Source organism: Oenanthe melanoleuca, chromosome 2 (assembly GCF_029582105.1).
Source record: "Oenanthe melanoleuca isolate GR-GAL-2019-014 chromosome 2, OMel1.0, whole genome shotgun sequence".
Lineage (NCBI taxonomy): Eukaryota > Metazoa > Chordata > Aves > Passeriformes > Muscicapidae > Oenanthe > Oenanthe melanoleuca.
The window spans coordinates 28,418,047-28,669,189 of NC_079335.1; the positions used below are offsets into that span (position 1 = coordinate 28,418,047).

A 251,143-nucleotide genomic window follows, 5' to 3' on the forward strand; every position below is an offset into this window, starting at 1 on the left:
TTTCAAAGTTGTACAGCTTTCAGCATTTTTAAAGCTGCAATTACCAGCCTTACGGACCATCCTCTGAAATTGCCGTGGCATTTGATTCCTTTTCCTTTGTTATAGATGCTCTCTAGGTAATGTTCCCCATCCATTTGCTGCACTGCTCTGTCAGTAGCAAGACTCATTTGTGTAGAAATACTTTTAAGAGCATCCTGAAGCATTTCAAAGGCAGGTGACTTAGGACCACTGCTGAATATCTAACACAGAACATGGAAGTCTAACACAAAGAAATGTCATCTTTTAAGCATGTCACTGGAACAGGGCTCCTTTGTACACCAGAGCATGAGGCTAAAATAATACCTAACCTTTTGGGGCTTGCACTTTCCATGACTTGCACATCCCTTCTCATTATCTTTAATGACAGATAGGAAAAGAGCAGCTTTGCCCACTTAATACTAAGTAGTTACTGATGAACAGCTTCCTGGAAAATTCACAGTGCAGACAGGGATTAGTTACACCAAGCTGGGAGGCTGAAGAAATTAGATAGACAAGTAGTATCTGTTCACTGTCAAACTGATGGCTTTTTATTGTTTAATCTGGATAAGTATATTTTAATACTCAAAAGATACAGGGTTATAGGTCAAACAGAATTTGTTAAAATAAGGAGTGTTTCATATGCAAAATCCTTCATGATCTGATAAGTGTAAGAGAAGATTGCTTTTTACTGAACAATTGTTCATGGGCCAAGAAGCTGCAAAATATGCAATTTGATATAAATTTTTATTAAGCAACTGCTGAATATTATCCAATACAGGCTATTATTCTGAAAAAAAAAAAAAAAGCATGCAGCATTATCAAGAGAACTATTTCACAGATTTTTTTTTATTCTTCATTCTGAACAGTTGCTATCAGCCATAAAATAGCTCTACTAAAATGGTTAGCTTCAGGTTTGAGGCCAACCACACAGAACTATAAATGTGGCTGGCTGAAATATTGAACAATTTGCCCATATTCTGGCTAATCATGTAGCTGCATGCACACACTTGGGAACAGAAACTTCAAGCATCTTTGTTCTCCATGAGCTCTGACATCACTTAAAAGTAAAGCTTTAACCTAATGAGAGCTCGGTGTGGAATCAGGAGTATACTGCAGTGACACCTGGTGTTTAAAATAGAATTAGTCCCTGTGAAGTGTGGCTGACAATTTACTTTTAATCGGGTATGTATTCACTCAAAGACTCATAGTTCATCCTGTGCTCATGGAGCATAGCATTATGTTGAACTAGAAAGCATTGGAACTAAAGAGTGGCTTGACATTGCTTCGTAGAAAATGTGTCTGACAGATTTGTTTCAAAAGCCCAAAACTGCAGTGACATGATCTTCCTAGCACTGTAGCTGGCAAGATACTGCAGCACTACTTTTTCTCAGTTGGCTATTACATAAATGAGATTGACCTTTCGTGTAACACACGACTGGAATTTCTGCGCAGCCTTTGTGGAAGGGCTGATAGGCAAGAATAGAGAACTGTCAGTTCAGGCAGAAAACAGGGATCCTGTGTGTGTTGTGGAGCTAGAAAGCATATTAGAGCTACAATCAATTCTTCTGAAACAGCTCCTGCTAAAGAGCTTATTGACCAAAGTAGTCAAGATCTGCATATTTACAGATGTGACTGAAAGGGCATGTAAATCCCATTATCAGTTAATGTAATTGAGGATTATTAGGGTAATGTAAGATAATAATGAGGATCATTATTATTTAGGATTTCAGTTTGCCACAAGATTAAATAAAAACAAGATCTGGTAGCAATCTCTAATTTGGACTGATGAACTATTTCTATTATGCAAAAGCTTTGTGTCACCTATTTTGAAAACCACATACATGCTCTACATTTATGTAGTTAATCCTTAAAATCTGGCAAGGGCAAAAAGGCTAGCATTCTGGTTTTCCTGTAGCCACAAAATTCTGTTAAGGGGTTGGCTGAACTACAAAAGTCAGATTATCCTAAAAGTCACTGTTTTTTTCTTCCCTTAATTTTTCTGGAAAATTATGGGAACCTGTAAAAACAAACAAATAAAACATGAACTTGAACTTTAGGCTGCATGTCGACCAGCAGAGAGCCAAGTCTCGTCCAGCAGATACTTGAAGGATGGCACTCAAGCTAGCGTTCAGAGGTCTTCCTAATTTCTCTGCAGCTTATTTTCAGCAGCAAAGTACAAAGGAAAAAAAGGATCTGGGCTAAATGAAGTGTGGATGGGTTCTGAAGGAAGCAAACAGCTGCTGCTCCAAGTAATATGAGTCTTCCAGCAGCAGAACCAGCACTGTGCTGTTTCTAGGTTAGAGGGCTGAGGCTGTCACAGTCTGGAGAAGAGAGGTATCAGTAGCTTGCCTTTAAAACATGTAATTCCTTGAGTACTCCTTCAGGCTATTTTGGAAGACAGGAGTGACATTTGCTTTCCCCCAGTTTTCATACACCTCTCCAAGTCATCAAGATCATCCAAAGATAATCAAAATGCAATTACATGAGCCAGCTCCCTCAGCATTTTTGGGTGCATCTCACTGGGGTCCATGTCCAGTTTGTTTAAGTATTCTGTAACCTGATCCTCTTCCACCTCACATATGTGTTCCATGCATTTTCTATGTCCTGTGTCACCAGGGCCCCTGCCACCTTTTGCAGCAGCAGGCTCACATTTTCCCTAGTCCTCCTTTTGTGACTGATACAATTAAAGAAAGCCTTCTTGTTGCCTTTGACACCCTTCACCAGTTTTAATTCTTGTTGATTTTTGGCTTTCTTGTGTCTTGTCTGTTTGGACTGCATCTCTATATCCTTCATATCTCTCATGTCCCTGCTTTCACCTTCTATATACTTAATTTTTATGTTTTAATTTTGCCAGAAGCTCTTTGTTCATCCATGCAGCTCTCCTGGCATTTTTGCCTGACTTCCTGCTCCTTAAGATGGACTCCTGTTGACCTTAGAAGAGGTGAAGCTTGAATATCAATCAGCTTTCTTGGATCCCTGCAAAGCCTTATCCCTTTGGACTTTTTCAAGCAGATCCCATCCAGTCACTTCATGCACCAAACAGAGGATTTTTGTGGAAAAGTAGTATTGTGGCCTTATTTGTAATGATTTTAATTGCTCCATCAGGTGTGGGGTTTTTTTGCCCACAGAAACTGTCTCAGAACTGTCTCTTAGCTGTAAGCATAAAAAATGGCACAAACCTCTATGAAGTATGTGAAGATAAATCTGAGGCTTCTTTCCCTCCAGATTTTGCAGCTTAGGTAACACTTGAAGGTTTGGTACGTGATTGAAAGATGTTGACTGCCACTTGTCTGTGACATGTCTGCAATTGACACTATGTAAAGACTGAGAAGTGGAAAGATAAGATGACAAGGATCCTATCCTTTATAATTTTCAGCTAGAATACTCATTGGGCAGATGAGTGCAAAGAAATGAGTGGGAGTAAAGACCATTCTCTATTGTTCATTATATAAGGTTTTTTAAGATACTCTAAACAGTGAGATTACTTTTTTCCATGGCTCCCAAATTCCCAGTAGGTCCTGCTGGGTCCCTCTACCATGTTCTCCAATACACTTGGTGTCTGGCAAGCCTCTAGCCCTGGCACAGCTTGCTTCTGCAGCCCCTGTTATCAGAATATACAGTCAGTTCTGGCATATGGGGTAACATCCCCCAAGCAGCCTCAGCACAGCTCCAGCCTTGGTCCTGGCAGGCCAGCTCCAAGCCTCAGCTAAGGAGCCTGCACAGAACCAAGCAAGCCTGTGCAGACACAGCTCCTATGTCTCTGCACCAGCACTGCAGTTTGGCCAAAACCTAGGTAATTACCCCACGTAAGGGAGATAAATAGGTGGGTGTATATCTTTAACTATGTGTTCTTTAACTATGCATGGGTGTCAAGGGGAGAGGAGAAGACATTGAATCACAGGTTTGAGATCACATAAATTCCCTTGTCAAAGCTTTTCTTGTGCACCTTTCCTCTTGGAATTGTCTGAGCAATGGCCTATAATGAAAATTGACCAGAAACTCAAGACAAAAAGATTTCATGTTATTTGTGGTCAGTTGTGTGGTTCACAGAACAAGGGAGTTTGGAAGAGAGAACTCTCCCACTGGAAATGTGTGAGCTGGATGCATCACCACTGTGAAGTGCTACCGCAAGAGGAATCGCTTCACAAAGAGAATATGGCCTAGGGATTATCCTGTGCCTTTCAGCCACATATATGACAAAATTAAAACCAAAATTAATATCTTGGTGCCTGGGGTGGCTGTACAGGCTCATTCTTAAAGTTATTTTAGTTTAATCTAAAAAGATCCCTTCAAAATACAAATTATTCCTTTTTGGACCCAAGCTTAGCAACTTTCTGTTTGCTTTCAAGAAAAACTCCAAAACACTTTAACATGTATGTTGTGAGGCTATGATAGCCTTAGATGGTTACCACAAAAGAGCTGAGTGTTTAGGTTCCCTGCACCACTAACAGTTAGGTGACTTCAAAGGAGTCTCCAACAGGCAAGGTTCTAAGAACAAAGTGCTTGAAGCAGACACTGAAGAACACAGAGGATGATAATAAGGGTTTGCTCACCCAATGTAGGATAGGCAGGTACTTCCTAGCAGTCATCTTTCACAGACACAAACCATTCCAGTATGCTCTGACAGCTTGTGCCTTGAAACCTGTGTTGGGTGACATGATGACAACTACTATTTGTAGCATGAAAAAATTAGCCTGAAGAAATACTTAGCACATGTTCTCTTCTGGAGAAGCGTAATATGAACTCATTCAGAGACTAAGCAACCATGACCACATCCGTATGGGGAGCACATGTCCTTTCAGTTAAACACATCTCTATTTGTGCTCCACTGCCCTCTTGGCAAATCTGCATAAATCCAATGCTTTAAAGCTTGTGGCATCTCCACTATAGTATGGTGGGAAATGTAAAGTGCTGGGTACACTTCAGGCTGCATTCAGAACTGATTTAGAGGAGTGCTTGAACTCAATTGAGATTAATATCTAATCAGGCCAGGACATCTCTCATGGAAAACACTGAAGTCCAGATTTTCTACTGGTATTTCAGAAATAACAACAGAAACTGAATCTTGAGAGATTTGTCTCCAGTGATGCACGTGCAATTTTCATACTGCAGGAAGAAGAAAGTTGCAGCACTGACAGCCACACAGTGCCATTTGAAGTGTAGTTAATTCATGATTAAGCGAATTCATTTGTTCATAAAGTACATTTGCAACAAAGGAAAAGAATGATAATGCTATCACATCACAAGGGGTTCTTGCTACTTATTCTTCACAGACACAGAGATAGTTTAAGGTAGGTGGAAAAAGTACAAGAATTTTCATCAGATTTTGCCAACATCTGCCATGTTACTACACTCAGCCTGTGGATTTGACACCAAAAGCCTATCAAGTAAGTGCTGTTGCATGTTTGCCTTTCCTCACCATACAGAAAAAATGTTCTCTTTTTCCTAGAAAGCTGCAAGCCCTTGGTATGACTGGCTCTGAATCCATCAGTGGTCTTCACAGGGTCCAGAACTTCAAATGTTCTTCTTCCTTATAATGTAGGTTTTGGGGCCCCCTCATAGCTTTTCTCAGGGCTGTTTAATTTACAAATTGTACTCCCTGTTGGGGCAGAAATAAAGAACTTGCCATTAAGTTGCCTAATTCCCAAACTCATTTCTGTCTCTGATGAACAGATTCATACTTTCTGTTTATACAACATGCATCCACTTGCAGGAACAGCCACTAGTGAACAACTTCTGTTCTTGTTCATTTTACTGAGGTCATATTTGTTCTGCAAAGGATGTACCCCTCACTCCAGTGACCACAAAAGAAGGCATGTGTCCCAGAGACAATTTTGGACTAGCATAGGCATCCAGGAAGATTGCAAAGTGTTCTGCTCCTAACGGGAAGAAGGTGGGTACTGCAGGGTACAAGGAAACTCTATTGTTTGTGCCTGATGGGGTGGAAGAGGAACAATGGGAGACAGAATGCAGTTGGGATTATTTTCATTTCTAAGATTGCAAAGCAGAATTTCAGTCTTGGGTTCTGGCAGATATGCAGGGCAGCAAGCACCCTCCATACAGATGTCTGAGAGTTCCAGGAGGTTTTAAGTTCAAAACAGTGACTTCAGCATTCAATAGCCCTGGCAAGCCTTGAGAGGAATATTTTGGCATGTGTTAAGGACCTCAAAGAGAGGGGGAGGGAGACTGCTGCCAAAAGCTCTCCATTTTGAACTTAGTTTTTTCTCAGAAACTCAGTTTCTATCGTTGTTCATTAAAGCTGCAATTTCTATACCTGAGGGAAAAAAAGAGGCAAAGGATAGGGAGAGGAAGAGGCTTTTAATTTTGAACAACTGTTCACTTCTTGCATTCCCACCCTTAGGTTTTTGACAGTACATTCTTAATTGAAATAATTATTGACTATGCTTCTCAACTTGAGTTTGGTTTAGGCAGTAACAAAGGCATTTTTGGCAATTAGGCTTAATCTAGAAACTGAAAACAAAGCTCAGTGTTTCTTAAAAACAAACAATGTTTTTACTGTTTGTTAAGGGAGGTTGGTTTTTTTCCCTCTGGTGCTATTTTGAGTTCTAGCATGTCTATTGTACACAGGCTGGAGTGTTCACTCTGGTTGTTTACAACAATTTCCCTTGTGTTGCCAGGCTTTTCTTCTATGAAGCATAAATTTGTAGGCAATGTACAAAACAAGCTGCAGTGTAAATAAATTGAATATGTGTGAAAAGTGTTGGCTCAACATCCCTCAAATTTGTCTCTAGCCCTAAAACTGTCATGAGAGCATTAAACACTCATGACAAGTCAAAAGCACAGTAGGTACCTCCTAGGATTAAATTTTAAAGGATTGCTTCATTTGTGCAAATTTGGAACTTAAAATATTTCTCTAATTTCTGTGTCTGTAGGATAGGCTTTGGTGGCTGCCCAGATTTCATTTTGGGTCTGCTGAGCTCACTTGCAATCACAGCTGTTGTTGCTACCAACATGCCTGAGACCACTGATTCTAGCACTGGAAGGAGACTTTTATGGTGCAGTAGCTGGAAACTGTTTTTCTGGCTAAACCACATGTTGCCACATCTGGGAGCCAACGGAGGGAGGAGCACTTTGTACCATTACATTTTCATGTTCTCCACAAAAGGTCTGTCTCCTGTACTTGATGTACACCTGGGAGAGCCACATGGTCATCGGACAAAACCAATAGTTTTTTTTACTCTTATTAAAGTTTTGTGGGACTGAGTTAAGCAATACACAGCAATACTTACTGTGATGCTGCTACTGTGGAGAAAGAAGCAAAAACTGAAGCAATGGGGAGTCCTCTTATTGTCAGTACCCTCACCCTCAAAGATGGCTTGGTACGTGGCTACAGCACAGCGTCCCCCTAGCCATGTAATCCATCACACACCCATCAGATAATCTGGTATGTTCATGCAAGTTTATATGCATAACACAAGGGAGACTCAAGAGAAAAACTTTGCACAAAATTATATTGAAAAAAAAATACTTAAAGCACTGAATCATGCAGTTATATTGCAAATTCTCCCTGCTAGCTCCATGATCAAAATCAGAGGCCAATAGACAGGAGCTTGTGTCACCCTGTGCTGTGCCCCTTTTCGCAGCTGTCACATGCTCATTCCTGCAAGCCTGGGGACAGCCACTGAATCCTCTCGGATAGCTATTGCACAGATGCATTTTCATTTCTTGTCATAACCAGACTGGTGTAAAAGTTAGCCAAGAAACACAGCTCCTGTGAATGGGTGTCTCATCTCCTCCACGTGCTAAAAAACACCTTCCCAGAATCAGTGAAAAATCAAATGCGCCACCACAAGTGGACAAAAACTCCGTCACATATTTAAGATCTAGGAAATTGATTACAAATAATTATTAGAACAGAAAGAAAAAAAAGAAGGCATTAACATGGCTTATAAATTTCTTACAAGTATAGATGCCACTGGTAAGGATTGCCCCAACCTGAACAGAGACTCAGACTTCTCCGTGGGCAGTTTCTGAATGCCCAAAAGTAGTCATTGCTGGAATTACCTTCCTCTGGATCTGAAACAATAAGGCTGGCCCCCAATAGGGTATAGTAACCAGAAATGGTGTTTTGTTAGACTGTATCTAGCCATCACAGAATGTAAGATCCCTTTCTATTTATCAGTTGCTTAAGAGATGGTTAATAAAACTATCCAGTTTTCTGATCAGCTGCTGAAAAACTGTGTTCAGGACCTCTGAGAAGTAGCAGTTGTAGAGCATCTTAGAGTGCCCTAAAAAAGAGGTCAGATGCACTGTGACACCCAACATGAGAAAGATCAGGGCTGCTGCCTGTGGGATTTTGGAAACAGAACATGTACATATGCTATGTGGAACACAAGCAAGATACACCCAAAACTTTATGGCTAACTCAGATTTTCTGAAAGGCTGCAACAGATCCCATGGTTCCTAGAGGTGCCAGAGGTATTGTGTATGCTGCATGGCTGATCTGCCCACATGCTGGATATATATGAGTTTGACCAAAGAAGAGTTGTTTTGTTTAGCTCAAATTGACACTGTCTTTTTGGTGCATGTTTTCTCATGTTAGTCCAGTTTCCTAACCAGAATTCTACTCATCTCCCCAAATGAACGCTGTAATTTACTTTCCATACACATTTTTTCTCGTCTATGGAAAGCTAAGAGAGGTGCTTTGCTTCTGGAGAGGAGGAAGCTTTCCAGGAAGGAACTGCAGTGAATTGCTTGAGGAAGCCAGTCACCTGCCAAACTGGAGATTTCAAAAGTGAAAGAGAAATGGATTCCTGCTCCTTCTCCTCCTCCTTTTCCTTACTACTAAGTCTAAAAAAGAAAGTTCAAACCACAGCGAGACATATTTTAAGTCTATCACTGAATCATTCTATTCTTTTTCTATTATTATTTTTTTGTAAGAGCTGTTCAATTAGCAGTGACCTGGTAGAACAACTTTATTTCTCTAGGTTCCACTTGGTGTGGTTAAGGAATACAGTAAAACTGAGACTAATTTGCTGTGAATGCTAGTGCACTAGACCATGAGGCTCTGTGTCAGTAGAAAGCAGCATGTGACATGCAGATTACAGGCTATTTTTTATTGTCAAATTCAATCCTTCATTCAAACAAATACATTGTCAGAACCCTAATTATTTCTGTTAGAAGCACTGCAGCTTATTATAAAGGGGCATAAAGTCTTTCTCTGCAAATTCTTGATCATCACATTACAATTCTAAATCATTTGTGAAATACACCATTTAATTTACAGCCTGTTTCTCTCTATGTGGGCTCTGATTACAGAATCATCAATCATTATAGAATATTAGCCCTATGATGAGCCATGCACTGGTTGTTTTTTTTTTTTCCACTCTGGTCTGAAATTAATGCCATTAGTTTTTTCCTCATTATCTCCTGTTCCTCATAATTGCTAACAGGCAAACTGGAAAATCTTGCCTTTCATTCAATCATCTTGCTCTTTTCAGCAGTGGAGATTTTGGGCAGATACAGAAACTATCCTTCTAGCTTCATCTAGTACTACAAAGTTTCATGGACAGGTTTTAAAATTCTTCATTATCAAGCAAATGTTCTGTGCATGCAAGCTGATTCCCTGACTGTGAATGGAATTCAAGTTTGATCAATTGAAAAATTTCTACAGGCCTAGTACCTGTTGGTACATGTCTATGTGCAATACTTGTGCCTTATAATTATGCTTTGAGGGAAGAAACACAGCAAAACAGTAATATCTCTTGCCATTGCTGGCATCTTCAGGCCAGGTCAGAATACTGGAATCAAGGTGGCAGGAACATGATTAGAACTCAAAGATTAGAGATCTGTGGTTCTTTACCCAGAATGGAAATGCTGACATCTGGAAAATACTTCAACTAAATCTGCAAAGGGAATGGGATCCCTGTAGAGCACAGCTGAAAGCATCTATGTGGAAACCTGGATCTGGTAAGAAGAGCTGGAGGTGGCTACCTGAGAAGAAAAGACCTGGGTCACACTGCAGCAAAATGTCTATTTGAGTACAAAAACAGGAGCCGGTTTCTTAACACTTTACAATGATACAAATCCCATCAAGGATGATCTACTACATCTCTGGGCAAGTGATGCAGGGTGACCTCACATTGCTGGGTGGCAGACACCACCTTTAGTGAAACATTGCCCTGGATTTAATAGCCCAAGGCCAGGTATCTTTCCTGACCAACATCATGAACAGCAGGTGGAAATGATCCATGGCTCACAGCTCAGGCTGATCTGGCACCTGGAGCAAGAGAAATAACAGCAATTCTTTCAGGCAGGCTGCTCCCCCTAAACAGAGTCTTTGTGGCTTATTGCTGTGAGTGTAACACAGCACTGACACAGCTTTCTTGAAAGGTTTTTATGCCACCCACTTTGGTTTTGTGTTGCTGATGTCAGAGTGTGTTATGTACAGAAGCAAAGGCCCTGGCTGATCCACTGGAGTCATCAGTGTGAATTTTTACTTCAGAAGACAGTACAGGCCTTTGGAATGCAGGAAAGTATGAGTAGGACAAATCTTCAAAGATTCACATAGAAAAAGTTTCTGAAATACTATGAATAAATTATATCCTCTGGTGTGCATAGATTGGGAGTATAACAGCCAAATCCTGAACTAGGAGCAACTTCATTATAGAGAAACTACCACCAAGATCTATTTGGGTTTTTTTCAGCCTTTCTTAATACTTCTCTTACCTATTTTATGTCTGTGTTGGTTGATCTGAATTTTTTTCTGTAAACTGAGCTCTGAACACTTTTGCTTTTACTCTTTTAAGGAAGTCAGCTTAGTAAATTTCTTTAGTTTAATAAGGAATTCACCGTGCTCATCCATTTTCTGAAACCAAACCCAGCTTTGGAGATTAATTGCTGTTTTCTTGGAACAACTAGAAGAGAAGTCTACTGCTTGATCTGGCAGCAACACAAGGCTTTTGGAATCTGTCCACTTCTGGAAAATTTAGCCCAATGTTTTTTAAAGGTCTATCACTTTCTGTCTTGTATATCAAGCTAAAGTAATACTTCTTGTCCTAAAAAATTTTCAAGAAAGAGAAAAATGCTCAAAGAGAAAAATGTCTTTGAGAAAACTTTTAATTTGTCATTTCAGGATCCTGCTTTATTATATAAGGTTTTGTCCAATGCATTGACAAAAGCAGTATCATAAACATCAATATAAGACATTGTTTAACCACAAAGTATTTCTTAGTAACGTGATTGCCAATAAACCCCAAACTGCAAATAAAAGCAAAGAGGTGAAGGAGACTTGTATTCAAGGATTAAAACCACAAACAATTCTGTTTATGTATCTCAAAGCAACAACATATGAGTAAAAAGAAGTTTTCAATTTAAACCCTTTTGAATGAAATGGAGAATCTAATAGCAACGGGAAGCAGAACTACTAAGGTATTATCCATTCAAAGGCAAGAACATGCATGAAAATGACTACTAAAGCCATTGTCACAAATGTCTTTGAGATCAGTGAAGCGGAGATATTTAGTGACTTGGCATTGCTCAAAACCCACTAATCTCCATGAGCAGACTGAGATTCAAAGCAGACCAGAGAGCAACCCTTTGTTCATCATAATAAAGAATTTGCTGTATTCAAATGAAGTCACAGCACAGTGGATGCGTGCCAGTGCAGCACCAGTGTTCCAAGAGAAAGGCAAGCTAGGAAATTATAGACCCTTCATCTCAATGTCTGCAATTTGCAAAATAAAGGATACAACTGAGGAGAACATTTGCAAAAAGCATGTGCAAAGGAGTATCATTGTCTGTAATCTACTTGTAGGTAACCAGTAAAGTTAGGTGATGTCAGTTAACTAACCTTTTTGAAAGAACTATGCTACACTTTAGTTATTAAAATTAAAACACTCAAAATAATAATTCATGTAGCAGGCTCACCTAATGCACTGTGGCAAAAGGGTTAATTCTCCTCTAAAATCAGTGTCGTTATTCTATAAGATCTTGAGCAAGTGGTAATCAAGGTCCCAAGTCTCCTAAATTTGGGATTTGCAGACAGCTGAACCAAGCAGCACAAAGAGCAATGTGACCACAAAAGAGAGACACAAACGATCCAAACTTCTAACAACTGTATCAGGTATCCTCAGTACACTTACCTGTGTCATGTGTAATTATCCCAAGCCTCTTTTACAAGGGTCTCTGTCCCAGTAAGCTTCCATGAAGAAGAGCTGTGTTCAAGGAGAAATTGTGATGAAATAAGTATTAGAAACAAAATTTTTGGCTTCATACACATCTCTGCTATTATTCATTGTCTTGGGGCTAGCCTCCCATTCCTACTACTTCATCTGCCTGTCCTTCCACTCTTCTTCTGCTGTCCTTCCTCTGTGACTAGAACCATCCTCTGCCATTGCTGTTCCTTTTTTTCTTTGTTGCGTTTCCATGAGCTGTTTCACTTTGCCTTAATTTTCCACTTTTGTGTTTATCCAAATAACATGTTCCAAACTACTAATTCAGACAAGGCAGTAGATGCTTCATTAGCTCTAGCTCTAGCTCTAGCTCATTATCTTGCCAGCTACACCAAACTTGAGTATTGTGTTAGCACCTTTTGGCCAAATATCTTCAATACCAAGAGGACAAAAAGCCTCCAGGAGGACTTGTGCTGGCTTCTCCCTCTGCTCTGCTCCTTCCTGCTGCTCCATTCCTCCCACAGTAAAGCCTGACTTGTTCATTCAAATTAAAAAAAAAAAATTATACACAAAGAAGTTTGTTCTATAAACACCTGAACCCTTTGTATTTAGTAACATGTTACTACCCGCAAGGTATTCTTTTTGCTTACATAAATCATAGATTAAAATACAACACACTTCTACCAAAGGAAGCCATCAGAATAGATGAGCTGAAGTGCTTCTAAACAAAGCCAAACTATTTACAGACCAAAAAAAAAAAAATTTAAAAGACTTAGAAATTCAAACGAAAACATTACAGTTGGAAACATAATCACAAAAAAAATTCTTTGAACACCATCACTTTAAAACTCAGTTTTTGTTTTACAACATCTTCCCTCTGAACACAAAACTAAAGCCCCAATCTCCTGAGTGAGATGTAGTACATGGAATTTAAGACCTTTTCCTGATTCCCAGGGGGGTTGCTGCAGTTGAATTGAACTTGCCACAGCCATCAGCTGCGACCTTGGCTGCAATTCACATTATGTGTACTGTAAATCCCACTTTACACTTGTATTGTGCCTTGTATTGTATAAACCAGGGGATTGCCCGAGTACAAGTTGTCCCAAAGGCTTTCACGTCGGAGGGTCCCTGGTCATCAATTTGAGCTCAACAATCATGAGGTGTGACAGACCCAAGTTTGGGTCACTTAACACATTTGCCGATTTCTGAGCTCTTGTAGGGAAGTTTCTAAACTTTTTTTTTCCTCCCTCACAGAGGAAGATCACAATGGCTTTATTTGGGTGTTTTTTTTCAGGAAGCCGAAAGTCTTACACAACCTTCCAACGCGTAATCAGCGGGGGCTTTACGGTGTTTATTTATAACCCGCTGTGGCACCGATCACCGCAGAGCCCGAACCGCACGGGGCCACGGAGAGGGGCAGCGCGGAGGCGGCTGCAGGCGGGGCTGCTCGGGGCCGGGAGCACCGCGTAGGAAACACGCAGCGCCCACCCGGCCGGGACACGGCCCCCTTCGCTCGGGGCCCGGACACGGCCCCCTTCCCTCGGGGCCCGGCCCTCGGGCCGCCCCTTCCGCGGGCCAGGCCGGGCCGGGGCTGTGGCCGCGCTGCCCGCGCCCCTCCCGCGCAGCGCCGGCGGCCCCGCGGCCCCGCCGCGCGTGTTTACGCCGCGCTCCGCCGGCAGCGGCGGCGGGAGTCCGAGGCAAAAGCCGAACAGGATCGCGGGCGGGAGCACGGAGCGGGGCGCGCCGCGGCTCGGCCGGCCCTCAGCGCCCGGGGGCGGCGCCGTGACGGCGAGGGGCGCGGAGATGGCGGGGACGGCCCGCTTCCGTGCCGCCCCGCCTCGCTGGTGCCTGCGCGGCTCCGAGCCTGGGCGGCGTGTTTGTTTACTCGGGATTTGAGGAGAGCGGGGTGGGAGAGGGCAGGAAGAGGCAGCCGGGTTTGTGCATGGGCAACGGGACAGCTTGATCCCGAAGGAGGGCGGACGAGTAAAGCGGAACAAACAGCCTGGTGTGGTCTCGTTCAGCCTTTTAGGGATAAAAGGGCCATCCAAACTGTCCATTTTTCTCCACACTCCCAAGGAGTTGACTGGAAAGAGAACCTTCAGACTAACTTCCATTTTTTTCAGGGAGCTTCCCTGAAAAAACACCAAAAAAACCAAACTCAACCAAATAAAAAGCTTCACCAGCACAAAAAAAAAAAAAAAAAAAAGGCTTTTATGAAGCACTGCACTCACTAGGAAACAAATATGTATAACACAGAAAATGTCTCCTACCTCTACAGCTAATGAACTGGTTTGCAGCTGATTGATGAAAGAATCTTTGAGGTGCAGGTGATCCTCAAATTATCTGACTGTCTGATATTTCCCTTAAATTTTGGTGAGTGGTGTTTACTTATCAGTGTGGTATGCAAGCAAAAAAAAAAAAAAAAAAAAAAAAAAAAAAAAAAAGTGTAGTGCCTTTTTTCAAAGGAAAGCATTCATCTCCAAGATAAAGAATGCGAATAAAACTATACGATAAGTAGCAAGATAATCAAAATAAAATGGTACCCACTGCTTAATTTATTGGTGTAAATATTTTTATTGCTGGTGTTGACTGGCAGCTATGTAGGTTTTTTTCTTGCTTCCACAAGATTTACAAAGGAGTTTCCATGTAAAAAGTGAGTCTGAAAGAAGTTTTATGGGTCCTGTAATATTTGTTTTTCTGAGTGCCTGATCTGATTTGTTCATTTTGAAAGGAAAAGCTAGTTGTTTTCTTTGTAACTGCTACCTCTGCAACTTCAGCTTTGACTTTCAGAATCAATCTGAGTTCTTTGACCCTTCACTGAGAAAGAAGAAGTTGTCATGCCAATCTTGCAGTTTTCTTAGTATATATTTAATCTAATTTGCAGGGGAAGTTGCACCTGAATTAAGACAATTAATGAATACACTTGCTTAAAATAGCATTTCAATTATCATCTTTCATTTCCTATATCCTTCCTTTAATTCTGGTGTCATTTCAGGGATTGTTACACACATTGGTGTCATCCCACATGAATGAACACAAACAACATAGAAACTCCTTCAAATAGCTGTGTGTGTGTGTGTAAGAAAACCCCAACCATGTATATATGGTTATTTCTTTTCTGTGCTTGAACATTTGCATTTCAGAGGCCTATGTGTCCTGTGTAACTGCCCTCAGTGTAAACTCTGGGGTTTTTTGTCATGTACTGCTTTTGTTCAGAAAAAAATGTTTTCTTTCTCCGGTTTCTTTTTTTTTTTTTCATGTTCAGTCAGCTAATTAAGTAGGAAAATGTTAGTCTTACTTTTTTCAAGTTCATCCCTTTGTTTTTCTCAATCTAGTTAATTTGCAAAAAGGGGAACTATAGTCATTGTATTAGCACTACCATGAAACTCCAATGAGCTGACCTCTTTTTTCAGGGAGGAAACAAAACCTTTTAAGAGACATAAACATGTAAATCGTGTTTAAGCACTAATGACAACAGGAAGACCTCTAGGGAGGGGTTTTTAAAAAGCCTTGCAGGTCTGGTTGGTGCTCGTCCTCTCACAGTCCAAGGATGGACTGTCTGGAATTCTTTTCGTTTCTCTACTGTAAAGTTATTCAGACCTAGTCAGTATTTCAGAGTGGCAACTGAAAAGTAATGTGTAATGTCTGGTGAATTTTTCCACTTCATTCCAACGCACGGCTGGCAGTAGGACCTCTTTCACGCAGAAGGCAGAGCCTTGTCTGCAGGGTGGCATTTTACTGCACAACAGCAAGACGCAGGAGTGACCCTGTGCTCCCCTCTCAGCTGACAAGCGGGGCAGAGGCGTGTCACGGAAGCGATGATTTCGCGTACTGAGATGGGGGTCGGAAGGTTGCCACCTCTCCTTTTGAGCAGCATCTGGTAGACAATTTTCTGCCTAATATTGTCAATCATTCCCTTGTTCTTGAAGGTGCCTGGCTGTCCTCCCAGCTGGAGTGAGAACTTCAATGATCACTAGAAAGCAAAACAAATGCAAAGTTTACAAAGGGAGTGTGGAGAAGGCAGGTCCCCGAATAAAGAAGTTGGCAGGGGCTCAAATGCCTGGGATTATGAGGAAAGTGGAACACACACACAGTTAATGCACACGCTGGTTTGAATACCAAAGCTCCAACAAATACATTTGTTGCACACTAAAATGTGAAAAGTGAATGACTAGTTGATTTAGATTATATTAGAAAAAAAATGTGATTAAATGTGCATTAAAATGAAGGTTTATTTGTTTTGTATTGCTGCTTGATATTTTAAAGACAAGAATGGAAGCATAGCATCAGTCTGGGAGGAGGCAGATTTTGCCTCAAGTGATAAAAAGCTGGTATTCCTGGACAAGGGGGAAAAATATTCTTTCCTTGGAGACATATTAAAAAGAAAGAAAAAAGAAAAAAAAAAAAGGAAAAAGAAAAAAAATAAAAAGCTATCTGAGGCAGGATTTGGGGTGGTCCAATAACATGCCTCCTGTTGATGTAGCCACCATCTCCTATGAGGCAAACTAAAGCATATCCAGTACCTAGTGCTAGTAAGCTGTGGCTAGTGCTCATCCCTGCTGGGAGCTGCATTGCTGAGTGATGGTCCCTGGTGGAAGCAGTTCTGGGATCAGCGATCATGGAGGTTACAGAGTAGCATCTCCTTCAGCACTTTGGAAAAATCTCTGCTTTTTGAAGTAAAAGGAACTTTTTCCCTTGATGTGATGTCAGGCAAGCTTTGCCTGCAATCTTGATTACAGCTGCTGAATAGAACAGAATGTCAAACAGATCAGCAAATAATTATATTAAAAATTTGAGGAAGACTTAATGATTAAATGTTTGGGAAAAATATGTATCATAAGACAACACCTGATGTTAATTAGCACAGAGTAGTTAAGGCAGTGCTAAGGAAAGCCAGATTTTTTTTCTGTGGCTACTGCACAGGGCTACCCAGAAGTTAGACAATAATTATTCAAGATAAACTGAAAAGCTGTCAGTATAATTCACCTCCACAGATTGCTCTAGAAGACCTTCTAGAGGGAGATATATATGTTTTTATGTAATTATTATTTGAATTGTCTCATATGTCTTTAGAGAGAGAGAAATTTCGTTTTTGAAAGTATGAACTGATTGTTAAGGTTAGAGGCAAGGAAGCATCTGAAACATTTCTGCTGTGTTGGAGAGCTGTGTACATAAAGGGAGTGTGGATGTGCACATTAACTTTTAATAGGCTTGGAAATCATTGACATGTAAACAGCTCCTATTCCAGCCAGAGCCTGTACTTATGTTAGAGGCATTTTATGCTGTGGTACAATCATGAGATATCTCTGTTGAGCTAAGTGATACCATATTACCCCATATATCACAAGAATTTACTTGATGTCAGGCCATGGCTATGGGCCAGAATTGTTCAGCAGATCACTCTAAGAGTGCTAAGACTGAGTCTCAGGCAAAAAACGTTGATGTGTGATAGTGGGTTATGACCTGTGTTTGACTTTTAACTGTTTGTGAATGTAAAGATACAGAAGAAAACTGTATCTAGGACTCCCTGACTTCCTCCACAATGTAGCTCCCCTGGGAAGCACTGGAAGGACAGCAGGGGTTCAGCTTCAGCTCCATTCATACTGTAAGTCAGACAGTCTGGATGAAATGGAGCAAACAGTCATTTCTATCTTTTGTTTGTATCAAATATTGTGAGAGAAGTTATTCCTACCACAGCTCCAATCTGGCTCGCCTGAGAAGTGCTAGAAATCTTTAACCAATCTGTTGTAGAGTTGTCAACACTGGCTTCTCATTGCATTTGATAACCCAACAGGAGTAAAAAACATTAGCAGCTCAGATTACTAATGGAAAGTCAGTCTTTTCTAAACCCCTTCCTGGGACTGCCCTGGCCATCAGCCTAGTGACCTCTGGATTGTCATTCCCTCTGGACCCCAAAACTATTTTGGCACCTTTCCCTTCACCAGAATTTGGTTACGCTTTACCTCTGTCATCCTGACCAGTTCTTGTAGGGCTCACATGCTGTCCTGCTCTGCTTTGAGATCTGATGGGCCATGATCTGGTGGAGTCCTGTGGAGAAGAGGCATCATTTTTGGGGGATGGAGCATCCTCCTGCAGGCAGGCAGGCAGGCAGGCCTGAGATGTTTTGTGTGTTCCTGAGAACATGCCTGAGCCTCTCTGCCACCATGCTCCCAAACCAAAGAACCCAGCTAAGGAATTCTTGAAACAATTATTGAACTGACAACTAAAAGCCTGATAATTGGTTAACAATCTCTGCTTTTACGTTCACCCACCAAACCTCGAGGCAAGAGGTGTCAAGTTAGCTGTACCTTACAGCAGGTCCCAGAACAAACCTGGCAAAAATGAATAGGGAGTTCAAAGAGAGGCCGAAGTGTGAGCTGTCATGGGAGTGAACAGATGTGCCTGTACAAGCCCAGCTATCCTTTATCACCACTGTTTTCTGCAAGAGATCTTTTGGTTTCCATTCTGTTATTTGTGGTGTTCATTGCTCATAAAATCTAATTCAGCAATAACACACTTGCTGTATGTAGTTTCTAAATTTCTTTCTTGTTTGCTGCAATTAAAACATACAGGACTTTGAAAAAGTTAAGGAAGTCTCTCAGTATATATATCCCAGTATGTGGCAGATAGGAATGGGACCCTTAGTAACACAATTATAATTCAGATAACTGTGAACACAGGCCACTAGAGAAGATCACAATAAGATTCAGGTAGTATTCAAACATTTCAAATAATTGGAATGACTCTATTTACATGCCTTTAAGGTATAAGGAACTATGACTATCATTGAAATTCATGCTGAAATTAATGTTTTAGGTAAAAACCTAGGCATAACTTAATTATGTCAAATATAAACTCTAAATCTGAACATTCAGCATAAGAATAAAACAAAGAAAGCATTTATCTTCTTTTCTTTTTCTCTTCCACAGATCTTTCCTTTATGCAACATCAGCTTCAAAAAGCTATGACTGAGGCACTCAGCCAGGTGTCAAGAAGCTAAGTACACATGTAGTGGCAGGAAAAAAGACAGAGCATCTAGTGGCAGCATGTACCAGGAGTTTTGGCTGCTGTTCTGCTGAGATGGGCTGAGCTGACATTGCTGTGCAGCTGGTCAAAGCACAGGGAAAAACATCTGGAAATGACACTTTTGGAGGGCTGAGGAAATTCTGCTGGAAGCCCTGATATGCCAGAATTTGCCAGCAATTTTGTTGCAGAGCTTGACCCAGATCTCTGGAAACTTGAAATAATGAATGCAAACAACTGGTTTGTGGGTTGGGTTGAGAGAATTCAAACAACTTACATAGTTTGAAATGAAAAGCAACTTCAGTATTTCTTTAAGAAAGGGTACAGTATTATGTATAATTTCTTGCCTAAAAGTTGCTGTATGCTGTATTCCAGAATAAAAAATAGCATTACTTTTGGAAAGGGATGAATTAACCCAGGGTGATGCTTGGCCCCATGCTGACAATATGTGTACATTTGGCCTGTTGGCAGGTCTCTAGAACAGAATGTGCAGGGAGAAAAGTACTGAGCACTGAGAAGAGAATGACTGTAATTCACTTGTAGATGGAAAAAAAAATATACATATGGCTCGAATATAACATGTAAATGCAGACTTAAGACTTACAGAGGAAGAGTTTAGGAAAAGCATGTGACAACTTTAAGTATAATTCAATCTCAGGAGGCACTAATGAATGGCATAGAAGCCTGTAGCAAATTTAAGTGCCGGCCACAGTAACTTCAAACTTTTTGGAAACTATTTTAATTAAAAAAAAAAAAAAAGCTTTACAGAAAGGCATTTTAAAGCTTAAAGTATAGAATTTAAACCAGAAATTATTTTCCTAACTGTTTCAGATAGTTTTCTTCTCAACAGGGTATACATACCACTGCTTCAATTACTGATCTTGAAAAAAACCAAAATCATTTCTTCATTTCGGTTCTCCCTCCCCCTTAAAAGTTCAATTTTTTCCCCATTTATCTTTTTTTAGGGGGGAGAAGTGAAATAATTCTATTTTACTGAGGCCCAAGAAATCTGGCAGCCTGTCCTGCAGGTGGAGGTTGTCACAGGAACCCAATTTCCAATTAGGTTGGAAAAGACCTCTGAGATCATCGAATCCAACGTGTTACTGAACACCACCGTGTCAACTAAGTTACAGTACCAAGTGTCATCTCCAGTCCTTCCTTAAGCACCTCCAGGGACCACAACTGCTTCCACCACCTCTCTTGGGCAACTCAGTCCCATGTCCAAACACCCTTTCTGTGAAGAAATTCCTCCTGATCTCCAACCCAAACCTCCCCTGGCGTAGCTTAAGACTTTATCCTCTCGTCCTGTCGCCGCTTATGTGAGAGAAAAAGCCGCCCTCTGCCTGGCTCCAAGCTCCTTTCAGGGACTTGTAGAGAACACCAAGGTCCCCCCGAGCCTCCTTTTCTCCAGGCTAAACAACTCCAGCTCCCTCAGCCACTCCTCACGGGACCTGTGCTCCAGACCCTTCCCCAGCTCCGCTGCCCTTCTCGGGACACGCTGCACACCGCAATGTCCCGTCGGGCATCCCGGCCCTGCCTCCGTGCGAGCACGGCCAGGCGGGCAGGCCCGGCCCGGCGCGCCGCTCGCCGGCAGGGCGCTCTCGGGCCGAGGCGGTGGGCGGTGGGCGGCGGGGCCGCCAGCGAGAGCCGCCCGCGCCTCCGGGCCAAGGCAGCGCGGCCCCGGCGGCCCGCGCCTGGCGGAGCCGCGGCCGGCGGGAATCCAGTCCGGGTTTTGGCGCCGGGGACCGGCGGCGGCGAGGAAGGGCGAGCGGGAGGGGAGCGCGCGCTGCGCCCGACAGCCGGGCCGGGCCGGGCCGGGCGGGCAGCCGGCGGGGTAGGAGGGCGCCGGGAGCAGGTGGGCGAGCGGCGGGGCGGTCGCGCCGGCTCCGGGCCCGCCTGGCCGCGGTCGCGGGCCCCCATGGCCGCGGCGCGCCCGCCGCACACACCCACCGTCGCCCCCCGGTGAGCGCCGCCGCCGCCGCCGCCCCTTGGGCACCTCGGCGGGGCCGCTGCCCGCGGCCGGGGCTGAGCGCGGCGGGAGGCGGCCGGGCCGGGCCGGCCGGGCGGAGGCACCATGCAGGCGCGGCGCTTGGCCAAGCGCTCCAGCATGGGCAGCCGGCGGCTGAGCGCGGCGCCGCCGCAGGTGGACGCGGTCCGGCCCCCCAAGCCCGAGAGCGCCTGGAGGCCGCCCCGGCGGGAGGGCTCCGCTGCGGCGCTGGAGGAAGAGGACGAAGACGAGGACGTGGTGGTTGAGGTGGAGGAGGAAGAGGAGGAGGAGGAGGGCGGCCTGGGGAGCGCCCCCCCGGCGCTGGCCGGCCACGGCAAGGGCCCCCTCCGGGGGAGCCTTAAGGTGCGTGCCGGGAGGGCGCGGCTGCGGGGCCCGGGCGGGGAGCGGGCCGGTGAGGCGGGCCGGGCCGGCCGGTGTCCCGGGCCGCGCCGGCGAGCGCCGGGGGCGGCCTGGGCTGGGAGCGGGGCTGGGAGCGGGTTGGCGCCGGCAGGCTGCGGCGAGCTTCGACGGCTGGCGGGCCGGCCGGCCCTCAGCGAGTCTCCGGCGAAGCGGGCGGCGGGGGCGACTGACTGAAAGCGGACGGGGGGCGTGGGGAGCTGCCGGGGTCTGGAGGAGTTTGAGCACTGGCAGTGGAGACTTGGCCGGGTGAAGCTCGCGGCTGGCGGGCTCGCAAGGATGTTCAGCCCGGCCGTGTGCGCCGAGGTGTTCGGAGAGCTGAGCCTGCGGGGCGGGCGGGCTGGCGGGGCCGGCAGCGCTCCTGCCAGCGCGGGTGGCCGTGGCCAGGAGGCCTGGGTGGGCGACCTGTGCAAAGTTTAGCAGTGCAGCTCTCCTGTGCAGAGGCCCAATTCAAATCCCATCCAAGCGTGCGCCGTCGTGCGCTGAAATCGGTGCGGTTTGGAACAACCTGATGAACACACCCACTGGCTGAGAGCCCGCAGATTTAGACTTAATGATTTTATTATGAAGCGTTTTCTGTAATTATTTTTCTCTTGGGATAACCAGGGTAGTAGGATTTAGTCTATGTGTAGTACTATAGTGGATTCGTGTGATGTATGTCCACTGGTTATGGAAAATAACTGTGTTTGAAAATTTAAAGGCACCCATTCTAATTTATTTTTTTTCCACTCTAGGTAATAATTCTTACTTAATAAGAGTTCAGGGTTGGATAATTATTCTGTATTACCATTATTATAATTATTCTGTATTACCATAATTGTTCTGTATTACCATTGAGGTCTTTCCTGTATCCACAGATGGGGGGAAAAAGAAGGAAACAAATCCAAAACAAACAGCACACAAAAAAAAATAGCAGCAGAAATGCAAGTTATCCCCATATTACTTCAGAGCAGTTTTGTTACGGCACTGAGGGAATCAGTCTGACACAGACTGTAGCTCTTCACGGAGTTTGTCAAATGCCATGAGTTGTGGTTATAGTGTCTGGGTCAGACCATCCATGGTACTGAGGCCTGACAGGCTGGAACAACTTTGTTGCTGCTGAGCCAAGGCTTGACACTTGAGTGCCTTAGGATGAAGAGCATAATGGTCCCATCATTCTCTCCTTAGTAATGAAAGTCTTAAGTGGTAGAGGAGGCTTAGAGGGAGTTCCTGTGGGTACCTAATAGGAAAAAAGAGTGAAATTCTCAAGCAGAGCACAATAAACTGAAATATAGCTGGATTACATAGGTATAATCTGCATATAATGTGGGAGTATACTGTCCTCTTTGTCAACTCTCTTTCAACATGCTTTCAAGTAGAAATATTGTGCTTGCATGTATTTACTTCCTTGAATAGTAAACCTGCCTAATAGGTGAGATGAGTGTAATAATGCCTATTAATCTACTTTTAGTGTATGTAATAAACTGTCAAGTCACCGTTGATAACCAGGTGCACATATTTACCCTCTTTGGAGGAATGTTTCTAACTGTCAATACCTGCTCAGTTTCTTCTTTCTCTGTTTATACTTTTGAGTATTATAAACTATGAGAGTTTAGAATTTAACTTTGGAAATAAATTGTCTTTGATTTCTCTGTATTTATTTAGAGATTGTTAGTGTGGGAGTTCTCAAAGTTTAATGGGAGGGTTCTTCCAAGTAATTTTAAACCAACAGATAAAACTTCTCTGCCTTTGGCATTGTGTTTCTGAGTGATTTTGAGCCTGAAGCAACTGAACTGCAAAAGTGCTTCCCAAAAGTGGCTCTTGGCTATGTGGCCCTGAGTGTGTTGGAAGGTGGGTTTTCCAAGTGCGCTGTGTTTCTATTAATGAAGGAAGCTCCATGAAATGAGTACTGAGGTCCAACTGCAAGAGCAAAAAGCACTGGGAAGGTAATAAGACTGGTAAGCTCTGGTTATGGTTTGTCAGCTGGAATTTCTTCCAAATGGAGAAGTGACATGGAGTCAGCAGCATTTGACTCCCAGACATGGGCTTCTGAATTGGGTACTGGGATCAAAGTATTTTGAAGGGATGTCCCCTCCTGAGAGATGGCATAAATTGTTGCATTGACCAATATTCTTCATAATAAGAGAAATAATAAAGAGCTTCAAAATTTATTTGGACACGAAAGCAAAGTGGTCTGGGTTTTTGCAGTGTATGCTATCTGGATAATGCAATTAAGAAGCATCACACAGTGTTCTGGTGTGTATTCACATGCACACTTGATGTCCTTGAGTGGAATGGTATTTTAAAGCTAGAGGTTTCAGGGGCTTGTGACAGTCACTTATATGGACTGCCTATAAGTGACACTGTCACTTACATGGACTGTGATAAGTGGAAAAAGGCATCCTAGGGTCAGCAATGGAATTAATATTGTTAAAAGATGCCTGAGAATTTGGTCCACTAGAAAAAAATCAGCAAGGTACTTCACTATTAGGTCTTACAGCCATATTCTGTGTGGCTGTGCCTTTGACCCTCACTTTTAAGCATGGGGATAGAAAGGAAGAAGCACTTTATAAAGATTAGTATTTCTTCAGTTTCTGAAGTTGTGGAAAGAGAGAACATATATGGAAAAAAAGAAAGACTGGTGGTCATGGAGAAGATACAAAAATTGTGTCTTTATGTTGCTGTAGCTGTCTAGCTGTCCAGGAGGAGAACACAGGAGAACATTTTTGTGGCTCTTTATTCCCTGCTATGCTACCATGCTAGAAGAGGCATGAGTGTGCTGTGTGTGGCTGGTGGGTAAGGGCAGAATAGCCAGAGTATCAGAGAGCCTGTGAAGCCTTGATGAGAAGTGCTGTGTTTTTTTTACTTTGTCAGAGCTAGTTCATTAATCTCTATGTGGAAATTAATTACACCAAGGTGCTGATTATGCAGACTCATTTTGCATGTGAAACTCTTTTTGTGCAGCCTGTATTTGCTTTGGCTGCATTAGGATTTTCAGCCATTTGAAATGAGATGAAAAAGTATAAATAGTGCAATTGCTAGTACTTTGTCTTGAACCGTGGGTTTATTTGCAGTCCTGTTAATTCCTCTTTCGTACACAGCCTAGTTCAGATATCACAGTCACATTAGTGCCATGCTGTGGTTAATGCAGTCTGAGTTTAATGATAGGGAAAGGAGTTTTGAAGTAGGGTCCAGCAGCAGTCTCCAGTGCTGACTTTATCAGATACTTAGAAGAAAACCCTACTGCAAGTAGCAGAGTTGTGCTAATTTTTCTGTGAACCATGTTCAGAGTGCTGTAATTGAGAATGTGGGCTAGTGGTGAACATGGGCTTGTGATAACATGCCAGCATGTTGCAATGCTTTCTCTACTGTTATGAATAGTAAAAGGGTTAGTGCTTTCCTCTCTTCAGCCCAGTTGAGTTTCCAGATTATCTCCAGCCCAATTTCTGTCCCCAGGCTAAGAGTATGAACACAGGACATTCCTAATCCAGCTGACTATGGGTGCTGCACCTGTTCCTCAGCCGTGGAGCTTGCTGCCTTGTTTGTGAGCATCTCTTTATAGTTCAAAAGGATGAATTTCCCACAAGTGGAGTTGATCCTGCAAATACATAGCTCCCAAAATGATGGAAAATTATCAGATGAAGAGGCTGAAAACTAAAGGCCCAGAGAGCTGTGCGGTGATGGTAGAGGAATACAAAAGCCCAAGCAGCGTAAGCAGGACTTTAACTTCATGCTTACACTTTAACATTGGGCTCAGTTTTACCCACCTTGTAAAGTGAAATTTATGACAGGTGCAAAGTAAGGAGCATGTACAAGTCTGTTCCAGAGTTTCAGAGTGGAGATGACAGACATTGTTAGGAATTAATGAAAAATTGTGCTTTTAGACATTTTTTGTGGCTTGTTATGTTTTGGGTTGATTTTTTTCACTTTTTTTTTTTTTTTTTTTTTTTTTTAAGATAAAGACATCTGTGTGATATATGGGATGCAGAAGAATCTTTAGAGTTTGTGTGGAAGAAATCAGTTCCCTTGTAGTTAGGTGTAGTTCAGCTGCGTTGAATTCACTCTCTTCTTTTTTGCTCCTTCTTTCTAAAGCCAAGTGTGAATTCATTGCTGTCAATTAAATCAGATTTTCGGCTTTGCTGTCTGAACGGACTGTAAACTCATTGTGGACAAAAAAGTGTGTTTTCCTGCTTGATTAGCAAAGTGTTATTTAATTTAGCTTTCGTGTGTGTGTGCAAATGTATTTTCAGAGGCAATTTGCAAAATACAAGCTTCAAATACCAGATTTGCTTAGTAGAGGAGAGACCTTGCAAGACACATTAGGAACTTAGGAGGAAAATTAAATGTTCTGTAGACTAATAATGATAATGTTATTTTTATAAATACTGCTAGTTGTTAGAACACCGGAACTCATGTCCTGAACTTGGAGCCTGTTAGGCTAGGCTTTGTACAAACTCAGAGCAAGCAGGATCCTGGTCTGCCCACTTCTGCAAAAAGTAACACGAGCTATGAAAGGACACTGATGAACTGTTAGGAACAACTAAAGGGTGAGATGAGAGAGGCGGATAAACACCAGCAGCTTAGCCATATTTTTGTAAGTAGATAAAGTTAATTAATTTTTAAATTTCAAACTTCATTCAGTTTCTTGTTCTTGAGTGAAAACCTGTCTAGTGAAGTTGGTGTGAAAAATTCATGGGTAGATATGGGATTTTCTTCTTTTCTTCCTTTAGAAAAAAAATTATAAATTTATACATAATACAGATTACTAGAGGCAGAGCTGGAGGTGGTGAAAAAGTAAGATAGTGTTTTTTTTTCTCCACTCTCCCCTAATAGAGAATAAATGCAACTAATTTGCTGATGATTTTTTCTTATAATTTTGTTGTTGTTGTCGTTGTTTGGACACAGACCAAATGAAACCACTTTGCCTCTAAAAGGAATTGTATTAGAAAATTGTAACTATGTAAAAGTAAAGCCACTAACAGTTCTGATCTTTATTTGCTATATTCTTTTTGGTCAAGAATGAGATCAGTTAAGAGTGATCAGTTGACAGCCTCCAGATATTCAGTACATACCAGTGGATAGAGATGTGCTGCTCAATCTGTCACAGAATGTTTGAGTTGGGAAAAGACCCTGGGAGATCTCCTGGCCCAACCCCCCTGGCTCCAGTAGGGTCATGTAGAGCTGATTGCCCTGATTGTCCAAGTGGGTTTTGAATATCTTCAAGGAGGGAGACTCTACAGCCTTTTGGGCAACCTGTGCCAGTGCTGGGTCACCCTCACAATGAAGAAGTGTTTCCTGGTGTTCAGAGGTAACCTGCTGTATTTCAATGTGTGACCATCACCTCTGGTCCTGGCACTGGGCACCACTGAGAAGAGCCTGGCTCTGTGTTCCCTCCATTCAGGTGTTTTTAGATGTTTTTAAGATTCCCCTAAACACTCTCTTCTGACGACTGAACAGTCCCAGCTCTCCTCATAGGAGATATAATCCAGTCTCTTAATCACAGAATCATTGAACAGTTTGAAATGGAAAGCACATTAAACATCATTTAGTTCCAAGCCTATTGCCATGGGCAGGGATATCACTTGCTGATCAGACCAGGTTGCTCAGAGCTCCATCTGACCTGGCCTTGAGGGCTTTAGGGCTGGGGCATCCACCACTTCCCTGGGCACCTGTTCCAGTGCTTCACCACCCTCTGAGTAAATGATTTCTTCCTAATAGCTACTCTTGACATGCCCTCTTTTCATTTTAAAACTGTCACTCTGTCCTGTCACTATCTGCCCATATAAAAAGTCCCTCTCCCTCCTTTGTACCTTTGAGGTACTGGAGGGCTGTAAATGAGGTCTCTCCAAAGCCTTCTCCATGTCAAAATCATTCCTGGTGACCTTTTGCTGCACTTTCTCTGGTGTATCCGTGTCTTTCCTGTATTTGGGATCGCAGAACTGAACCTTTCATTCCAGGTGTGGCCTCTCCTGCCTTAGTAGAGGAGGCAGGATCACCTTCATTCATCTCCTCTCAATACTTTGTCTAATGCAGCCCAGAACATGGTTCAGCTTTGTGCCACAAGGGCTCACTGCTGGCTCATGTTCAACTTGGTGTCCACTGGGAACCCAGAGCTTTTTCACAAAGCTGTTTTCCAGTTGGATGGCCTCCAGCAAAAACTAGTGCCTGGGATTGTCCCTCCCCAGGTCCAGGACTACACATTTCCCCTGCTTGGGTTTCTTGAGGTTCCTGTAGGCCCATTTCTCTAACCTGTAAAGGTTTCTCTGGGTGGCAGCATGACTTGGGTGCATCACCCATTCCTCTCTGTCTTGTGATCCCTTCCCAAGGATCAAGGTGAGGCTGACTAGCCAACCTGTAGTTCCCTGGGTTTTTCTTTGGAGATAGAAATGGCTTTTTTTTTTTTTTTCATCTGAAAACTGAGTATTGAGAAAGTGCTTTTCATGGCCTGGTAATTAACATTTGTAATGTGTCCTGTGACAAGTGCAGATGCACAGACCATCTGTGCCTTTTTGATCCTGTAGTCTTCCAAGCTTTCTTCAGACCCAAGGTTACTGAGAAGTCTAAGAAGCCTGTAAATCAGCTTTGAACCCTCAAGTCCTACTCTGTTTTTCCAGCTGCTAGATTAGAAATTCCAGTGTTACAAGAGCACCAGAGAGCTCTTACTAGACTGTGGGATAGATTGGTACCTCAAAGATGGGAGCTAGGCTGCTTGGCCAGCCAGGAGCATGCTGGTCCTTTGTTGGTGTCTGCTCTGTAAATACTGCTGTGGATTGAGCAATGATGCTTTTCTTTTTTTTTTATTCCCTCAAAATGAGTCCCCATTGGCTTTATAATACTTTCAAGTCATTTATTGAATTGCTTATTTCTAAAAATAGTGAGCAGCTTGACTAATACTGCAGCTTACAGCCAGCCTAAAGACTACAGAAGAGCAATAGGTTAAAAGAGAAACTCTTAAGTGTTTTTTTTATTTACAAGAATTGAACAGGAAATATAAGGTGAATGAAAAGAACGTTCATTATCTGCTCCGGGAATCAGCTTTAATTTCACGAGCTTGTGTTCATGTTTTTCACTGTAGCATGTTGCTGAGCAGAGCACATAGGAATTTAATGTTACCACTGCTGCTGCCAAACAATCTGTGACGGGATCACTTTCACTACTCTGGCACCTTGCCAAACTTTCCAATCTCAAATTATTATTGCAGTGACATTTGTCTTATTGTATTAAAAAGTAAATGCGTGGGTGGTATTTGTTGTTTGACAACAAAACTAATGAAGACAGGAAATTGAACAACTTCTGTTGCTTGAACTTTGAATAAAAATACAGATCTTTTTATTTGTGTTTTTGCAAAACATACAGATTCTAATTTCCATAAAATCCTGACCCAGAGGAAGCTGATGGAAAAATCCTACTAGTTTAAGCAGATTTAGGATTTCAGCCCAATTAATTGAACAGAAGTATGAATCTACTAGTAGCCTAAAACCTTTTCATAGTAGTCCTAATAATTGTAAAAGACTGTTATGATCACTAAACACAGAGTCAGAGGGAAGGTAAAATGCCTCAATGATCAGATACCAATGTGTGAAATTACGCAGCTCAGTGTTTTACCATCTTTAATGTATTTTTTTATGTGGTGGATAAAAGATTATTTGAACTTTAGATGGGCAGTGCTGTTCAAACAAGCAGTCAAGATTGGATGGTTACTTAAATTTCATTTTCTGCTTCAGCAGATAAGGTGGCTGATACTGGCATCATACTGACAGAGAAAGCAAATGGTACAATCACCTTCTATAAACCAGACTTTGTAAAGCTGGCAAGATAAACATTTGAGCCAGCCTGATCTTTTATGTATGTGTGCACATCCCTTTTAAATTGTGTAAAAAAACAGTCACTGCATCCAAAATCCTTTTTACATCACATTTCTCAACAGTTTTCTTTCTGTAACAAGTGATGAGAAATGTGAGTACTTCCAGAGGAAAAATGTATTTTTTTCTACTTTGAAATACTTTAAAGAGAACACTGTGATGCAGTCCTTGCTGCCTTTAGGTCTAGGTCAGTGGTGATCCATAAGGCCATGGAAAGCCATTCACATCTGGTTTACAGAGCTATAGCAGTGAAATGAATAAGGGTGAATTGGTGGTTGCTAAGGATTTACAGTGATATTTTGCTTCAACGTGTGTGACCAACACTATTTCAGACAATTGTCCCTGCTTTCTCAGAGAAGGAGAGAGGTGGCTGGTCTTGCAGATGTTTCTTTTTCCATGCTGGTAGGTCCATCTGCTGGAGCATCAGCGTGGTTAGCATAGAGTGCTTTGTGCCTGGGCACTGGATGAAACAGAGTTTGTGGAGTTTCATCAGTTCCACATCAGTTCATCAGTTCATCCTTTAGGAGACAGAAGCCATGTGGACTGTGCTTAACTTTGGGCCTGGTGGTCCTTCAGGTTCTTTGTGAAGGCTTTTGTCCCTTGAGGTATTGTTGCATCCTTGTAGTGGTTTGATAGAGGGCTGTTTCCTGGAGCAGCTGGAGAAGGTCGTGTTTTGCCTCTGCATGTTTTTACTGACGTTATTCTGTTGCTTCCAGGGGTAATGAGTTGTAACTCTGTGTTACTGTTTATTGTATAGTCAGACACAAAAATAAACCGTTTTTTTGGCAGCTCTCCTAAACTGAACAGAAAAACTGCTACTTGTTTCTGTCTCGAGCTGAACCCTGACTTGGGAGAATCTTCTACTGGAGGCCGTGCTTCTTGCTTGTGCCACACCACTGAGGGATCATGCTTTCTCTTGCAGTCTCAAGATCTGTTAGAGGAGATAAGGACTTCTGCTTAATTTTTGTCCTGTAATATCTTCTCCAGACTTTCAGCATCAGGGATTAGCATTGGCCCTTTCATTTACAGCACCTATTTCATTCAGAAATTCAGAAGTTGAAACAGTTGCATACATCTGTGAACTACCTTGGTTTAATTTTACTGAAATGCCATAATTTAAACAAATAAATAGAAAAGAGCAAAGTCCCATGATGTAAAGGCAAATGGATTGCATTTCAGTACCCTTTTAAGTGATCTAAGATCTGCAGTGTCTCGTCTCAGCTGGCTGCTTTCAAAGTCAGACAATAAATTTTAACCTCAGAAATCTCACACCTCTGTATCTTAATTGCTAGAGATCTTGAAAATAAGGCAAATGTGGTTTTATTTTCACTAAAAATATCCTGCTATATATCTATCCAGTCAAGAGGAGAACGGCTTTCAAATGCAGATGAGCCAATCAAGGTTTTTTTACTGAGGAGCAGTGAGGCAGCATTTCCAAAACCTTTTGCTGAGTGTGAGGAGTTCCCCACTGTCTCTGTAGTCTGATTTTTGTGAGCTCTTGCTTGATCCTGAATGAGATGGTAGAAGTGGTAGTACTTTGAGCTGCTGCCATCCTTACTGATCCCAGGCCACCAGCCGATGAAGAGAGAAACAAGTGGAGTGTCTTGTACATCTTCAGCAATGGACTTGAAATAGGTAAAAAATATTTTATTTGCACATGAAATTCAGCTAGTAAAGGCCATATTGATACATCAGTAAGACATTCCATACACAAGGCTGTATTAAGCTACATAAGCTGTTGTGTACAACTTTTTAATCTAGACAGAATCAAAACAAGAAGCAGCAAAGACAGTAGGTACTTTACCACTGGGTTCTGGGACCCTTTTTGCATGTCTTAAAAGTAAAATCACCATTTCATAGAAAACAGATGTTCATAGGCATACCATTAAAAGACCCTGATGTGAGATTTCAGAACTTCAGTCAGTGCAGTGGGAACACCTGGTTTGATGTTGCTCACTACTTGCAGCTTGTAAGTGCATCTAGTAGTACAACAGAAATAAGAACAGAAAGGGTTTATTTAAACTTCCCTGCTACCCCACATTAGATTGCTTGGTTTTGTCTCCAATTCCAGGGCTTTTTAGGCTTCCCTAGAGGTGACCAGCAAGACCCAAGTGTATCCTCCTCTTTTGTCCTTCTGTTCTCCATGGCCAGCCCAGGGCACACATTTCCAGGCCCTCGTGTTCTCTGTGTGTCCACAGGTTGCTGTGGTGGCACTGGGCATTGCTTACACTGCTTTCACTGCAGGAGAGGTGAGTGGAACCTGCTGCCTGGCAGAAACCCTTCCTTCCCACTTGCAGGGCCAGGCACGTAGGTCCATGTGAGAAAAAAATGTGTGATAATTGGTTTAGTTAATTTTAAATTCACTTTTTGTGCAACCAGTAATTGGGAAGGCAGTTATGACTGCCCATTCCTGGCCTGCTAAAAGCGTGGTGAAGTACTAAGCACTCAGTGGTGAGCATGCCTGGCAAAGATTGAAGCAAAAGAATTCCTAAATAAAAAATGAACCTGTTTTTTGCAACTATGATCCTCCACTTTCCTCCTGTTTAAGGCTTTCCAAGGTAGTGTCTATATTTTTAGATGTTTAGAGGCAGTGTGTATCTCAGACACTTGTTTTATTTAAGAAAAGGAAAAGAGGGCTGGAATATTTCTGCTGAGATCCTGCCAGCAATGCCAAGCCTAGGGGCCAATGTCCAGTTGGAAACCAACTAGCCAGTCAGGTTTGCAGGGTGGTGACTGCAGGTCACACCCCTATGTGCACAGCATGGCCAGGACACAGGACACAGTTATTTCTTTGAGACTTAAACATTGTAAGCAAATTTTGAAGACGCACACTTTCAGAAATTAGTATTAAAATTTAGTAACTTTTACTGTATTGGTGTCTGATAATGTTAGAAGTTATGCCATGTTCTTTTCTGTGAGGAACTTACTATGTATGCCTGCATATGGGATGGGAAAGAAAGCTACCATATTTCCACGTCTTCATTCATTTGTTGATGTGGTGGAGAGACAAAGGCACAAATATCTCTGAATAATTTTTATTCTGACCTGAAAATGGTGGATGGGAAGGACCATGAATTCCCAGTGTGGGAAGGACCATGAATTCCTAGTGTTCCTTGCTGTCTCCCCTTGTAATCTTAGTAAGACCTTTCTGTCCAGTTTTAATAACATTTATGCTTCCTGTGCTAGTTAGTGCAGTATTTCAGATGTCAGAAGTTGTTGGTGGTTTTATTTGGGGTACAACGGGTACCTGGTTGGGTACTGATTTCAAATGTGGCAGTGAATGTTTTTGTCATTCATCTGAGTAGATTCTCTATAACTCAGAAACACCTTAAACTAATGCTGGGATACATGGGTTTTGTAGGTGAGTTAGGTTTTGCCAGGTAAGTGATAACATACACGTGAGGGTAGCAGCTTCTTGCTGACTCCAGTTCTTGCTGCATAACACAGTATTGTGAATCTAGGCAACTTAAAATGCTTAGAATTGTGTTTTAATACGTAGAAAATACATTCTATGGATGATTTTCTGTATTCAGTTAAATGAAGATAGGGACTTTGTACTAGCCTGGTTGAAGATGAATAGTACATTGCTGTACAATAATGTGTACTATATATTGTAAAGAACACTTAGAGTGATCTTAAAATGCATTATTTTCCATATTGTTAGAGACCAAAAATTTATAAATGCTTGGAGTGATTAGATTTATGTGACTTATGTGTAATGAACAAGTGCTGGTGAAGCGAGTAATTAAATGCAAAGTATACTTGAAAATGTAATAATACATTGAAATTCAGGGCAGATTATTTCCAAGCATCATTACGAGAATCTGTCTTATCTCTTTGTGTTCCAGTATGAATAGAGATTTCTGGCAAAATGGAAATGTGATGCATTCTTTCCTTCCAGTGAGAACACTCTTTTAGAATGTGAAAAATTATAGTCTTTTTACGTAAAAAAACCCTTCTGTTACAGGAACCTGAACTGGAAATATTGTATGAAGCAATACGGGTGAATCAAAATCTTTGTCATTCCAGGGATTTAATTTAAATATTTTTTAATTGCATTTAATTTTGGTAGCAGATTTGTTGTTGCTCATTTTTTCTTGTGTTTTGTTGTGAACTTTATTCCTGATTTCTTTCTTGTTGAGAAAAGTGGCTTATCCCTGTCCCTAGAGCATTGTCTGGCTGTTCAGGCTGGCCTGAAAAGGGCCTTGCAGTTATTGAGCTCTTGTTTTGGCTGAACATTTTAAATGTATGTTGTGTTACATATACACATTTCATTCTTGTTTCCCATTAACGTGCTAGGCTGAAATATATTGATTCCTTCTTTCACTTCCCCATTAGAGCTGCCTATTTGTTCTATAATGGATCAAAGATGTTGTTAAAGCCTTGTTTAATTAAAAAAAAATAAATCCTGGGACTTTTGTTTTCGTACCAATTGGGAGTTTCATTGGCAGTCCCAAACATTTAGGATTATTATATCTATTTCAGAAAATGGAAAGAAGTGGTCACAAAGCCAGAATCAAAAAACTGTTTAGGAAAAGCAGCAGAGTTATACAGCAGGCTGGCTGGTGCTAAACCATCTCGTAGCTAATCTGTCTAATCTGGTGGTTTTTTAATTGGTGTTTAATCTAAAGAGTTTTTTGATGGAATTTTAAATCAACTGATTACATAGTAAATCCGATGGAAATCAAAAATCCACATCCAAAACTGTGTCTTCTTTATCAGCTGTGTAATGTTAATATTGTGCCTAGGCCTAGGACTCACTGTTAATTAAAAATATTTATCTATTGACAATGCAAATATCCAGAATTGGAGCAGTGAGTTGAGTTTTTTGATACGTGTTTTTTAATTAGCGTGTTCCACCCCCACACACATACCACCACCCCCCAACCCTGCCTCCCCCACTCTGGAAAACAGCCTAGTGTGGCTTGTGAGGGATCTTGTTGTTTTTGGAATGAAGTGACACTGGAGTTGAGTCCAGTTATAGTGGTCTGCAAGTGAAGTAAAGGAAATACAGCTTTATGGGTTGAGAGAGAAAAAGAAGTTTGTACAAAAATGGAAATAGGACATGGATTCAGGATTATTAAAATGAAGTGGGATTACTCTAAGATAGTTTCCCAAAATGTATTTCCACATTTATTTATTGTGTGTGTTTATTGGGAGCTTTGGATGCAGTCAGCTTTTCTACCGATACTTTCCTCAATCTTGTAAAATTGTTTTATTGGTTTTTAGAGGTACTTCATTGCTTCTATTGTAAAATTAGCTTTGTTATCTGTATGAACAAAACATAATGGCACAAAATAGGCCACAGTTGGAAGATTATTTACTTTACACAGTCCTCTAAGATTCAAAGTGTGCATGGAAGGGACACACTTAACATTCTCATGTGTCTTCCTCCTCCCAGATCCCAGCAGACATTTTGAGGAGAAACAGAAGTTAGCCAGTGTCTCCCCAGAAGGTTAAGGGGCCTGCTGGGCTCTCACTGCTGTGCTGCCTGACAGTGAGCTGCAATCCTCTCTCTGCTGAGATTGTGATTGCAGGCCAGTTTCTTGGCATGCAGATGCAGTCCCACTTGTGGTAAGATCTTCTTCATCTGGTGTAAATCAGCGTAGCTTCATGGAAGGTGCTGCATCGAGGCACAGGGGGTGGGAGGCAGTGCTCTGTTGTGCTGGGCACCTGCCATATGGAAATCAGCCCTTGAGCTGTTTATAAAACTGTCAGCAAAGTAGGCATGGTATGTGATGTGGCGATTCTTTCAGTAGTTTGTTGTATTTTCATCTATCTGTGTAGTCTGTTACAAAGCCTGGTAAAAATTACATTTCTATTCCTGCTGTGCCCACCTGAATCCACAGCTTCTGCACCAAAAAAAATAGGAAATTTGAAAGAACCTGGGTTGGAGTAGGTTTTCACATTTGAAGATATATTTCCATACAGTTGGGTCACATAGAGGCAGATAAGGCCTTTTAAGTGCTAGTGAGCTATTTGAAAATAAATAACTCCAGTTTTTAAGCAGCAGTGTACCATAAGCAAGGGAAGATGATAAAGTCCAGTCAGGTGGTACTCAAGGGGTGTCAAATCTGAGTCTCTGTGTTTCCATATAAATGTGATAGGTCTACTTATTCTAGTGTTCACTGATCCTTTGAATAGGCAATTCAGTGCCTGAGTTGTCTTTTTGATCAATAATTTTTTTGCTGTTCAGGGTAAAATGCAAGATGAAATTTAACTGAAATTGGAGAAGACTGAGGTTTGACTGCAATGTCAGCGTCTTATCAGGATGTTCTCTTGAGTAGGGCAAAAACTGACTGCACATAAGTTAAGGCCTAAACTACTGGAAAATTGCAACCTGCACACCATTTGTAAGGAACAGCAAATAACTTCTTTAAATTCCTCAGTTTGTGTCAGTGTCAAGCAGGCTCATTTTGGACAGCACTTACATTGCAACACGTGGTCTTGATGTGGAGTTCAGGACCAGCAATTTGGTTATGACAAAATACCACCACATAAAAGTTTCTGTAGCTAGGTTAAGATAGGTTTTGCAGTGAAAAGTTATTAATATACTGCTGAAAATAGTAACTGTGCTAATCATTTAGCTGTCACATGGATTATTAAACTTTGTCGTTTAATAATAATGAATCAAGTTTTAAAGTAAAACCCTTAACTTAAAAGTAAAACCCACAATCTAAATATATACTGTTATCTTGACAACTTCGAAATAGAAATTGAAAGGCTTTATTAATAAAGTTTTTTGCTTAGAAACCAAAGCAAGAAATGATTTTCAGTTTTGCAGGATGATTAGTGAAGGAGTAATGCCATGACAGACCTCATGCCAGATCAGACCTGCCCCATGCTTGAGCTCCAGTAGGAAGGCTTGGGTAATATGATTGTTTCCAAGGAGCAGAGTATCAAGAGTTTCCCTTGCCCAATAGAGATGGCGAGAGACAAGGCAGATGGAGGTAACTGCAGAGAGAAGCAAAGCTCGTTTTTTTAATTTACAGGTGGTTTATAGCTCCTGTTTCTGTGACTGAGCTTCCAAGTGATGTTAGTTGCCTGAGGCTAGGTTGTAAAGGACTCTGAAAGTAAGCTGAAGGTTGCTAATGGCTTAAGGGTGAAAATACACAGTGAATTACATAGAAAAACAGCCTATTATCAAATGGCTTGTATGCGTGATAATTCATCAAGTGCTTGAAGAACACAGAAGTTTTACCAGCAGTTGATACTGGAGGCAATAAGATGGCAGATTTGGAGGTATGATGACAAGACAAACTGAACATCAGGGAATAATGTAAGCATGGAATTTGAGAACAGCAAAGGATGGAGAAATATGAAGTATTAGAAGTAAACTGAAGTAAAATGGTGTTGAAGTCTTACCTTCTGTCTGTCTGTGGGACAGGCCTAGACAGGTGGGACTAAATCTTCCACAGAATTTTTGCTGAAACATTCTGGACTTGAAGGACTACCACAAGACTCAAGTGGACAAAATAATATGAAGGATGTATGAAAAAAAAGTTACTGAAAAAATGTGACAAAACAATTAACTGTCTGGAAAGGCATATTGGAAATTGTCTGTGTTGTCTCTGAACTATGAGTGCTGGTGAAGCAGAGCTTGAAATTAAAGGCATTCTGGTCATTAATGTGTTTGCCAGGAAGTGAGGAACCTGATTATTCAGATGATTGTGGCCCTCAGCACTCCTCACATCAATGGCTGCTTGTGTAGGTGGTTGGATTTCCAGCAAAAGACACTGTACACTTCCAGACAGGTCAGGTGTCTCAGGTGGAAATGGCTTCCATAGATATGGATGAATTAAAATAGAAAATCTGCATGTGGAGTAGGAGAAAGCCCACCGAGGAAAACTCTTGGCTTTTTCTCATGATCACCTGCTTCTAAAGCAGAAAAGATACTTTATATGCAGTCACTCTCAAAGGAAAGTTTAGAAAGAATTTAGTATTTCCAAGCGTCTGTTGAGAACGAAAGGAGAGAAAGAGAATTAGTCTAAGCATTGGATTTGGTCTTCTGCTTTTCCTGGCCATTGGCTGAAGAACCTGAGCATTTGCTCTGTGATTTTTGTCTTTCCTCATTTCCATGAGCGTGCATGGGGCTATTAATTGTGGCATCTTAACATATGAAATGTGTTTGACCTGGATGTGGATAAATTTGATTTATAAGAACAGACTATCTGGTATCACAGCACAAATATTCTGCTATTTGTGTTTTTGGCTTTATTTTACAGCTGTAGTCTGAACCTGCAACCTTCTATTGTCACTGCTTAGGTCTGTAAAGAAAACTCAGCAATGTATGGCACAATATATTTGCTGAAACTGAGTAAAATCCTGCAATTTTGTAAACAAGACAAAAATACCTTTTTTTCTTTGGTACAGTCATGCACTAATTAAAACTATCCTGAGAAAACTGAGTTCAGTCTGGCAATAGAGAGTGGGAAATGAGGGAGGCTGTCCCTCTCCCGTGCTCTCCTTGCTTTCTACACAAAGGGTTGTAGAAGGTAAGGAGGCAACTGCTGGTGCTGGCTGGTACTTGTGCACATCAGCACCCCTGCCATGCAGTGGGTGCAGCTGCTCCTGGCCCGCACAGAACCCTCCTCCGCACCGGATGAGGTGGAAATCCTGGGCAGGGAGGAATGGAGGTGTGGTCAGGCAAGGGAGGACCATGCAGCAGTGGAGGGGATGGAATTCAAGTCTTAAATGAACCCTTGTTTGGCATTACATGATTTCTAGGGGCTGGATATTGGAACTTCGGTATTTTCAGGGTTTTTGTTACTTCAATGCATTACTTCTAAGTCAGTTTTAATGAAAATTGAAGGCCACTCAGCATTTCAGTTTCCCAGAGATTCTCAGACACTAAAAAAAAAGGCTTATTGTAAATCTAAGCAGTTTTTTGAAAAAAATCATTAAATCAGAATTCAATTTGTGTTGTTTATATGTCTTCTCCTAATTCTGTGTGATCACATGCTGACTGTTTTGTCTTCCAGGCAGATTTTCTTGGTAATGTGTCATCTGTTTGTGCGTGAAGAAGTGTAAAGTGTCTAATTCTTTCTACTGTTTACGTTCATAGAGTAATAATTCTTGTTTTGTTCTTGAAGCAACTGTTATAAGCTCCTCAGTGGAAGCACTAGAAACAATTAAATCATCAGTCCAAAATAGTTCTGCATTAGTGATGTGATACACTTTTCAGAATACAGCAAAATTACTTCGGCAAGTATGTCTTTCCTGTGAGCTTAAAATTGCTTGTACTATTTTTATAACTGGCAAGATTTGAAATCTACAGAGATCTGTGGAGAGAGGAATGTATTTTAATGCATAAATATATACACAAATACATTGATGATTTTTTTTTGGACGATGAAAAGGAGGAATAAGTTGGAAGAATTGACATAGGAATTTCAGTTACTATCTGAGGACAATACAGCTTGGATATCTCCATTGTAAAGATCAGCAATAATTTACAAATATTTTAAAATCCCGTTTGCCAGCTCTAGAAGGCACTTGGATTTCTCCAAGCAAGTGCATGTGGTGTGGAAATACCTCTGCTGAAGGCAGGAGAAGCTCCCACTTTGTTGGACCATATTTTGCTTGGCTGTTTGGGTTGATTGGAGGGATCTCCTCACAGATAGGTCTGCCCTTGTGAAGCTGGGGAAGCACAGCTGGCCAGGGAATGGATTTCACAGGAAAGTCTAGGTCCTGTGCTTTGTTTTGCTTACTGGGAAGATGGATGAAAACTCTGATGAGTTTCATCATCTTGCCTGCAGTAGTTTGCTTTCTAAACACCAGCACATTGTATTCCAGAGTGGTAGTGTATTTGTTAAGACACCTGTTTGCTTGGGAAGGCTTTGCTTATGAGAAGCAGCAAACCTGAAGATCTGGGAAGTGCTGGCAGGCAAAGAGAAAACCTGGCATTACCCCTGGGTGTGTGTCCCTGCTCATTATTGCTGGATGGGCTCCTCATGGAGATCCTGCTGCAATCACTTGCTCCCCTTTGCTTTTTGGCAGATGAGTTGGATTGTAGCAAATTATATTCTGCTCCTGGAAAAACCCTCATTTACAGATAGAGCTTTAAAAGATTTCAGTGTGTGTCTGTAGGAAGTGGTTTAATTTTTTGGTTATGTTTGATCTGGAAAAATTCTGACTTTTTTTCTGGAATTTTAGGAGGAAGGCAGGTAGAATTTCTTTTGCATAGCTGTGCAGCACAGATGTGTGTGCATTAAAAAGATGTTGTTTATAATCTGGTTTCTGACATTCTAACTCAAATACCTCTTTGATTTAACATAATAAGAAGGTTGGTAGCTTTATCAAATGGACAAAAATTGCTTATTTTCCTAGATAGTCTTCAATATTTTTGTGAAATTATTGGCAGTTCAGAATTTATGAAGGACTAAGAAATGGTATTCACTAATTCAAATAATTAATTAGAAGTAAATGCCTGTGGATAGTATGTTGTTTCCCATTTTAGGAGAAAGAGGAAAATTTAATAATTGCTTTCAATTTTTCAGGCAGCCAACATCAAGCGTGAAATGAACTTCCAAGCATTTCAACAGGAGGATATAAAAAGTGACATCAGTCGAAAACTGCCAGACCAACAGTTTCTCCTGTTCACCACAAAGGAGGAAGATTTTAAAACAGCAGAGACCAAAAAACTAAACAGAGCTCATGAGTATGAAAAGGAAAACACTCGTTCTGTTTGTCTTCTGGAACAGAAGCGCAAGGTTGTTTCTTCAAATATTGATGTGCCTCCAGCAAGGTAAGGAGGGCTGGATTTTTTTTCTTTCTGTTTTAAGCTTTATTCTTTTTTCTTCCCTGCCATTTTTTTAATGGGATATTAGATACAAGTTTGGTAAACAGCACTATGAACTGCTAAGACTGGTGTTTATGCCCAGGCAGTGCAAAGTCAGTCACATCCTTCCTCTTTGAGAGATCGGCTGGGAAATTAAAAACGCCAGTAGCAGAAAATGAGAGCATCTGCAGAGTAGGACTTTGTATTGCTTTTGCATTGTTTGTGCTTTTAGAAGGTGCTGCAGCTGAGGTACTTGGAGAAGAGAATGTCTTAAGAGGAAGAGGCTGTTGACTCAGCTTCACCCTGAGAAGTATTCTTCTAAATTAGACACGTAATCATCTTACCTTCTAGCAATTTATTTTTCAAATTTGTTTACTGTCATTTTACTTGCAGACACTTTTTACTCCTTGGGTATTCTGTGTTGCAAGATGACAAATGCTTTTTCTTGTTCATGTTAGTATCAGTCTGTCTGTAAAGATTTCTGCTTAATCTGCCTGATAAATTTACTTGCACATAATTTAGTAAAAGGCCTTTCAAATTTATGATGCCACTTAAAAAGTTTGTAGTCAAAACAGATGTTTAGTTTTCAGTTTGTTGGCTTTCTAAAAACCAACATAACCAGCAGGTTCTACCACATCATCCAGAACAGGATGACTTGATTTTTTCTCTGGCTGTGGTAGATGTCACTTGCGCTGAGTCCATGAGCATTTTTACAGGATTTCCCCCTCATATATATGTAGTAAAAAGCTATATATTCAAACCTTGAAAATGTTTGGATACTTATTTTGAGATTCTCAATAGTAATCAACCTTGTAATGTCTGAGTGCCCTTCTCATCATCCTGTGTGTCTCAAAGCAAATGGGATCACAAGAAAATGTAGGTCAGGAGGGACCTCAGGAAGTCACCTAGGCTAACCTTCTGCTCAAACCATATGTTAGCTTTTCCATTTAACAGCTCAGGCTGCTAAGGTAGAGGGTTTAAGTGCATTTTTTTCTGACTTCATGCAGATAATCCACTAGAAGTAGTAGTCGAGTTCCCATTTTCTATAGCTACGAGATCACCCTTCCTTGGAGGAATGGATATTTTTTCCCTAATGAACTGGAAAAGAGGATGAATAAACATCTTTAATGCCTTCTTAAGGCTAATTGTGACACCAGTTGTGAGCACAGAATAGTTAAGATGATAGGAAATAAATTCACTTACAAAGGTCTCTTCTAAAGTTGTACTTTCCATCTGCATGTATTTTGTTGGTAGCATTAAAATTACTGTTATGTTGTTGTGTGTTTTCAGACATGCAGGTTGAGCTCCTGCATTAGCAGAATTAATGAAGTAGGAAAGAAACCTGGAATTTATGTTCAATGACATAATAAATGTTTTGGTCATTCTTGCTACATATTTTCAGTCAAGCTCAAGTTTTGCTTTGAAGCTGAGGTGAATTATTGAGTCATTTGTCCACAGCTGACGGGACGAACACTTAAACCTTTCCTTGGAGATCTTCCTAAATATTTGCTGTTGTAATGGAGAGGAGCACCCAGTCTCTCTTCTTGGCAGCGCAGTTTGATCTCTAAGTCATGTTCTCCTTGGAGACTCCATGCATTTAAACTTTCTTGCCTCTTTCTAGGCCCCTTCCAGTTTTTTCTCTAGGACTGTGCTGAGGAGTTGCATGTTCCTCAGAGATGAATTCTTCGTTCCTTTTTCTCCTGGCAGGACTCTGGGTCAACTGTCCTGTCCTGCCTTCACAGATTTGTTATACCCAGTTGTGGAAGGTTATCTTGAATTAATCAGATAATGTTTACAATTATGTGGGACAAATAAGGGGTTTCATATGGTCTTAATTTCTTATTGCTACATGCACCCTCTTTACAAAAGAAAATTAAATTTTTTTATTTTGTAAAGAGGTTGTATGTAATAATAAGTGAAAGTGAAGCTTGCTGTATGTTTTGTTTTAAAATCTTAGTGGAACTGAGTGGAACCTGTTTCACCTCAGATGATGAAGTGAAAGATAACATTAAATTTTGCAGTATCCAGCTAAACCCATGATAATATTTAAGTGATTTTGAGGCAGAAGTTTATCATAGCTTCACATTCATTATTAGCAGGGGCATATGTACAAAAGAGCTCTGAAAAACTGTTTGCAGAAGAGCTTTTTAGAGGTGGATAAATATACTTCACTTTGACCACAAAATGAAACAATGGCCATCCCTTCTTAGCTGTTTTTAAGGATTTTAGTGAATAAGAATGGAAATCTTTGTGAGGCACTGTATCTAAAATAACAGTTCAGCAAAACACCAGCATAATGTTTCTTGGAGGCATTCAGCTTCAGGACTTTCATTATTTCTTATAGATTCTGAAATTTTAGAAATGCTAAAGTATGTTAACTCCTAGTCCTAGTGAGTCCTAGTGTTCTGTGTGATTGGTAGTCAGGTGCATGGAAATCGTAGTAAAATAAATATTTTATTTGATGCAGATTTTTTAAGTTCATTGTTTACATTTTTATTTCATCTTTTGAAAATACTACAGATGTTTCTATGTTATGTCCTGTACTGGAAGTGTCTTTTGGATTAAAATAGGAGGAGATCTTGACTTTTTCATAATGATTTTTATTTTTGGAGTGCAAGAAATGAAATTACAGTTAGCAGCATTAATTCTTTCCCTTTTCAGGTTTCTTCATTTGGTCATTTTGAACAAAATTTATCTGAGCTAAATCATGTTCCTTCTTCTGAAATACAGATAAGCGTAAATGAAACTGTTCAGCTTGAGAAATGAATTATTTAATATAATGAGGAAACTTGAATTCTTTTTTTTTCCTTTAAGTATTGAATTTATTGTCAGTTTTGATGCATAAAGGACTGCAGTCTTGGAAAAACGGGTCTGGCTTTGAAAGGCAGTTACCTCTGAGAATTGAGATGTTATCTGTAGAAGAGAGAAAAATACACTTTCGGTTGATCTCCAGTTCAAACAGCAATCAAACACAGCCAGATCCATGGATCTGAGTAGTGAGAGGCCGTTTTGTAAAAAGAGAGTGGTATCACTGTGGGAGTAATCACCTTGTCTGGTGGGCAGAAGCAAGCCCACCAGCCAGGTGTGCCAGTGTTTCAGAGAGCTACATCTGTAGAGGTCAAATGTAATCAGAGATGATGTCCCCAGTAGGCAGAGCTGTGGAAGTTAACAGGACCTTACTGCTCATTTGTATTTTCTTCAGTTACTTACCCTCATGGACACACAGGTCCAAAGCATGTCAGTAAGAAAGACATGAAAGAGCCTGGACTGCTGAACTGCTGATACAATGGGTGTGAGGATGTGAGGAGGGACCCAGTGCAGGCCAGGTACACAGGGAATGGCTTCTACCTCTTGGAAGAATGAGGATAGAAGGGTGGTTGGTGGAGAGTAGGGGATGAAGTTTCCTTTTTTTGAGTAAAATGTGAGAATAAACGTCTGAAAAGGATAGTGGTGTTAAAGGCCTTTTAAGTCTGAAGTGTTTTGACTAATGGTAGCTGGAAATCCTTCAGAACTTAAATGCATTAGTGTCAGAGGAGGTCCTTTCAGAAGGCCCTAGGCAGGCATCACTTTTTACCCCACTGATGGGTGATGGTGTGGTTTGAAATAAACAGATTTTCTTTTGTTAGTGTTCTGCTAGGTGACCTCAAAATATCATGACATTTGTATTATCCTCTTGAAACATCATCCTTCTTTCACCCAGCCCTCCTGTACTCTGTTGTCTCTGAAGAAAAGAACAGAAGATAAATTTTCTAATTGCCTAACTTTTTCTACATAGTTTATGTGCTGAAGGACAAGCCACAGCTAAACGTCAGCGGCTTAAATATTTCCTTACAGTGTTAAAATAGTTATTGTGCAATAAACCCTAGCTGCTGTGTTCTTCTGTTTCACTGCTGTTGAGCAGTTACATTTGCCATGACAATAATATATTGGATTTTGCTATCTTTTGATGCTTTTATATTAAAAAAGCTGCTCTATTACTGTGAAATTAATTTTTATTCCTGTACCTATATTTTATCTACTAATTAGTTTATAATTTAATGGAAAAATATATGAAATAATTGACATAAAGTAAATGAAATGTCTCTAGGAATTTTCTCTGACATTGTCTCTTTCAGTCTTTGTAGAATAACTACAGAAGGCTGGGGCAAAATGAATTTCAGCCATGTTTCCTGACCATCATTATAAAGAAATAGTACAGATGGTGATGTATTTTCATACCTAAATTATTTTCTTGCCTGGTCTCTCCAGGAACACAGCTCTGGGCAGCCTTCTGATTAGAGTGTGTTGTTGATCTGTAAGGCCTGCTGGGCATGATTGATTATGCACCATGCATTCCAATGGAAACATTTGCATATTTTCATAGCCAAAACTCTCCAGGAGCCTGACTCCAAGATCAAAAGCAGTATCTGCTTAACTATGATAACCTCACTGGAAGGACTTCTCAATCTGCTTGTAAAGGGAAGAACATGACAATCAAGTTGTGCTTTTCTGTTTATCCAGAGGTGGTGTTTATTCAGAGACTGTCTTCTATTAATTTTCTCCATCTGTTTTAGACTTGTCCTCAGTTTTCTTGGGGGAGCTTCTTTCCTGTATCTCTCACAATTTTCACTGAGGGGATTGATGGGGCAACTTCAGAGGGCATCAACTATTCATTGGCTGCTGAGGATTTTCAGCCTAATTGGATGCAAACAAAGGGCCGAGAAACCAGACTGTTACTGACTGTGGGCTTCTGAGCCCTCTAAGTTTCTGCTAGCCCCATAGCTTTTCATGGAAGTTTGATATGTTCTCCCATTTTTTCATAATCCTGTGGGATGGTTAAGCTTGCTATAGATAAGTTTGTATTTCCTACCTGGTGGTATGGACTCCTGCATTACTGTTCTGAGGTCCCCACTGCCAGAGAGCCCCAGCAATATGCTGACTAGGAGCGTTTATTGAAAGAGGTATAGCATTCCCAGCTGTAGAAAAATTTGCTCTTAAATACATAATGTATCTTTATTTTTCAGTGGACCTTTGTCAGTTCCCCCATTTCTCTCCTTTATGCTGTGCTGTGTACAGTTTTGACACTTGCAAGATATTTCATGCTTGACTGTGTTATTGACATGCCCAGGACCATCATGTTCAATCAGTTGCAGCTTCTGGAGGAATCAATTATCTGACCAATACAACTTATTTTCATCACTTGTCTTGGATATGCTGGATGGCCTATCCAGCAGGATTTTGCCAATGGAATCTTCTTGTTAAAGCACAAATTTTGGATTAGTTAACATTTCTCTTGAGGTATTTTTTTCCCAGTAATGTTTAAAGCAGAAAGAATATTAATCTCCTGAATAAAGAAACATGCTGTTCTTTAGTTGTAGTGTTTCATGTTTGATAGTGATTCTCACACAGTGGGACATAGTGGCAACTATGTGTGATTGTGGGCTTTGAGCCTGATTTACCATAATTGATTCTGTGAGAACAGGATGTGATCTAACAGTGATAGACCTAACAAGGATACAGTTGAAGTTTACTTCTCTTGAAAAAATGACTCTCCTTGGTGGGTCTTTTTGTAGCACTGGTCAACACTTCTTAGTTCATTGTTCCCAGGTTTCCATAGTATCCATGTTAGAAGAGGGAACTTTAACACCAGCTGGTGACTTTGGCCATCTGGATTTTTCGTCAGTGTTAGTTTCCATTTTTTTAACTTTGGACTTGCTACCCAGTGAAAAATAAAATGTATGAAAATTTGATGGTGCAGTTAAGTGTGGTAAAGCTAAGTTGTTCTTCTGCCTGTGCCTGACATCGGAGTTTATATTATTTTAGCAATTACTGTTTTCAGATGGAGGCTTTGCTTGTGCATTTGTATATACATATGTATAAATAAGTTTCTCAATTCTCTCGGAAATCCTGTATTCAAAGCACTGCTTTGAAGATCTGTTTTCATCTGTCAAAGTATACCTACTTCTCTTAAAAACTGTTAGCCAGTACAAAAGACTTGCATCGTTTTGTCTGTGTGATGGAAGTTGCAGACAGTGATCTCATTAAGAAGCAAATATCAATGAATTCCTCAAAAGTGGAATGGAGGAAAAATGTGTCCCTAATCTGCAGCGACCATGAGGCACTGGTTCGTGAAGAGCTGCATTCAGTCAGCACTGCTGCTCTCTGGGTTAGCCATTGATGTGAATGCACGGCTTGTTCTCAGCTCTTCAGTTCCCTTAAAAAATGGAGTGTAATTTCAAAACACTCTTCAACAGCAGGCAATATTCAATAAGAGTAATTTCTTTGTGATTTGTGTTAGCTGTGGCACAAAAAAATTCCACTTGAAATGCCATCTGTGCTGAGAAAAAGAAAAAAGTCAATGGGTACATGGTTTGTAACTTGTGTATCTGAAAAATGTGCAAGAATGGGCTACTGTATATATGGTTACACAGATTAAGCACATCATAGCTATATTCATAGCTATAATTTTATTTAAATGCTGTAAAATTAAATATTCTAGTTTCTTCAGTGATATTTGATGTTATGTCACTGAGGTCATCAAAGACATAAAGCCTCCCTTTCTGAGAGAAGTTGTATCACTGACAGTTATTTGCAAAATATTTTTAGAGATTTTTTGTCTTAACTCATTCTGCATCATATGCATGAAAATGTTCATTTTACATATTTTGAAAAGAAGAGATAGAAAGTGTTGCTTTTCTCAATTTATATTCAAGATATGCATTCTCCATTGTAATGCAAGGTAGTATGCGTGCATTGTGTGTATGGGGAGTTATAAATATTTTGTTTGTATCCCTAAGACAACTACACTACAGTGGAACTCCTATGATTCTTATTTGTGTGGTATGTAAGCTGTATGAGTAGTTTGTATAAAAGAAAAGCTATTTTAAGATGTCTTTTATTAATGACTATAAGAAATATTTACATGATTATATGCATCGGATCCTTGTTTTGCCTATTACTGCTTCAGGTTTTTTGACAATAAGAGTGTTGTCAAAGAAGGGAGCATTTAATCACTTTAAAATATCAGCATCTAGATTAGGAGATGTTTGTAAATTAGGGTTTTCTAAAGGGCTGCTTTTATTTGAAGCAGAACCCGATCTTCTTGTGGTTTTACTAATCTGGATATAGTCTATAACTCTTTCCTCTCAAATCCCTGATCATTTTGAGAACATGGTGGAACAGAAGTGATGCTACATACACAAGGTCTGCGTGAAGCCTCTGCAAGTTTTCATCAGCTGTTAGTCTTTCCAAAAGATTCCATCTGATGTTGTTACTGAAGCAGGACTTGGTAACATGGTATTGCACCACACCTGTACTACATGTGAAAAGCCTAGCCCCTTACCTGGATAACCAGCTGCTCTTTGGAAGCTTGCAAAAGTTTAACCTGATCACAGTTTTCTCAAGCCTACAATAAAAATTAATTTTTATTCTTCAAGTATGATAGTCAAGCTTTGCAAATTTGCATGGGTCTCTATTTTAAATTCTGCCAGAAGGATTCCTGCAGGTGGTCTGATACTGTGACCTCGATCCACCTGTGCTTGGTACCCAGTGACCAGAACAGAGGTAGTAGCATCTTCAGAGGACTGGAGGAAACAAACTGTGCATTGTTGTTGCTAGTTGTTGGGACAGAGAAGGTTCATCCCAAAGTATTTTGCTACTTTGCTCTTCCATCAGAAGAGTAAAATGAAACTAGGTGAGGAATTCTGCTAAAAATATTTAACATTCCGAAGCAAATGTATATTTACACTCCGCATAACAGCAATGTTTAGAAATATTTGTTTGTTCTCGTTTTGGGATAAAACATTCTCTCTTAGTGGCTTTGTATGTGATAGCCTCCTTGGGGAACTGAGGGAAAAGTAGAGAATAAAATTGCCAAAGTACAGTAGCATAGTGTTTCCTTAATTATACATTACACTAAATTCTAGGTATCTGAGTATTGTCCTTCTTTCTCTCCAGGGGCCTAACAGAATCCCAACAAATGGCTCGACAGCTGAGCTGTGTTACCCTATGGTAATAGTTGTCCTCTGCAGCATCAACACCAGCATGCTGCACTGAGGCTGCTGCTGTTGACACATGTATTTTTTGTTAGTAATGGCAGTATTCCAGATGGTAAATGGAGTCAACAGCCAATTGATGCTTTTAGTAAATTATTCTTATATTGTAAGTTGTTGTAGTTGTTGCTCCTAATTTGATTTGGTTTGTTCCCCAAAACTTAATGTCATGGCTGTTTGTTTGAGGAAGAGCAGAGTGTGATATTTCCACAAGTAGCAGATGTACTGTCATTATCATCAGCTATACAGTGCAGTGTAGAGCATGTATTTAGGTAATGCTTTCCCCAAGAAAACCTCTGTTAAATACTTTGTAGTCTTAATTTTGCATGTGAAGGACATTCTTCATCTCATTCTGTGTTCCTAAGCTTATGCTCCCTGCTGTGTATGTTAATTTGGATCATGTCTTTTGTTTTCATGGTGTATATCCAATTGCTTCCTCCCTTGAAGGCAGGCAGTGACATAAGGTGTTAAAAAAGGTACTTAGCACTTTCCTGTACACACACAGTGCCACATACTGCACTGTCACCTGATGGCTTGGTGTGAGGAGATTCCTCACTTGGCTGGGTGAGGAGGAAGAGAATGATGAAGAGAGTGTGCTGAGCCTATTTTGATATTTCTTTCTAATGAGAAGTATGTGAAAAAAAGGTTTGATGTCACCCCCTTATAAGCCTGTGCTGGTGCTTTAGAAAGAATATTTTGGTTGCTCTTTCCTAGCTTAACTCCTCACAACTGCATGCTGAAGTAATGGACTGTTATCAGTGCCCTCTTGGACTAAATTATTTGTTCTTTTCTCTCTAATAGAATGGCTGTTAGTATGGGGAATGTTTATGTTATCTCTCACTTCTCAGTGTTGCTTAATTTATTTTAGATAATGGTGGTTGCTTTTGTGGGGTTCAGCGGCCCCTTAGCTCCAAGATTACAGATGAGTAGTTCTCACAGTAAATGCAGAGTAGCTATTAAATAATATGTTTATGGATGTGTATACACACACAGACACATATACATATATACATATATTTAAAATTGGGGGTAAGCATTTGTTTGGTGACATACTTGTGTGCTCATCTCTAGTATCTAGAGAAATGTCTTCTTGATATTTAATCTTTAGATCACAGGAATAATAACAGCAGTAGTAAAGATCTAATCAATGTTGAAAGCCCTTTAAAATATGTCACATAAAAAGGCTTGTGGTTGTACTTATTCTATTCTGTGATATATATTTTATGGTGATGTTGACAGAAATGCAGGGTATTACAAAGGAAGATACATTACTCTCTTGCTAATCTCTGAAGATATTATTTGCAGAGGAATGCACAGTTTTGTCATTTTATTATGTTGTGATCTCATAAGAAGCTGGAAGAGGAAATCTGCGTTGAATGTATAATATGGGTCTTACCAAGCTAGATATGTATTGCATGTATAATAAACCGTTAACGTTAAAGCAGTTCAAAACCAAGCTTTCACATCTTGATTTAAGACATAATAAACATATATTGGTCTTATAGATAGAAGTGTTGAATTACATTATACAACAAATGTTCTTAGTTATCTTTGGCGTTTTTTTTTTTTGGCAACCTGTTGCGCAGACATCCAAACTGCTCACAGGGTTAATTGAGTTTGCCTGTCATTGTTCTGGCAGAGGAATATGAGAGACAGCATTTCTGCAGTTAGGAGTTGAATTTGAGAGCAAAGGAAAAATACAGTTGCTGTGAAAGAAAACATGAGGGCTCAGTAGATGTCCCACCTACCAGTGCTACCCGTCTGTTTGTGGCTTCCTTCTATGGGACAAGCATTGAGGTCTCAGCAGCTGCTGCCTCTCAGTCATGGTTGCAGCTAAGCCTCCAGAGCAGCTGGAGATGTTGGCTTCATTTTACCAGTGAAAACTTCACTCCAGGATGGAGGGGCTGCCTGGGTACAGCTGAGGAGACTCTGGCTCCTGGGTGGTTTTTAGTGTATATGCCTGGTAAAATACAACCCTTATAACAAGGCTGAAATTCATCACAGTGCTTCAGTGTCATTAGTACCTTTTGAAGTACTCTTGGCTGTTTTTACTTGCCTCTTAGTGGTCTTAGAAGGATGGCTTGCTTACTTGATACATGTCTATCAGGAAATATGGAAGATAAATTCTTCAGTTAGACTTCAAAACTGAAAACAAGCTGTCCTTGTGTTCATTGCTGTATTGGGGGCCCCCATTGCTGTATTGGAGGCATGTTCATGTTCATTCCTATGAACATACTGGTGGTAAATACACGCCTTTCTTACCTACTTTTTAAAACTAAAGCTTGTCTGAACTAAATGTATTGATATCATGGGAATTTAGAAAGCATCTGGCCTAGAGTGCCCTCCTGCTTTGTAAGACCTGGCTCACTGTGCACTGCAGCCTGTCAGCTTTCGCTGTGTAGTCTCCTCCTCCACCTTGTTCTGCCCAGGTTACTTCTGGGGGTATGGCTCTTCTCTAGCAAACCCATAAGACCACCAGTGAGTCCAAACCTCACCTTCTTTGAAATATTTGACATTTTTCACAGTCACTCTTCTAAAGCATTCCCTTTAGTTCGTGAGGAAAAAATTTTTCTTCCACTGCAAAAGATATACCTCAAATCATGTTATGCTTCTGTAGTGTGTTCTGTAAACCATGTATGGAATACGTTGTATTATGCTTAATTAAGAAATTACATAGTTGCCATATTATGCACTAAGTGCATTTGTGTGCCTGGAAAATATCCAAGCAACCTTTCCCTGCTCCATTGCATTGTGAAGGAAGGCTTCTGAGAGCTGTGCAAACTCATGGAGAGAAGGAATTAGCTGGGAAAAAGTAAATCTGGTTAACTACATATATGAACCCAGTCTTACTTTTTTTGCTATTATTTTCATGAAATTATCAACATTTGGCATATGATTATACTAATTATTTATTTGGAAGATTGCAGTGAACAACAGACAAAAGTTCAAAATCTGCTTTGGTTGGTGGAAAGTATCATCATGTGTGTAGCAAGCCAAAACTAACAGATTTTAATAAGCAAGGGCAGATGTGTATACATGCTAGGATATGTTTTTACACAACATTAAATCACCAACAGGATAATTAAAATTGCTGAGTAATGCCTGTGGTGAGGCCACAAACAACACGCACATTATTTTCATTATGTAAGCAGTGAGGGACAAATTGTTTCCCATTTCTGTAAACAGTACAACCTAAAGAAAGCACTAGGCTTTGAAGAAGCTTATCTTTCTAACTACAAACAAACAGAACAAATGAAAAAAAAAACAAACTAAAAAATGCCAAACACAAAATCCCAAACCGAGCCCCACAAGCCAAGTGAAGAACAGACAGCCAAAAGCCTGGAGAACAACCATTATGAACACATGGCTAATTTCCTCTGTTCCTGAACCAGTTTTGTCAGTGTATGTTGCTAAGTCTAATGAGTTGGGTTTGTTCACGCTATACTTGAGACAAAACATACACAGTTATCTCTGGACAATGACAGGAGCCTGCCAGTCTGCCAGTTCTGCACAAATGTGTGTGGTTATCTGTTATGGAAATTACGTTTTATGGGCTTGAGGGTACCTTGCTTCCTCCCAGCACACAAAACTAAGCCTGTTTTAGACTGTTGGGAAGTGCTGTTCCTTGTAACTCAGTAGGGCAGCTACCTGTGGAAGACAGGGACTGGAGATGGGAGTGAGCAGTGCCATGGTGTACATGCAGTGGGCTGTTCTTGGTTTGCTGAAGCAAAGGGACTCTGCTGCTGTGCAGCCTCTCTAGTTGATTTCAGTGAAAGCAAGGTGTGACCATCATCTGCAGTACCCAACTTGAAGAGAAAGGTTATGGAATTAATAAAAGACTTTACAGAAATTTAGGAGGTAATTGATAGATTTTCCTTGGAACGTATCTGTGTATATGTACATAAAGTAAACTCTTTATGTTAGAGTTTATATTGATGACAAAATGCATATGCTGTCATTACTGCATAGCCTTGCCTTGTTGATAGAGAGAATTGATGTTGTTTTAATGGAAAATATTTGAACTTATTTTACAACCTTAAACTCATACCATGTTCTGTTTAAAAAATATGCCCAAACTCTTATCACTTAGGATATGCATGACTGCATATTTTATTTCTGGTGTATTGCCATATTTCCTGTATCATCATCTATGCCAAATAATTGCTCATTACTACACTGGTAGCTTAATACTGTTGCCTCAAAGATGTGCTTAGAAGATATGATAGATACTGGCATAATACGATTTATAGCATTGGAATAGAATAACTATAGGTTAAAAATCCTCCATGGGGCATGTAGATAGGCAGGATAAGTAGTATTTACCCCTTTTGGTAACTGTTTGTCTAGTCTGTTCTTCAAAGTCTCTTCCTGGTGGCAGGTCATCATTTAGAAGGGCAGTCAGTTCCAGGATTTAAAATTTTTTCTGCTATAGTTTTTTACCAATTACAGCTAAAACCTTCATTGTTTTTGCATGCCTTGCCTCTTCCCCATACCCCAGTGAGCATGGACAACAATATAACCCCTTCTTTATATTTATTTACTTATTTTCTCTGCCATTGTTTTGCATAGTGGAAGGAACACCTTATATCCAATTGCTATTTAATATAGGTTGCAGGAATAAAATTGAAAATGAACATCTCATGGGCAATCATCCCATTACATTGTGTCATAGATGTTCAGACCATGGCCTTCTGCCAAGGGCAAGGGATTGAAGCATCCTCTGGAAAGCTGGGGTTCAGGTTTGGGATCGGTTGGGATGGGGATTGGACTGACACCAGTCAGCAGGAACACACAGCAGCAGAAATCCTTGAGCACATCACAAGCAGGAACCAAAGATGCCTGTGGTTTCTGTGTTGCTCATGAAGAATTCTCTTGGTCATGCCTTTTAAGCATGTGGTTTTATTATTATTTCTTCCCCTCTGCCTTATTTCTACGATTTTAACACAGAAGGTAAAATAATGGTGGAGAGGATTAGAGGAGCTCCACAGCTGGTTCAGTACCTGTATGAGGTTAGTGAGTAGAATAACCAGGTGAGATTGATGGCATTTTAGTTTATTGATTGAAGTAACCTGTTCTGAAAACTGAATCCAGCACTTGTTTTTCCACATTGATGCATTGTATGGGCAGAGCTTGGACCTGACCCAGTCTGCAGTAGTTCATGTATGGTTGGAAGCCAAGAAAAGCACTTTTATCCACCAAAGAATGGCACAAAAGCTAGTTCAGAGAACCTATATTTGTCGTTCGCTTGCAAAGCAGTAGTCACCCCTGCTAGCTCTACAACTTAAACTGAGCAGTCTTTTTTTTATAATGCTGAATATGCTTCAGCTGCACTTCCTGCCCCCACCTCCTTGCTTCTGTGTTCCCCAAAATGTATGTAGGACCCCAACAGCAGAGTGCTGCTGGAGTGAGGGAGGTTTGCTTTGAGGAGTCAATGCTTTTTAAACATCTTGTTTACAGCAGGTATAAAGTAGAAGCTTTGTTTTACACTTTGCAGGAACAGGGAAGTTGGCAACCATCCATCTGTGCAGCTTTGAAACTTGATTACTATTTGTTTGAATAGTGATGCAGTAGATAGGTTTTGACAAACTCCAGATTGCAAAACAGTGTTGATGAAGGATATGTTTATGTAAGCATGTATATGTGTGTATAGTATAGCTAACTATATATGCATATCTGTAAAGCCTTGTGAACATGAATTCTAAAAGTCTCTGGTTTAGATGAGTCTCAAGGGTCACTTCTATTTTCCCTTCCTCCCATCCAAAAATACTTTAACTATCTTCTGTGGAAATTGGGTTGAAGTTAGACCTGGGAATGGTTGAAGAGATGACCCATTGTTAAAAGCAAAGGACCATTACCCAGGTATTTTCAAGCGCATCATGCAGTTGAAACTCAAGTCCTCCAGAAATTAATCACTCTGAAAATGGCTGCTTTATTTACTAGGTTGGCTGCAAATTGTTTCCCATTTATTTTCACTTGTCAGTGTCTGCACACAGTTCTGTACTGCAGCACAGCTAATTATGTGCTGTGTAATTTAGGAGAGATAATTTTTTGCTTTTTAACTGAACTTCAGACATGCACAGAGAGATGACTTTTAGGGAAAAAGATCTCCTTCAATGTGTATAGGATAGCAACTGTACTAACAGTAAAAATAACAGCTCTTTGTACAGCATTTTTATGATTCAGTGCTGTACAGACACTAACATGCTCTAAACTGTGAATACTAAGCAAAACCACTTTAAAGATGTTCAAGAAGCAATACAGCAGGAGGAGGTGGCTGCCCAGTAAGGCAGGGGCTGTACTAGGATTAGAAGTGGAGACTTCCTGACGGCCAGCCCTGCTTTCCTCCTTCTTTTAATTCCCAATAGGCAGCTTCTCTTTCTGTCTTTTATGCTCCATTTACATTTCCATCTAAAGTCCGTTGTTCAAAATTCTACCTCAAAGTTGACTCAAAAAATAGGGAAAGACCTCACATCCAAACACAAAGCAAAATACCTTCTACTCTATATGAGGTCTTACAGTCTTATTTAAAAAATCTGTATCATTCCTGTCTGCATGCCAAATGACATTGGAAAAGTCCTTGGTTTCTCTTAGATGTTAAATTACTTTTTATTTTCTCATATTTGAATTTAAATGATGGTCCAAAGCATGATTTCTGTAAATGTAATTTATTTATTTAAGACGTTTTATTTTTGGGTGTTTAACAGAAATTATGTAAAGTGTGGTTTTAAAGCAGCTGAGCATCCAGACCAGCAGTTGTCCCAGATATTTTGTGGTGAGACTTGTATATGAGTTTATCAAACTGAATCATCCTCTTTCTGAAAATGATGGGCTAAGTGGATTGTCTGGGTTGACACAAGGGAATTGCTAGCCTTGGCAGTACATTCTGACTCTCTGTCCTGCTGCACCATAGCAATTTTAGGTCATTGCCAGTCTCTCAGATTAGTTTAAAGAAGGTGTTAAATAGCAAATTTTAACAGTGGTCTGGCAGTGAAGAACTGAGATTTTTATGTTTTTATCCAGTTTAAAGCCAATTTTGCAGTCATATTCGTCTTCAAACAGAAGAGTGTGATTCATAGCAGTTGAGATTTAGAAGAAGAATAAAAGCATCTTTCATTGCAGCTTACTTTGTGAAGAGCTTAGCATCTGTGATACCAACCAATGCACCTCACCCAAATGTAAAAGTAAATAGCAGAGTATACATTATTGGGGAAGAAGAGACATGCTCATGCATTTGATATTCTCCACAGCTCAAGCCACAGGAATGAGCTGGATGATTCCTCTGCCACGATGAGATGGAGGGGTTCAAAGCATATGTACTGTTCTCAGCAGTTACACACTTATCAACCTAAGCTACATGAAGAATTACTAGAAGTGGGGAAGTTAAAATGGGGTGTGCATATTTTATAAGTATATATAAGTATGTACTTTCTGTATAAATAAACTGTAGTACAGATGAATACATGTCAGTCATAGTCACAGTGGTTGAAGTGGCTCTGTTACAGCATCAGTGCTTCCTACACCATAGGTTGCTGGTCTCTTACAGTGCTTTGCTTTTGGCCAGCAAGACTCTCCAAGCTAAGCATCCCATTATAAGGATTGACTAGCATGAAAATGCTTAAAAGACTAAACTCTTTAGATAAACTCATCACTTTTAGTCCACATAATGGAAGCTTCTGAGCCAAAAAAAACAAAATTGTGTTTGAAATATGACTGTCTGCTGTTAGACAAAAGAAGCAGGGATAAATCAGCTGAGGAAAACGTTATGGTAAATGTCTGATGTGGTGGTCTGAAGTAGTGTATTAGTGTCCTGCAGTTGTTTATCTAGCAGCAGATATTATATTAAGTTTGGAGTAATGGTGATCCCCCAAACAGAGTACTGCCTTATCTTATTGAAACTGGAAAAGCCGCATTTAACCAATATGAACCTTCTATTACAGCAGATGTTTGGGACATGCAGAGCTTAGAAGAGCAGAGAAAGCTTTCTCCTGATTATGCTGGTACTATTTAACTGGAGAATAAGCATATTTAGAACCAACAGTAACTTGTGTTTTGCACTGAGTAGAGCTGTGCTTTGGTGAACTGGTGGTTTTCACTGTTTAACCAGGCCAGCACAAGAACTGAGCTGATTTTCTCTTTGCTCTTTTATTAGTAATATTTCATAGTGCCTCACTAGCTCATCAAAGAGAAACTGTAAAGGCAGAAAAATGAAATGTCTGGTGAGAAGGTGCAATTTTATCTTTTCTGATGGTTTCTGAAATCCTGCACTTGCCAGGGAGCCCTTCTGCTCTGCCCATTGGCATTTCAGCATCTCTGCTGGAGCCTCCATGTCTCTTACAGCTTTGTCCTACAGATTGTATATTTTGTTTCCTGAGGATCTGTTCCCTCCCATTTTCACATCTGGATGCATTTCCTAGTCCACTGGGACCTGCATTGGGGTGAAAATTCTGTTCTCAGACATGATTTTACTTCCACCTGGCATGCAACTCTTGAAGTTTTTCTGGTTATTTCATCCAAAAGTCCTTTTCTTGCATATTCTGTATATATTTCCCTTGTACCCAGCTGTGTGTTTTCCATGGCTTTCACAACCAGATCTTTCCAGAGATCTTTAGATATTCCTTAAAGTGCCACTTCTGCCTGATGTTACACCACGGTTTTCCCTCTTCTGGTTTTGGGCATGCCTCTTTCTGCAGCTGGTGTTGGTGCACCTGCCCATCTTGCATCTTATGGATTAGATCCCTGCCTGCGAGAAACTGGCAGCAGTCCTTGGTTCTGAGCTTGTGTTATGCAGATCAAAGAAATGTAAATTAACACATCCCAATATTAAAAAAGCCACATAAGCAAGTTTTCCATGCAATTATGGTGCTTCTGGAAGGTTTTTTAAAACCATCCTTTAAATTGTTCTAAGTTGCATTTGCCTGTACACAGTCCCCAGAAAAGATGTTTTATATTCCATAAATTTTCAGAATAACGTTTACAGAATTAGATTATTTTAGAAATATAAATAACAAGTAATGAAAGCGCACCTATCACTTTGACTGTCCAAGTGGGTGTCATTCTGTACATCCTTTGAAAGCCACAGAAATAAAGTCTCCTATACCAATAGAATTTTTTCCATATTGTAACTCCTCATGTATGTATTTTCTGCTTGAAGAGGTGTATCAAGCACTAAGGGATAAAACTTTTTGCCATTGGTCACTAAATTGCATTAAATATTTGTTTTGTGCAGATGGAGCTTGGTTTTTTTCTGAATTACAAACCTAAAATTTCTTTTTTTAAGCAGAGGACTTAATGGCACGTTTTGTTACCATGTTCTGGGGCAAAGTAATAGCATAGAGAGATCAAACAATCTGTTGTTTAATTTAAACTTTCTAAAGTTTCTAGTTAGACTTTGTCCAGGTTAACTCCAAGCATCCACTTGGGGGCTGGGGACAGGGGAGGAGCATGGAGAAGGGAGAGGTACAAGCTGTTTGGCATTACGAGTGAATATTGAAGGATAAGTATGTTTCCTCAAACTGAGGTAGAATGAAGCTGCAGGATTTGAATTTGGGGGCTGATTGCCAAAGACTTCGATGCTAACATGGGAGATTTCCAGTTCTTCATAATACAGTCTATTTACAAGATTCAAAATCTGCATTTGGATCAGAAGGGATGTTTTGGCTTTTTTTCCTCTGCTGAAATCTTATTTTCTGAAGTCTTGAGTGTATCAGTGTGCAGCTGTTTACATGGGAAGGCTCAGCAGGATTCCTTGGAATAAGAGATTGAGGGAAGAGCCTAAGCATTTGTACAGACTGTTTTGTGGCATCCTGTGTTTGTACATGTCCCAAAGTCTGTAGCTAAAGTATGAGTTCGTTAATGCATTTATTATTTTCAGGGCGTATGTATTTTAGGCTTCTTAATCTCATGTCTGAAAATGTAATTGAAACTTGTATTAGTATGGAATAACAAGATGTCCTCTTCAGTTTTGTTTTTCTGTTGGTTTCTGAAAAAGGTCCTTCTCCAGAATGACACCACTGTATTTGACACTAAAAATGCTATGTAAAGTTCTAGTATTAGAGTTCTCTAAGCTAAAGAGGTCCTTAAAGTTGGACCTTTTCCCTCTGCTTTCACTCCAAGCAGGTTGTGTCAGGCTGTATTCGCCCTTTGTCCCTCTGCAGCTCCTCTCCGTGTGACCTCTAACCAATTCCTTCTGGTTTTTTCAAGTGCTTCTTAAGCATTTCTATCCCTTTGAAAATACCCCCGTTGTGTTCCCCAGGGAGCAGCTGTGATTCCTGCATGGCTGGAGACCACCCTTCTATCTTGGTTTAGGCCATATGGTGATGACTTCTGGGTACATCCTGCTGCCCTGCATCCTTCAGCACTGTCAAGTGTGCTGCTTCTGCAGCTTGTCTGTGTTTGATTTCTTCTCATTTTCTATTTTTCCTGTGCATCTGAGAAGCTATACTCTTTTCCTTCAGAGACCTGTTTCAATTCTCCTTGCTGTCTGCAAAGCTCTTCAGACTTCACTGAGAATCACTGTGTGCCTAGTTTGTTTCTCCAAACTACGAATATTAGAGAGCATAGTTCAACAGGCAGCATGAAGCACAGAAAATCCAGGAGTTTGGAAATAAAACTAGCAAACCTGTAAACCTCCTGCAGCCACATTTTGTCATTCTCACAGGAAGCAGAAACTTGGTTTTGATCTGGACTAAAAGATGATACTGTGTGTTGAAACTATGTTAGATAGCTTTGGATATGTTTATCTCAGTTGGTTGTCATAAAGACTTTTATAAAGGGGAAAAAAGTAAGATTTCAAAATTACAGAACGTATACTTTTTATGTGTTTTCTGAGGAATACATGATTATGGGGTTTAAACATTTCCCTAGATTATATTTCTTCCTCATTATATTCTTATATGGTAGTTTATATAGTATGTCCTTACTCAGTGAGAGGAAAGAAACCTGATCTTTGTGTGGGCTGTTTACCAGACCAGTGGATGCTATGAGACTGAGAGGTGTTTCCAGTTTAGTTTCATTGAGTGGTATGCTGGCTGCACTAGACAGCTGAGCTGGGTTTTCTACTGCAATCTGTAATTTTATAAACTTCTCCAGTAAATAATAACTTTAATTATTGAAGAGTATGAAATAGACCTAAATGAGCTTGTTAATATTAATGCTTACTGTACTTTCTGAAGTTACTATGTTATGGACCTTGGCTAACATATTCATAAAAGTAAACAAATGCAGCTGTCCGTTCTGTTCATAGACAAATAGGAAAACACCGTGGATTTCTGCAGGTTTGTATCACAATTGTTCCTGAAGCATTTCTTTCCCATGCATTATTTATTAACTGTTTAGTTTATCTGTTGTCTGTTGTTAATAGGTTCTGATTATTCATTTTGCATCCATGCCTTAAGTGTCTGATGACCAGCTGAAACAGGGTTAGAGAAATGAGAGATTCCAATAGCATGGCTGTATGAGCATTCTCCTTGAGACCTGGTTTTGAGAGGGTTTTTGTGATCCAAAGGTCATCTAATTGTATGGTCTATGAAAGAGCAAGTAGAAGTGATACTTTGTGAGGTACTTGCAGATCTTATTCAAAGACTTGTCTCTAATGTTTTTGAAGTGTTTTTTCAGCTGGACTGATAAATACACAGTTTCATTCTGAATAGAAAGATGTATCTTTCTTTTCTGTGCTGATCCTGTGACACATATAAGAGGACAAACCCCATGATTTGAATGCAGGTCCTCCAGCTTCTGTTCCTTCTATCTACATGGTATCACTATAATGATGTTTTGGGGGGAAAAAAGCTGCGTGAAAAAGTAGGAGAAATCCTGTGTGGGGAAGAGGAGACAGGGAGCACTGTGAGTGCACCCGCGGTTTGCAAGCATGATGTCATTCTAATTTGCACTGCTAGGGGATGAGCTCATCGGGGAGGGGCCTTGCAGATTTACAGCTGTGCCAATTCATCTCTGCTTTGATTAACATTCTCCAGGCTCCCTCCTCGAACTGAACAACAGGCACTGCGTTATGAATTATTTAAAGACCTATGAGAGCTTCTACTAAATAAAAACAACCATCAGTGCAAAACAAAAGAGTGAACTCTCTATTTTGCATCCACAATGTTGTTAGAAAATGGCATGTCTGCCATTCCCAAAAGGGTAAGCAGGTATTTTCTTTCTCCCCCCATTCCTGCTCCTTAACATTTTTGTACTCCTAGTTTTCAGCAGCAATCTGAGTTGCCTTTTTATGGAAGGTGGATATGTAGACCTAATGAGTGTGTGTATATGTATGTTTCTTGTTTCCATACAATGTAGCTTTGGCAAAGCTGTATTATTCCCCTCAATAACTGGGTTTTAATTTCTAATAGGAGTTTAAGTCTAAAACTTGTTAGAAAAAAAACAAGCATGTTCTATTTCTAGAGTCCATGTTGAGACTAATTATTTATTTAGCTTTTTTTTTTAAATAACCCACAAGAAAGTACCTGAGAACTAATTAGATTTGCCTTTCACTATTTTAAGGAATTTGGTGTTTAATATAAGATAGAGCAAGCTTTTCTGTAGACAAATTTAAAAAAAAAAATTAAAAATTCTCCTTCCACTGTGAAGAAAGTTGGCTTCCTAAAATACCTCGTGATCCATTCTGGGTGCTCATCAGAAACCATGTCATTTTGCAGATGGGTCAGAGCAGCATTTTGAAAATCAGTAAAAGTACCTGGGAACTGCATCAGCTGCACTCTTGTCTCCTGCCTGGCTGCAGGCTAAAGGTGTTATTGCATCTGTCTACTTAGAGTCAGTGAAATTCTCCTCAGAAAGTGTTTTAACAGGTATTTCTAAAGATTAAGATGCTAGGTTTAGATGACATGTTCAAAGAGTGAATTGTGCTTAGCATCTGGAAATACTTCAGGACCCCTCCAAGAGGCAAGATAAATCTTCAGCATTCCTTTGGTTTCTTCTAGGTACCTTTTCTAAAAATTTTCTAAAAGTTTTCTAAAAATTACTGCAGCCTGTTAGAGCATGGCAATTCTGCACTAGCTATCCTCTTCTCTGAAGGGAAAAAAATATTTTTGTATACAGTACTACAGGTAGGTTTTAAAAAAACTTCTGCTGCTGAAGTTGTGGAAGGACTTGGTGTAATTCTTGTAGATTCTATAACTTGGACAGATGAAGATGCAGGATATATTTCAACTTCTTGAAAATATTCTAGAAGCACTGACAGCAGGTAACATCTCTTCAGCACCTATAAAATGTTTCAACTGGGAGCTTCCTGTCCTTCTCCCACTCCAGGAGCATTAGGAAAGTCTGGAGAAAAGCAAATAGACTTGCAGTTTAAGTGCAGGCTTCCTTATAGTCAGCTTTATCTGCCATGGACAAATTGTATACTATGGCAGCTTGTATATTTTCAAAATAGTAGTCTTTTAATTTCACACCATATATGGGAGCAGTGCCAAAATACACTTATTTAGAGGTGAACTCAAAATGACTTTAGCTTTAACAGCCCAACATGTTCCTCTTTAAAAAACCATAATCTTCAATAAACACTTTTTAGTTTCCAGTATTTTACAGCATGTTTTGTAAGCTGTGCTCAAGCATGAACTTAATCTTTGCATTCAAAGACAAAAGCAAGAACAAGCCTGTTCCCCAGATTTAGAAGTTTTGAGAGAAGCCCATTATTTGGTTTTGTGGAAGTTGAATTAACTGTTTTGTAAATTTTTTGCTATGAAATGCTCTTGGGGGTGCTGTTGGTTCCATGAGTAACGAAGGAGGGGGATTTGCTCTGGATGTCACTACTAAATTGGTAGCACCAACTGATTGTGATGCTGTACAAACTCCTTTGCTCTTTTGCCTTTCCATAAGTAAAGTTGGGACTACTTTGCTACATTAAAAAAACCAATTAGGAATGGAGTCTTCCTTTCAGAGAATTGAATATAAGTCTTGTGTAGGCTGTGGTGGTCAGGATTTCAATACAGAGACCAGTTGACTTTGAGTTCCATTCATCTTACCCTGAAGGCAACAAGAAGTAGTTGGCCAGATGCAAACATCCAGTGCCATGTTAGGTGCCATCAGGTATTTGAGATGCCTGTGTGGAGCTCTGGATGTGACTCACACAGCAGCTGATGACTGTGGGGGACAGGGGAGAATATGCTAGAGCATCTCAAAGATGCTGGATACCTAAATTTAGGCAAGCCCAAGCTTTACCCTGCTGGTAGCATCTAGTCCTGTGTTTTGGTAATTATTATGACCAGCTGTCTTGACAGTAATGGGATTGCAGACAAACAGCACCTGAATCCACCCTGTGTCAGAAGCTTTGCATGCAATTCTAACCCATCCTTTTAATTGAAGCTCAGTGTCATGTATCCCATGTATTTTGGTTTTTAAATTCCTCAAAAGAAGTATTTAAAAACACACTTACTGCCCATGGCAGTAGATTCTAAAACATACTGATGCATTAAAGACATTTTGTTTCCAAATGTGAAAAGGTTTCTGGGAGAGAAGAATTTCTTGAGAGAAACCAAGACTTCAAGTACAGATCCTATAGTTGGAGCAGCCTTGGGTGCTGCACCAACAAGCGCACAGTTCTAAGCACTGAGAATAAAATGTGGAGCTTTCAGCAGTGGGGTACAGAGGGAGAGGTAGTGCTGCTTTCCTGCTAGCCTTGATGAAAGATACAAATTGGTGTCAGAACTGTGACTAAAAAGCATCCTTCAATTATAGTAGTTAAGCATATGGAAACTACAAATCAAGTGTGATTGCATGTGGCTTGCAGGAGAGTGAGAATAATCAGTGCTCTCAACTATACTCTTTCTGTAGCCAGGAAGCAAAATAATCGAGCTGGAGGCAATATTTTACTACATTTAAAAGCTTAAACACAGGCATGGATGTCCTAGATTTATTGCCAAAGCCATCTGAATATTTTTTCTGGGTTTTGCTGTATTTTTTAAGATACTGCTGCCTGTAGGTGTAATGGGAGAAGGAGGGAAACTACCACTTGGTTTCATCTATTAACAAACTCAGCAGGGTGCAGTTTGTAAATTTGAGGCTGTGTTTGATTTCCTGAGATGCATCTGAGATTTCCAGATTCCTGCAGTTCCAAGAGCTTTGTCTGGAAGATGAGGGGTGCAAGTTTGAACTTTATCTGCTGGCATCATGCCCAGTGATCCCTTGCCTGGGCCTAATTCTGAGCTGTCATGTTAATGGAAAGCAGTGGTATTGTTGTGCTGCCTTCTCCCCAGCACCAAACATCTTACTTGAGGGGACCTCAGCTTGCTAACTTGCAGCTGACTTCTGTGTCTGTGTGTGTATAAATAAATAAATGTTGTTGTACATATGTATTTTAATTTATGCTCCTGTTAAGTTATTCTTTAAGGAGCTCACATATTGAAAACGACTGTTTCAGAGTGACCTGATGTGCACATTTGCATATGGCCATTTCTAGTACTCAGTTTGCAGAATGGTGTTTTAAATTAATGGGAGCATTTTCTCCTGGTTTAGAAATGCATGGCAATTTATCCATTCTGCTGTTGCTTAATTCTGCATTTAATTTACCTAAATAAATAAATAAATAAATATATTTGAAGTAATTCATCAAACTCCCTTTTTTAGAGCTTAAGTCATAATACCAATACATTTTAATCCTAAAATAAATGCCAAACAGACATTTTCTTTGCTGATGGAGGTTCTGTTTTAGAGGGGAAAAAAGAAGATTAATTTTGGTAAAATTCCTCGTGTAAACTAAATTTTACAGGATTAGATCCTTGATAGTTATGACAACTTGAAGAAAATACATAGTTTTCATTAGCGGACCATTTGATTTTTGTAATTCGGGAACTTCTTGAAGCATTTCATGCAGTGTGCTGCTGGTACTCCGTGTTTTGGTTGTTCCTATGAGGCTTGGAATAGCCAGTCATGTGCAGAAACACTGATTTTAGCACATTTAGCTTAAAAACAGCACAGGAAGAAGAATTGTTTGGGTAAAGAAGCCAAACATTTGGAGAAACTTGTTGTTGAATCTTTTGTGTTCCCTGCTGTGAGTTTCTCCAGTGGAAAATTAATGGAAATTAAATCAAGTAGCAGGGCACCAGGGCTGTCAGTTGATTTCTGAGTGGAGCAGGTATTTATTTGCACTTTCCACCAATAAGTATATTTATGTTTCTCCTATAAATGAGTTCTAAAAAGCATTGTGCAATCAATTACCATTCCATATTAGCAAGCTGATGTTCAGCTTGTTCAACTTCTCCTGTCAAATTATATCCTAACTAAGAGAAGAAAAAAGAAACATACAACTTAATGAAATATTTCTTGAGTGCAAGTATGGGGCCCAAAGAGTACCCCTTTTATCATGTCTGTTTTTTCTTTCACATGGAGGATTGTGGGCTACTAAAACAAAATTTCAGCTACTGATTTCTCCCAGCAGTCTAATGTGAAGAATGCAATCAGTAAATGGGCTGAAATCCTCTGGACTGCACATGTGGCTATGTGGTGTCATCTTCTAACATGCATGATTTTCGTCTGACAAAAACTTCCATGGGGGAAAAAAAAAAAGTTGGGGAAATGGATACTCCAGAGTTGGATTTAAAAGTACAGTTAAAATTTTGGCTGCAAAAAAGCTTCTCAAAATGTTTGTTTTTTACAGATTTCTATTCATACAAGTTGAAGCTGAAGTGAGGCTCTAGTTAACAAAAATAAATACTGACCCCACAGATTTTGTCTCTGTGATTTAGCTTTGGGAACAGACGTTATGCAGATCTTTGCCAGAAATCATTAGATAAAGTCTCTTTCTTTAATAGCAGTTTCTCTTCCACCAGTTTTTGATGCAAATGCTTTTTCTTGACTGATATTTTAATAACCCCCAACCCACTCATAACAACTCAGAAACACTGAATCTTACTTTTGCAAACATTTTGCAGTGTTAGAGAACGTATTGCACAGATTAAAGAAGTATGGTTTAGTGAGAACACAGCCTATACTTGCTGTATTTTACTCTAAACTTAAGTTACTTCTGAAAGTTTATGTGAAGGCAACTTCTGAAGTTCATATTCTCTGATTCTAGTGAATCTTCTTTGATTCTTTCAATAATGGTATTTTGTTAAAAAATCAACTGAGCAAGAAATTGCTTATTCTTGAGGAATAAAAAATTAGGAGATTAGTCAAAAAAATGAAGGCTGTGATTGCTTTTTTGATTACTGCATTCAATTGATCTGAAATCTTGGCTGTTCATCATGACAATAATGGCACAGCAGAATTGTGCAAGACATTTGGGCTTCCCTGAATAACTCAGATTCAGCCCTCTAGGCTGAAATGTGAAGCCAGCTTTACTTGTACCTTCTGTGATTTAAGAGTGATGGATGAAGCTGTATTGATCCCGTTGTCCGATTGCAACAACTGATTGCAATGACATTTTGGTTTTGGTTTTTTTTTAACGTTTTTTTGGAAAAGTTTTCACCTTAAGACTTTTCTGAGAAACTGGTCTTTATGAAGTTTTGCTGGGTTGTGTTTCCCAAACTGCTGGTTAATCTAGAAAAAGCATGAGTGTGGACACACATGCAACAATACATTCTATTTTGCTTTAGATGTTCATTAAGTATTTTGAAAAGATAATATTTTTGATAGAACATCCACCATCAAGTGATTAAGGTGGTTCAGACATGGTCCTTTTGAATCTGGATACCAAAATAACATCTGTCTGCTGAAGTTGACAGGACATTAATATGTTTAAACAGCCCAACACATGTTTGTGGTACAGTTGTCTCTTCTCAAATAGGTAGGTACTTAAATTTGTCTCAGGTATGTTGTTTGGGAATGAGGTCTGCTGAAGGAAGATGTGAATTATGGAAGTTGGCCAAAGCTTTTTTTTTTTTTGGCTGTGTGTTTGCACCCAGCACTATCCAGTTGAAAATCTTTGATTTTAATTATTTACCTTTGGCTAAAGTGTAGGTGTTACTTAGGAGTGTGTTTATCTAAACACCACTAAATAAATAGAGAAACCAGAACAGTTCAAACCAGTGGGAGTCTTACACATTCCCATGCTGGCATGCTTAGGGCACTGGCAGACCAGTGGGAGCAGGAGGGAGCAGCTTTCTCTTTCTCCTCCTGGGCTGGGTCTGTGCTCAGCAAGAAACACGTTTGATCATCAGATGTCCGCCTGGATGAAGAGTCAGGTAAAATAAAATGCTCGGGAATGAAGCAGTTGCATTTTCACCTCCTGTTCTGTTGAGTGTTGGGGATATTTTGCTGGGTTTCTGCTTTGGAAAGGATTTTCCCAGTTCCCAGTACTGCAGTCCCAGAGGCAGTGCAATTGGTGTTGTACTGCCAGGACTCCATGCGCTGCTCTTCATGAGCCAGGTATGGCAGCGAGGAGTCACACAAACGTCATCCCTGGAGTTATTTAAAGAATAAGGAGAGTCTTTACAAAGCAAGGCTGACACTCTTGGCTTTCCTGAGGCGAGCAGTCAATGCCAGCAGAGGAACCACAGATGGACACGTTGCATAACAGCCTTGCTGGTCGGCTGGTTGATGTATCCCTTGTGACAGAGCATCCCTTCAGCGCAGCAGTGAGCGGGGAGGGCAGGCAGGAGAGCAGGCATACAGAAACCGTCACAAGCTGGATCTGCCCTTGAGTTTATCTTCACATCTTCAAAACAAGTCCCTGGTTGCGAACTGAGACCAAGAGAAATCAGCTGAAAGCATGTGTTATTGTTTTAATAATACTTTTGCTTGTGAAATGTTCTTTGGAGGCTGTGTTATTACAGATGCTTGCTTCAAAGTGATTTATCATGCTTTGCATATTGCTGTTTATAGCTGAATATCTTTTGTTAGGAAATCCATTTCTGGATCATGTACAGACACAAACACGTGACTGTTTTTTTTCGGGCTTTATAAGTTAGTTCTTATCTTTGTAAGATTTTCCTTTAAAGTGAAGGGCAAATATACATCAAGTGTATGATTCTTTCTCTTATTTTATATGTAATCAGTGAATAAAAAAATTCAAATATAAGGTCCTACACAGGAAGATGGAATATGAAATGTAGAACAACAACAACAAAAAAATTTGGGTCATAACATTGTACTTTTTTTAGTTTTTGTGCTCTTGTGCTCATGTGCTCTTTTTTTGGTTCCCATTTTGCTCCGCTTTGATCATGTACATTATCATAACATGAGTAAAAATGTCCAGCCATTGTAGTCAATGGCTCTGCTGTATATTTCTTCATGGTTAGCAGTCATCCCTGAAGCACAGAAATGCCAATTTTTTTTTATTTTTTTTTTATTTTTTTTTGCCAAACTGTCACAAATATGGTTTTAATCTGTTTTAGTTGGCTGGGTTGTGAGACCCGTGGTTCTCAAAGTTCCAAGTCAAGCAATTTTAATTGTTTTGTCTCTATGGAGTAGTGCCTGAAGCATACAGATATTTTAGGAAATGATCTATGTGTGCTGTCTGAGATCAATATCTTTGTGACAGTGTAGTGACAATGCAGACCAAGGGGTGAGTTGAACCTACTACTGAAGCTGCAGCCACAAGTATCATCATCTGTATATGAAAAAAGGAAACATCCTACTAAGATACACTTGGTATCGCTTGGGCTTCCTTATTCCCAGCATGCTCTAAAGAAAGATGCTGGCCTAAATTTCCTCATCTGCTTAGATCTGCAGTGCAAACAGCAAAATCCTGTCACATAAAGGATAGAAAGCAATTCCCATTCCCCAGGGGAGGAGCTCTTTGCTGGGCAAGTTGTCAGTCATTTCTCCATAGTGACTTCAGTTGGATAGATCATACTGGGCATCCAGCAGTACTTTGCTACCTACATCTTTTCCTTAATGGCAAGTGAAGACTTTGTGCTAGAGATGAAATAAGGCAAAAATTACCTTAAGCTAGCCAGGGGAATTAGTGACCTGCTGAGTTATGCTTGGTAGGGGAACAGTCAAGGTTGTGTGTGTGTAAGAAAAGATGGTTTAAGGGAAGTAAGAGAGAAATAATATGATTTATCTATTTTTAAAAGCCAAAGGGTGATAGAGATGGGACTGCTATCAGCTGTACTGGAGAGTTGCAGCTGCATTGCAGTTTTTACATCTGTATTGAGATATGCAATGAAGGTAGCATAAATTCATTTCTCTGGGGAAAAACAATCAGAAGTGATGGATGTTCTCAAGATAGCTTATTCTTTAAGTAAAACTGGTAAGTTTTCAAAATGCGGTAGTGTTCTGCAAAGTGTATAGCTGCAGTGCTCCAGCTTGCACAAAATACAATGTATCTACAGGATAGTAATGTTATCCCCCTGTAGAAGTGCTCATGTTTGTATTGTATTAAAACCTGCTGTCAGGTGAATGCTGCTTTCAGTGACTCATGAAAAAGTAACTCATTCTCCATGAAGGTCGTGTCTCTTGTCCAAAGTAGATAACACACTAACTGGGGGCTCCCCAGAGAGAGCAAGGAGGAGGCTGTGGTTTTCCAGGACTGCAGAGAGAACTTGATGAAAGCAGATGTTAAGCAGGCACCAAAACCTGACTGCCAGCTACTCACAGGCTAAACTTCTCATTTTCATCTGTTTTATGAAAAGATTTATTTATTTGTTAATGTCTTTATTTGCCTTAACCATAGAATTTTCATTAAATCATGAGGTTTTTTTCCTCCCTGAAATTCTTTGATGGTTGTTGGAAAAGACAGGCAGGGGAAATCTGGTGTCAGGAAGAAAATGGAGTGTAGAAAGACTGGAGCAAAGCATCACAGAGGGACTAATATGAAGGGTGAGGATGTTTGAATTTGTGGTAACTGTGGACAGTCTGCCTGACAGTGTGCAGAGTAGGATGTGGCTGCATTTGCTGTTCTCCCAGCTTTCCAAGCATGTGTTTCTAGTGGGTATAATTTTAAGAGTAAACTAATACCAGGCTCCTCTGAGACTCTATTCTGAAGAAAGAGGTGCTGTTGTTGTGTACAGAGAGAATTCCTTAAATAATTTTAGCTAAAAGTTTAAATGTCAATGCCTCTCTGACTATAAATACTCCAATTCATTGGTGTGGAACATTCCACATGCTTAGCCACTTCTATATTTGTGATCTGAAGACAAAGAAACTAGACCATTAGGCCATTGCAAATTGTATAAAAATAGGGCAAATGGAAAATATTGTACTTTGTTGGCTAATAGTGAAAAGTATCTACTTCTTTTTCTGAGAGAAGAGAATTGAATTCTGTAATGGAAAAACTATGGCTTCTTGTCAATAAAGTCTGTGTTGTATTTGATAGATGGAAACAGAAATAAGGTTTGTAGCATCAGCTGTAACAAGGACATTTCCGTAAGACTTTGGTAGATTTTTACAACATGCATCTGTAGTTTAATAGGGAATACTGCTTGCATACAGTATGGAAAGTGGCAAAGATGTTAATGAAGGTAATTTTTTGTGTGATTTTTTTGGTGACTGTTGTTGTACTTCTCTCAGCAGCCAGAGTAACTTTATGGAAGTCTGAGAATGGATGACATGAACATAATACCAGACCCACAATAAGTAACTGGCTGTTTTGTGTCATGGTAATTATTGCTTGTAATATTTGTGAGAGCAGTGTTTTCCTAGACAAAAATAATACTGAAAAAAAGCAGTGGTGAGCAGGTTTTGCTACCTGATTTGAAAACTACAAGAACATATTCAGCAACTGAGTCTGTACAGCGTTGTTGTATTGTGGTTTTATAAACAGCTTCTAACACAAATACATATGTTACCAAGGAAGTGTTTCTCTCTAGCAGAACAAACTGGGGAACAAGCTGAACCTAGTACAAACCAGAGGCTGGGTGGTATATTCTCAATTTCCCTTTGATATCTTCAGGCCACAGTTTTGGTAGTTTCTTGTAATGAAAAAAAGGTTGAATTCAGAACAAGAACACTAAAGATAACAGCAGAGTTAAGCCAGATACATTCTTCAGATACCACATATTATGTCAGTGGTTTCATTCTTTTCAATATAAAGCATTCAAGTAATTAAAAAGCAAATAAAAACACAACAAAAAGCCCTGTACTCATAAAGCAAACCTATTTTATAGCACAATGAATGTTTAATGTTAAAAGCGTCTTGGAAAAACATTTAGATCAGGAGTGCTTATAAATATTCCTGATACTTTCCTTCAGTTTTATTCCATCTAAATTGACCATCTTGTACACTTACAATGCTGTATCAAAAAAAAAAGTTTCACAGGACTTCTTAATCCATGTTTATTTTTGCATCTCCAGATTGTTTATGAAGCTCTGCCTTTATTTCGCTCTAAATGCAAATATGTATTTTGGTAATTTCCTATAATGCTATTACAGATCATAGGTAAATTGCTTGGAAATAAATGACAGGGAAGCCAATGATTTGCAGACCAGTTTTGCCCAAATCTCTTACTATCCCAGTAGAATCATATGTGGTAGTTGCTGCCTCCAGCTTTTTCTGCATCTTCTATCACTTGGGAAGGTGTGTATTGTGTATTTTGTGTATTGCAGGTTATTGAATATCAGCCTTCCTCTGCTCTCAAATTGTGTGTTTTCCACCTTCTGCTTGACTGTGCAACCTTTATTTTTTGATGATTTGGTATTATTACAGGGTCTCAGTTACAGATTCTAACTTCAGGTCCATTTTGTTCCACTAGAATTGTTGCATGTGTTTTAAAAACATAACCAACATAGCTCTGAGCAGCCTGGTCTAGTGAAAGATGTCCCTGCCCATGATAAGGGCACTGGAACTAGATGATTTTTACGGTCCCTTCCTAGGCCATTCTGTGGTAAACTTTTATTTGTTTGTTACTTTTTTGTTTTGGTTTTGGTTTTGTTTTTCATTAATATCTCTCTCTAAAAGGGCAATGGTTTCACTTTTCTCAAAGAAGGGAATCAAAGATGAGAAAACAGAGATTAGAAATTTCATGAGGGACTAAGTGACTTCTCAGTAGCTTTAAAGAGAGACCACTGTGTATCCATAATTGTCATGAATCATCACTCATAGTACTGTTTTTGGGTGCTAGAACTGTTTATAAGTGAATAAGTCTACTTTAAATGGTGGTGGTGGGATAAAAGGTGAAATGCTTATTTGAGGTAAATCTGAAGGTCTGATATAAATAGTATAATGTCATGTAGTTTAAGTGAACTGTGGCATCTTGCTTGATGTCCTTAGTGCAGTGTAATGCAAAGTAATGGTGTATGGTACTGTTTTTCCTGCCATGACAAACATTTTCAGTTCATGCTATTGCAGCAAGAATGTTCATTCCCAGCTGCACTGTCACCAGATCTATGTGTGAAACATTTCTTTTCACAATGGGACTTGTACCCATGGTATAGTTTAAAAGCAAAGCTCTAGGTCTAGTTACTGTTGGGGTTTTTAATTCTCATTATTTGGGATGCTGGACACTTAACAATCCTACATGAATGGAAAATGGTGACTAGTCTGCCACCATGGTTTCTTGCAAACATCTGTCAGTTAGAAAATTGTACCCTAGAACATCCTGAGCTAGAAAATACAGAAACAATTTTAATTGTTTACAGATTAAGGAGGGGCCTTCTACATGAGATTATTTTAAACTCATCTTTAGTGGGGTTGTTTAGGAGGAGCATTTCAGTACAGTACTTGGTGTTGAATTGTGAAGAAATATATGTAAGGTCATGGAGTCTAATACCTGCGATCAGTGAACACTGGATGCTGTCTAAATAGATAGTCTAGGTGGTCCATGCTTTGTCATTTTCCTGTTGATATTACTCTGCTGTACATACATACATTAATTTTGGTGCAGTTATTCCTACCTGGGATTTCTTTGACAGCCACATGTACATGCTGTACACTGCACATGCAGGGGACAGTGCTCTTTGAAAGCTCTGACTTCTCCACACTCTGACTGTGGCTTGCTCAGCCACAGAAAGTGGCAACCCTAGTGATGCTTTAACATGGGTGTTTAGTGACAGGCACCTTTGGCTCGTGCCTGATAGGTCCTACTCTGTCCAGAAGCTTCAGTGGCATTTCCTTACTGTCCATTCATGTTGTTTTGTAATGTCTGATTTCATATCCATCATTTTTAGCATATCTTTAGTTCTTAATCTGTTTAGCAAATGTTTAACTCATGGGATGAGGAGATGGGTATTTTCAAGGTCGTATTTGGGTCCTTTAGAAGAAATTAAGTTGTTTTGGACCTTTGAAAGATTTGAAGAATTGTTTAAAAAGCGAGAAGAAAGATGGATGTTTGATTTAATGTATTTCTTCTTTATAAGAGATGTTCCATTGAAGAGGTGGTGCCCTAATTGTTTCAAAGTCAGATCACCTTGTTAAAAACACTTGGTTAGGCCTGAAGATTATCTGGTGGCAATACTTCACAGTTCAAAATATCCAGTTGAAATTTCAGGTGCTAAGGAAACAACAGAAACCTCTCATCTATATTTGTGTGATTAAAAAAAAAAAAAAAAAAAAAGGCAACCTATCTGAAAAATCTGAAAGACCTAGTGATAAACTGTGTCACCCAAAACAAGTTTATGTGGTATACAGTGTGTACAAGATGGTGGTGCTTACCACACAATGGATTTTTAATGTGGTGGTATCTATTTTAGTCTGTAATCTAGCACACTCTTTCCTAAAACAGGAGGACTCAGGCCTTCTTTAGCTCTTCAACACATTGCCAGTGTGTTGTCAGAACATCAGCTTGTCTCTTGAGTCATCATGGCATAAAATTGGCAAAGTCAGTTTCTTGACACTGGAATAGCCTGGGGGCTTCACTTTGTATCTCTCGTGTGTAATTTGGAGGAGCTCTGGGTTGCTATAAAGTACATCAGTCAGATCTGTGACTGACTGAGACGTTAATTCTGAAACTCCTTCACGTCTCAGCATCGCGGTATGTCCTGAAATACGGCTTGATAAACAGGAAGGAGCTTGATGTAAAGAAATGCTGAAGTTCCTGGATATGCTCATGTCAAAAAGGAAATTGATAGGAGGTCATATCATAGCAAATAAAGTAATGATGAGCTTGGAGCTTCTGCTCTCCATGTCTGGTAGCTTGAAAACAGCAGAACAGTCGCAGAAGTAACTAAATCAATCCTGTGACAAGGTAGTATCTGTCTCCTGAATAATGTAACTAGATTCTCTGCTCCCTGAGCTGGAGTGTGACTAAAGCCCAGACAGGACAATCAATGTACATAGGAGGGAGAAAATGAGGAAAAGAAGAATATAGTTGATAAAAGAAGAGCCATAGCTGATAGAAGATGTATTAAAATATCTAGAATGTTCTTTCTGTGCTTTTTTAATCTGGTCACAGAGTGTAAGGAAATTTGTAGATTGGGGATAGGATGATACCTCAATTGTGGGAATGTCCCTGTTTCATCTTCCTTTGACACAGTCCATGCTGGCTGCAGAGTACTGGACCAAGTGGTCTGCAGAGTCCCACATATAAAGTATGAGAGTTTATGTGTTATTGGTATTTGTACTATACACCCTACTGCTCCACCTGAAAAGTATCTGGAAGTGCTGCTTTCTCAATAATGATCTTTCTTGGGAAAATTAAAACCAAGAAAGGAAAAGCATTAAAATCTGGCCTGTAATTACTCTGGATATAGAGATAAATGTAAGTTGTGTATGTTACTATATTTAGAAGGAAACATTTTTGTCATGTGTTTAAAAAAAAGTCTGTTAGCCCCAAGTATTTCTAACTTCATTAGTTGTAAGCAAGCAGTGAAGAAAACAGCAGTGGAGTTCTACTGTTCCTTACTCTGCTGTCCCTGTGAGTCAAATCGTAGATTTCAACAGGAGCAGGGAAATAAATAATACTGTTCTTGTAGAAGATGTTGGCACGACCATGCTAACAACATTTGGAGCAGCTTTGCTCATAATGGATGTACTCTTATTAACAAGAGATGAACACAGACTTGTAGGATGATCAGGGAAATGGAAAGATAATCCATCTGAGAGGTTCTCTGGGAGGTACCTGGATGCTCTCTATGAATGTTAGTTGGACAAAATAGTTTGGAATTAGCTATCACAGGTACTGTAGTCTGTGTAGCCCTGCAGAACTGGTCCAAGAACAGGAGATGAAGGGAAGTTGGGACTGGAGAGGGCAAGATGAGCTAACTTTCTGTCTTCCCTGTTCTGAAGCAGTTTCTAATGGAGGGAGAAGGACAGAAATCCAGTCAGTTCTGAGGTGGACTATAGCACGTGTCTCCTGAATGGCTGACTAGCAAAGAAACCCCTGGAAGACAGTTTACAGTGCCATGACCTTTTGGCTTGTGCATGCCATAGAAACAATGCTTAATGGTTCCACTCTTTGGGATATATAATCTCTCTCTGGCAGGAAGCAGAGGATCCTCTCAGAGGTGTTTCTTGCCTGGAGTCTTCCAGATCTCTTTCAGGAGTGCTGGCAGCTCTGCCCAGCATTGTCCAGAGTCAGTGGCTTTTTATTTACAATCCTCTTTGCTTCTTGCTTGAAAAAAAAAATTATTTCCAAATAATTGGAAAGTGCAGAAAGAATGACATGTAACTATTAACAATAAAGAGAAACTGACCCTGGGGTCATATTTGGGACTGACTTGATTTCAGCAAAGTGCTTGCTATCTTGCTCACTAGTAGATACATGTAGCAACAGAAAACATGCCCGTGGAGCTTTGATTTAGTGAAATGAGGACTTGCAGGTTTTTTGAAGTGTTTCATCAGTGTATTTATTAGGAAAAAAATTAATGTGTGGCAGAAAAAAAGTTAAATATTATTTTACGCTTGACTTACAGCAGCTTCTTAAGGACAAGTTGTGCTAAACAAATTACCATGTATGTGCATTAGGACTGTATATATGCATTAAAGTTATAAAACATACTTTTGGAATATTGGACATTCATACAGTGTGGGAATCATGCTGCTTGCAATAGGTAAGGGGGAAAGAAAGAAAAGCAAGACATTTTTGACCTTGCATTTTCTCTTACTTTGGGAAAGACAAAGCTCCTCTAGCATCTGCTCTAAGGATATCTTCAGCTAATCATTCTTCTCAAAAATTAAGGAAGATTTATGGACTTTTTGTTTTGCTACTTTTCCATCTCATGTTCCATTTCATGTTCAGTGTGGCAATTTGTATTGCATTGAGCAAGTGGTCCAGCCCCTTTCCCTGAGGAAAGCATCAGAAGTGTGAAGTTTTCTTTCTGTAAACAGTATCCTGTCAAAGTGATCTCATTTGTGAGTGGGGATGTACCTGTGAACAAGCTAGAGCAGTAGCATAAGGCACAGGCAGAAAAGGGATGGAACATTTTGGATGAAATTTTGAATAACTGGTCTGTTGCTTCAGGGCACTATTGAGACTTGGTTTGCAGACAGTTATTTGTTGCATCAGCAAGTGGCCTTTAAAGTAGAAAAAATGGAACAGAAAATCTTCCCCAAAATCCTCAAGATTTGTGGATGACTATAAGGGATAACTGTTCTCTGCAGAGTTCTGTTATTACTTTCTTAATTTAATTTTTGTTTCACCCTCATAATCTACCAAGAGATTACCCTTTATTTGATTGCTCTGTTTTGAAGCAGACAATTTCTGTCGTACTCCTACTTCAGCTTTAGTCATTGCCCCAAGGGCTCTTCACCAGATAAGTCTTCCTGATAGGTTGCAGCTGTTCTGAAAAGTAAAAATTATTCATTGGATCGATTTTTTTCAATATATAGAATAAATTGTTCCTGTAAACTGCAGCTTATCTCCCAGTGTGGAATTTGGCTTGCCTTATTGTTCCCATTTATGCAGAGCATTTAAAACTGAAGATCTTATCACTAGCCAATAATGAGAGCAGTGTTTTACTACCCATCCTCTCACTCCCCACTCCCAGCACATGGTATCCCATACTTTGTAAATCAGATAGCAAGATCTAGAGTTCAGTCCTAGGATCAATGGATAGGTTTGAAATTTTAGTTATCTTTCAGGAAGTCAGACAAATTGCTCAAAAAGCAGTAATAAAAAGGTTTCTATGAAAAAGGCATTTTCCATCTGTTCTGCAAAACTTAAGCAAACTTTTCTGGGGAGCCTTAGGAGGCAAAGCAGCTATTCCTGCCACTGGACTGCAGAGAGGGCAGCAGGAGCAGAGCATGTCCATGGGATGTGTGTACATCAGACAACAGAAATCACAGTACCTTTGACATCCTTTTAATTGCTGGTGCAGCTCTGCCTCTGTGCTGGAGAGGCCTGGTGTAGTGGTAGCCTCCATGGCCCCCAGGGTGTCATCACTGGGTTGTACCTCTGCAAGGAGGAGAGGGCACTGGGAAAGGGTGCTCCAGATGCTCCTGGGGATACACCTGACTTGGGAAGCCATCTAGTTTGAGGAGGTGACTGGAGCAGCAGAGGGAGAGCCCTGTGTGTGGGAGAGTACATCAGCCAACCTTTGGAACCAAATACTGCAGTTTCTTGGATATCTACTTATACAGAATGGTTGTAAAAATGAATGGATTCTCTTCTGTCAAGTTTTAGTGGTTTTAGTGAAAATGGAGACAATAGAGAAATATGTGTTTGTAAAAGCAGGCCCATTCTTTGTGGAACAGTGCTAGATACAAGTTGAAATAGAAGACTTTTGGAAACCTGCCTATGTTACACACCACTTTCTCTTCAGTTAAACTGTATTTCCTGCTCCAGGATGCTGAGAACCACTCTGTGAATGTCTCCCATCTCTTAGGACTGATGTGCAGAGACTTCTTATTGTCTTTAAGCCATTACAGTCCAAATAGAAAGTAAGTGTCTTAGTTACTGAGGACTCTGCCAAGTGCTCTCAGGCTCCAACGCACCACCAGACTTCTAAAGACCCTTTGAATAACTCAATCACAAAATCCATTAGCTTGACCAGGAGGAGGTGGAGAACTTTGAGATGGTCTTTGATGTATTTTTCTTTTTACCCTTGAGAAGTTCAGTTATATATGTTTTTTTAGAAGAAAAGTTCCTACATTTGTATTTTTATCTTAATTAATTTTAGTCACTGTCAGTATAAAAAAAAATTGCTTGTGTATAACAAGGACAGCAGAAACAAAGGCTCTTCATTCTGAATATGAATTAGTCTGCAAATATAGTGTGGAAAATATTAATTTTTTGTTTGACCACAATGAGAAAAGGCAGAAATCCCTAACTTCTAATTAGAGCATTATTATTGTATTTCTCTTTTTAATATCAAACACCAGTTCTCTTTTTAAACGTGCAATTAATAACACTCTCAATGTTCTGAGATATATCATTCTAGTACTATGCTGATTTAATACAATATTTGGAGCTATTTCCCTTTGCTTTTTGCTTTATTATGAAAGTTACAGTTTTTGCTAAAGAATTCTGAAGACCTTGGACTATTTGTATGGGTCATTCTCTCTGTAATTTTTGGTTTTCTGTTTGGCAAGTGAGTGATTTTTAATCTCTATAATTAGCAACCAAACACAAGAACAAGACGTAAGATAATTTATCTGTACTCTCAGTATTTTGAGTTGTAGATGGTAACCAAGTATTATGGTAAATACAAGGTATTGTATGGACTAAGAATATTTTGTAGCATGATGTACATCTTGACTCATCATGGAAGAGTGGTTGTAGTACTTAGATATATGTACATGGATTTTCTTGCTGGTTCTTTGTTAGGATGGTTTTTTTTGCCTTTAATGATGAATTAAAGAAAATGAAAATATTTTTATTTTACTTGTAAAATATAATTCAGGATTTTTACTTCAGAAATGCTTCTGTTATTACTAGCACACCGATTACAGTGATTCATTTTATGATGAATCATATTTTTTGTGTTGAAAGCTTCTAACAACATGTTTATCAGTATTGATGCAGTGCTCACTATGACATTATCAGGGTAATGTGGCTATAGTCAAGTGATCAGATTCAGGTTTCAGAGGTCTCTTTATGAGAATTTAGCACATGTAAGTATGGGAGGGAGAGAGCAATTTAAATATAGTGTTATTTTGTCCCAGTTATAGCTTATCTGTACACACATTTATATGGTACTTCTTACAAAAGGTCCAAGTGTTTTGTGAGCCACTGTCATAAGCTGTATTTGGGATGGAGGACAGTAGACAGAATAATAGTATTTTTGTGCTTGACTGCTTCTCTTCTTATCAATCCTAGTTAATTCTTTTTTTTTTTATTGTGTCCCTCTGGTGAAGTTGGCAGTAAGAAACATGACTCTGCTAAAACAAAGGAAAATGTAAGCCTTTTAGTAAATCTGAGTGTTTAGGGCCTATAGACTTCAGGTGGTTATTGTTTATAAAGTAGGATAAGGAAAGGCAGGCTCGGCAATGCTGGAAAGCAGGGGTATGTGATTTTGGAGAAGAAGGTTGGTTCTGTGACCACCAACTTTTGTAGCCAACATCCACTTGAAGTAATTGCACATGCCATTCCCTTTCCCCTCCCTGGGGCTCTTCTCCTGGTGCTGCAGTTTCTGTCCCCTTGCAGCCTGGTCCAGCCAGCTGCAGGGTGCTGCTGTCCCTCTCCATGTTTGATGGGAGTGGAGCCCTGGTGAGGAAACACTGCCTGGCCCACGCTCAGTCTGTGCTGGGGCAGCTCTGGAGTGTGGGAGAGCCCTTGCAGCACAGTGAACCAGAGCCTCAGGGCTTTCAGCATTCCTGCGCTGGGGTCAGGGAACTTCAATAAGGTCAATTTTATCGAAAACACCTGCTACCACTGCCACTTTCTCTGTTCTAAGAATATTCTCCAGTACTCTTAAAATATGCTTGGGTAAAGTACTGACTTAAAATGCAGTCTTTCCAAGCCAGTCAAGTAATAAAAGAGTAATCTAAAGACTTAAAAAGTAGAATAAAATTTCTATTTCTAAAGATTTGAGAGCAAGTCCTAAGAAAAAGAATAAAAATAGAACTGTCATATAGATGGGAATACTTACTAGAGAGTTTGAAGGTAATAGTGGCCAGGAGCTGGCAGAAGAAGTAGGAGATTGGTTGTTGCATTGATTTGGAACACTTGTATAGCCTTGGACTTGTCTTGGACCCTCTTTTTCTCTTTGTTTTTTTTGAGCTTAAACCCAGCCTTTCCTTCTAGAGAGCTTTGACTAAGGAAACTGTGATGGTTGGTTAACATTGATAAATTATTATCTAAAAGCAATAAATTCATTATCAAAATCAAGGACATGATTGATCAGAAGTAAGTGTAGTAACCAAGTCTGATGGGCCTTGACTGTTAAAGAAAATGACACTTTTAATTGCCAGGCTGGCTGGCTATTCCATGTCTTTGGATTTACAAACACTTGGAAAGAAAGGATCCAAAACTGCTTGGTTCTCATATGCAGACTAGGCTGACACAAATACATCCATCCAGAAGTTGGGAGATGGTATTTGGAGACTGGGATGTGAGTTTAGAGAAAAGAAGAAATCTTCATAGTTGATGTAGTAGATGTTCTTGCAACTGATTTAAATTTCATTACACCTAATAACAGTAACATGAGGGCTTATGATTTCAGTCCACAGAAAATCGCCTTAGCAACGGTGGGATAAATTTTTTGGGAACAATTGATGCGTAACAAACAAGTTATTCTCCCCTCTGAGTCCAAATAGTGTTGAACAGCTGTGTGCAGGTTCAGCTTTCCAGCAGAGAAAGCTGGAAAGTACCGGGGCAGTCAGTCTTAAGGCATTAACTCACATGTGATGCTGACTAAGTGCAGATGGCTTAAGTGGTTGCTGTCTTCAGTTTTATGCCTTGCCTGTATCTCAAAGGCTGCTGCTGTAGTACTGGCTGAGTGATATATGAAATATGTGTGTTTACATTTATGAGCCAAACTGTAAAAATGGAACAGAGTCACATAAGCCAGCACTTGTAGCTGGTAAAATTCTTATGTCTGGGAAGTATGAGCAGAGCATTCATGTTTGCTAGATGCAGTTGAGGAGCAGCAAATAGTAAAAATGACCGTCATTCAAAATGGGCAGAGAAAAAGTCCAAAGTTTGTTTTATTTGGGCTGTTAGCCTGTTTAATTGGATCAGGAAGAAAAAAGGATTCCAGTAATTTCAAGAGTGTGGTTTAGCATGGCTAGAAATGGCAAGGATTCTCATGTCTGTTCCTGTTCTTTGCCTGCTTTTGAAAACTTTGACCTTAGGCACAACTGACAATTTTGGGACATTGTAAAATTATTTGGAGGAAAGGTTAGATTTTCAGAACAGCAGTGCTTATCATTGTAGAGGGGAGAAAAAAATCAGAACTAGAAGTAGCTTCTTGGGGAAACTTTGGGATTAGCTCTGGGTCTGTGCTCTGACATCTTGACACCAAATTAGCAAACACTTGCAACAACTGCTGTAGTGTGAATTTGCAATTCTGCAGAGGACTGGATGGGAGCATGTTAGTTGTGTTGCCACACACACACAGAAGAAGGCTGGTTGTTGGAAGGCTGTTTGCAAACACTAGTGATCAGCTTCTCCATCTTATCAGGGCCTTTTGCTCATTTTGTCCTCATATGTTGCAGAAATGCAGATAGTAATGGTTTATTCACAGCTGGATAGTCACAAGGACAGCTGGTGTAGTCTGGCAGGAGTGGGCTACAGAGTAGGTGAAGCCTTCTCAGAAACTAGATTTTCATACTGGGATATTAGGTAATTGGAAAATCATCTGGCAGTGTTGGTCTTGAGAAAGTCTAGCATCTCCATGTCAAGCCTGAGGAAGGGTCTTCTGAGCCCAGAGGAATTTGGCATTCTGAGTGAAACGCTCCTCTGGAGGCACAAGGAGCTAATGGGTGACAGATTCAGGATTCAGCTGATTATAGCAGATATCCAAGACCTTTCCAGTACTTGATGATGACCATATGGCTGCTGTGCTTTTTGCAGAAGCCTTGGCTGGAGGAAAGAAGGATTTCAGATATAATCAGAATGCAGCAGGAACCATCATCAGCGTTTCAGTTCCAGACACTGATGTGTTGCAAAAGACAGTTGTGAGAGTTAAGCTGTTGTGTGGTGTGGGAAAGTGTTCATCAGCATCTGTGTGGGTCCTTGCATCAGCCAGAAAGCAGCTGTGAACCATTTCATGGGCAAGTTCAAGGTTTGCTCACTAAAATACCAAGAGCCTTTGACTGTAGTATAGTTTTCAGTTAATGAACCTTCCACCTGATGGGTGAGATAGGATTCCAGAAAAGGGAGTGCACCCAGCACATCCTGTTCCTCTTGGTGACTTTCTGACCAACAGTTGATGGGAAACAGCAGGTAGCTGACCACTTCTTTTATTGGGCTTTAAATTAGACTCAACCTGATTTGTTCATTAGAGCTCCTGGCAAGGCACGGAGATATATCCAAAGACCAGAAAGCAGAATATGCAGATCAGGGGGATGTCAGGGGTGGGGGCTGGGGAGTGTCCTTTTGTAAGAATGAAATTAACTTGATCTCTATGAATTGAGATGATTTTGGATGATCAGTCATATGTTTGAAAGCATACATTTTCAAAAAATTGTCTGCTTTGATTCCACCCACAAGGAAACCCACAAGAATGGAAAGCAAAAGTCTGCTAAATGTAGTGGGTTTGGTGGTTTTATTTTGGTGCATTGACTTCTCAGAAATTTTACATTGTGAGAGAGTTACTCTTGGGTTAAAATAACAGAATATCATTTTTACAGACAATAAAAAAATTTCTTCATGGCCTAAAAAAACCCCCATGACTCCTTGAGTAATGGATCACTGAATCCTGATTCCTGGTGGCATTTGCCTTTGTCTAAATCTTCTCTTCCTTTCCCGTATTACCCCTTCTCCATGTCCTCTCCTCTGAATTACACATGTTCCCAGCAAGACCAGGCTGAGGCAGCAATGGGCCCCTGTGCCATCAGGCACCAATCACACCTGTAAAACAGCCTTCTGAAAAATAAAGAAGGAAAAAAGTCGAATTTATAGAGAGTCACAGTAATCCTGAAAATTTTATACAAAGATGTATTCTCTTTTTCCACTTCTTTTCCTATTTACACTGAGTTAGTTTGCTTATAGAAACCTCATTATATGCTCAGGTTGCCAGAAGACCAGTGCTTGGAGAACTCTGTGCAGCAGCTTGCTTTTGTTACTGTGCTGTGCTGGCTTAGGATTTGGGCTGGTATTAAAAAAAAATAAATAAAAACCACACTCAAAAAAGCTAAATTTTTGTTGATATGTTTCCTGCCTCCCACTCACTGTGTTTCAGGAAATCTTCAGAAGAACTGGACATGGATAAAGTAACAGCAGCCATGGTACTCACCAGTTTATCCACCAGCCCTTTGGTCCGCAGCCCTCCTGTCCGACCCAATGGTAAGCCTTGGGAGCCAGGGGCTGTGGGAAGGGGTGCCAGGGCCTTTTATCAGGGGGCTCATTTCCAGGAGTGTGGCCATGGTGGTGAACAAGTGGTGAGTGGCTGTCTTCTGGTATGTTGGGGATCATATGTTGGAGCTTTTGCTCCAGCCTAGTCAAAGTCTGTGGTGCAGCACTGGCAGAAATGAAAAGAAACATTTTCTTTAACTGTAGAGCAGCTCTAGTTTATGAAATGGGAGATGCCTATTCCATAAATGGGATATGAGCACTTCAAAAGTCTCTTGACCCCACTGGAACACTTAATTTTTCAAAGAGCTTGCTTGCATTTGCAAAGTCCTAGAATTGTAGAATGATTAGTATTGGGAAAGACCTTTAAGGTCACCAAGTCCATCAACCTGGCACCACTACCATGCTCTCCTCTAAACCATGTCTTGAGTGCCACATCCAGGAAACATGATAGCAGTTTTTCTTGTCATCCACTCCGTGGAAATGAGATCAGATTTTACCTAAAGCCACAATAAGGCAAAGCACTTCCAGATCACAGCCTTTGACTGAGAGGCTGTGCAGTAGCAATCTGCACAGCAAGAGGTCTGCTTCTCTCTGCACCTCTAATTCTTGTGATGTGTGTAACTCTCTGATGATTTTCCATCAAATCCATAATCTGTTTAAAGACTACTTCATTCATAGTATAGCAGAAGACACACAAATAAATATAAAAGTTTCAGGTAGTGAAGAGATTGGTAATGAAATATAATTGATCTATGCAAGATTGACTGGACTTATAATAAATTTTTAGGAGTATTTTATTTTAAGGAATAATTTAAATTAGGACATCCTTGTTAAGACACCTCAGCATTGTTTGTATGACTGACTTTTCTCACTCACTTGGAACTGCTAAAAAATCCACTAGATATTCTCTTACTCTCAATAATTGGAAGATTGAGGAATGCTTGCTTTTCTTCAAGGGAACAAGCATGATTCACTGAATGATATTCTTAAAGGAATTCATAGCAAATGTCAGTGCTGTGGTTTTTCCATTTATTTTCAGAAAATGTAAGTTTTATGCATTCATTTGGAATTCTGGCCATGAATGCCAATGGCCTTTGTTCGTGTGCTTTCCAGTGTTGAAAGCCAGAAGTGTTCATTGGAGTGCCACTGCTCTAAGGAGCCCTGGGAATCCTCAGGCAGTGACATCCCTGGTCACTGTCATGCCTCAGGGGGGATGTTGCCAGCCCCTGGGAAAGGCCAGCAGAAGGGTAAAAGCACATCTGCTCTCCAGCTGCTCAGCTCACAGACAAATCCACAGCTGAAGATGGAGCTGTGCTTGATGTAGCAGGCAGGGATTTGGTGTGGCCAAGGCACACACGTGTCCCCTGCTGCATCCTGTCCTGGGGAGCTGCTCTGCTGTGGCTGAAGCAGTTTCTGCCACCTTAGATAATTTGAGCAGGTGACACTTGTCAGGAGCAGCAGTGCACATTAGCTGCAGCTGTTTGGAAAGATCTTCCAAACAAGCCCTTTTGAATTGCTAATAGGCAAATGGTGGCTTTTAACTGCCTTTGATATTTCTTAGCATAGTCTGAGTGCTCTTTGATATTTCTTCATATAGCTTGTCTGTTTGTTTCCCAAAATCTGGGAAGACTAGCCTGAAAAAGTAATTCACATGTTTTCAGTAGTCACAGACAAGATTTTGAAGCTGGTTTTGGGCACCTCCCTGAATATCTTAGTTTTGCCTTAGTCAAGGCTTACTAAAGTCTTAAATCAAAGTGTAAAGACTTGATAATTTAAAGCTTATTTAGTGTTGCAAGCCTAGGCTCTGATCCTAGTAATATAAGCAGCAGATGTATTAGTGATTAGTTTTTTTTCTACATGCTTTTCCGAAAAGGGCAGTAAGTAGCAGTATAATTAAAGGACCATTTGTTAAAACAAATGGAATTTTGCCTAGAAGTAAAAAAAATAGCATTAGCATTAATATTAAAATCAGATCTATGCTGGAATTCCTGGGAATGATCACCCATGTAGACTGAATCAGAGTTTGGCCCTTGTTTCTGCAACTGAATAATATTTGGTCTGGTTCTCTTTCACACAACTCCAGCAGTGTGAAAAGAGCCCCAAAATAAGAGTAAGTTGCATTTATTTAAATATTAAACTTCTTTACATTTACAGATTTGTTAGTATGAATTAGAACCAGTGTTTGGCTTTTTCCTGTTGTCAACTTCATTCAGTCTTTTCCATACTACTTTAAAAATATTCTAGATTTGCATCTTTTCCTCAGCAAGCTGAGAAGAAGCTGTAAACACTGAGAATACAAAGTCCCACCATAACTGTGTCAGAAAGTAGTAGTTGAAAAAGTGTTTCTTTGTTTTTCTGAAGGCATGGAAATTTTAAGCTATGCTAAGGTCACAAGTTGATACCAGATGTATTTTTTGGCTTTGGCACAAGACTGAAATACCAAATATTTTAAAAAAACCAAAACCCACCTTCATTACAGTCACATAGAGGTTGTAATCATGAGACAAAACATGAGATTTTCATATATTAACTTAGGAGCTACCAGAAATGTGTATGTCATTTCCAAAGAGGAACTGGGTGGGGTGGAGGGGGAGGGTCAATTCCATTTATGCTGTATGGTCCTGATCAGGTAAATCAGTACGGCTGCCTACTCAAGGGGGCACTGCTTTCTGGTTTTTTGAGCAGCTGATGTTAGTCATTAAGGATTTTTTCCAAAACCAACTGAATTAGGAGAAAAAAAAACCAAAAAATGTATTGGTTTGGGAGTAAGCTTTTGATAGCTGACTTTCTTGCCAGTTTTATTGGTTAAGTTTATCTGTAAGAAATTGGGAAGGAATGAAGGAGTGACTTCTGCAGATCTTTTAAAGACAGGCGCTGGCTTGAAAGGACTTGTCTTACACTTAAATATTGTTTCATGAACAGATAAGATGTTGTTTGCTTGCCAGCTCCAAAGTCAGGTATTGCACAATACTCAGGCACCTCCAGTGTCATTGGGAAAAGCTTCCAATGCCTGAGCTAGGGAGAAGCCACACCTAAACCATCTCTGCACATTTGCCCAAGTCCTGTGAGAGCTTGAGGTTCTGGCAGAGCCACCTGTGGCTGCACCCTGGATGTGCTCGGGCCGTGCCTTGGCTGAGCTGATGACCTACATATTCCTCTGCTGCCAGGAGCCCTTCAGGGACTGGTGAGAGTGACATGCTGGATCTAATGCCTGAGGACCTTTGCATGGGAAGCATGGCTCCAGCTGTGCCTCAGGCTGCACAGGCAGTGCTGCTACTCCCACCCATGGTGCTGCAGAGTGCAAGCTGTTAGTTCGAGTGTCTTCTTACCATGTAATGTCAGGGTACTGCAGCACTGAGGAGGTGTAGGGGTGATCCAGTGCCTGTGTGTTCCACTTCTGAAACCAAATGCCTGTACACCTGTATATCCCAAGGGATACATACCACCTCATGTAGAGATTCAGATTAGGCAGAGGCATGTGTATTGAGAGATTATAAGAGCACAGAGTGTAACTATGGTTTTCTTTGATGTTTTAGTACTGGGAAGATAGTCATGTTTTTGTGGATATGCTTAGTGTTCTGGGGCTCAAAGTGTATGTCCCCTTCCCAGGGGATCTCATGTTAGCCATATGGTGGCTTGGAGCTTGCTTTGGTGCTGCACCAGTCATGTGTTCCTGTTGAAGGATGAGGATGTATTTAGAACCATAGACTAGTTTGGGTTTGCAGGGACCTTTAAAGGTCAATTTAAGTGTTTTCCTTAAATCATGCATGCAATATATGATGGTTTATTGCTTTTTAAATGCAACATTTCCTTTTAGAAAAATACTTTGCTGCTTTTGTTTGTTTGTTTTAAATAAAATAAAAATCAAGTGTGGAATATGTGATCTGTGTGCAGTGAGTTAGATATGGTTGTCCTCTCTACGTCCAATGCTTTCATTTTCCTTTACTGAATGTGCAGTTAAGTAGCAACATGGCATCTAAACCTGAGAAAAAAGAGCTCCTTAGCCCTGTCACCATGATACTGTTGTAATAATAGCTTTTCTTGTTCTTGACAGAATCCCTGAATGGATCTTGGAAAGAAGGAGGATTTGTGCCTTCTAGTACCAGCAGCAGTGGATACTGGAGCTGGAATGCTCCCAGTGACCAGTCCAACCCATCCACCCCATCTCCACCTCTGTCAGCTGATAGCTTCAAAGCTTTTCGGACACCTTCCCAGCCAGATGATGGTATTGATGAAGGTGAAACAAGCAACCTTCTCTTCGATGAACCCATTCCTAGGAAGAGAAAGGTTAGCCTCATGTTAAATTCCATATCCATGGGTAGATAGGATGTTTGTAGGCTTAATTTGTTGTGAGGAAGGAACAGGTCACCCAAATACCACTGCTTGTGTATCCTTCCTTGGCATTCATTTAACATAGGAACTTCTAGTCATTGTGTCTCATTCTTCATGGTCACCTCCTGCACACACATGCTGCCATCAGCACCACATATTTCCTGCCAGATGGTGAGGTGCTACAGAGCCTCCTGCTCAGAAAACACTAGAGTGATTTCCAGAAGGTGTTGCCTCTGGCCATTCAAGGGATTTCTGTCCTACTTTGACAAATTCTCTGTGTGCAGGATGCAACAGGCAGCCTTTTACATGTCATCACAAAAACTGACTATGGCCTTAATACTCCTTGTTCCTTGAAAGTGCTGTTTGTCTGACAGCATGTCAGATACCTTAATACTGTGAAGGTTTCTCTGCACAAACATATGGAGTGAAAAAAGGAGAGAGAGCGCTCAAACCCAGTGGCTTTTGATACAGTATTAGCATTAGCCAAATTTATCCTCGGTTTGATTCTAAAAGCAGACTGAAAAAAACCATGACATTAAAAAAAAGGTCCAAAACTAACCCCAAAAAAGCACCGTTGCTAGCCAGCAAGCTTCTCTGGAAGAAAAAGAAAACAAAGAGATGGCACTAATCCAAGTTCCCTTCCCTCCCAACACAACAGGACAGATTTTACATAGCAAGATGTAAAAGGGCTTTTTGAAAGGAGGAAAAACAGAGAATTTATTCCCTTAGTGAATTTGTTTCTGGCTCAGTCTGCGACAGTTAATTGCTTCATCACCAGCAGGAAGAAGTTTTAATGATTGTTTAAACCTGTTCAGATTTATCCTCTTGCTCCAGAAGCTGCTTATTTGCTGACCCATGCAGTTCTTCCCTTGTTCATGGGAAAGGGGTGAAAATGTTTGTGAGTCTTGCTAAGAAGGAAAAAAGTATTTTGGAGGACACTTTTGTTATAATAAATTAGAAGTTGGAGCTGAGAATTGCACTAAACAGAGAGACCATTTGGAATGTGTGGGACAGGAGGAGTAGGAGTGCAGAAGTGTCCTGGTTTGCCTTTTACTTCTCAGTTAACCTTCCTCTTATTAGCACCACTCTTACTGCTCAGCTGTGATAAGACAGATGGTTTGCAGCTGCCATCTTTATTGTTTTCTAAGTTGCTTTCAAACATTTCTATTTTTGTGCCCACCATAGGTCTATTGCATTATTGGTTCTAGTTCATAGGGATTTTGCTTTGTGTGGCAAATGTTTTATTTAGATAAATAGTAACAAGACATGTTAGACTGCAGAGAGCTATGATAACATGCTACTTACTATACAATCAATTTGTGCTTTAAAAAGCCCATCCACTGAGATTTTTTTCCAAGTTATATTCTAATCATATCTGTTTAGCAAATGCTGAAACCATCTACTGGCATGCAGTTCCAAAGGGTCCAAATTGAAGAAAGCACCAAGTCAGCTTTTGTTCAAGGCACAGTGAAATGTACTTAACCCAAAGGATGTGCTTGTTTCCCCCCTCCTTTTTTTTTAAATTGAGTTTTAAATTAATATATTAATTTAATCTTATATTCAACTAAAATTATAGAATGATAATACAGTATTTTGATGCTCTTCCTCGTGTTAATAATGTGCTCTGTAATAGAGAAGATTATTTTTGAGAATTACAAGCTATTTAGAGCTCTTTTTGTATTTAAACTGTACAAAATCAGTTTCATTTTGGGGTAAAATTAGCTTTTAAATATCTCTAGAGTTTGTAACATCTGTGTTGTTTTAAGACTATTTTTCTCCAGAGTCTTCAAAATGTTGAAGATTAGCCTAGTGATAGCCTTTTTGGCTGTGCTCTAAATCAGTGATAACTCAGTGGGGATCAATGAAGTTATATTAAAGAATATAAAAAGAATATTTAAATGAGATTATACATGGATTTTTAAAATATTGAATGCAGACTGATAACTTCTCATTCTCTTGTCTGAATAAGGTCACAGCAGCTTCTGAGTGAGAAAAAAGCAGATTGTGCCAGCTCATGGCAAGTATTGACATAACAGAAGCTGTGTTTTTCTGGCACAATTTTTTTTTTGTGCTGCAGATATCATGAGCAGAAACATTTATAGAAGCTTGCTTTGGAAAGAGCTTAATGTAAGAAGGTAGCTTGGATTAAGTGGGAAGGCCTCATCAAGGCTTTTTTGAAAGAAGTGTAGAAAGTTTTTATATCATCTACCTCCCCTAGTGGAGAAGCTGAAACTTAAAAATGGAAAAGTGTTTCCAATGAACAAAGAGAGGTAAAGTTTTGTCACAAGCTGCTCCTGCAGCTTTTCACTGGATTCTCTTGAATTCAGCAGGGTGACACACTTGACAAGAGACTGTTAGATCATTATGAATTTGGAGTCAAAGGCTCTGAACCTTCACAGTGTTTTCTAACTGTTTATCTTGTTTGGTTATTTTGGGATTTTTTCTACCTTTGTAGAATTACAGAGTCACAGAAATTTTCAGCCCTTAACCCAGCACTGCCAAGCCCAGCACTAAACTATGTCCCCAGGCAACACATCTACGAGTCTTTTAAATACCTCCAGGGTTGGTGGCTCAGCCATTTCCCTGGGCAACCTGTTCCAATGCTTGACAGGGAAGAAATTTTTCCTAATATCTCTACAACTTCCATACAACTAATGTTGCTTTACTCATAATTTTCAGAACTCCATGAAGGTGATGTTCAAATGCCTGTGGAAGAACTGTGGGAAGGTATTGAGCACAGCTGCAGGGATTCAGAAACACATACGGACCATTCACCTTGGGTAAGACAGCAGTCTTTTTGGGAGTCTAAAGGATTTGGTATAGAAGAGGAGCAATTGCCCTTGGCTGGAGAGATGAACTGGATTGTCCTTGGCTCCTGTGTCTCATATCCCTGTGTTTCTGAGGAAATTGTGGAATAGTGCATCAAGGTGAATGAGCACTTATTCCAGCAGCGAGGCACTTTTTTCCTGAAATTCTGTCAACTTTGCTAGAAGGTCAAATAGAGCTGGAGGTCACACTGCACTTCCCTGTCAGCTGCACAGCTCGGTGCCATTACATCATATGTGCTGTCTGCACATCACATCCAGGATGACACTGTGGGTGGACAGGTTCAGGGTCTTGCATGAATACTTTTCAGCTTTGTTGCACATCAGGTCAGGTGCTTGTGCCAGTTCTGAGTTGAATTAATGCCAAAAAAAAAAAAAAAAAATGCCAAAAAACCCACCAAAACAACAAATCACATAAGAAACCTAAAAATGAAAGGAAACTGACCATGTTGTCATGGTTTAACCCAGTCAAGCAGCTAAGTACCATAGAGCTGTTCACTTACTATCCTCTTCCTTCCCTGGAAGAATCAAAGGAATAAAGAAAAAACGTCATGGGTTGAGACAAGAACAGTTTAATGGCTTGAACAAAATAAAACACTGATGACAATAATAACAGTAATAGTAATGACTCTAATACTTGTAAGGAAAGGGGAGAGAGAGAGAAACAAAATTGAAGAGAAAAAAATGATGCACATTACAGTTTCTCACCACCTGCTGACCAATGCCCAGCCTGTCCCCAAGCAGAGATCAGCACCTCCCAGCTAACTCCTTCCCATGTATTTACTGAACATGACATCCTATGGAACAGAATATCCCTTTGTCCTGGCCATGCTTCCTTCCAGCTTCTGGTGCCCCTGCTCACTGGCACTGATAAGTTCTTGATTTAGAGTAAGCAGTGCTCAGCATCAACTAAAACATCAGTGTATTGTCAATGCTCTTCTCATCCTAAATCCAAAAGACATCTCTGTGCTAGCTACTTGGAAGAAAATTAACTCCAGCCCAGGCAAAACCAGGACAAACATGTATGTTACTTGGACTACAAGCAAAAGCAAATTAATCTTTTAGGGGACAAGTTTGTTTCAGAGCTTCAGTTTGCAACTGATATCTCCTGTGCAATTCACTGAGTGATGTACCTGTCTCATTTATAATTACAGTGGGGACTCACGGTCTTCATCTGTTAGGTGAAACTACATCTCTGTTCTGTAGGTCTGTTATCCACAGCTTAAAAATTAAAGCCACCACAAGAATCATCTGGAGCTCAGGATGGTCTTGAAGAGGTCAGCAATTACTGTTGGGCTTAAGAATAAGGCTGTGGGAAACAGAGAAAATCTCTCTCAAAATGCAGTTAGGAATGTTCATTTGTGCGCTATATAATGGGGACATCCTCTTTGTGGTGTGGGAGAGGGAGAAGTAAATAGCAAAACATTTCTGTAATTTGCTGGAGTTAGAAACTTTTCTGGAATGAGTAGTTTTGGTGAGTGACTGGTTGCATCCTAATGGATGGTACTTCTGGTAGAGCCTTTCAAACCTGCTGACCTATGTTCTCTCAACAAGTTCTGGCTTGAACTTCAAGTAACATGTAGTCTGCTGGAGCTACTGCTTTGACTGCTAGCTTCACTGCTAGCACTTGTGCTCAAATGCACATCAGATGAAACTTTAAAGCAATTAAACCTCCTACATGCCCTCCTTCAATTAGTCAGCTTCTGGAGAGCAGGACCAGAAAGTCCTGGCCACGGCAAGCCAGCCTGTATGAGTGCTTTCTCTGTATCTGAGTGAGTTGCATGGTGAGACTGTTGTCTTGCAAATTCCTGTTATGTTACAGAAAGTTACAGTGAATGACAGCCACAAGTATATTTGTATAATTAAGTAACTTCTGATAAGATTGCATATTGTTTGCTGTAACGAGTGAAAGGTATCTTGCCTGTTATCTTCACTGTGACTTACAAAGATGGAGTGCGTTGAGATTCTTTTTAACTTTACATACTTACAAATGAGAAGCTGATACTTGATCTGAAGAAGTTAAACATCTACTCCAAGGTGAAAGAATTTGTCAAGAATAACACAGAGAGGTGAAAAAAGAAATTTGTACTTCTCTTCCTTTCAGATTAGATGATTTTCCTCTTCCCATTACCTGCAGTCAGAATGCAGATAAAGTAGGAAAGGTTGAAACTGCAAATACTAACTTATTGACAATATGAATATATTTGCTCATGCATCTAGAATTTAAAATTTACCTCAGGATTCTTGCTTTCAATCAATTCCTACTTCTTTCTCTTGATCCAGGCGTGTAGGAGAGTCTGACTACAGTGATGGAGAGGAGGATTTTTACTATACAGAAATCAGGCTCAACACGGACTCAGTAGCTGATGGCCTAAGCAGTCTTTCCCCAGTCTCTCCATCTTTAGCATCTCCTCCTTCCTTTCCCACCCAAGACACAATCCGTCCTGAAACTTCCTGTGCCAAAACTGAGACTAAAGTGATGACACCTCTGAGCCGCTCAGCTCCTACCAACCTCTACCTCGTACACACGGACCATGCTTACCAGGTAACACCAGTGGTATGAGCTCCAGTGATTACACTAATGTCACTAATGTGTGAAGAAATGTCACTGCACAAGGTTTGGGTTTTAATGGGCTGAAAGGTTTTCAGAGCAGTCAAAGGCATTTTTTTTTTTAATTTAAACTGAGATGTATTCTTCTGAGCTCACTATTGGTTTGTTTGTTTGCTTATGTGCCTGCCACAGCTGGTCAATTTTGGGGTGCTGTTTATCCAGCCACACACAGGTGTATATTTCAGGTTGAGAAGAGTTAATCTGTGTATCCCACTGCCTACATCAGTTCAATATTCACTGACTGTAAGGAGAACCCAAGGTGACATGCTCATATGGGGTTTCCTGCATTGTAAAAATTCCCATCCAGTCAGCCAAGCGAATCCCTCCCAGGGTCTTCATTTCAGCTCTGTTTTTATTGAACAAGTACAAGCTCTGCTTGAAGTGTCAACAAGTACCCAAAGGATGCCAGGAACAATTCATTTCCTCTTTTTGTGCAGTGTGAAGTGTCAGCTTGCAGTTCTGAAATAGAGCAGGAAGAATGAAAAAGCAAATATGGTACCTTCCTATTTTCAAAGGTGATGCTTTTCAAATGGCAAAAACTGCTGTCCTAAAACATTCCAGCTGAGTTTCAACAGAAAGCATTTATTATAAAACTGCACTAAAACTTGACATGTTTTGGTCTGGATACCGTAAGATAAAAGAGGAATAGAGGCTTTGAAGTAGTGTGGTCCATGACCTGCATATGCACTGGAGAACTGAGCTCTGTTAAATTTATCAGATGCAATAACTATCATATATAGCATTGTGCAGATAAAACTTTTGTAGTGTGTTTGAAGCATACCTACTAAAAAGTCAGAGGGAGCTATAGAAAATCCACAGGCTTGTTTTAGACTTTTGTGCATGTTGAGAAGCATGGGTGCAGGCTTTATCACAGGTGGAAGCTGCATTAGGTAGCATGCCAACCTAGGGGCTGATGAAACCAGCTAGGAGAAAAATTTGCTTCTCAGTATAGCTTAAGCCTGCCTCAGAGAGTGAGGCAACAAGTCGAGGCTGATGACAAGTTTTGGTTCATTTGGGATTTGCAGTCATGACAGTCTGCCGTGCTGTTTGGAGACCCACTCAACCCTTTTTTTATAGGCAGCCTCTGAGCAAAACACTTGCCTAATTCAAGTGTTTAAAGTCTTTGAATTGGATTTGAATTGATGTATTTCATGACACAAGACTGCAAGTGCCTGAGCCCCATGGGCTTTTCAGGTTGCTCTGGTTTCAGTGCTTAATTTCATCAGGGAATAGTGACACAATCCACCCTGTTCACAGCTTCCTAGCTGGAAGCAGGAGGCAGGGTCCCTGCTCAGGCATTCAGGCTGTCCTGGCAAAGGAAGCAGCTTCTGTAGAGAAGGTCAGTGGCATCCTCTGCCAAGATCCCTTCAGCCTTGAAAGAAAGGCCAGGAGGCAGGGTGGAGATTCAGATCTCACCAACCAGAGGAGAAAGGGGAGATTACTTCATTGGGAACAGCTCAAGGAACTTGGGTAAGGGAGGCTGAATATTGTTCATCACAGGATTCCTGTTAAAAAAAAAGGGGGAAAAATACAGAACCCAAAGCTCAGTTGCAAGAATCCTAAAGAATCCTAGTTGCCATTTCCTTTATGATTGGAAAACATCAAATAGACTACTTGTAGTGAGAAGGATATGAGAAAGTCCTGATGCTCTTCCCTGACCCAGTCCTATGGGTGGGGAATGATTCAGAAGAATAATTGAAGAAATTCTGGGAAGTATAGCAGGCAGACTGTACTGGGGGATGATGCTAGAACAATAGAGGAAGCAAAAGAACAAATCCCTCTGGATTCAAGGAGAGCATTTGATCTTCAAACATACAGGCAGTATTTGTTAAGCAAGACATTAAATTTAGTGTAGGAGACGGAAAGTCACAGAGAACAGCAGTGAGTTATTTTGAAAGGGCCTTTGAATGTCATTAGTGGAGTTAAATGAAAAACTGTTCATGGCCCTGATCTCACTTTCATTAAATCATTTTGGTAATACACAAATACTATAATAAACTTCACTGATAACAAACTTGGGAGACATCAGCAGTAAGAGAGCTATAGAACTGGCTTACGTGACTGGGCGATCTTAAGAATAATAGCTTTTGGATGCAATTTACTGTCAGAACATGCAAAGTCCTGCATCTAAGGAACTAATGAGGTATTTCTGCTATAAACTAGGGTAGTTAGAAAATTATGTAAGGAGGAAGCCTATGTTCATTAATCAAGTACAGTATGACTGTGAGCTAACAACAACAGAGCTGTGAAGGGGATAAAAAACAGTTGTCAGCTCTCTTGGATAAGAAATACCTAGGAGAGACAGGGGTTTTTAATGTCATTATATCCCATATAACTTCAGCTGAAATAATGAGTTAGAGCTCTGGTCAGCCAAATTTGATGTGATGGGTGGGTTCCAACCAAAAGAAGTAGAAAGAGGGCAGAGAGGACATGGGTGGCCTCTCCAGCCCTGGGACTGGTAGCTCAGGCAAAGCAAGGGACAAGAAGAGGATGGAATTGCTGCCTGGGAAGAAAGTGAAAGGACAAGCATGAGAGGGTAAGAGGATGAACACGGTCTGTTTCAGATATAAGGGTAAATAAATATAGATTATTCATTAATATATTTTGACTGGCAATTAGATGGAAGTCTCTAAGCAAATTGAGTTTGGGGTATAGAAATTCTTCAGCTGGTTGTAATGTTATAGTTCTTACCTTATGGAAGAGATTGGCTAAAATGTTAGCCTGACAAAGCTGACTCTGCTTGATGAGCAAAGATGCACATCTGGGAAACAAGTGAACAAGGTGATTGACTATCTAAGTCTGATCGTGTCTGAGGTAGATATTTAGGCAGTGAGCAAAAGGAATTGAGCACTAGTATTTTAAGCAACTGCAAATGGCATAGTTTTAAACTTCATGTTTCTTTACAAAACTATTGCCTGTATCTGTTAAATTTAACTACAGAGGAACTACAGGCAGCTGTTTCAGCTGTACTGTTTCAGCCCCTAGGATTTCCCTTCCAGGTCTTATTCAAATACCTGAGGAGGTTGCTGTGCTGACCCTGGTTTTGAGCTGCCATTTTGTGGGATTCTGAGCAGAGGCAGTGCTGCCTCACTGCTCATCTAGCGTTCTCCAGTTCTGTCTGGAGCTCTGTGGTCCTTCCCGTTTGAACAGGCTTATGATGAAGAACTACTGGTACCATCTGAAGTTGTCAAATTGTTCTCGATGCCTTTCAGAGAGGTTTTTATATTTTCTGGAGCTCTAAATGTCCGTGTGGATTCTGTTGGAGCTGTCAGCAGCTTGGCAACTCACAGAGCATTGCTGCCATACACAGAGGCATCTGGTGGTCTCACCTTCCTATTCCTGGAAAGGCTCTAGGGGATTGCTTCAGCCCTTGTTTACTTGGAAGATTTATCTTTAATTTTATCAGGCTGTAGTTTGTCATCAGTCCTCTCTGCCTGGTGGCTCAAGTAAGCAAGCACTCTCTTCCTGAAGCAGTGCCACAATTTCAGCAGCCCCAAACACAAACAATGCTTAAATGAGTGTATTGTGTTATTGTCATGTACAGTTAACTGAAAGGCAGAAGTGAAAACTCATTTTAGCAAATTCTTTGTAAGTTTAAACCAAGGGCGGGGGGTTGTTTTTTGGGGTTTTTATGTGGTGACAGCTTGAAATTAAAGGGTCAAAGTGAGCCTTGTTCATGCTGGCTGCTCGTGCTCCTGCTAGGCAGGGTAGCTACAGAACTGTGAATTTCGTGATTCTGAAAATTAAATGGGATTAAAAAAGAGTCAGGGAAGAATTCATGGCAACTCATAACCCAGTGAGGAAACCAAAGGAAAGGCACAAGAAGAAAAATGCCCAACAGTCTATGCTCAGGTTATTGCACTTGCATGCCAGGGCAGCACTGGGTATTACAGCCTGGGTGGGAAGAACATAGGAGTTCAAGGAGCCCAGGAGTCCTTCAAATACTTGCTTTAGTTTAGTATTTCAAGAGCTGTTTTTTGAATCCAAAGGATGATTTACAGCTCCTTGTTTTTAATAGAAAAAAATGTTTTAATTGGGACGACTCTTAACATTTGTCTGATAAATGAGAAATGGGCAACACTTACTGTTAATCACTACCATCCAAGAAGCCTTGCTATCCACACTAAAATTGTGTAAAACAACTGCCATGAGTTTAAGTATGGCCTTGTTTATCACTGTGGAACAGGTGATCATCTGTGAAGCAGTTTTTGCTTCTTGCTGGCATTATTTTAAAAGTTACTTGTATGCAACGTTTGATTTTGTCTGGTTTTTTAACAGATCTAGCTCTTAAAGGTTTTCTATGGATTCTTCTGAGAGCAGTCATCTTTCTCTAAACAAGCTCTAGGAACAGTGGTATATATATAACTTTTTCCCTTCCTTACTAGCTTATCCATGATTATCCCTCTCACAAGGGTAAAATGCTTGTCACCATGGAGTTTTTTTATACCTTGGAAAATCTCTCACAGATTTACCATTTCAAGGAATGAAAGATCCTTTGAAATGCTTCGGAAGAGGAATGGTTCTTCTTGCTGGAATAATACTTTCTTTTCACACAGGCCACTCCTCCGGTGAACATTCCAGGATCAGCAAAATTCACTCCCAATGGCAGTAGCTTTAGCATCTCTTGGCAGTCGCCTCCTGTTACCTTCACCGGCATTCCAGTAAGTGCGCATCAAAAAAGGAAAGAAGGGAAAAAAAGGGGTTTTAGATCTTTTTGCTTTCTTTTCAGTGTGTAATTATGGAAGTAAATGTAAAGTAAATGTAAAAAACATAACAGATAACAAAAAGGCACAAACGTGCCTGTGTTTGCCAGCATGAATGTTTTTAACACCTTTGTAACTCTCTTTATCAGTGCAGTTCGGTTATTTTTGCATCAGTGTCTACAAGCAGACAATTGAATCTATAGTATCTATAGTATATATTTTTTAAACTATATACTTACGAAAGAACATTCTGGTACTTGCAGAGCTTGGCACTATGTGCTTCTTTTTTTGTGCCACTAAGAGATTTCTTTAAAAACTAGATGGAAAATCAAGCTGGTGATAGGCTAACAGGCCATTTGGATTCGGTAAGTGGGGCTGTTAGCAAATAAACTCTGAAGATGAAGCATTTTAAAAAGGCAACTGAAAGAAACAATAAAATTAAATGCAAAGTCCCACTTTAGGAGACCACAAGTATGTAGACCATACTGATAGCAGGAAAATGTTGTTTTATACAGGAAATAAGTTCAGTATCTATTTCATTTTGTTATTAATACATATTGCAGTTTGACAGTTTTTTAGTGAGGATGTATTAGATTCAACACTGTAGGAAATTCAACACTGACCCTTTCTTCAAAAAAGATGGTATGCAAGGCCTAATTCTATGAACAGTGATGCTAAAATCCTAAGGCATCAACAGGACTGCAGAAATCTGATATTTGCTTAAACACAGAATTGCAGTGATTCTAAACATACCACGGTGTAGGTGTGGTACTATGGGGGGAGTGAAAAACCTTTATAGAAGAGTTGCAAGGGATTCACCTTGTAGTGTCTGGTGTGGGGACTGCTGAAAGTAAATGCAAATCGCTGTTTATGAGTAGTGGGAAATTTTCTCTATGATTAATATAAATAAATATTAATGTAAAGTATCATCATTTTATTGGAAAGCACTGTTTTCATGATAAATCTATCTTCTCTAATCATAGACCTTTTTTATATCATACCATCTCATTTAATATTACACTTTATGAATTTATGAATTTTTAAAGTGTGTTATATAAGGCACATTGCTCATCCAAAGAACCATATAGCTTTTTTTCTCCTGACAGTGAATATTAGACAAGGCGATAAGAGATACTATTTCCCTCCCTTCTCTTCTCCAAGTGAATCTCCAAAGCTTCTTACTGTCAACCTTTAGCAAATCTTGGAGATTTTCTGCAGAGGCTGTGGCATCCTGCAGAGCTGATAAAAATGAAAGTGACTGAATCAATTACACTGCACTCTGCCAATGAATATTTATTAAATTCCATCAAGGAACAACTAACAGTGAAAGACATCATGCTGGCAGCAATTTCAACAAGAGTGCCTTGACAGAGTGTGCTATCTGCAGAGTTCCCTGAGAATTTGATTTCCCAACAATGGGGTTGATACGGAGTAATTATGAAACTGGCTCCTTTTGTGGAGTAGCAGAAACTGGTGCCAGGAGTGTTGGGAATCTAAAAATGCAATTAGTCACATTGTAAATCAGACACTTAAGAGGACAGGATTAGACACGTATGCGTTGAGTTTACTTGTTCAGGCAACAACGCTGCTCTGTGGCTGTAGAGTGAAGAGTTCTCAATAGAATTTAAGAAATGCTAAATCACTTTCTGAGAATTCAATGGAGATGGCAATGATTTAAGTACAATTTGAAAGTAATCCCAATACAAAACCTGGGGAAGCAGTGATGCAGAATTATAAACTGCTCAGGGAACTGTGTGAACTGCCATTATAGTTCTAACAACATTTATAAGGCTGTTTAATAAAGCAAAAAATAATAATAAGGAAAAAAATCTTCCAGGTTTGCACACATTTGACTACTTTGTCATCAGTGTGATCATTTATGATTTATAAAGGCTCGCCTGCAGTGAAAAATTATGTGCAGTAAGTAAGGGTGCAAATACAAATTCATGTTAAATACCTTTATATTAAATTAAAGTTATTTCTGTTTCAAAGTAAATTAGATATTGCTTTACAAAATCAGGGGTTTGGCAATTCCCACCCTTACACTGAGTGTAGGTACTTCACCTAGACTTTAGACTTTCTCCTTCTCTGGTGGGGTTTATTGAAGGCCAGACTATGTGACACAGCCAGTATAACAAACTCACGCAGTTGTGACATATGTGGTCCCTGAGATGGGACACAAATCTGTAGCACCCAAGGGAACCTCAGAAATTAGTCCAAATCATTACTTTTTGCCTCACCCTTAATATTTAAGCAAGCAGTTTTGTAAAATGGCTTTGGAATACTTTTCTAGCCTGGGCAAACCACTGAGCAGGAAAAGATTAAGTACAGATTTGAAAAAGTTCATAGGTCTACACATTTTTGATATAGTCTCCTTTCACACTTATTTTTTGACACACACTTTCATTCCTGTGGACACTGAATTTCAATTGTATTGAGCACTTCTTGCTTTCTGTCCTGGGTACTGGGATGTTGAAACACATTAGTTGCATTAAGTCCTTGTTTTCAGAAAGTCTTTAGCAAAGCAGCACTGAATGGCATTTGTGAATATGGGTGTACTTACCAGCAAGTAGCTCAGCACCTCGAAACAACCCATATGTGCTGCTGAGTCAGTTGGTCTCAGTATGTGGCTTTTCTAGGCTCAAGAGTATTCTCAACATCTAAACACAGGCATTTATTTAGACTTCTTGTAGTCATAAGGGAGGAGAAATGGCCAAAGTCACTTGGTCTGTTCATCCTGGAGAAGAGGAGACTGAGGGGAGACCTCATTGCAATCTGCAACTTTCTCCTGAGGGGAGGAACATCTGTGTGGTGACCAGAGACAGGACCTGAGGGAATGGCCTGAAGCTGGGTCGGAGGAGGTTTAATTTGGATATTAGAAAAAGGTTCTTCCCTCAGAGGGTGTTTGGGCACTGGAACAGGCTCCCCAGGGAAGTGGTCACAACACCAGCCTGGCAGAGTTCAGGAAGTGTTTGGACAATACTGTCAGACACATGGTGTGACTCTTGGGGATGTTCTGTGCAGGGCCAAGAGTTGGACTCAATGATCCTTATGGGTGCCTTCCAACTCAGGGTATTCTGTAATTAGGGGAGCCTCCAAACTCCTTTGTGCTCAGGCATAGGTTTGATTCCAAGGCAGATGGGAAATAGACTTTTTCATACCATTTTTTTAAGATAACTTTGCAGGTGAAAGGTTGAACATTGGAATGGTTGCAAGCCATTGCAAGGTGGTGTTCTCTACACAAAGCAAAAAGACAGACAGATTGTTCTACCAGTTGAGGCTGAATTAGGAGAATAAATCAGCCACACCCTAGGGATGCACGAGGAGAGTGAATTAAATGATGCAAATGGGCTGAGCCATGGTGAAGTCTATATGTCTTGGTACTGGAGGACTTAAGGAAATGACCATGTACTTCCACTTTTATGTAATGTAGGGTAAAAGTCTTCCTGAATGTCAGTATGATCTCCACCATCTGATACTTACATCTGCCTGCTTATAAGACCCAAAAAGGTTGAACAGGCAAAGATCTTTGATAATCTGATGTTTACAGATCACAAATCTCTGTAACCACAGTTTCCCCCCCAGGAGTTGTAACTGAAAACTCCAGGTCCTTGCTTCAAACAAACAGCGCTATTTTGTTCTGCATCAGACAGCGCTTCAGACGTGAAAAGCCTCCAAGGGCAAGGATTGCCTTCTCAGGGCTTGCTCTTAGTCTGCTCTTAGTGTTCCCTACAGAGAGCAGCTGACTGGTATTGTTTAGACCTGCTGCAAAGCCTATGAAAATACACTACAGCTCAGCTTCAAGTGCTGTGTAGCTGCCTTGGTGTGCCAGTCTGTGGAACTATCATGCACAGACCCTCTCAGGAGAATGTGAGGGAGGAGTCCACACGCTGCAACTACTGCTCCAGCCTGATCTCTGTTTGGAAGTAAGCAAGATAATTGCTTATATAGGAGGCCATCCAAGTACTCTTCTGTTCAATGGCAAGCAGCTAATATATTGAGTGTCAGTTACTAGTGGCAGACATACAGTAATTTCTGTTTTTTAAAATGTTTCTGAACCCTAGCACAATGACTGGAGATCTGTGATTACTGGTAATGACTGGAAGACTGTACAGTGTCTGGTGAATGCCAAATACTACAGAAGTGCTATTGCTTTGCATTTTATCTTTAGTGTTTCAGTCATTCTTAGGTAAAACAAGGAAAGTGGTTGATAAAAAATTTGGAAAAAAGTAGCAGAGAACAAGTTACCCTCAGTATTCTGGAGGGATAGGACTGAAGCAGCTAGTGTGGTCTTTGGAGGTACAAAACATGGTAAGCTGGCAGAGAGAGAAGAAATTTCTTCCAAGTTTTGCAGGTATATTTTGTATATCAGTAGTGGTCTAAGTTTATTCAGAGTGTGAACCACATGCACAATTAAATCAAAAATTTCTCTTGCTACTAGCCAAGAGTAAAAGTTGAAAGTGTTTGCACTCAATTATAAACATTAGTTTTTTGCTACTGTGGAGTACCTTTAAAATAGACTTTATCAAAAATCAAAGCACATACAGTAATTCTCTTCAAGTGAGGTCAGTCAGTTCCCTCTCTTCCAGATATTGTAAAACTTCAAAAGGGCAGGAGGGAAAAGTCATAGCAGTGCAGAGAGCTATGACCATGTCTGCAGTTTCTGGCAGCAGGAGGCTGACTGTGCACTACATGCCCAAGTAAAGCCTGCTATATTCAGTATGCAACAAAAAAATAGTGTTCAGAATTTTTTCTGGTATTTCAGATGTAAAGTGTTTGTGGCCTTCACGCAGGGGCAAAATAAAACCATAGTAAAATAGTTTAGGTATTATTTAAGGTCAAGCTTTATGCTGTGTGAATGATATTGCCGAACCCCACGCTCATGTTGGAGACTTCTTTGAAAGTGTCAGAAGACCAAACTACACCCTTCCCTTGGAAACATTCACAAAGAGGACACCTGCTGAGGGGGTTTACTGTGCAGAGTAAGGAGATACATCTTGTTAGCAGCTTTGATCAGAAGGGCTGCACTGCGCTCCCTGCCTGTTACCTTGAGGGGCCCCACTGTAACTGCTCTTCAGCAAACCCTCTTCTCCAAGGGTGTCTCTCCACAGACTGCCAAGTGACAGACAGGAGCAGCAGGTGAAATCCCTTAATTTCATAGGAGATTATTGGTGTCATCTCAGCGCAGGACAGAGTTTATTTTTCCAGTTACATTCTTTGCTTAAATTGGAGAAGGTTTTCCTGAGAGCTATTCAGAGTTTTTAAATAAGAATGAGTGTGTTTCTTGTATTTTTCAAAATGTGCAGTAATGCTGTTCTGTGTTTTGGATTGCTCTAGGAGGAGACTGGAAATACAGGGAAACAAAGAGGAGCTAATGCAATGTACCTAATGTTAAATAAACTTATAGCTTAATTATGTTTGTATGTTATATAGTCATCTTTCCTGGGTATCCTTGCCACCACGCAGCGTACTTTGTGTTTTCTGGGAAAAAGTATTTATATTGTATTCATATGTGTATGTTCTTTGTAAGCAGCTTTTTTGTCTGTATTGACAGGTTTCACCAACCCATAATCGTCCTGCAGGGAGTGGAGAGCAGAAACAGTCCCACACAGTTCTTTCATCACCGCCTAGAGTAGCATTTGGCTTGAGGTATGGGACCACTAGCTCCTGCTGACACTACAGCTCACAGCCTGAAGGGCATTCAGTAAATAAGTTGTCAGTGGCCAGAGAAACAGAAAAAGCCTACTGCCAACCCTGTTTGCACTTGTCAGAAAGGTTCTTGCTAGAGCTCTTTAAAGTAAGCATTCAGAACCTATTTTTCCTTTTCACTACCATCAAAGGTAAAGTTCAGCTGCAGTGTCTGACTTTGCACTTTTCCCTGAAAGGCTGGACTGTCCTTAGGTATTTATCACCATTCAGTCAGAACAGTATTTGGCTTTGATTGAACTATAAGAATCCTTGCCTTACAATAAATTAGAGCTTTGTCTTCCTAGACATAAGCTGCATTCATTACCATTAAATGTAACTGATATTTGACCAGAATCTACTTTTAAACTGTTTGAAAAGGTAAAAATATTGACTGTAATACTAAATTTCTTCCAGTAAAGGAACTCCTTATTTCTTATAGTCCTAAAGGTGACTCTACCCTAAAGTAAGACGAAAAGAAGATTTCATGCCTTCAATTTTCTTCATTGGCTTGACTCTCAGATCAATGCATATACTGCAAGCCAAACTTGGGATGTTCCTGATTCATGGATTGTGCCCATTAATGTTCAGTTGTCAGAAAATGTGTGGGTATGCAAGAGAGAAATTCCATGTGTGCCATACAACATGTAAAACAGGTATTAAGCAGTTCCACTGCTATACTTACTTTATTTGAAGATGCCAGGACAGATGGTATTGCAGTACTGAATGCTGGATTTCTTGGTGAAACATTGCTCCTCAGGTTTGCTGTCTTGCTGTGTATTGAATTTTTTTAAAAAACAATTTTAACAGTTACTTGGATCATCTTCTAAACTTGTAATCTTTTGAGTGTGATTGCAAGATGGAGAACAGGACAAGCTTTAAAAGCAGGTGCTGCCCACCTTGCTGGCTTTGGGGACCACGGAGAAGGTACATACAAGAATGTGCTGCAAGTGAGAGCAAGGGTTAAAACTTCCCACTCACTTTGTTGTTTTCAGTCATTGAGCTCAAAGCAAGCTATAGGAAAGACCAGCAAGGTTAGGACCTGGTAGCTTTTCTCTGCTTTGGCATAGCTGATACCTGCTGGTGGTTAAGGTCTGCTGCTCTGAGCTATTCCAAATATTTTTACCACAGCTCTGCAGCACTTTAGCCTGACATTGGCCTAGCCTTTATTGTGGAACAGCTATGACTGCCCATTACAGCTTGGCACTTCATGTGGCTACAGTATAATTTACTAAGTCCAGGTTTAGTTGCTGGCTAAAATCAGGGCTGTATGTTCCTGGGACCATCCCAGGAGCAGAGGAGCAGGCTCAGCAGCTGCTGCAGAAGCTGTGGAAGCCAGGAGAGTAGAAGGCCTGGGCCCTGAGAGTGATGGACTCATGGCCATACATGTGTCTGTTGCTTCATCAGCTCCCAGCTGGAATGAAAACAGCCCAAATCCCATGAAAGGCCATGGGTTCTCTGTCTCCTGCACTCCATTGAGTTTGTTGTCTTGGATTAGGGTGAAAAGCAAAGCTGCTAAAGCATCTCATTAACGAGCTTCCCTTTCTCTCTGACAGGAAGCCTAGAGGGGAGGGCAAAAAGTGTCGGAAGGTCTATGGGATGGAGAACAGAGATATGTGGTGCACTGCCTGCCGATGGAAGAAGGCCTGCCAAAGGTTCATCGACTAACGATTGAAATTATGCAGAGGATTTGGGGAGGGGGAGGACAACAGCAGAAGCTGATTGCTGCAGCTGCACTGTATCACTTCCCATTTTCCCCTCCAGTGATGTGGTGTTGGGGGTTTTGGTTTTTCGGGGTGTTTTTTTTTGTTTGTTTGTTTTTTGTTTTTTAAGAGCTTTGTATTTCAAAATGAAGCACTTGTAGCCAAGGAGAAGCACTAATTAAAACCTGTGTGGAGCAATAGAGAAAAAAAAAAAAAAAAAGCAAGCAAAACCAAGACCACACAACAAAATCTGTCTCAGTAAGTGTGGAAACCAGAGCAGCTATTAGTGTTCTTCTGTAAAAGAAAGGAAAAAGTTCATTATTTTGCTAACTCTGTGAGCTGCTTGCTCCCTAGGATCATTTTTAACCATTTCAGTCTTTCTGCTGTGAACGTCTGTATTTGCTAAACTGAACAATTTTTCTTTTCCTGAAATGAAGATCTCTTTTGGAAAGCTTTCTAATAAACACTTCAGAGTCATATAAGCTACAGTTTTCTCTACAAAAGCTGTACTAAGACTGGAGACTGCTAAATAATTCTCCTGATACAAATGATCATGATTATATTTTTGAAAAGGGCATGTGGGGAAGAGTTGGGATTTTCATTTGTTTGTTTATAGGAGAAAAGTAAAGCTGATTTTGCAAGAAGGACAAGCAGCACTCCTGGAAGACTTTTAAAAGAGGCACAGATCAGTGGAGTGGAACAAAGTAATTTAAGTACCAAATTGGATTTTGATCCTCTAGAGGAAGAAAAGCAGCAATGGCAAGTCACCAGCAGATACTGTCATGAGAAGTCTGAGGAAAGAAACACGGTGATGCTTGATTGAAACCCCCAGAATATAAGGGGGCTCCAGTAGCTTTTCTTATTACTCTCCCCTTTCTGAGGGGAGCTGGACAGGCACAGATGTTGCTGCAGGAAGCCTGTGAAGAACTGGTTAATGCAGCCACTAGGATTATATGTAATACCTAATTCAGGGACACGATCCAGCCCAGCAGTTCTGCTTTTGCTTCCTTTTCTCTTATTTCAGAGATCATTGTTAAGATAATGGTTCTTTCAGCTTTTTCTTTTAAAGCTACTAAGATTTAGTTGATGCAAAAAATTGGTAGAGAAAAGAAAATACCCTCTTTCCACAGCATTATCTCAGAAAAAGAAGTACAACAGCCAAGGAGCAACATACTTGTGGTAAAAGACCATTTCTTAACTCATTTTGATACATGAATTAACGAGTTTCTCTCTTTGCAGTACTTGGATTGATTTGGTTATTTCAGTTTCTCTGTCCATTAGGAAGTATACACTGGAATGCAGCAACCTGTGTTCTGTGTCCACTTGTATCAAATTACTGTTATTTAATGATTATTTCAATGCAAAAATAAAGGAAGGATTTACTAGGAAGTGAATGTATATGGCGAAATAATAATTGCCTGTTAAAGAAAATAAGACACCTTAAAAAAATCAAAGACACAGAAGCAAAACTTTGCCTATTAATAGAGGCATGAAGGGCCACACATGCCTGAGTTCTTTTTTTTTTCATAACATTTGAACCAATTGAAATTAGACCAAATCTTTTTCTACTTTTTTTTTAATTGTCTAAGCTAGCTCATTCTCGTAAGAGGACTTTTAAGTATCTAAACAAATTTCTTAAATCTGTTCCAAAGTTCACTTAATAGCTTTATTAAGTGTGCAGTGCTGCTTGTGTCTATGTAAAAGCACAAAATAACAGTGCAGTTGTTTGGAATATATACTTTGGATTCCATAGGGTAGCAGTGAAAAGAAGAATCCATAATAGGAGCTACTGAATGTTATCATCTGATTTTCTGTGAACAAGTTAATTGGGCAATCAGGTGCCTAATTTGAGTGTACTATTTCTGCAGTTATTTACAAATTGTGTAATTTACATGCACAAGTGGCAAGATATGCTTGCATGCATGAAATTACTTGATTTTTTGCCCAGTTGTGTTCTTTAAATTACAAAAAAAAGAGAAATAGGCTCTGAAGTCCAATAAGACCCTGAGATATATGTACGAGTGTATATGAGTATTTTTGTATATGTATATACATGTAAAACTATATATATTATATAGTTTTATATGTGTATATAAAATCTGAAATTAACCGGGAAGAGAGAGATTGTTTTCTTTACAAATAGAAAAAAGAGACACTAAGGGTCAGTGGATATACATAGACACTGTATTATCTTCTTTCCTCTTAGTAAAACATGGATTTTCTTTACATGTTGTATGTTTTCAATTTCCTCAGTAAAATACCTCATAATAAGTCATAGACATTTCATCTTCAAACACTGGGCTTGCTGATGGTGTACTTACTTTGATAGAGCTTAAAAAATGAGGTACTTTCCCAAGATATTCCTGCCAGTCTGTTCCCTGCCTCACATTTGAAAGGCACTCCAAGACTACAAAGCATTCCATAATTCGACTATTGTTGGACTAACAGTATTTGCTTATACATTTGTTGTTCACCTCCTTTTTGCTTTGGAGGATTTTTTGAAAATAATGTATCAGATTGTATATTGTTTCTATAATGTCATGGCATTGTGAGCACCTTCCTGAGGGCACTTTACGAATTATTGTAGTTAGATTATTCTTTATAAATTTCTGCACAGAAGAATGGTTTTGTTGCCAGACCAGATTGCCCTCTGGTGCAAATTGAATATGGATTACATAAAGGACTAAAGCCACAAACCATCAAAACTGGAGAGAAAGTTGGTGTTAATGAGGCAGAGAACAGAAGGTATTGATAAATCCTGCCAGGAGGAAGCTAAATTACCAGTATTTTTACACACCCTTTAATCAGTGGTCTATATTAAATCAGTTTTGGATCTTATGGCTGTGGCATTTTGATTCATAAGTAGGCACTTGTCGAGGTACCTTGTCTGATCCAAGACCCTTTGGTGCAGAGTGTTCTGCCATCACTTTGTGCTTTGAACTCCAATTAAGTCATGTTGCACCAGCAGTTCAGCACCTGCCGAGATCCCTTTCGTGATCCTCACACAGCCAGCAAGAGCAGAAATGTCAGCTCAGCCTTCCTTCTGCTGGCAGTACTGATCATAACCTGGAGTAAGCGCTTCCATTTTTCAGTCTCTTGCTTCTCTGTTGCTTTGGGCTGCGTCGCTGTCCTAACACCTGATTTATCTCACACTTCTGCACTGAGCAATCCAACACAGTCAGATTATTGGTTCTCCTGAGGAAGAGCTAGCCTGAGTGCTGTGGTCCTTCACTGTCATCACTATGTGCCAGTTCCAGTTTTCAGTTTCTCTGTGGGAGGCAGGTCATTGTCTCTGACCCCTGAGAAGTCAGAGAGAATGTTTTGAACACATCATGCAATGTCTGTGTGTGTGCTGCACGGATTTGGACATGGGTTCATCTATGTCAAGAGCCAGAACTTGATATAAAAATGTAAGGATCTGTTTTATTGTTAATAGTATTGACATTGATAACAGAAATTGGCAGCATCAGTATCAGAGTGGAGATCGACCATACTGATCCCAAATACTTTTCTTTAGGAGTTTCCTTGTTAGAACAAAGCTATTTTGCAATTCTCCATTCACCCCATCCCCCGAAAGATCTGGAAAATGAGATAATTTTCGAAGTGGGAATTTTTAATGGCAATTTTTAATATTGACTGTTCTCCAGATGCTCCTGTGTGAAGCTATTGAACATTAAAACTCAAATCATCTTAATCATAAAACAGTTTCCACACAAAACAATGTGCCTGATTCTCTAGTGCCTTGCACAAATGCAACAGGATATACAAGATGTGAAGTGAGTAAAACTTCTGTTCCAATTTGCAAGTTTACACTTTTAACCAATACCAGTCATCACCTAGCATGTACCTGTTGGCAGGTCAGCCCTTCTTGTGTGGATAAGTTGAGCAGAATGCCTGTCTGTCGGATTACTTTTCCCACATCCTTAGCCTGGTATGAACATTAGCTATGTAACTATCTGCAAGTTCCCTGCAGTCATTGGCTATTGCCAACATCACCATCTTTACTCCTTCTCCCTTTTGTTTTTCACAATAATGACTAGATAGGCAGCACAATAGGAGGTAAAGCTTTAGCCAAAAGTTCTTGTAGAACCTGCACGATAGTTTCCAGCACCATGCAATGTCCCAGATGTTCTTGGCACTAATTTCCTTTTGTCATTCATTCAGATCCAGTACATTGGGACAGTTTCCTATTGCTTGCTGTGGCCTAGGATCAGCTAAAATGTCCCTGTTGAGAATCCAAGACAATCGTTGTGTCAGACTACAAAGTGATTTCTTTATTCTGCTGCCTGTAAATGCGTTGGAACATGATCTGGGAAGCAGAACATGGAATTAGAAGCTTGCTAGCCATTTGCAGAGATGTTGGTGGTTGCCAGTCAGGCTTCCTTCTGTTGGTTTAAAGTTAGAGGCATCTGCTGGAGAAAGTTGTGCTGCACCTTTTCTTAGAAATACTTTGATAAGGAAACATTTGTAAAGCCTCATCTTGATCTTATATTCTATTCAATCTTCCTGTGAGGTGGTAGTGCTGGGAACTGAGAGCAGTATGGAGTTTGGGCTTTCATCTGCATTTGTCAGGTTTTTCTAGTAGATATAACCAGGCAGGTTTAAGATATCATAGTGTAGATTTTATTCTAATATAAGTTCAGCAGAGTTTTATGGCATCTTAGGAAAACACCTAGAAGGAAGTTATGGGCAGAATTTAAGCTGAGCATTTAGATACACTCTCTGTCTGCTACATAGGAGCAGCCTTTCTTTACATCCATATGGAGCTGGAAAATCTTCAAGATTGCAAAACAGCCAATGTACACCTACACTTGAGAGTGCCCACTTGAACTGCTCTTTCCATCTTGGACTACAATGCTTTCGCACTGACCGTGCTCTCAGCTCTATCCAAATATGGGATTTAAGGAGGTGTGTGTCTCCACTTGCAGCTGTTAGAGTTATTCCTCAATACAGAAAGCACTCATTATGTTCTTTGTGCTTCACACTATTCAGACCATCTGTAACAGCACTGCAGAAAGACCCTGGGAACAGAAATCAGGCACCAGCCAGAAGAAAGTACAGGTTGCTCTGGTGTTTGCTCACACTCACAGCAAGAATTTGCTCAGCTGGTGAAATAGAATAGATAAATTTAGTAACAAGCTGGTGTTCTGCTGGTTTTTGATGCATCTTAACACCTAGAATGTTTCTCCTTCTGTACTTGAATCTGAATGTGAGATCTCTCATATACCCTTGAGGGAAATAAATTTAGCAATATAAATGCTCTTTCAGAATTAAATCTGAATTCTTTATGTAATTAAAATCTAAAGATGGGCTTGGATATTCTAAAATGTTTGAATGTTAGTATTTACTGTTTGCCAATCCTCTTAACGATTCCAGTTTGATTCTGGAGTCCTTAACATAGTATGTGATACCCAGCATAAATTAATATATGATGTGTAATGGCAATGGCCAGATAAACAAAAGTTACTAAAATGTTTGTAAAAAGCTGCCTCTGGAAAACAGGAAAAAAGAAAATAGTTGAAACAGATTTCCTCAGGGAACGTGAGAGGGCTGTAAAGGCAGGATGTGAATTTGTTTGAATGGAAGATGTCTAAGAAATTTATTTTTTTTTATTTTAGGCAAAATGAAAAGAGCAATATGTCACTACTTGAATTATTAAAATTAGAATGAAGCACTGATTGGTGAACATGATCTTACTTAATGCTGTAGCTTAGGAAGTTCCAAATAGAAAAAAAAATGTTGTATAAAATTACAGAAAATTAACTTAAATCATCATCTAATTATAATGTAAATCTATACATTTGTGTAAATCTTTTCAGGATCTAGTGTAAATATAAGGGCTTCTTGTCTACAAAGTTGCTTGGTCAAAACATGCTTTGTCTGTAATTGATTTAATTCTTACCAAATTACTTCAAGCAAAAAAGCAGTATGTCAGCATGACATCCTGGAGAGTTGTACTGCACTTTGCAAAGGGCTAGTTCTACATGAAATTAGAAGAAAACATGTCACCACATATTTTTTGTCATATCTGCAAAGGTATCAGCTTAAGTAAACCCAAGGTTTTGAATTGAGCTGTCTAGGATTTTGAAATTTCATACGTTTTGCAAATTCTCAATTTTGCTTTATTTTTACACAAAAAAATCCTATTTGATCCATAATAATCTTTTCCTATCAATTATTTTTCTGGTGTCCAGGCACTCTGTTTTGCAACTTCCCAAATGTATATACTGAAGGGAATAAAAATCAGCATCTTCAGTATTAGGAACTACAAATGTAAATAGTATTTGCATGGTATCAGAATTTTTAGTGTCAGTGTTTAACTGTAGTAATTAATTCCTAGAGTGATGCCAACAAATCTTTCAGGGAATGGGAGCACATAGTCTGTAAATTATGAAGTACAACTGCACAGACATAGAACTGCTGGTATTACAATGATGAAATGTAGGCTTAGGTTCATCAGAGCACTTGAGTATGTGTTTACCTCCACTCGTGGAGTTTGTTGATGAGAATCCTTGTGCTCCTAAAGTTTGGCACACATTTTTGAGCTCCTCTGAAATCAGGCCTTGGCAAGAGCAGATACTCCTGTAGCTTTGTCTGAAATATGCACTTTGTGGGACAATCTACCTTTTCCTGGATTTATGCAATTTATCTTGTGTTTAGAGGACCAGATTTACAGAATTTTTTATTATGATTTTTTGCATTGCAGAAGGGAAGGTGAGAAAGAGACAAGTTCACCTGTACATTTCAGCAGGTGAAAGCATTGTTAAGTTTGTAAAAGATGTGTATTTGACATGAAGCTCAAAGAAACTTACTTGAGCACACTGAAAAAAAAATACATGATAAGCAGGTCACATTAAATAAATTTCTCTTGTTCCATCTGTACTCCTTACACACTCAACACTCCTCCAGGTAACTGGAGGCATAGGACCTCTGAGTATGCAAAGAAATAAATGAGTTTACCTAGTAAAAACTTTGGGAATATATGTTTTTAAGCCACAAATTATGTTACCTATGTGTAATTTTTAGTGTTAGAGAAAATAGACAGTAGCCTTATTAATCAGGTGCAATACTTACAAAGGGCTAAATTAGGGAAACAAGTGATGTGTATTTGTACATCTCTGCAAACATGCATTCTCTGAAAACTGACTTCTATAGCACTGGGATCTTAATAACTCTCTGAAATTATAATGTTGGTATAATTTTATAACTGTTCATTATACATTATGAAACAGGATTGGGAATTCCTAAAAGGTGGAGGGGAAAATTGTAAATCACATAGAATAGTGGTATGTTATTTTACATGACAAAAGTAAACTAAAACACCTTTACAAAGCCATATAAATTCTGGATTGTTGAAAGAAAAAAAAATCTACTTCCCTTGGTTACAGAGATGGTTTAGTCTGAAATTTCCCTTGATTCGTCTCTTTCATTTTCTCAAAGTTTTTGGGGATTTTTGTATTCTGATGGTGAAAACATTCCTAAATTACCAGTATTTGGCTTGAGTTATATTATTTTGAAAAAAAAGTTTAAAATTGAGTTTTTCTTGATACTCTACAGTCTGAATGAGATCGTGCAACATGATCTGCTCCAGTTTAAGTAGAGAGTTCATACAAGCAGATTATTACAGGAAAAGATCGCTTTGAGGATTCATTGTTCAGTCATGAAAAAGATTTGAACAATCAAACTGAAAGCTCCACTCATATATTTCTTTTCTCCATCTGCACTGCAGGGTTGATGGAATACAGGCTGCCAAGTATGGTGTATCTGGCTGTCTCACTACTGTTTGGGATTTTTTTTTTTGCTGATAAATAATGAAATACAGATCATCTTCCCATCTCACTGTTTTTGTCTTGTGCTCCAAGTCCAGAATTAACTGAAAAACAGAAATAATCAAGTCTGTTGAACAGAGACTGTTTGGTTCTTTCCCTGTTTCTAACAAAGGGAAAAAGTACAAATGCAGAGGCATTAGTCAAAGGGGCTTGAGCCAGGCAGGCAGGACCTGAAAAAAATTCCTCAGAATTGGATCCCAGTAGGAGGACACTAGTCTGAAGCAGTCAATTACAGAAGTTGTGTGGTTGATTTTTGGTGGGGTTTTTTTGTTGGTTTTTTTTGTTTGTTTTTGGTTTTTGTTTTTTTTGTAAATTACAAGTCTGATAAAAATTCTTATTGCACAATTAAGAGCAGAATGTAGATCATGTAAAGAGCTGAGCCCTCAAAGCAGTACAGGTTTCTCAGGAGAGCTCAGTTATTCCCATTAACAATTTCATTGACAAGGGCTGCTCACACAGGTAATGGTTGTAGAACAAAGGCACATGGGTTTTCCTGTATACTTTCCACTGGAATTGAGAGTATGAAATTGTGAATCTCCCTTTCTGAGGGCTTGAGAATTGTGTATATTGAGCTTTGTGAGAGGGATGGATACAGTGAATACCTCTGCACATATGCAGGGCTCTTGGAAGAGTTTCTAGTGATACCAAAGTGGCAGTACTGTGGATGTGTTACCTAGTGACAGATTTAAGCTGTTAGGCTGGTGGTATTCAGGCTGTAATCCATCCTGCTGATACCAGCCCCAGGGAAAAGGGAATTTCTCAATATGGGATCCAGGAGAGCCAGCTTGAGGGAGGTTGGTTATCCACATGCATTCATGACATGTTCATAGTACAGAACATTCTTTTAAAGAGAAGGAATCTCTTTTTCAGCAATTAAAATAAAACTGTGGGGTAGCTTTTATGTTACAGAAGGTCATTGAATAGGTCACAGACTTCGAATCAGGCATGGTTGTTTCCCTCCTTCCAGAGCCATGCTGCAGCTCCTGTGGGGGCTCTCCCAGAGCCCTGGAACCTTAACCAAGTTTTTCCCAAAGATTTGCTGGAGCCCTAAACCAAGCTGGACCCCCAGGTAAAGGAGGCACTTTCCAACTCTTCCCCAGCTCTTAGACTTCCTAACTTAGTGTTTTGTTAGTAGACCTTTATAAAGGGAACACTGCCCCATTGCTTGCCTCTGGCATTTCTAACACAGCACCATCCACTGCTGTGTTTGCAAGGAGCCAGATGTTATCTTGGTCAGCCATGGAGTTTGGGAATATTATTTTACATTTAGACTTCTGCATCCTGCATCAGACTGCAGTTCCACAGCAGGTTAAGGTGACATAAGCTTGTGCTGCTGTTGAAAAAGCTCTGCCTACCCTCAGCAGAGACATTTTTAGAGAGAAGTTTCCTGAGTTGTGCTGGCTTGAACCTGTAAGTGTGGGTCTGTGTAAAATGCTAGATGGCTTATGGCCTGCTGGGTCTGTGCCCCTGCTCTTTCATGGAACAGGCATGGTAATACAGCCTTTATCCCACTCTGTCTTGTCTGGAGTCTCATTAAGGACCTGAACTTGCACATACCCCTACATGTAGCATTAAACTCAGGAGAGCTCCACCTATGGCTGGTAGCATTGATTTTGATATGAAATTAAATATATGGGGGAAAAGAGAGGAATTGGATCAATAATTGTACGTGCAGTGAGTCTTAAGACTGCATCTTAACTGTGCCATGATTGCTAAGCAGATATTGGAGGAGTAAGGGATGTGAAAAATAACCTTACTGGACCTTATTCCTCCCTGGAACCAGTCTGGAATTAGTAATGGTAATCTCAGGCCCTGCAAGGTTCATAAAGGGTCTGGGAAGTCATGACCTGTGTAGATCACTGGGCTACAGAGAACCAGGCTGGCTATCCTTCTTACCCAGATGTGGGAACAACTAGGAAAGATCCTCAGCTGCTTTGCAAGTGCAGTTTTTCAGCCTCTTTTTATTACAGCTTCCATTTAATAGTGATGGGAATGCTGGGCAAGAGGTAAATGGTCATCAGGTAACTGAAGAAAGAGGACCATCAGCATCAATTGCACTGTTTTTTTTTAACTCTTAAAAAGAAAGCATGTTTTCTTGTCACTTGCTATTTATATTGTGTAATGTAAGAAAAGTATTTCCATCATAGAAGGGGGTGAATTTAGCACAGGGTAAGCAGCTGTAGGAAAGTAAAAACCCAATTGCCTAGTTTTTATGAGTAGGGGATTTCTAAAACATTCTACTTGCAGAAGACTGCAGTATTTGTATGCACACAACCTTTTTTTGTGCTTCAGTTACAAAAGAGAAATACCTTACTTCATACTCTCTGAAACAAAATTTGATAGGAAACAAAGGAAGAACAATGTATGCAGTAAGTTTGAGTTCTTCATTAAAAACATTATTTTCTGAATTATTATTTTTAGAACCAGAGCATTTCCTCTTTCACTTCAGTGTAAAATTACTGAGCTTTAATTTGCTCTGCATTGCACTTTATATATTTTTTTCACTTTTTGGGCCATATATTTTTGATACACAAAACAGTAAAGATTTTATTAATCTACTTTTAACTTGAAATTAACCACAAAACGAAGACACTTTTATAAAAATGCAAGTTCCATAAAATACAGTAAATAATCTGTTTGAGACTTTTTAAATGATACATTGAGAAATATTATAGCTTCTGAAATTATTTATCATTTGGTAAATTCAATACATTAATGGATATAATGGTTAAAAGTGGAATGTGAATGAGGAGGAGACAAAGTTCTAGACAGTAGATTTCCTTATATGCAAAACCTGCATTAGTTTAATTGATTAGGGCTTAAAAAATAGTTTAGTTTAAAGAAGTGTGAAACTGTTTAATAGGCTAGTTTAAAATGGCAAGAGCTCAGAGAAATTTGGAAATGAGTTTAACTGAAGCCCCCAGGAGCTGTTTCTCCCCGTGCTGACGCAGCGCTGTGCAGTGCGAAGCCCCCGGGCTCTGCAGGGGATGGACTCATGCCAGTACAAGGCACCAGCAGAAGCCATGGGAGAGCAGGGATTTTCCTGCTTTAAACAGCAGCTCTCCCAACCTGCAGGCCCACTGCCAGGCTGGCAATAGTATTTCCATTTGGTTTCTCCTGATGTCATCCCCACTAATTTTGGGAACTAGTGTCCTAGAGACAATCCTTTTGTTCTTAAGTGAATTAATGAACTCATCTTCCCTCTGGTTTTGGTGTTAAACTTACAGCACTCACACTATTGCATGTAGCTTATCTTAATTTGTAGATGCCAGTTAAACAAAGAACAGCTACTCTGCCCCAGTACAGAATCCTTTTAAATCTTATGGAGCATGCTGAAAAATAAAGACATTTTTGATTTTTACTTTGTCCAAACTCTTTATTCTAAATCGCACATAGAAAAGTGGGGAAAACAAGGCACATGGCAGTGCAGAAGGGAGAGGGAGACAGTGATGCTCATTTCCTTCCCAGGGTGAATCATTCCTGGACTCCCTTCTCCCGGGCTGAGCGTGTCTGTGCATAGACCATGCACAGCTCGGAAGTCATGTAAAATCCATCCTTGCACAAGCTCTTCGTTGGCAACCTCCCAGAGACCCCAGTTCCTTTTCAGAGGCTTCCAGACATTCTGCTCATTTCTACATCCATAGGTAAAAGGAAAAGCTACTTGCTGCTCCAATAGCCTGGGGATAGTTTCACCTTGGACTGCAAATGTATCACCTTGCCATTTTTAATCAAGCTGCAGTTCTTCCTGCAAAAGATGGGTGTGATCCAGGTGTTTGTGGAGTGAGGCAAGCACGCTGCCAGTGGTGTGCACTGGTGTGCTTGTGGTACATGTGCTGAAGAGAAGCATGGGCTGATGTCACCTGTCCTTCCCACCACAGAGATGAGGGCTGCACAGCATGGCTCAGCTCTTGGAATTATGGGGTAAATTAAGCTTAAAACCTTTATAATAAGCACAGGGTGTTTGAAAACTCGATCAGTGTTCAGCTGAGGAGCAAGAGCAGTGACGCCCTGTCCAAGGTCGTGTTCTGTCAGCACCAATAATAGCTCTGTGGTTGCTGTATTCCCATATATGCTTGAAGGAAGGCTTAGAAGAGAAGACCTGCAGATGCTTTTCCTTCACAGTCTGGTTTGATTCTGCCCTCTGGGGGCAGCCTATGGGCTGGCACAGCACATTTAGATAAGGGGCTTCCAGACAGTGACTTAAGACGTAGCAAAAAACTTTCTCATAAGAAGCAGGTGCTTTTCTCATTCTTAAAACATTAAAAACACACATCAAAGTGCCACCATACAGACCTCTGTCAAATTCTCACAGTCCCTTGTAGTACCAGCAGCTGGGGAGAACTCAAGAGTTCAGAGGACTTTGGCCATAACTCATCAAAAAGCCTCTGCAGGCCATTGCCACTGAAAATGATTTAGTGCTGGATCAAAGCCACCCAGACTTCCAAAATTCCTCTGAGAATTTTGCTGTTATTTAATATGAAAAGAAGTGTTAAAATCTTTGTGTCAGCATAGGAGTTAATTTCTGCCTGCTGAACCAAGAGTACTTCCAATGGACTTAGGTATCTCGGGAATCATTCTCAGTACAAGTCAGGACACTCCAAACGCTTCAGTTGTTTTTCTTTAGCAAAATCAGCAATATGCATATTAATGCCTAAAAACTGATGAAAATAATTAAAGTACTGAGAAGTATCTGCTTGCACCTGAAACTTTAAAGAATGACTACTAAATTCATGCTTTGCTAAGCACGAGCTCTTGGGTTTTACCAATGCACTAAAACAGCTTTGTACATAGTAATTTTATAAAAATTTGAGGTTTGTTTTTTTCTCTAGTTACTCTAGTAGTTCAGGTAATGAATAATTTGTTTCTGGTCAATGCATTTTAGAATGAGCAAATCTCATCCTCTTGCACTTCTAATATTCATTGTTTGTATGGAAAAAAAAACCTTTACTACTTTTCCATTTTCCAGGGAATGATCAGTTCACTAAGCAACAGGCAATGTTTCTTGACTTTAGATTGCAAAATATGCTTAGATAATTTTACTGTCCTCCATGTGAATCTGGTTATCTGATTCTTAATTTTTCTTAGCTTCAAAAATGCTTTTGTGCAATTTCCATAGATACAGTTGAATAAAAATTGCAAGGAAGAATCTAAGTGAAATGCTAAACAAAAATCAAGTACATGAAACAAACATGAAGATAGAGAAAGTAGCATGAGAAAAGTCAATCCATTGCTGAATTAAGTATTTATAGAATACATTGATTAGCAGAGAGTACTGATCTTTGCTACATTTAGAAGCAGACCACTGTGTTTTAGTGTCACAAGTGACAAAGCAATTTTTCTTTAGAAAAAGTGCAAATAGAAAAAAACATTAAAGTAGATAATTTAGACCAAGATTTTCTCAATTTAAACCCATCCTGCCTGTTACATTACTGTTGTGTGTTCAGGAATGCTCAGGACAACAGACATTCCTCATGGGAAGCAGCTAGGTTCCAAAGTGTCAACTAAGTAAAAGGCAAGTGAGCGAACTCATAGGATTTTCTCAGTACTAGCTCAGCTATTGCAAAAAAAGAAGACCAAAAAAAAAAAAAACCAAAACAGCAAAAAAAGCACTACTCACTCCTGAACTAGAATTTCAGCAGTTTAAAAGAACCATGTTTTGATCTAATTCACACACTATAGCTAAACCCAGGTTTCTGTTGGTTTGCTTGTTTGTCTTGTGGGGCTTTTACTTCTTAACCCTCAAAGCAGGGTCCATCATTACCAAGATGACCACGGTAGAATAGGAATCTCTTGTAATCCTAAAATACATGATTAGAGAAACAACAGACTTCAAATGAAAAACTACTTAACATTATCTCCAAAAAGCAAAAAGAGAAGTTAATTCTTTACTTGGGAAATGCCATTCAGCTACTGTTAACTCCCAAGTTGTGTGTTTGACTGACATCCTGTAGCTTTGTCAGCTCACATTTTTGTTGAAAGCAGATGGTGATTAAACTACATAGCAAAGGACCTTCCTTTGCTTTTTGTAAATGAATGTATACATACAAACTATGCATTTTCACACAGCTGCATACTGTATCTTGAATCACTTCAACCTTTCCCCTAGCTTAGAAACCCCCAGACTTCTGGAGCTGAAGGTGCTCCCATGTCCTTTGGCAGATACTTGTCTCCTGTCTTGTTCTGCTTTCCAAAAACCTTAGATACAGGGTGGAGGAATGCTGAGCTGCACAGCCCAAGGAGCAGAGTGCCTGGGGACCCATGGCCCAGTCAAGGACCTGGCATGCTCTGGGGGACCAGTTTGGGCTCCCAGGCCCAGCGTGGCCAAACAGAAGTGTGTATTTGTGCTCCCTCTGCCAGAGCTGCTCCAGCCCCAGCATCTAGTGCACTCTGGCTCAGCATCCTGGACCCCGGGGTCATCCTGGAGCAGGGCCAGCAGCTGCTCTCACTGGGCTCAGGAGGAGTTTGCAGCCGAAATGAGCCCAGCTGTGCCAAGGAGAGGCCACTGCCCCCGGGCTGCAGACACCATCCTCCCCTCCCAGCCATCCCAGCAGCCCAGTTCCTCCTGAGCAGCCCTTCCCCGCAGTGCCCTGCAGCACGGGGGAGGCAGGGATGCTCCTCAGGGACAGGTCTCACTGCTGAGACCTGCTGCCCCAGGGAGTGCAGTGCTCCAGGTGCCCTTCATCCTAATCACTGAGGGACTGCAGGGCTGGGATGTGCAAGGGACAAAGGATCCAAGCTTGGGTTTAGTTTCCTTCTGTTGGAACGGAGCTGGAAAGATGGAGAATCGGTGTAATTAATCAAAGGAAAAAGATACTGCATGCAACATTTCTTACTTAAATTTTGGGTTGTCTCTGTAATACACATCAGCCCAGTCTACTTAATGAAGTGTATTTCTTAGGCTTTATCCTACAGGAAGAAAGACCAAAAAAGTAGAAGTAATAAGAATATCTTGCTTTATACTAAAGCAAGCATGGACTCAACAACAAAGAAAGATTTTGTTTATATGCAAACTGTTTAAATATTTGATACCATTATGAAGGCAGTCATATTCTTATGTATCCAGAGATTTGCACTCATCTAGGTTATGTTAATTAAAAAATATTTTTGTGGTATGTATTTGTGTCTGAGGGGCCAAGTGTTTAATTTTATATTCTTTACAAGAATTAGTGTGGCGATTACGTTTTTCCATTTACTGAGCTACCTGCCCATGCTAGTTGTTCATTTGCATAAAGAATATTTCCACTACTTCAGAGGTTTTTGGGTGGTTGTTTTCAAAGGGAACCTGCCCCTGAGGGTTCCACAAGATTGTCCAGTATGAGTGGGAGGCTCTCTGGAGCAGCAGGTCACCCTTACCAGTCACTGCAACAGACACACATGGATTCATTTCCCTGCAACTGCCCGGTGGGCCTGGGGTAGCTCCAGCTGCAGTCCCTCAAATCAAAGCTCTGACTGACTCTGTCAGTCCTTTGCTGTCACTTACTATCACAAAGTTAACTTTTTACAACGAGGAAGAGCTTCCAACTCTGGCACTGATGGAAATACTGAATACTTTTAATATATATATATATATATTTGGAAAGTATTTGAACAGTGTTTTGTCTTTTTTTATACAACTTTTAGCCAAATAGAAAAATTCTGATTATTACTTCTATGGATACCTGTCCACCTGTAAATAAACTTATACATTCAGGTACCTGAACCTGAAGAAAAAAATAAGGACTGTTCAGGGGCTATGCGCTTTGCTTGCTCCTGGTTCCTTTGTACATAAGAGGTAACTGTTTAAATGTTGGGTGGGATTTTTTAATTTACTTGTTGTTCCTCTAAAGAAAGAAGAAGAAAAAAAAACTTTTGACTTTGTTTTCTCTTTTCTGAGTTAATACAAAGATTTTCTAACTTTTTACTGCAGAAATGGATAAATACCTGGTGCTAAGTGAATGTGAGTCAAACTGGCCATAGCAGACACACCAGTCAGAATGCACTTTTCCTGTGGCACACAATGTATTTTCTCAGAAGGGACCTTCAAAGGACTGTCAGATGTTTACATTTCTTCTTGTTGCCCCAAATAGTTTTGAATATTCAAATAACTTCCAAAAATAAAGTCATGGTCCATTACTGATGCGACAAATCCTTACATTTAAGTATCTACAACAGCTTTGTACAAATACCATTTTAGAGATAGTTGAAATATTGGGCTTTCATACTTTGTAATGCTTTGATGTGACAATAAATATGCTGTTGCTATCTAGTCTAACCTCACTGTAGACCTGTAACTCCCTGTTTCTGGTTATGTCATGAATTGCACTGGCTTGAATTCAGCCAAATACTGACTGTTCAGCTGAAATACTCCGACTGTTATGATGTCCACAAAACATTAATTAAATGCACTTGTATCTGACTACCATGGAGTATGTCAAATTATTCATGTAATAAATGCCTTGTGTATAACTTTTGTTAGTTGTTTATGTGAACTTCAGCTCTTCCACAGTTGATGCCTGTGCATCAACCAAGGACCAGCTGGAGTCAATGGGTCTTTGCATCGACTTTGTTACCAACAGGGCTGATTTCCTTTTCTTTCATCAGAGGGCTGGTGCTTACACACTGTGATCTAAGACACACAGGACAACGATGTTGAATTCTAAGTTTTGCCCCTGTGAATGTGAAGTTCAGCCTTCAGCTGGTGACTGTGGTTTCCCACTTCCAGCTCACACTGCTCCTCCTAATGCATTCTGCAAGCAGCACTTCCCCTGGCAGCCAGGGAGCAGCCTCCCTGTGCACAGCAAGGAGCAATCCTGATAGCAAAGGGTTGTCTGGCCTGGATGTGCCTTTGCCACAGTAAAGCTGACTGCTTGAAACGTGCAAGCTGGAGAGGCATCCCTGAAAAAAGGAATAGTTTCTTGGGCGGGGGTGGGGGGGAAAGTATAAACTAATACCATTTCTGTCCAAATTCTTGACTCACAGCTTTGTTAGGTTATATTTAGATTTTTCTTTGGCTAATGCTTTCCAACCTACTGCTGCAATGCCAAGTCCAATATAAACAGCAAGGCTATTAAACTTACTGAGTGGTTTAATCACTCCTCTTGTGCTGGCATTTTCCTCCCTTCAAGCAGCACCCCCTCACCACACACGCATGCACTCGGTCACCTCTCCAAAGGAAATCCATGAACGAACCTGTTGGAGCCACAGGCTCCGCCCTGGTGCCCAAACTGAGGTCCCCGTCCCAGAGCCGCCCCTTCAGAGCCCTGTTCTGCCACGCAGGTACTCAGAGCTCTCTGACTTGCATCATCAGAGCAGGGAATCCTATGGCTGATTCCTGTAGATATAAAAAGGAAAGGATTTGAAGTCATATAATTACCGAGGAAGCATTTCAGTGATATTTCAGACTTAATTCCACTAATTAAATGCCACTTTAAGAGATAATAATCTCTCTGCTGTAATTGATGTTTCTGAAGACAGATGGGCTGTCTTCAGAATTACAGTTCTCATCATGTTTTCTACATTAAAGAGATTTCATTTTAGACCAAAATTTAATACCTGTGCTTCCCTCCCTCCCTCCCTCCACTCCTGCACAGGCTTTGTCTCTTTTTGATCCAGTTCTGTACATGACTAGCTTAGGTGCATTAAAAAATACTTCACAACTTCATTCCCTGAGAAAATTTTGAGACAGAATGATTCTGTCTCTACCTGCATCAGTAACTTCTTCTAACTTCATTCCTTGTAGTAAAATAACTCACTAAATCCAAATTTAGACTTCAGAGAATCTTAGCTGCAAGATTTCTGCTTAAATGACCTGAGCATTTTGTACTTTGCATGCTGCCATCATCTTGCTTTATGCTACTACATTTGAGACCTTTTCTCTAAATGTGGCTTTACAGAATCATTATGTTATAATATTGCTTCTGATGTGAAGTCCTAATGGAAATCTGCTGCACCAGAAGCAACTTTTTAGCAATGCAAATGTAGCTTAGAGAACAATAATATTATTTTGGTGCCCTTAACCGAACATATTATTTTCTAGTTTATTTGCTTAAACTGCCAACTTTTTTCTCCCTCTCCCACACACTCATTTCTATGAAGCCAAGGAAAATATTTACGTTTTAAGAAATTTTTGAAGACTAAGCTGCACTTCTCTTTTTGGCTTACAAAATAAAAAGCAAACATTATGCTAAGATTTATGTTCTAAATTTAACTTTGGAGAGGAAAAATAATTTGCACCTTCCTGAATTATATTTTTCCTGTTTATCCCCAGAAGATACCACTGTGAACAGACACAGCTCTTCTTTTTTTTTTTTCTTTTATAATTTCTGGAAAAGGAGAAGAGTTTTCAAACATATTTATTTCAATGCAAGTCAAATGACAAGCAAATTTCTCATTACCCTGTCTCAGCTTTGCCTTGTGATCCCTATTGTAAAGTCTTGCTCTGAGACAAGACTTCATTGATTTTTTTTTTTTCCCAGGTTGTAAAAAGCCGAAAGTTATGGATGCTGTAAAAGGGAGGAACCACTACCAAGGACTGGATTAAACCACCAAGGTTGTTTTTAACCAAGCAAAGGCCCTAGCTCACTAATCTGCCAAACATCCTTTTCAGTATTTTTCAGTAATATGTGAACATCCCCCTTTGGCTATTGGCTAAAAGCAAACTTAACCTTCCTTCCCAGGCTTTTAAACTGTTAGCTTTGCAGGCTTTTAAGCTTTCCTTCTAAATACTATAAGCAGTGTATATATATATATATATATACACACACATATATATGATACATGTGATAATATCTGTGTGCATATACATAGTGTATGTACATATATATTTCAGAGATGCTTTTCACAAAATTAGTTTTCATACTGACATTTAGAAAAAGGGGAGGAAATTATAAACTAGCCCTTCTTAGGAAAGATGAGAGTAAAAATATGCACAGGCTAAAACTGAATTACATACAACTGATACCAAAAGCAAGGCAGTGCTCACCACGTTTATTGAAGCAGGTGGGAACTGCAGTCTCGAAACCGAGAGACATTTTTTCCACTCATTCAGTGGAAGTAAAAACTTATCCCGTGCTGACCTCCTGTGGTACTTAGGGAATCTGCAGTCGCCAGAAATAGTAGCCGAAGTCAACAGCCCGGCAAGGTCGGAGAAATAGCACTAGGCTGGTCCTCCAGTCCCAGGAGGGAACGCAGGGAACACAACGAGCACATCCCAGAGGACACACATCCCACACCCCTTTAAACTTCGGTGTTTAACTCTCAAGCACACAAAATCCTGCATCTTCCCCAGTACTTAAACATGGTGAATGAATCAGGTAAAACCAGTTCCTAAATCTGAGAAGGATTGATCTAAATTCCTTGCAAAGAAACAGGAGCAGCTTTAGCTTGGAATTTGTCCTTCATCCTTGCAAGTCAGAGCTGTTTGTGTCATCACCAACACAGAGATATCTCACTGTGTACAAGGCACGAAGCATCCTTCTCTCACAACTTGTGGTTGAGAGCATTTGACTGATTAACCTGTGGAAGGCCAAGTCTTCTGTCTCACTTCTGACACCTTTGCTGTTGTTCAATTCCCCACCAGCACAGTGCACACCACAGCTGCCACTGGGAGGTGATGCACGTGCTTTACATCTCAATACTCACTCCTGTAGGTGTTTGCTCACATCATTCAAATCACTGATTCCCTTTAGGCTCCAGAGGATCAGAAAAGGAGTCAGTAAGTGGGAACCCAAATCCATTTAACACCATCCCTCAGTAGTGAGCCCACTGAAGGTCACAGGAAGCAGACACTACCAGCTCTGCCAGGAGTGCACTGTCAAAGCCTGAGGGCTGGGACAAGAACAGGATTATCATATTCTTACCCCACTCTGAATTCCAGTTGCACCGTGTACCCTTTCATTTTGGTACACCTATACATGTCCCACTAGGCCTGCTTCCCTGTCCATGGGATACACCTCACTTATTCTCCAGATGATGCAGGGCATTCCCTGCCCTCATAGACATGAGGCTCTCATTAACAGTGCCCATACAAGTGTTCAGTAAAAAAAGGGGCTCTGAGTCCTTCCTCAGAAGAGGGAACAAATTGATTCCTGCAGCCTTGCTCTTTTGTCACTGGCAGAAGAAGCACTATGTATAAAGCAAGGCCTTCCCAGTGCACCCTCTGAAACTGGAGCACACTCAGAATGCCTTCATCTTCCCACACAGCTGGAACTGCGACTCAAACACAAACACAAAACCCTTCTAGCTGCAGATCCTGTGCTTCAAAGTCCAGCCCCCCACAGTGAGCAAGCCACCCCCAGAAATCAATGCCAGATACGCTTTTAAGTCTTTCTCAGGCCATCAACACACCTTCTAGCCATCATAGAGAATAAACTGGTGCTTTATTTTTCTTCTCATTATTTCTCCCCTTTTAAGCTCTGGTGTCTGTCAGCATCACCGCTGTTCCTTCCCGCCGTGCCTGTGGTATGAAGTCACTGAAGTGGTGACTCACGTAACCAAGTTTAGCCCGAGCTTTTAGCCAGGGCTGACCAGGCTTTCCACAGTGCTGCAATGCAGAGATTTCTGTTTGGAGACTCAAATGACATCCTCTTTAGAATAGGGCTGGTTCCTTCCTTCTGGTCACAGACCTCTTGACCTATGAAACCAAACAGGATACAGGAAAAGGGAAGGAAGGAGGAAGGAAAATGTTTTTTACTTCCGCAGCTTTGGTAAAAACCAGAAATTTTCAAAAATACTTGCAAAATCCTACTCCCAGGCTGCTTCTTTCTTGGGTTCTCTTTTCTTTAAATATTTGTGTTTGCCTCCAGAATGGTGGGGAGGAGTTTTGGCATTTCAGGCTGAACTTAGACCATTTGGCTCACTACAAGTGCTGATTTTCTGCGTTCCTCCCCCTGCCAGCTCTGCTTCTTCCCAAAGTCAGCAGCAAAATGAGAAGTACAATCCCTCACTGAAGATGTTTCGTATTTAGAAGCGACACTTGATAAAGATATATCCTGCACTGCACTGCTACCAGACATGTGGAGAAAGGCAGAGTGGGTATGGTGTCAGGGCAGGGAACTAGAAAGCTATCAGAGGAAAGCAAGATGAAAGTGGAAGGGAAATAAAATAAGTGGGTGATAAAATAATTCTGTTATATAGGAGCAAGCCAGAAGGATCAAAGGATCTTATATTTGCATTTTATCCTCATTTCTGTTCCTTGCTGTTTCCTTCCTCTGCTGAATATTATTATCACCTCTATTATAAAACTTTCTGGTTGCTTGCAATTATCCCCCCTTTAATCTCATGGTAGGCTCTTCCTCTTTGATCCATGCCTTCTTGCCATATGACTGATTGTGTGACTGTTGCATATACATGTAAAAACATATTTATTTAAACTTCATTTCCCCATTGTGTCTCCAGTTAAGTTGTGTGGCCTTCCACAATCCTTTCTCCTTACTTCAGTTAGGCTTGATCCAGCTCCCAGTAAAAATGTTGCAAATGGAAAGCTCCTTCTAATATCTTCATTTTATTTTTGTGCTCTTCATGGCAAGGCTAAGTAGAGTTCAATAAAGAGAAAAACCTGTGGCTGGCAGATCCTTGATTCCTTTTTTTTTTTTTTTTTAACTTCTGGGGAAAAAAACCCCTTTTTTTTCTGTTCATCTCCTTGCCTCCCTCCTACCAGCATCTCCTGGGACCCCTGCTTCCCCTGTCCCTGCAGCCCAGGCTTGGTGGTAGGGCTGAAGCATTCCCTGAGATGACAGGGAGTTGAGCAGAATAGTCAGAAATGTCAGAATAGAGCAGAGTCAGCTGGAAAGGGAAGATGCTCCTTCTCCCAAGGACAAGCCCGGGCTGCCTTTTCTGGGGGGAAGCAGGAGGCAAAGCAGAGCTGCCCAGCCCAGCCTGGCCCCATCCCTCTGCAGAGGGAGGGCAGCTCCCACTCACCAGAGCAGCTGGTGGCTCACAGGGCTGACACCACGCAAGAACACCTGAAGCCCTGGGCACCTTTTCTCTCCTTCTCACTGGTTTTAAGTAACATTATTTTAACTGTAGTAAATCCTTTGGAGTGTATGAAACACAGTAGCCCTGGATGGCAAGAAAATCTTGTCTTCATTCTTCTTTTCTAAAGGAATGGCCTGAATAGTCTGAAGTAGTTAACTGCATGTATATATTCTATGGTAATGAATGTGATAAGGAATGTCAAAAAATTACCAAACTCCTCAAAATATTTAAGAAGCTTGTAGCATGAATATTGTTAATTAAACCTCTTGATTTTTTAAAGAAACATAGAATATCATGGGGAAATTCTTCTTTTCCTTTACTGAATTCCTGATAAGCACCTACAAATAAACACCTCAAGAACTCAGGGAAAAAATGAGTCACTGAAAGGAGCCAGAGAAAGGAACTAGGAGAGCACCTAAACTGGAATTTTCATCCTGCCCTATACAAGTCTTCTATGAAGCAACACCTCTTCCAGAAAAATCAAGCTTGTATTCTCCATGGCTAAAAAGAGCATCTGCTCTTCATATCCTCCAGAGTACCAGCCCCAGTGCTCTCCTCACTATCCCTTCCCTGTGAAGAGGAGAGCTATTTGAGATTCTAAAAGAGCAACAAATGATTTCATTTTGTTTTCCTTCACGTGAGTTTTGTGCTAACAAGCACTGAAAAAAGCATCTGCAGAGATGAGAGTGACAAAATGCATTTAAGTTTTTTAGCTTTAAGCTCTTGCACATGCAGCAGTGTCTCTCTGGAATTAAATGGGACTCTCTTATACTGCTCTGTAATTCAAATAAATCCATTAGGAATAACACGAGATGCAGCACCTCATTGTTTTGTATTCTTAGATCACAACACAACCTTGAACATCTTTCTACAGCCACCCTCACAGGCTTCACTGCAGACATGATCTGCATGTTATTGCATTAGAAAAGAGACCTCAGAATGTTGCTACCTCACATCCTTCACCAGCACTAGTCTTCTCAACACTCCATCACATCTCATGTGATGCATGCAGCTCAGCCTTCTCTCTCTCCTTTAAAATCTTTTGAGTTAATTTATGCCCCCTGTGTTCCCTGCTGATCAATTACAATTAATCACAAAAGCCCCACCCTTCAGCCCCACTGGTTAATTGTATTTCCCTCTCAGGAATACACTTCACTTCATATATTGTTGAAGATTCTAACATTGAGAGTAAGAAACTGGATCTTGCTCTGCAGAACTGAAAAGCCCTGCACTAAAACACCTTCTGCAGCTGTGAGTAACAACACCCACTCACCACGTTGCATTTTCAACCTTCTCCTTAGTAAGGTGCATTAGTCAGACTCCTGATATAAGCACCTTCAGGGCTTATTTTCTGTTCTTGTGGTTCTCCTTTGAACTAAAGCCAGCCTGTGCCATCCCAAAACATTAACAACTGTGGTAATAAATACATCTGATAAGAATTCACAGAGCATTAACATCAGCAAGCCAACAAATGGCTACCAAGTGTTGGAGAGTGTTATGTGCTGGGGATATATCACAGACAGGGGAGGCTCTTAAAGACCTGCAAAGGGCAGCTGCCCTCCTGGGGAGTGTGGATGGGCACAGCTGACATGAATTGACTCACAGGGCTGCAAGTCCCAGCCTCAAGGACTTCAAAAGCTTCTAGTTTGGGAGGGGAACATACTGTTTGTCTTAGTGATTCAAGTTCCTTACGATTGAGATTTGGTTGGTTTATTTTTGCTGGGTACTGGTGTTCTGATTTCCTAGGCTTTAAGAGAGAAATGGTGTTTTATGTGTATGGCTACTGAAATATCGATGGTAACAGTTACCTCAGTAGGCTGGTGAGAGATGATGAGTGGTCAGCCTGCTAGTTCACAGCATGAACAAGATGTGGACAGATGGTGGGGCTGGAGCTAAAATTTGCAGAGCACTGACAAAATGTTGTACAAAGATACTCTTTGTGGTGATGTGTTTGACACCCACAGAGGAGAGGCAGATAGGTGAGGGGTACTTTCTGCTGTTGCTCTCATGAGATGTGGGCTCTGGGGGTCTCTGCTCAGCCTGCATCATGTTGCCAGCACAAAGCAGAGGGGCTCTCTCAGGCCATTCTGGCAGCTTGGATTTCCTGGGGTGTCAGAACTTTCTGGGCAGCCTCCTGCCACCAGGAACTCCAAGTTGTGAATCGTTAGCTGCTGACGTCTGATTTGGGTTTTGATGTTTTTCTCTTCTGATCTTAAGGTGTGATCCAGAGTGTGTGGTGCAAATTTCACCAGGAATCAGGTTTCAGATGTAAGGGCTTTTCTTTTTTCACGGACTAAAGACTCAAATCTGTGCTCAGTCTGTTCAGATACTGTTTATCTTTCATCAGATACACAAAGGCTATCTGCTATCTTCTTGCTGAACTGTATCTTAATCACCCAACAAACTACAAGGCAAGCTCTAGTGGGAAGTGAATTGTGCACTCTGTCTAGTTAAATCTGCAGAGGGGATACAGACAAATCTAGTGTAATTATCCAGAGTGGAAGCTGAGAGCTCCACGACTCCTCCTTGTTACTCCAGGTTTCATCAGGACTAAGGGCAGAGTGTGCAGACAACAGCAATCCCTCACTCCAGAAAGGAGGCTCTGCAGTGTGTACTGTTCACTTGCTGACTTCAAACACTGTGTCAGAGCACAGGTACAAAGGCTGTGGGGGAGAAGGATGCACATGGACTTCAGAGGAAACACTTGGCTACCACAGCTCTTCAGACAGACAGATGGGAAGAATTATTGAATTGTCATTGCAGAGATCTTAAGTGCAGGTGTAACTGGGAAATTCAGTGCAGCTGTCTTAAGGCACAGGCAAAGACAAATCAAACTAGAAAAGTGATTCCTCCAGTTGAGGTACAGTCAGCAGTGCTCTGAACAGGAACTGACATTTCTAATGACTTGTGACAGAAAATGAAAATGCAGGTTTTACATAGTGAAAGCCGCAGTATCGAGGACTTCTGCTTTGATTTCACCCAACATTTCCCTGCCATTTGGTCTGGTTTTGACTAATTTGGCTTCTTTCAACTTCTGAATGGTGTCTTTCAACCTCAGCCCTTCTTCTGAGACTTTATTTTTATTCTGACAATTTGTGGCTGAGCTGATTTTATTCTTTCACAACAGAGCTCTTTTGCTTGTACTGCAGACAGTACTCAGTGACTGGAGGGGATTATCAATGCTGGGGAGAATCAAGTTGGAAGTGATATTTCTGTCTAGGAAAACTATGGTACAGATTAAGCCAATTTTTAATAATACTGTTCAGTAAACATTTGAATACATTCTTTCCTAATCAAAACTTTAAAAAGTTGAATCTGGGTGTCTTTAGTCTACATTAAGGTCCATAAATAAGAGGACAATTGTCAAATATCACATTTTACAGCTGCTTTAAAACTTGCACCAAAACAAATTTTTATGGGAAAATGCAAATGTGAAGAAGTTGACTTTTTTTTCCCCCATGGAAGAATGAGCTATTTGATCAATGACTATATCATCTTAAACATGTCTTGTTGGAACACACATGAAACAAGTTTGGGATGGTGGTTCTTATCAAGGTGGATTTTTTTTTTTCTCCTCATTGCATTGTGTTCTCTGTCTGGAATGGAGCATGAGGAGAACTGTGACAATGTTGAGTGAATAAAGATCCCAAGGACTGAAAAACAGTAAAGCCATTTGTGAGTATACATTTCCATATGAAACAAAGCCAAAATGAACTAGTTTGAATTGGAAGATTTCAAAATGAAACTTTCCACATGAGAACATTGCTGTGTATTTCACTGGGGGATAGGGTTCATTTTTTCAGTTTTCATCCTGAACATGAGATGAAAACATTGTGTTGAAATGCTAGAACTGAAAGTGTTCCAGTTACTTGATCAGCAGTGAAAGCCAGCATGCATGTAAACCATTTCTGAGGATACCAGAATCCTGGCCCAGCAAGTTACAGCAAGTAGAGAATTTTGTTTTAAACTGAGCAAACATGACTATCTCTGAGGACAGGCCACCAGACAAGTTTCTGTTTTTAAATCAAAAACTAGGTCTTTTTAAAATCTGTCAAAGATGACTGGTGGCAACTTCTTTGATCTGTCCCTGATCAAACACAATTCAAAGTGTTGAATTAAGTCTAGATGGGAGAGGATGTACAGTGTTAGGGAGAAAGGAATGGTGCAGATAAAGAAGACTAGGGTTAGATGTCCAAGGTGCCCATCTTGTTTGTTCAGGTAATCACAATTATTACTCTGAGAACACTTCTCTTCATTACTTATGCTATTCATATGAATGTAATTCACATCTTAGTACAATTTACAATTCTCTGTTTGCTTAGGAGGAGAAGGAGGCACCCTTTTGTTGGCCCTGCTTTTTGAAAGGCTGGTGCTTGTTGGCCTGCTGTAAAGATTAACTTCTGAATCCTTCTAATGCACATCATTATACCTTAATAGCTGGATCCTGCTTTTGGCACAAGATGAAGTAGAAAATTGAAAAATGGGTTTGTAGTGACAGCAGCCACAGGGAAGGAACAGACAGATGATAGGACAGTCTGTGCTCATCAAGAATTGTGCTTAGATGCAGTAGAGATGTTTTAAGCTGAGAACAATTTCCGCTTCTTTGATCTGCCAATGTACAGTTGAGGGAAACGTAAGAAGAGGGGCTTCAAAACTGAAGGCATTCTAAAGAAGTAATTTCTAAAATATCTTAAAATTATCTGAGAGATATGATCAGACCCAGAAGGGTAAAGGGCTAGAAGGTAGTGGGTAGTTAACAAGAACTTTGTGTGGAGTAATAGAGAGAGAGAGGAGGAACTTTCCAAGGGGGTGCAGGTGAAGGAGGGAAAGACAGTGAAATCTTTGTCTTAGAGGGCATTGTCAGTGAGTAAGGTGGAAGCAAAGATTTTTTTAAGGGTCTGGCTGACAAACTCTGTAAAGCACTGCCACAAAAGCCAGCACTGTAAAATAGGCACACAGGTGTTTTGCTGAAAGGGTCTTAAAATACTTTTCTGTTGTTTGTTTTTTTATCTTACTTCAGTCATTCTGTACTACCCTTAGCCATCTTCTATAAATGTTGGCTACACTGCTGTGCACTGTAGTTTATCCCTTTACCATGTTCAGGCCTTCTGTCCTTGCCACTCCCTTTCACATATCATGAGACTCCACAGAAAGAGTTCAACAAGTTCAGTCCATGGCCTTTTAAAAGAGGAATGGGAGAGGTTGACATTTACTGTCTAAAATGTGGGTTGTTCCAAGGGGCTGGTGGCTCAGCTCCACAATGTAAAGGAGTGTTCTTTCTGTAAAGAACAGAAGGAATTGGCTCAGGTCTGAAAGGCAAGAAGTCAGCAAATAAACAAGATAAACAAAGCACAAGTATTGTTTAGTTTCTTTCAATCCAGGCCTAATATGCTAATTTCACCACACAAAATATAAACTGTTGTAAGTATCCCATGAATTATGAACAAGGAGAAACAGGGGTGTTTTCTTTTAGAAGTGATTTTCATGTGAAATTACACAGAAGAAGTGCATTTCAAGCTACTGATTAGCTTTAAAACTATGCTATTCAAAAATCCACTCAAATTTTCTGTAAGATATTCTTTAACTTCATAGACAGATTTTTCTACTGTTTTCATATTTGATTACTAGAATTGCTTGAGGAAATTTAACCATATTTCTGTACTCTAAGGTTCTGAGAAAAGACTGAAATAAAAAGGGGAACAGAGAGTTATGTGGCTGTAGACTTTATGCTGGAGGCTTTTGAAACTTATAAGGCCAGGCACAGAAAACATTTCACTTAAGAGCAATGCAAAAGCAGTGACAACTCATTTCTGCAGCACTGAAAGTTTCTTTGGGTGAAGCCAAGGATGGCCCTCCTCGTAAGATAAAAAGTAGTATCAACAAATACTTCAGGGTGCTTTTCTTCCTCCATGTTGACAGGGAAAGCTTTATCAAAAGCACAGTGGTTGGAGTTATTCAAGAATCATAGAATGGTTTGAGTTGGAAGGGACTTTAAAGACTATTTAATTCCAGCCCCACTGCTGTGTAGGGACACCTTCCACTAGACCAGGTTGCTCAACACCCCATCCAACTGGCCTTGAACACTCCCAGGGATTTGGCATTACACCATTCTTGCTGAAATGGTGCACAGCAATGGGAGCTGGGACCACACACTGGCATTGCTTTGAGTCATAGAATTATTACTCAGAGTTTCTTAGCTCTTCTCTTTGTGCCTTAACAGTAAATCTGTACTTTAATTACTGCTTTTAAGCACCCTGGTACCAATGCTAATTGAATACCTCTGGCCATTTGAAACTCCCAAGAAAAAGGTGTATGTGAATTCAGCATGTTATCTGTGTAGATCTGGACTACTAACATCCTGATTCCACACACATCCAACTCTGTGCTGGAAATAGCTCTCCTTCACTATTATATGCATAGAGTCATAGAGTATCCTGAGCTGGAAGGGACTCACAGGCATCATCAAGTCCAACTCCTGGCCCTGCACACAACATACCCAAGAGTCACACCATGTGTCTGACAGCATTGTCCAAACACTTCTTGAACTCTGTGAAGCTTGGAGCTGTGACCACTTCCCTTGGGAGCCTGTTCCAGTGCCCAAACACTCTGTGAAGAATCCTTCTCTAATATCCAATCTAAACCTCCCCGGACACAGCTTCAGGCTATTCCCTCAGGTCCTGTCACTGACCACCAGAGAGAACAGATCAGTGCCTGCTGCTCCTTTTCCTCTCACAATGAAGCTCTACACTGAAATGAATCTCCTCTTCTCCAGACTCAACAGACCAAGTGTCCTCAGCCACTCATGGCTTCCCCTCAACACCCTTCACCATCATCATCTCCTCTGGATGCTCTGTATTAGCTTTATATGTTCTTTATATTGTGGTGCCCCAAACTGCACACAATACTTCATGCATATTACCTTTTCCTTAATATTTGTATTTTCCCTGCCTTAAAAAAGACCTATCTTAAGTATGTAGGATATTGCTCTGATGAAGCTTCAGGTCATCAAGACAGTTATCCAGGGAAACTCTGTAATTTAAAGTCCCCAGGTACTCATACAGCCTAACAGGAGGAGAGAAGAACAAAACCTCAGAGATTTTAAGGCACGACTATTTTACAAGTGAGAGCTTGCATTCAGTGTCTTGTTTTTAAGGCAGGCAATTTTAAGGTGCACATGGGTTTTCATGTTCTGTTTCCCAGTTCAACTGGACTTTACTGTTTTCAGATATGACAACCCACAAATCAGAGTAGCTAAATGTTTTGAAGTTGACTGCAGACTTCTTGCCTGAACAGACATATTCAACTCTGAATGTGGTCTTAGCCCTAAAAAAATGTCAGTACTTGCTTTCAGTCTTAAATGATGTGATAGCTCAGGATGAGGCACTGCCCGGCGTTCCCCTGACACTCTGCTCAGGCTACTCAGTAAAAGGGCAATTCTAGCTGAGGCCTCTACTCTCCTCTGGTCTTTTTTTCCATTCCCTATTTCTGCTCTTATTATCACAAAGCACTGAAGGAACACAGTCATTCCTACGAAATTACAGTGGTAAGTGGAAACTTAGCAAATAACCTAAATGGGTGACCACAGACATTATTTAGGGAGAACCCAGGGGGCTTCGGAAGGGAGAGGAAGGGAAGCCGGAATTTATTCTGTTGTTTTACAGCTAAATCACTAAGTTTAGTGGCTGTATAGCTGAAATGACATTCTGAAGGAGATAGGTTCCTGACATCTCCTGTTTCCTTCCAATTGGTCTCTCACAGAGAAATGCTGGAATGCATAGCAGTAACGTCTGAGGCATGAAAGTGCCCAGCTGACATGACACTCACTGCCAGAGGTTACAGACTTGTAATAGAAGAAAACACAAATTATATCCATCCTCTTTCTCCCTTTACCTTGTAGTTTATATTTCACACCCTAGAAGAAACACATTTTTTTGATAAAAAGAAGACTACTCATATATCTGGTGCTGCTGAAATCTGCATTTTCTAACTTACATTACTATATACTCTATAAAGAATCCAAGCAAGCAGCTCCATGCACCCTACATGTTCCACCAGCTTGAGACCCTCCTAGCAGATTCTGCAAAGGACCAGGATCATTACACAGGACAGCTAAGTACTTAATGAAGCTGAAATTTTTGGTAGCTTTTCCTACCAGTTTCCTGATCACAGTTACATCTGTATTAGACTGAACAGGTTTAGTGCCTGTCCTCTGACTCTAAAGGCCAGTAGCACTGCCCAGCTTGTGTCCATGTGGAAGCATTTTCCTTGCCTCCTAAAACATGTCTCCATGATGTCCCCCAGGAACAGTTTCTGGCTTGTGTCTGGGCTCTGACTGAGAAGTATGGGCTGCATGGACCAAAGCCATCCCAAGCAGCAAGCTGTCAGCATGAGCTCATCAGTCACCACTTCTGCCCTGTTTAGCTCATTATTTTTGTATTGTAGTTATTAAAATAAAAAATGGGAAGCGCTCTTCAGAAGAGAACAAAGTAGTTATGAAAACATTCAAATGAATGCAGACTTACAGGCAACTGTGCAACAGAGAAGCAGAGTATGGAGTGCACAATAACCCAGTCCTTCCAAAACCATGCAGCAGTTCAATCTGCATTTTAGGAGTTTTTAGACCATGATTTTAGGAACAACTGAAAAAACCCAAAAAAAACCAAAACAAAGCAACCACGCCTGGCAGCCTAACTCTTATTTACTGTGAACTGTAAAATAAACTCTGGAGGCAATGTTGCATACTTAAGGAGTCACTGTCAAATTAAAAACAATAGAAAACACACTTGCAAATCTATTTCTCTCCTGATATTACATCAAAACAGATGCTATTAGTAGTATTTTACTCTTTCGCCTGGTGTGTTGGCAATCTTCAGAGCTATTTTGGTGGATTTTCCACACAGCAACAGGAATGAGAAAACATTTTTGAAAGTGTGATTGTAAAACCACAAAATACTGACTTGGGAACTTGGTCACTTGTCCCTGAAGCTGCCCTTATTTCAAACCAGAAGGAACCCAACAGACATGCACTAAACTCTCTAGATTCCCCACCCTTACTAGTCACCATGTCCTCAGCTATACACAAACTTAAAACAGTCTGCTTTAAAACTGTCACTGCTGGATGGGTTGTGCTGCTCTGTAAATAAGGAGGTTTTCCCTTTCTCTATATCCAGAATCCTTAAGCCTATTTGCTTGTCTATTTTTTCCACAAGACAAACAGAACAAAGGAAACTTCTGGCTTTGCCAGCTCCTGCTCCCTGGTTTGCTGAAGCATATTGATCTCTGGCTGGGCAAGCCACCCTCTCACAGGACCCAGCTGCCCTGTTCTCTCACTGCCCTCCAGCAAGAGTCTCCCCCAGCAAATCAATACCACATCCCACAGACTGCCTTTTCCTGGGGAATGCAGCCTGCCTCTCTCCACCCGTGCAGCTGGGGGAAGGAAATGAAGGCAGCAGACAGTCTGGCTGAAGTGATGGACTGGGCTGGGCTGGGTTGCCTCAGCAACAGGTAGGACTTGGAATGCAAAATCAGCTCACTGTCACTGCTCAGGCTCCAGGATGCTTCTCACAGCACCCTCCCAGTCTCCCTTCTGCCTCAGTCAGGCAGGTTGAAACAGAAAAACAGCCACCCTGAACCAGGTCTAAATGGGAAGAGAGGTATTTTTGGATAAACAGAATATCTCAAAGGATATTACTATTTTAGTCAAATGCTAGTTTAGAACTGTGCCTCTTGCACAACTGTTTGAGGATGCAGTCTGTAATTACATGTGATGTTCTAAGGTGTTTTTTTTTCCTGTGGGATTCTAGCATCATTGGTGAGCAGAACAGCCAGTGACTACTTGGTGAGTGCCTGCTCAGGAATTTGATTTCTCTTCCGTTCTGCCTGTGCTCGTCCATCTTCATAAGCCTAATGTTGCCCCAACTGTGCTCTGCACAGAGGACTATTCATTGACATCTTCAGGAGTAGAGGGGCAAGGTCTCACACCAGTGTTACTACTTGAGTGATGATGGACTCACAATGTTGTTACAGGAAAATTTCATCCCAAAAGCAAATTAAGACATTCCCTCTTTCTTGATTCCTGTCTCCAGCTTCCCACTCTGGTAGCGCAGTTTGCTGCCTCCATAGTAGCAGTGACACAACCATTTACAAGGCTGGCCTGTAAATCATCTGCACTGCAAGCCCACAGACAGTTTCACTAGTGCATTTGAGGAGCTGGTAGCTGCCACACAGAGCAGTGAACAGGGTAAGGGCAGATGTGACATGAAGGAACTGAATCTAGCTTTGACAGAAAATCTTCATTTAGCTAAACTTTATGATGGAGAACATGAGCAAGGGACATGGTACTTTGGATTCTCAGTCTGAGACACCTCCAACTTTTTTATTTTTTTTTTGCTTACTTTTTCAAAATATTTAGCGCTTTTTTTTTTCTTTTTTTTTTTTTTTTTTTTTTTTTTTTTCACTCTCTTTATTGTGACTAGCAGCCTGGTGATCTCAGCTGTAGCCATGACAGTGCAGGTTGGATATCTGAGAATAGCTGCATTGGAGTTTAAGCTGCTGCCCAGAGCTCTGTAAGCAGCTCCGTCATGCAGACAAAAGGAGATTCCAGTTCTGCTAAGTGGCATTTAACTGTCTTGCTCCTGAGACCATCCCATCTCCATCATACTTCCCCCACATTGCTTACTATACATGGTCCAGTTTTTGCAAAGCGAGCCACCCAGATAACATCCCTCTTCAGTGCCCAGCTACAATTCAACCCCAAAGCACCATCCACCTCAAGCACTGAGGAACAGAGGCACCATGTGGGAACAACACACAATCCACCACTGAAACCAGCAACATGCCGAATATATGCAGGAGGAGGATAAATTAAGAACAAATCCTGCAGCATAATCTTTCAGGTCATATTTAAAGCAAAGAGAGGACTCTCATCATCAGAATTCATGTATGTCACCACAAGATCATTAGCAGGCTTGATGAATGTTGTAACTCCACAACATGGCCTTCTGCCATTTGAGCTGGAGGATTAACCTCTGTCAGTGGCAAATTGCCATCTTTTACACGGATGAGCAGTGCAAGAGCTCGATGGTTTATTTGTTGACAGCAGAGGAACAGCAAACTGTGGGTGCAGCTCCACGTTTCCAGCCCAGCCGGTCCCTCAGCAGAGGACAGCAGGGGTGAGCCCCTCCTCACCGCCCCGGCTGTGGGCAGCGTGTGGATCAGCAGGGATGGTGTGAGCTGGAGGCAGCTCTGCACTGCAGCTCTCCCGGCGGCCACACCGCCCTGAGGGGTAATGGGCCCTCCTCCGAGTTCGGGAGGAATTGATAAGAGTGGTCCTGCTGCCTTTGTACCTCCCATGCACACTTTAGACCCCTCCCCTTCAACGCACTGGTAATCTCTGCCTTGCTCAGAAACCCTGTTTTCACATTCTGGCGTCCGTGTTTACCTGCCCATGCACACCAGGCTCCTCCACACAGCTGCAGCCCACACACTCCAGTCTTTCCAGACACTGAAGGAGGAGATTTGCGGCTCCATCTGCCTCCATGAGCTCCCTCCCGCCCCTTCCAGCCGCCCCTGTCCCTCCTCATCCTCCCCCGGCCCCGTCACCTCCCGCCCGCCTGCCCCCAGCGCCGCCTCCCCCCGCTCAATGCCTCCCCTTTCACACTTTTCACCACCAGCTCGGCCCGCTGTCGCTTTCCTGCGTTAAATCAATTTAAATAAATATAACAAACGGTGACTAAATGCTGACTACATTTGGACGATTCCTCCCCACCCCGAAAAAAAACACCCCAAAAACCCCCAGACAAAACAGGAGAAAAACCGCACCGAACAAAAAGCCGCGCAGACACGCCAGCGCTGCGTGGCGCTGCTTTCTCTCCGTTCGGGGCTCGGTTCTCCCGGGCTCTCCCATGGCCGGGCCGGCGTTCCCATGGCGGCAGCGCCCGCTGAGGCGGCCCCGGCGCCTCCCTCCGCCTGTCCGGCCCTGACATCCCCCCCGGAGGCCTCTCCGCCGAGCCGGGAGGGAAAACTTCAGAAAAAGCAGAGATTCCAGGGGCAAATCTGTTTTTCACCCCCGGGGATTACACAAGCTCAGGGAAGGGCCTGTAGAGGGGCTGAGCGCCTCAGCGCAGCCCTTTCCAAGCCAGTAGTTTTCCCCATCCCTGCTGGACTGGCAACAACAGCTTGTTATTTTCCAGGGGGAGGCTGGTTTTTCCCAGGATATTTCTGTGTCCCTGTGGAAAGCACGCTGGTGGCTTCCCAGGATCAGAAGTGGGAAGCTGTGGCCAGCACTCAAGCGCTGTGCCAGGGAAGGGGTCTGTGGCCTGTTGGTGAGCCACTGGGAACGTGTGGCTCCAGCACAGCTCTTTTCCCGTGCACTTCAATACTCCACCCTCAGCCGTTCAGGATTTCACTCAAGTAACATATTTAATGGAAAACTCAGCGATTAGTATTTCCTCACAGGTCCCACTGCTGATCAGTGGGAGCACAATATTGTGGTCAAATTGGTCTGAAACAAAAATCATTAGTCATTCAAGGATATCTCCATTTTACTACACATAAGCAACATTTCAATCACAAAAAAAGACTAAAGTAAATAATTTTAATTTTTTTCACAATTTTGATACTGAAATCTTCTGTGAAAATGGAGAGCAAAGTGTTTTCACAAACACCAGGGTTAATGAAATAATTTAACTTTAAAAAATCAAGAGCATTAAATATAGGCATCAACAGTGTGTTGCTAGTGCTATGTAATTGCATGCATTATGTCATGTCTTATTCTAGGAAACTCAAGGAAATCCATTGCTTCCAAATGATTCACTCCTCCAACCTGGCAGCCAGTTTCAAGGGAGTAGTACAGAAGTGTAACACATCCTACACATTCCCTGCAAACTTCTTTAAAAGTCAGCTTCAGGAATCCGGGATGGGCAATGCTCTGCCACAGCCAAACTATATACAGATATTGCCTTGTGCAGAAGCCTACTTGGCTATGTAACTGTATGAACTTGTTTTATATTTTGATTATTATATTGCTGCTAAGAACTCTCACCCAAATTAGTTTTGGAGACTTGCTTTCCAAGCACATGTGAAGATTAGAAGCCCCTTAAGGTTCCATTTATGGGCTATTAATTATCATTATTATTATTATTTATGTAATTCTCTTCTGTGCTAAGTACTTGTGACTCCATGTGCTTAAGGAGCTTACTGGAGGGATTCCAAAGCAAGGATGTTGCAAAGGAGCAGAGGGAAGAAAAAGCCTGCTGCTTCTTAGAGGAAAGCAGCGTGTTGTGTAGGCCTCATAGAAGAAAACTGTTGTATTGAAGCATATAAAAGGAGAAAAGCATAAGAAGAAGGGACAGGAGAAGGGTTTCAGGTGTGTGCAAAGATAGTAGAATTGAGAAGGTACATTCACACTGGTGATTTGAAAGATGCCAGCACTCCTTTGAACCTTAGCTTTTAACGTATAGCAACCACAGATTTGAAATGAGCCCTGTTCCCTCCTGAAATGCCTAATGTCAGCAAACTGAACAGGGATCTCTCCAAAATAGCTGTAGGAAATGCCAAGGAGAGAGCCACAAGTTAACCCCAAGGGGCTAAGGGGCTTAGGCTCAGATTCTTAAAGGTAATTAGGTACCTTTAAATACAAGTTAGACATCTAAATCTTTGAGGCTCAGGATCTTACTTAACTAACTCTGGACTGGAGGAAGTCTCCTTAATGGACTCACAGCCATGAACTCTTTCTTGGATTTGGATCTTGTTTTGTCTTGCAGGAGCTGAACAGGGCATAGTTTTATGATGACAATTGGGCTGGCGTGGTGGGGACAAATACTCTCCAGGAGACAAGAGACAGACATTTAGGGTGGTTAGGAAATGTATAATCACTAGTCTCTTGTGGGGAAAAATACCTACATGGCTTTTGGTCAGCTATATGATTTTCTTAGTATAAGAAAGCCAGTAAAAGTAAAGAGAAAAAGCCCTAATTTCTTGTGCCATGGAGCAGAATCTCAGAATTCTCATAGGCCCTTTATTTTGATGGACATTGCTCATTTCACAGCTATATTCCTATATTCTTGGAACATAGAAAACTTGCTCTTATTCATCTCAGACATAAAGAGCCTTGAAATTAAAGTAACAGTAATTTACACTACACACAGGAATCTTATAGTATTTGTGATTAATTCCTTGAAGTATTTGTATGCGTTCTTTGGTTTGGGCCTCTGGCATGTATTGCATTCCACACACAAGTCTTAAGGGATTCAAAAGGATTCTGAGAGCTACATTATTAGAAATATAGTCATGTATTTGCTTCTGTATAATGTTCAACTTCTAATAAATTACCTTCTTTCTTTGTCTCTTCTTTCTCTCTCTTCTGTTCCTGCTGCCTACTGTCATAAACCTATAGTTTTTCACTTTAAGAATCTCAACATTAATTGTTTTGACATTATTTGTGGTGTAACACTCCGTATTTATGAACTCTTTCTTGCTGTAATGTTATGAGGTAAATAAAGAAGAGCTAAGTTTAAAAGCATCAAAGCTCATTTTTGTACCATGTGAGAAATTCATAGTTTTCTTTTAAGTTCCCTGAAGCTTTTATGGCCCAAACATTACAGTGTTGCAATATTAAATGACATACCTGCTAGAAATATAATGTGAAAATATTTGTTTCCTTTCAGTCGCTTATGGAATAAGTCTGGAAAATTGATTTCATTTTTCATATTTCCGTTTTTAATGACTTGGAATACAGCAAATGGAAGAAGTCACCTCCTGAATAATTATACATTGAACTAATTTGCTCCCTTTTCCACAAAAAAAGATGTCAAGGAGTCTGAAGCACATTTCTCTTTCTTGCTGAGCTTCCTGTGCAACATCTCCCAAAGGACTGCAGCCCTTTGCAGCTCCTTTCCTGATCTCCACACAGATACATGGCTCTCCTCTTCCTGCCCTTTCTCCCAGCTCCTTTCTGTCTTACAAGCCTTTGCAACCTCCACACCTGGTTAGGGTAGAGCTGTGTACTTGTCCCATGCTCTGCACTAGGGAACAGCATAGGAGCTCTGTCAGTGACTAAGGATCACATCAAGGCCGGGCCACAGCAGCTGAAGAATTGTGAAGGATCACAGCAGGAGCACAGAACTGTCACATCTTGAGTGCTGTGTAGCACAGTCATAAACACTCCCTCACCTCTAGCTGTTGTGCAGGGAGTGCTCACTGTGGTGACTCACATACTATTGGGGCTGCTGGAATGAATCAAAGGAATTCAAGGGCTGCTGAAACAGACTCAGTTCTTGACGTGTGCTGATCCCCTAGAACCCAAGCAGAAAAAGAGCTGCCTTTGTACGTTAAGCCATTTCTGCATCCCATCCCCCATCTGTGCCTTTGAGAGATGATACAGCTCAGCATTTGGTGTCTCGTTATCCAAGCAAGCAGATCTGGTAGGTTTTCATGGCAGGAAGTGGTAGGTGGAAATATCCTAAGGGCTGGAGTAAGGCTAAGACACAGCTGCCAGGAAAACTCGGGTGGGTGAGTGGGTGGGAGGAGGCAAGAACATCCTGGCAAGAGAGTGCCTTCCCAGGGATGAACACAGCTGACAGAAAGTGATTGAGAGAGTGTAACTGTGCAGCAGGGGTGGGCTTTGCCCAGCCCTCACTTTAAGACCAGATGTGGAATGCAACTCTCTTCTCTGTGTTGCAGAGAAGTGGAACAGGAGGTGTGTCAATCTCTTCTCTTACCTCTCCACCTTTCTCCTCCCTTCAAGTAGAAGAGGGAACCTTATGGCATAAGGGTATTATTTCCTTAAAGTGAAAAAAAAAACCTTTGCACTCCTTTACTCCTTCCAGTATTACTTTCACATTGTTAATTGATTGTGCTGTTGTTACCAGCAAAAAAAAAAGTCTGAGGAACTCTAGTCTCTGCTGGAACCGAAAAATGTTCTGAACTGAGACCTAGCCCTTAAGTTTAGAAATGGAAAGTGAGCATCAGATGACATGCATGGAAATTCCATTCTTTATAGGGCCTAACTCTATTTGTTCTTGAAGGCAACTCTGAGGAAGCATCACTAGGAGGCTGCTGGCACCTTCCAAGGCTGCAACACCTAGAAACCACTGCTGTCTACGAGGGTATCAGGAGGATGTTTGAGATGTCAGCTGATCAGAGGCCATGCTCCCACTAAATCTGATTGCTTACCAACTTCTCCAAGGGGAAAAAAATCACTAATAATTTGGTCTTGCTTTTATTGGGAGATCTTGCAACAATAATATAGAGGTCTGCCTGTGGGCTAAAACAGCTCTCAGAAAGTTGCAAGTAAGAATTTGATACAAAGCACTTCTATAGGAGAAAAATCCTAGCTCCAGGTGAGAACTGTAGACTTGCACATTGTCAGCTGTGTCCAGGTGCTCACAAACTGGCATTACAAGTAACATAGAAGTAGAGGTGTCTTTGGTGGAACTGGAGTGGAAGGGTGTATCAGCTATGGGCTCTAAGGCAGTTTTTTACATTCACATGAGTGTTAACAAGCTTTGGCCTTGGTTGTAAGGTTTGTAAAGCCTGTTACTCAGCAAAAGGCTAATAGAGCAAAAGCAGATTAGACAGTGGTTAAGACTTTTTTTTTTTCCATATACTGAACAAGTTGTACACATCTGGGTTTGGTCCCTTTGTTCTGGAGCAGTAGCAGATATTTGTCATGTGAACATACTCTCTACAAACTTCAGACAGTTTGTATTTAAAAAAAATGCTTTGCAGCTTGTTACTGCAGACAAACGGGTTCTCCCAAATCCATTGGGGCAGACAATACAAAGAAGCTAGAGAAACAAGCCTGCCTACTGGGACTGGAGACTTTACTTCTATATCCTTTTGCAAAAACAAAACTGAAAGCACAGGACTTCAAAATACTGAAGTGAATGTGTTCACCTAGGAAAGTGTAGTTAAGTCTCTTCCAGGGGAAAAATGATTCATTTGACTCACAGTAGGAAAAGCGGATGATTTCCTTTGTTTAAGACTCAGTGGACAATTCCTTATTTGGAAACTGTGCAGTTCCCCATATTTGGGAGAATCTGTTTGCTGTTTCCTAAGGATGTGTTTCTAACTGTGAGAACAGCCTAGATTTTAAAATCAGAGGACTTTCTTCCTGCTAGGAATGCAGGCTACCAAGTTTCTTTGGCTGCCTCTGTGTCCAACTGAACAGTTGTCTTTCATCTGAATATTGAATTTAGTTATCTGTTTGGAGAATACAGATTGAATTACCATCTTGTTACTGTGTCCTCCTTGGACTGTAAACTTTAAACAGATAATAGTTTTAGCTGTTTATCTGAAACAACAGGTGGTTTTTGATTAGGAAAATATAGGACATAGCAATAGACAAGAGATTATGCAGCTGGAATAAATTAAGTGTTTCCATGTAAAAGTCTATATTTACCATGGCTCCAAGAGTGTTTTACATTCATTCACTAAAGCGACAGCATGGGATTTTGCAGAGTGGTGTTTTTATGCATGCCAGAAAACTAGTAAATGTTGATGTGACTGGGAAAATTCCTTCGGATTTATGTTTTGAGTTAATGCTTAATCAGACTTTGCAAAAGTCAACCAGTCTGATAGAGTGGTGAGATAGGAGTCAGGTCAGACACAAAATCCCTATTATAACATCAGTAATAACATTATAGCACCATAACTAGAAGCTTTGTTTTCAAAGTATGCTGTAAAATGTGCTCTGAGTTGAAATATAGTGTATGTAATTAGATTTTCCTGCAAAACTTCTTTCTAGAGGGCTAATATTTCCAACTGCTTTGGGTAAAAAAAAAAAAAAAAAAAAAAAAGAAAGAAATTCAGAGAAAAGCTGTAGAAAACATACCAGAGCTCCATGCAGAAGGGGAAAAACTAAGTTCTGAATCTTCATGGTCTAATTAACCTGTAGGTATTTCTGACTTCTCCATTTGTGCAGTGTCAGAGTTCAGCTGCATCTCACTGTCTCACTGTTCACCAAAAAATTGCTGGGATCAAGTATAAAACAACTTCATCAGTTTGACGTCATCAGAATTTCATTGAGTATTTGCCTGTTACTGTTTTCATCACTATATTTTCTCCTTGTGTGGCTGTGGTATTCCTTTGAGGGGATCTACAAGCCCAAGAGCTGGGTGATGGGACCTGGGTAGATGCTACAGGTTGCAAGATTAGAGGGAATTCATGCAGGTAAGTAGATTAGTGCAGGGCTTCTCTTTCATGTACAACAGTCATGGTTAGATGTCTACTCCAAACCTAAAGAGCTTGTGGGACAGAAGAAGAGAAGTTATAGGTCTTCATCCTATTCTGGAACCATTTTGCTTGCTGAAAGGTAGCCATAGGCCTTATTTTCATCTTCTGTGTGTGGTCAGTGGCTGCATCTAAGAAAGACCCAGTACTGTCTTCTGGTAAGACAGTAAAAAGCCAAGGATTTTGAAGGGAGGAGAGATACAAAATCATCCTGTTTAATATAGTAAATTGGTGGAGAACTCCAAGCTGGTTGGGAGTGTTGATCTGCTGGAGGGCAGGAAATCTCTGCACAGGGATCTGGACAGGCTGGACTGATGGGCTGAGCCCCTAAGGCTCAACAAGGCCAAGTGCTGGGTCCTGCACTTGGGTCATGACAACCTCAGGCAGTGCTACAGGCTTGGGAGAGAGTGGCTGGGAAGCAGCCCAGTGGAAAAGGACCTGGGAATGCTTATTGAGAGCCCAACAGAACATGAATCATTATGTGCCCAGGTGGCCAAGAAGGCCAGTGGCATCCTGGCTTGTATCAACAAAGGTGTGGTCTGCAGGATCAGGGCAGTGACCATCCCCCCACTCAGCAGTGGTGAGGCTGCACTGAACTGTGTCCAGTTTTGGGCCCCTCACTGCAAGAAAGACATCGAGATGCTGGAGCATTTCCAGAGAAGGGCAAGGAAGCTGGGGAGGGGTCTGGAACACAAGTCCTGTGAGGATCAGCTGAGGAAATGGGGATTGTTTAGCCTGAAGAAAAGGAGGCTCAGGGAAGACCTTATTACTTTACAACTGCCTGAAAGGAGGTTGTAGCCAAGTGGGGATTGGTCTCTTCTGTGAGGCAACCAGTGACAGGACAAGAGGGCATAACCTCAGTCATAACCAGAGAGGTTCAGGCTGGTCATCAGGAGGAATTTCTTCACTGATAGAGTGGTTTAAATACTGGATCAGGCAGCCCAGGGAAGTGGTAGAGTTGCCATCTCTGGAAATACTCAAGAAATGACTGGCACTTAGTGCAATAGTTTAGTTGGCATGATGGTGTTTGGTGAAAGTTTGTGCTCAATTAACTTGGAGGACTTTTCCAAACTAAATGATTCTGTGATTCTATGATAATTGCTCTCCTCTTCAGCGAAGTATTTCAACTTCTTTTTTCCTTTTTGCAAATCAGATCAAGTGAACCAAAGAGTGTCTATACTGCTGCAGAGAAATGTGAAAAATATGCTGCAGCCTCACATTACGTGGAGCCCACAGGCTCCCCTCATCACTTGGCAGCCAGGCAGAGCAGGGCTTACCCACCCATGCTAGGGGCACAGTTTTGCCTTTAGAACTCTGTAGTTAAAATATAAATATGTTCATTCTAGATTCCTTCTTATGATAGCATGAAGATACCTGAAACTTTACAGTATCTAATTGATACTAATGTACTCTGCTGCTTATACTTGGCAAGTCCCTTCATTACTACTGCTTCCAATATTTCATGCTTTCGCAGAGATTTGGCCCTCTAAACACTTTTGTGTTTCTGCTAGTTTTTTCATTACAGCTATTATTTTCCTTTCAAAGAAATTGCATGAACTACTTCAGTGCAACAATCTTTCAATGTAAATCAGTCTCCTTGTTTTTACGGGTTTGCAGTTTTGGCAGTATTGGTGATTTTCAAAGAGATCAGAGAGTTTAAAGTCTTTAATATACAACTGTTAATTAGATTCTGCTGCAATTAAATCTAAATCAAGATTTTCACAGATATTTAGCTATGTTAAGACTGTTCAGGCATCAAATAAATGTTCTTTGTTCTTGTACCCAAACAGCACTGGTCACGAAGATTCAAAAAAGCCTCTAGGACTGTTGTTTCAGCTTCACACCTAAGAAAGAAGTGTAAAAGTTGCACTATTCTTTGAGTTCTGAACAAACCAGTGTGGGCCTGAGCAGACAGTACTTCTCACAAAATAAGGGCTGTATTAGGTTTGTGTGGCAAGTTTTTGATTGCAGGGAGGCTACAGGGGTAGCTTCTGTGAGAAGATGCCAGAAGCTTCCCCTTGTCCAACTGAGGCGATGCCAGCTGGCTCCAAGATGGACCCACCACTGGCCAAGCCTGAGCCCAGCAGCAGTGGTGGTAGCACCTCTGGAGTAATGTAAGAGAAAAAAAGCTGAGACATCGAGCTTGGCTGGGAGAGGGGAGTGAGAATGTGTGAGATAAGCATCTGTGCAGACACCGAGGTCAGTGCAGAGGCAGGGGCAGGAGGTGCTCCCAGCACTGGAGCTGGGATTCCTCTGCAGCCCATGGAGCAGCCCATGGTGAGGCAGCTGTGCCCCTGCAGCCTGTGGGGGACCATGGGAATGCAGAGATCCACCTGCACCCATGGAGGAGATGCAAGCCAGAGCAGGTGGGTGTGGAGGAGGCTGTGACCCGTGGGAAGCCTGCACTGGAGCGGGCTCCTGGCAGGACCTGTGGCCCTATGGAGAGAGGAGCCCACACTGGAACAGGTTTCCTGGAAGGACTTGTGACCCTGGTGGGTCATGCTGGAGCACCTCATGAAGGACTTCAGTCCATGGGAAGGACCCCTATTGAAGAAGTTGTTGGAGAACTGTCTCCCATGGGAGGGCAGGGGAAGAATGAGAGGAGTGTTCTCCCTGAGGAGTAAGTGGCAGAGACAATGTTTGATGGACTGACCTCAACCCCCATTCCCATCCCTCTGCACTGCTGGGAGAGAGGAGGGAGAGGAAATTGGAAATAAAGTTAAGCCCAGGAAGGGGAGTGTGAGTGTGTATGGGCAGTTTAAGGCGTGTTAAGATTTAGGTTTTATTTCTCATTATCCTACACTGATTTGATTGACAATAAATTAAACAAATATCTGCCCATGATGGTAACTGATGAGTGATCTCTCCCTCTCCTCTCAACCCACGAGCCTTTTGTTATACTTTTTTCTTCCCTGTCCAGCTGAGGAGTGGAGCATTAGAGCAGCCTTGGTGGGCAACTGGCATCCAGCCAGGGTCAACCCACCACACTGTTTTCCGAGTTTATCAGCACTTTAGACAGAAGTAACTTTTTAGACAGTTGTAATCTGAAGTGAGAAATGCGAGGTGATGATTAAGGCTGGCTGAACTGTAAGAACAAACTGACTGTCATAATGTTCCTCAAGCCCTCCGGAAATAGCCCCCGCTCAGTTATTTTCAGAGCACATATTTTTGTCTCTATTAGGTCGATCCATTTGCTCTAAGTTAGGAGTGTTAATCTTTTGTTGGTTTCAGCCAGTCATTCTGACAGCTACTTAACAGTTTGCTCAATGTTCATATGATCACCTTCTTTAGCCCAATGTACTGTCTTGACACTGAAATGTTACAAGCCAGCACTAACCCATGGAACAAATATAAAGAAATAATATGACATTTCATGATAAATTTTGGCAAAGTTGCTCAAACAGTTGCCATGAGTATGAAAGCATTTAGAAGATGAGCCCATTTACTTGTTACCAGCTGTCATTGTTTTATCCTTGGTCTTGCACCATGAGTGGGTTTTTTCCCCATAAAACCACAAGCTACATCATTGGAGCTAAGATTATGCAGGAATTTAGCCTTTTAGCCACTGATAATTCTAATGGTTGCAGAGAAAATAATTGTATTCCATAAAACATTGGAATTTAGAAAGAAAAAAGCAGTGCTTGAAGTTTTCATGGCTTCTGATTTAGGGGGCCTGACTTACTGTGACTGAGTACTGCACATGGCTGCACAGGTGCTATGATGGCAGGGAAGCCATGGAAGGAAGGTTACTAATTATTTTACAACAGTATTAGGTGCTTATATTTCTCTGTATGCATTTTTCATAGTTGCTGTAGCTGATTCTTAGGTTAAAATAAAATAAACAGATTCCCAGGATTTCAGTAGAAGGTTTGTTTGGCATTTCAAGTCACTTCTTTGCAGAGCACTCACCTGTGACAGATTACCATGACTACTAATTTATGTCTCAGCCTGTTTTACATTAGTTGTCCCTTCCTGACTCCAATAACAATTTGTTTGTTTACTTTGTGGCAGATGTGCCAAGCTTGAGGATTAAAAAAATGAATAACTTCTCCTCCACACGTCCCCCACTTAGGTGCCTCCACACTGTGGTTATTTATTTTGGGCAACATTGTTAGGTTCTTTTATTTGCTTTCTGGTTTCTGAGCTTGAGAGTGGACCTGACTCACATTTTCCAAGCACTGTACAAGTGCTAGGAGGAATTGTTTGGGTTTTTTTTTTTTTCTTTAGCAAAGTTCTGTTCTACTGCAGTCTCCCTATTCCTGCAACCCAAATCTTGAGAAAGAAAACCTGTTATAAAAATGAGGTGCAGCAAACCCACAGAAGCTGGCATCTTAGTGTTGAGCATTACTTAAACAAGCCAGAGAGCTCAGAAGCAGTGCATGGGGGTCTGTTAGTTGGAAAATGAGAATAGTAGGTATCCATATTAATTGCTGTGTCAAAATATTATCTTCTAGCCAGAAGTAAGAAAATTGTAGCTGGTATGTGATTCCAGTTGTCATGTGATCTTTGGAAAAAACAAACCTGTATTGCTTTATGGACTAGCCAACAATTCCTGAACAGTAATTTATAATGCAAGCAGGCCAAAAAGGCTGCCAGCATCCAGCCAGAACTCACCACTCATGCAGAACAAGACATGCAGAAGATGAAGGTAATTTTTTAATTCTAAGTACCTACAGCTCCCTGTTGTATTAAATCTCTGGAGTGTGACTCCACAGCTCACTGATAGGGGCCTCTTTCCCCTCTTTCCCCTGGTTCCCTGGTGGCTGTCCCTGCTACGCTGCACCCTCCTCCCCAGCCACCTTGACAAGGCTGTGCAATCACCTCCAGTCCCTCCAGCCCGACTGGCCTCGTTTATTCAAGGAACTGTTACAGTTCTGGCTGCAAAGCTATTGTTCTGCAAAGAATCTGAGAGTAAAAACTTGCATTCAAGTGTACACAGTGAATTTCCCCTCCCTCAGATGAAATTCCCTTTTCCTGATATGCAAGTGAGAAAAATATATTGCCATCTATCACATTAAGGAAAATTGCTGGAGGATGTAGAGATTTTCCCTCAGTCAGTCCCAATTACATTTATTTTCTACTTTAAATGTGACTTAGTGTGCTCATAGCAGTTTCAATGCTGGAGTGCTCTGCTGTGGTCCCAAATACAGTTTTGTGTATCCCAACTCCATTTTGTGATTCCATCAGTCACAAATATTGGCCCAATTTTTTCTGCATGTTGGAAGTGAGAGCCTAAAAGCCTGAAACCAAAGCATTAAACAATTACAAACCCATCAGAAGAGAAAGTTTGGAGATGTAACTGTCATTGCTAAATCAGTTGTTGCTTACAATTTGCTACATAGCTCACAATTTGCTACAATGGTCTAATTTCAGGTAATTTCAGGTATCATTTGTCCTCCTCCAGCAGAAAGCCACCTTAAAGGAAGAAAAAAACCTATATGGACTGGTCTGTATGTAATATACTTAGGCTATAGAGCTGTGGCATTAGGTGTATGAGCCCATATGTTTCTTTGAATTTAAAGTAGGATTGTAATTCCCCATGCTTGAGGAAAGTAAATTATGTCTGTGCCTGCATTCAAAAACACAAAAACCAGAAATAAAATACTGAGAATCTGACTGCAAAAAAACCTAGCCTTGATTTGGCCAACCCTCTGGAGCCTCCCAGCCACAATACTAAAATCTTAATGCAAATCAGCAGTCACAAGCAATGTACTGTATTTACTTTGCAATCAGGACAGAGAATGTGCTAGAAATGGCTCCTGAGGAGGAAATGAGCTTGCTCAAGAGTCCCATAAATTCGTTGCAGGAGGCGCCAGGCTGGTGCTGCTTTTGGGTCTCAGTGCCATTCTACAGAGTTGACTAAAACCAGCGTGGCTGATTCCCTCCTTCCTGGGGTGTCAGAGGGCCCCTACACAGACAGCCACAGAATCTCTGAATACTTGGCATTGCAAGAGACCTTAAAGATTGCCTCATTCCAAGCCCCCTGCCAGGGGCAGGGACACCTTCCACTAGACTGGCTTTGCTGTTCCAACTGCATCAGGGGTGAGTGGATTAAAACAGATAAAAGAAGTGTCACCAAAGACATAAGCAAGGGCTTGGGTCTCCAAATGCACTTTTAGATCCCCTGCTGAGAGTTTGGTATTTGTTCTGCACAGCATGCCAGTACCAGTGTCAAAGTACATGGTAAACCTCAAGTTCTTTCCTTCCAGCAGCTACATCAAATCTGTTCCATCACTGGGAGATGGAAACTGGTAGGCAAACAATTCCAGTTCTGGCTACCTAAAAGCTGAGCTATCAAGACATAAACATTAAGGCAATTTATGACTTCTCTTGCCTATAATGGCACTGTTTTCCAAATCTCTTCACATCTCCTTTTGACAAAAGACAATCCAAATCTTTTTAAAAACCAAATTTTTAGCTCTTCAGCAGAACAGATACCATCTTTTGGGATGGGGACAAATGGTTAATAGACAATAGAGGTGCATTCAAAGGGCAGAGTATTTTAAACTTGCTGTTGTGCTGTCTAATTTAGAAAAGAAATTGAAAATGAAGTTGTGATGGAGTTTGCAGTGGAACTAACATGACCAGTCCTCTTTTAAGAATTATGCATTGGAAGCTCCAGTAACTGTACATACCTTTATGCAAATAGTTAACACGTGCACTGGGAAAACTGCAACCTTCACCCGGATTTGGTGATGACCCCAGCCCCTTGTTATTGTTGATGTACACAGTTAGGAAGAGAAAAACATTTCAGGTATCAGTATTTCAGCTTATATTCCTTTTTTTTTATGGTACTGTACCTAAAATTTAAAGAGAAAAGCATGATAGTAAGGTTCAAGCTTTGCTCCAATAATTAAAAACCTTGTGAAATACTGAGAGAGGGAGCCCTGGCTTTTCTTTTACAAGCACTTGGCAGGTCATAAATAAGGCATGAAAGAAACAAAGGAAGTAAAATTGTGCCAGCCCCCAAAGCACCTTAAGGTTCATTTAATTGCCAGAAGTATTTTCCCAGTGAAGGGAAACAGCTTGTATAAAGCAAGATGCAAAGCAATCAATATTGGCAGCATTCAGTTTGTCTATGTCTTACCCATTTTGTTTCATTTTTCTGTATCACAATTTTTTCAGGTGTTAGCAGCTGCAAACAGGCTAAGTTCAGCCTAGGTTAGTAATGAGCATGTCCTTAGAAATTCTACAATTTTTACTGCTGTGAGCAGTCAAATGCATTGTGATCAAACATGTATTGGATAGTTAAGCACTTTTAATAGACCAAGCATGTGGCTGGGGTAAGCTACATCTTTGTGAAAGGGTCTGACTTTTGCAGTGTGGACTCTTCAGCAGCAGTCTTCACAGCCCCCCAAAAAACCCACAACTCAAAACTGAGGAAATCTTCATATCAATCAGTTCAGCCCTTTTTGCACCCATGATTTGCCAGTTCATTTTAATACAGTTTAGCTTTACATTAATTCCTCCATTTAGTTTATTCCATGTTAGAAGGAAATACCCAGTACAGAAGATGTTTACAATAGATTTCTGTCTGTTCTGTATAACTTGTGGTGCCTGATTCTGTGAAGAATGTCAGTCAATTGAGACTAAAAGTAGTGTGCAAAGAATCCCTCACCATTAGTCCCTGAAAAAATGCAGAAAGTTTTTTCAAGTTAGTTTGCATATTTTTAAGAGTCTGGGTCCACTGGATAGGTATTTGAAATATAATCAGATATACAGATACATATTAATCTTCAGGTTCCAGATACAAAATTTCATTGACTAGCAAGTGCAACTGAGAGTTAAACTGGTATTCTGAAAGCCTGTTCTATAGGCTTTTATTCTGATTTTTTTTTTACTATGAATCTGCTGTGCCTTCATTCATTCTCAGCTCCTCCATGTCTGTCATGAGCTATCTGTATATTGTGTACAATACTTATCTGGATCTACAAGACCCAGAAGAAAGACCCTGTGCTGCTTCAAATAACATCTCTTTTCCCTGTGAAGTCTTAGGATTTATCTTCTGGCAATAGAACAGTAACCAGCAGTTTTAGTTCTCAGTCTAGAGAACCTGCTTTAAAAATCTTGACATTTTTGCACAATTTCAGCCAAGTCAGTGGGACAGGCTTCAGCTGGAGCTTAAGTGCTCTCCTGCCTTTAAAAGATTAAAGCTGTAATAACAACTTCAATTTAAAAAGGAATGAAGAGCAAAAAGTTATATATATTTACTATTGTACTTTGGTATTCTAGGACTGCACTGGTACATACCTCAGTTTCTAGAAGAAATGCATGAGACTGTGTATGTTTAAGCTTGTTTATTAGACATTTTATGAGAAAGTATGACAGACTTGACAAGAAATTAATGGCTAAATATAACTTTACAGCTACATGTATCTTTACAACTTCCTGAAAGCTCAAGTTTGTACAGACTTGCTTTAATTACCTAATTATGAAACAATACATAATGCCAAAAAGCTATCAGTTGACATTATCTGTGTATGTCAGCACCAGTTTGTTTCACTGAGCTTTTGCCTAACTCCTGACTCCCTTTAATTTTTATACTTGATGGATCTATCAAAGGTAAGTAACAGGTTTGCCCACAATAAGATACTATGATATTTTCTGCACATCAGCATTAAGAATTTTATCATAAGCAGCAGCCACTTCTTTAGAAGTTCTGATCTAAGGAATTGGATTCCAGTCTGAGGATTTCCTTGGCAGACATAGCAGTCCCTGATTTTCAGTGGCACTGTTTGCCATGTCCAACTCATACTCACGTGAGAGTTTTTACACCACATTGTTTTGTGAAATGAAGAATAAAGGATAACTCTTTGGCCTAAGTAGCTAAAAAAACCCTGGAGTTCTCTGCATTTGTGATGGCAACAGTAGAATGTTTTTTTCATGCATTCCTATAAACTAACAAACCCCAATTCCCTCAGCAGAGAACAGCAGGGAGCACCACTGTACACACCAGCACTTAGCTGGCAAAAACCCTTTCCAGGCCTTTCCCAAGGTCCTGTTGCTGTGGATTCCTGGCCATCAAGCCAAGCTCCATCCTGTGGAATCAATTCAGTATTTTAGTTCTTCAGACACCCAGATGGGACTGGCTGAGACCATGCAGGAGCTGTAAGTCCCCCACCCACCTGACCAGCAGAAGGAGGCCAAAGGAGGTACCCTCACACACCTGAAATCAAGCATCTGGATTGAGCCTCAGCTCCCTTCATCTGAAAGGGGTTTCTTTTATTACAATTAAGAAAGCATAAGCAGCTCCTGGGTTAAGTTTGTCATGTTTTAAAGCAGACATGTGAAATGGATGAGGTGAGCACAGAGACCTGGGTGAGATGCAATCCAGTGCTGACATAAATCTTGCAAGTGCCTTTGATTGCATGGAAAAGGATGCCTGTGTTAAGGGGAGAGATTGTGAATGTTTCACATACATCATCATAAATTGAGTAGCAGCCACATTCTCCAATGCTAATTAAATGTAACTCTTTCAAGTCTTCCCAGCACATGCAAGCAGATTATTTTTCCTTTAGCTAAAAAATGTTTGCCTGCATGCTTTTTCTTTCTTCTTTTTACTTAAGTTTACTGTTGGTTAGAAGGTCTGGCCTCTTTCCAGAAGGAAGCTTTGATGACTCTCCTGCTGACACAACTCAGAGAAACACATGGAATTTTTATTCTTCATTTCCATCTTAGCAGCAGCAGGCAGAAATAACCATCCAGCTAACACACAGAAAGAATGACATCTACACAAAAGGTTTTAGGGAGAGAAAAATCAAACTGTGTAAAAATGTCTGTCAAGAATTTAAACACCATTTTAGAGACAGAGCTGGGGACACCAAAAAGGTGTTTTGTTTATCAGAGGATCACTTTTATTTAAGAATATGAATGTGTATATTAAGTAAGATAATTAAATACAGAGGAAAGGCACTATTTGAACCAGTTGTGTTTTCAAAGAAGGGCAATAGAGCCAGTGAAGGGTCTGGAGCACCAGTCCTGAGAGGAGAGCTGAAGGAGTGCCACACTCTTCAGCAGTAGCCAAAGGCAGTTGCATGGATACCAGCGTGGGAGCAACACAGGATGTGCCACATTTCCCTGGAAGCAGCAGCAGCTCAGGGACTGGAGAGTATGAGACAGCCCTGCACAGAGGATCACAGCAGTGTGATTCCACAACACGGGGAGATTTAAATCAATACTGGAATTTGGTGAAAAAGGTAAAGAAATTGATTGTTTGGTAATTTCACCATGGTAATTTATAAAAGAAAGGTGACTGACAAAGGACTGGCTCTTGCTTCTTCATTTAGACCCTTACAGTTGGGTCCATGCAGATTCCTGCAAATCAAAGCTACTGTTCCTACTTCACTTCTTGGTGAGGATCTAAAACAAATGGGCTGATGAGTGGGATTTCAGGAAGATATTTATCTCTGAAAAAGAACTAATTGTTCCATTAAAATTAACTCTAAAAGCGACTTTAAAAGGAGGCTCTATCATTCTTAACACATTCTAATTTAATTGTAAACACTTTCTGTCCCTCCATCTCATTTTTCAAAAGGCTATCCACTACAGCAATTTAATTAAAATTTAGTTTGAGAATTCTTTGTGCCAATCTAAAGAACACAGATTAGAATCTATGCAAAAGCTATCTGAATGACTGAAGATTTTGCACAAATGCAAACAACAGGCAAGCTCTTTCTAATGGCTGAAGATAGTTTGAATTTCCATTCAAAACATTTCACAAATAAAGAAAATACCAGCAAGAACTACTCAAAACTCTCAACTATAAAAGAAAAATAAAAGAATCTGGCATCCGTGTTTTCAAAAATAAGGTTAGATAATTTCTTCACAATTCCTAAATTAATTTTCATGGATTGTTATGAGCTGGAAATAGGATGCTCAATCTAACATCTACCAGCCAGTCTAGTTAAAAAGCATTTGGAGAGTGAAGATCTTCCCTGCATCCTTTGACTGGTTCCTATAACTATCTTGTAGATTAGCTTTTTTTATTTTTTTCTCTCTCTACTATATTAAAGTGTTTGCAAACTCTTAGGACCATCAAGCAATTCCCCAAGACTCTGTGTGACTTGAGGTAATGAATATTTCAATAGGAGTTCAGCATTTAAGGCTATGCAGGAAATTTCTGTCAGACTGGCCACTATCTTAGGATCCTCAGTGATCACTCATCAACCCCATCAGATACTTAACATAAATTAAGACCTGGATGTTTGAAGACACTTAAGGTAAAACTCAGGTGCTTTGAAAAATCAGGGCTACAAACTTGTCAGATTTAATGAAACATTTGACTAAGCCTCTTCAAATTAAAGAACTTGCATTTTAAGGAGTTGAAATCAATGATCCAGAATTAAATATTTGCTTTGGACTTACCACTTTTCAAGAGTAACAGATAAGAACAGTAAATCTGTGTAAGACTGTGCATAATCAGACAAATTGGAGTGTTCCAATTCTATTACAAAGTGAAGCCTCTCAAAATCAGGGTGGTTGTTTTCAGAATGTCTCTTTGTACATGCTGCCCTGGCTGTTGCTGCTTTACAGTGACAGCCACCCTTCACTGGCTTACATGGGAATCACAGAACAACTTATATTGGTTCAAAAGGATGGTGATAACTAAAATGATTTTTTATGCAGGCATAAAGATCCACCACTGTCACATCCAGAGCTGCATAACTAAACTAAGCCACTGAGGCTTAAGTGGGTGTGCCTCTTTTCCTGGAGTAGGCTGGAGGACAAGGCCTATGACATAAGAACTCAGAACCTAAAACAACCCCAGACCATTCTTCCCTGAAAATATAGCAGCAGCAGGACACTCACCAACTGCACAATTGAACACCCTGTGTTTGCATCAGGTCCGTTTGGGAGAAGCAAAAATACTGTTTGTCCTGCTTAATCCAAGTTTCACCTTAGCCCAGCATCTTTGGAGGGCAAACACTTATAATCCTGGTGGGTAACAGACACTTCCACAGTTAATTCAGCATCTGTTCACCACTTTGAGTCACACCTAACAGATGGGCCACATCATCTGGGAAAAAAAATTAAATGGAAAGGGCACCTCATCAATTCCGACTGAAATATTTAGTGACATGCTGCAAATGGCTACTAAAAAGGAAGGAAGACAGCTGTAGGGGAGATGTTATCTTTAAATTGTATCTATTAATACTGGGCAGGTAGGAACAAACCCAGACCCAGTTGTGAATCCTGCACCCCAAAGCCATCCCTTGCCCCTGTTCCCTCCCAACCTCACTCTCTTTGCCTGGCAAAAGGTGGCAGCTTGCTTCCTACAGCTGTAAGCATTCCACCCTCCATCAGGGAGGTGTGGTTGATTGTTCTGTGATAATGCAAAGCAGGCAGCAATCTCATCTCTGGAAGGTGCCCAACTTGTTTAAAATACATCTATGAAACCTGCTTGATGAAATTTCCCACTTTGCATGATCAATGAGAGTTTGATTAGTGATTTTTGTGACACCAGAATAATTAGATGGCTGGTTTCCAAGCTAACCCTTGTTATGAGCACACACAATTGTACTTTGAGCAACTGGGCACAGAACAATCAGGTACAGCTTAGCTTTCCACATTACCAGTCTTCGTTTTCATTCTCAACGTGCTTCATAAACATTAATGATTGCCTGTCAAAATGTAGCTTGTACAAGTGTGATGAAGATTTAATCAGACTGAAAAAAGATTACAATCAGTGTTACTGTGAGCACTTAATGTGACAGAGACAGTAGAAAGTTTCTGAATGAGTTCTGCACTATATAAATGCACTCCCTTGTGTTAAGTGACAATTTGTCAAAATAACTTAAGTAATTTGTTGTCTTTTCTAGGACCCAACCTTTTTACTCTCAGAATAAGAAGGAAATTACTTAGTTTGAGAAATGGTACTTTAGCCAAAGGATAGGACATAAAAGCCAATGGTTACTTGGCTTTTCTTTGAGAGATTTATTGAGGGAAAAAAAAAAAAAAAAAAAAAAAAAAAGAGGATTCTAGGCAGGTCCAATCAGGGGCCTAAAGAGTTGCTGAGTTACATCAGCTTTAGCTCTGTGCCTGCAAATAATTTTGCAATCATTTCTGTCCACCTTCCCCAAACTGTTATTATAGACAGAACACAGAAAAGGCACTCACACCAACCCAGACAGCTCCTTCTGCATGCATGATCACCTGGACATTGCTCTCAACCAAAATTACCATGCAGGGCACAGGGAAGTATTGCTATTGGATCCCATGTACAGTCAGTGTAATTCCAAGCAGTATTCACCATACAGCCACAGAAAAGGGCTAAGTGAGAGTTTCCATTGTGCCAATAGCTGTTGCCCAGACAGCCTTCTTCAGCAACATGCCCACCAAACAAAGCACAAACAAACTATTCTATCCCTAATGTTTTTCAGAGTGATATTGGAAGCCCCTTTGAGAGCAGAGGCATTACAACCATTACAGCCATGAGCAGTTTCCCAAAAAGCTCTAGGACAGAGTAGTTATGAGTTCTTCCCCTGCCCCATGTTAGAAATAGGCCACAAAAAAAGACATCCACATCTTAGAACTAATCCTGCCACTGTGACTGCCCCCACCTTAGTCACTACTTCTGGTAAAGACACTGTGCTGCACCAGAACAGTTCTAAAATGAAATGTAAAGATTCTAACACTTAAAGACATTTTGTTGGTTTCAACTTGATTGAAAAAAAAAAATCTTAAGCCACAGCAGGATACTGAAGCAAGATGAAATAAGTGAGGACATGCAAGACTGGAGGTACTGCTTCATCAGCAGGAAGATAAATATTCCTCTCACTCCCAGCCTGTGCAGCATCACACTGCTAAAGAACTTGGGTAGGGAAATCTGCCAGTAGTTATCATGGCTTGTAAATTGCTTTCATTCAGTAATTATTTTGGAAGTTCAGAAATTGTATGTCCTCATTTTGGTCCTTGGTAGAGTCAATGTAAGCAAAAGCAGTAGAGCTCCAGGGTAGCACCATTTGCCTATGCCTGTTAGTTCTGCAATCCCGTAAAAGCAGATGGGTAAACAGTTGTCCAGTCTCTGCACATTTCAGGGAAATTGTCCTTTAATTAGCTATAATTTGGTCCTACAGACAGGGAAGCATGTATGGTTGGAGCATATCAGGAACACTCCTGAAGTGTGTCTTCAATTAGTTTTGTCCAAAAGGAATTCAATGAAGTGTTCAGGGAGCTCTGCAATGAAACTACAGGTGGGTAAGTGGGGGTGATGGAGAGCTCTGCTTCAGGAGTGACCTCCTGATCTGAACTAACTCAGGACCTGGCAGTTACTTTGGCTTTGAGTGACTGCACTGGAAAGCAGCACCTTTTCTTTGTCCAAACATACACTGAACAAGCTGAAATATCTGCACACTGACTCTGCAAAAGGCACAGGACAGCTCAAGTCCTCTGGTCTCTCCTGTCATCCCAGAAACATCCCAGGGAAATGATGAGCACTTGGGGTATGTGAAGTTCTAGTAGGATCTGGATCGAAGATCTTCACTGCTTCTCCCAGCATCAGTTTTAGACAGTCAAATTTTCTTCAGTTGCAGAAATAACCTGGAAAGCAATCTTCTTTGCCTCCTCATCTCTTCAGATAGGAGTTATTAACAGGCAGATAGCACCCAAGATATTCAAGAAGTTGAGCAAAAATTCCCAACTCTAGGGTGTGGTTGTTGTATTGTGGGTTTTTTTTGTTGGTGGTTGTTTTGTTTTTTTCAAACTGAGCAATTATTTGCAGTTCCCTTTTGCAAGGTGAAAAAATTAGATCCAAATGTCAGTTTTCAATTTCAATGAAAATGTGGTTCAAGCAGTATTTCAGAACAATACATCATTAGAATTTATATACTTAAGGAAGCCAAAAGAGTTCTGAAAACAGGTCAAAGAAAATAAGGGGGTGGGAAAAGAAGACTAGAAAAAGTGGTTGTAATAGTTTTACACTTTGCTGTGTAAACAAAAAAACAAAACAAAGAGTGGTCACAACTATGTGAGAAACTTGGCATGGATAAACCTTCAGCAAACAATTTTTGTTATTCTGAAATGAGAGGTCTGAGTGCAGCAACTTCTAAACAAGCTAGACAAGTAACAGCAGAGTTGCCCTTTTTACAATATCTGTGCCAACTCCAGTATTTGTTTTACATCCTAATGATGTGACAAGGCTGGTTTATACTTTCCTTGACTTTAACAACAATAGTAGCAAACTGATAAAGCTTAAAGTATTATTAGCACCAACAGCTTAGCCAGGAAACATCATAAAAAGGACTTAAATCAGAAATTGCATTTGTGCCCCTTGCTTTTGGCTGATAACAGCAAAATACAGGATACCAACAAATCAATCACATCAATCACCAACTCCATGAACGCTGTCAAGGAACAAGATTAGTGCAGACCTGACACAAAATCTGTCAATACTGAGCCTGTTATCCCTACCACCCACTTAAGGTGTCATCTCTGTAAAAAGGTAAGGGAGAACTTGGTGTCAAATTTGAAAAACTGAACATAGACCACTTCTCACGGCAGAGTTTACTAAATATCTAAGCCTCACTGTCATACCCTGCCCCATAATATTCAAAGAAAGGTGCAAACCAAATAACAGCAAGCTCAAAGAATAATCCCCTTCCCTGGGGAGAGCACTGGATGCTTGGTGCACTTGCCTTTTCTTGGGATGATGCCCAGGAGAAAGCCACACACTACAGAGGATGAGTGCTGCTTCTTGGCAGAGAGCAAACACAGACCTGACCCAAGCTTTCAGAAAAGCTTTCCATGTCACAAGAGTGGTGATGCTTGTGTCTCAGCAGCCCAAACTTTAGCAACACCTTGATTTCTCCCATTTCACTTGCCCAAAAAATCTGCTACACTTTTTAAATTCAACTGCATTCTGTACCATGTTTTATTCATAATTACAACTGTGCCTGAGGGCACACACCTCAGCATGGAACCACAAGGCATTATTTCAAGGCAAAGTTGGCATTAAATTAATATTACATGCATTAATAAGATATTCATTTGGCCATCCTGAACACAGAGAGGTCAAATGTTCAGGAACAATTTTTCTTTCAGCACCTGAAAAACACACAGCTTGCTTTTTTCTTTTCTTGATGGAAGCTATGTAGAGTGTAAAAAATACCAAGTTTCAAACTGTGTGCTTACCAAATAAACCTAAACATGGTATGAGAAGTTTGATGTTTGATTTGGTACAGGAAAAGCAGCTGAGAGAGGTGGAGAGCAGCTGCATTTCAAAGGGAAATCCTGATCTGAGGTACTCACAGGACCAAAGGGACACAACCTGAGCTCCAGCTCACTTACCTAATAAGTGCAGGATGAAAAACAAAGCCCTGTTGCATGTGAAAATGTACTGCATATATTATCTTTTATGTATCAATTTCATTCAACACTGAATACATACAGAGTATCAAACAGTGGATTCTGAAATGCTCAATTAAAAACACCATTAGAAAAAAATAATCAACCTTTAAGTTGGGAATTGAAGTCACACGAATCCCAAAATCTGATCTGCACATAGCAAAAACAGGTTGCAGACTTATTGCTCCAATGCACTGAACTCTTATATACTGTTAAAAGGGATGCAGTGGAAGCTCAGACTTGGAATCATCGAAGCGCCCTAGCACAAAAGTTCAAATTCCAACCAGGCTGACTCAGTCCTTCCGCCTTCCAAAGTACATAAATCCAATTCCATGTAGTTTTACTGCGAAAGGAACTCTAAAAAGCAGGGGTCCTCCTCCCTGCTGTGTCAAAGCTGAGGGAGGATTCCCTCTGCTATATTTTCAACTGTTCCCTGCCATTCTTCATGCTAGAACTGACTGGCAGGCTCCATGTCAGATCCAGGAGTTTCTTGTTGATACAAAACATGCTGCTTTGTGAGCCCAATAGCAAGTTATAGAAATACAACTGACCTGGTGCAGTAATTTACAGTTAGTGCAATATAGCTCAAAAAACTGGTGACAAAAAATACCCTTAACTGCATTTTAAGATGCATAACCTAAAACATTGTAGAACAGTGGCACCAAATCCAAAATTAAGAAGTTACTGTTTGTTTTCTTACAAATACTTCACTTACAAAGAAATGTTTTAGAATGCTAGCAATATTCAGGATACACCAAATTTGCAATTTACAGGCAGAATTGTTTGGCCAATGTCCATGATGCAGTCACTAAGGATTTACTGCAACTGTTCTACCTTCAGTAGGAGGTGTGGGAAAGCCAATGATTTTCATTAACATCAGTAAAAGCAAGGCAGCATCACAACAAAATGCATAAAAGACACTGATGTTAAATACTTTCATTATTCTTTTTCTGTCTATTGGGTTTTGCAACTCTGAGTTCATCCTGAACAGACCCAGATCTTCCTAATTTCATTGAGGTTCTTTCCTACAGAAACTCCTTTCCAGCAGTTTTGCATCTCTAGCAAGGAAATAAGGCAATAGATCTAGAGAGACAATCACTTCTGAGCCAGCTAGCAGAAGTGCAGAAAAAATAAATATGTGCTTAATTGAAGCAATCCAGCAAGTGAGGAGAGAGGGAAAAAAAAAAAAAAAAAAAAAGAGTATCTGGTGCAAGACAAACAGGTAGAAGTGTGTCTGAGAGAAAAGTTGTTTGAGATTTTATCCTGTGATGATAAAGAAATGAGTCATCATCCATCACTATGAATAAACTCAAAAGTTAAATCATTTGATGTGGTAACTTAAAACCACATTCAGTTTTAGATTCTTTTCTAAAGCTACATCAAAGAACAGGAACTTCCAATAATTCTCATTAAACACCACAGATTTACACAGGTACTCCAGTACTTTGGCTCTTCAAAAACTATTTTCTCAGTGCTTCAGGAGAGCTTTATGAAACGTCTCGGGGGAAAGACAATGATTTACTTGGGGAAGTGACACACACAGGGCAAAATAACCTTCCAAACATTACCTAGCAGGCCACAGCTCAAAAGGCAAAAAACAGCTTTAAGTGTCCTGGCAAATGCTGTAATCACATCCACCACTTCAATAGCCACGGTTATTAAAGCAGTGCAAATAGCAACAACCACATTTAAAAGTGTTCAGCATTATGAGATCATACTTTTTTTCATTTAAATGGTGTATGAGCATCAAATTACACATTCAGACTGAGCAGTGGCCTCTTCACAATATGGTGCTGGCTTCAAAACTAAAATGCTTCAGAGCAAGGTGCAAGAAATTCCAAGGGAAATCTGTGTCCAATATAAAAAACCTTTTTTGTAGATGGCAAGGGTTTTTTTAGCCCTATAAGTATATAGTGGTCACCATACTTCTTTCCACACCATTCAAGGAGGGATCCAAAGCAGAAAGCTGTTGACAGCTTCTCTGTAAACATAAAATCATACCTTACTGTTTCTAGAAAGCCAGTAGATCCTCCACTGCTGCAATTTAATCCCGGAGTATCACAGGAAAGATTATTTTGAGATAGTTTTTTAGAGCTGTTGGATTTATGACTGAAAATGGCAATGGTAATTTTTCCAAACTTAGCCAGAGTAATATAATATATCCTATGCAGCTTATAAACATCTTGGCATATCAAGTCTCAGTAAGGTTTAAAAGCATTTCCCTGAATTCCAGATACTCAAAGGTTAGAGATAAACCCCCTTTTCCAATAACTTCAATTTCTGAAAAAGATGATAAAAACGTATAGACACATTAGTATTGTATCCTATGACCTCAGCAGTGTGGTCTCCAAGTGGATGCAGAGAATAACTTGCAGAAAGATAGCATGACAACATCTAAAGAGCACATGCAGGTCACTCACTAAAGCAGCATTTCTTAAGGAAAATAGTTACCTAAAGAATGTTTCAATTAAAGCAATGCTTCAGAAATTTACTTCCTACATTTCAGCAACGTGAAACAAGAAAAACATTCTCGGATAAGATTTATTTTGTGACACTATTTCACTGTTAATGTTTTGCCTGAACCCAGGAGAAGGAACTTAAGGTTAATTTGAACAGGATGTAACCTATGCAGACAGTATCTCAGGAGAATGCACCACACACTGACTCATAAAAGCAACCTTTCCAAGCTAGAGGCATCTTAGGTTTATAGAAGTGGGATGCAGCTACCATTTCTTGTCAAGCTGACAGTTTTGGCATTCAGTATCAATAAAATCTCTGAAGGCACTGGACTAATACTATGCCTCTACTGCATGAATTTTTGGAAATAAATGCAGTGAAGTGGTATAATCACTTACATGCTCAAAACACCCTCTTAATTTGATCTGAAAATAATTTGGCTTGTTTCTCAGCATAAACTTGGTATCTCTTAACAGTTAATCCTGTATGCATCTCCAAGCTAAAGGCAGGCTGCCTACTTTGAAGTTTGATGTTAAGTCTATATCTTAAATGGCAGCATTTCAAGTGTTAATGGTTTTACAGCAACACCAACGGAGCCCTGCTGCAAGATGAGCACATTTTCCTTGCTGAATGCACACAGACTTCAGGCCCATTAACAAAGCTGCTACATGCATGCAGCACTGACTTTTCTAATACCCTGCCTTTAACTTTGCAGTTTATCGCTGTCCCAATGCTAATTCTTATCTAATTATATAGAACTTGCTGAATTTTAACAAACACTTTTTCTGCAGCTGATCCTTTCTAGCTACAAAGTTAACACTATTCTGTGGACTCTGAAGCTCTTAACCTAACATATTTAGACAAAATGTAATAATAGTTCATCAACATTTAACAACAACAAAAAAATCACATTAATGTATCACACTTAATTAACAAGCTTAAAATATATTCAAGTCTAAAGACAATTCTGTGAGAAACACCATTCAGATAAGTAAAAATAATGCTGAAGATTTTTCAGTGGCCTAGAAGTTATTTTTTCCAGGCCCTTCCTAAACTGGAGCTATAGTGCCCCACAAGACCATTTCCTTGCACGTGCCAGATACAGTCAGATGTGCAGTGTGCAGATCCAGGGAACAGGAAAAGCTAATGGGACAGAGGCCTTTGGTCTTCAGTAACCCCTGGTATCCCAGTCAAGACACACAGGCAGACTTGCCTGTCCAGAATATCAAACCTAAAGCTTTCTCTACAGGGCAAACAGAAAATTTCAAAACATTTAAAGCATCCTTCAAAAGACACAAAGGACTGATCCTCTAACTGAAGAAGCCCACTTGTGTATAATCTACCAAAAATAGCCGACAATTAGAAGATAACAGAAGCCAAAGCACCAGTTTAAACACACATCCAGCATTATTCAGACAAGCTTTTGATAAACCCAGTTGAAAGTACTTGCTTCAAAATTCTCAGGTTGGTGGAGCTGGAGGGAGGAAACAACAGCAAGAGAAAGCCTCTGGGCACTCACAGTACTATTCATTTCCCAGGGGGGCCAAACCTTCTGCAATGCACTAGACTGGGGCTGAAGTACCCCATCTGTGACCTGCTCAGCTTTGCATTAGTTTGTCTAAAATCCAGTTTTTAGATACCATCTTATCTGGATTCTGCTTTTAGGAAACTAGACATCTTTAAGTTGGCATAATAATGTACGTTTAAACCTGCTTTATTATGAGAGAAGTTTAAAAATACAGCTTAAAATTACAGCTGTTTTCTATAAATTATATTATATGTCAGAAGCAGAAATTATTTGCAGCAAGTTTTTTTTGTTTTGGTTTTTTTGTTGTTGTTGTTGTTGGTTTTTTTTTGTTTTGTTTTTTTTTTTTGTTTTTTTTTTGGTTTTTTTTTTTTGTTTTTGGTTTTTTTTTTTTTTTTTTTTAAAGTATTGGATGTTAACACAGCCATCCAAAGAAATCCCTGCATCTACTTGTGGAAGATGAAGAGTCAAGGCATGGAAAAATAGATAGAATAAAATGGTTATTTCTTAAATTTATTTGCAGCATGGTAACTTAAAGACTGGTGCACAGAGTATTAGAAGTTTTGAAATTATGTTTACACACCAAAATGTTAATGAGAAGTTACTTATATCTGTTATCCTGAAGTAGCTATTCTCAATTGATTCCGGTAAGAAACATTATGTATAGCTTATTTAAAACATTCACTTCAAATTGCAATAATGTCAAATACAAAGTACTTGATAAGCTAATTTTATTTTCAAGTTTAAGTCATAAGATCCCTCTAATGTATTTTTATGTTTTTTCCTACATAATTTTATTTTCAAACCCCATGGAGAATTATACATGGAATCTTCAATGTTAAAGGGTTCCGCTGAGCAACACCCCTTCCCCTGGATTTCAAACCTGTATTTTCTTTACTACAAATGAATTATTTCATTACAGGTTTGTTAAAAGATACTAAATGAAAACCAACTTATTTCTCTTTATCCATTGTGTCAATATTTAACCTTTACCATACTGTTCAGTGATGCACAGTAATGTGCTACTAAAACGTATAGAAGGCAAAGGAGCAAACACTTATCAAATAAAAATGGGTAACAGATCACACAGTGAAGAGGGATGCTAACAGAAGAATCTACAGTAAAATATCTACAGAAAGCTACTCAGTGCTACTACCTCTGCAGAGCCTGAACCACATTCTGAAGACACTGAATAAACTCAAAACAGGCTTCTTGCATAGCTTCTGATGAAGAAGGTTGTCACCAAATAGTGCTGAGAAAAGTACAGTGAATTGTCCAAAACATTCAAGTAACAAACCAGAGGAATGGTAACAATGCAAATTCAACATCCTTTTTCTTATCATATTGCATTTCACATTTTGCTCCTTTTTCACTTTCTTTTGGCACAAAGTTTTTTGGGCTGGTGGTGGTGTCAATTGTCTTGCTTTCATTTCAGTTTCTAAAGCCATTTAAATACAACAAAATATAAAGGAACAGCAAACAAAGTACAGTACTTCCCAAAGTGAATTTTTTCTATGTGGAATCAGCAGACTACAAAAATGTTTAGAAGAGGTGGGAGACTTGTGTTACAGGGTGGCAAGAACAAGAAAAATCAAGTGAAACAGAACTTAGAAGCAAGCTAACAACCGAGATTGGCCTCAATAAAGCAAATCCTATTAAAAGCCTTACCAACTTAAAGCTAGGCAAGGAAAGCATCTTCTGCTAACAGCATTACTGCTGTGACCCACAACTAGGAGCATACCTCATGCCAATGTCCTGACCCCCAACTTCTCTTCACTTGATAATGTTTATTCTTTTCAGAGGAAACAGTAGTGGCATGTAGTGATACCTGAAAACTGCATTTGCAGAAGGCTACACATCTCAAAACCCAGGTGTACACTGTGGGAACCAGAAATTGCAACTCATACTTCTTAGGATGCATACTGGCAACTAAATACAATTTCTGGTTTTGAAAAATGGTTTCACAGCAAAAGTTAGTAGAGGATTGTTTGTAAGCTGAACTACAAAATGTGCCTAAGTAATTGGAAAATGCCATTTTCCCTGAAAGATGCATCTGTCACTGCAATTGAAAAATGCTTTCTAATGCACTACGGTAACATTGATATAAGACAAACACATTTTATGTTGTGTCTTCCTTACATCATTTGACCTACTTTGACCAGAACTCCTAATTGTGAATCTAAAGTGAATTTACTCATTAATTTAAATTTTGTCCTGCATCAGTGCCCTGCCAGAAAGTGATCTGTACAATTATCTCTAAAAGATACTGCTTGAAGAGAGCAGAAAGTAAACAAAAACCCACAGAGAGAGGGGGAATCCCAACATCAGACAAACTTTGTTTTAATAACAGACATGATTCTTTTCATAAAACTACTTGTGTGGCATTGCCCAAATACACAAATTGCAGACATTTGGGTTGAAAATTATTTCATCAGAAGACAAAATGAAAGACTGAGTGTCTTTTCATTTGATAAATATGGCATTTTAAGGGCAGTCTTCTTTAAAAACAGAAAAAAAAAAAATCTCAAAACAGATAAAATCCATTTCTGTGTTACGACAGCATAACTTGAGCATTTCTTGAGGGAAAGAATTTCTTGCACAAAGAGAAATCTCTTCCTAATTCTTATAATAGTGAAGAAACTTGAGCTGTCCCTCAAGAAGTAATTCTTCAGAAATTTTGTTTTATTAATTTAGAACTACCCAATCAAGCTAACATATTTAAAATAACTTCTAAACAAAACAACTCAGAAAAGCCAGACTGGAGATAGCATTCAAATTCTTATGGTTCTCCAAGACAAGAACAGTGGATCTTTCTTGAAATATTTCACACCATTTCATTTCCTAGAGACAGTCATCCCTCTCTCTCCAACCTACCATGGGCAATTACATGCAACTTCTAAAAGCAAGCAGTTAAGCTTTACCAAGGAAATTATGATTGTCACAATGCAACAGAATATTAAGGCCAGTGAATAATAACTGAATAGTTATAAATAACACAAATGTCTACTAAAGCCTGCTTTTCCAAAGAGAACCAGAACAAAAGCACAACAATTCTGTAGTGTACCAAGTGTATATTTCAATTTACTGTAATGCAGTCTAACAACAAATTTGGTCATAATTTACCAGATATACATAAATGATTTAAGTAGTAAAAGAAGATTCAGTTCCAAGAGAATAAGTTCATACCTTGAGGAAAAAATCCCAACAAAAGGAGAAAAAAAATAAAAAAAAGGAAAAATACATTAAGAATGTAGAGCCAGGTCCAGTTTCTAAGCATTAAGTGAGCAGTAATCTAATAAAGCAGATTTAGGTGAATTTCAGATATATATATATATATTTATATATATAGACAGATCTACCAGCTGTAAACTATGGTTTTTAAAGGGATAAATGGGATGGAAAAATCTTTATGCTATACTTACATATTCACAAAGCAGAACATTACTTTAATGTTTAAAATACTTTTTCATTCATATCATCTTTGCCGAACTAATTTCTACTTTGGACCCCACCAGAATTACACATTACTCATTTCAGTCTAGAACAATGAGAATAAAATGTATTCTTCAGTGTAAAAAAGGTACCCCACCCTACCCACCCTCCCCAAAAAAACTATTTGTGTCAGGTTTACAATGATGTGGAAACTACCAATGAAACAAGTGGATGATAAAAAAAAGCATTTTAATTCCCATATAACTGTAGTTCAAACTTATCATCTCAGTTTCAATCAGCAAAAACAATGTCTTAACATTATGTTACTGTTCTATGGACAACAGTAAAGCTTGTCTCTTTAAATACATATCAACTTTGATCAGATGGAGCACCAGTAAGATTTTGCCCATCACAGCATAATTCAGTTATCCACACAACTCCCATAATTTAATTACCTGACATAAAATTGGAAAAAATATACTCATTTTAAAATTAAAGTTGAAAAATATGGTGACCCTCAATTGTTTTTGTACAGTACTGTCACACTGGCCTAGCTATGTGTCATGACAAATGCTCTGCATATTTACTCACTGTGACATAATAGTACATCAGACTTATTGTTCCAATGATTGCCTGAATTCACTTGCCTTAGGCTAGCCAACACAGAGTTTAAGGTGAAGGTGTAATGCCCTCCCCTCCCTATGAAAGGGGCCTGAAATCATTGGTACAATACTACAAGCTAAGGAAAAACAAAAAATAACCAAGAAAAAAAAAAAAACCCAAACAAAAAACACTGCATGGCTATGAAAATTCAAGTTTCAATGCCTCCTAGAAAATCTGAAACAAAAAGCATAGGGAGCATATCCTCCTGAAAAGTAGACAACTCAAAGAGCATTATTTTGCTTTGGACTTTTTGTTTTTCTTTAAAAAAAATTCCAGCAAATGAGCAAGTTAAATGTAATTTGTTTATATTAAATACTAATAACAATCCATGAAGTACAAAAGAATAAAAAATAGTTTGTGTTCAATGATGAACGATGGGCACAATAGCCTAGTGTCCAATTCACATCACGTAAACTAGCCAAAAAACGGACAAGTAAGAAATTATTGACCAAAAAGTTGTTTTAATATGACACTTTCTCCATTCCTTGTATTTTTATTCTGTGGGACTGAGGTATACACCAGGGAAACCAAAAAATTTTGAGAGAACGTGGGCTTTAGAAGAAGGAAGAAACATCATTACATCAGATACCTTTAAGCATGACTGTCTCTTTTGACAAGTGGCAGAAGAGTTACCCATGCTCTGATCAGTCTATTATTTTAATTTCATTACTGGTCATTTCATTTGCATTATCATTTTGAAACTGATGAATCAACAACCACCTTCTTTAAAAACAGACACTAAATTAATGCCATTAACAACTTCTCCAGTGCTTATCACCCATAGCACCTGCCAGCACAGAGCCAAAAGTTTTCAACCAAATTTCAATACGGTGTTGGCAATATCTGTGACACATATTAAAATGATTGGCTTTCACCTATCAGATTACGGGAGAGGTAAGGTTTGTATGGCAAAGACATGCTTGTGGAAAGTGAGCCACTAGCCCAAATTAGCTTCACTGACTCACTGACAAAAGTACAGTGGATTTGGGAAAGCTGTCTTTGTATTTCCATACCAAGTTGCAATTTTCTTCATTCATGTTAACAGATACATGAATGTGTAACATAATTACAGTTACTACTATGTCTGAATAGAACCCAAGTAGCTATAGCCTATAAATAATAAAAAATACATTTTTCTTTTGATAACTGACTGTAGATGTGAGGACTCTGTATAATTCAACCAAACGGTTGTATGCTGTACAGTCCTGTGCAAATATCATAAAAAAATTAATAATCCTTTTTTTGCTATAAGGCTTTGACCCTACATTTTCACAGCAATGTAACTACCATCCAGCCTGTACCATATTTCGCAAGCCTTCAGTCCAAAAATCCAAACAGTCAATCCATACAGTGTCCATTTGCAGCACCCTGAAGTCATATGCTCTGTCAGTCATCTAAAGGCATACAGACTTCCCCGCCTTCATCCCATCGAGACTGGTCATTCTGTTCTTCTACATCATCACCGAGCTCCTCATCGCCTTCTCCCACTTCATTTTCTTCGTATTCCTCATCCCTAGGGAAATCTGTGTCCTGCACCTGGTCTGCTCCCTCCTGCCCTCCAGGCTGAGATTTATCTGCACAGTCTACACAAACTCCGTAACGTCGTGATCCATGTCTTATTCCAACGCTGGCTGCTAGCATGAAAATCTTCTTACACACCATACACTTATACTTTTTATCCTTTTTATGCACCTGTGGAAGAGAAATTTTAACAGCTGAATCTAGGCATATCGGGTTACATTTGCATATAGTACTAGAAAACTATTCGTAACAACAACAATAATTATTAATATAAAAATTCCATTTTTAAGTTTTCCAAAAGATATTCTACATTGTTCAGAGTAAGGAAGGACTACTAAGGATTATTTATGTATTCCTCAACAGATATGAGCTACTGCCCACAAACAAACCATCTCGTTGGAGCTCAGCAGGTTACCTGTTCTGACTTGGTTGGTCAGTTCATGACTCCTCAGAGTACAGTAAAAGGCTCAGAAGCCATGACAGCAGTGCAAAATCTTACACTGCACACAAGATAGCTCACTTAGAAAAATGCTTTTTACAATTTTAAATCCTAGAAATATTAAGAACAAGCAACAGTTACTGAATTCAAGAATTCAAAGAGCAAAATTCTTGTTCCATGACTTCGCCCTCCCAACACAATTAAAACCAACATAAACTTTCCAGGTCCCTAAGGTAATTTTTTTGTCCTGTATTTGAGTCTCTGTGTAAAATTAGAAAGCTGCTGTTGACTAACCATAAACTTTGATTTTGAATTTGGAAGTATGTTGCTTGTACAAGTAACTGAATTTAGCAACCACTTATATTAGTTATTATCTGTGAAAAAATTAATTTGAAGACTTTCTTGTTCTATCTGGTGTTTCCACAACAGATTACAATTATGTGCTTAAATATCTCTTTTGAAGTTCCATTGAAAATGTTACAATTTTAGATAAAAGAAATTACCACCCAGATGAGGGGAAAAAGAAATTATACAAATAGTTACTTCAACTTTGCTGTATAATCTGTACAGCTGATACAGTGCTTTCCTCAGCCTCTGGACTCATTATAATACCTCACAGAAGGCAGAACGTTTGAGGTTTGTTGAACTGAAAGGGGAAGGGAGGGAGGTGAAAATAAAACCACGAAAAAAAAGTGTTCTGACTTCATCAGGGAAAGGACACTTCAGTTAAAGCACAGAACTGCACTGAGTTCAGTCCACAGCTGTTTTCACACTGTCTGGCTTCACCTCCTTTCCTGAAGGAGAAAAAAAGTCTTTAGCTGCAAGTCCTGGTGAGATACTGCAGGACAGAAAACTGGAGTCCCACTCTACTCTTCCTACCAAACCAACTAACTCCCACTGTTGCTGTCTTCTCTGGTGAGCCACAGAGGCCATCAATGAGACAATGCCCCAATTTTCTGAGCCTTTCTTCGTATGAGAGATGCTCCACCGCTCCGATAATTTCTACAGCCCTCCTCTGGAGTAGTTCCAACAGTTTCTATGTCCTTCCTGTTTTGGCAACCCCAGAGCTGGATGCAGTGCTCCAGGTGGGGTAGAATGCCCTTCCTCACCCTGCTGGCCACACTGCTTTTGATGCAGCCCAGGATCTATTAGGTTTTCTGGGATGAGGGAGCACACTGGCAGCTCATGTCCCACCTCTCACCCACCAGCACCCGCCAATCCTTCCCGGCAGGGCTGCTCTCGACCTGTTCATCCAACAGCCTGGAGAGATTTACCCCACTCCATGTACTAACCTTTTCTAACTACAAAAAGTCTTGCAAAATTGAGGGCATTTTTAAAATCACAGCTTGCAGAAATTATTTTCTCACCACCAACATGATCTTGTTTTTATTACTTATCCACCTTGGATTTTATATAGTATATATTATAATGAAGTCTTAGTTTCCGTATAGACTAGATACAAAGTACCTACAAAATACCCAAGACATGTAATACTTTGTCTGGATCCTCAGATAAACAAGTACTCAAGTCAAATCCTGAGTAATGCAATGTGCACAGGACAGGGTAAGCTGAACTGCTGGTTATGGTACTGGCAGAATGCAAGTCAGGCAGATGTTTACTTTCTGCATCAGATATTTTTCATTCTTTCCTTATCTCAAAGCAGACACTATACTATAGCTTTGTCTAGCTGTGAAATAAGCATCTTAGAACTACCCAAGATATTGTGCAATTGCTGAATTAACAGGGTGCCCTCACAAAAAATGGTGATGCAGCATTATAGGCCAAGATGTAACATCCTACTGCAGTAAAGCTAAGACAAAACTGCTTTTTCTTATCTATAGAATACTTATATACACTGCATCCCTTTATATCATCAGTTTCATAATAATCTTGAAATGACTGTCTTCATTGACACTGCATTTTCCATTAAGAAAACAAGAGGCACAGTTATCCAAGAAATGTTTAACTTCATCCATTTTAGATCAAAATATGACAATTTACATTATGTCAAATCAGAGAACAGTTTGTTCCAACTACCAAAACACCTGAAAAACCCCATAAAACCCCACTTGTACATGTGCATACATATACATGAGAGATTACCTACCAAGGAATGTCTTTTTACATGCTCTCTTCGTGTAAACAGCTTCCCACAGATGTCACAACTGAAAGATCTCACGCCTGTGTGAATGAGCAAGTGTCTCTTTAGTGTTCTTCTGTATTTGGCTACATAATTACAGTGTGGACACTTCAACTTGTTCATGATTAAAGCAGAGGAATCACCTACAAGATAAGAAGCCATCAGGAGAAAAGATGATAAAATACACAAAAAAATATTTAAGTATGTTCTGCCTGGTGTACAAAAATAAACAGGCAACATAACAATAAAGCAAAACATGTGACTTTTCATCAGACAAATCAGGACAATGCCTGTCTGCAGAAATCACAAATGCTGCTAAGTTCTGCATGTACAATTCTACTACCTACTTGTAACTAAGGCATTTTTACCACAGAAACCTTATTTCATGAATTGAAGTTAGTTAACTACAATTTACCAATATTCCATTTTCCTAGACATCAATTATACCAGAAAAAAAAACTTTCTTCTGAATTAGAAACTCTTTAACTCTGCAGCATTTATTTAGACAGTCACAATCTTCTCTCCTAGTATTCTTAGAATTACATGCAGGAAATGTCTACCAAAATCTGCTTTGACAAATCAGTAAAAAGAAAGTGTAACTAAGTAAGAATTAATACTGACAAAAGGAATAGGACACTACAAAGCAGCCAAATTCTGAAATTTTCAAAACGGAAGTTAGTGGTTCAGATTTTACCTATTTTCTACTCTGATCTAACAGCAGAAAAAATAAAAACAGCAAGAAAAATCTTCTGAAAGTAGCAATCTCTCACATCTTCCTTATGATGGAGAACTCTTTATATAGTTTGCTCAAAGGATATATGCAAAACAGGTTTAATACTGCTGCCTATTATTGTGTGAAAATGAACAACACAGGATTCTATGACATGGACAAGGCCACACAGGAATACAAGGATGATTTTGATAATAGCATACTGACTCAACTTGCTACACATGAGAATTTATGAACACAATCATAACCATCTAGAAGCATGCATAAAGCATTGGGTAAGGCTACATGATTATGTGCAAGAGTTTCTAATGTTCAGGCTGGCAGGAAGAAAACATAAGTAATTCTGCAGCCCGTGCACATGCTCAAAGGCCTGTATCTAGGGTTGCCTCCTTTGAGCTTCTAAATCCATTATAACATGGAAGTTACATTTTGCTAACAGTCACAAGTTTGCATATCGGAGCACTCATGTGAGCTGCATGTCAACGTGTCACATAATAGCTTACTTGAAGAAAAGCAAGTCCTATACATGCAGACATGGGAATTTCATGGTTTAAGAACAGGCAGACCTGTTCTAATTTCTTGACTGCTAGCAAATCTCACCTTCTAATGAACAAATTTCTTTTATTGTAAACCTTAAAATATTTAAAATAAACCATAAGCCACATCTCAGTAACAGCTCAAAGTTAAAGAGAAGAGGTAAGCATTACTATTACCAGTACTTGATATCTTGTTTTTACTAAAGACATTATTGTAAGGAACTAGCAACAATTGTTTTAGATGTTCTAGACATGGTGGTGTTCTCAGCATGTTTTCAGGCAGAAAAATAATTACAGATAATTGCTTGCTTGACCAAACAGAAGAAGGCTTAATTACAGCTGCACTAAACTAAAAACATTTATTGTAATGAAGTTTTTAGTTTTAATAGTAAGACACATGCTGAATTTCCTTTCAAAATTATACTTAATTCCATATCTTCACCACCCAAGTTTTCAATTTCAAAGGCCATTTATCTATATTTAGCTTAGTAAAGGCAGAAGGCAGCTATCAGGTTATTAAAGACCTCAGGTACAATTCACAATCAGTCACAATACAAGAACTGATATAAATGGCATACTGTTTTTATTCTTCCATACATTTGAATTCCTTTTCCTCCCTCCAAGGAAGTACATTATCCAAAAAGACAAATGATATGGACGAAGATGAAGTAATCTCATAACACTTCAAATGAATGAATCAAATATTACAAGCAGTGACACAAAAAATAGAGAACCCCTGTCAGAGGAAAAAAAAACCCAACCTACCACCTCTCTATCAGATACTTACCATTTTCCCAAGTGTCTTTTGGCCAAGATTCTGGCAGCAATCCATACTTAAAATCACTTGAAGTAGCCGGTAGCAGCCCATACTTGAAGTCGCTTGAAGTACCCGGCAGCAATCCGTACTTGAAGTCATTTGAAGTACCCGGCAACAGTCCATACTTGAAGTCACTTGAAGTAGCTATTAAAGACACATTCTTACTTTAGCTTCCTGGATTCTAATCAGTCATCAATCTAATCTGTTTAGCAAAATATATAACCTTTTTAAACTGTGACAAAAAAAGTTTCTAACCTTAAAGCAGTAATTAGAGTGTGTTTTCACATAGTATTCAATACTCAAACAAGAAATAACTGCATTCCTAATTTCAATGAAATTAGACCCTTGAACTACTCTCCACAGCACAATTTCTTATCCCCATCCTGAGAAAAATTCAAAACCTTTTCCATACTACAGGGACTTGAATGGTAAGGATACATATCCCCTCATTATCATCATAAGGGGTCTGAAAGGTTTTCCACTGGATTCTCTCTAGAACTGCTTCATGCAGTGACTTCACCAGTCTAGCTGGTAAAAAAGTGAGTATTTTCTACTAGAGGCATGTTTTTTTTTTTTTATTGCCTTAAAATATCTCTGTGATATATATACATAGTGCTTTAAATACCTTTATTTATATAAAGGATCCTACAGCTACATCTAAATCCTCTTCTGAATAATCATCTCCATTACTCCATAACCACATCAAGAGACCATAATTACTTGGAATATAACAGCTTAAAATACTAGTTTGCATATTTACATCTGCTCTTAAGTCAAGATCTTCTGCAGTTTATGTTGCTTTGTATCCTTTTTTTCCTCTTTAAAAAAATAAAACCATTCAGATGTGAGCAATGCCTTAAAACAATCTTTGCTCATTTAATTCCATACCTTATAACAAGGAAGAATTGCATCAGTGTGCAATCAGTGGAGTCACTATTACAGAGCATAGAGAACTATAAATAGTACACAATAAAGCTGCACTAAGAATTCAACAAAATCATATTTGTTGGGCAAAAGCTCTTCTGGCAACAGTGTAAATCAATGTTCGCCCCAATCCCCAAGACAGGAGTTTGCTGGAAAACATGAACTCATAAATCCCTCACTTTCCTCACAGGCAAACAGTTGTTAAATAAACAAACTGCAGCGGAAACTGGCAGATTTCCTTTTATTTCTCCAGATGGTAGTTGGGTCCTCACACTGGATTCCCCATGTCACCACTGTGAAAAGTCTTGAGGAGACGTATTCTTGCTTTCAAGCCTGAAACTATACATTTTAATAGTTCAAAGACCTCTTTTTATCCCTACACTGTTCATTCTAACGATTTTTTTTGGGAAAGGAACTTTTGTTAGGCTAAACCGGAATTTCATGCAGTTAGTGGCAAGCTGCATATTTAAACACTTCCAACTTGCAGTTTTACTGGAAAAAATACAGATTACAAGTCCTCACAGCATGAGACATATACAGTAGTTTCATTTACTGCTCAGGCAGCATTACCGTTGGCAGCAATGATTTGGTCTGCAACATAAGACAACAGTTCAAAAGGATATCACTTAACAAGTAGGAAACTTATAATTCTATCCTATCCATTAGGCAATGGCAAAGAACAAGCAAAGCTGGGTTATGACTGCTAAACTAGGCATTCGACTAGAGCTTTTAAAAAGCAGAGCTTGAGTGAATGAAGAGAAATAGCAGTATTTTACCTCATCTAACTACCTATTTTGCTATAAAAGAAGAAGGAAGGGAATAAACCTCCCTCAAGAAACACAAAGCAGTGAGGAAAATTTTTTCTATTATTGACTAATTTTAATTACTGACATAACTTCTGTTATGTCCAAAAGAGGCAAGAACTCCTTATACTAATTTGGAGTGATGGACTCCAGCAATGGCATCTCAACAGCTCAAGGAATAGAACACAGATACTCTATAGACATGCCAACAACACATTCCTTTAAGGTGAGCAGTAAGACTTCCTTCTGTAATACGTAAGAAAGGATTAGTGAGGAAGCAGTGTTGAACAGTCTGGGTAAGAGGAAAGATAACTTGATTTTAAGGCTAAAAGCCTCCAAGTTATAGCAAGCTTCTAGATCTAGCAGAGGAAAAAAAATACAACCTACTTTTATAATGTTTAAAATATTAGATCCTTTCTTTGTAAATTTTTTCCCTGTACTAGAACTGTAGCTGAATGTAGCTGAACAGTGAAAGGTCAGTTCATAATAAAATATTTTTTAAATATAATAAAATATATTTCATAGAATATCTGTAATATCAACAGACCCAAGTCTTTACTGCACACAGATATAACATTTATTGTATATTATATATTGTATATATATATATACATATATAATATTAATATATTGTATATATATATTGCACTATTGTATAGCTTCCTTCAGAATAAGCACACAACAAAGACTGACAATAGGTGAGAGTTGGGCCAAGCTGAACACATTTTATAACACTGTCACTTTGACAATTCTTCTGTATTTAAGAGGACACAAACTACATTTCACTAGGAACATTTATGTACACAGCTGGCATTTAAGTTTGAGGGAACTGCATAGTTCGAGATCTTAGCCCAAAACTCAGCATAGAGCCAAACAGATATAAGAGCTGTCAACTAGTGTAGGTAGTAGCTACTAAATCTTTCAAACTCCAACTGGAAGAGAAGACCCACTATAACATGAAAGAACACCAGCACAGATACCACAAGAGATAAGAGGTTGCTACACATGCTTCAGTCCCTGTATACATGACTAAGTAGATAATAATTAACCTAATGCTTATTCTTAGAATAATTCGTTGACCTAGAAAACCTGCTTTCTAGATTAAGCACACATTTTATGTGTTCAAAACAAAACCATGAAAAAGGCATCTTTAGTGTCTAATTGCACATCCAAACAGGATAGACTAGAATTACACACAGGCTAGAAATGCAATACCTAGCCTCTACTACCTTCCCCAGCTGGATAGAGCCCACAGTCAGGTAAGTTTCCAGAATGTAACATATTTACAGACCCCGGTGGCTCATAATATCTTCTCTCATTTCTCCTCTCACCCCTGCTACTGCTCTCTGAAACTTGCTTGCAAAACTAGACACAATCATCATCTAACCTGCTCTGATCAACTTAAATCCAGATGACAGCTTCTTGATAGGAGGCTGAAAGCAACTATGGATGCAGCCATACTGATAGACTGGGGAAGGGGTGCAAATGGGGAAAGTACAGATAGGTAAGACAGATCTTTGGGGAAAAAAAAAAAAAAAAAAAAGCTAATTAGAAGCCATAATATTCTGTGTCTCCAGACCAAGCCACCTGACCACAACTCGTCTCTGATCAAAGGTTACCTTCTTACACTTTAGTTGATTTCTAAGATGTGTAAGCTAATAATCCAAATGTCAATTAACCTCAAACATTTACCCATTCTTGTAGCCTGCATAGATAAAAGACTATCAATAATCTGATATTTAATAAAAGTCAACAACAAGCAAAGCCAAAACAATAAGAGATAAAACAGAATACAAAGAAGCTGATTTGCCATCAGTACTAAAATTCACACTATGTTGATTTGAGAAGAGATAAGGACAGTGTGAAATAAAATGAAGTGGTTGTGTGGCTTTTACACCACTAACAAAAGCTATCAAAAACACTGTGAAAGGATTTTATGTTTTATTGCATTTGTTCTCAGGAAAAAGGATAACCAGAAGACATATACAATGATTTTCAGTTTTGAAGGCAAGAGGTAGGCATGCACCACCAGAAGGAGAAAACATGTCTAAGCCAGAAACATCCTTAGTTTGACAAGTTTCACTCTTTTTCTGCAACTAGAAATATGCTGATTTGGGGGGCAGAAAAGGATACATTACTGAGTAGGAATGATATGGGAAAAAACGAGTAGCTCACTGACAGAAGCCATCGAACAAGTCATTATAGAAAAGGAAACACACATATGGTGAACTGAGGGAAAAGATACAAAACTTTGCATTAGATACTGCTGTTTGTAGTGAACTTAACTTCTGTTTTCTTTACATATACTAGCACTGGAAATGGTGCCAAAGTAAGAGAAAAAGAAATACTATTTTTACTACATTTTTTTGACACTGACTGCTCATCTAAATCAATTAAAAAGGACAGAAAGTAGGCAGGATAAGCGATTAGGCTATAGCTTTCAAGGATTGCAAAGAAAGCAGTGGTAATCTACTGATACAATCTGGATTGCCATTAGAGAGCTGGATTTGTTGCTTATGTTAGATAACAGGACAGAGGAAACAGCATTGCCAAGACTGAGTACTAGGAAGGTGGGGAAAAGAAAGTATCTTGCACTCCCTTTGTTGCCAGAGTATTCCTCACATCTTTAACCTTGCTTCTTCTGAAAAGGCTTATTTTGCTCACTAATCCTCAACTGCCTCTTGCAACAGAGGGCTCAGACATACTTAAGATATTTTGTCAATGCAATTTTACTCATATTCTGTCTATTGCTCCCAACTGTTCTCGATTTTTACTATTTTTCATTCATGAAAAAGTGGTATATTGCCATGACTATGGAGTCAGATCTACCATCAATTACCCCAACAGAAGACCACCAACTGATGCCAAGTATATTATCCACATGCTTTTCAACTTGATTATCATACCTTTCCTGAAAAATTCCTTCCCAAGAAAGTGAAAGCTATTTTGCTTATATCCTCCAACCAGTGAAACACAAGTAAAGAGCTCTCCTCATGCAGACCATTTATTTGCAGGGGAGTTAATTGTTCTCCTGGACCATTTTTATTTATGGAGATGCTATCATCATCACTATTTCACAAATAAAAACAATCATCACTCCAGACTGGTATTTTTTTAATAAGTCAATGCATTGCACTGGGACTCAAAGGGATTTTCAGGCAGAGAAGATATGAGACACCACAAAATCTTGTTCCCCAACCCATTCACCAAAAACAAACAAACAAACAAACAAAAAAAAAAAAAAAAAAAAGGCAAACTGACAACAAAAATGCACAAAATGTTGTGTACCTTGCTTAGAGTTGTAGGCTCAGTGACAGACCATACTGTGAGAGGATGTGCTTGTCTTTGGGATGATCCCTGGGAGAGGTAAGTTTAATGAATGGGAAGAGGTGAACCCTCATATTGTAGTGTTTTCAGATGACTTTTAAAAACTTTGCCACCTTCAATACTGGATTATATAGGGAATGGTGCAAATAAAGTGGTTAAAGATCCACCAAGGAACTTAAATCTTTTAATCAGGGTATCAGTTTGAGGTCTAAAGAAAAATCTGACTGAGAGTTATAGTACCATGGAAAAGTAGGAAAAACGTACTTTTCTTTTGTAACAGTCAAGTGGGGTTGATCCCTACAAGAAATGTACACGCCCTGATAAGTCCATCAATCTTTATTTCTTGAAATATAAAGATGCCTGTCTTTATTGTAATCAAGTTGTGTTATGTTCCTCCCTTGCATCATGACAAAAGCTGGGACCAGCACTACATTTTTTGGAAGCTGGTTTAGCTGTTGTTTGTATCCCTCTGAAAAGTAGTTGTTTCTACAGCAAGATGAATTAAATTCCTTAAGAACCCCTACAAAATCAGTCAGGAATCCTCTTGTTCCACTAAGGGCTGTTTTAATCCTGTACTTGTTATCCTTTCCCTCGCCCCACCAGAGGATAGCATTACCTAGCCTGAAAATCACAGTAACAAATTATACACTTGTAGCTTCATAAAGTTACTGGGATATTGCATGCAAGTCTCGTAAAAATCAACACTGTCAGTTCCAGAAAGCATGAGCAATACTTCACAGCTGTGTTCCAAAGTCTGAGGATAGGACACTTGTACAAAAAAAAAAAACCACAACCAAACAAAAACCAGGCCTAGATGAAAGACATACCCAAAAAGTGATGAAAATTGACAAAAATCACCCTGTGAATGGACATTGAGAATATGATGAATTATGTTCACTGAGCTTTTATAAACTTTTGTAACACACTGTAACACTGACTGTGATATGCTGACTGTCTGCATGGTTATTTTCACCATGGTAAATGGTTAATTGTAGGATGAATGATAGATGTAAACAGTAAGAGACTTTTTTAGCAGATTATCAACTAGGAGCAAAAATACTGAGATACGTGGTAACATTCACTGTTTTAGTTAAACAGCTACTTTAATTAACATAGCAGAAACTGGAGAAGTCTTGAAAAGTTAAGGAAAATGTAAGTCAGTACAAGGAATTTCAAACCCATCCTAACTTTTTAAAGCTTCTTTAAAGCTCACCAACGTGCTACTTTTACAGGGAAGGTGTTAAATATAAACTCACTGGCAACAACAGGTGAGACAAAGAAGCAGCTGACATATCCGTATTGGATACATGTAGAAAAACTCATGTTCAACAAGGAGCAGTTTAACATATTTGCTTTATTGGAACAAGAGGGGGGTAGCAGATGCTTCAGAAAACTTTTACTGTTTATTATCTAATACTTACCAACTGTACCCAAGTGGAAAACTCATTTACTTCAGCATTAAAGGAAGTGGCTTCAGGGATAAATTTTTGTACTGAGGAGTGATCTTAAATAAGCTTCCCTTGCACCATATCTACAGTATATATTTCCCATCACAAAATCACCAGACCAACCTAAACCTAAATCAAGGGCACAGAAACTCACTCTGCATGTAACTGACAGTTCATAACCACTGATGTTATCCCCATCAAAACATGACAAAGCCTAATAGTAGAAGCCCACTGTTTCCCTTTTAGCAACCAACAGGAGAAAACACTCCTTAGCTCTGACCATAAGAATTTACTATTCTTTATTTTTCATCTTATAAAATTGTCTTGTATCTATAGCAGATGACATTTTCTTATGCATTTTTACCTCTCAGTACCTATTATTTTTGGTAGTTTTTCAACCCCACAAGGAATTTAATCCAAAACTAAAAAGTTATTGTATAACCTGCGGGTTACTCTACAACTCATTCTTGACATTCTTCCAACTCTCCACTCCTCCCTCTTCCACCTCTTCTTTGGCATAGAGGGAGCAGCTAAAAGAAGAGTGTTTAAGAGTGCAATTATCTGCAAAGCAAAAGAAAAGAGCCACAAGTAGAAGAAAAAATACCAAAAGCTGAAGACTATTAGGTGAAAAGTAAGCTATACCAAGCCCTACTTCAGTCACTCTTGTTTCAAACAATATGCATGCTAGAACTTACTAAAAGTGAAGGTATCACTACAAAAATATTAGATATGGCTTCCAAAAGAATTCTGATACTGCCAGAAAACGTCATTATGTACTTGGGAACATATATGCTGTGTTCTGAAAATACCAAGGAGATCATTAGTTGACTAGTATTTTAGAGCTCAGTAAAATAAACCTCCCTCTGCAGTCACAGAACTTTCAATGGTTTTGGACAGACACTGCAACACATATTCAGTATGCTTTATCTCCAATACAGTTCTTTTCATCAAAATGCTACACTGATGTATTTTGTAATTAAATTCCTTAGCATAACAAGCTACTGGAAACACTGGTGCTTCTGTCAAAAAAAAAAAAAAAAAGAACATGGACTAAATATACTGCACTGCCCATGTCCTCTGTTATTTCTCCAAGAAATCTTCACAGCAGACATACAAAATTCCATAGAATCCAAACTGTCGTTGGTGCCATCATACAGTAGATATATTCTCTGTATTTCCATCAGTAAATGACATTGAATATTTACCCCATATAAATCATCAACGGAAATCATATGCTAAATTGTATCAGAAATTTAGTATTCGTGCAGCTAATACACACATCCTTGGCTCTTGCTCCAGACCCTCTGCTGTGCTTTTTCAGGGCACTGCAACTAGAGCAAGTAGTGTAGCCCAGCACAGGCAGCATTGTTATGTGGGTGCTGAGGACTCAACATCCCCCAACTATCTGCAGCTAAAAGTGCTTCACTGAGGCTAGATCTAACCTGGTGCTGTGGGCCTGTGGCCTATCAGCAACCCTCAGGATCCTGAAACACAGCTTCTATCCTTAGTTCAGCCAGAAGGAATCCTGTGCAGTCTAACAAAGCTTAGCCAGTAAGAGAAGTATAGGAAATTCACTTCACAAGCGCACACTCCCAAGTAAAGCTAAAGCAGAGCTTTACCCAGAGTTCAGAGATGAAGACCAGAGATAAGTAACACTCCCGAGGCATTTGCAGAAGTGCTCCTCAGCACAGCTGCTTCTCCCGAGCTGCTCTGTTGTGTCACACTACTCACTAAGCACACGAAGGTCTCTTGTGCCAGCCCACACTACCCTGCACTGGCCCGTGCCCCCACAGTGCCCAGGCGCTGCTGGCACCGCACAGGGCCGTGGGTCGCCCGTGCCCCCTGCAGCAGCACTGCTCACCTGTGTCCCCAGCCCCACGGGCAGGAGCAGAGCAGGGCCCTGGAGGAGACAGGACATACACAGCTCCCTCGTGTTTGAAACAGGCACGCATTTTAAACTGCTTTAGAAACAAGACATTTAAACAACTTTGTTCCAGCTGTGTCTCAAATCCACCCCTAACCAGGCTCCTAAATTGCAGCAGGTTTTCAGAACTATTAATTCAGAATGATTAATTAATCAAAAAGTGAGGCAGGTAAGTAACAGTACTTCAAATGCACACATTAACCATCCATAGAGCATAATAATTTAAAAAATAAAACCCAAAAGTTATGAAATCAGGCACTTCAGTCAATACTTTAACTTTCAAATTATATAAATGACATTAAGCAATATTTACCTGCTTCTTCTTTGATAAACGACAAATCTTCTTCTGGATATGGAACTGATGGTTGCAACACTGAGCAATCTTCAGAGTTCTCTTCAGTATTAGGTGGTATATTATAAATAAACCTCTTTGCAGTTTGGTTTTTCCTTCTTGCTTTTCCAGGTTCTTGAACTGATTGTCCCTGTGCACCCATGTCATTCCACACAAAAACTTTTCCCTCACCTTGAGATTCATTTTCAGCCATTTCAGGTGAGCTGTCCTGGACCCAACTGCAGTCATTCATTTGGTAGCTTTCCATTTGGCCCTCATCAATAGGGTAGGGATCATTCTCAGTTTTTATGCTACTTGCCAAGTTGGTAAGGTTTCGTGTTGCCCAGAAGCTGGCAACTTTTTGATCCCTTGGAGATAAACCATCCCTACTAACAGATCTTCTGTTGTAATCCACTACAACAGTCTCTGGAGCTTCTGATTTTATACTTATGTTTAAGGCATCTTTAATGAAGTTGCGGCAGGACTGGACAACCTCCGTCATCTGAAGGTAGCTGGCCACCGACATCACTTCAATGGCGTTTTGGCTCGTAAGCACGAGGTTACCAGAATATAAGAAGTCCAAGATGACAGAAAAGCCTTGAACAGCAACAACATCTAAATAGGTAACAGTGGTTTGGTTACGGTTCTCTTTGTTTGTAAAGCAATACAGAGTCTTAAAGAAGCGGCTGCCTGCAACCAGGATGTTCTTGTGAGCTCTGAAGACCCTCCCACTCACCACAATATTAACATCACAAAGAATGCCTTTCTTCCTCTGCTCGTTGAGCTCTTGCAGGAGCTGATAGCAGTAAGAGTTCTCATTTGGCCTGCTGTTAAAATCACAGTATCCTTCATTATTCAGTTCTGATGGTAACTCTGCCTCCTGCAATTAAAAAAACAGCACAAACATAATTAACTCTTAATAAAAGCTCTCCTTAGTTCTTCAGCACTATAATAAGGATATGAAAATAAACTAAAGAAGATAATTTTAATCAAACTATTTTTTGCTATTTATGTTCCTGGTCACAAAAGCAGACATTAACAAGATATTTCTGAAAACAAAATCATGCTCTCATTCTGCACCTTCCACCCCCAAGTTTGAAACAAACAGAACTAGTAGATTTGCCTTGAGGACACAGGAAGGGAAATTTCAGCCAAAAGTAAGGAAATACATGGTTGAGTGTGAAGTACTTATTCCTAAACCACATATACTAAAGATTCAGAAGCCTCTTTTTCCAAAGATTTAACTAGATGATTCTTACATATCCAATTCCTTTTTCTTGCCCAGTAGTCTCCACTTAAACAATTAGCACAATCCTGATAAATGATTCAACATTTTCTTCATGCTGAGATATGAATACATAGATTAGGTCTGTATGTCCCATTCTGTCTTGAATGTTTTAAAGAAAACATATTGCAAAAGTAGATATAACAGCAAATATATTTCTTATATATATTTAAAAATTAAGCATTTATCCTTTGCTTTTTAACTGCAGCAGATTTAGGATTAAACAGTGTATCACATGACAAGCAGACAAAATACTGCAGATGACAAAAAAATCCCTGACTTAAGCTTCCATTACAATACTTAACCAAGGCTTTCTTGAAATAAACCTCCCAAACTTTCCAGTGGCGACACTGGCACAATACTTATTACACACACAACCTTTTTAAGATGTGATCTCAAACATGGCTTTGAAATTTTGCTAAAACCTATTTTCAGACAATCCAACACCAAGATATTATTCATTACTAAAGATTAGTTCAGACAGGTAGAGGTAAAAAGATCTGAACTGGATTTTAGTGCACACAGACTTCTAACCCATGTTTAGATGAAGATGATTCAGAGATGCTACAAAGCAGCAGCTAGGAGAAAGCAGAAAACACAGACTGGCATATTTGAGACCACACTTACATGGGTTGACATATGCTGCCAACAAGAGCAGCAACAATGACAGTCTGTTTCATACTAGATCTCCAAGATTCTCTCTTATTTCCTAGCAAACAGGGAAAGTTCAAAACTGGATAGCTCCAAGCCAAATCACTATTTTCTTCTCTCTTATCTTAAAATACCTCACTGACTAGGGAGCTAGAGGTGGTGTTAAAGCATACCTAGCCTCAACATTACAGGTCAAAATCAGTATAAGAATGTTAGCACTGTTATGAGCCCATAAGCTATGCTGGGGCTAAAATACACTTGCAGGAAAGTACTACTCTTAGTTTGGGACTATGGCAGAAACTAGCCACGTATATTTAAAAAGTTGCATTCCACCCCACAGGCATTAGTGGATTGAATCAGCACTCATCTCAATTTATAATCCCAGTGTGGATCACTGGAATGACAACTGAGGCTGTAACTACATCTAAAACAGTGTTTACATCTATAAGCAGCAAACATAGCCCAGTATAACCAAAACAGAAACTGTGCCATTTCAGCATCTCCCGCAGAGAAACTTCAGTTTGCTGTCACATTCAAGGTGCTTCTGAATCTCTACCTTCTCAGAGAAACACTTCATTGAAGAGGAAGAAATAAAAACAATTAGGCTTTTATGTGAAAACAAGCAATAGATCTTTGCCCAACCTCATCTTAATATTTTCTGTGAACTTTCTGATACACCCCAAGTACTCTCTCAGATCAAGACTGTGAAACAGTCTGCTCCAGATGTGGGGCACCTAAGGCTGTCACTAAGTTCTTAGCAGATTTTGGTTCTGGACTAGTTTCCTGTCACTTCAGCAACAGAGCACTGCAGAGTTTCAAAACACCAATTACACTGACACAGGATCAGATTAAGATGAAAATGACGGTACCCTAAAGTGTTGTCACGCTCGTCAATCATCAGTGACTTGCACCTCACACAGTAAATGTTAGGTAGATGTTATGATAGCTGCCAATTTCATTCTCTGAGAACACATTAAACACTGCATAAAATTTAAAAAACAACCCGCAGCAGTTCTTTTCTTTTGACAAATGTCTGATTAAATAATGGAGATAGATTACATTTTAACGGAGCAAGTGTAAGTACTCAATCAATCTGGGACAAAAAATAGATATTTACAATGTGGGGTTTTTGTTTCCTGAGAATAGGACAAGCCAGCATGGTGAGGAAGAGCTGCAGATCACAAATGTGCTACAGAAAAACAAGACTGAAATCTTCATTGTGACCAGACCAGAAGGTTGAGTGGAAAAATGAGATACTATGCAACCTGTGTCTAAGCTATAGAGGTTTGTGTTGAAGAGAGAGATCAATCACTATTATAGCTTTAATTAGTTTTATAGATTTACAGAATTGAGTGCATAAACATTTCTAAAACTAACAGAGTACTAAAACCAACTGTTTTAGTGCTGGTATGGTACAACAGTTGACACTAGTGCCACAACTCAAATGAGGTCCTGACATCTGAGCTTTGAGAGATTCAGACATTGATACAGAAAAAATACAATACAGTTCAATAGGAGGCAAGGTGCAGAAAATAATGACAGAAAAAAGTGTATTTCCAAATCTCTGTTACTTACATGACACATCATCATAAGGGTTCTGTTTTTCCAATGAGAGCAACAAACTAATGATATTTGCTTTGATGTCAATTGTATTTTCACAATACAGACCCCATATTTTCATCAACTAAAGTTACCTCAACACTAAACCACCTCATCCTTTAATAAAGACTTGTAAGAAATAAAATATAGAAGTCAGCACAATTTAATTTCAAATTGTGGAATCTTCAGTGTTCTAAGTCAAAAACTTCTCTCTGTGGGTGAGATTAAGAAGTGCTGTGTAACAGAACAGACTGCTTAAGGAAACTAATACTGTGCTCAGTTTTGAATAGACTTTCAGTACATACAAAGAAAAACTATTATTTTACATGTGTAATTCATTAATTAAACTTGCCCAAAAGCTAACAGGAATAGGAACAGAAACAGATGATCAAAAACTGCTAATAGAAGTTTAGTTTTCTTTCTCCTACTGTTCTATCACCATACTCTGTGAGGGCAGGAAGACCGATGAAAAACTCAAACCAATCTAACCACAGATTCCATCTCAGCTGCATGCAAATGAAAAGTAGTTATGCCACATTTTGGAATCCCTTCTCCACTACTACATCTTGCTTACAGTAGCTCCCTGTGCCCCCAAATTCTTACCCTGGCAAACAGATCTTCTAAAAAAGTAAGCTATCAGAGGCTTCTTAACCATGTGCAGCTACAGAGGAAAATGATGGCAAAATATGGTGTGATCAGCTGCACACAATGCTCCACTGTCACTGTACAAACACAGCATCGCTCACAGACAATCAGAAATTTCAAATTATTTCATTAATTGCCTAATATCGAATTGAGAAGTTTGAGGTTTGATAAAAACACTACATGAAAATACACTAAGTGGTAGTCTTTACTCTGAGGCCTGACTTTCTCCTCAACAACTTTGCTCTGCTAAGAGTAAGTCAAGAAGTTAACTCAGAACACTGTAATGTAACTGACATCTGAAGCATGACTTCCATTCATCACTGCTCACATAATGCAAACAATTCCAGTTCACATGGAAAAAATAACACATCAAAGGCCTTCCTCCTTTTGGAGAGCTTCTGCTTTAAACCAACATGCCTGTTAGACTGGAGAAAGCTTTTCTGGCAGTATTTCCAAAGCTTAGCTTTAAAGTATGTCCAGAAAGAAGATGGTTTGAGGGGAGGAACCCCCAGCCACCAATAAATCCACATCTTATGGACCCAAATTCATCAAATAATTAAAATATTTTGCAGTGATTTCCCAGTAAGAATCCATTTCTTAAGGTTCTTGCAACACAGTGTTCTCTAAAAAAACAACAGCAGTTTCAAGATGATTACAGATTTCCTTAAGCTTTAATGTGAATAAAAATTACTTTAAAAACTGAAATTTTTAAATCTTAAAAATATTATTTTTTTAATCTTTTAAAAAGATTCAAGAATTTGGTCTTAGAAAGAAGCATCAGCTGACAGCTCAATACCCTTGAATAACAGCAGCTGCAACCACTTGTGATGTATTTTGGCATTCCAAATTAAATGTATCCCAAAAATAAACTGAAATCATCACTCATTTCTTCACGAGCGTAATATCTAACAGACCTATAGAAATTTCCACCACTTTACTGTCTTAACACCTACAATTTCCTTTCTGTGCTTGAGTGGTGGCACTGTGCCATATGTTTATTAGCAGCTGCTAAATATGCCCTGCAGTTGAGGCTTGTCAAGTCCATAATACATGTGTGCTGTCTCTAACACAAAGGCTGAAAGATCCCTCCCAAGTTTCATTAAATCTAAACGGCTTTGCTGCCTCATTATGTACGTTGGAAATACGGTCAGGGTACAAATTACCTACTTTTGTTCCAAGTATCTGGTATCATGCATTTAGATAAAAATGGAGCTATTGTTTTGGTATTAATTTAAACATATGTATCAAAAGAAATTCAAGTGCCATTAAGAGTATGAAAGGATACGGAAATTAAACATAGAAGGGAAAGAAAACAGATTCTTAATCAGGTTTTTGATAAAGCAACTGTAACATGAAAGTGTGCCACAAAAACTACACTGACTCCTGAAAAACTGCAATTCCTTCCCTCATGAGAAGTTTTTAACTGAAATGTAATTGCAGAAGAATGCACAAAGCACTGTTTTCCACTAAAAGAAAAAACAAAAAAAAAAAAAACTCATTACAGCTACCTTTGTCCCATCCTTATCTTTAGTACAGTGCAGAAGAACCACTGACTCATCTGTCCTACTGTTTCATTTATTATCACAGTTACTACAAATATTTTTCCTTAAACTATCAGTGGCATAGAAGCAGAGACTCATTTTTACAAATATTCCCATGACAATGAAAGGTCTTCAAATAAACACTTACAATCTTCAAATACATACTTACATTAACTTGTAGGCTACTGTGATAACAAGCCAATATTCTGTCCTCCCTTCCACCCTCCCGGTATTCAAGTTTTACAACGGACTCAGGGTAATAGGAAAAAAAAAAAAAAAGGTAGCTGAGTAGGGAAAAAATGCTTGGCATAGCTTTTATTTAAATACAGCTAAAACAGTGTTAGAGAAGCTTCCAAGAGCGGCAGGAATTAGCAGCATCCACCAACACAAGAGACTACACAGTGACAGAACATACTTCTACAGAGTAATAATTCAATTCAAAGTCAGAAACTAGGCAACGAGATGGCAAGGAACATGCTGCAATAGCATTATGCAAAACGGGAACATTTTCAAAGATATGAAGTAAAAGAAATTAAGAATGAAAGTTTCTTAATTAGAAACAACTAATTGAAAGCAAGTTTGGCTAAAACTGCAGAGTGAACAGCAAACCCCAGAAGACTGAAGGAAACTGGTAAAATTACCTACTACCACCAAATACCTGTAACAATAGCTGCTATAAAACTGCACTCACTGAAAAGGTAGTATTAATCATCTTGAATGTGAATGTTGCATTTGCAAATCCAAAACCAGTATTTTGGATAACCGGTATTTGCACACCATAAGGTTTCCCTCACAGTCCTGCAATAGCTTCACAAAATACTTGCATACATTTTCCAAGTAGTTCTAAGAAAACTGTGGTTCACCTAACTTTCTATAAGTCATCCTGTAATCCTGCCCTAACATTTGACTAGCAGCTCTTGTCCAAGGTACCCCGAGCTCCTTAGAGTACTCTAGTAATAACCTCAATCTAAGTAACGCATTATATTTCAGACTCCAAATAAAGCTACCCAACCAAGGTAGGTGTTTTAATTAAAACTGAATTCTAAATGCAGAAAAATGGAGAGACTAATCGATTAATTCCGGCTAACAGCCTGACAATACAAGGACTCGCCTAACCTGAAGGAACACTAGCCAATACTCGCAGACAAGTTTAACGCCAGCGAAGCGATCGAGCGAACTTTAGCAGCGCAGGCACCCCTAGGAGAAAAGGCTGCGTATTAAACACAAATATTCTTTAGGGGCTTTTCATCCACATATGTTCTAGGACAAGCCCAGCCTCATTCTTGAAAGCAGCCAAGGAACACAGTGATTTGAAGTTCAGCGGGGAACGTGAAGAGTTTCACTACTCCTACAGCGTTAGAGGAGCGCTGGCATAGTAACACGGCTTTCAGGAAACCACATGTTTATCTCAAACACACACCAAGCGATTGCAGACTTCTTGCTCAGCAACTCAATCTAAAGCAACGCAATCGGGAAAAAAGATTTCAGCGCGAAGAACTTAAATACACAGAGTTATCCGATTAGTGCACCGGGGCCACACCGCTCAGCACGGCAGAGCGATTCCAATTTCACGCCGCCGAGCCCCCATTTCACAAGCGGTCGCTGGCCGGACACTGCCCTCCCTCCGCCTGTACCGCAGGAGGAAGTTGTAACGAGCGTATTTAAATCAGTGCTGTGACACTGGGATTCGAACGCAACTTTTTTCCCACATCGCCGGTTTATCTTCAAGAGATACACAGACGAACCAATGAAAGCGGCACCGCGAGCGCCGGACGGATAACGGGAATGGAGTACAGCCACAAACAAATGCGCTGTGCTTGTGTGCCTGCCCACATCCAGAGAGTCACCCCAAATCCCAGAGGGGGCTCATCTCCCGCCCCGGACGCGGCCAGCGAGAGCAGCGCGGCGAGTCCAGCCCGCCGGGCAACAACAACCACGAGCAGCCATTTAAAGAAGTTCACACACGTGAGCACAGGAAAACCTCACCTATGCGAGAGGGGAGGCCGCGACCGCCCCTCCCTCCCCGCCGCCCCCTCCCCGTCCCGGGCCGAGCCGTGCCGTACCTGCTCGGCGCTGCCGGGCTCGTTGAGGCGATGCTCGGCGGAGAGGTGGTGCCGCAGCAGCAGGGTGCGCTTGTAGTTGCGGGTGCCCTTGCAGAGCTCGTCGTGCCCCCCAGGCAGGGGCGCGCCGGACATGATCAGCTCGGGGGGCGCAGCGGCGGCGGCGGCCGCGGTGCACCAGGCGCAGGACATGAGGCCGGTCTCCTGGCAGTAGTAGAGCCACGGGAACTCCTTGAGCCAGGAGCCCTGGAAGGAGATGTGCAGCTTCTGCAGCAGGGACTTGGGCCTGGCCAGCGGGAAGTGCCGGATGCTCTCCCCCTCGCCGCTGCCCTCCGCCTCGTCCCCGCCGTCGCCCCCCGACCGCCGGCTGCTGCTGCAGCTGCCGCCCTCGGCGCCGCTGCCGTCGCCCAGGCTGCCCCCTTCGCCGTCCTCCTCGTCGTCGCTGCTGTCACTCAGCGAGCCCCCGTCCTGGACCAGCTCCTTGCCCTCCAGCAGCCCCTCCGTCTCCAGTCCCTCCGCGCCCTCCAGCTCCATCTCCTCGTCCGCCCCCCGCCCATTGAAGTGCTTCCGCGGCCAGGCCGCGGCCTCGCAGCCATTGTTGGCGGCGGGGTGGGCGGCCAGGAGCCCCCCGCCGCCGCGGAAGGCCAGAGTCCGGCGGTTCCTCTCGGCGAACATGGGGCCGGAGGCGGCGGGAGGCGACGCCGCGTCCTGGGGCAGCAGCAGCTCCTTCTCCTCGGCGGCGGTGGCCTCCAGCTCCTCGGCCTCTAGCCCCTCCAGCTCCGCCTCCTCGTCCGCCCCGCGCCCGTTCAGCGCCTCGGGGTCCTGCCGCTCCCACGCCTCGGCCCCCGCCGCCGAGGCGGCCGCCGCGGGGGTGACGAGGCCGCCGCCGCGGAACGCCAGCGTCCGCCGGTTTATCTCCGCGAACATGGCGGGCGCGCCCCGCGCCCCCCGCCCGGCCGAGCGCTCCGTCCGCCGCGGGAACGGGGCGGAGGAAGGAGGCGCCCGGCTGCCGTGCGGGGGCGGCGGCCGAGAGAAACGAAGTCCGGCCGCTCGCTCCCCGCTGCCCCGGGTCCGGCCTGGATCGCGGCGGGCGCGGGGCTGCCCACAATGGATCCCGCTCGATCGCTCGGCGGCGGCGGCGCTTCCGTCCCGACAGGCCCCGGATCGGGTCGGGTGGCAAATGAACAACGGGCTGCCCACAATGCACCGCGGCCGCCGCCCGCCGCCGCCGCAGGGGAGGGGAGGGGAGGGGGGGCGCGAGCGGGGGGCGGGCAGGAGGGAGGGAGGGGGGGGCGGCGGGGGGCGGGCGCGCGCTGCGGCCGCGCCGCGTCACGCACCGCCCGCCCCGCCCCGCCCCGCCCAGTGTGGGGCGTGAGGGGGGGGACGGGGAAGACCCCCTTCGTCCGTCCTTTCCTTCCCCCCACATCTGCCCGCGCCGAGGGGCCGCGGCCCGGCCGCTCCGCTGCCGGAAGCGGGGAGGGAAGGGGACACCGTGGGTGCCGAGGGGCGAGCGGCGGCGGCCGCGGAGCAGCGGCCGAGCCTCCCCGCGGCCCCGGAGCGGCGGTACCGTTATCAGCGAGCGGGGCGGCGCGAGCGCCTCCCGCACGTGCCGGCGGGGCGGGCCCCTGTGGCGGGCGTGAGGCGCGAGGCGCGGCGGGGACCAGGACCGGAGCCGGGGCTGTGCGGGGATCCCGGCGGGGGCTGTGCGGGGGTCCCGGCGGGGGCTGTGCGGGGATCGCGGCGGGGGCTGTGCGGGGATCCCGGCGGGGGCTGTGCGGGGATCGCGGCGGGGGCTGTGCGGGGGTCCCGGCGTGCTCATGGAATCGTGGAATGGGACAAGTTGGGATGCACCACGGTACGTCCTCTCGGCCAAAATCCCTCCTCAGGCAGGGTCAGCCTACAGCACAAGGCTCAGGATTGCTTCCAGTTCTTGGATAACAAGGGGACTCCACTGGGCAGCCCGTTCACTACGCCAGTCGCTCACTTCTCCCCCACGCCCACTGTGGTATGCCAGTTCCCAAAAAAAGATGATTAATTTCCCTGTTTACCTGGGAGCACGGTATCATGCAGCATGGAGTACTGCTGTCCTTGGTTTAATGGTGTCACCTGTCCCCGTTTGGCACCCCCAGTCTGTTCACTGGGGTTCAGCAGAGTAAGAAACAGAAAAGGCCTCTGTGCCAGTGCTTTTCAGAACATTTAGTCCGATCCAGGACTCCAGATAACAAAACATCTTAGAGAGTGAGGATGATGGAGCCTTCCAGGTAAAGAAGTAGGGTGTTGTCGGTGTCATGTAATGCTCATACGTATATTCAGTATTAAAAACACAACCCCCCATGTCTTGGCCTGAAAACAGGCAGGGATCTGGGACAGCTGGCCTTAAGCTTTTGAGAAAACTTTGCAAGAATACTATAAGAATTCTATAAACCAGAATGATTTCCTCCTTCCAAATAATTGCTTGGGAAAAGGAGATATTTGGTAGAAAATTAATTTATATTCTGGGAAAATCATTCTAAAATTCTCGGGGGAGAGGAGACGAGAGTCAGTCGTGAAAAAAACAGAGAAACTGTAAAAGGCAGTGTCAGATTTCCGGGAGAGGACCAAAAATGGTGTAAATCTAAACAAAGAGATGGAACAATGATGGGAGCAAATGAATTTTTAAATTTGCCGTGCCTTGCTGGAGCACAGGGTGGAGGTAATGATTCAGGGCTGGGTCCATTGAAGCGAAGGGTTCCCATGATACAGCCTCCATACTACACAAAACATACCTGTACTCCATGAAGTTTTAGGTTTTGTGATGTGTGCATAATTTTGCATTCCTGTGGTACTTGATTCTCACCTGTCAGCATTTGTCAGCTAACTCAGCCCTTACCTACTTTAGAATTTCTTACACATTTTATATTGTTTTTAAAGAAATATTTCGTGGTGTAGATTCTTTCTCACTATATATTTAAATCAGTGCAGATGGCAGTGTGTATAGAGAAAGTTTTCAGGAAGAATCCCTGCTGGGATTCACATTTACAGAGCAGGCTGCTTGTGATCTCCGGGAACATTAAGTGCATCCTGGACTGGTCTGTAAAAACCTATTCCGTGGGCATCCAGGAATGAGCTGCCAAACACTCAGGAGGAATGGTAGGATAATGAGCTCTAGGGCTTCTGTTCTGAAGTGCAAATAGGTGTTACTTGATTGCAACAGGTAATCTCGAGAGGTAAAAAATCGATAAAGAATCATAAAATGATTTAGATTGGAGGAAGCCTCTGGCGTTCACTCAGTTCAAAGTAAGGCCAACCTTACAGTTACAGTAAGTTTCTCAGAGACACCCTCAGACTCTCCCCGGGTGTTTCGTTGTTGCAATAGCTCCTCCCAAAAGGTCTCATCATGCCTTTGTTGTCAGCTCACTGTGAGGAGTGCTCTCAGAAAAGGGAACATAACTGAATCATTGTTGCTAATTTAATTGTTCTACAATGGCTCTGCCACGCTAGAATCAAAATTGCATTGGTCCAGTTATTAACTGCATTTCACTGAGCGTCTTCACAGACACAGGGCTCCCTAGGTAATCTTAACTTTTGCGCGATGCTTTTTGTTGCTGGGTAAATTGCAAAAACTTGCAAACCACTTAATCTTCACAACAGAAATTCTCATTTCAGACTGCTTTGTTGCAAATGCAGTTTTCTATTGTGTTCATAGTAGGGCAAAATATTTCCAAAAGCATCTTGAGAGGCTGTAGCAAAAATGTGTTTACTTTGTAACAACATTGCAGTTTCTTTTTCAATTTTTCAGTCCCCCGACAAACCCACATGCTCCTAAGGCTCATAATTAAAAATATAACCATTGATGTACACCTGCTGGTAGTTTTTTAACATACCTTTTTCACCCACAGTCACTTGAGAGTCAATAGTGTTTACTGTCAAAGTTAATTCATTTGGACAACAGCCAGGATATCTTTGCTTTTACGCTCTTTGATGGGACAGTGTAGGTAAGGAATCTTTAGAGGTTAACTTTCCTATTACTGTAGATGGAAAATGCAGTTTTACTCATTCTGAAATCCAGTTGTCCAGACACAACATGGAGCTTCCTTACCTTATGTCTCTGATAGTCCTTTGGGATTTTTTTCTGCTTCTTTCTCCTGTGTTAAAGAAAGATGTAGAAATCTTCCACTGTTCAGTTTGGAAGAAACATTAACTGAGTCAGATTCTGACAAATGAGAAGCCAGTGCCTCATACAAGACAACAGAATTAATAACTGATACCTCAGTGCTACATACACTATTGCAGTGTACCATTTTGCTCTAAATCTAGAAAAATCCAAATATAACTACGCAACTGTCACTGGTAGTACTTTGTGCAGAGGACACTGTCTTGTTACTTGTTACTTATTTTTGTTTTGCCCAATATTTAAAAATTAATGGTCATAATGCTGTGAAAAGGGAGTGAGCATCACATGCATCCTGTTCATCACTCCAGCTGTATATATATCTGGGTAGAATGGTTTTGTAAACATCCACACTCCTTTGTGGAGTATTTAATAATTCACTTGTATTTCATTGTGTATTTCATAGGTTTTCAGTGAACAAATTGTAAGCTCCCACTCAAAAGCGTAGGATACTCTGCTTTTAGATGATAAAACCTGTTGTGCAAGACTCTGAGGATTAAATTCTCATACTTGCAAGATTGATGCCTGTGTGTTTTCCATAGAGTGGTTTTGTTGAAAGGGACCTTAAGTATCACATAATTCCAAGCCCCCCCACCATGGCCAGTGACTTTGTTACACACATCCAGTATCTCCTTTTGTTGCAGCTGAGGACAGTATTTAAAGTCTGATCTAACTCACAGAGAAATGAGAGAGAAATAGATCATGCCATGAAAACATCATGCCATTCCAGTGTGTACCAATCATAAGTTTTTTCAACAAAAATGCACTGACACTAATAGCATGTTGTAACTGGAATGATTTGTGTCCTTATAATGTCCAATTATCCTTGTGTCCAATTCCTGCTGTAACCTAACACTTTCATGATGAGGCTGACTCTTCCAAGATAGCTTCTGAAACTGATGGATTGTTGTCTATCTTGGTTTGAAAGACAGGTGTCTGCTAAGGAAGGTGGGAGCCTCTCTTGAAACAGAAAATGTAAACCCTGTCCCTTCGAATTATTATAATTTTGAAATTAAGGAGCTCTTAGGCAAAGATACGGGAATATGAATAACAGTTCTTTACTAGGAAAATTAAAATAAAAATACACTAATACAAAACCACAAAACACTGTCAGAGTCAGAATACAACCTGACACCCTATCAGGGTGCTGGTAGCAGTCTGATTAAATAGTGGCTGCAGACTTCCTTCAGTGGCCTTCAGTTGAAGCAATGGTCCTGTAGAAGGGTGCAGTTTTCTTCTGAAGGTCCAGTGGTGATGTAGAAGGAACTGGTTTTCCTCTGGAATCCAGTGGAAAAAAGCAGCCCTGATGTTCCAAATCTCAGTTTTTATCTAGGTAGGAATTGCTTGGATCCTCCTCCTGGGTGGACCATCTCACATTGGGATGATGTAATTTTATCAGTCACACAGTGGGACTCAATGGCTCATTAATAGAAGATACCTCCCTGGAGGGAAGATGGGTCATGGAAAAGATAAAGATGATTGCCCCTCCTGGTTTTAATAGATGGCCCATTACCAGAAGATAACCCCCTCCTGAGATAAAGATTACTGCTCCACATGGTTTCAACAGAGGGTGATAGAATACATACTTTTGGTTACATCCTGCATTACAACCCAAGACATTGTCCTATCCCTAGAGTACATCTCTACATTTGGTGTTCAGTAAGGAAGACACAAGATTTCTTTCAAGGCTCACTAACATGATTTTTGTGTTATGAAATCTATATTCCTGGGTGTGTGAAAGTTTCTGTTCAAATACTCCTGCATATTGAGGGAATTTAGAAGCTGGAAGTTGACTGATAGAAGCCACTCTTGTCTCTCAAGCAAAACCATTTCTCTGTTGTGGGGATCACACAGGAAAGTAAATGTATTGGAATTGGAGCCTTATTACCAGGGCAGGAACAAGTGCACATTTTTCCTGATACCCGAGCAGTGGAAAAATAGATCACAGCAGAAATAAATAGTATAAGCTGTCACTTTGTAGTTTGAACTCTGCTACTCCACAGCACAAGTACCAGGAAGAAAATACAAAGAAGCTAATGAGGAAGAACTCAGAAACCTTGATACCATCCTTAGTGTGCGGTTCTGCTTATGCTGTGTGGTCAGGTGTCACTGAAGTACACAGACCAAAGTAGATTTTGGTGGCACGTGTTCAGCTGTCTAGGGAGCACTGAATGCCTTGGGAAAACTTGTGTTGTGATGGAATTTCATTGCTGCCCAACCTGGCACGGACATATCTGGTAATTTCACAATCCTTGTTTCCAGATTACAATTGTAGAAGACTTGTAAGTGTAATTCCTATTACTACAGACACGTTGGTTGTGTCAGCAGAATGTTTGGACTAAATTGGCAGCTGTTTCTGAGATAAATTGAACTCAAATTGAGCTAGTGCAATAATTCCTCTTGGAATTATCTTGTGCTATTTGGAAAAGTAAATCACAATCTTTTCAGGTCAATTACCTAATTTTGCACAATCACACATTGACCTTAGGTTAGGAAGGTATTATGAATGAAAGCTAACCATCCATTGTCTGATACCTGTTCCCTTGCATGCTTTTAGTACACAACAAATATGAGATAATGTGCCTTAATGTATCCCATGGTGGAAGAATTTTCAGTGTAATTGCATTAACTTTGTATTTCCTGAAGAGTAAAATATACACGTGGACAGGTGTTGTATTTGTAAGATGCTACAACTTGTGCTTACTTATAAATCTCTGTATAACAGTGTGTACCAGATATAATTGTGCCACTTGAAGGTTTTGTCAGTTTGTACCTCCACGGTCCCCCTCCGATGCTGCTTTTACTGCTGCCTTAGCTCTGCTGGTAAAAAGGTTTGTTTAGGAGCACTTTCATTTGCTTCAGGCAAAGCGTGCAGGTTAGTTTAAACCCTCTTTGTTGACTAATCCATCTGACTTGTTGGAAGCACACGAGGGAATGCTCACTTAATTCCTTCTGCCAGCAGAGCTGCGGGGGTGGAAACTCGGCAGAGGAGAGGTAAGGAACAACTGGAAGAATGATAATGTCACTGAGCAGCCGGCACACCTGTCTGCGAGCTGAGTGCCAGCACATGACTTACTCCTGTCTGAGCCATGGGTATTGTAGCTCTTCCAAACAGGTCTGTGCCTTTCCTGTTACACATTCCTGGCCTAGATCTCTTTCATATTAAGTATTTTTGTACTGCTCCGGCACTACGAAATAATTTGAACATATCCAGAGGTGTTAAAGCCACATTATTCAGCAAACTATGTCAGAAGGTCTAATGGGTGAATATCAACAGTTAGTCTTGCAAAATTAAATGCATCATTTCCTTACCCTGAACTTGAGCTATTCCTGTCAAGGGTGTCAGATGCACAGGCAGCACCTGGATGCAGGGTGGCAGTGCTGCCTCTCGGCCGAATGACAATCTGTTCTGGGGCGGTGTCACACTGATTTTATACTACTGGCAGAAGTTCACATCCAGTGAGGGGGCTCCAGACTTCATTCCCAGTTTGTACATTTTCTCATGGTCATGTGAATGACCTCCTATTACTCCTGTTACCTACAGGGGTCCAGTTGCCCACAGGCCTCTGAGAGGAGTTTTGTCTGCCTGGCTGTGAAGAGCTGTCCTTGCCAACTTCTTTGCAGGTGTGCTCTTCCTGTTGCAGAGGCCTCTCCTCTTGCTGCATCACCAGCTTGCCTGAAAGGCCCAAGGGATGCGTAGTGGTTTCCTTTCTGGATCCCCCACATTGTCTTTTCCAAATCTCTTTAGATTCCATTTTCTTGTATTTTCATGTTGGAGTTCCTAAACATCCTTATGAAGAGATTGTGCTTTACTTACCACTGTTGTTGTTATGACTACTAACTATCTCTTCTTTTGGAAAATTCTGCCTAGTCTGATCTTAATGTTGTAGCTTCACATAACTGTTTTTTGTTGTTTCTTTACTTTTTCCAGATTTTATTTTACACAAGGACAGCCCTGTTATTTGTTTCAGTAAGTCACCTGCAGCCTAAATGATTTTTTTTTCCCGGTGAAGTACTTGAACATGTGTTTATCTCCAGATAGGTGCATTTTTATGTGCTTCCATGAAGAAAGAATATAGGATTTTGCTAAAAAAATAATTTTTTTCTGAATCAGAACTGAAGGACCTGATCTGAAGTGTACAGGAGGCTGAAATCTGCTCACTCGTTATGACCAACTGCTCAGATGATGGATTGATTTTTTTTTTTTTTTTTTTAATTCCTATGGCTAAAGCTATGGCCAGTTTAGTGTTCACAAATGGAAGTTAGCTTCAACTTCTTTTAAAGTAATTTAGCAAGCTTATACCCAAGATTTGTTATTCTTTCTTATTAATAGGTTTCTGATCCTTTTGTCTGTCTTGGTTAGGTGTCTCTTCTGAACGGTGGTCAGTTCGGAAAGCATCTGGTTTTCAACCTTTGCTTGACTGGAAAAATAGTACATTTTTGTTCTTTCATGTGTTTTGTTTCTTTGATGGCCTCCATAATAGTCCTGTATTTTTCAGTCTGCAGCTTGGATGGATGTGTTTTATCAGACAGTGAATGAGTTGTCAAAGATACTCTCTAATCAGGAAAGGAATTAAGTCCTTCTGGATACTTAAACAATTGCATTTTCCCTGTGACTTTGATCAGTGCCCCTTCAGTCAGGTTACAGCTTCCTCCTGACACTGACGGCTGACTTTGGGTAATGCAATGTATCCCTCCCTTTTCATTCAACTATTCAATTCTTGTTTTTCTGGATAATCTTATGCATTTTTCCTATTCCTAAATCTGTTAGTGGGACAATGGTACTCTCCATCCTATGTTACCAAAGTTCACAGAAGGCATATATCTCCATTCAGCCTGCCTCATATTAATTACTGAGCAGTTATTAGCAGTTGTCACAGGCTGCAGAATCTCAGCTGGATGGAGTTAGTCCATACAGTGCTGAACAGGAGTGATTTTGAAAATTCTGCTTATTAAAATGTCCTTCTGGTAGAACAACGTTTGTGGATTCCTTTCTTGGGAGGAGATAAATAAATACACAAGCCAATTAATTGTTGGCACACTTTGCTAATCCTGAAATTCTATACAGCAGCATAATTATAACTGTATTTACTAGAAGGAAATAAAATTTTTCCTTACAAGATTGTATATAGGATAGCTTTAATCACTCAGAAAATCAAATTTAAATCAAAATTCCTAAAATCGAGTGAAATCTGCCGGCAAAAATGCTAATGCCAGGTCAGTAAGGAAGAGGGATAGCACTCTCAAATGTTATTACCTCCGAACACATTATAGGTGTTGCAATTTCTGCTGTTGCCAGTGCCAGACACAGTGGTGAAAATACTTTCTTCTGTCAGTATAGCAGGCAATGCACAGGCATGGCTGCAATGCAACTGCAGTGTAACACAGGCAGGGACCAAAGGGAAGTGAAGAGAATCAACTTTGATGTAGGTTCCAGGAGAAGGAGCGGCAGCCCTGGCTGATGCCATCCTGCTTCGCTTTCAGTAAGGGTTTTCCTCAAGGTCACCACCTGCAGTGTCTCTGAGCTGGCCTCGAGCCCAGACAGCCAAACCTTCAGGAAGATGGGAATGGGCTCAAGACCCTGACGCTCCATTTTGTCCATTTCACCAGCCATTCCCTGAGTTAATGCTCTCTCTTTTCTTCTTCTTCTTTGCAAGCTAGTGCAAGCAAGGGAAGGACCCTTCTCCCTGGTGTACATTTTCACAAATCCAAACCACCAAACCCTCAGCTGTGCCACCGTGCCAAAACATTTCTCTCCACATACAGTGCTACAAGGGGTTCCCACATTCAGTGTTGATGACCTTACACCTGATGCATTCCCCTATCTGAATCAGAATCCTAGTGGGAATACCCATAGATATCTTGGATACTTCCTTTAAGGCCTGGGAAAATGTTGCTAAAATATCGGTTGCTGTTTTCTTCAGTATGGCATGAACCTAGAGTATGTCTCAGAAGCATCAGCACCTCGGGTGCCACCCTAAAATGTTCTTGATCAACATCCTTTTTTCCTCCCCTCCCTCCTCTTTGTGGTATGGACAAGCAGCTGTCCTAATCTACTACATCCTAATGTCCTGCGGGGAACATTGCTGCTAAATGGGTGTTTCAAAAAGGCATCTCTTGTTTTCACTAGGAATTCCTCCTTCCCCACATCCCCCATTTTCATAGTATTGCTAAAGTGTGAATTCTGATGCTTTGTGAAAACCTGGTTTAGTTGGGAAAACTTCAGGCTTACCTCAGTATAACTACTAGGCTTTTCTGAAAGGTGTGTGTAAACTGGAAAATATTTAATTGTTTTCGTATGCCAGAGAATTGGTTAAGGTATAGTACCACTGAGATTAAATCAAAGTGGCTACTTCAAGAAAAGTCTTGCAGACACATCTGCAGTGTGTGGATTTTCAAAACTACAGTTAGCACCTTTGTAATTTGATTTAATCTGGGGAGGCTACATTTTCAAAACCAGGTGCTAATGCTAAAGCATTTAGTGCAGGTCACCCAACCACATCAACACTCAGAATAACAGTTCCATTGTGTTTTCAAGGACACAACATAAAGGTATCAGCTCTTGAACCAGAAGTTTCTGGAAGGCAGAAGTGGTTCTTAGAGAAATTACTTTTGAAGAATTTACATGTCCACTGCAGTCTCCTTGGTGCAAATGCACAAGCCCACAGTCAGTTCAGTCTACAGTTGGGGAGCAATTCTGGGTTTTGTGCTGGTACCCTAAAAGCAGCTGATGAGACCTGCGATATTTAATCATTCCTGGCCAGGAGACTCCTGTGTTGGCAGATCTGTTGTGCTCCATTCTCATATTTCTTACACCTCTGGGTTAGAGCACAGCTACATGCTATTTCTGCTGGGGATTCTTGGCACCAGGGAAATCCATGTGGTATAGGAAGGTTGTAGCAACTCTTCACAACAGCAGCAGTTTTTAAAGCATTCTTGATGGTTATATTAGTGGGGTTTTGCATTGGCTTACGAATACTGATCAAAATTTGGGATCTCAGTGTTATTAGGCTGCACTGTCATTGGGGGACGGCTCTCTAGAATGGTGGTCTCAAAATGTTTTAGTAGTGTACCCCTATCAATAAAAAAATTTTGAGCATGCATTCTCCATATATTTGTATTTTTTATTTATAAATTATGTATATCTAATGTCATCATGATATATTATATACATTAGAAAACAGATAAAATGAAAACTAAAGAAGGATGAGCTAAAGATAAAATTCATTAATTTATTTATTAATAGTACATAATGTATTTTCTTGGTGCACCTCAGTGGATTACCTTTTATACCCCTTGAGTTCACACACCTTGCTTTCAAAAGCAGTCATCTAGAAGATGGGCTAAAACTCAAGATGAAAAAACATGACCAAAATTGAGAAAAAAAAAATTTACCCCTTGGCCTTAAAGTATCTCCTTAATGCAGGTGGTTAAAAACTTTTAAAGCCTGGCCCAGGAATATGGAATTAATTCCCTCAGGTGCTAAGACAATCACAAACATCATCATCCAAATGTAAACAAGGTTCTTTAACCTGCCTTTATGACATAAATACATTGCAACATATACATTAAAGAGAAGCACCCAAATTATCAAAGCAAATCCTCCTACAAACGTCTCCCCTGGGGCAGAGGAAGAGAGAACAAAGGAGGAGTTGCTTAATGCACTACTGGAAAGCAATTGGGTGTTGCTGCAATGGAGTGAGAACATGAATAGACTAGCATGTGCTAGAAAACTGAATCTATTACTTTTTCTACTCAATTAAAAACAGTATTAGTGTGAATTACGTGTTCATTTCAGGTCAACAGGCATTATACATTTTTTAAATTGAGTACTACTTGTTTTGGATTTTTTCTATTGTTTTCTTCCTTTCACAGTGGCATTCTGGCTGTAGAACCATGAGTAAATTACTATAAATCATTGACTCTAGCTGTGTCTGGCTGTAAAATAACCTAATTTCTTGAATTCACTTCAGGAGGCTTTCTTGGGTAAGAGTGCAGCTGGATTGTTTTGTTGGCACAGCTCTAAATATAGATCAACCTTTAAACTGCTTGCTTCCAAAATAGGTTCAAAAAAGTATTCTGAGTTGTAAATTGAGTTAATACACAGGACAGTGAATGCCAGCCTTCCTGGAGGTACAGTACTGTCTCTTACTCAAGGGTGACATTTATTTCATCTTTGCTGCCTGGTTAACTCCCCTAGTTGCTGCATGAGATGAGATGAAGCTGGAATCAAGAATTTCTCTGCTCCTGTGTCCTTTGCACAAGGGAAAGTGCTAGAAAACACAGTTGCACTCTCCCACCTTGTTTATATACAAGTCATTCAGCCAAGATCTGTTTTCCAGACGCATGTAGGAATGGGAAGACACTAACTTCGTACTTCATCCAATGCTTTCCTGATTATGATAAGAAAGCAGGCTAGGTTTTTGAAGTGATTAGGGCTGGCTAGAAACTTCCATTCTGCATCAGAAACTGTACTTTCTGGAAAAAAAAATCAAAATTTTATAGGATATTTTTTACTTTGTCATGATATCTCTATCATGACAGAAACGACATCTCGTACTGCAACACAGGGTTTTCCCTCTGATTGGTACATTATGAAAAATGTAGTTTGACCAGCTTGTTGGTTGTCTGCCAGTGGGAAATAATGGGACAATTTAACTTGAAACAACAAACAAACTCTAACTATCAGCTAGGTGGCAATGGAAAATGGAAGTTTAACGCTGGAAGCAAAGATTTTTAGCCTTGTTTCAATGTGATTTTCTACCCAGATGTTTCCTAATGAAAAACATTGGAATTTGTGTCCTGTCCTTCTCCAGGAGGTACCTGGAAACAGAACCTGTAAAAAGTTTCATACAGCTATTGATATATTTGAGTATGGAAGAATAACAACTGGTGAAAAATACAAACAATTTGTTTGACTAGTATAACATAAATAAATCTGCAGCAGAATTTATGCATGTTAATAGATTCAGGGAATCACAGAACGGTTTGGGCTGAAAGGGACATCTTCCACTAGACCAGGTTGCTCAAAGGCCCATGCAGCCTGACCTTGAACATTTCCAGATACAGGGAATTCACAACTTCTCTGGGCAACCCCTTCAAGTGTCTCACAGTGCTCATCATAAAGTGTTTAATGCTGTCTAACCTAGACCTCTTTCAGTTTAAAAATGTTGCCTCTTGTCCTGTCACTCATAGACGCTGCTAAAAAATAACTCACCAATTTTTTTTTTAATAAACCACTTCTAAGTACTGAAAGGCCACATCAAGTTCTCCTCAGAACCTTCTCTTTTCTAGACTGAACAACCCCAGCTCTTTCAGTCTTTCTGCATAGGAGAGATGCCCTAGCCCTCTGATCTTTGTGGCCTCCTCCACTTTAAAAAAATTGTCTCTCTCCTTTTGCTGAAGTCTTATCCTTGGTGGTTACTAAGTGCTTTTTTCATGAAAGAAATGCAGGAATATCAACTGTCTTTGGGATCATGAAACAGGATGAAAAGGAATAATGACACTTCCCAGTTTCCTGAATGAAGTCTGAATTTAGCTTGATGTCTTCCTTGACAAGTTTTGCATAAACCCATTACTTAACTTTTCTCAGGTATTAAATGGTTCTGAAGCTGATCTGAATGTGAAATAGGGCATTTTTGTAACATTTCCATAACACAGTTTGTAATAGCTCAGGAAGTATGCTAGCAACTTGCCTCTTGTCCACTCTTTTTTAAATAATGCATGTTTTGTATCAAAGCCAATATTTTAAATCTACAACAGACATAGAAGACGCAAACAAATGTTCATGTGGGAAAACAAAAATGCAGGATTAGCTCTCTTGGTATGAACTATTTGAATCTTGAATATATTAAACCTTATTTGTGAGCAACTGTCAATTTTGCAAGTAAAAGGTTAAAGCAAAAATTAAGCTGTGGTATGATAGCAAGTAGACTGGAAGATTTGTGATTAGAAAAAGTAAGACTTTCTAATATTTCTAGAAGTGTGCCTGAATAAATCAGTGAATATTATTGAGAGTTACCATATTGCTATAAGGGCTGTTACAGAAACATGTCTTCTAATTTTTTTTTCTGAAATTCTTGGCCAAAACATCACCACTAGCCTTATTTGGTTATATTTCTCAATTTACAGATTTGCTTGTGGATTTTTCTACTCTTTCAAGTGGATTAGTTAATTTATGTTTATGCAATGTTTTCAAGACAGTTACCTACAATGAGCTACAGTAACCCATGACTGCCACTTAAAATCTAATCAAAATTCCATTTTTTCATAAATAATCTGCAAGGAGGCCTCAGTAATAGTAGGATTTTATACAGTGCCAATGTTGCCTCAGACTTCTGGAAGAGTCATTGCTGAATGTTCCTGCAAATCTAATATCAATTTGGCCTTTACCCTCATCTTAAAAAAACCCCAAAAAAGTTATATTGTCAAGCTGAGCAGGCAATAATACCAGGAGGTTTAATACCAGGAGGCTTTTGGCTGGGTGTGTGCAACTCAACAGAGACAGATGCAGACTGAGTACCTTGAACTGCAGCTAAGCACAGCTGGTTTTGGAGCTGGAAGCACAAGCACAGAACATTCTAGTATTACATGGCCTGGAGAGCATGTTAAACCAGGCAGTGCTCATGGGGAGAAAAGGACTGCAGACCCCTTAACCAGTCCCTGTTCCTCTTCCCCTCCAACCATACATATCCTTGGGCATTGTTGTTGATAATAAAAAGCCCTTACTATGGTCCTACTGTTTTGTTGAGGAAGAATAAAATGGCAAATTTGAGTGTCTTGTTTCATTTATACATTCAGTGACATGAAATATGGGTAGATATTCATGTTACTTAAAACAGGCAGACTTAAATAGTCAATATCTCAGCTGCATTGAGATGGAGATACTCAGATCCCACTGAATGTGAAGCACCTTTATCACTCAGCATGTGGACTCACAAAGTTACTGTGATGTTATCACTCAATGTCCCAGTCTGGATCATGGGATAAAGCACACGTCCTGCTGTTTACATAGTTTACAGCAAGTTTTCAGCTCCATGTCTTTAAAAAGTGATGTTTTACTGTAGTACCTACATCTGACTTCCAACCCTCCAGGCAGCAGCAGCAGCAACCTGCTCCTGAGCTGGGAAAGTGCTCCTAGTAGCCTTCTCCAATGTTAGATGATAGAATGACATGGTAACTCTGTCAAATTTTCAGGACAGTGGAACTGCACTTCTCTCAGGTTATAACCCAACACCAAAGCTTGGAATTAGCACAGACAAAAATCTCACAACCTGCATCTGATGCCTTCAAACTGTCACATCACTGGCAAGCCCATGTGACTTGCCTTCAGAGGTCAGGTGTCATTGCTGACACATCCTCTTCCTGTCCTGGATGTCACATTTAAATCCTTATGAGATACCAGGAGAGTTACATGCAGGAACAGGTCATTTTTTTGTCTGGATCCATATAGGACAGCAGGGTGAATAGAGGTGTGATGGGCCTACAGACTGTGTCAACAAACACTGGTGGACTTGAAACAAAGCTGCCAAACAATGTTTTGTCTGTGGCATCCAGCATCTGGTCTCCACTGGGGATGTGTAGCCTGTGGGGTCACAAGCAGTATGCCACGAGTTTTGGCCATTGAATCACACCTTTTCTGGTTCAACTCCTTTTAAATGATACTACATACTAGAAAAGTTTCTGTATTAAATTCTCCCTCAACATGCTTGTCCTAGAATTTCCTGCAAATAACATGGTGACCTTGGGTAGGCAGAGTAGCTGGTTATAGACTTTATGTGTCTTACTGCTGTGATTCTTCAGTCTTCTTGTTTCACATTCTGGCATCTGTGACACTCCTTAGCATTGACTGGTTCCTGTTTTTCATCTTGGTCACACCTTTGGCTGTTGAATGGGGCTGGAGAAAGTCCAGGCTTCACACTGGTGCCTAATTTTTCAAATCAAATCCATCTTTGCAAGTTTGGTTTTGCCTTTTATTTTTGGTTAATGATGATAGTAATACTTAAATTGCTAACAATGATGTTTTTTATCTTCACAAAATTGTTTCTGCTTTTCTTCCACTCTTTTCCAAGGTCTTTCTTTTGTTTTCAGTCATCTGTTTTGCACATGCATTTTGCTGCATTTTTAACTGTTATTCTTTCTTTACTGTCTGATCTCTTGTTCTGTTTATAACATATGTCAAATAATTTCCCTTTATATTCTAGTGGGTTGTCCTGGTCCCATATCCAGCAAAATTCTAATAAAGTCTTCAGCCGGCAGAGTCAATGTGACAGTCTCAGCCTGTCCCCAGCAAGGGATCCTGGCTAAAAGATCTTTGTCAGGAATGATCTTTGTAACTGCTGCTCCAATGATTGAGAGACTCCCCAGACACCTTCTCAGCTTTGTGGCCGTATCAGTCCAAAGATGAACCTGGCCATGTGTCCTGTGGCAGGTTTTCTTCACCACGGACAAGTTCTGCTACACGTTCACTATTTTCCAAGTCTTGCCTTGAAAGAACCCAACTTTATTTTTGCATGTGCATCTGAATCTTTTCTGCCCTGTCTTTATCCACTGGAAAGGTGAGTTCTTCCCTTCTCCAAGAACCTATCTTAGGCTGAACAATCATTGTGTAATCCATCCTCCTTTCCTTTCCTTTCCTTTCCTTTCCTTTCCTTTCCTTTCCTTTCCTTTCCTTTCCTTTCCTTTCCTTTCCTTTCCTTTCCTTTCCTTTCCTTTCCTTTCCTTTCCTTTCCTTTCCTTCCCTTCCCTTCCCTTCCCTTCCCTTCCCTTCCCTTCCCTTCCCTTCCCTTCCCTTCCCTTCCCTTCCCTTCCCTTCCCTTCCCTTCCCTTCCCTTCCCTTCCCTTCCCTTCCCTTCCCTTCCCTTCCCTTCCCTTCCCTTCCCTTCCCTTCCCTTCCCTTCCCTTCCCTTCCCTTCCCTTCCCTTCCCTTCCCTTCCCTTCCCTTCCCTTCCCTTCCCTTCCCTTCCCTTCCCTTCCCTTCCCTTCCCTTCCCTTCCCTTCCCTTCCCTTCCCTTCCCTTCCCTTCCCTTCCCTTCCCTTCCCTTCCCTTCCCTTCCCTTCCCTTCCCTTCCCTTCCCTTCCCTTCCCTTCCCTTCCCTTCCCTTCCCTTCCCTTCCCTTCCCTTCCCTTCCCTTCCCTTCCCTTCCCTTCCCTTCCCTTCCCTTCCCTTCCCTTCCCTTCCCTTCCCTCCTTCCCTTCCTCCCTCCGTCTCTCTCTCTCTCTCTCTCTCTCTAGAGGCTTACCAGTTTTCAGGCTTTCTTGCATGCCATTTCCTCTCAAAAATCCCCCTGAGCCAGACTTTCTTTCAAAATATTTTGAAGATGTGATTGCATTTTCTTTAGAGCACTTCCTTGAATAAATTTCTCATTTATTCATATCCTTCTCAATCTTTCAGCTGTTACCATCTGTCATAAGCAGACATCCACCTTTATGTCCATTTTTCCCTCAGCTACATAGTATCTTTTATTCATATATCCCATCTTACATTTCTAACTAGTCTGTCTCCATGACCTACACTGATGAAACTTTCTCTGTGTGGTTATGTTCCCTCTCTTTTTCTCTCTTCACAGGCATTCCTCTGATATAACTCACTCCAGATTTTCTTAAGGCTATTTTATATAGGCTGTTGGCACTTGAGTCTTCTTTTATTTTCTATCATTCACATGAGCTTTTCTATGTATATTTAGTTATTTTTCACAAAACATGTGGCTTCCCTAAAATCTGCATGCTATAACCTGTTTAAATAGTTAGCTGTTGTAGCACTGCTATCCACAGCATACTTGCACAGTGAATATCCTACATTTGAAGTAAAATATTTGCATGATTTGCAAAGGCTTGGGCTTTTAAACTTGTAAGCTGTGGTCCATTGTCTACCCCTGCCATTATCAGTGTGCTATTTCTGGCAAATACCTTGACTATGACGTTGATGATATGCTCATCAGCTGTGTCATGTTTCTGGATAGAAGAAATCATAACTGAGAGACAGCGAGTAGATTTTTTCCACATGCAATCACAGAGCAGAGAGCCTCTCTGCAAACTGTGGTCAAAGTGGGGTCAGCTAGAGCAGGTACCCTAGGAGCCCTGGGGTACCCCCCGTGGCTGGGCTCCAGCTGGGGCTTGTGCCTCCCATCACAGCTCTCATGATCCCAGCTCATGGCCAAGGGACAAATCTGTACATCAGTACAAACACTTTTTCTAGAACATTAGTGTACACAACATTGGAATCTGGTCTTTGCTCCAACATTTTTAAAGTCACGCTTGGTAGTAGCAAAATTTTATCCATTTGCTATTCATCTCCTCCTTGTAAATTTGTGGGGATTTCCCCCCATAATTTCTATATTTGTATTTAGTATTGTTTTTTCTTGTCCTCATGGGCCTGTCTGGCTATGGTGAGTGCTCTGCTCCTGACACCAAGGGATCAGGATTATTTTGCTGATACCCATGGTGTCCTAACATGTGGGTGAGACACCTACATGCACTGATGGATAAAGCACGGGGTCTACAGGACAGCTATGCCCTACAGAAGGAGTAGATGGGGTCAGACAGAACTCTGTAGGAACTCTGAGGGAAATAAATTACTTATTTATGCAACTGAACTGAGTCTCTATTATTAAACCCATGTTTTTCAACCCTTCCCACTTACTGAAATGACTACAAGTATTTCTTTCCCAAAATAATTGTTTCCCCACACTCTATATTGGTAGTCTATAGCAGCACACCTAGATTTTCTTCGCAAAGTCTGGATGGTAACTGAATATACCAGAACAACCTGCCTGAAGTTTTTGCAGAAAATAATTTTAGTCTTGTAAATATAGCAGCTGTAGAGATGGGCACTGCTGATCTGAGCCTGTTTCTAGGCTGCAGGCAAGTTTTTATCCTGCTTCTGGCAAAACAGTCTTCTTGCCTTGTGAAGCCTCTCCCTAAGCTTTCATTTTTGCTCTAGTGGCATATGCTGTGTATCAATCTGTGGTTTGCTAATTTAAACTTCCGTTTGTTTATCTCCTTTGTCCTCCAGAATTTGCTCTGGATCTTTTGCCAGGCAGCAGAGCACACATGTCTGCTTTGCAGAGAAAAAAATTTAAATCCAGGTTTAAGTCAAGAGCTTTTTTTTTGTCTTGATTCTCTTCTTCATATTGCTACAGATGACATAGATCTTCTGTGGGCACTAAACCAAGAGGTAGCTAATCTGTTGTAAATGGCTTTAAAGTGTTGACTCTTCTATGTTTATATGTATAAAACAGTAAAGTAATATAATATGTATAATATATATGTTTTTAGTCCAAATTCAGTATTTGTAGGTCTGCAGTATATTAGAGGCTATGTCATGTCAAGATCTCTCCCTACATCTGCATTGCAGGTATATCCTCTCTCCTCTCTGTCTGCCATCCGAGAGGAGGTGGACCCTAATGGGCTGTCCTGCTCACCTCTCTCACACACTAGGAAATGGGTGGGAGATCATAGGATCATAGAATCACTTGTATTGGACAGCAGCCTAGGGACCATCTGGTTCCAACCCCCTGCCGTGTGCAGGGACACCTTCCACTAGACCAAGTTTCTCAGAGCCCAGTCCAACCTGGCCTTGAACACTTCCAGGGATGGGGCATCCACAACTTCTCTGGGCAACCTGTTCCAGTGCCTCACCACCCACACAGTAAAGAACTTCTTCCTAACCTCTAATCTAAACCTACTCCCTTTCAGTTTGAATCTATTTCCCCTGTCTTGTCACTACATACTCTTGTAAATTGTTGATGGCCAAATCTCAGCCTTAGGACAGGCACACACTAGTCTGGTAAAACAAAAGCAAAACAGGAAAGTGTGGTGAGTTGTGATGGATTCTGGTTCCTCAATTCTCTTTATGGCAGGTATTTGTCCCAGCCTTGCCTGGGAATGAGAGAAGAGATCATGTGGGAAGTTACAGCAGTGAATGCTCTGAAACATCTTAGCTGAGGAAATAGTGTTGATGGGCTAACAAGAATTACTTCAATAAGAATCTGTTAACATAAGCCTGACGCTAAAGCTGGGCTTTCAACATAACTCAGCTGATATAAAAGCTTTTAGCATATTTGTGTCAGAAGGGCTCCTATAGCCAAAAACAAAAAAAAAAGAAATGGTCGCCTGATCAGCTTCCCCTTCTGTAAACAGAAGAGGTCACTACTTGTATAATTAGAACTGAATGCAGGGTGTAATAATAATAAGTCTAAAGGAATAATACATATTTAGTCTAAGTCTCTGCTTAGAGAGAGGTTTAAGTCACACACTTCACAAGGTTTTGTTATCTGGAGTTAATGGCAACAGATCGATAGGACAGATGGATTCTTTACCACCAGTAGACATGCATTCTTGTGTACAAACCAGGTGTTGCCCAGAGTTCATGTAAATAAAGGAAGAGTTTAATGATATTTCTCACTGGAAAGAAATAAGACCCTTGAGATTGATTTTCTCCTGTCATGACAGTAGAGTGAGAGCTATCCAATGCCACTCCCCTGTGCCACAGCCTCAGCTGTGATGCTGTTTTGAAGAGAAATTATGCCAAATTCATTTCTCTAAGGAGCAGCAGCCATTTTGCTGCTCTGAGCTGTTTTAGTGAGTTACAATTTGAGTTCCAGCATATCCAGCCTCCTGCTGTGCTGCCCTTCTCTTGCCATGAAATACATGCTGAGCTGCTGAGGGTGAAACTCTGGTCTTCTGCATTCTTACAGATTTCAGGTGGAAAGATGTGAACTGTCCTGGCTGAAATTTTGAGGTAATCTTCCACTACAATTCCCTTCAGCAAACTGTACAGTTTTAATATCAAGTAGCTGACAAAGTAGTTGTTAACAGGGCTGCAAAAATGGTCTATGCATTGTAAAGGCAATATGGTACCAGGAATTTGAGACCTTTTCTTAGGAAGACCCTCAGCCAACCATCATCTTAGGGAAAAATATCAATGGCAATGATCCAGGCTGAGCAAAGCCATCTCAGGGGGTCCCTCATGGCAGCTGGCTCACCAGGCTGGTGCCAGCGTGGTGTCCGAAGAGAGGAACTCACCCTCTGCAGTGGATTTGGTGAGAGGCAGCTGCAAGGCCATATATTACTGCTCTGCTCAGAAGATGACAGTGGAGCCTGGAACATTTCAATTTCTCTCTCTGTACACAGGGCATGAGTGTGAGCCACAGACAAAATGCTCTTTATAAGGCAACGATTCTGGGCTGTCCAGGGCAGCACTAAGGGGATGATCTGGGTTCTGCCACAGCACAGCTGTGACTGGGTGGAGGAATCCTGCTCCCCCACATTAATTTCCCCCCTAGGTAAAACGGGGGCCAGGTGTGGTGGCTGCAGTGGGAGCCTGTGCACAGGCACTGGAGCAAGGTGGGGGCGTGTGAGTGGAGGGGAGCTCAGAGTCCTGCAGATCAGCGTCCTGGCAGCCACTGTGCAGCGGGAGCCAAGACTGGATTGTAGCTGAGGGAGGGTGAGAGAAAAGGAGTTTGCAACCTACATTCTTGGCAGCAGCAGAGGCTGAATGCAATGCTATCGGTGTTGCTACAGCGGTGGTCTCTGAGCTGTGTAGAAGCCAGGGTCCCCACTGCATTTGCAGTTAAACTCTTCCTATATGACTGGCTCACTGCCTTCTGCCCTTAGCCCGTGCTGTGGCCACTTATACGGAGGGGCAGTACAGGGCTATGCTGGAACCATTTGTTGTCTCTGTCTGGTTTGGATTGGTCACAGTAACCAGAGGCTACGGTTTTTTCTCCAAGCTATTTGATATCAATCACCCTCAAAGTTTGCTGTCCTTGTGTGGCCATGGTTGCTCTGCATGCATCCATGCTCCAGGGCTGCCTCCCTCCTCTTGCATGTCCTGAGGATTTCTTTCTGACGTGCAGAGTCCAGAGCTACAGACTACCTGGGTTTTTTTCCCAGAAGATAATGCATGCTTTGAAAATAAATCCACCTTTTACCAAAACAGAGATATTTTTACTGAACTTCAGGCTGTTCTGGAAGTCTACAAAAGACAGAAGAATGTTACAGAGAGAATTTAGTACACATTTAAGTGAAACAAAAACCAACAAACCATTCAAGATCTGTAAGCAGCGGGAACCATGTATATGATATTTACTTATTATGTGTCGGCTCTCTGAGGCAATGTAATATATCTGCAGCTAAATCTGAAGTTTTATGATCTTCCTCATGTTGAGAGGCTGAATGCATCATAACACTATTCTACCAGGCATGTTTTGGATGATAAAAGCAGTGTATGAAACCTGGGAAGTGCCACTGGACTGCTTGACCTCAGAAAGCATGGTTACATGGACAGAGATGTTAGAACAGATGCTTTGTACAGTTGAGGAAGGACTCTATGTTTGAAACTGTCCCCATCATTCAGCAATAGCTGAGTCAAATGGTTATGGTGGAGATGAAATGGCTGGATGCATTCAATGTGTGGTCTTCCTGTGTGGTAAATGGTGTGAAAGATTTTTCATAGAATTACAGAATAAACTGAGTTGGAAGGGACCCAAAAGGATTATCGAGTCCAGCTCCTGGGTCTGCACAGCACCATTCCCTGCACATTACAGCATGTGCCTGAGAGTATTGTCCAAACACTTCTTGAATTCTGCCAGACTGGTGCTGTGACCACTTCCCTGGGGAGCCTGTTCCAGGGCCCAAACACTCTCTGAGTGAAGAATCTTTTTCTAATACCCAACCTAAACATCCCCTGACACAACTTCAGGCCATTTCCTTGGGTCCTGTCGCTGGTCACAGCAGAGCAGAGGACAGTGTCTGCCCCTCCTCTTCCCCTCACAAGGAGGTTACAGATTACAATGAGGTCTCCCCTCAGTCTCTTCCAGGCTGAACAGACCAAGTCACCTCAGCCCCTCCTCATTCAGCTTCCCCTCAAGGTCCTTCACCATCCTCATGGCCCCCCTTTGGACACTCTCCAACAGCCATATACTGTTATTTACATTGTCCTGCCCAAAACTGTGCACAATATTCAAGGTGAGGCCACACCAGTGCAGAGCAGAGTATGACAATCCCCTCTATTGCCTGGCTGGTGCTGCTGTGCCTAATGCACCCCAGGACACAGTTTCCAGAACTCATTGAGGAAAATGTAAAAGCCATTTCACTTTCTTTTCTGGCCTTGTTTGAGCTCACTGTGTAACATTTATTATTCACATTTCTTACTGTAGATTACATGTTCTTTAATGAAATTCAAGCGTCTGTGCATGGGAGTAAAACCCCCAGAATGGAAACCTAACCAGTTTGAAAATTAAACTCCCATCTTGAGAAACAGGTCAGATCCAGTAGTGTTAGATCTGTACAGGTTCCCAAAGGAGTGGAAACATAAACCACCTATCTTTTGTCACATTAATTTGTAAAGATTTTGAAATTGGCTTAAGAAAGTTCAGCTCCTGTGAGAGTGAGTCTGGGGTGTTTCGTTACTGGGAATGTTTGATTCTGCATTTACTCAGTCTGGTTTTATTATTAACTTCAGAAGAGTTAATCCTGAAATCCTCCCACACAGGTAACAGCAGAAGCAAAAATTTTTGCAACTCTTGAGACTAACAAAATGCTCCTGAACAGATTAATAGATCTGAGTTAATACTGAGGAGCTAAGAGTTGTTTGTACATGTACATGTTAGCAATGCTTCCTACCTCATTACATGGAAAAGTAAATATTATTCCCATTTTTCCTGTTAGAAGAGGGACACAAAGAGATTCAGCAACTTACTGAAGGAGAAGGTGGCAATTGTTGGAAGAGCTTGAAACAAGATTTTGGTTTTTGTGACTTCTGAGTTCTCTGCACATAGAGACATTGTAGAGTATGTCAGGACATGGATTTGCTCTGGTTAAGTCTGTGGATAACAAGCCACTAACTACCCTAATGCAGATCTGCTGTAAACTCATGATGGTTTTTCTGTTGAATTACCCAGGACAGTAATGTTAATGCCATCTGGACAAGGACAGATTACACCTGATGAGGAAAAAAAACAAAGAAAGAAAGAAAAGAATGCCTTTAGGGACAAAACTGCTCCTTCAAACGTCTTTTGAGCATACTTGAACTGGCAGAAGAATTTTGCACCACTTCAACACCTTTTGTCAGATAGCTGTGAGGCATTTCAGCTGGCATCAGGAGCCCTCCCAGAGGAAATAGCACCCCATGGAGTCACTGCTGGGTGTGACAGCCCTGGAAGCTAAGGAGCAATCAAATGCCAAGCCTATCTGGTGTTTTTTTCCATCTGTTTCTCTACCAGCATACAACAGGAAACTTGCCACCTTTTCAAGGGAAGCAAATTTGTGTGATCTCTTCTATGTCTGCCTGTCCCTGCCATCACTTTCTTTCAGCCTACTGCCTGCTTTGACCACACTTAATTCAAGGATATATGTCTCGGTACAAAATTATTTTCCTGCATAAACCACTATAAATAAGTTACCAAGGAGAGGAGAGAATTGAATTTGAGTGGGCATGAGAGCCTCCCTAGTGACTTCTGAAGGTTGAATCAAACAGGTGAGCTTGGTGGAGAGCACAAAGCTGACAATTATGTGTGCCATGAACTGAGTTAAGATTTTATCTATAAAAGATAGCCAAACAAGAAACAAAAATCCTCAAGGTAAAGGACTCACAAGTACACTACAAATGGAACCTGTTGGGGAAGAAATGAGCTAATTAACATAATGAAGAGTGGATTTAAGGTCCACACTGTTTTTTTATCAATATTTGTTTTTTATAATGTTATAATTACATTTTTTTCCCAACCTGCTCTACAGATCTTAGGTTTTAGCCTGTAGTATCCCCACAGATTTTGAGATAGGAAGTTGTTTAAAGAGTCCATCTGTATGCACTTAATTGTAAGTCAAACTAGCTAACCTATTTACTCAGGAAAATTAGAGTTAAGGTGTGTCTTTACTGATGAAAATCACATATTGTCAACTGAATATGTGTTCCTTCTGCAAGCATAAAGTATTGATATTTTTAATGTAGAACAAAGACACTCTGAGTGTGTACTTTGAGGAGAAAAAACCTGAAGTTTGAGAGAGATATTTTAAGTTACCTCCTTCACTCAGCACACATGCTCCAATTTTAGTTTCTGCAGGAATAAAATGATACTGGAGACACCAATCCTTCTCTTATTCTTCAACTCCTAAGCAGAATGAAGTGGACAGACTAAGCATGGATATGGTCTGTGGCCCTACTACCTAATTACTGTGTGTCAGCAGCAATGCATACAGCAGAAATCTTCTGATGTTTGCACATGGCAGAAGGACAATCAGATGAGACTTTACAGTGACACTGCTTTGGTCTTGATCCAGGGCTCTGCAAACTTTCCACGGCTTTAAGGGTGTAGCTTTCCTTCTTGGTAGTTACTGTCAGTCTTTAATCTCAGTTCAATATACAATATACAAGGTTCAGAGCTGCAAATGCTGCTAATATTTCAGTGGGAAGAGGTACTATGGATGGGAAGGAAGAGAGGGAGAAAGGAAGTGAGAAATTAGAGGAGTGACAGGAAGGATAGGAGGATAATAACTGGTTCACTGTTATTAGATTACAAAGACAAGTGCTTAGACAAGGAAATAATTTTACTGCTTGTGCCACTGTAATTATTTCTCTTCGCTACATGCTTAGGATGGTGCTGATTTTCATGTTAGAACCACAATTAAAGCAAATAACTCATGTTCTCACTGATAGAACAGCACAAAATGAATTCAAAGAGAACAAAACCACAATTGGGCAGATCTATTATTTCCTAACTTCTTAGTGCCTTAATTTACCATCCAAGCATCAGTAGTTTTAAATAGCTTGAGTTTACTGAGTCAATGCAGCTTATAAAGCTCTTGGGATCAGAGGAAGGCAGAGAAGCCTCTCAAGTACAGTGCCAGGAAGCTTTACAGCCAAAAGCAGTGACAGCTGGAGGTGGGAATTGGAGGCTGCTGTCAGTTTTTAAAAGATTGATGTGTTTGCAGAACAGGACATCATGTCAGTGGCAGAAAAGAAGCAATCTTTTATCCCACAGTAGAGTCTGATGCAGAAAGCAGCACCTGAACATCAGTTCTGCTTTGCCATAAGCAAAGCAGCCCATCTTGCAGGCTGTCACAAGGATCCCTGTGCCACAGGTTTCAGTTGCTGTCTGGCTTCCAAAGGTCAGCCATGATCCCTGTGCTCCCCAGAAGGTCCTGCCCAGCTGGTTAGAGCTCTTTTCTGACATGAGGTTCAGTCTGTGGACTACACAGATTTTTGAAAATACAGCCTCTAACTCGCATCCTTTCAAGGCCAATAACTGTGTAAGTTTCAGCTGTGCTCTTCCTGGCACCTGTCCTCCAAGGAGGCTCTGTCGACATGATTGCAGATGGATGAAGGGACATAACTTTTTCCCAAGTTGTGTATGTTGTCTGTGAAGGAAGTAACCAACACACCCAAGCAGACTGAGCTGTCCCTGTGATATGTTAGAGGAGAGGGGGAAGTGCTGAAGTTGATTACTCTGCAGTGATTGTACAGAGCACTGAGCAATATGTCACATGGGTTGGATTGCTTCCCAGGGCCAAGTGCTTGAAATTACGGTGAAGTGGCATCTATATTCCACCTCTTGTTTTTTTCCTTCCCACAGAACCTTTCTTACAGTACTTGCCAAAAGGAGAAGACAGTTTCCTTTTCTACTCTTAGAAGACATATGGACTTCAGTGTGAGCAGAAGAAAGAAACTTAGCTAAAATTGTTTTTTTATTGACCGTGTCATTCCTGAAATTTGGTCTTGCAAGGTGTTTATAAGGACAGTACTGCTGTTCTACAAATCATTAATGCATTCAAGTAACTTTATGGAGAAAAGGTGGGCTTTAAGGTCAAATGAGTGCTGGAGTTAGGGCCAGCATTGAGGAAAACACCAAGGCCACACAGAGAGAGCAAACAAATTGTGTAAATCAGCATGTGAGGCTTATCAATTCAGAGAAATACCTGAGGGGGGAATATAACAAGGACCAATAATATGACATGAAAGACAGTAATATTTCTAATATTCATATCATAACATTATGACATAAAACATAATAAAAAGACATAAGAACAAGTAACAGAGTCAGACTCTCATGAGTAGTATCTAGTAAAAGGACAAGAGGAAATAAGCCCAAATTGAAATAAAAAAATCCTCTGTTTAAATATAAGAAAGGACTTTCTTTACTGTGTAGAAGATCAAACCCTGGCACAGGCTGCTCAGAGGCATTGTGGATTCTTTCCTTGGAGGTATTTAAACTCCAAAGAGACGTTGCCCTAGGAAAACAGTTCTAGGTGACTGCTTTGAGCAGAGGGTTGGAATGGAAGACCTCTGTGATTCTGTGTCTCTGTGAAATCCACTTACAAAGCAGGTGAAATGTGGCAGCCTTAGCAGCACTGTCCCCAGCAGCAGCTAAATCATCACACTGGTCTAGAAGCCACAGGTTGAATGCTGAAAGGCATCAATGCACACTGGAAATCTTGCATTAGTGGTGTGAAATAATGCTTTCATTAAATAGCTTATGAAGAATTGTGGTAAACAACAGGTCAAAGATCTCTTCTGTCCCTGTACTGTGGGATTTGATCACTAGTAAGTAACAGAAAAATAATAGGTCTGTGTACTGATCAAAGTGTCATAAGACAGAAATGGAAATCATGCTTTGGCCACAGTCTGGCCTTCAGTATCTGTACACACAGCTATGATTCCTGCTTAGCCTTTCATTAAATACAAGCAGTGGAAACAGCAGAAAATGCTTTTCAAACAAACACTGCTATGGAATATTGTGCTTAAAACATTACATGTGTATTGTCACATTGACTTCCTGGGCACAGCTCAAAGGAAATTGTGCAGTGTTTTAGTGCCTGCAGTTTGTGAGGCAGAATCATCATTAGTTAAGGAACCTTGAACCTTTAGGGTCATGTTTAATGATCTATTTCAATGAGTGTCATTTTAATGGAGCTTGAATATATTAATAAAATCTGTGTATCCTCTTTTTTTTTTCACACTGTGTGTTTTCAGGCTGAAGATCTTTCTTGTAATTTTTCAATGAGATTTAAATTCCTTTCTGTATCCTGTCTCACCCTTCCATCATTACACAGATACCAGAGCATCCTATGATATCTGATCCTGTTGGCTTTAATCTTTGGCTAGCCATTTATGTACTGAATGGACAGGCAGGGCAAATACAAACAAAGGCTGGGATCATGATGGGGAGGCAAGAAGAGGCAGAACTTTGCAGGTTTTTCCTCTTTTTTTTATCCACTTTTTTTAAAAGACTTTTTACATTTAAAACAACTTTTTTTGTGGTTAATTACTCAATGTTGGAAGCAGCAAAGGGCCCGCCTGCTACTCCTAGATGTTGTACAGCAGCATAAGTAGTAACATACTTGTCTATAAGAGAAAACCTTTCTTTGACAGCAAACATCTTTATGTTGAACCCCACGGTGATTGTTGTGAATGTATTTACCTCAGTCTTTCCATTAGTCTTTGATGCTAATCTAGCATAATTGTCAGATATTAACCATAGTGTTAAAATAGATTACTGAGACAAAGTCCATTAAAGTAATCAATGCTTTATCTTAGACAAAAGAAACTTCAGCTGCCATTTGGAGGTGAGTGGCTGAATTCACTGAACACAACCACACTTAAATTGTATCATTAGAATTTATGGACTATTCATGTTTATTCTGTGCTGAAAGGACCTATTTCCGTTCTGGTATCGCTGCTAATTTGGAAGAGCTCCAGCATCCGTATGAGCTCAGAGCCACTGCAGGAGGTGGCACCTGTGGTAAAGGCACTGAGCTGGGAGTTGGAAAATCAGAGACAGATCTCCTACTCTACCTCAGATTTCCTGTGTAAATTCTATATACAGCCTGGTCCAGGAAAGCAATCAGATGCCTAATGTGCAACCCAATGGAATTTGGCCACAAACCTGCTTCATCCCACAGTACCTATTTCTTAGGTGCTCTCTTTGCCTAGCCTACGTTGGGCTTGTTGTTGTTATTTTATTTCCATCATTGGTGTCACAAGCTGAACATCCCTGCCCTTAAAAGGGATTATTCTGATAGATGATTGTGCCTAATTCAGACCATTCACAGTCTGCAGCAAGGACAGGCATACACATCAGAATGTATCCTGATGTAGGGCTGCTGGTGGTGCCAGCAGTGTTTTCTTTATATGAAATATCTTTTTTCTACAATCCTTAACCCTTTATCTACAAGGTGGAAGACTACAAACATGAAGCAGTATGGCAAAAGCTTATGTTTATGTGACTTGGTCAGAATTAGTCTTGCTTATTTAAACTTCCAGCACCAGATACCCTTACCAGTTTTGTTTCATGAGTCCTACCACTACACCTCCCAGAGATATCACTCAGACCAACTAGCCTGGTGAATTCTCCTGTTGGCAGGTGGCTGAAGCTACTGGATTTTAGGCAGTAATTCTGATATTCGATGTAGCAGAGGTCCATATGCAGTAACCCCATGTCTGTGCAGATAGTACATGCAGAGGAGGCCTCTGCTCCTGCAGCAATCTCCTCCAGGGATAGCTGGTTTTCTCAAATCCCTCAAAGTATCCTGGTGACAGTCCTGATGGTACATCTGCACTGCAAACTGCTGAAACCTTTTCACCACAGATCTGTGTGATAAGACTGCAAGCGATATCCCTGTCAGACAATTTCAGCAGTTACAGAGAGATGAAGCCTGCAGGAGAATGTGCTATTTCAAATGCATGCACATATATTTATTTTCTAATTTGCTAAGGTTTAAGATTATGCAGATATACAGCAGTGGTTTGGCCAGGAGTTAAGGCAGCTATGGAGCGTGTGCAAACATAAAAGGGTATGTTGTTCTGGCTTCTTGTTTAGAAAAGTTATTAAGGTTTGAGGGCTGTTTGGTTTGGGCTTTTCTATGAAATACGTGTAGCAGGAAGAATAAAAACTGGCACAATGCTTTATAGAGCTGTTTTTAAAGGGTCATTTGAGAAACTTGTGCTCTCCCCTGACTGCTCTTGCTGAATGCTTTGCCAGACAACTAAGACCCCATGGCTCTCACCCATCATTGCTGCAAAGCCCTGCCAGTTGAATGGCCACTGGAGCTGAGGAGCCAAAAGATTGCTCTGGACTGCCATGAGCATGATAGGAAGGAGACACTTTGAAAATGTGACTTCAACTGTGTTATCAAAATTTGTTTTGTTTATTAATTACAAATGCCCATGCACATTTAGACACTGCAGTGTAACACCTATGTCCTTGCACACGGAAATTCTCCTAGCTAACAGATATTCCAGGAACAGACTGGACATTAAACAGCATCATACATAAATGAGTAACCAATTAAATTATCATCCTAAGGACTTAGAGTTAGTGGCCCAGTTTCGGGCTTCGTCAATAATTTCAGATTCTGTGGGAGATGTAACTTCTGCATACTGACTGCAGCAGAGCTGGAAGGTTGTGAACTCCACCCACTGGTGACCTACATTTTGGCTGTCTAGTCAGCTTCTTCCCAAGAACTACCTACCTCAAGCAGCCACTAGCAAATTACTGAGCCTGCATTGACACTCCTAACCACACACAAAACAGCTCAGTTCAGGAGAGTCTTGCCAAAATAAGCACATCCTCATTCACATTGGAATGGCTGTCTGAAGGCAAAGGCAGTTAAATATTTCTCTGGAACATGTTTTTTTTCTTGCTGGAAGGTAAAAGGTCCTAGGTTCCATGTTGATGTACTTCCAAACTCCATCATTTTTATGCAGAAATCGTTGTTCTGGGATACACATTGAAAAGCTTGAGCTTTGGGTCTCTTTTTTTTCCTCACTCAGAACCAGGTGGAGCAAAGACATCTTTGAAGGATCAAGGCCATGGAAAACCAAGTTCAGCATGCCTGAATTAAAGCAAAACAAAGCCCAGTGCACTCCCTACTTCGGACTTCGGTGTATCCTACTTACCCCTTGCCTATGCTGGGCTTCACTCCCACCCAAAAGGTTTGTCCACACCTGAGGAGGCATCAGGGTCACAGTGAAGATGGCCAAAGCTTCTTCCTGGGTTGCTACAGCTGTCAGCAGAAGCAGGCTGTCATTGCTTATCTGGCTGCTAAATCCTTCACAGCTCCACATGTGATGTCTTACAAACATTTTGGAACGAGCTAATGTGCAGATTTGCAAACTACTCATATGAACCTGTGTCTCTGCTTGCAGTATATCTTTTTAGAGCCATGGCAGGCAACTGGCTGCCCAAAGTCATGAAGTAGGAATGGTCCCAGTTGGATGCTGGATATCCTGTGTGACCAGTGGATGGATGGAGGGTGTGGATATGTGCAACATCTGGCCTTTCTGTGTTCTCTGCTCTCTGCCTGAGGACTGGGTGAGGAATGACCAGGGTTTGCATTTATTTTCGAGGGTAGGTGGAGTGGGCAAGTGGATATCCTGGTGGTCTCTGGTGAATGGGTAAAGGGGCATACAGTTCTGTGGAGGTGGTAAAATGTACTGCAGGCTGGGGGAGAGGGGCTGGAACCTGGGCACTCTGGAGGACAGAGATGTGGAGTTAATCTGTGATTATTATGGGAGAACAAGAGAGCTGAAGGAACTTTTTCGACCAAAACAGGAGAGCGCTGTTCCACTGATGCAAGGAGTCACACTGATGGCAGGTGAGAAGATTTTCAGGTCTTTCAGTGCTTGGTTCCTTGTGAGAAGAAAGGGCTGGCATTCCTGTCCCTGGCTGCCCAGGAGACAGCAAGGGAGTGGCTGGAGGCACATGGCATCCACCCAGCTTCAGCTCTGCCCAAGACAAGGAAACACTCAAGATGAGATAAGGCAGGTCTGATAGAGAGCTTGTGTGTTTTCAGATTTTCCTTTCCCTCCACGAGATAAAAAAAAGAAAGGAAAAAGGAAAGTCTTGAGGAAAAAAAATGTATAGGGTTGAAGAATACCACTAAGAGTCACTATTTTTGTTTTTTGGCCATTAAAAATATTGTTTTGCTTCTTTGAAAGAACACCAATTGTTTAATTGACTCCAAAAAGGAAATGTATTTTCTGTTCTTTTATAAAAACCTGATGTGCTGACATTTTCCATCCTGAACTAGAATTAAAACAGCCGCAGTGAGAAAACTCAGTGTATTTTATTCATCAAAGAACTGAGACTATTTTGAGGGAGGGATTGAGGGAGGCTGTAGTTTCATGTTACATCTTCTTTGTGAGCAGTGCAGCCCTGGGTGTGTTTTGTTTTGAACTTATTTTGGAGATCTTTTAAGCCGGTTAAAAGATGGGCTCACTGGTGAGGTTTGCCAGGCACACAGTCATCGTTGGCACAACTGCCAGGGCAGTGGATGGAGGGGGACAGACAGGCCTGCCAGGCTCTGTCAGAGAATAAAAGATAACCTAGAACTATAACATTGTATGCTTTTCAGAAGTGAAATTCAGTCATTTCTAGAATTAACTATGATGTGTGGTTAACAATATTCATTGGCACTGTACAAAAACAGAGGTTGGAAGCAGAGGAGGAATCTAACCCTGAAGGAGGAGACAAGGTTTATTATCTGGCTGTATTGATACTCACTATTTTGGGTTGGGCTACTTGTTTTAGTAAATACTCCCATAAGTTCAGCTCTGACAAATAGATCTGTTTGTTCTTTGAGATAACTGCTCATTGTCTTGGGATGCAGAAACTTCAGTGTCCCATGACATTTTGGGAACTCTCTTAAACTGGCCTTAAATCTACATTTGTGCTCATAGGAGAGGCAAACAAATGTTTCTTTATGCAGAGGGACTTCACTTCTATCCAAAACTATCCAAGTTCAGGTAGCTGAAATAATTTGTGCTGGTGACTGTTGATACAGTAAAAGTCCACGGATTAATGTTGCATAGCCACTTTTTGAATAGCTAGGAGAACAGGTTTCTTGCATGCATCAGTTAATTAAGGGACAAATTATAAAGGCAACTGAGCATGAATTTACGGTAAGGCTGAATTCCTGTCATCTGAGTCACCCACAGAGGGAGGAATTCAAGGAGTCCTTGTGCAAACATACACTTAGCCAGAGTCTGGAGGGCTGCCTGGCATGCAGCAAGGGGTAAGGGACACTCTGGGACTTGCCAAGGAGCAAGGACACCCCATCTCTTTACACTGATGTGGCCTCAGAGATCTGTCTGAGCTGGAGCACCCTGGGGTGCTTTCAGAGTCCCACAGTGGAAATCATTTATCAATAGTAAACACCAAGACCAAGGGCACAAGGGAATGCAAGTCAGTGATGATCGGCTGAATGTTCTGTGTTAAAATATGTTTGTAAAAAACGTTTAGACACACAAACCTTCAAAAAAATCACCATGATCATATTTTTGTCCTGAGACTTAAAATAAATTACAAAGCATTGCCTATCTCTCTCTCTCTCTCTCTCTCTCTATCTATCTATCTATCTATCTATCTATCTGAGTTTGATATAAATTGTTTATTATTTTGCTTCCATTTTTAAATACAAATTCTTGTAAAAGAAAAATGACTGAACAACATTTGCAGAGAAGACAATTCCTAAATTAATAGCTGCATATTTGTCTCGCATGTTTCCTCTTGAAATCTGAGGCCTGTAAATAACTGAAGAAGTAGATCTATCCTGACAGGAATGTTTGCAAAAAGTGTAACAGCACAAATCTACAGTGGAAATCTGATTTTCAGAATAGAACTCTGACTTGTCAATGTAAAGGCTCAGGTAGAAGATACTGAAATGATGTGTGACCTCTTGGTCAATCAATATATTAATTTTCAGATTTTTAATGGTGTCAAAACTTTTTCATTAATTGCTGACTTGTAGAAATAATAAATTAATTATTTCACATTAATTAATTAATAGATGAAATATGTATAATTATACATTATTTTTTTTGAAAGTTTAAATTCTGATGAGTCTACTTTTTAATGAAAGACAGTCAAAATGGAATTAGTCTAGGGCAAAATAAAGGAAAAGGAGAGAGGAACAAATAGCAATCAAAATCTGAAACATCTCAAGCATTTAAAAAATATTTTACTCCTCTAAAGAAGCTGAATGAAATAGAGAAAGACCCAATGTTCCCACTGCATTTTGGACACTTATTGGTACTTTAAAACTAATCAGAAATGACAAAGAAGAGGAATTTAAAAATCTAGTCTGAGAAAATTAAGATAAATATGCCATTGATAATGAGCTGTAACAGAACATTATACACAAGTTTTAAAGAACTAGCATTTGCAGTCTTGTGAATGCTATAGGGAATATGTGTGAGTATTTGTATTTGTGTGTTTGGACATACATACATATATATGCACAAATATTTGTGAAAAAGAGAATGTGCACAAGTTGTGGCAGAAAAAGTTTTCAAAAGGCAAAACCTGAAAGTGCAAATTAGGCAGAAGAAGACTGTTTTGAGAACCAATAACTTCTGTTTATATTTTGCTTGGTACAGGCAAAGCAATACACCTAGAACTGAAGGAAAGCAGCTGCTGGAGAAAAGCTGTTATCTCAAGAAGAAAAGACAAGACAAACAGCCTGTTCTCAGTCATACAGGTTGACAAAACACATTGCTGTCCTGTTTCTATAACATTTCTCCTTCACCTAATGTCCCAGGTACAGGAAACCCAGGGCCACATTCAGAGGTGTGGAGGTCCTGGGGATCCCAAATGTGTCCTGGCTCCCAAAATCCACAGCAGTGCCCCTCTGCCAGCTGTGGCTGCACGGATGTGCTGCTCTGCACAGAGCAGCTGTGCACAGCCCACCAGCAGCACCTCTCTCAGCCCACAGCTTTGAGTTCCAGTCCTGCTGGCTGCACACTAAAAGGGTGAATCTGTCTTTTCATCTGGCTTTTAAGCTCAGCCTTGGGAAAGGTTGGATGCATCTGCTTCTGGCTGTGCAGCAACTTGCATCTGGTGCTCAGGGCACATCCATAGCCAGAGCTGTATCCAGCCTAGTTTGTGCTGACCTGCTTCTGTCAGGGGTTTTTTAAACACAGTTGGACAGACATGGCAGCCAGTTTGATGTCTGCAGCTTTAATAAAGCCAGGCACTCACACCAGTGCCTGAGCTGCAGGAGGACAGGCTGTGGTGTCAGACCTCATGTGGTTTTGAAATAGTTTCTTGTGGCATGTGTGATAGCACTGCAGAAACCAACTCCCTCAGCTTCCAAACACCAGTGCTGCATGTGATTTCTGTAGGTAATGCATCCTTCCTGTGGTCCCTGAGCCTCTGTGCTACTGCAGTTGCATATTAATCTGAAATTTAAATATAGCTGATGCACAGAGATCCTCCTAACCAGTTAGTTTTTTCTGACTTTGGAAGTCTGTACATTACTGACTCTTCTGTTTTGATCCTAATATGTTAACCAGGTGGATGTAGTGTCAGGCATATGGTAAGGTTTACCTTTGGCATTTGCTGGCAGAACTCACTTCCTTCACTAAGGAAATGTCAGAGGGGGAGTTGCAATGGACATATTGTTCCCCTCAGACCCTGTGGCCTCCTCACTAGGAGTAATTTTTCTGCTACATCCTTGGCAGAAAAGAAAGCTAAAGCTCAGTAAAGTTGCAGTATTTTCACTCAGGAATTACTCTTAAAAGTAGTAAAAAATGTAAATAGAAGATGATTTAGGAGGGCTGAGTGTTTAGATTTTTAAAATTTTTTTCATGGTGCTCTGATTGTACTGCAAGTGAGATTGGTGTAAAGCAAGGCATGAAATGCAGGTCCCATGTACTGAGTAGAAAGTGTGACACTTTCTTTGCAGACAACAGACAACAAAGCTTGTCATGTTATAAGACCTAGTCCATTTTATCACCAGAAACAGGACAGCAGCTATGTTAAAAACAGCTGTACCTTCAGGAAAAGCACCACTTCTATCCTTGATGAACATGGAATTTTTCTCTCCAAACAGCCACCCTGACTAAGGTCTATTCAAAGCCCAGGCTGTCCTCCCTTAGTCGCCAAGACTGAGGAAAAAGGAGCTCCCTCACCCCACATACCCACTGCAGCTGCTGCTATCTCCCCATCTCCTCTTTCCAAGCCACAGTGCAGCATTCCTGCCTGCCTTCCTGCCTGTGCAGGCAGTGCAGGTGAGCAGCAGGCACCTCCCTGCTCCTTGGATAAGCTCTTTTCTGAAGCTGTGAAGGCAGTGGAAGAGAGCTGGGGCATTGCTCCTGAGCTGGCCCATGGCCACTGTGTGCACAGCACCAGCAAAACACCACATGGCTGGGTTTATTCTTCCTTTAGAAAAAGGCCATGCAATGAATAAATGGAGCAATTAATGAATAAGTTCAGTATGATTGCCCTGGAGGTTGCTTCCAGATTATGCCCCACCTCCAAATGCTTTTCCACGTTATGGAAGTGAGGGATGTAAACCAGTCTGAGAGAAGTCTAGCACGGGTTAGCTTACACTTCCTTCAGCTTCAGAAGACTTTGTTTTTCTGCAGTGTCTTAACATTGTGCTTAGGTAAATTGTCTGTTTATAGAACTAGAGACAGCTTTGGTGTTACAGGGTGACCCTGATGACAAGCAAGATTTCTCATTTATCCATTTCTCAACATTTCCTGCTGCTAAAACCAGCAAAAAGTAATTATTAGAAATGCTGGGAGAATCAGTGAGAAAGGCAGAAAGCAGTATAGAGAAATGGGTTGGTTACTGGCCACACCATGAGAGTGAAGGCTCTTTTTCTGTACCTTAAGTCTCTCTGTGCAGCAGGAAACACTGAACAGCAAAATCATCTTTTTATTCATATGTCATATGAAAAAAATACCTTTTTTATGATTTTCATGTGATTGATACTTTGTAGTTCATGAAAAGGTGGTCATAAATGGGAATTACTTTGGGAAATTGGACTGGCCTAAGACCTTCCCTGATTACCCAGTTCAACTGGTTTGTTTCTCCAGAAAGCAGGATCTGGCATCTCCTGACCTGTCAGGAAGCTTTCCAGGCAGCTGAAGTTTTTCTATTCCAACCTCAAAATCTGGCTGATTTTGAGCGATATCCAGTGTGGAAGTGTTAAATATTTGATTACTTGGTATTGTCCTGAGTTCCCATCTCAGCTGATGGACATCATAGACTTGTTTTGGGGATGGATCAGGTTTATTGACTGATGGGAGCTGTTGGACCCTGGCCATGTTATCCAGGGAGCTAAAAGAGACATAGCCAAGAAAGCAGGTGTTGCAATTCAGAACTGTGCTCTGTCCTTGGCTCTGTCACAGAAATTTTGGACAAGCTGCTAAAATCAGACTCTTCCAAAGTGGCTACTGGTAGTGTTTCACTTTGCCAGACTGCCTGCTTGAGAGCTGGCTGCTTCCTTCATGAAAATATTGTGGACATCTCTGATTGCATCTCAGCTGTCAGCTGTGAAATGAGAAATTCACAGCAATTCTCTTTGAGGCAATGTGAAAAATGAATTAATTTGGGGTTGTGTTGTACTTGGATCATAGGATAATGCTTCTTCAGGACAACCTGGGAACAAATTAATAATTCTGCCTTCACATCAGGGTCTCAGTAGTGTGTAATAGGTGAGGAAAGAGAGACTTAAAACTGAGGATAGACCAAAATTCATGAACCTCAACCTTCCATTCCCAACTGGGCAGCAATTCCAGCAAAATACTATGTTCTTGTGTGATAAAGAATAGCTGTAGTGTAAATGCAATACCTTATTTTTATCCTTTTAGTCCTTTGTAAATATTTGGCTTTGCAGCTTCTGCTGTTCTTTTAGTTGTCTCTTTGTTAATGGCAACTAGTATTAAAACTCTCCATATTAATCAAAACAAAATTAACGCCTCATTTCATTGAGGAAATAGCAATGTTATCAATACTAGTACCCTCAGGAAATAAAATCACATGAAATAAAATAAAAAAGGTAGGAAAAAGTATCCTCTCTTCTTGGTAGGTGTTACTTTATCTCTTCTGCAAATGCATTAAATCTCCTTTTGCTTTGGTATTCCAATTGCCTTCTCCCACTCCCAAGAGATTCACGCAGGGCAGAGGAGGAGGAAGTGAAATGGGGCAGTGCAGTTTATAGACATTTTATAGCTGTAACTCATTAACAAAGAACCTGGTCTCTGGTGAGTGGAATAACTTTAATGTTCATTTTGCCCTTGACATTTTTCTTACACTGCACAGGCTTAAGGTGATGCCTACTTTGAATTTCATTGTAAGAGCACTTTTGATTCTTTTTTCCCCTCTTTTTTGAAGCAGGATGTCTAGTTATCCAGTAAGTGGCAGCAAATGGCTTAAAGATTACTGAACAGTAAATTGTTATCCAGTGAATCTTTGACCAGAGAAGGAACAAAAGTCATGGATTTCTGTACATGGCTGCAGAGAGTGAAAGAGGAAGGAGGGATGTGCAGTTTCCATGCTTGCAAACCCTCAAAAAGATCTTGCCCTTAAATTTTGTATTGGTAGAACCACTGCTGTTCACAAGATGTGTTAGCAAAAACTATGCTAAATTCAAGCTGCCGAAGCAAAAAGAAACTTTTTGTTGATGTCTTATTCATATTTCTCTTGTGGGTGGTAAGGAAGTATAAAACTGAAGAAAAAATAAGAAGAAAACAAAAAAGAAGGAAAAATAAAGGCAAATGGTTAGCAAAAATCTGCTATATCTCAGGTTTTTTATAGTATTGAGGAAGTAAATAGGAATAAAAGAAACACTCATAAAGAGATGCATTTCAATGTCATCCTTCTTCTTTTCACTTTCTTTTGTAAGAAAAGAAAACAAAATCCTCCAAACTGGATTATAAATTAATATATTTATGAAATTAAAGGAAATTGAAACAAATATTTAGCCACAAATTGTGGCTAAATGACACCTAATTTTCTAAAAAGGAAATATGAGAAATGACTGTCTAAGAAAGAAGCCACATCGGGTAAAAGTTTTATGAAAAGCCCATCAACAGCATGTTGAAAGAGCAGTTAGAAACACTATCCTAAGAATTTGCTTTTACTTCTAGTAGAGGCCATTTTTCGAAGTGGAAAGATATCCTAGATTAATCTATTTCTGAGATTAAGAACTCCAGGGCAGTGGGCTGGGCAGCAGTGCAGGTCATTAACAACTCATTCTAAGGTGTGCCAGAGGCAACTGGCAAATTCCATGGGTAATTCTGGGCATTCTCAGGCGGGGTGAGAGTTACTCAGTGATAAAAGCTGTGCTGGAAAAAGCTCTTAGAGTGAAACACTGAGTGCCTTTTGCCAATAGTAAGGAATGAACCTCTGTGTTTTTCATCCTCTAACCAGGCAGATACAACTGTTTATCTGCCTGACACATGTAAGTGGTTACTGAGCCTGTTTGTGATCTAAAGTGAGGCAGTGAGGCTGTCAGGATGCTGTGACACCATCGTGCAGGAGATAATCAATCCAGCATTGTCTTTCCATTCATTGGCATGCACAGGGCTGAGACAGACATATGGGTGACAGGGATCACTATGAACTGCAAGTGACCCACAGCAACTACAAAGGGAGTCATGCAAAGAAGCTGATTGTATATGAAATGTCTTTCAAAGACATCCACTGAGATTACCCCTGAAATAGATGACAGATAATGGATCCTGGTGAATCCATCGGGATCACTTGAAGCTGCTATGATTGAGTAAGGGATTGGAGCTATCTCCAGCACGGTGAGCTTTACTGTATTCAAGCACAATTTAGTTCTCTGCAGGTGTGGATGGTGCAGTGTCTTCAATTTTGAGTGTTGAAGTGCACCTTGAAAAGATGTCTGGAGTGGATGAGTTCTCCCTTCCCAGCTATGATAGCAGTTTAGGATGACTGGATTGTTCTAGGGCTTGGATTTCTGCTCTACTGATGAATAAAATTCAAGAGGGTAGTTTAGAGCTCTAGAAGAGTAATGACGCCTAAGGTTTTGTGTTTGCCATGATGAAGTCCCAGACAGCAATTCTATGTGTGCTGATGATAAGTGAGAGGGAGAAAAGAAACTTTCATCTGGAAGGGATTATCTTAGTCTTTCATCTAACCCCTACTATCATAGGCAACTCTATCACATGCTCACTCAGAAAGGTGTTTCTCAAAAGGAGGAGCCAAAGCACCTTTTTTGCCTTATTGCAGTGCAACAGCACTATTGTTTTGTACAACACTCTCTTATGCCAAGGATCCCACTCAGCCCAAAGCAGAGGCTTCCTCTGAGCTTTCTGTTCTCTGAATCTCATTATTAAACCTGTCTCTTTGCATGATGGAGGTCTCTGCCATTTGGGTGTCCTGCTTCCTACTGGGCAGTGGTTGCAGGTGGAGAGGTGAGGATTAGCACCATTTGCCCGGGATGACAGCTGGCAGTGCACTGGGGCCATGAGGGTGGTAGGGGAGGGGCAAGAGAGCACAGTGGAAGAATAAATCAGGACACAATGAAAAGTAGTAGAAGCAAGATGAAGTGAGAAGAAAGATGAAGAGATGAAAACTCACAGGCTGTATGGGTGAAAAGAATAATATTTGAGATTTCAGAGGATGCCTAGGCAAAACCTTGCAGTTTGGTGTTCACATTCCCCTTTGGCTCACAGGTACACCTCAGTAGATGCACCCTATAGTCATGGTTCTCTTTTCCATGGTCATTTCATATTTTCACAGAAAAAAAAAGTCATCAGAGTACGTGATTGTAAATATAGATAATACTAACCAATGTTTCATGGTTTTTCTGTAGTTGGCATCTGTGTCTGGATTTTGCTCCATTGCTCTGAGATTCACAGATGCCAGGTCACAGTTTTCTTTTTTAAAGTTTTACAAGCCTTTGGCAGTTTTCTTCCCCACCAACTATTGCAATCACTATCACAAGTGATGAGTGCAAAAGAAGAAAATGTGGATTTTTGCTATGGAAAGAAACTTTTCATTTTTCAGAAAATATGTCTGGAGTGTGGTCATAGTTGTTGTGCACTGTTTTCAGTGTGATGAAGTCAGAAAGGGGCACTGGTGCTGATGCTATAAGATGGACTCCTTTCTCAAGCTTATGGCTTGGTTTAAATGTCCTGCTTCTTTCACACCAGCCAGGGTATGCTGTGCTGTGCTCCCTGCATTGGGCAGGATGGTATGTAATTAACCACATAGAATGATGCAGTAAACAAGACTGTGTTTTGTAATCTATGAATTGTAGTGAAAACAACTGTACTATTAGCCTTTTAATTACTTTTACTGAGTCCTGGTTGCCTGTGTTCTTTAGTACCACCCCCATAAATCTGAGAGGTAAACCATAGGGTGGGTAGAAGGTTGCCCAAAGTTCTGTACCAGGATAAGATGGCACTTGATCACATGGCCACTATGCTGTGGCTGAGGGTGGTCATGGCTTTGTGGCCTCCAGCCGTGACAAGCTCACAGGTGAGATGTCAAGCTGCTGGAACATCCACAAAGCAGCATGGTAATCTTTGCTGTGATTGACTGGAAAACAAGCAGGGTGAGTACCAGGAAATGAGAGTATTTCACATCCCTGGAGGTGTTCAGGCCAGATTGGATGGGGCTTTGAGCAACCTGGTCTGGTGAAAGGCACCTTGCCCATGGCAGGGGGCTGGAACTAGATGATCTTAAAGGTACCTTCCAACCCAGGCATTCTCTGTTTCCATTATTATTTCCAAAATGTCCCCCTTGCCAGCTTGCTGAACAGGAAAATTCTCAGTGCTTCCCACAACTCCAGACAGTGGCAAAGCTCAAGCTTTAGCCTGCTTCCCTGCAGAAACTGTGATCTTCCAGTGATTGTTGAACCTGTCCAACTGCATTTCAAAGAAGGACTTGAAAAGACAATACTGACCTTACAGGTTTTTGTGAAGGTCAGCTACTGTGTAAATAAGAGAGACACAAAGCCACCTCCTTCCTCAAGAGGATGGTCATCACCAGCAGCTCTTCTACAGTAGCAGAGATGCTGGGGCTGTGGCTGGGGGGGCTGTGAGGAAAGGTGTTGGTATCATGGGAGTCTGCTAAGGATGAGAATTTGAACTTTCAGGATGCAAATCCATCAAAAAGCAAGATTCATTGATTTGCTGCTTACAAGAAATTTCCTGAAGTCGTTCTCACAGAGTTTTCTCATCTGCAGTGGAGGTTGAGTTTTGTCATGAAAAAGTAATGAGGACACAGTTAAAAGGCTTGGGACTGGAGGTTAGTAAGCTGCTCCTAGCCATGGCCAAGGCTTTCCATACAGCTTGTGCAAGGCACTTAATTTTTCCATGCCTCAGTTACCTCATTTATAAAACTGCAATAACGATTACTTTTATCACCAATTACCATTGGTAGCTCCAGATAACATTTCTTAATCAGTGACAGACATACAGTATCTGAAAAGCTTTTGACTACATCTTTTCATAACTTGGTATCAGATTCCAACTTTTTGAAAATAATCTGCCTTTCTGTACAAGTATCTAAACAATGACATATAATACTGTGATAGAGATGATGGTATTTAAGAAGGCAGCTGTTTAAAAACGTGCTGCCTGACAGAGGAAGATTAGTTGAGACCATACTATCAAAGCCAAATCTTCTTTCTTCAATTTCTTCAAGTTTTCTTTCTCCAGTATGAAGTTCAGAAATTACCAACAGGGTCAGGGGGCAGAAATGTGCTTCCAAGTATGACTTTTGTGTGTCTGGATGGCCTAAGATTCAGCCAGTACCCTTTTTTTTCCTGGTGAAGTCCAGCAGGAACTGACAGCGAGTTAGCTCTTAGTTAGCCAGGAGTTTTGTGATTCTTAAAAAATTTTGTAATGAACTATGTTTAATTATTTAAGGAATGTTTGAAGGAATTTTTTTTTGCTAGTTTTAGATCCGTGTTGGTTGAGTGTCAGTAGAAAACTTACCTCACCTTTCACCTGTAGAAAGGAACTCCATGGACACCTACCCCTGAGAGAATTTAATCAATAGATGAAGAACAAAATTTAATAAAGAATTGTTTGATGGTTATCATATAACTAGAGATAAACTAGATGTTATAGAACAAGAAAAATAGCATGAGGAAATTAAGTAAAGGTCTGTACACCCCAGAAAACTTGATTAATACACTGCAGGTGCAGTAAGGGAGCCATTCTATAGCCTTGTACAGCCCAGAAAACTTAGTCAATAGTAATTGTCCAACCAGGACAGAAAATTTAATAAAGCACTGTTTAGCTGGATAAAACTTGGGTTATCCATTAAACAAAGACAGATGCGGTGTTCTGGTAGTAATTAAAAGAAACATGCAATAAACTGGGTGGACTTTTGGGAGTGTGTATAAAAAAATCCTGGATGTTGTAGGGTATATAAATGTCTGAAAATTATTGTTTCTTTGAACATGTCTATGGTGAATAAATTCTTGACATGTTCCAAATTTTGACTCAAAATTTTTATTAGGAATGTCTGTCTAACAGCTTTTTGCTGTTAGATTTAAAGCTCTTTGTTTCAGAACCTGTGCACCTGTAGGAAAGATCTTGCCAAGAGCCAGGGAGGTCTATAGGTGCAAGGTGTACAGTTCACATAAATCCCTTGGGAAGGCTGTTGGGGGCAGATGCCTTCCCATCCCAGCAGGACCACCCTCTTTATTCACCTTCCAAACGCTTCAGCCAGAGTGAGCAGCACCTTGTGCCTGGCAGCTATGCTCTGCAAAGTATTCCCTGAGCTTTCAGGTTTGGCAGCATTTCTGAAAGGGTTCTGCTTAACTTTCCCAGTAAAGCCCTGCCTCCCTGACTCCAGCACAGAGCCCTTAAGGGCATGTCCTTTCCCTAAGCCAGCCTTCAGCCTCCTCTAACCAGCAGCAGTGCAGGGATCTGCCATGCCAGACTGAGAATGCTCAAAGAGCAAACCAAGGAGCTTCTTGGCTTTGAAAGAAAGAGATCCTCATGAATACTCCTGCCAACCTAAGGAAAAGTGATTCTATATCTTTTGTCTGCCTCAAAACCTGTGCCAGGCTCTCTTCACCTACTCCCTTCCACCACAAAGCAGAGATTCAGGTGGACTGGAGAGCTCTGTTTTGTGCAGAAAGAGACCAAAGATGGCCCTTGTCTCCTGGGTAACCTTAGGACATGCAAACATGGATTGGATTTTGTGGTTGTGCTCATAGGATAAGGACTGAACTACTTCACTAAGCTTCTCAATGCTCAAGGAGCACTAAGCCCAATATAACTTGCATGGTGAAATGTTATTTATGCAGAGAATTAACAGCTTGCTCATATAGGTGTGTTTGCTTTGATTGCTTATCTGCCCCAGGGAGGGGAATGATTTTGCATCAAACTTCAACAGTCTTTTCAAAAACTTCAGTAACATGACCGGAGTTAGACTGCAAATCTCTGATTTCTGTTGAATCCACTTATATAGTACGTTACATTCTCCTACTAGGCTTTTATTTCTTCTTTGCCTGTAATATGATTGTCTGGTTTGGTTTTGTTTTCTACTTTTCAGTAGTGCTACACTGACAGTTACCTACCTGCGTGTTCTGATAATTTTTGCCACTCTTTTGGAGATGGCAGAGGAAATAAATCATCATTGGAATCAGTTCAGGCTTTGCAGCATTACACACACCACTGAGTCTTGCTGCCCTTGTTTCTGGAAGCAGAGTCAGGCCACATCCCCAAAAGCATCTGGCTTTCTGAAACTGGCATACGTAGTCCCCAGCTCTCTGCAAGGGCTTAATTTGTCTGTGTTGGGAGGTCAGTCTGCTTAATGTAAGCCTGATTTATCTAGGTTCTGACTCCCCCTTGGATCGTCTTTGTGATGCTACAGTTTCTAAGGGTTTATCCCAGTTACCATTTGCCAAACAAAGCAGCTGGTCTGCAGCACACTGTGAGATATCCCCTGGCTGAGTCTCCATTTCTTTCCTTCTAACACATTTACTGCTTTGCCAGGGCATGATCCTCCTCAGCTTCACCTGCCTGGTAAGCAATGAGAGCTTCTCATGACAGTAACAGTGCCCATCCATGAGGAATGGGCATCTGCTGGAAGCACTGGGGATCTCCAGGGCCCTGTGTTGCCAGAGGATGGAGGCAATGGGGAGCTGAGAGCACATGGTTGAAGGCAGCCTGTCAGGTAACAGGCAAGGGAGCTGGAAGCCCTGCCCAGGAGCCCCAGGTCTGCCCTCATCAGCAAGGGCCAAAGAGCTTCTGGGTTATGCCTTTCCTCTCTACACAATGCTTAATTGTGATCTGTTGAGTGTGGACCAGCTTATGACTGTGGCCAACAACTTATGTTTCATTTTGTTTGAAAATGGACCATAATGGATTTCACTGTATTGAAACAGCTGTTTGTTTCAACAAAGTGTGGTAAACCTAAACTCAGCTCTAACTGTGACCAGGCATCACTACCTCTGTCTGCTGCATCTCTCAGCTGTCCCCTTCCCTCTTTCCTGCAGCTCAGTGTGGGTGCTGAAGCCCACTGGAGATGTGCAGTGGACATCCAGCAGCTCATGTCCCTGGCTGAAACTCACTTCTGTGGGGCTGTGGGAGGGCAACAGCCCTGACCTTGCACAACACTGCTGCCTTAGAGTGCAGGAGGTGCTCAGAGCCCTGAGGACCTTCAGCAGCCCACAGGCACCAAAATCCTCTCTGACAGCACGGGAGGCTTGGCAGCAGGACAGCAGCCAGGCATGACAGGATGGGTGGGAAGGGGATTTAGAAGCTGGACTTGAGGCAGAGGGCTTTGAGCTGCTGGGCTGTGACATCCCAAATGGTGAACAAAAGGTGCAGAAAGCATCTTGTTCAGGCCTCCTCAGGGATATGAATAGCTGAGAATTCTGCAGGTGAGCCACCTTGGGTGTTGATCTGTTCTTTGTTCTCAGGAATGCTGCACAGCTCCCTGGGAGAAACCCTCCCACCTCTGAATTTCACAGGGTTTTAAATTCATGGGTCAGATGACAATCAGGAAGACCAGATGCTTGTTTGTGCTCCCCCACTCCCCCCTCCTTTAGTAGATGAGATGAGCCAGCGTGGGAGGCTGTATCTGCTATCCAAGCCATTTTTTGTTCCTTCTTTCTGAGGTTTGTTCAAATGAAGGAATGAAGGAGCCGGTTGTTATTTCATTTGCAGGTCTCCCCTCCCAGGCAAATGGAGCAAAATACAAGAGCTTTTTCTCCTCCCCACTTGCTGTCCTTCCAGCTGAGTTCCCAGGCTCCCTGAGGCTTGTGTTCTGCATGGAGCAGACAGCAAGGGCCAGCAATCTGTCAGACGAGCTCTGGTGCTGCCCTGCACACGACCTCGCCAGCACAGACTGCCTCTCACTCACACTGCCTGCTTGGGACACACTCTCTTACAGTGTATGCCAATTCTCAGTATCTGTGCCATTTCAGACCTGGACACAAGTGACTGAGGTGCACACTGTGTTCAAGAGGGGTCAGATAAATTTTAGATGAAAAATCGTAAGGGACAGGTAGTTTCACTGACACCAAGGAATGGCTGTACACAACAGGCTTGCTTTGTTCATCTGTGCAGGTATAAATCTGTTGACTGGAGCATGAGGATGGTGCTTCTAATTTCCAGTGAGATCCAGCTGTGTGACTTCAAGGCTGTGCTGTGGGTATGCATAAAACACCATCTGGATGTAAGGGGGCATCCAGCTGTATGCAGTGGGAAGTAGTATCAGCAGATGCAAAAGCTAGAGACAATGCTCTCCTGGGTATTGCTGGTTATTGAATTTACTGGGTCACAGCTCCGGGATCCAAAGCTTCTTATATTGCAATTTTTACTGGTTCTTGAGCATCTCTGACAAATTCACAGCAGCAATTTATCAACTACTCTGCTGTTGATAAACCTCAGGGTATAAATAAATAAATCAAGGCATAAGCCTCTGTGCAGTTTGATTCCCTAGGTCTTATCTTCTATAGGAATTTCTGGTTTAGGTGTAATAAAACTTATCAGTGTAAGTGTGTTAGGCAACAGCCCTGGCGTAGTTAATGCAGCTGATAACAGCAAAAAAAGGCACAAGCATATGCTAATCTTGTTTTAAGAGTTGAAATAACCCATCAGATATTAATTTTTCAAGATGCAAACAGCATTTATAAAATGAGTGCCTGCCCACCTTTCTGAGAGGAGATCAGGCTTTAGCTTGCAAACCATTTGGGGCACGAATTGTTCTTCTCTCAGACCCCATAAGAGCAGAGCTGTATCACCGCTGTGGTTAGAAGAGCCTTCGGGCTGACTGGTCACACCACAACTTGGGTTTCTTCCATGTGAGCACTTAATTAGATTGAACTCTGCTAATTTAAGATAACAAGATAAGGTTAGCCCGGTTAAGTGTATGTGGCGATTTTATCTGCTATCAGCGGTAGGCTTTGTCCTTTTCTCCTGCGTGTGTTTAACTTGCAATTCCCCACAAGGTGTTATCAGCACTCACCTGAAGGAGAAGGAGTCAGGATCTGCAGCTCTGCAGGGAGCAGCCAAGTCCTGGAGCACTTGGCAGGCCTTCAGGGGTGTCAGTGGCCGCTGTTTAAAGCCGGGTGGGGGCTGCTTGCCTGTAAATAGTGCTCACACACACACACACACACACACACACACACACACACACATGGGCACATGCACTGCACACACGTGCATCCAGCTAGACACTGCTCTGCACTCTTTCAGCAAAAAGTTTGTTTTTAAAAACCTTTTGATATCAGGTTTTGCACTCTCTATGAAGTGAAGACAAAGACGAAATCATTCCGTGATTCAAGGGAAGCTGAGATTTCCATCTTATCAGCTACTTTCAAGATAACTGTTAAAAAAAAAAAGAGGACAGAGATGTAAAATCATAGGGTGGAGACACCAGAGCTGAGTGTTTTCTCAAGTACCAGGGATTTATTTCCAAGCTAGGAGCAGAGGTGCATGCCTGTGTCCAAGTGTGTGGAAGCCTGTGGCTCTGACTCACATGAGTACATGGGAGCTCACTACTAGCATGCAGGCAGCTGCTGTGCTGAGCCAGGGAATTGCTGATCCCAGAGTACCTGCTGTTTATGTCTGAGCGATCCTGGGAACAGCCAAGATTTCCTCCAGAAGCTGGAGATGTGGAGATGCTCCCAGCTGAGCAGCATCTCCTGGTTAGTGACGTGCCATTGGGACCCCACATCTGCTCCTCTGTGCTGCTGTTGATGGTCCAGCTCTCAAGAAACCAGGACAAACTCTAAGTGCTCTGGCTACTGGTTGAGGACTCACTGCACCTGCCTGGACCTGCAGGGGAGCTACAGTAGGAATAGCAGCATTTCCCTGAGCTCCATTTGCATTTTATAAGAGCTGACTTCAACCTACTTCATGGCTTGGAAGGCAGAAGGGAGAATAAGGATACAGGGCTCAGGTAACACTGTTCCTCTCTCTAGAGCCAAGAAGATGGAATGAATCAGCATAGATGAGAGAAAAGCTATTTTTGCTTCTTTGTACTTGTAATATTTATTCTCATTAGTATTGTTCTCAGTAGTATTGTAACAAAATTAATAGTAAAATAGCATAATTATAATTTAACATATACAATAACTATTACATAATATTTGTATGTTGATTATGTTGTTATATAATAAGGTATAATAAAAAATAATTAGTGTAATTATTGACAGTATTATGCAGAAAAACTATGTACCTGAAAAACTTCCTCTCCTGAGAATGGTGACTTCATATCCAAGTATAGTGAGAAATGCTGAAGGGATGCAGTGAAAATGCCCTCCCTTCTGTTTTGTGCAATCTCATAATAATAATTTGGGTCTTTAAATATGGAGCATAACTTCCCTCAATTCTGTACAAAATAAACACCAAAAAGAAACAGTCTCACCCTAGAAGTATCCATAACCTGTGTATAAGGCATCTGTCCTGCAGAGAGAGGATGTTGTTTTGGAAAGCTACCACTATGCCTTGATTTTAAGTAACATATTCAGCTGAATACTTGCACATTATTTTATTACGGTTCTGGAATTTGTTCAAGTTAGCCTTTCCAGCTTCTCCTCATCCTGTGATTCATGCAGGTGTCCCAGCTCATTTAGAAATCAGTCCTATTTGAGGTCAACCTATCTACAAAATTAGCTACTTGGCAGATCTTAGCACCTCAGCTATTGTGAATGACCTACTGCAGATCACTGATAGCATATGTAACCCCCAAGATAATTATGTCATGCTAAAGCCACTACTTATTTTTTGTTCTTCCTTTCTGAGGTTATAATCTGTAAAAATGCATTAATACTGTAATGATTGATTTTTCTCATCTCTATATTTTCTTAAAGCTCTCATCTTCGTAATTTTTTCAGATGTAGCTGACAGAGGCCTTGACTCACACACTGTCCACTTCTCCCAGCTGGTGTCCATGATCCTCTAGTGTGCTTCTCCCCTCCCCTTTAAACATAGGCATTGAACTCTGTTTTACATGTTTTCAAAAGGCTTGGATTTTAGCCATCAGCAGATGCAATGATCAGTCATTTAGTATCCACAGTTTGAGTCTAACTTTAGTAAATGGCAGTAGCATGGGGCAGTTTATGTGCATTATGTATTGTCACTATCACATTGATCTAACAGTAATCAGATATCTGTAATTCTGTATTCATTAGCTCTTCGGTAAATGAAGCTATGCTGCCAGATAACATTCTCTTTTTTTGGCTATAAAACTGTTTAAAGGTCCATGTTTGGCATTGGGGTATTGTAGCTCAGGAGAAAAAAGTTGATGCTGTAAACTGGTGGTGCTGACTGAAATGAATGCTCCCCCTGCTCCTCTCTTTGTTTGCACTGAATGGCACCACCACAGAAGCAGCAGCCAGGGAGCATCGAGAAACAGCCACAACCTTTCTGTATGTGCAGCAAAATGCTATGCTGAGAATAAATATTTGTCATACCCTGCAAGTCCTACAAAGCTGCAGAGGAAAAAAATGAATCTAGTTTCAGGCAACAAAGAAATTAGTGCTACAGCTAGTCTTTCCCTATATTTATGCACAACATCCCCATGTAATTTTTGTGACAGTTTCCAGCATGTTCCCCTGAAACATGAGAACGGGGTCAATAATATTAAATATTAACATAGGAGCTGGGTACTGATGTCTGACCTTACCACTAGTCTAAAACTGGATATTTAATAAACATCGTGAGACAGGGAAATCTCTCCTAATAGCATCTTGAATCTTTAAAGTGCGGCTTCCCCTGCTCCATTTCCTGCAATGAGCTCTCACCACAGCCTCTGCAAGTATTTGTCTAAAGCATGAACTCCATGCCAGTTCTCTTTAATCTTTTAAATCTTGGTGGTAGCACAGTTTTTAGTGCACTAGGTCTTTTTAGTTCCCCTTGCTCCTCTCCTCTCCTCTCCTCTCCTCTCCTCTCCTCTCCTCTCCTCTCCTCTCCTCTCCTCTCCTCTCCTCTCCTCTCCTCTCCTCTCCTCTCCTCTCCTCTCCTCTCCTCTCCTCTCCTCTCCTCTCCTCTCCTCTCCTCTCCTCTCCTCTCCTCTCCTCTCCTCTCCTCTCCTCCAGTTCCTGGCATGTTTAATTTACTCACACAGTTGTAAACAGCACTCCCAGCCTAGGATGCCATTGAAATAGGTCTGCATTTAGCTTTTGCCCCTGAGCTGGGCCTGTGTTAGCTTCTGTGTAAGTAATAGATAGGTTTGTCTCCATCAGCATGGACAGAAGATGAGCTTGGACTCAATTCTAGCTTGGGACTATTGCAGAATACAGTGTGGCTTTTTCTGTCTTCTCCTTTCTTTGAAATATTCCCTCTGTGTTCCCTTTCTGAGAACTTTCTGCATGTTTCACTATCAAGTCAAGTTATTCCTGAAGCAGAAGAAGACAGATGTGGTGAGATGTTTCTGGTCAAGACTTGGAATGGCAGGCAGTGATGGCACCATTTATCTGCAAACCTGCAAGAGCAGCACAGGGTCAGCATGTTGCATTTACAGATGTATGTGACCCCTGCTTTGTGGAAGTGCCAGCTGCTACTCACAAACTTTGGGTGGTTGGGTCAACTCTTGGAGCTGCTGTAATGAGTTATGCAATAAACGGACACACCTGAGAGCCAGGATGCCATCCAGAGGGAATGAATGAGCTTGAGGAGTGGCCCACGTGAAATTGATAAGTACAAGGCTCTGATCTGGGTCAGGGCAGCCCCTGGTGTCAATACAGGCTGGGGGATGAACAGATTGAGGGCAGCCCTGCTGAGAAGAATGTGCTGGTACTGGTGGATGAAAAGTTGAGCTAACAGAGCACTCAGAGCCCAGAAAGCCAGCCATGTCCTGGGCTGCATCCAAAGAACCCTGGCCAGCAGGTCAAGGGAGGGGTTCTGCCCTCTACTTCAGTCTTGTGGGACCCCACCCATAGTGCTGCATCCAGCTGTGGGGTCCTCTGCACAAAATCCCCATGGCCTTGCTGGAGCAAGTCTAGAGGAGTCACAAAATGACTGGAAGGCTTAAACACCATTCTTATGAAGACAGGCTGAGGGAATTGGGGCTGTTCAGCTTGGAGAAGACAAGACTCCAGACAGACCTTATTGCAGCCTTTCAGTACTTAAAGGAAGCTTACAAGAAAGATGGGGATAGGCTTTTCAGCATGGCCTGTTGTGATAGGACAAGGGTAATGATTTTAAAATAAAAGATGGTAGATTTAGACCAAATATAAGGGAGTATTTTATTTTTTTGTAATGAGAGTGATGAGGCACTGGAACAGGTTGCCCAGAGAAGTTGTGGTTGACCCATCCCTGGAAATATTCAAGGCCAGACTGGATGGGGCTCTGAGCAACCTGGTCTGGTTGAAGACTTCCCTGAACATTGCAGAAAGGGTTGGACTAGATGACCTTTAAAGCTCACTTCCAACTCAAAATGTTCTGTCATTCTATGAAATGACAAATGTCATTGCATGATTAATGTCTGTGACCTTCTCATGAGATTGCTTGAGTGGAACAGCTGGTTAAAACTGTATTTTTATAGCTTCCCTCCTGTACAAAACCGTGGACTTTGTTGGTAAAAACTGGTACTTTCTATTAAAGCCTAGTTAGTCCTGTAGCTGATTTAATAATATTAATGTAGTTTGCCTAAAAATGCATGAAGTTTCATTTCTTTCTCCTACTGGCTGGCCTTGCTAGCATGGTGAACAATGTGGTATAAGGAGCACTGGCTAATTGTCTTGAACCTGTTCACCTTATACCTAGATAAGTAAAGCTTTTGGTACAAAAGCTTTGATACAAAACAACTGCTTAGCTGAAGGATGACAGTGGAGACTGAAAAGTAAGAGCTTGGTGCCAAATGAAAGCCTTGAGGTCAGGATTAGTGTATGTGACTCATGTCAATAAATCCATCCCAGTGTTTAGTGTGGGCTCAGCCATAAGCAGCCTCCTCTTCAGGCTCCCAAGTCATCTTTGTAGCCTTAGGTCATTAGGGTTATTAGCCCAGTTATAGCCCTGCTTGGCCAGTCTCCTTGCTGCTTCTCTCAAAAATTCCAGCATCTGTATGGGGATCATGCATCTCCCTGCATCACCTCCTCCTCTGAGGGGCTCTGGGCGGCTCCAGGGGGAGCACAATGCAGAACCACAGCTCCAGCATGCCCATCCCTGAGGCAGGAGAGGGCTCTTGAGTTTGTGTCAGCATTTGTGCTGAGGTTGGCACAGCGCCCTGGCCCCAGGCAGTGACCCCGGGGCAGCGCTGCAGGGTGCGAAAGCCATGGGAGGAGGAGGAACGGGAGAACCTCTGAAATAAACACGGACAGAGAAGGGTTATTGCAGCACAGCAGTCCTCCTGGCTGATTTTAGCAGGGGATGACCACAACAGCAGGCTAGTTACATCCAGGAAGGAAGCGTGTCACATGCACAGATCTTTATGCACAGACAAGTGGTTCAGAGTGGGTAATGCATAATATAAATAGCTCCTTAAAGTCTAGGCTGGTGCAAGTTCACCTGGCCATCTATCCTAAAAATGCATAGAAAGTAGTTCTAAAAATACCACCTGCAGTTGCTGTGGGATAAACTGAGCTTAAAACTTCCATTATGTTGCAGTAAATGAACGTTAAATTAGTGAGATGAGGTTGCAGTAAATGAACGTTAAATTAGTGAGATGAGCACCAGTCCACTAAAAGGAAGGAAAGAAACTCCCTTCTTTGCTCCTAAGGCTGACTAAGGCAAGACTGGAGATGCATTCACACACAGAACTGTACATAAACTGTGGAGTTTGAGTAAGGGAAATGAGATCAGTAACAGTTGTTAGGTATGAGTCATCCCTTCACAGTTTTTTTGGACCATGGGAGTGAGCAGCATGTTCCAAGCAATATGCTTACTGGAGTAAAAAATTCAGTCACCACAGCCTATTTACATCAAACAATATTATTGTGGCTATAGCCTCCAGGGAAGAACTGAGCTGAAACCATAATGCAACTTTTGATAGCAAATAGAAGTAAATAGAACCACTGAGAGGAAAACTAATTTAATGAATGTCATTTATTTAAATATTTATAGAAAAATTTTGCTCCAGTATGCATTCTACTGAAAGCAAAATGTGGCTCTCCCCTGTTTAAATTATGAGGTGAGTAATATTTAATTTATCTAAAAATGCTTATTATTAGATCCTGTAGGGTTGTGTTACAATATCTAATTTCTAGATGGCTGGCTTCTTTCTTCTGCACACAGAATGCAGAGCTAAGCACCCCAGCTTCCTTTGTGGTGTACCAGGGAAGGAGGAGAGGGATGCAGAAAGAAGAAACTGCATACTTATTTGCTAGGCCTTTTTGTCAGCTGCAATTTATTGTTAACCTGCAGCTTCTTTGTTCCTACGCATCACACAGGGAAAACTTTTCTTCTAGTCTAAATTTAATCTATTTCAAGCAGTTTTTTGCCCTGCCAGCATTAGTGTTTTAGTTAAGGAATGTGCTTTTAAAGCAGATTGTCCAGTTGTCCCCACTTACTGCATCTGATGTTGCATGATTGGAGTCTATGAGCTAGACCCCTCTGAGATTAAATGAAACCATTAATTTTTCCAGGAAGTTATCCAGGAGCACATTTGATGTGTGTGAACCACAGGTGTGTGTTCAGTCCACTGGGCCAGGCAAGCTGGTCTTAAGTGACCCTCCTAAAAGGCAGTTAATGCAGATGTCAGGCTTTCAGCATGAGCTGTTTCATTCTGCTGATCCTTCCTATAATGCTGCATTACTTGTGGTGCAGAGCCCTTCTCTCAGGTCACTGCAGGCTGCTTGGACTGAAATGTTTTTCTGCTTCCCATTTACCACTGGCCTACAGCTAGTTCTCACCTTCACCAGCATTCAGCTGCCTCCCTGGAAATCATATGAAAAAAAAGTATCTTTCTTGATAAAGTGCAAATCAAATATTAGCAGACAGCTGACACATAGTGAAAATAAGTCAGCTGGTTATGGAAATCAAAATGAGAACCAGCACCTCATTGATTTGTAAGAAAAACATCTTTAAAAGTTCAATATGTGTCTGCTTCACATCTCCTTAGCTGCATAGTCACTCATACTTTGGACCCTCCTGAAAACCTGGTAACACAGCTGCACGTGAGAGAGCAGATTTCTGGCAAATCCCAACTCCCCTGCAGCAGTACAGGCAGGCATTTCTTAGATACCCAGATATGATTGTCCATGACTAGCACTGTTAATACACCACATAACTGAATGCCCCCTGACTCAGAGGATCGGGGTGCATGGGGGATTTGTGTCCCAGAGTGCTCCTACTGCCCTCCCTCTCTGTCCCAGCTATCAATTCCTGCAAGAAGAGCCACGCTCAGGGAGATGGAGCAGGAGAGCCTTTTTTTGGGAGCCCACCCTGTGGGTGTGCAGGGCAGGCTCAGAGCAGAGGGTGCCCCTTGTGCAGGTGCTGCTGTGCAGAGCCTGATTTCTCAAACCCAGGCTCCTCGGGGTTAGGATCAGTTGCTCTCTGCTGCCAAGGCAGAGTTACACCACAGAGTGCTCTGAATCAACACTTCAGGTGTTTGTGACAGGATAAATAGGCAAAGAAATAGAACCAGCTCCTGAAATTAGGAACTTCCTCGCATAAGCACAGCTATGGAGGTGGAGCAGCCTGCAATGAACATAATTTCAGGGCACCTGAAGTTTCTGAACTGAAACCTCTTTGAACTCACTGCATTTTAAAACAAAGGGGGAAGTACAGAATAATTAGTGTGCAGCAACATAAATTTCTGCTCATTTCAAATAATTTTCCATTGTAAAATTTCTCTCAAGCACGGTCCCTTAATTGCCATTCTCACACGTGATTTAAAGCCTATCTTACTGCTCTAGTAGAGGCTATTTAAATTTGAAATCAAATAATCTTCTATAGGCAAAAGGCAGCCACCTCATTGAGAACAGTGAGTAATCAGTGTAGGATTTCTCCAAGTCAAATGGAAAGAGAAAAACAGTCTCTGAAGGCCATGACAGCTCAAAATGGTAGGAACTTACATAATACATTGCATGTAAGTATCAGGAGCTAAAACCTGGCCTGATGGAATGAGCTGCAAATGGTGAGGGAAGCCTGCTGGCTGCTGAAAGCATATTAGAGGCTGGAAGCCAGGAAAAAATAAGGAAAAGTAGTGAAGAGAGTTGTCCTGGGACAGATCTCCTGGAAACAGAAAATTTGGGCAAGCAGAGCTGAGAGGAAAAGCTGTCTTGAAAAGAGTGAGCAGCACAACTGTGTGCTGTTCATTTCCAGTGGTTTGGGGACATAGGCATGCATGCACTTCCCTGTAAACAAACAGGACTGCACAACCAATAATAACCTTACTCATATAACCTTCTCCCCTTGCTAGAAATAAGCCCACAGTGCCATTGAGTATTGGCTGACTGAAACAAAGCAGTCATGTAATAGGAGCATGTTTGTACACCCAGCTCCTGCTGCATCAGCTGTTTTGTTCTACCTGGCTCCTGATGCACAGGAATGGAGATGGAGGAGGGTCCCATGTCCCTGGGGAGTGACATGTCTGCTGAACCAACCCACCTCTGATCAACATCTTAGCTCTGGAAATGGTGGCTTCTGTTTGCATATTGGATGTGAAATCAGACAATCCAGCCCAGGATTGTCTTCAGTGAGAAGGAAGCAGCAAAGCAGCAAGGTGTGAGAAGCTGCACTGTGGGTACAGGGGCAGCTGAGCACTCTGGCAGTGCCTCTGAAGCCAAGTGTGTATGACACATTTCCCTGGGCAGGCAGGATACTGGAGGTGTAGTCCTAAACATTACTTTCAGTAAAATATATTTCATAATGGCCTTTTACAACAGAAGGGTGGGAACAGAAATATGGCTAATTTAGGACTAAGCTTGTTGAAATTGTGCAGGGACTCAGATGATGTGATTGCTGTAATAGCAAAGGACTGGCCTCAGCCTGTTTGAAGCATCCCATGGTCCTCCTGCTGCAGTGTCTTTGAGGCTTTGTGGCAGTTTACATGGTCTTGACCTTTAACATCACTTGGAGGTCACTATTTCCAGGTGCCACAATACACCTGTGGTGTAATACAACTTCATGGCACAGGCAGGAAGCTGGGCTCTCACACATGCATAACCTTGTTAGCTCACAAGAAATAGAAACCACAAAAAGTGTGGTAGGGGCCTGAGGGGGTTTCCTGAGCATTGGAGGAGAACCTCACACCAAGGTCATCTGGAACAGCTGTAAGATGTGCCCCCTCAAACTTACCTCAGCCCTGTGCACTGAGAAGCAGAAGTGTCCAGTGAGCAACAAATTGTATCACCTGTAATCCCTGTAGCTCATCCCTCCTCCATGGTTATCAAACACTGCAGGTCTTCCCTTGCTTAAAAACTCCAACATTGATAACTGGATCCCAAAATGTTGTTTTGCTGACAGATAGCTGCCATACAGAATTTGGGCTGTGTTACTGCTTGGTGTTGAGCACCAAGCTCCCTAGATGATGAGCTCTGGGTATATTTACATAAGTTTAACACTATTTTATCTCTCTGCATCTGCCACACATACTGAGGCTTGAGCCTGCTGAGTGGTTGCCTCCTTTGTCTCCCCCTGTTCCCTATCCAGCAAGGGAGGCAGGTCTGGCTTGCCCCTTGTTTTTGTGCAAGCACCAGCCTAGCTGTGAATGCACATTCCCCAGGGCACAAGCAAAGGAAACAGCAGAAGGGCACTTGGTGTGTGGACCCTACCTCCTCCTGCTGCTCCAGTCCATGTGTTTGCCCCATGGCTCTGTCCTCCATCCCAAGATGTGATGCTGGATAATTCCCACGGGATCCACGTGGAGCTGTGTCACACCCAGACTGGGCACTCCCCTCTGGGGCTGCAAGCACACATCAGAAATAGAGTTCAGGACAGCTTGCATTAGGATAACAAGTTAAAGTCTTGGAGACAAACAAAACCCTTTGGGGTCCATGATTAGCCATGCCACATCCACTCAAAGGTCCCTGCCTCCCACCAGGGGCTGACTTTGGCTACTTCCCAGCCTTGGACCCTGCAAAGCCTGATCCTGCATTTCTTCACAGCCAGCTTTTGAAAGCAGGTAACAAGTCTGGTATTGCATCCTTCTCAGGGAATTACCAGGGGCTGCAGCTTCAACAAGTCTGCCAAGCAAGTGGTCAAGGCATCAGTTGGGACAGTCCTTGCAGAATATTTTCCTGCCTGCTCTGTTGTCCTCATGCCTGCCAAGGTGGCACAGTGCCTGCCAGCCTGCTGCCAACTTTCTGTCACTGACAGCCCAGCCAGGGTTTCTGCCACAGGGCACCCACTTCTTGCTACATATTCACTCACTCTTTTATGGAGGTGTCTGTAATATGCTCACACTGTGGTCTCTTTGGTCAAAGTCTTCTGTACTTAGAAAATGAAAAAACCCACCAAAGTCTTTGAACACCCCTGGGAGCATTTATCCAGAGCTAGGGATGGTGAAAGGAACTGTGCCACACCAAAACTGTGCTGCAAACGTACTTTATCCTGCTCATACCTGTACACATTCCTATGAATGCCAGAGATAAGATCTTGTCCCATAAGGGAGATCTGGAGTGTCCTGATCTGTACAGACTCCAATTTAGGCTGAGCCTCTGAGGTGGATGATCTCTGTAGCTGACATCTAGGTCAGAACAAATGCACTGAGGTTTTGTGGTTACTGCACTGAAATGATTCTGTAAGGTCTTGGTGTGCAGTGCCCACCTGTGCATCACTCCATATATGTGGCACTAATAAGTCAGAGCATTGGAGGAGATGGTACCTGAAGGGCCTTGCAGGGCAGCTTGCAAAGACTTATGAGAAAAGTGTCACACCAAAGAGCACGGGGTTTGCCCAGCAGCTGCACTTCAGTGCTTCCCCAGTGGCACCCTCTGGTTGACCTCCCAGAGCACTACAGATATGACTCATTGCTCACACCACCAGCCATCAGCAGGGGGATTCCTTAGGTGCACTTTCATTTGCTGTGCCAAGTTATCACTCTGCAGAGCTACCAAGGTCTTGGCACTCAGAAACCATGAAGAAGTTTAAAACATGGCTCAGGCTGTTTTAGGGTTGACTGTGCAAACCATATGCTGGGAATAAGCTCTCTTGACAAGCCCCTGCAAAATGTATTTTAGTTTCAGGCTCAGCAAACTGTTACTGACATAATTCAGTCAAAATACAACATGCTCTAAAGGAATATCACTGCCTGTTCACTTTCAGGGTAACACCCCTTGCCATTTGGCCATGAATAGGTTAACTTGGGAAAACCCCAGATGTTTCAAAGAAACCTAAAAGTCATGCCCACATGATATACTAACTTTCAGAGAGATTGAACCTGGGAAGTTTTACCTGGGTGTTGCCCAGGGCAGTCTCAAGACCAGATGTCCTTTTCCCCACAGATGTCTCCAAGGCAGCTATTTCCAGACTTTTCTTTCCTTACCTGTATTCATGTAGCTAGAGCTGTAAAAGCCAGGTGGGTCAAATTCCTATGGTCACACATTGCCATAGTGACTTGCAACTTTGTGCCTTACTGACTCCCTGAAAGTCCAACAGGGAAAAGTTCTAAGCAACAATCTCTTGTCTGCTGGAAGTGGGATGGATTCTTGTACCAGCAGCACAACTGGCCAAACCTGCTCACCACCTGGAAGGTGGACAAATAAAAGGGGGGTTGGAGAAGGAGCCAGGACACACACATTTAAATAGGATCTTTGATATAAATGAGCCCTGGGGAAGCAGATTGGTTTGGATACTGCTGGTGGAGGTCCTGTTTTCTACAGGGTCCTCCTTGGAGACCCACTGACCATTCAGATTGTGTCCAAAGGACAATGATAGTGTTTGCTGCTCTACAAAGACCTCTGGTGTGTGCAGCAATGAACCTCCTGTTTATAACAGAAATGGAGCCCATTTTTAACAACCTGCTTAATGGTGCATTTTTGGCAAAAGAATGACTGTAAGAGGGGATACAAAATGCTTTATTTAGAGACAGACTTGCCTGTCAGTTGGAGGCCTCTAAGCAATGAAACTGCCACCTTAGACCCTCATCCCTCAGGAAACTGGGCTGTTCTATCAAGCCTGCAGACAGAAGTGGTGACAAGACCAGCTCTAGCCAGGCAGGCCTAGATAAAGAGTTCTTCCATCAGTTTCGCATCTCTGGCTTAGGAATGAGAGGAGAAGGGGAGAGGAAATTCTGCCCATCCTGACAGAAAGTGGTGATGTCATGGCTGTGACACCATTTGCTTCAAAAAGGGGTAGAAAGCAAAACCATAGGGTCATCTGGGGTTGTGGATGCAACTCCATCATTGCTGGTGATTGTTAGGTCACAGTTTTACCAGAAAGAGATTCGACCTTTACCCAAAATCTACAGAAGTCACAAGTTATTATTGGCTTCATTATAGGAAAATCCCTTTTTGAGTAGCAGGTTGCA

The 251,143-nt window shown here is 40.8% G+C and overlaps 2 protein-coding genes and 2 long non-coding RNA genes across 5 annotated transcripts; 1 reads left to right on the top strand and 3 right to left on the bottom strand.

The window, feature by feature from the left end:
* Positions 1-21,155: 21,155 nt before the first annotated feature.
* On the top strand, positions 21,156-120,988 carry ZNF704 (zinc finger protein 704). Its single transcript, XM_056483007.1, has 9 exons — positions 21,156-21,525; positions 39,920-40,167; positions 82,284-82,387; positions 86,451-86,683; positions 89,408-89,508; positions 91,837-92,098; positions 96,721-96,825; positions 102,422-102,516; positions 104,109-120,988. The coding sequence occupies exons 1-9, from the start codon at positions 21,250-21,252 to the stop codon at positions 104,218-104,220; spliced, it is 1,536 nt and encodes a 511-aa protein (XP_056338982.1). The 5' UTR covers positions 21,156-21,249; the 3' UTR covers positions 104,221-120,988.
* LOC130248904 (uncharacterized) lies at positions 89,548-96,809 on the bottom strand. The gene is made up of 3 exons (XR_008839701.1): positions 96,637-96,809; positions 91,788-92,623; positions 89,548-91,684 (listed from the first exon to the last, which is right to left on the bottom strand). It is a non-coding gene; the product is annotated as an uncharacterized LOC130248904 (long non-coding RNA).
* LOC130248905 (uncharacterized) lies at positions 115,749-137,978 on the bottom strand. Of its 2 annotated transcripts, XR_008839703.1 has the most exons (4): positions 137,858-137,942; positions 124,409-124,694; positions 121,253-121,394; positions 115,749-115,829 (listed from the first exon to the last, which is right to left on the bottom strand). It is a non-coding gene; the product is annotated as an uncharacterized LOC130248905 (long non-coding RNA). The 2 variants fall into 2 exon arrangements; XR_008839702.1 differs by lacking the exon at positions 124,409-124,694 and having other exon boundaries at positions 137,858-137,978.
* A 27,112-nt stretch (positions 137,979-165,090) lies between these two features.
* Positions 165,091-192,425, bottom strand: ZBTB10 (zinc finger and BTB domain containing 10). Its single transcript, XM_056485052.1, has 5 exons — positions 191,411-192,425; positions 183,609-184,506; positions 174,840-175,013; positions 172,754-172,929; positions 165,091-170,378 (listed from the first exon to the last, which is right to left on the bottom strand). Exons 1-5 carry the CDS (start codon positions 192,332-192,334, stop codon positions 170,073-170,075), a joined length of 2,478 nt encoding a protein of 825 aa, XP_056341027.1. The 5' UTR covers positions 192,335-192,425; the 3' UTR covers positions 165,091-170,072.
* Between the last annotated feature and the right edge of the window lie 58,718 nt (positions 192,426-251,143).

Bases quoted from the DNA above. Each gene is read 5' to 3' on its own strand.
- ZNF704 (XM_056483007.1), top strand. From the start codon at position 21,250: ATGCAGGCGCGGCGCTTGGCCAAGCGCTCCAGCATGGGCAGCCGGCGG. The intron at 89,509-91,836 runs GTAAGACAGCAG...CTCTTGATCCAG, and splicing joins ATACGGACCATTCACCTTGG to GCGTGTAGGAGAGTCTGACT. The intron at 102,517-104,108 runs GTATGGGACCAC...TCTCTCTGACAG, and splicing joins AGAGTAGCATTTGGCTTGAG to GAAGCCTAGAGGGGAGGGCA.
- ZBTB10 (XM_056485052.1), bottom strand. From the start codon at position 192,334: ATGTTCGCGGAGATAAACCGGCGGACGCTGGCGTTCCGCGGCGGCGGC. The intron at 172,930-174,839 runs GTAAGTATCTGA...CTTATCTTGTAG, and splicing joins AAAAGACACTTGGGAAAATG to GTGATTCCTCTGCTTTAATC. The intron at 170,379-172,753 runs GTAGGTAATCTC...TCTCTTCCACAG, and splicing joins ATGTAAAAAGACATTCCTTG to GTGCATAAAAAGGATAAAAA.